This window comes from Pleurodeles waltl, chromosome 4_1 (genome assembly GCF_031143425.1).
Source record: "Pleurodeles waltl isolate 20211129_DDA chromosome 4_1, aPleWal1.hap1.20221129, whole genome shotgun sequence".
Taxonomy (NCBI): Eukaryota; Metazoa; Chordata; class Amphibia; order Caudata; family Salamandridae; genus Pleurodeles; species Pleurodeles waltl.
Window position 1 is genome coordinate 247,439,208 of NC_090442.1, and position 288,358 is coordinate 247,727,565.

The 288,358-nt window shown below is 43.8% G+C and overlaps 1 long non-coding RNA gene across 3 annotated transcripts; it reads left to right on the forward strand.

The window, feature by feature from the left end:
* Positions 1-42,743: 42,743 nt before the first annotated feature.
* LOC138287643 (uncharacterized) lies at positions 42,744-187,084 on the forward strand. Of its 3 annotated transcripts, none has more exons than XR_011202261.1 (5): positions 42,752-42,857; positions 72,499-72,623; positions 148,148-148,260; positions 180,376-180,537; positions 184,356-187,084. It is a non-coding gene; the product is annotated as an uncharacterized lncRNA (long non-coding RNA). The 3 variants fall into 3 exon arrangements; XR_011202262.1 differs by lacking the exon at positions 184,356-187,084 and adding an exon at positions 180,012-180,187 and having other exon boundaries at positions 180,376-184,323; XR_011202260.1 differs by lacking the exon at positions 184,356-187,084 and having other exon boundaries at positions 42,744-42,857; positions 180,376-184,323.
* The last annotated feature ends 101,274 nt before the right edge of the window (positions 187,085-288,358 follow it).

Consider the following 288,358-nt stretch of genomic DNA (forward strand, 5'->3'; position numbering starts at 1 on the left):
GAGAAAGGAAACTGACACTCTGGAAGGGGGGATGAGAACCAGAGCCGAAGTAAGAGAAGATTAGGGAACTGTAAAACTGACCCAAAGGAACAGCAGCCCATAGCAGGGGTGGCAGGGGCTGGTGGAGGCCAGAGCGCGCGCGAGTGAGAGACAGAGAGAGTAAGAGGTGAGAGATGGGGTGTACCAGAGATAGAGCGAGGCAGAGTCAAACAGTAGGAAGGACATGGAGACCGGATGCAACAAATTGCAAGAGAGGAAGTAAGTAAAGCCGAAACATGCAATGACAAGGACTTGGGAGCAGACAAAACTGAGAGAGCGATAAAAAGATTGAACTAAAACAGAGGGGCAGAGAAATGGAGAGAGCAAGTCAGATAAAGGCTGAGGAGAAGAATGACTCCATAAGAGAGAGATGTTGAGAGAGGGAAGCTGGTGGGGACAGAAAGAGTGAGTGAGGGAGAGAGACTCGGGGAATGAATGACTCTAAGAGAGAGATAGAAGGAGGCACTTCCCTTGCCTCAAACTCCTCTGAACACCAGTAGGACGCACACAAAGAGGGCACAGGAGATATAGCAAACCACAAAACCAAGCTCACTGAAAACGGTAACCTATACACTGCTCCACCACAAAGGTGTCAGGCGAGCAAAAATATGATTATTGAACACCAGCATTTACCAATAAACCATATTAACTCTCAAGTTCTACCCGAGAGCTCAGGCACCTACCCATAAACGTTGCAATTCAGACGCAGCCTTTGGCCAAAGGTTCATCCAATGCTGGTTGATTAAAAAACAACATATGCAACCATCACCTTTTAATATATTGACATATTCACTACTAACTGATGAAGGAAATGCCAAATATTTTTGCTCACTAAAACTTGACGTCTGATAAGTCTATGAAAGTGGAGTCTAGTTGACAAATTAGCCACAGGCTCCTCTGAAAAGATTACATACACAGAGATCACAGGCACAGCTTTAGAATACCTGTCATGCTTTGAACAATCACTTCATGTTCTTCTTTCTTCATATTGGTAATAGTATCCGGCACCTCTTTCCTCAGCCGTCCAACTCTACCGTTTCACTCTTTGTTGCCAGATGACCCTGCATTTCTGGTCATGTTTGAGAAGCACCTAACCTAACAAGACTGATTCCAGTGTTACGCTGCCTGATGGGACAGGGGCACAAAATGGAGGATCCCCCATCGCTCTTACTCAATTGAGGTGGGGATCATCTCACTTCATTCTGAAAGGTCTCACTGGCGGCAGTGTGAGGTGTGGCTGCACCGCAGGGGAGTGACCCATATGACTCATTTAAAAGTTAAGTAACCACTGTACTATGGTCTCCTTTCCTTCAAGCATATATTTTAAGGATTGTAATTTAGCTTTTGTGCATATGTGTCGAAGTGTGCCTGTGAATACTTGTGTTGTAAAATGAGAGACAACCATTGGCCAAAGAAACAAAAGGGTCAGTCCATACACAATTTCTTCTACCATTAAAAAGTTGCTTGAATTAGACGAACATTTATTGCTTGATCACAAGAACCCCTTCACATGTACCTTTCAGCAGGAGCATTGCCATGGTAACCACAGTGCATGTTGTAAGCAGGACAAGTCTGTGCTGCCATCAACAACAACTTCCCAGCCTGTCTGTTCTGGAATCAGATGCAGTAAGATGCCTTCAAAGCCAGCCTCAGCTTGATCGACTGGCACCAAACATGAATTCTGCACTTCGAAGTAATTTCCACTGGGTGGGTGCCCAGCTGCCAAAAAGAGCGATGGAGCTTCACTCCAGCTTGTTGCAAAAATTCAACTTGACAAGATACTTAACTGCATGGCACTGCTTGGTGCATTATTGGACATCCAAATCTGCAAGCTTCCTTTCTCCCCAAGGCAGGGACCAATCTTTTAACTTTGCTGAAAAAGCCTGCTTTCATGATGCAGCTGCTGCTTACTACCTGCAAGGATCTTTCAGACGTCGCAAGGAGGCCCAAAAACCTAACACAGAACGCATGAAGTAATCCAGGCATATCTCATGAAGCTGATGGGAGGTAGCAGGTAGCTAACATCAAGTACAAGTGGACTATTTTGAGTTTAAGTGACTGTCAACTGCACTGACCTGCATCGCTGTTTGGAAACCTCCCTTTGCATTAGAAATTCCTGTTACCTCCTATCTAATCCAGCAGGGAATGATCCGTAACACCGTGTCCGGAGCAGCGGCTGCGTTGTTTACGCAAGCGGAACGACGGTTGCCTGAACAACGCAGGCCTTTTTCTCTGCCTTAACCATGCATTTGCTGAACATTAGGTGTGGAATTGGAGGGAAATTTTATATTTAGGGCGGGGGTGGTTTTTTAGGGGTATAGGTCGGTGTAATTTTGTATTTAGGGCAGGTGGTGGGTCGGGTTTTTAGGGGTGGGGTTGAAGTAATTTTGTATTCAGGGCAGGCGGGGTTGGGTTTTTAGGGGCGGGGCGGAGGGTTGGGTAGTTTTGTTTTTAGGGGTTGGGTAGTTTTATTTTTGGGGGTGGGGGTCGGTTTTAGGGCCTTGGGTGAGTGGGGGGTATCGGGTTTCTTTTTAAGGGTGGGGGGTCGGGGTACTTCTGTTTTTAGGTTTGGGGGGTCAGAGTAATTTTGTTTTTAGGGGTTGGGTTGTTTTATTTTTTGGTGTGTGGGTTGGATTTAGGGCTCAGGGTGGGTGGGGGTATCAGGTAGTTTTTAAAGTTGGGGGGTCGGGGTAATTCTGATTTTGAGGTGGGGGTGGGTGGGTTGGGGTAATTTTGTTTTTAGTGTTGTGTTGTTTTTTTGGGGGGGTGAGGGTCAGTTTTACAGCTCAGGGTGGTTGGGGGGTATCGGGGTAGTTTTTAAGGGTGGGGGGGTCAGGGTACTTCTATTTTTAGGGGGGGGGTGGCATGTGATCACCACGCATGCCGTTTCCACACATGCCTTTACTAGGCATGTCTTTACAATGAAAAATTGTTGTAAAGGCATGCGTGGTAAAGGCATGCGTGGAAACAATGCGGTCGGTGTTCCGACCGCGTTGTTCAGGCATGCGTGGTTGCCGCATCCGTGGTTCACCATACAACCAATCCAGCATTGTTTGAGAATGGGGCCATCACCAACCTTTGGCCTTGGTGCTGGATGAATTGTCCCTGAGTCACACGTGGATGTCCATCTGAACCTGCTGGCCTCTGCATTGGTCCACCACATCATGAGCTAACCATCTTTTCCTTTTGTCCATCTACGGGTACACCACTAACTTAATTTCTGAACCAGAGGCCGGCGGAGTTGCTACCAGTAGGGGAGAGACTCCGTTATAGTGTCCAGATCTAGTGACCTCAGCGCTATCATGAACTGGGACTGAGATCAGGGTTCCAGGCTGCCAATAGTCATGGGCTCATAGGATGGTAACAGTTAGTTTTTACTGTACAACAACTCTAAAGTGTTCATTGAAGAGTTCTTATTTTCAAAGAATGTCCCTTGCTAGGCATTCATCTTTATTGTGGCTGTAATGAATATGTTATATAATATATCGGTTCAACCTTCAGAGCGCTCTCCATTAGGTGGTTTCTGACCGCTCGATGAAGCTACCCAAGAGGAGAGAACGCGAAACAAAGCCTTCTGTGAGCTCACTTTGCAGTGCCGACTACTTAGTCTTCTGTGACACAAAAATTGAAACGTGTCAGAAGGCTAATACCAACAGGCCCAAGCTCTGTCCACAATCCGACAGTAATTCGCCACACTTCATTCTTCTCTCTCTGCCTTACAAACACCAATCATGAAATTTGTGCTGCAGACTTTGGGTACAAACGCCCAGCTTGCCACAAGAACCTTGTTCAGCAGCACACAGTGTTAGTATCACTCGACTTGCTCAAGACCGCACAAGAAAATCTCATGTAAAATGCCATTTCAAAAGGCGCAATCCTAAAACATCACGTTCATAAAATTGATCTGTATGAAAGATTTTTTTTAAGCGCAATCAGCCCGAGGATCTACCAGCAGCCCAGAGCAGTGTCCGCGAGGCTTGAGAGGGCGACTCCTATCAGGGGTGCACAGAGGTCGGAAATGAGGTTGCAAAATAACCTCAGTGAAACCCTCGGATGCTTGGGGAATTGCGACAGTGGAGAAGTGATGATAGGAGGTCATTTGCCCCATTAAATGTAAAGCATTTAGTGAAATGTAGTTGGCCGACTTGGGTAAATGGCAGTGGTGGTTTCCCCTGCCCCAAATGTATCTTGGTAGTCTTTCCTCTCGAGGGCGAAATGATGGTTGGGAGCAACTGATAAAATTCGTTAGTTTTGCTACTCCTCTAGTATTTTTGGTATTTTGTCTCTGGAGAAGGCACCGATAGTGCATAAAGCCTGGAACTAGTTTAGTTCCTATCTCTCGGACAGGCACCAAGCGTTTTTTGGACCATTTTTTACTCAGATTAGAGAGATGCTTTGCGGGGTCCTTCAAGGTTCGGCATTAAGCCCAACTCTGTTTTACATTCATATGGTCCCACTAGACCCCATAGTACAACGCTGGGGCTTTGATATTGTTTCATATGCAGATGATACACAGCGTATGCTGTCATTCCAGCAGGTTGATGATACCATGGTCAGTAACCTCTAGGGGTGTCTCTATGTAGTGGTCAGCCAGATGGATAGCAGCTGCTCAAAGCGAAACTCAGACAAATCGGACATTTTAGTCTTTGGAGCATCTTCTCTTTAAAACACTTCAAGACTATGGCCCTCATTATGACCCTGGCAGTCGGCGGTAATATGGTGGAAAGTACTGCCAACAGGCTGGTGGTACTTTCTGCCATATTATGACCTTGGTGGTGTGGCTGAAGCCAAACCACCAATGGACCACACCGGGCTCAAGATATCATAGGTTTTCATGGGGGTAAGGAACCCACGAAAACCATGGCGGTAGGCTTTATAAGTGACAGGGAATCCCTTTTGAGTCACTGTTAGAGGTCTTCCCCACCCTCACTCGCACCCCCCCCAGATAACCCCCCACATCCCCCTCCCGAAACCCCCTTCATTCACGCCCTTCCCTTCACACACGCACACACACATACACACACCCATATCCACATTCATCCATTCACACACACATCCGCACACACCTTCATACATACACGCAGACATGTATTCTGCACTCACACATTCACACATGCACACACATTCGACACAGAACTCACACCCGCATACACCCAAGCACAAACGTTCACCCCCACACACACACAACCCACCCCACTCCCCTGTCGGAGTTCCCACTTACCTGTGTTTATGGGGTCCTCTGGCAGGAGACGGGACAGGGCGCTGCTGTCAGCAGCAGCGTCGACCAGCAGAACACCACCATGCCGTATTATTGGTCATAATACCGCTGGCGGCGGTCTACTGGCGTGGCCATCCGCCGGCATGGCCACAGCCGGATTTCCACCATACTTCTGCCAGAAATCCGGCTGTGGTCATAATACGGCGGACAGCTGGTAGCCGCGGTGACGGTCTTTTGGTGGCCGTCGGTGCGGTGGTAGGCAGTTTTTACCGCCAATGTTATAATGAGGTCCTATGTCTTATGGAGCTGTTGGTTGTCCCCTCCCCGATTGCAAAGAATCTCGTGGTGCAACTGGTATGTTGCACCCGTGATATGTCATTCTCATTTAAACCGCAGGTGCAAGCTACTGCCTCCACCTGTATTTTCCTTCTCAATTCCCTAAGGAAGACCTTATAATGTCTTCCATTGGGTACCCGGAGACAATATATATGCATTAGTTACATCCAGACTGGATTATGTCACTGTTCCTTATCTGGGAGCCCCCCAGATGCTGGTAACTCAGCGAGCTCAGAATGCAGCAGCTCTCCTTGTTTTAAACGTTCCTAAAAGACAATCTATTCAGCAAGGTCTGAAACAATTGCATTGGTTACCCGAGAAGTCCAGAATTAAATTTAAAGCACTGGTGATTACTCATAGGACAATTCACAGTAACGGATCTCGGGATATTCAGGAAAAAGTAAAAACATATTTCCCTGCTGAGGCTCCGCGCTGTGCTAATTAACATTTGCCATGCACACCTAAAGTGCAGAAAGCCAGGGCAGGAGCAGATCGTTTTCATTTTCAGCACCTAGTCTCTGCAACACTTTATCAGATCGTCTCCGGTTTATCTCTAAAGAAAGCATTTTTAAGGCACATATAAACAAACACCTTTCTGTTCTGCGAGATGTCATTTTAGTCCTGCTTTCTTTTTCTGCACAGCGCCAGGACGCTTTTTCAAGAAGCAGAGGTCATGCTCCGTAAATGAAGTTTCATTCACTCATTCTGGTAGGGAAAGTGCCTTACTCTTAACTTCAGCATCTGTTTTGACTCGCGCCTGCCCCATGCCGCCCGCAAGTCAATGGCAGAGCATCCCGAAGACAAACAGGAGCTAGAATGGCCTAGGTTGGAACAGTGAGTGTGTGGCAGCCACTACTGCCAGCAGCTGTGCCTCCTTCAGAGTTGCCTTATTAGGCATCGCCTGGCATGGGCCCAGTGTCCCTGGGTACTGGTGATATGGCATTGGTAGAGCTCAGGATGCGGGCAAAAGCATCTCACACCTCTGCTTCGTGAACAGAGGGGAGACTTATTGCCACGCCATGAGGCCAGACAGAAGCTGGACTTCCTGCATCCCACCACACCATGCCCAGACCAGTCTACACAGTTCTTTCATGCCAGGGGTTAAGCACTGCAAAATCATCTGCTCACTCTTCTAAAGGTAAGTTGGGGCAGGACGGTGCATGTATGTGTGTGTCTGTGTGTGCATGAGCGCATGTGCGTGTGAGAGGCATAGTGAGAGCACGTCTAAGAGAATGAACATGTCTATAAGTATGTGTGTGTATTCCTATCATCTGGTAGCTTTCCATGCCTTCTAATGGTCGAGATCTCTAGTGTTAGATGGAGGGTGACCTGAATCGGAACGTATACATTTCATAAATCAAGGACAGAATTTGTGGCATAAGGTGGGCATATATTTCATTAGTTAAATATTTTTAGAATTCAGAGGAATATGGTGGCCAGGCTAGATATAAGGTGGGCAACAACAACATCTGGAGGCTATGCCCGACAGCTGGATGGCATTTTGCCATAGATCCTAGGAATCCTAGGCATATAGTGGCGATATGTCCAATAAGGTTGAGATCCTGGAACGAGCTGGGACTCCACAGCATCTGGTATTATGGGATGGTTGACCCTCACATAACAAGGCTCCTGTGATTTCTGGTGGCAGTGCTAGAATCTGTAAATTCATCTTGACCTGGCATTTGGTGGGTATTACTAGCATACGGTGGGCATCCGGAACATTTGGTAGACATTTTGCTCTCAGGTAGTCACAAATAATCTATGGTACCTATTCTTGACGATTTTTGGCTTCCCTTGGTCTGGAGACCAGACCTCAGTGCACTCTCAGTCAAAAAAAACAGCATCAGTCCAAAAATGTACGGATTAACATGAAAAACGAGGCATTTCCTTACAGTTATATGCTGTAGTGAGTTCTGAAATTCTACTCAATACCACCTCCATGAGTGAGTCTTGGACTGCTCGTCTTCTTCACCCTGAGGTTCACGTGTTAAGGAGGTGTAGATGGTGATCAGTTTTGGGTTGTATAGTAAGCTCAGTCATAGGAAACCAGTGGTAAATGGCTCTCATTGTTTGAGCCCAGTAATTTCAGCTTGCCCTGTGACTTAAAATTCCTAAAACCATCCTCTCAAAGAAACCAACTACAGACCAATAGCAACTGTCCATTTGTAATATCATATCCCAGGAAGTTCCTGGAGGAAGAGGTCATAAAACAACACAATCCCTTCGCCTGATGTCTGACTTTGTTTCTTCCAGATAAGGCCTCAAGACTTCAGGCCTCATTTATTTAAAAGTGGTGCAGTGCGGCGCAGCACCCAAACTGGCACCGGCGCATCACTTCAGAAACGCATGGATGTGCCGTATTTCAGACAGTACAACGCACCTGTTTTCCCTAGCGCTAGCACAAAAATTAGCTGCCTAGCGTCAACGGGTAGGGAATGACTGCTTATGTGCAGGAAGGGACACCTTCCTGACATAAACAATCATTGATGGCATTTTGCTCTTCCTATATGCAGAATGCAGCACACATAGGAAAAGCAAAAAAGAGGAGAGATAAAAGTATTTCTTCTTGTAGCTAATGCGCTATGCCCCTTGTGAGGCTTTAGTTTTTGGCACTGCCTCAGGTTTACGAATCCTTGTGAATCTCGGGCAGTGTCAAAATGCAATGGGTGTTGCAGTGGAACGCCACAGCAACACCTATGGCAAGCCCCTCTGTCGCAGAAAACTGCGACGGGGGGTCCATATTTACAAGGTGGCGCTAAGCCATGTAAATATGGGAAATGGCAGTGACGCTCCAGTGGTGCTAGGGGCTTGGAAATGAGCCACTTGGATTTTTAACCTACAAGCCTTTGCCTCCTATGTTTCTTCCGTGAATGGTTCTTTACGTCAGTGTTAGGATACCCCACGGTTAACAGGGAGCTTTACTCAACTAATACATATATAAAATAAAAAGACAATCAAAGGATTCAGTACAATCCCACGTCTCCTATAAGACTGCCAGTAAGGCATGCTAGAGATCAGATGGACAGTAGGGGAGAGATCCATATACAAGGGCCATCTAGTGGCACTGATCCTCGCTATAAAAATAACACAATTAAAAAAAAACACAATGACGTGCTCTAAGAAGGGCACAGACTTCATTACAAAGGTGAAAATCAGGGCACACTTTGAGCTCTTTTCCTTACCCTCAAAATCCCGTGGGTAAACATGGCAGTAAAAATAGCAAAGTTGAAGTTGAGCATATTGAAGAAAGGTACTCCCCCTTCATTCACCACATCGTGTATTACTAACCAGATTGCTTGTCGTGGAATGTTTAACCGCTGCACCCTTAAAGATGCAGGCCTCCCAAAAACCAAATGAAAAGTACTTCGCACCCGTAGGCACTACCAGATGAATGTGCTTCCATACGCACCCTTCACCTTCGATTCTATCACAGAGAAGCAGACCAGAATTAAATAGCTGCAGGCGGACCGCCCCTATGACCGTATGTAGGTATCATCCAACCATCCCACTACACCATCAAAGTCAGGCAGCACCTTGAAGGTCCCGCAACACCAGGTTGTAAAGCAGCAAAACCTTTCTTCTCAAGAACCTACTTAAAAGCATCCACCTTAGCACAGAACCTACATTTCATCAGAGACCTGTCACCCAAAAAACGTGCACTTACTGACTTCGTGTAGGCAACATCTCTTTGATGCTACAGCTGGCTCAAGAGGTCATTTGCCATCATGCTCTACGCTACATGTGTAAACATATAAATCCAAACCATTCATGGCCAAAGTGGCTTACCCTGAAATACGACAAAATAGAGCTTCTTTTTCAGGGTTCAAGGAAGCACCTTTCAGGCAAATGTTCATGTCAGTAGAAAAATTACGATGCCTGAATTGTCTCAATGACATCATTAATTTTGAAACCCAAGGAACATTACAAGTCACCCTAAAAAATGCTTCTTCAGTCATTAATATTCTACGCCAAGTAAACTCAGAGTACCTACCACCAATGGACTCTTGGGCACTCCTCTTTTAGGGCATATTAACTGGCTTACTCTCCTACAAACTTTACTCTTGATAAGAACATTGGCTTTAAATTAAATGCCAAATTGACCATTTAAGCCAAGACCAGGGAGCAATTACTTCTTAATATTTCCAGATGGGCATTCTGAAAAAATTCAGGATCCAGAGAATGTGGGTATTTTAGGATTTTCGAAACTGGTCCTGCTTCAATTTTTATAGAATCTTGCAGCACATGTTCTAAGACGCCTCTGCAAATATTACCACATTTTTTGTCATCTGTGCAACCTCCTCTGTGATGTGCGTAGCCAGCGGATCAAGTCGAAGGTCTTGGTCGAAATATTCAAATATCCCAGCGCATCTTACTTCAGTGTGTTCAGAATTACCTTGATGAACACGTGCCACCTCATGCTCTGTGCCTAGCACAACGCCATATTTGAATGATTCCAGGTACCTTTGAAAATGCACAAGTGAAAGAGTCCTCTGTGCCCTGATTGTTCCATTCCGAAATCCTCTGCTTCATTCTGTTTACGAATATGGAACATGTGTGAATTAATGCTCTGCCATCCTGTCCATGGACCCCCCACCCGCCAGGAAGTTTGTTTTAGCAAATGATCTGTTTGCTCAGAATCCCCCTCTGCTTGCCCGCTTGGCTTGCCCACAGCTTTTCAGGCCGTACAGCAGTTCTGACTTCTGAATCCTCATTAGTGCAAGGACCTCCAGCGCTACTTGGCAGCAAGCTCAGTAAGACTACAGAGGCGAGACCTTCACTTCATTTCTCACATGATTCCTTTGCTGCTGCTGTTTTTCACCTGTTTTATCCGTACCTATTTAGCTGCACCCTGACAGGCCGCCATTTTCCCCTACTATAAGACCTAAAAGTAGACCTCCACGTGATTCTTGCATGCCATGTACATAGACTGTAGCGCATCTCTTCCGGTGCAGATATTGACAACCTGGACTTCTAATAGGTCAGATTTAGCTCATGAAATGTTTGATAGCTGGCCATGCTGAGAACTTCTCTCAGAGAGGTATATCCAAGTGCTGTTTGGTGGTTCCCAATCAGGATCTACAAGAACAGGGGCTATGAGGATAACAGGCCTCATCTTGGCGGGTTGGTGGCAGTTATTGAGGGCTGCTTACTAGGTGGTTCAGTGGGAGGAGTTTTTGGTGGTGTGCCACAGTCTGTTGCAGTTGAGTTTGATAGTTCTGAGTTCAGGGGTGTATCAGGTAGAGAAATTCCAGACAGCCTGTTCAAGGTCTGACACGGCTTCTGGGTGGATGGTGCTGAGGGCCTGAGTCCACTGGGTCTCCGTTACTTTGCTCCAGCTGCGATGAGCGGTGCTGGGGGGGCTTGTTGGTGCTGTTCTGGGTGCCTGTGATGGTGAAGTGGACGATGGTGTTGTAATACCAGGTAAACTCTGTGGTGTGGCTCTCTTTGACTCTGTTGCTGGATGTGCAGATCGGGTCAAGTGTGTGCCCTGCTTTGTGTGTGGGGCCGGTGACCTGATGGGTGAGGCCAATGTTGTTCATGCTGTCCAGGAGGGTGGTGGTGTTGACACCACTGTGGTCATCAAGGTGGAAGCTGAGGTTACCAAGAAGATTGTAGAGTGTCTGTAGTCAATGGCTAGGGGGGGCGATGAAGTTGGGTATGGCATCACAGAAGGTGGGCCGTAGGGGAAGGTGCTCTTAGCATCAGTTAGAAGTTGGAAGTTGAGGTGTTCCATGATAGGCGTGGGGTCATCTTCAGTGGTGATGCATCTGATGGTTTCCTTGTGGATGATGGCAATGCCTCCCCCGTATTTGTTTGTGTGGTCCTGGTTATCATTTTGTAGACATTTGGCTTTGCAGTGGTTATGTTGGGAATTAGAGAAGGGGCTGTGATGAAGATAACACCGGGGGCCAGGGTGGAGATGGTGTCCCAGATTTCCATGGAGTGCTTACAGAGGGTTCAGGCACTGAGTAGGATGCACTGAAGCAGTTGTGGTATGTATGAGGTCTTCCGAAGGAGGAGGGGTGGTAGAGGATCCAGTAAGGGCGGGTGGTCCTCTGTTGCAAGAGAAGTGGCTGTGTCGGCAGGTGAAAGGTCTTTCATTAGATCCGGGGGAGAAGGTGCAGTAGTTGTCATTGAGGCACCTGGAGTTCAGGGCGCAAAGTTCAGTGGTGGAGTACTGGTGGGATGGGCATAGACGGGCTTGCCTTTGGTGTGGCTGCTGTGGCCTCAATTAAGTAGGTCTTGGGGAGGGAGGGGCGTGATTGGCAGTGGGTGGGGCTGGAGGGTGGCAGAAAACAGGCAGAAATGGAGCGGTGGGACGATTGAAAAGGAGAGGTAGCAGAATACAATGCACAATACAAAAACTGAGTAAAAACAGAAGATACAATTGCAAAGGGGTTCCAAAATGGAGGCTACAATAAATAAAGCAAACTAGACTTCACAAAGGGTATATTTAGAAAGAAAACCCAGTAAGTACAGTTGCAAAGGGGATACTAAATGGAGGCTAAGCTAAACAAAGCAGACTATACTTACAAAGGATGTACAAGAAGAAGCAACAGCACTAAACGAGGAGGTACACAGAGGAAGCACAGGGACAAGAGCAGCGCATCTGGAAGAGCCGCAGGGTCAGTGGGAGGCAGCAAGGAGGCTGCTAGGCCAAGGCGATGCCAAGGCGGTGCACCCGGGGAGCTGGCACAGGATCCTGCTATATATCTATATATATACATAATGTAAATAAATATGTGTATTTTGTATTGCGCATTGTATTCTCCTGCCTACCTCTATCTCTCTCTCTCTCTCTCTCTCTCTGTCTCTCTCTCTCTCTCTCTCTCTCTCTCTCTCTCTCTCTCTCTATATATATATATATATATATATATATATATGCTCCTTACTAGAGCAGCTCTCCACCTAAATTGGGAACTTCCCAGAGTTCTCCTTTGTTTTTTGCATAATTTATGCGTCACTCTAACCCTGAAAGGGCCTTGGTTTGACTTATACTGGGTGCTCCCTTGTGTCTGGACAAAGCTATACCCCTCTGAAGAGCTCTAATGAGAGCGAAACACGTGTCAGGGGTTGCTTTACTCATTCCAGGTTAGCTTGGACGGTATTTGACCAGTCCAAAGCTGTAATACTGTGCCTGGAGTGGTAAATGGCTTTTGTCATTTTACAGCTCGGCGAGGATGACACTATGTCAATCCTATGCTTAAAGATTTTGCTGTACAAATGGCAAAAGACTTTGTCACTATCTAGCTCGGCGAGGATAGCACTGTGCTGATCCTATGCTTAAAAACTTTGCTAGATAAGCAGACATTTGAGGTGAGCAAATCTAGAGTGTCGCTGGTGTTGCAGAGTGCTCCTTACTAGAGCAGCTCTCCACCTAAATTGGGAACTTCCCAGAGTTCTCCTTTGTTTTTTGCATAATTTATGCGTCACTCTAACCCTGAAAGGGCCTTGGTTTGATATATATATATATATATATATATATATACATATATATATATATATATATATATAATATATATATAATTATATATATATAATAATATGTATATGTATAATATATATTATATATATATATAATTATAAATATAGATATATATATAATTCTTTTTTCACTGAAAATTAAAAAACAATTCCTTGTTTCCCCTGCCAGGGTCCCAGGGGGGTTTTGACTGAAGCCCCGCATCCCTAGATATCTATAGTTATTCAACCTTTAATAAATCCTAAATTACTGAACCGATTTACACTAAATAACAAAAAGCAAGATCTGTGCACCAAGATCTAGCTTTGTGGGGTAATTAGCAGTGCATGGCGGGGTCAGAAGTTATAGTTAGCTTAGGGCACGAGTTATAGTTACTTGAGATAACTTTAACTATAACAGGTGAAATTCTATGGTTTGGTGTGTTTAAAAAGTGATCCTAACTTTGACGTCATTGTAAGTCGGTTATTTAAGTGAATTTCAATGTTTTTTTATAATTCTATATCCTAACTATAACGTCTATGTAACCTTTTGCTTTTTCAGTGAATACATATATATATATATATAACTTTTTGCCTTCAACCCTTCTGTTTTGCTGACTTTGTTTTTGCTGGCTTTAGGACTCTGCACAACTGTACCACTGCTAACCACTGCTAAAGAGCTTGCACTCTCTTCCTAAAACATGGAAGAATTGGCTTATACCAAGTTGGCATATTTAATTTACTTATAAGTTCCTGTTGAAGTGGCCCTACCTGTTCTCAGGGCCTGTAAATTAAATGCTACTAGTGGGACCGCACCACTGATTGGGCCACATACTTAAGTAGCCCTTTAAACATGTCTCAGGTCTGCCATTGCAGAGTATGTGTGCAGTTTTAAACTGCCATTTTCACCTGCCAAACTATTTTTTTTGCCAGGTCCAAACCTTCCTTTTTAATACATATAAGTCACCCCTAGCGTAGGTCCTCGACAGCACAGAGGGTAGGGTGCAATGTATTGAAAAACTTGGACATGTACATTTAAGTTATACATGTCCTGGTAGCTTAAGCTTAAGCTTGTTTTTCACTAAAGCAAGGCCTACCTCCCAGAGGATAACACTGGAGCAACCTTATTAAATTTGATAAGCTGTAACTTCCAAATGTGAGCATGTAAACAATTTATGTTTTGTGTCTTTGGAATTGTAAGGAAAATCCTCTCTTGTGGTAGAGTTGGATTTCAAATTACAATTTTGAAAATGTCACTTTTACCAACTTTTCCTGAATTAGCAATTTAGTCGCTGCAGACTATCTCTGGGTCACATGTCTGGATGTGGCTGACAGTTGCGCTTTGCGTATTCGTCCTAGACAGACACACACAATATAACTGAGGTGTGCCTGAATGGCCATCACTGGCAGTATAGGGGGGCGGAGCTGGGCAGATCCATACTTACACTTGAATTGGCTGTGTCCAGCCTTCACACAAAGGAGTGCATACCCTTACAGTTAGTCTGGAGGCAGAGCAGGGGAGGCAGGAAATTTGTGCACTTCAAAGGGGAAACATCTAGAAGCTTCTCTAACCTCACAGAAGGCACCAGGTATAAATATTGGACCACAGACACCAACTCCTCAGTACACGTCTTGACCTGTGGAGACTGTGCCAGGAAGAAGGAATGCTGTGCTGTTGAACTACTGCCATGCTGGGCTGCTGCTTTCCTGGATTGCTGTTCTGCTGCATGAGTCAGAGGGACTAGACCTGCATCTTAACCCAGGACTCCTAGAGTGACTCCACAGGCTTGTTTCTGGCCTCCTGTTCAGAGCCACAGGAACAAAACAGGCTCCCCACCACCTGAACCAGCCCCCAGATCCAGCTGGAGTAAGCTCTGAACTGACCCCAAAGTAGTGGCCCTCTGGTGCCAGACCCTTGGTGTGGCATCAGTGGAACTAAACTGAAGTTTTGAGGATTTTCCAACCATGAGTAGGCCTGTTAGCACCAAACCCTTGTTCCTCACACTGCCTGCCAATGTGAGGTTCCATCAACCCGACTCTTCACAATACAGCATCGACCGCTCATGGGGAGGTCCACTGCAAAGCTGTGGCCCGACTGCTTGCGCCGACCACAGGATCTTCGTACTACAGCAACGACCATCTGCGACTCCCGGCCAGCTGTGAGCGCTACATTGACAACTATCTGCGACGCTTCTCTGCTCTCCGCGGCCCCCTCCACCGCCAACTTTCCAGTGGGACTAACCTGGTCTCTAAATTCGACCTGTGCTCCATTGTGGTCGGCATGAACTTGTGACTATATCCGTGTGTGGCGCTTTGGGCTTATATGCACTATTTTCACTTAAATCTTTAAAATTGAATATCTCTGGCCAAACAGAATTTCAATCATTACTGACAGATTCACCTAACGTGGGTATCTCAAATGGATGCTTGACAAGGCAATACAAAGAGAAAGTGAGAAATCAAGAACATAAATTTTATTTGGCTACACCAGAAAGATTACAAATGAAGATGAGGGTTCCATTAAAATAATCACCACCTTCAGTCCTGAGTCAGCTAGGATGAATAAGATCTTTGAAAGAACTAGGAATTTGTTAAAATGCATCCCCATCATTGGTAATCTAGTTGGTGGCAGATCAGTGGTAACTTATTGCAAAAGTAAATCATTAAGGGCCATTCTGGTACATAGTGATGATATTACCACTAGAACAACTGGATCCACGAGTAGCCAAGGGGATTTGCCTGGTTTTCACATTTGTGGAAATTGTAGGCTTGTACCAGTTCTCAGAACCGTAAGTGTTATGATGTTCTTTACTCTACACAGCAAAGGCAAATCAATCAATTCATCACATGTGCCACCAATTTTGGAATTTTATGTTTTGGAATGCCCTTGCCTCTTAACTATTTTGGGAGCACTATCCACCCAGTCCACAAGAGGGTGCTTGAACATGTGACAGCCATCACTAACCATGGTAAACATTATCCAGTCATGAGACATTTTGAACAGTTCCACTTTAGTGATCGCAAACATCTTAGTTTCTTTGGAATCAAACAGATTGAAGTTGACTTTAGAGGAGGGGATAGGATCCTGAGGTTGAGGGAAAGAGAATCTCACTACACTATAGACCTCGATACTAAAACCCCAAATGGCCTCAATTCAGACGAGGACTTATATCTGAATTTGGAGTAAGGGGTAAAGGCAATGCTTTAATTAATATGTGATTACAATTTATATGTGCTCCTTGAGTTAGACTGATATTTGCTTTCAACTGCTTTTAGTGTTTTGTAATGTTTTATTTCTTTACATTATTTTTTCAGTGAGGAGAGTAAAGGACTCTGTGCACAAGATAGTGCTGGAATGACAAGAGGAGGCCCAGGCTGGGGCTCCTTACCCTACTCTTCTAATCATCACTCAGGATGAAGACGTGGTGATATTTATTTATTGAATATTGGTGTATTTTGTTTTATTCGGTTTCACGTTTAGGGGGCATTTTGAGTTGGTGGACGGAAAACTCTGTCTGCCGAACTCCTGACAGGGTAGCCGCTGCCTGTGCTGCGACCTCCCCGCAAGAGTTATTAAGGGTTTCTCGCTAGGTTGGCGGGCAGAACCCTAAGTTTCTGCCCTCTGGCCTAGTTGGAAACGGGCTACAGCATTGTCTTCGGCTCGTAATCGAGCCGGCGGCAATGATGTAGCGCTCAGGGTGCACCAGCACCCTGGCAATGTTCAATGTCTGTAAATCGGACAGTGAACATTGTGAGGGTGCTGGGCAGGGTGGCCCTACACTGCCCATGCCAAGTGCACGGACAGTGCTGAGGCACCCCTGTGGCAGCCTGCACCTGCTCTCTGCCAGCTTTTACATGGCGGTGTTACGCCATGAAAAGGCTGGCAGAGAATGAGGTCATAATCCCCAAGGCAGCCCTGGCAGATTAGAATCTCTATCAACGCCAGACCGCCGGGATCCAAGATCCTTGAGGAGTTGGCGGTCGGACCACCAAGATTGTGATGGGGCGGTCGGACCGCAGCATCCACGGCAGTCCAGACCGCCATTGCGACGGTGGAGGTCGTAAGGCAGCCACACTTGTAATCAGACCCTTCATTTTTAGCACTGTTATGTTTTAAATACTGGGTAGTGTTGTTAATAGATATGAGCGCACGATTCTCCTGGGCGCGGGTCCTTCGTGTAACAGAGTTATTGGTTTTTTGGAGTACTAGGATTGGTACAGCACCCAACATCATGTGACACCTTCGTTGGGAAGCACATCAGAAAGAAGACAAACAGGCCATTGATAGATATATACATATGTTCTGCTAATAACTTTGGAGCCATCTGACAAATCTTCACAAAACCTTCCAAGAAAATGTTCATGGACCTCAGCTCCTTCTGTTAGGTGTGATCCGTCATGAGTGGGCTGAGAAAAGATGATGGTCTGTGAAAGAATGGGCGGAAATAAGGCTTTGGAGGATTACAAATGTGTGTTTTTTCGAATGGTGTTTTTTTAAATTTTTTTCACATAAACACAAGAAAATGACAATGGCACTTCTTACTCCGGTGAGTTCTCTTCACTTCTTGGAGCGCCATGCATTTTAACCTCTTTGTTTCTTCTCTCTTTTTAACTTTTCCTGGTTCCCACCACTGATGTCTCTTAGGGAAAACAAACAGAAGAAATGACCAGGTAATTTTATGTTTTGTGATTGAAGATTTATTTTCACTATCTCTACTTTTATGCCTTTCTAATATTTTCTCTGCTTTTCCTCTTCCCTTTCACCTTGTTAGGTACCACCCTGATCAGTGTTTTCACTGGTGTCTCTGGTGCTCTACCCTTAAGTGGGCAGAAAAGGGGGAAAACAATCCAGTAACCCAAAAGACCCACTGGGTGTATGAAAGTAAATTATGCAGGTATCCTCCATTTTCTACAGTTATAAACAAAGTGTGCACAAAACTGACTTTATATACTTCCTTTCAGATGTAATGTTTAAGTTCTTGTAGCTCAGTCATCATCAAGGTAGAGGAGAGCCTTGCAGACCCGTCACCCGTGTAATTTCTCGATACTCTGAAAGAAACTGAGAGGGAAAATAAAGGAAAAAAATCCAAACTGTGTCCAAACGTATGTTATACTAAGGTGTTCAGCAAACAATCACTCACCTGGGATGCTGCAGTCCTCCTAGACAGTGGCAGGATATAAGACGTCAGTGGTGTCCTCTCCTATTCTGACCAGGTATCTCCCATCTCGCTGTCCAGATCCTCCACATCCGCCTCTTTGGGCCTTTCATCATTTTTTCGGTTCCTCAAGATGGTGTCCATTGGTCACTTTCTCCATATCCTCCTCCTTTCCTTCCTTCAGATGTGACTTTTCTCCATCTCACTCCTCCTTCCCTCTTGTCATTTCCTTTTCTCCTTTTATCTCCATGTCTCCTACCTTTCCCTTCCAAAGAAAGTCTGTTCTTAGTCTTTTATTGCCTTCAAATTAACTTCTCCACCCCTTTCCTCAGATTACCCTTTCAATTGCTCTTCTTTCCTCTCTAGCTCATTATATGGCAAAATGGTCAACATTAAGGGATTGCAGGTCTGTTCTCTAGATAAGTGGTTTTTACTTTTTCTTTCTTAACAGCTCCCCTCCCTTACTTTTGTCCTTCTTGGAAGAAATAGATCTTGTAGGTACCTGGAAAAAAATCTGCATTTATCTGTTCTGTCCCTCCTCTGTGACAAGTGATAAATTGATATGTTTGTAGTGCTAAAAACCATCTGAATACTCAGGCATTATTTTTCCCTTTATTTCGTGCCATCCATTTCAATAGTATGTTATCATTATATAACTTAACTTCCCTTCCTTCAAGGGAGTATTGTAAGCTTCTGATTGCCCACTTTATGGAGAGGCACTCCTGTTCTACTATATTTGAGCTCCTTCTGATAAGACTGCCCGAGACCTAGTTGTGAAGTTTCAGTTTGTAATACAAAAGGGCTTTTGAAGTCCTGGTACTGTAAAACTGGTTCTGATTATATAATTTCTTTCAATGTATTAAAGGCTGTAAGGAGTATTGGGACGTGAAGTTGTAATGCCTTCTCAATTTCTCTGGTTTTCTTAAGTATGTCAGTTTTCCCAATATGAGAGATATGGGAGAAATCATCTGTAATAACCCACCAATCCTAAATATGTGCATAGATCCTTTCTATTCTTCAGAAAAGGGGCTTCTGTGATGGCAACTACTTTTTCTTCTTGGGGGTCATATGAATTATTTTCTTACTAAATATCCTAGATATGTAACCTGTTTCAATAATAAGTGACTGTTCCTTGGGCACATTTTAAACCTGCCTCTTCGTAGGTGAAAAGTATTTTTCTTAAATGTTGCAAACGTTCTTCCCATGTATTGCTGTGAATGATAATATCATCAATATAGGCAGCAGCATATTCCCTGTAAGGTCATAATATAGTATTTATCATTCGTTGCAAGGTGGCAGGAGACCCAATAAGCCAGAAAGGTAACACAGTGAGATGACAATGACCTCTCAGTGGTGAAAGCTGTTTTTTTTTAAAAAAGTGATAAATCAGGTTTGACCTAACCTATCATCTCATCAATTCTGGGCATGGGATAGATATTGAATTTAGATATTTTATTCACTTTGTGGATGTCATTGCAGAATCTAATGGTGCTGTCCAGTTTTGATACCAGAACTACAGGGGAGTGCCATTCACTAGAGGAAGGTTCAATTACCCACAATTTCAACACAGAGCCTGATTTAGATTTTGGCTGAAGGGTTACCCCGGCACAGCTGTGACAGATATCCGTCTGCCAAAATATATATCCCATAGGAAATAATGGAATTTATATTTTAGCGGACAGGATAACTGTCACCGTTGTGACAGAGTAACCTGTCTGCCAAAATCTAAATCGGTCCCATCATTTTTACTTCATCTTCAATAGCTTGTCTTTTTGCCTCTGAGATTCTTTAGGGTTTTGAAATTATTACTTTTCCAGGTTAAGTACTTTTATTATTTTATGACACTGGTATGTCCTGGAGTAGTGGAAAACACTTCTATGGGAGAATGTAAAGCTTTGCATAGTTCCTGCCTTTTTGTAGGGTCTAGATTGCTATTAATACATTTGAGGGGGGGTATATTTTCTTTTTTTCAGTTAACCACTAATATTGATATAGGACCTTCACATTTTCAAGGAGGTTTGCATGATATACCTGTGTCTCTTTCGGGACCTCATTGACCTCGACTTTATAGGTTACAGGGGTGGCTTTCTCTACTAGTTTGTAAAAGCCCCACTATTCACTTCACAAGTTATTTTCAGATATTGGTAGTAAAATGAACACATAAGCCCTCATTACAAGTTTGGCAGGCGGTGGACGCCACTCACTAAACTCTTACCACCACCTGACCGCTAGTGCGGCCAGAACACCACTGGACCTATTTTGAGTCGCCGGCCCTATTTAGAGTTTCCATCTGGGCCGGCGGGCAGAAACAGAGTTTCAGCCCGCCGGCCTGGTGGGACACAGGGTCTTTACATTGCTGCTGCCCACCATAGCCTCCTGATTGAAATATCCACACTTTTGCTTTCTTATCATATTGGTCTTTGTGTCTTTGTTGGTGTTTTTCCAAATGTTGCTTTATAATTTCCCTTTTTTTCCCCACACATGTTTTCTACTGTCCCACATTGTCAAAACTTGGTTCACGTTCATCCAATTCCTTTTCCCAGACTTCCTCTACCATGTACAAGAGAGTCCTAGGTTTCTACCAAATAATAATTCAATTTGTGAGTAAGCTGCACTACTCTGTTCCCTACATCTAATTACAAACAGAACCAGGGAAGGCATTTGGTCCCTCTGTCTGGTTTCTAGTCGTAACATTTGTTTAAGCATCAGCTTTAAAGTGGAACTGTATCTTTCAATCCATTTGTGGGTAGTATGCCACTGTTTGAATTTGCTTGATACCCAATTGGGTGCATATTTGGGATCCTATTATCAGTCAGTATTTCTTTCAGGACCTTTACCCTTCAGAATATTTCTAGCACTGCATTAGTTATCTGGGATGCATTTGGTTGCCTCAAGTAAATTGCCTCAAGGTACTGAGTGGCATAATATACCCTTACCAATACACATGTATCTCGCTGTTTAAAGGGCCTATTATATCCATTCCTACTTGTGAAAAGAGGTTGGGAATGATAGAGCTTGTAAGAATGCTTTAGGGGGTTGACATTTGCAATGTTTGTGGCAGACTACTTCACATTCTTTACAGTACTTTATGTGTGTGAAAAAACAAGCCAAAAACAATTCTCTGAAATTGCCTTGTCTGTTTTCTCTTTCACACCCCTAACAAATTACTGTATGCTAAGTATAGGACCTCCTATCTGAAGGGCTCTGGAACTAAAAGTTGTGTGTCATGGTTCCCCCTCCCCTTCCTATATAATAGTTAATTTTTCTATAATGAACTAGGCAGGGGCAGCTCCTCCACAATGGTGGAAGCGCATCACCCCACCCCCTCCCCCCACCGCCAGCAGAAGCAGCTGCAAAACTTTTATAGTAAAAACATAATAAATTCTGTTTATTGTGTTTTTACTATAAAAGGGGTGGTGCTACGGGTGTGACAGAGACAGAGGGGGAGTGCACAGCACTCCCCTCAGTGCACATGTATGTTTGTCCGGCCGTCTCAGGCCAGCCAAGCACACATGCGCACTAGGCTCTCTCCAACTCGGCACTGAATTGCCAGGTTGGAGAGAGCAGGCAGAGGCTCCCACTCTGCCTCGGAGCGCCCTCAAAGCAGTGTTAGGATTGGACGCAGGGCAGGTTGGGACCCTGTGCCTGCAATGCAAGAAGGAGCAGAGCAGAGTGGAAAAAAGGTAAGTTTCATTTTTTTTTATTATTATATATCCCCACACGCACCGCGCCATCCTCCTCGCCCTGCCCCCCCTTCTCCCTCCTGCGAGCCGCGCCTGGAACTAGGGACATACCGCTTCTGGATCCTCCCCATCTCTTACTTCGGCCCCTGCTTCTTGCAGAAAGGGGTTCCCTCTCTGGACCTTCTATCCATTTCCCACACCTGTGTATGGTCTTTGACTGGGAAAACTTCTGTTCCTCTCCCGTCTTCTAGTGTTCCTACTTAACTTTATTTTAGAAATATTAAGTTCTTTCAGATTTTCCTCTTCATAAGGAACTTCACCCCACCATGGCTCATCTTCATTTAAAGTTTCTTGAACATATGACCACAATTTACGATACTCTACTCCCAATATCAGAGATTCTGGTAACTGGGGGACCAATCTGACTGTTATGTGACTAGGTTCTTCTATTCCCTTTTGCGGCACCACATTTATTTACAAATTCATATTTACGTTGTTCCCCATGTACACATTGAACTAATCAAATATGGTACTTTGCATCTGGAAATTTTTAACGAGTCTTACTTGGGGCCTCATAACGGATTTTCTGCCCCCAATATCCAGTAAAGCTTAATTGGGAGCACTATTTACTTTAGGGGGACAGTGAAACGGGGCAGAATGCTGTCGTACGTACATGATCTTTTTAGCCATTCCAATATCTATAGGTTCGGCTTTTTGAGGATAAAACCGAGCTACGTGGCCCCATGCCACACAACCATAACACTGAGGTCCCGAAGGGGTTGTAGAAAGATTTGCACTACCTATAGTGGGAGTTCCTCCTGTTTTCTGATTCTCTTTTGATGATTTTTCTTGGTGGGCCACTTTTCTCTTGAATCCCTATTCTTTTTTCACTGCTTTCTGTTCTTGTGCCCTATTATAGGCTGCCTCAATTTCTACTGCAGATTTCAAAGTCAATTTGATATGCTGTTTGACTCATTGTTGAACTTTGGCATGGTTGAGTTAAGAAACTGCATTAAGTATTTTTTCTCAAGTATCTCCTCCTTTGTAGCAGTTTTAGGTTTAAACTATCTGTCTCTTAATTTTTTGCCTCGATAAAATATACCTTAAGGGGGTTTCACGCATCCCCTATTTTGCTTATCTTAGCCTTATTCTATAGGTTTCCTCATCCACCCTTAGCCATTCAAATACGGGTTTCTTTTATCTCCGGATACAGCGTCAACCTTGAGGGGTTTGCATGCTGATATGCTCTTTGTAACTCTCCTGTTAATAAGGGGCTTGAATATGATTCCCACCGGCCATTTAGCCACGCAGCACCTTGAGCAACTCGCTCAAAGTTGTTGGAAAAAAACAGGACCTTCTCCAAGGGTTTATTTTTGCAAAACCACAGAAGGTAGGGCAGTGTGTCTTCTCTGTTGCACTAACATATCCGCCAGACTTCCAATGGTCGTATCTTGACCCTGTGCTATTTTGTCCAACTGTTCATATTGAACCTGAATAGCTTTTTGAAACGATTCCTAATCTTCTTGGGCAGCCATCAAGGAAGAGGAAAGCCTTGCAGACCCTTCACCCATGTGATTTCTTCACATCGTGAAGGAAGAAGTAAAAAAAGAATGAATATATGCCCAAACTTCTGTTACGTTAACGTGTTTGGACGAAGTCATTTGCCCAGGATGCAACAGTCCTTCTGGATTGCAGCAGGATATAAAATGTCAGTTTGTGGTGTCCATTAGTCTACTGACCAGGCATCTCCCTCCTCGCCATCCCGATCTTCTGCATCTCTTCCGCTTTGGATCTCTTGTCGTCTTTCAATTCCTCAGGATGATGTCGCTTTGCCACTCTTTTCATATCCTCTCCTTCCTTCAAATCCAGCTTTCCTCCCTCTCGCTCCTCCTTCCCACTCATCAATTCCTTTCCTCCTTTTATCTTCATATCTCCTCCTTTTCACTGCCGAAGAAAGTCCATCCTGAGTTTTATATTTTGTTTGTGTTTATGTCTCCACTTCCTTTCCTCCCACTAGCAATGCTTTCTCGGTCCAAGACTGTTATCCCATTCACTGCCAATACTTTTTTAGTCCTAGGCTGTTGTCTCATTGACTGGCTGTGCCTTCTTGGTTCAAAGCTGGTGCTTTCTCAGCCTGAGGCTGTCATCTCATTGCCTGCCAGTTCTTTGCCAGTCTAAAGCTGCCATCTTATTGACTGGTAGTGCTTTCTTAAACCAAGGTGCCATCTGTCATCACATCGATAGGCAGTGGTTTCTCAGTGCATGTCTGTCATCTCATTGACTGACAGTGCTTTCTCAGTCCAAAGCTGTCATCTCATTTACAAACATTTCCTTCTCAGTGCACGGCTGTCATCTCATTGACTGGCGGTGCTTTCTCGGTCCAATGCTGTCATCTCATTGATTAGCAATGCTTTCTCTGTCTAAGGCTGTTATCCCATTAAAAGACAGTGTTTTCTCAGTGCATGGCTGTCATCTCATTGCCTGCCTGTGCTTTGTCAGTCTATGACGTCATCTCATTGATTGGCAGGGCTTTCTTGGTCTAAAGCTGTCTTTAACTTGACTGGCAGTGTTTTCTCAGTCCAAAGCAGTCATATCATTGACTGGCAATGCTTTCTTGGTCCGAAGCTGTAATCTGATTGCCTTCCAGTGCTTTGTCATGCTAAGGCTGTCATCCCATTCACTGGTATGGCTTTCTTGGTCTAAGCCTGTCATCTCATTGACAAGCAGGGGTTTCTCAATGCAGAGCTGACATCCCTTTGAGGACCTTCTTGGTCCAAAGATCTCACTGATTGACAGTGCTTTGTGAGTTCAAAACTGACATTGAAAGTCAGTACTTTCTTTGTCCAAAGTTGTCATCTCATTTACAATAATTTATTGCTCAGTCCAGGGCTGTCATCCCATTGACTGGCAGTACTTTATCTGTCCAAGGCTGTCATCTCATTGACTGGCAGTGCTTTCTCAGTCCAAGGCTGTCATCTCATTGACTGGCAGTGCTTTCTCAGTCCAAGGTTGTCATCTCATTGACTGGCAGTGCTTTCTCAGTCCAAGGCTGTCATCTCATTGACTGGCAGTACTTTCTCTGCCCAAGGCTGTCATCTCATTGACTGGCAGTACTTTCTCTGCCCAAGGCTGTCATCTCATTGACTGGCAGTACTTTCTCAGTCCAAGGTTGTCATCTCATTGGCTGGCAGTACTTTCTCAGTCCAAGGCTGTCATCTCATTGACTGGCAGTACTTTCTCAGTCCAAGGTTGTCATCTCATTTATAAGCAGTGCTTGCTCTGTCCAAGGCTGCCATCTCGTTGACTTGCACTGCTTTCTCAATGGAAGGCTGTATTCCCATTGACTGTCAGTGTTTTCACAGTTTGAGACTGTCTCCTCATTTATAAGCAGTGCTTGCTCGGTCCAAGGCTGTCATCTCATTGACTGCCAGTACTTTCTCTGCCCAAGGCTGTCATCTCATTGACTGGCAGTGCTTTCTCTGCCCAAGGCTGTCATCTCATTGACTGGCAGTGCTTTCTCAGTCCAAGGTTGTCATCTCATTGACTGTCAGTATTTTCACAGTTTGAGACTGTCTCCTCATTTATAAGCAGTGCTTGCTCGGTCCAAGGCTGTCATCTCATTGACTGCCAGTACTTTCTCTGCCCAAGGCTGTCATCTCATTGACTGCCAGTACTTTCTCTGCCCAAGGCTGTCATCTCATTGACTGGCAGTGCTTTCTCAGTCCAAGGTTGTCATCTCATTGACTGTCAGTATTTTCACAGTTTGAGGCTGTCTCCTCATTGACTGGCAGTGCTTTCTCAGTCTAAGACTGTTATTTCATTGACTGGCTCTAATTTCTTGGTCCAAAGCTGCCCTCTTATTGATCGGCTCAGCTTTCTCAGTGTGACTTTGCCATCTCATTGATTGGCAATCCTTTCGCATCCCATTAACAGGCGGTGTTTTCCGGTGTAAGGCCGCCCTATAGGTAGTGGATGGGGGGAGGAGCGCTTTCTCAGCTGAAGGGTTGTGGGTGTGCTTTCATATGTAAAACAGTATTTCATACACAGTACTGGTCCTCCCCAGACGGGGGACTATTTGTAGTCACACACACTCATCAAAGCCAACCTTCACCTTTATAGACTGCATTTGAGAGATGATAGGTCGTTATTACTCATATAGTGCTATGTGCCATGGGTGCGGCTTTAAAGTGCTAGGGTAAAATGTGATAGACATCGGTCTGATAGCTGAAATGAAAAAAAGACCCAGCAGGGGAGCCTAGGATAATGACACCGTCTAGGACAAGTCCCTGAGTAGCCAAAAACTGTGTAAGAGTGAGAAGAGGAAATAGAACTTAGCAAAACTTATAAAATGACACAGCAAATCTGAATCTGTAACTTCCAAATGTGTATTTAAAGTGATCATTGCGGGTAGTACCTTAGGTACGTTGGCAGCATGGGTCAGCATGAGACGTGCCATGAAAATGCACTCGGTCACGCAGGTCACCGTGCGGGAAACCACCCAGCAGCTGTGTAGGAGCACCCACAGAGTCCATCAGTCTTTCCTGTGAAATCCTTCCCCGCCATTCAAGACTTAGAAGCAATATGGAAGCTGCTGAGACGGGGTGAGTGCAGTTCATTTATACTATGTAACTTTTTTTGTAGATTTGTGTGACGCCGCGTGTCACCATAGGACAGTTCCGTGGCGCAGAACTGACTCACCCGGCTGACGGCAGCCCAGGCCAAGCAGGTGTCACAAGAGCAGGACACGGGGTAGTTACTGTGTGCGCGCGAGTCACTCCAGTCCCAGTGAGGAAGTACATATTCAGGGGCATATTTATACTCCGTTTGCGCCGAATTTGCGTCGTTTTTTTCGACGCAAATTCGACGCTAAACTAACGCCAACTAACGCCATATTTATACTATGGCGTTAGAGGCGAATAGCGCCAAAGTTCCCGGAATGTGCGTCATTTTTTAGCGTGAACCCCTTCCTTGCGTTAATGATATGCAAGGGAGGCGTTCCCGTCTAAAAAATGACTCCCAGGCCTTTACGTGGTATTTATACTCCCGGGCAAAAGAGACGCCCGGGAGTGGGCGTGGCTAAAAACGGCGCATTTGCGCCGCTTTTTAACGCCTGGGTCAGGCATGGCGTTAAGGGACAAGTGGGCTCAAAATGAGCCCACAGTGCCCTCCCCTGCCCCCAGGGACCCCCCCTGCCACCCTTGCCCACCCCAGGAGGACACCCAAGGCTGGAGGGACCCACCCCAGGGACATTCAGGTAAGTTCAGGTAAGTATTTTTTTTTTTTTTTTTTATAATTTTTTTGGGCATAGGGGGGCCTGATTTGTGCCCCCCTACATGCCACTATGCCCAATGACCATGCCCAGGGGACAGAAGTCCCCTGGGCATGGCCATTGGGCAAGGGGGCATGACTCCTATCTTTACAATGATAGGAGTCATGTTGATGGGGGATGGGCGTCGAAAATAAATGGCGCAAGTCGGGTTAAGACGATTTTTTCGACGTAACCTGACTTGCCCCATTTTAAGACGCCCATACGCCATTTTCCCCCTACGCCGGCGCTGTCTGGTCTACGTGGTTTTTTCCCACGCAAACCAGGCAGCGCCGGTCTGATTGCGCCGTCTAACGCCATTCCATAAATACGGCGCCCGCATGGCGCTTCAGAATGGCGTTAGACGGCGCAAAACTTTTTGACGCTAAACTGCGTTAGCGCAGTTTAGCGTCAAAAAGTATAAATATGGGCCTCAGTGCTTAATTTGTGTACATTGTTATTTTTGAGGGCCGGCACGTACGTATTCTTCTGCCTCAAGCAGTTACTGCGAGCAAAAGACACACATGGCAAAGACTGAGGAAGAGAAAAACGAAAAAGCGTCACAAAGGTAGAAAGCATAATGCTGCCAGAGTGAGCAAGGAGTGGCTGTAAATAGATTAAAGAAGCCCCAGATGGCTTCAGGATTATGCTGCCTCAGTGTTCTGTGCTCTTACATTTAAATGCTGCAGCCGCGGGTTTAAGACGAGGGCTTTGGGCACCGGTACCTATTTATTTACCAATGAAGCACTGTACATATTTGAAGAGCAGAAAATGTATAAGGCGAAGCTCGGCGGAGTTCGCAGCCGAGATTTTCTATCTGCGTCCTGACAGAGAGGAGACTGGTAAGCATCCACTGAGAAAGTACTCCCATTTCGCACATATTTTACATTATTATTGAGTATTCACTCTAATAAAACCACGTGCGTGTGGCTATTAAATATATAGCGAGTGCTCTTTTTTGTTCACTTTGCGTTGCTTTACACAGCTATCACCCAGCAAGAGGACAGCTCCAGCGCACAACTGCTTGCTGTCGAGCCTGAGATGTGCTCTGGGGTGTTCGGTTTAAAACTGGAGACTTTTGCTAGTGTATTCACAGTTCTGACGTAGCAAATACAGCACTTTTCAAACGCATGTTAAAAATGCCCCTTGTCGCGCTCTCGGTGCCACATAATGATGAGAGACTCATTTTACACCACATTTCAAACTGTTGCATCTATTTTGTTTAAATTTTAGAGCCTAAGTTGAGCCATGTTTATATTAGGCAACCGGCACTATACAAATAATATGCATGTCCCAGTGCGTGTACCGAATATGTGCGTTGCCACTGAGGCCGCAAATGAATAACCACTGTGCATTTGGCTGTCGGCTTCCTAGTGTCATCGGCACCGGCTCTGGTTGTAGTTTTCGGTGTCTAGCGTGTGAATGGGTGAGTTTGCTTGTATGCACGTGCCTCAGTCAGGCCACGCTCTGTGTGCGCTGTGAAGCTAGCAGGCGCTTGGTTCTGGAGTGTCACTTGTACATGAGGGTGAAAAGCATGTGTGTGTAGGTGCAGAGGCTTCCTCCACGCACGCAGTCAGAGTCGCTCCTAATGCATGGAAAACGTATCACTACACACAAGAGCCTCCCTTGACGAATTCTGCAAGAAGCTGAAGACGTGGCTTTTCGAGTAGTCTAGCTAGGCCCTGGGGGCGCCTGGACTCACACCTGCTCAGCACCAGGATCCCCGTCGGGTGATAGCGGGCTGCAAATCTGCAGGCCATCATTGTAGTCCCTCTCGGAGTCTCAGGGGCTGTCCCCAGACACGGCCACAGTCCCTCCCAGGCTACCTGAGGCTCTCTCCAGACACATGGCCACAGTCCCTTCCGGGGTCCCAGAGGCTCTCTCTAGACACAGGGCCACAGCCCTCCAAAGCTCCCAGAAGCTCTCTCCAGACACAGGGCCACAGTCCCTCCATGGGTTCCAATAGACTCTCTCCAGACACAGGGCCACAGTCCCTCCCGAGCTCCCAGAGGCTCTCTCTAGACACAGGGCCAAATTCCCTTCTGGGATCCCAGAGGCTCTCTCCGGACACAGGGCCACAGTCCCTCCCGAGCTCCCAGAGGCTCTCTCTAGACACAGGGCCACAGCCCTCCCGAGCTCCCAGAGGCTCTCTCCAGACACATGGCCACAGTCCCTTCCGGGGTCCCAGAGGCTCCCTCCAGACACAGGGCCACAGCCCTCCCGAGCTCCCAGAGGCTCTCTCTAGACACAGGGCACAGTCCCTCCCGAGCTCCCAGAAGTTCTCTCCAGACACAGGGCCACAGTTCCTCCCGAGCTCCCAGAGGCTCTCTCTAGACACAGGGCACAGTCCCTCCCGAGCTCCCAGGAGTTCTCTCCAGACACAGGGCCACAGTTCCTCCCGAGCTCCCAGAGGCTCTCTCCAGACACAGGGCCACAATCCCTCCCGGGGTCCCAGAAGTTCTCTCCAGACACAGGGCCACAGTCCCTCCCGGGGTCCCAGAGGCTCCCTCCAGACACAGGGCCACTCGGGGCTCCTCCCTCCCAGCAGGAGGTAATGGGGTGTGCTGTCGGTGCAGGGCTGCAGCCGAGGCTACGGGTCGCCACAGTCCCTCTCCAGTGGCCACTCTGGGCTGTTTCTTCGCCGCCGGGGATAAACGGGTGTATCGGCGCAGGGCCGCCTGAGGAGACTACGGGTCCCCGCAGCCCCGGTCTCTCTCCAGACACAGGGCCGCTCCTTCACAGCGCTGCTTTCCAAGAAATGACATTTACACCGTATTCAGCCCAGGCAGCACACTTACAAAAATCGACTTGGAAATATGAAAATATCAAGTCTCAAACTGGCTAGCAGGTTTGCTTTTTTCCCCACTTTTTCTCCCAAGTGCATTGTCCTGTTGCCAAGTTTGCCTTCCTGTCGATACCGGTTCTGTGTCCACACGTTGTATATGAAACAAATACAATATTAACAGTCGGGCGGCTGTGTTTGCAGAGGCGGGTAAAGCTTACTGTGCGCTGCCCTCCCTCGCAAGCGGCGAGAGCGGGCCGTGGTCAGGGCGGACTGCCGAGGGGACGAGCCCCCGGTGGAGGTGTGCAGAGCCGTGGGGTGCAGGCACCGGCCGAAGCAGTCCTGGCCCGGGCGAGCCCACCGCGCCATGCCCCAGCTCCCGCCGGAGGAAGGTAGGGCTTTGTGCTTCAAAACGGGGCTTCGCTGAATAGCGCCTCGTGCAGCCCCGCCGCCCGCACACGCACTTACCGCTATCCTTCTAGCATATTAACTACCCACGCACTCAGGTGTTACAATGCTACTTCGTACTCTCTGCATTTTACATGTACAAGTATATAAAGGGATATATAGTTATTTAATTTGCTGGGTTGGAAATATATATATTTATGATAACTAAATATCCCTGCACGTTAATACCACGCTGTCGATATTATCTATGTACAGACAAATATAAAGAGATCGGGAATATTTTTCCTCTTCGTAATATAGACACACACATTGGCACTGTCTGTGTATCTAATTATTTTTTTACCACACCACACATTTTTTTTCTAATATATATATATATATTTGTATATACACACATATAGACATTCACATATAATATGTGCGTATGTTGCAAATATTGACATATACTCTACTTCATGCACCTATAGCATATTCTGCGCACATTTTATCTGTTAATATTGTCTCTATTTGTTTCTTTTGTTTTTTTTTCACGTTGTGGAAGGTTATAAGTAACTATACCACGATTAATACAAATGTCAAATGCCTACTTCTGCTCTGCACATCCACAGACACACGTTTCATGCAGATGCGTCAAAGGGTGCCAGTGTCACAGCACACACAAAGCGTGCAATTCCTAACTGGAGTGCCCCTTCACTGTAGCCCCTGTTGCCGACTCTGTAAAAATTCTATCTGTATAGATTATTTTCTCCCCCCTATAACATATACATATATGTGCGTGTGTGGCTTTGTACGACTATATCCTCACACAGACACTTACATGTATTTATGTTTGTGTATATTTGTGTGTAAGTCATGGAGAACAGAAAGAAATCCAACAATATAATCAATATACGGTGAACAGAGAAAAACGCCTGCACGTGTGTGTATGTATATATAAGTATATATATGTATATATATATAATAATGTGATAGGCTGGCTATTTGGTTGCATAATTCATAAAGAATGTATAAAAAAAGAATAAACTGCATGTTATGTTTGTAAATAGCTAAACCACATAACAAGTTAGGCTTTATTAGTATATGATATATATATATTATATATATATATATATATATATATAATATATATATATATAACGTACTATATATAATAATTGACGTACTATTTATAATGTACTATATATAATATACAACGTACTATATATAATATATAATGTACTACATATATATATACATACATATATATATATTTATATATAAAATAATGTACTAATAAAACCTAACCTGCTGTTATGTTGTTTTGTTGATTACATACAAAAGACACAGTTTTCTATTTTTCTTTATACATTCTTTATGAATTACGCAACCAAATTACCAGTCTATTACATATTGTACTGTGGTGAGTGCAGTTCATTTCTAAATTAGTATTAGACTGAAAAGAGACTTGGCTTGAACAAGCAGGAGCTCAGAGGTGCTGAAATGCAAGCTCGGCCCGTGAGGCCGGCGGTGGGCTCGGTGCGGGGCTCGGTCGAGGCTCCTCTATGCCTGCCGCCCGGGCCGCCGCCTGACACCTCTGCCTGGAGCCCGCGGAGGTAAACTCGTGAAGCGGACGGATCCATGGAGGGAGAGAAGCCCCTGCTCCGCACAGGGGCGGCGGAGGGGGCTGTGTGCGCTGTGTGTGCCCCGGCTGGTGGGGCGCGGACTCCTCACCGCGCCAGGGCCCTCAGCTCCGTCCCTCGGGCGCCTGACACCGCCAGCGCCGCGTCCGCTCTCCTACCCGACCTACAACCCATCACTGGAGGCTCGCGCCTCAAGGCGCATATCCGAGGCTCTAGGGCTCCCCGAGGTCTGATTCAAAGTCAACATTAGCAGGTCACAAATGTATTTATGTGATTTAACTATGTCGTATGAAAGGCGCGGCGCGTATATTGGGCGCAGGACGCTACATCTAGCGCTATACAAAACTGAAAATATATCATAGATGTGTGAGGAAAGAGTGGGTGCGTATATTAAAGATATCAGCTTCTCTAAAACCACAGAATAAAATGGTGACATAAAAGTTGATCAGACCTATTCGAAAACAGTGAGCATATAACACACACACCCATATATATCATCTATGTAGAAAGAGGGGCGTACCTATATTTAAGAACATCCGTTTCTGTGAATACATCGAATAAAATGATTATATAGAAATTGGTTTGACCTATTCAAAAACAGCGAAAATATATACACACACACATATATTTGTGAAAAAGAGGGATGTACGTATATTATAGATAACTTCTTCTCTGAATTCATAGAGTAAAATGGATACATAGAAATTAATTGCTTTGACATTAAAAAGAGTCACCATCTCTCTTTCTCTACATATACACACACACACATATGTATACACACACACACACAATTGGCAGCAATATTATTAACCTATATCGAGCTGCGATATCTCTGTGTTATATATAGATTGACATAAAGACCGATATCTACATTCTGAGGCTGGAGGGCGGGAGCATAGATAGATAGATAGATAGATAGATAGATAGACAGATAGACAGATAGATAGATAGATAGATAGATAGATAGATAGATAGATAGATAGATAGATAGATAGATTGATTGATTTTCAAGCTGCTCTACAAATAACCCGCGTAATAGCATTTTTGTCTTTTTGGCATTATAGGGCACAATCACGGTTAGTGACAGTTTCTGCAAGTGAACTTGGCAATTCTTTCAACAAATAATTTGAAGTTATATACCTATATATTTTATAAGGATTATATATAATGTGATCTTCGGGGAAAAAAGGTAAGTGAGTGTAAAGAAAAGTCATGAATACAGCAGTGTGTCTATCCCCTAACAAAACTGGCGTAAGGCGAGGACACTTGTGCTTCTTCGGCTGTTTTATGTCGCGGTGATATTAAAAGGACTATGGTGTTGCCAGCTTTTCTGGTCACCACCTACGTGTTCGATTCAGGCCCCCGAATAAACACTCCGATGTGGGCGCGCCGTTTACCGCCCCTAATCCTACCGTTCCTAATACTGAGCATTTAAACATGTATTTTTCGAGAGAATATGTATTTAAGGCTAGAGGATTGCAGTCTGTGTGTCTCTTCCGCGCACCCGCAATCCTAACTCCAGCGGGGGTATTTGCAGCAAACCGCCCTTTTTCTAACAGACCGGCTGTCTTTATCCGGAGTCTCCTGGGCTGGTTAGAGGTTTACTACCAGGGTCTCCCTCCAGTGAAGGGTCTTCTAGGCTGTCATGGTCTCCCTTCCTCGAAGGGGTCTCCTGGACTGGTGAGAGGTTTACTGCCAGGGTCTCCCGCCAGTGAAGGGTCTTCTAGGCTGTCATGGTCTCCCTTCCTCGAAGGGGTCTCCTAGACTGGTGAGAGGTTTACTGCCAGGGTCTCCCGCCAGTGAAGGGTCTTCTAGGCTGTCATTGTCTCCCTTACTCGAAGGGGTCTCCTGGGCTGGTGAGAGGTTTACTGTTAGGGTCTCCCTGTGGTGAACTGGTCTCCTGGGCTACGCCGAGATTTGCTGCCAACCTCTCTCTGCAGTGAAGGGCCTACTGGGCTATGTACAGTTCTGCAGGCAGCGCCTCCCTTTGGTGGAGCGGTTTCTTGGGCTGTGTCGAGGTTTGCTATCAGTGTCTCCCTGCCTCGAAGAGGTCTCTCCTATGCTGGTTAGAGGATTGCAGTCTGTGTGTCCCTGTCACGGAGGGTCTACTGGGCTGCCTGTGTCTCCCTCTGGTGGAGTGATCTCCTGGGTGTGTCGAGGTTTACTATCAGTGTTTTCTTCCCGCGGGAGACTCTCCTGGTTTGTCAGTGTCTCCCTACGGTATAGAAGTCTCCTACGCTCTCTAGTTGTTTGTTGTCAGTGTTTCCCAGTGGTTAAGGGATCACCTGGTCTGTATCAGGATCTACTGACAGTGTTTCTCAGTCGCAGAGGGGTCTCCTGAGCTGATTAGAGAGCCTTGCTTTCCGTTTCTCCCTGCATTGAATGAGTCTCCTGGGTTGCTTGTCAGTGCCTCCCTGTCGCAAAGTGGTCTCCTGGACATGCTAGACCAGAGGTCTCCAAACCTTTTAATGCTGCGCCCCCCCCCCCCAGTTGAAAAATAAATATCACTGGGCCCCCCTTCAGAATGTTTCACAAATATTTTATAAAGATGGCAATGTTTAAATATGTCTAGATATATTTAAACATTGCAGATAAGAACTGTTGCCATTTTAAAAATGCAACATGTTTCTGCTTAAAACAAAACACTGTTATCTGTGAAATGCTTCTTTTGGCCAGAGTCTGGCGCCCCCCCGGGATCACTTGAGGCCCTCCAGTTTGAAGACCCCTGTGTTAGACGTTGGATGGCAGTGTCTTATTGCGCCGAAGGGGTTTCCTGTGTTGTCCCTGCAGTGAAGGGGTTTCTGGGCTGTGCCAATGTCTGCTGTCAGTGTCTCCCTGCAGTGAAGGGTGTACAGCTTTGTTTAGAGGTTTGGCGTCAGTCTCTCCATGCGGTGAAAGGTCTACAGGGCTATGTGGTTCTACAGACAGCGTCTTCCTTTGGTTGAATGGTCTCTTGGGCTGGGTCGAGGTTTGCTATCATTGTCTTCCTGTGGTGAAGTGGTCTACTGGAGTTTGTCTAGGTTTGCTGTCAATGTCAGTGTCTACCTACTGCAGGGCAGACATTATGTGGTAAGAGAAGGCAAATTATGCGGCATAATGCAGCACATTTTGTTATAGTATTACATCATTATTTTGTCATTTTTACTCGTTAACGCTATCTACACAGAGATTTGCCCCTTTAGTACTCATTTAACACCCAAATAAGGCAGTAAGCAACATATAGGTCACCAATTAACTTTTGCAAAGGGCCATCCACTGTGTGGCAACACATATTACTGCATTTGGGGTAACGTTTGATCCGTTTGAGCTAAAAATATATTTTTTGTTAAAATGTGCAGGTTATGTAGCAGCTGATAAATTATGTGGCATATGTAACAAACCACAGTTATGCAGTAAACGCAGCACATGCAAAATCGTATAATCCTGTGGCCCTGATCTATGGTGAAGAGGTTTCCAGTGGTGCGTAGAGGTTTGCTGTCAGAATTTCCCTGTGATCGACGGATTACATGGGCAGTGGAGAGGTTTTTTTGATAGTGTCTCCCTAGGTAAAAGACTCTTCTGGGCTGTGTAGAGGTTCGATGGCAGTGTATCTTGTAGTGAATATGTCTTTCTGGGGTGTGTGGATGCTGGGAAGCACAATGTCGCTGCAGTAAAAGGCTGTCTGAGCTGCGTAGGGGTCTGCGGGCAATGCTTTTCTGCTGTGAAGCTGTCTCTCCAGGCTATGTGGAGATGTTGCTCTGTGATCTGAAGGATTCTATCTGGACTGTGTGGAGGTGTGATCGCGCTGTCTCTCTGATCTGAAATTGTCTTCCTTGACTTTATTAGTTGTCTGCTAGCAGCATCTCTCCAGTGAATGTGCCTTACTGCGTGGATACTGGTTAGCACTCTCTCGCTGTGGTGAAGGGGTTTTCCTCAGGAGCCTTTGAATGCTGGCAGTGTCTCTCTGCAATAAAGATATCCCCTTGGGCTGTGTGTGAATGTTAACAGTACCTCTTTCAGCTGAAGATGTCTTTCTTGGGATTTGTTGGGGAACTAACATTGTTTACCTGTGGTAAATTGGTCTTTTTGTGCTGTGTGGAGATCTGTTGTCAGTTATCCCTGTGGGCAAGAGGCCTCTCTATGGTCTGGTGAAGCAGTGCTGGTAGTGTCTCTCTACAGTAAATGCCTCTCTCTGATGTATTTAGAAATGATGGACAAGCCTCTCTGTGCTGAAGGGATCTTGTAGGGAATGCTGGAAGTATCACAGTGCAGTGATTTTGTCTCCCTGTGGTGTGTGAAAGCTAGGGGTGTCTACCTGCGGTGACAGTGTCTCCTTAAGGTGTGTGAATGTCGGAGGTGCCTTTCTATGGTGAATGTATCTCCCTGGTGTTTGTGGATGCCGGCAGTGGTTTCTTTTGGTGAATGTGTCTTCCCAAAGTGGATGGTATCTTAAGCTGGGGTTTGTGTTTCCTTGGGGTATATGGGTGCCGTCAGTGTCTTCTTGTGTTGAAGGCGTCTCCCTAGTGTGTGTGGGTGATAGCAGTGCCTTCCTGAGGTGAAGGTGTCTCACTAGTGTGTGTGGATGCTAGTGGTGGTTTCCTCAAGTGAACGTATCTCACTGGGGTGTGCGGTTGCTGGCAGTGTCTTCCTGCGGTGAGGGTGTCTCTGTGGGGTATGTCGATGCAAGTGGTGCCTATACATCTCCCACCGTGTGTGGGGATGCTGGTGGTGGCCTCTTCCAATGAAAGTGTTTCCATGGGGTGTGTGGATGGCAGTTAGCACTGTCTTTATGCTCTGAAGGGGTCTTCTTTGAATCCAATGTAGAAGGTTTCTTAATATTTTCGCCCGAGACATGGTGTAGCAAGCGTGCCATGGGCTCTAATGCAAGCAGCCTCTCACATCCCTGGGTCTCGGTGCTACTGCCCATAATGCACTAATGACACTTAGACCCCTGCTCGCAAGTCATGGTTGAACATCCCAGGGCTGTCAGCCTATGGGGTTTCCCATCAACAGCTCCAACACCACTCACCTTTGAAACGGTGGGGAGAAAAGCCACAATAGGGGAGCGACGGTCTTCCGTGAAGATATCAAAGCAGGCCCTGTACCAAAATAGTACTTGAGACTTCCAATCGACTTAACAAATGTGCGTCATGGTTATATCGTTGGGAAATAGTTTTGGGTCACTGAATGTTTTAAATTTTTCATCAGATAGTCTTTGAGGGAGCAATTACACGACAATGTACCGCATTTGTGGGAGGGGGGATAAGTGTTGGAAACATCCTCATATTAACTATTTTCAAACATCTCTCTTTTCTTGTCCTCGGTATCTTTTCCACACTAGCACGAGCCCAATAAGACGCGTTGAGACACTGCCAGCCTTAATGCTAATAAACTGTGCGTGCGTGAGTTAAGCGTATGTGAGTTATGCAAAAGAACCCCCTCACAAACCCCACGCACAGATATGTACATATACAAGATACCACGTACAAAGTAATCACTTTGAAAGCAAGAAAAAAGTCGCCGTATATGATCGTCCCTGTTTGAAGCCGGAAGGCTTTTATGCAGCCCTACCCTGCAGAAGGAAAGCCGTGACATAAATGCTGCAAGGCGGCCCGGCTCCTTTCCCCCGTAAAAAACATCTGAGTTTCGGCAGGTTTTAGCAAGCAAAGTACGCGTATTTGAAACGTACCAATGGGGTGGAAAGTGTGCATTTTCGATTGCAGCAGGGGAGCCTCCGATTGGCTGCTAGAGATGGGGAGATGTGACGCAAAAGGACACTTGGACCGGGGAGAAATGCTGATGTATGCCAAAGCGGGCGGACCAAGGAGGGCTGTTGCTATGAGAGGAGCAGAGCTTGCCGAGGCCTAGCGGCGCTCCCCGGCCTCTCTCTCTTTCCTTCTCTCTCTCTCCTGCTCTCTCCGAGTCGCTCTGTCCCCTCGCTGCCTTTCTCGTCCACTCCCTCTCTCTCTCTCTCAGCACACCGACGAGGCAGGCAGCAGCAGTCTAGTGGGGTCTCACGGGAATGGGAGCGGGGTACTTGGGTTAGGGGATTAAAGTGACAGGTTAGTCGTCTGTGCACAGAGCGCACGAGAAGTGCGTGTAGGGAGAACGTCACGTTAGAGTTGCAGGTTGCAGTGGCGCCCCCAGGAAGAGCATATGTGCGTGTGCAATTGAGGCAGGTGGAGGGGTATAATTAGGCAGTAGCACGGGCTAATGTGTGGCGAATGCAGGGGCACCCCTGGGGCATTCGCGCGCGCGTGTGCATTCGTGCGTGCACTGGAGTTATGTGTGAGCATTTGTGCCTGCACTGAAGTAATGTAGCTACGGTTTCCCATTTAAGGGTTAATGTGCCAGGTTAGAGGGTGCAGATTGCAGGAGAACCCCGGTGAGGTGCGATGCTTGCAGTGCGTATGTGCACTAGAGGGGCGAGACTGGACGTTTTTAACGTGTGCGTGCGTGCATTTTATTTGTGGAGGTGGCTGTGTGCACATTTAAATAAGTGCGACACGGAACGGGTTACTGTATGCAGCGTGCAGAAGCATACCATGGAAGTGCCTGTGTGCGCGCGCGAGGGGGAGGGGGATGTGGAGGCAGCGAGGCATATTTTAAGCCAAACCCCAGTGCTGAGATATGCAGATGAAATACAGGCGAAGCAGCCGCCATATTAGGTTATCAGTGTCTAGGCGAAAGAGATGCTGAGTTTAAAAAAAAACATGTATAAGGAAATAGAGAGCCCACCTTCTCAGCTCTTTTTTGTCCAGATGTGAACCCTGGCTCCACTCGTGAGACGTTTGGGCGCGCTCCTGCGGCTTTACTCCGTGATAAGGAAAGAGGAAGAGAAAAAAGGAGGGAATAGGTTGCACGTATTCTTTTTTTGTCTTGCTGCTTCTTCTGTGGAGAGAGAGACCAAAAAAAAGTTTGTGCTGGGGCTAGCTTAGCAGTTTCTGGAACTCGAGCCAAAAGGGGCAGGAAGTTGTTTTACAATTGCGTTTCACTGAACGGGGAGCAATGGAAACGGCTAACACTGAACTTAAGGCAGCAAGAAAGTGGGGGAAGCGTTTCTGTCCCATCATAGTCCAAAATCGCTTCCCAGAGATACAAGTTCATTGAAATACTTTTATTTTTGTGGCCGTCCTTTTCATCTGTGGAGCGGATAGCCATTTTGTAGTGTGCGGAGAAAGGCGAGGGGTGGGGGGAGCTATCAAAGGGACGTTTCAGAAAATGCACTTGGTAGGCAGCAGCATGACTTTTGGCACGGTTCCTCGAGTTTGCTTGAGGTTATGAAGCGGGGAGGGAGGGAGTCTGCACCGCGAGCTTCCACTGGAAATAAAACCAGGGGGAGGGGAGCAAGAGGAACGAGGGGAAATATCCTGCCCTTTGGAAGAAAATTTGCGCGGATGCCTCCCGGCACGCTCGGTTCGCCCCTCCACTTCTACGTGCTCTCATTTTTCTATCTCTCTCTTCCCCCTTTTCGTGAGGCGCTCTCAATCAAACAGCAATGATGGCAGCTGTTTTTCTTCCAGCGCAGCAGTTGAGCTGTCTCGCCCAAACGCTTATCAGCTTTTGACTCAGTGCCAAGAGAGTTACAAGGGGCCGAGCAGCCTCGGCCGCGCAGCTGGTTTTGAAAGCGAGGGCATGGTCGAGGAAAAAAAAAAAACTGCCAATCCCTTTTTACCAGTGCTCTTGCCCTCGGTGTTTTAGCATGATTATGCCTCCATTTAGATGGGCAACGGCTTTATTCATAGTTTGTGTCGAGTTCTTTTTTATGTCGTACATTTTCAGAACAAATAAACGTTCCCTTTCATAGGTCTAACAATGGATAGCTCCCGACCAATCAGAGTTTTAATGAGGGGCGACCGTGAACTTTCAGTTGACGTGCTTTCGTCCGGATGAATATTTTGAAGGTGACGTCAGAAAGGGGACGTACATGATCGACAAGTCATCAACTGAGAGACAACCGAGGCCTATGGTGACTTGGCTGACAAAGATGCCCGGTATCAAAATACCTTGAATACTGGGCTCTGGTACTGCCCAACCAGTGGTGCTCATTTATCGGCCTGATGGATGAAAGTCTGAGTCAGACACTTTTCGGTCTCCACCTGTGATCAAGCAAGTATTCTGAAGTTTCAACCACCAACCTTGACCCAATGTCATTGCAAAGATGCAGACAGTGAAAATACTACATAAGTGTAAAGCTGCACTGCGCAGATGGTTAAACTAGCCTTTCAAAATGATCAGGTGCTGAAAGGAAGCATACTCAGTAGAATCCATCCATGTGAACGGCATAATATTTGGAGGTTACCACAATTTAAGCGATGTGTATAATTTAGATGCTATTCTTTAGGACAGTGATTTCAAACCTTTTGACTTCTGTGGATCCCCACTTTATAATTACTGTAACCTAGGGACCACCACTGAATCATTATTGGAATCTGGGGGACCCCCACCCCCCAACTGAGTCATTACTGAAAGCTGGGGACCTAATCTGTTAATATTTTTTTTTTTTTTAAGCAGTCATGGACCCTTGAGGAGGCTTGGTGGACCCTCAGTGGTTCCTGGATCACAGGTTGGGAACCACTGCTTTAGGGTTTTTGGGCAGTGACCTGGCGTTGGGGGAGGGGGGGGGGGAGAGTGGTGGTGGCAAAGTCAAGTGTTACTTCACTCGAGAAAAAAAACAAGTGTCAAAGTGTAACAGCAGAGAACTATGATGGACTTGTATGTGGCACAAACACATGCAAAATTAACTCGACATTGGCGTCCACCAGTCATTGCAATAACGAAGGCCCTGGGAGCATTGACATGTTGGAGAACATTGAACTTGTCTTTGACATGCCTTTTACTGATTGGCTACTGTGAAAGGCCCGTGTCATGATCTGTTCTTCGACAGCCCGCGGCAACACGTATTTGTATTCGGTGCCAAAATGTATTTTGTGACGTACAACAGTACATAGAAGCCGGTTTACTTCTGTGGCGTAACGAAACTGGAAACCCTGCCCCCTGCACATAACATTGAGCCCACTCACACAGGCCAGGTGCTGCGGTAAGGCCCCCGCCAGACCAGCACCGCGGGGGCTGCGGGGCCTTTGTTACGCCCCTGTCCTTCATAACCTTTGAGGCAGGGGTGCAAACTGAGTGCCAGGAGTACCACAGGGTAAGGTAGGGGGTTGGTGCAAGTCTCCCCGTTTTTCCACCGGGCATTTCTCCGGTGGCTGGAGCCTTTGGATGCTGTTTTTTAATGTGGTGTGGCGCTGCTGGTGCCTTTGCCGCTTTCTCCAGCTTCCCCCAAGTAATTACAGGCGGGAGTATCAGAAGATAAATAGACGGCAGGAAAGATGAGCGAGAAAAGAGAAAGGGACGTGGGGATGGTTTCAACATTTTTGTCAGGACAGTTTTTTGGTTCCCAGTCCGAGCCTGTGCAGGTGTTATCCCTGACGTCTGTGATACAGGATAGGTTTACACTACTATAACGCACTAATGTGTGGCTCACTGCTGTCAAACTGGCAGTATTATAATGGACTGAAATACTAGTGCAAAATGGACACTGTACTGGGTTGCACCGTGCTGGGTTCATACTTTACAGGGTTTGACCAGTTGTACCGGTCCCTCTTAAATAAAAATTGGGCGCTACAAGAACGAGGCTTGCCTCGTGCAGTTCCTTTTTTACCTCGGACAGCCCCAATCCTGAGAAGCAAGGCTTGGAGCGCGGTTCCGTGTGTCGCAATGTCTGCCTGTGTAGCGGCGAGAGGCGGGGCAGGAACACATGACTCTTGCCATGCAGCCTCTGTGTGTGCGTGCGGTAGGCTCTGGATGGCTCCAGCAGGGCCAGCCCCCCTGTCCATCACAGGCCTAGGCTCCGCCCCTCCCCACAGAGCTCCTCCCTCGCGGGCAGGCCGCTCAGCACTTCTGGGCCTCAAGGCCCTGGTAGGACCCAGACGCCGCCTGTATTGATGCTGTAGCTGCAAGAGCCTCTCCTCGGACGGCCACAACTTTAAGCCGTGGCCTCTCCATGCTCTGGCCCAAGTTGCCAACCGTTGTCCTCCAGTGGGCCGCGACGCCCTCCTGCCACGGCAGATTGTAGTTCTGCTCAGCCACCCAGATTCACGTTTCTCCAGAAACCTATCCTTTTAATACGGACATAACCAGCCTGGGGAGGAGTGTGCCCCCCTGGCCACCAAATGTGACCTAGAGTTCACGGCCTCCGTGCGCCTTTTCTATAATATCACGTCTAGCGTGGGAATACTGCATTTTCCAACTGCCTTTCATTTTCTCTCCGTTTGGGAGGGAGTCGGCTGCTGTACCACGACCTCCCTCTGTCTCGGACAGGTGCCAGCCACAGTTCAAGCACGCAGCACAGGCTGCAACATAGTAACGCAGCGAGCAGCCATGTTTTAAACTGAACGCTGGTGGCGAGATACTTTTCTGGCTGCTCTTCACATGTGCAGGGTTCGGGCTGGGGGTGCTGAATTATTCATGGTGCAAGGGAGTCAGCCCCATTAGCATGCACCAGACATGCTGGTCGTCTGTTTGCTAACATTCCTCATTCAGGAGTTGTTAACTGCCAGACGAGCTTAAATTAACACTCTCCCACTAGCTGCCTGCCCCTTCCCCCTCTTGCCCCCAAAATCCTCGCCGCCCATTGTGGCTGCTGGGCGCTGGCAGCCAAGGGGTGGCAGCGGCGGGGCGGGGCCAGGATCCGGTTGCCAGATAAGGCCCGCCCCCCTCGCGCTCCCAGGGCCTGCTGCATGCCCTGGCCCAGCCCTTGAGGGGATGCCTGAGACTCGTGCCTGCTCTTTCACAGGAGGCTGCGGAGCTGCAAGGTGAACCCGTCGTCCCTCCGAGGGCCGCGGCGCCGCTTCGCGCCGCTCCGTGAGGTGAGTCTCTCCAGAACGTGCACCGCTGCAGTTTCATTTATACACGCCGCCGCGGTTCCAGCTCTGTGTTTGGAAAACCGGTGTACTTTCATTTGCACGTTTCGCTCTGCATTTATTTATTGGCGCATCCTATGAATTAATTCGTGCCTGTGCTGTTCGGTGCACCACCAGAGGTCAAATAAGTATATTATGACTATATACGTTTATTAATGTATTTGATAATTGGTATGTTCACATGCCATGAAGCGTGTTTGTCATATATTCTGACAGTGACAGAGATTATGTTTATGCCAGCATGTGTGCGCGCGGACTTTACCGGTTTTGCTTTGGACTTTAACGTTTAGTGTTTCATCTGTAACATTTTGCGTTGGTTGTGCTCGGCGAATAACTTAGTTTAGGCGTCACCTAGCTATTCTAAGGCTCCCTAGGCCTGTCCTCGTCCCTGCTTACGCGTGACACATGGTCAGTGTTAGTGTATGGCCTACTCCGCCGTCCCCGGGGCCATTATATGGCATACATGTGCCCCCATCCCATCCTAGAGAATAGACATAAGCACATTTTTATTTTGCTATGAACGTTGTTTTGTGCTCGCAGACCTTTGAGTGTCGTTGTCAGCAGCACACGGTGTGCCGTTCCCCCCTTTGGCATCAAATGGATCGCTTTTTCTTTTTATTTGTTGAGCTTTCATACTTGATGCACCATGCTTGATATGCAGACAAATGAAAAGAATATTTTCACTGGAAAAAAATGAATACATTGCTCCAGGGCAGGTTATACTAAATAATATTTGAATGTCACTTCTTTCAACAACTAGTATTTTCAAATACGTCTGTAGGTGAAGTAGCCTGCTGCCAAGTCTAATTCCTAATTCATTGATTAAAGTGATGCTGGCCGTGAAAGAAAAGAGATGGCAAAAGGAGTTATTTCCAGTCTTGTCTCCCTGCTTCCTACATTTATTTGAGGAGCTATATACTGTTTAGTTGCACCAAGTCTTACAGGGCTGAGCGGCCTCTGTCCAAGCAAGCAGCGAGGTGATTCATGGCCTGAATTTTTTTTTTTTTGCAGGATTCAATACGTATATTTTTTATTTCAAAGGGAAAATATCATGTCTCTGATGATGGATGATGAAAAACTGTTATCCATCGTGCTCATTCACCAATGAGGGTGGTGTGGTATGCTGTTTTCTCTCACACGCTCTCATGGAACTGTTCATAAAGCAATGTTCTCGCTTCATGGGTGCCTTGATAAGTGCCTTCTGATATGTTAATTGTTAAAATATTTATGCAGACGCTCGCTGTATGTCTCTGAAATCTGTACAATTTGTCAGGCTGTTTTTGACAATGTTCTTGTATGTAGCTTCCTTGTAAAACACGTTATGGCCTACGATGCAAAATTTATCAACCAACAAAATGCAATGAAAGGAGGCCTACTTTTGATGATAAATTCACAAAATGTTATGTATCTATGAACTGTGTTTTATTAAATGCCATATGCAGTTGAAAATGCATTCCACAACTACAGAGATCTTGAACGGCAAGCAAAATAAGTACTTAAGGCCCAGAAAAATTATAACAATTGGTTGACCAGGTTGCTTGAAGAGAACACTATTGCTTACATTTATTAATTTATTTGGAAATTTCATTTTTTGGTGGTGGGGGGGGGGGGGGGGGGGGGAGTGAGTGGCCTGTTTGCTTCAGCCTTAGCAGCTGAAAGAAAAGCCCCACTAAAATTTGCACCCTCATTTTTTTAATTTGGTCTTTTTGACAAGGCTGAATGGAGTTAAATGAGATGTGGAACAAAAGTGTGTCCGAGCTCCTGTTTTATGATGAAGTAAAACAGCAAACTAGTAAATTTCTGTAAATAAATCGTATTTATTAGGTGATCAGGGAGTCCGAGCCTACGGCGCTGTTGACTTGTGGTGCAGCAGTTCATGAATGCGTCATTTGCTGGGGATTCAAGTAGCTTTTTGGTCATGAGGGCAACCTCCGTAGCATGACTCGGCAGCAGTTAGAGACAGGAATAGGATGCTTTTTTGAGTGAGTTTAAGATTCTTAATGATTTCTAATGCTTTATTGCAAGTGCGCGCATCATAACTAAGGTCAGCTAATGTTCCATGTGAATGTTGTGATATTCCGACATAATGTAGACATGTTCTGCAGATGCAAACACATCCTTGATGCCTTCTCTGTTTTGGGGATTACATTCTTTGAGCATGTGGTGATGCCTACTTTATTCTCATAAAAAAAAATATTAAACAAATAATATGTTGAGCGAAGGTTGGGGTCTCTGACATCCATACTTGTACGGTATGATGCATATTATCTTAATGGGTGGTTTATATACTCTCAGTACACCATTGTCATTGCCAGGTCATTTGCGATCCCTTTTCGAATGTTACTAAGGGCTCATCGTTTGTAATGTAATCTAATTTAGATGTTGCCTAGGGTTTTTTAGCATGACTCAAGTGACCACATGCAAACAACAAATAATGTTTTTTGCTCTCATTCTCAATGTTTTCATTGTTCATGCCTTGTATCAAATTGTGACTTGTCATTAGAAGGCCTCTACAACAGCATTAATTCCTTCAGGCAACAGGGTACGTATTTAACTGACAAATGGTTGAGCTTCCCTTCCCAGCTAAGGGTACAAATGACTTCTACTTCCTGCCCTACATTTTGCACTTGCAAATATTCCTGCAGGGTTCACAATGTTGGGGCTGGGTGTGTGAACAAGAAGGCATTAATTTGCTTTTGCAAACTTGGCCTGGATTTTATTTTTTGGAGGCAATATATAGTTATATGCTAAACTATTCAGAAACTAATCAGTAGGGATTGTTTGTAAAATAGGAAGAAAACCTTCAGAGTGGACTGGAATTAGGTGCAATGCAGTATTACGAAGCATCGCTAGACTACCATGCAATACGACAGTAGTACATTATGACTACAACACTGCATTTATTTACAATATTTTAAATTTACCTAATTTTGTAGGCTGCTTAAATATACTGAAAATATCTTTGTGAAATATATTTTAGTTTGTGTCATAAAACAATCATGCAAACATTAATGTACTTAAGAAGCCCAACGAATTGTTATTATCTTTATTGATCTTAGGATCATCTTCATGCAGTAAAAGGGTCACAAGTGAAGAACTTTGAACAAGGTTCTGCCTCACCGATCAGACTCTATGAACCCTTGAATATGACAATGTTGAATATTTAGTTACAAGATTTTTGGCGCTCCAAGGTAACCAAAAGGAGACATGCAGCGCTCTATGAAACTTCTAATTGATTACATAAGTACATTAATTAATCAACAACATGGGAATCATGCAAATAATATACCCTTATAGCAATAGGACATCCTTTTGCCAATACCTGACGAAAAATAGTCATGTCTCTGCTTCTCACGCTTACAGAAAACTCACCAAATGTCTTCTTTGATGGATCTATCCATAGTAAAAGCCTGCTCTTAAGAGTGTACCTCTCTCCCTATGGGATATGTGAGTGAACCGGACACATTCACCTTCATCGCAGAAAAAGAAGACAACCATTGATCATTGTGGGCTGCCGCCCGATCGTTCACAAGGCGTATCAGAATTCTCAAAGTATGCAACTTTTGATCAACATCACATATTTTCCTTTTTACATCTCAAGCCCTAAAGGTGCAATATTTGCAGATAATTTTTTCAGTGTTACTATATTGTAACACAGGGAAAGGTGCATCTGTATTATGTTAAATTGGCAGCTGATATGTGATGTTAAGCCTAATCTAAATGTAATCAGTTTGTTTGAATAAAAAAGCAAACCTGGAGCCGGCCAACTCCAAAGAGAGTGTCGTATGTTATCACTCGATTTATAATTTGGGCTGCTTCCTTATCCTTGGATGAATACAAGCCTGAATTAATGGCGCAAAATGGCGGTTGCAAGAGGTTTGTTTGGTGAACCGTGGAGGGCAAAGTAAGTCATTTGGTTGATGTGAAATAATGTAATGCTCCCCCTCTTCCATTTCTGCATTTAGCATTTTGTTATATTTTTATTAATTTGTAATGTGCCAGCATACAGGGCTGAGAAATGATAGAATGCAAACAACATTGGTACGATCTGACACGGCAGACTAGAGGGAACAAACCTGAGTTCCTGGTGTGATAGTAGAGACTGAACGGTTTGTTATAAATGTTTGAACGGATATATTTGTGGATTCCACCAGAATGCCCAAGGAGGTCTCACAGGAGTGAGGAAAATGGGACCATATATCACTTTTCAGGACTGAGGAACATGTGACCGATTATCATTTTCTTTACTTGTACGTATGTGGGCAACACTGTTGACTGCCATTTTATAGTTTGTCTTTATTTCAAGTGCAGTACATTTACAGCAAGGATTTTAAGAGCAAAATTATGCTATTTTATCTTTAATTGAAAATAGGACTGGGTCTTTAGTAAGGTTTGTATCGTGTTCATGGGCGTTGCCTCTATCGTTTGAACAGTTTTGTCAGAAATGTAGCGCTCGCAACATTGTTGCACAATTCTGCGTACAGTTGAGGATAGAAAGGATTTATTTTCAGCCAGTCTGGCCTCAGCTGGATGTTTTAATATGACTTTCTCTCTGTTGGAATAACTTCACTGCTTTCATCTTTTCTGTTCCATGGAAGTCTGGCTATTGTTACAGGCCATAGCATTCAGGAGCTGTTAAGGCACTGGAACCCAGACCTTACGGAAAAGGAAGATGGAGGTTGTGCGGACGGCAGCGCTTACACCTTAGGGAAATTTGGTTGTTCTTCAAGGCAACAACCCAGTTTGAAACTGATGATTGCTGGTGGTTGTCTAACTCGGTATCAGAACTTTCAGTATGTTGCTAATTATAGGTCCTCACACTGCACTAAAAACACCAAAAGAGTAGATAGGCATGATATTAACACGTACTTACGTATTACGTATTGCATCTAGTATAAAAATATTTGTTCCTTGAAGTTTTCTTTTCTAGTTGCCTTGTATCTTAAATATTTTCTTAAGCCTACTTGATTTGCGGTTTATATAATTAAATTCCTGATTGATTGGTTAAGTGTGGGCTTATTGAGTGCATTCCAGCAAACACAAGGGAGGTTTGTATTTTGTACTGTTGGTGCTAGAAATAGGTATTTTAATGGATTATTCACCCACACTCGTGTTACATGCCATTTATTTCAATCTGCATGAGTACATCAGTTGTAGGTAACATGTTTGGTTCTATGAGGATGTGGTTGCTATTTACACTGTTGTCTGTGCATTCTGCAATATTGAACATATTAATGTTTGTCTTATTTACATATCCTGGAAACCTATATCGCTTTGAAAAATCTTGTCACGTAGTTGCATTGGATAGAGTTTTGCATCTGTTCTGACCTGGAAATGATGGCTTCTTGTTCTGTTTCCCTCAATCACTCTCAACAGAAGAAGTAGCCAGCCGCCATTTTAGGTACATCTGTTTCATCAGTGGCATTGACATGTATGGTGCACTTGTTTTAAAATGGTGTTTGTCTTGTAAACATGCGCATAGCCATTTCTTCGCACTTGATGCACAAATACAATTTTTAGTGGTTTTAAAAAGAGATGGGCAGAAAATTAGCACTGTTGGAAAGCGCATGTTGATTATATTTGTAAATAAACAAGTAGATACCGAGTATTTGCCTAATTAGGCAATGCAAGCTAAAACCAACAGGCCGGTCTGTATGTATGTTTGTATCCAGTGGTGTTTATATAGAACAAACCTAGCTAATGAAACAGCGGAGCTATGAACAGCATTAAAAATGTTCTTTTTACATGCCTAGATTGGTTGCTTCATTGGTCTGCAAACAGCGGCATCTGAAAACATTCTTAGAAATATGGTTATGCAGAGCATAGTGTTCACTGTAGGAAAATGAAGAACATGTTAAGTGGAATGCAGGGGGCCTAATGTTGAGAGATATCCTGCAAGGCCTTTTAACCACGATTCACTAAATATGTTTCCCTCCTTTTGTCAAGGAAAAAAAAATGATGCAGAATAATCACTGACGTCAATCAGCTCAAAAAGCAAACTCATTATATGTCAGAGCATGTTTGCTTTTATATCTTTTTAGGGTTTAGTCCATCAAATGCATTTTTGCACGATCTTTTAATGCACAAGCCAAAACCAACAATATGTTCCATATATACAAAGTTTTATTTCTTGGTGCAGCACATTTGTTGAAACCTACATTTTGAAATAAGCTTATTAAATGTTGCTGAAAACGCCAGAGTTCATTCTGGAAAAGAGAAGTTCGAACTTCTTGCAGGGGATATATTTTTTGAAAAAAATGTGATGTGATCAAGTGCCTGTCCTTTTATTGATAGTCTACCGAAACTCACTGTTGTTTGGCTCAATTTTCTACTTCACAAATTTCAAACCTTGACAGAATTCCTTGCGAGTTGAAGCTGCCACTCACACAAGAATGGCACAGCATCGTTCACGACATCGCTGAAGTGTCTTGCTATCTAGTAACAGTAAAAATGTATTCTTTTACATTTCTCGAGACATTCAGTGCAAAACATGCTGTAAATTATGCAAAATACATAACATTAGGCGTGCAGACAATGTTTATTTAGCTTCAGAACTAAAATAAAACACAGCAACCCAGAAGCAAAATTTAAGGAAAAGGTATATGTGTTTCTTTGAGTGCGAATGTTTTCAATAATTTTAATGAAAAAAAAAAACAATTTTCAATAGTGAGATTGTCCACCTGCTCCTTGAAAGAGTAGGTGACCTGTTGCCCATATTATTGTGCATGATTAAAATGGACAAAATGCGGTACACCTGGTATGTGGCGTTTTGCATGATCTACCCTTTACAAGTTTAGATCTTGTTGTGATCTGTTGTATTTTTCTAGCAGATAATCCGTCCTTGTAAGGTAGGGTTTGAAACTGTTGCAGAAAAATACCCTTTTGTATTAGTAATCAAACTAGGCATAATTGTGGTTGTGAAATCGGAAATGCAATGATTAATCTCAAAATCACATGTAAGACCTTTAACTGGCAGTCATATGAAAAATAAAAGAAGAACTTAGACTCCTCGAATGACCTCTAAAGATATTTTCTTCCTCTTTCCCTAAAAGTAGATTGTACATTACACCACAATAGTAAATACATTCATTGTATAGTTATAGGTGAGTGATAAATATCCAACATGTGTGCAAGTCCTTGGGATTAAATTGGTATTTCCATATTAGCAACAAGTGCGGTGCAAGTAAATGCTATAGAATTCCATTATTGAAGATGATGCCTGATAGGTTATTAAAACAAGTGATTGTCAGGCAGTTTATATAGTTTATACACCCATGTTTTCCAGGATTCCAGAGTTAGTATAAGTGATGATATTGGTCGCATCCTTAGTATCTTGACACATCTTCTTACTCTCACTTATGCAGTGGTATTTGCCAACTGAGCAAGTGAGATTGGGGTTCTGAGTTATTGCTCCCAGGTTTTGCAGAGATTAAGAAAGTGTACGTGTGTCACAAGGCCCTTTTTCAGGGCCTGCTGTTTCTGCAGAACTAGCCTGGCACCCAGCCCTTGCTGAAATGTCCTTTTCACTGGTGACGATATGTTATAAAATTGTAGAGTCCCATGTGATCTTCCTTGCTACAACAGTGGATCTTCTCCTGGCTCCCTTCTTGCTTCTTAAAGATCTCTAATTTAATAGCCAGAGTCCACATTAAGTAAAATGTACAACAACAAGTGATTCAAGTAGTTCAGACGTGTCCCTTAGACATGGTGGTTAAATTAGTGCACAAGTGAAGCTGAACATTTCCATCGTACCCATCCCAAGACATACCATTCTAGAGTAGACTGAAAAACAAAAGGTCTAGCAGAAATCAGGGGACCACTTCTACAGCATAACCAGGGCTCTGTATTTTTTAGATGCAAAGTTAAGGTAAATTGAATAATCTGGCTCTGATCTACATCTCACAAAATTTAGCAGCTGCTTGGGGGCAGTCGGTGCAATGTTCCCTCATGTGATAACCTCAGACTACCACTCAGTCAAATTTACAATACCAAACTTGCAGCTAATTACTGAAAGTCAAGGGACAGATATTTCCTTCACCTCAGGTCTCATTGGACTCCCGGTGGGTCCGCTTAGCCTTTCATCCTTCTGAAATCGATAAAATGAGTACCATTGAGTTGGGTAACCATAAACACCTGTTATTCAGCACCTTGATACCTCTGGGTGATACGTGCACCTTACAAATACACGTTATGCTATGTTACAGATCCTAGACAATAAGTGACGTAGATGAGCTGGGAAAACAGCAGGTCGGGCAAGCTGCAAGGGCACATGTGAGTGTAAACACACCAGGCCTTTTTTTGTTTAGACTCCCAGAGTCGTCGTAGTGTCTAGCGCAGTGATGAAGAGCTTGTTTGTAGCGCAATCCTTTTAAGACCTCTGCTGTTGTGTTTGCAGTTGCATTGAGTCTCGCCAACAGAAAACGTTAATTCACAGGTGTGGAAAAAATATTTTACACTCAGCCTTGAATATAAAAAAAATCTTAATAATCACTCCCAACTTTACTATTTGTTTACATTTCCTGAAAAACCAGTAATGCGTAGCAGCAAGTGAAGAATAAGGTTTTTGGGGGGGAAGGCTGAAGAGGGGATAATTTCAGTCGATGTACAGGAATCCCTACCCGGAACCGCATGTTGATGACAGATAAATGGAAATAAAAATACCGTGATATAACAAAACGCATTAAACCACAGATAACAAAAAACATGATAAACAACCGAACGTTGCGACCGCCTGGGATGGAGACACAGTTTGCCGTGAGGGCCGCAAGCCTGTCTGTGGCTGAAGCTGCAGGGCCCTGCTTCTCTCTCCCGGGGTGAAGGAATGAAATGCCCCGACGCCGGCCTGGTGGTCCTTCGTGAGCCTAACAACACTGTCCCCAGCCCCAAACCCGCTCACTTACGCCGCACAGATGCCAGATGCTACGAGTATAAAGCAGGGATGTTTGTGGGAGGAGGTGTCACCGCGCTCCGCTACCATCATGTTTGTGATATTCAGAATTTGCTCTTGCGTGCGGACAGAAACGGAAGTCCTGCAGTGTCGTGTGCCGGAAGCTGGCGTTTTGGAACCTGGGCCCCTCTAATTCTACCATTTTATCTGACAGAGAGAGAGATTGGCAGACAAGACGGAGGGAGACGGAGAGAGTCTCGGCGCATGGTAGCTGGTTGCTGGAATGGGCGGTGTGTATCAGATGTTGCTGGAACAGGCACATGCGTTCCTTTGCATCTTGGCTGGAGGGGGAGTTTATTGGGACTTCAAATCTACGTAGGGTTAAACTGCAGAGCTCCGCGGCGGCATCTGCGCCTGCGGGGTCATTGAAACCAGTGGTTTATCCAGTGTTTGTGGGTGCCTGTCCCAATGAACACAGCAAAGCATGTGAGCGCAATGCCGTCAAAACATTTACCCAGTGTCGCCCATAAAAGAAAAAGAAAATCTGTATTTTACCCTGGTATGGCTTGAGCTTTGTGTGCATTGTCTGCAGTCCTTACAGTGGTAAAGGAGGGGATGTAATTTCCATTAGAAAAAGAAGAACATTCTCAAACCTGGCATTTCAAAAGATTTGATATCTCTGTAGCAAAAGCCACCCAACTGTGCAACCTTTACTATTTCCTAAAGTGTCTTCTTGTAAACCATGTGGCTTAGCCATCCTCTGGGCCTGTGTCTTTACATTTTCCAACAATGTACACATTAAGAGGACATACGTTTGTTATACCAATTATCAATAGACTTTCCATTTTCACGGCCTGCATTCAAAATATGATCCAAAGCATGTATTTAGCATATGGAAGCTTAAAGCGGTTGCAGTTTCATATCCCTAAATCACAAAGCACAGTCTGCTCATATCTGCTTGAGCTAGTAAGGCCCATTGTATTAGTCCCACTGTCAGTGTTGTCCGGTTGAGTGTAGGTTTTGATCCAGGGCGTTGAAGTGAGAAGGCTCTCATGGTAAGGGATGCTCTAGCAGGCCGCCAGTGAGTGGCACTCTGCTTTGCTGCCCCTCTGTACATATTAACAACTTTTTTTACAACATATCACCTTATGTTTCAGAAGTGGCTAACATATGTGTCTCATGACAACCCACCATTCATTAATGTGCATAGCACCTTTCAGTGGAATAGAATTTAAAGTTGCAAAATTAGTATTTTCCACTCGTTCAACGAGATTCACTTGCAGAATTTGCTGCAGCCTTAGGAGTTTCCACCGTGATTTCTGGAACCCCTGCTCATTCAGATCTTGGCACCTGTTCTGCTGCCTGTATCCTTGGCCACCAGTTACATAGCGGGTCAGCGTTGAAGATGGAGAAGTCCTCATCCTTGCCAGTTGCCCATAAAGTGTCTTCCATGTTGACATGTTTGTCGTGGCTGTACTCGCTGTCTGATTTCATCCTGGCCAGGCAGGATGGCAGCAGAAAAGGCACGGGCCAGCCGGGTCTGAGGTGGCATTAGTTCCAGTGCCCTTGCCTGAATTCTTAGCGGAATCATTGGACTTCCACTCTGTCTTCTGCACACACGTGGTATTCTGAGAAGAAAACACTGGGAATTCCCTAGACCTGTATTCTAGTGCTCCCCTGTAATTCCTGAAATGGTTTTCCCTGGTGCACACAAGCATTCCGCAGCAAAAGGGGGAAATCCTGGGACCTTCTCTGGTAAGATTAGAATTCCTCTGCAGCAAAGCTTTGCATGTTCGGCTTTAAAGTGGAAAACGTGGGAATTTCCAGGTCCTGTGGGTGACTTCCAGTTCTGTGCGACATCTGACAGCCCTGCAGGTTTACCAGTTAAAAAAGGGGCATCAGCATGTTAGTGCTTGCACTGCAGTGCTTATGTCCACCATCGCCACACCATTCTCCTGCTGTGGCCAGGCCACTCCATTATTTAAGTTGAATGCTGTGCCACCATCTAGAACTAAACAGGGGTCTTAGTAAGTTTGTGTGATCCTGCTGTATTCTTTGATACAGGATGTTTCACCCCCTTTTTTCAATTTAAGTTCCTCAATTTGGTGTTCAGAGCCAAAAAATAGAGTTTCATTTTGGGTGCCGAACTTCCCCCACCCACATCATGCGACTGAGTCCATTGTTAACACCAGTGGTATTTAGTGAACATTTCTGTGTTACTATAACAATGTACCCAAAGAGTGACACTGTGCAAGATTTCCACGATAAACCTGTCCACTTTCAGATGACTCAAAAATGTAACTTACTGTGGTAAGAAGGCAAGCTAGCTTGAAGAGGCAGGCTGCACAGAACATCTTCATAAATAAACATCAGATGAGTCCCACAGTGCCTTGTAGAATTCAGTGTTGTCTTTAAATGTGCCAGTCTGAATGTTTTTTGTCTCAAGTCCAAATGATTATTTTACAGCCCTGATAGACTTTGTAGCCTGTCTTAGCCAAGACTTACTAACATCCAAATTTACGCATGGCCTCTAGAAGAGAAGGAACTTTTTGGCATCGAAGTAGGAAAAACTGCAATGTCTTTTCGATCAATCTCCGTAATGTTGCCATTCTTGCACTCTTCCAGTGAAAATGAGAATGTCCCATGCTTAATGTTCTTCAGTCTCAGAATTTCTGGCAATAGGAGCTTGACAAGAATGTAGCCTGGATGTGTGTTAATACTCTTGCTCAATTACTTTATGTGCTCTGTGGAAAGATGTACATTTGGAATGCTATTTACATAGTCTAGAATACGATAGTAGCACAACGGTATGCTGTACTAGTGTTTGCAATATTAGGTAACAAACATTTAAAGCGTCTGGAAGAGCGCCCCCCAAAATGGGGGAGCGCGGCCCCTTAGAAAACGGGACCAACGAGTCCCAAGAACCCCTTCGCACTAGTGGTGCGATGGTCTGGCCTGTGACTTCCGCCCCCACGCCTCGCAAGGTGTGGGGGCGGAAGTTTAGGAAGGTGAATATTTCGGCTGCACCAGCTCTGGCCGGTTCCAGCCGCCGCATGCCAGTGGGGGGCTACATAAGCGCCCTCCCAGGAAGGCTCGGCCTTCTTGCATTGCGGCGGCTGGAGTATCGGCCGGCTCACAGTTGTCCCACCCACCCTCTCCTTAATTTAGGTTGTTTAGAAAGTATTAGGCGGAAAGTGAGGTATTAAAGTAACCAGGAGCAACAGAGGGGTCCCCAAGGCTGGGGCCCCGGGTTAACACCAGAGATAGGATCCTGAAGTCCTGAGCCAACCTGCGGATGTACACACCAGATTAAGGGGTAGGGAGCCCAGATCGTTCGGGGGGCCATGGGGCTCCCGCTCTTGGCCGCCCCGTTACACCCCTAGGCAAATTGGTGTTTGGAGGGGGGCGGAACCCTGAGCGTGTGGACAAGGAACGGTGTAGTCAGGGCAACCGCCCCTCCTAGGGATACAGGTGAGGTACGGCTCACTTGTGTGGTCCAATGGTGGTTCAGGACAGGAAGGGATCCTGTCATAAGTAAATGATTTATGGTTACTGAAGATATCTTATGGATGTGATTTATGTTTTTGTGAATATGAAAAAGTTTATTTGAAGTGATTTATGGTGATGTTATATGTAAAAATATCATAAATATCTTGTAATAAAAACTTCTTCCAACCAATAAGTTGTTGGTCTACGTATGGCTGGTGGTGTGGGGGTGAGGGCTTGCTGGCGGTCTCCGGGTTCTATTAAATTTCACTCGGTTTAAAGAAGACATGTCCATTGTGGTGGATGAGCTTCCTCGTGTATTATGCTATATTGGAATTAAGACCGATGCCTTTAAAAGGAAACTCAAGCATTTATAGTTCCTTCAAATAAATGTATGGGTGGGGGGTTGCTTTCAGCTATAAAAACATAGCGATAACGATAATAACATAGTTTAATTGATTGTTTGCATGTATATGGATTTACATCCTAACATTTTGATTTCTCACTTATTTTATCGTTCACATTAAGAAGAGGCTGAGGATACAATGTTATAGAAAGGAACTCTTTCCTGAATGTGTGACTGTACAGAAGAGCTAAACATTCAAGAGTAATTTAGAAATGTATAATCAGTGACAGTATCTGGTGTCTCTGTTACATGACACCATGATTGATTTTGAGGCGTGTAAGCTATAATATCAGTGGATGGCTTGTAGAGGTGTATGGTAGACTTATATTTTTAAAACCAGCATTTTCTTTTCTTGCCGAATTCCACCATATTAAATGATTTGTTAAATAAATTCGATAAAAAGAATACTGGCTAATACATGTAAAAATACTGCATTTTCTGTGTTTAGATTACTGACGTCAAACAAATGGAAATGCATGTGAATGTGAGGTTATTAATATTTATATTTCCCTTTTGTAGTAATAGTTATTGATGACCTCTAACAATGCAACTTGTAATCAGTCATGGCTGGCAGCGGGGCAAAGTGGCTGGTGAACAAAAAGAAATATATATATAATAAAAAAATATATAAACTTACTTTGATCCCCGCTGCATTGCCATGCCACCACTCTTCAGGTCTCTTCTGCAGGCAGGCACAGGCTCCCAGCCTGCCCTGCGACCAATCCTGATGCTGCTCTCATGCTCCTGGCAGCATGAGAGCAGTGTCAGGATTGGCCTGAGCTTTGTGCTTCCAGGCAGACTGGGAGCCTGTGCCTTCTGTCTCCAACCTGGCAACGCAGCTTGGGTTGGAAACAGCTCAGTGCGCATGTGTGTGTTAGGCAGTTCTCACATACTGTATTCCCCATTTGCGTGTTTTCTGATAAAAGCCCACATGTTGTTTGAAAAGAAGACATATTAGACGTGAACATCATTTAATAGTTTAAAAAAGAGCAGAGGGGAAGTTTTATTTTCCTGTTTTAAAACACACACTAGTAAACAGCGTGAGTTGTACCCAGCATTTACATGAGAGTACACTCTGTGATTGTATCACCATTTTCGGTAAAAAAAATACGTTGTGTGATTGATGTCTGTTGTTATTAAATTACTATGGCCTTTGTTCTTTAGAGTGAGTGAATGGTATTCCGAAAATAGACCTGTTGATGTCAGTGTATGTACACCGATGAAAAACCTGTCAAATAATCACATGAAAACACACATCATCCAAGGGCGCTGGGTGATTATGGTGGCCTGGACTTTTGCTATCTAAAATGGTAGAGTGGTTGTGACTTTTTTTAACACAAGCCATAAAACTATGTGTTATGGATGCTTTCTATAGTACGTGAGTGCTCGGTGTCAGCGTATCCGTGGGCTGTCTCCCCATATTAGACCTGTCCTTTAGCTAGGGTCTGTATCCAGCTGTTTCTAAAGGGCAGAGTGTAAGTAACAAGGACCAGAGGGGGGCTCTTAGTGGTCAGACATGATTTGTAAAGTGCTCAATTGTTTTGTGGTTTGCATGTCCATGGACCAAGCCTCTCCATAGTAGAACCGAAAGTTCGAGTCTATCTCCAACCCTGTCAAAATGGCAGGCATTGTGCACAGTTTGGGTAAGTCTAAATACGAAGGATAGGAAGGAGCTTTCTGTGGTCTAATTTGATTTGTAAAGTAAATGAGTGCTTGGTGGTCTGCACATGCGTAGATTGAGCCTTTCCATGTTAAAACCTTCATATGGGTTAGGATCCGTATCTAACTCTTTCAAAATGACTGGCATTGTGTGCAGTTGCATACGTATAAGTACTAAGGTACTGAGGGGGACACTTTCTGGTCTAAATAGATTTCTAAAGTACATGAATGTTTGATGTTCTGTATATCTGTACTGAACCTCCTGGTAATACGCCTGTCCAATGGGTTAGGGTCTGAATTCAACACTGTCAACATGGCAAGCGCTGTGTACAGTTTTGCTAAGTCTAAGTACTGAGGATAAGAGGAGGCTCAATGTGGCCCTAACTGATTTCTAAAGTACATGAGTGTTCGGTGCTCTGCATATCTATGGGCCCCATGTCGGCACCGGTATATGGGTGAAGATCCATATCTAATTCTTTCAACATCACAAATATTGTGTGCAATTTGGATGTCTAACTTCAGATGGGGGCACTTTGTGGTCTAAATTGACTTCTAAAGAATGTGAATATTTGGTGGTTTGTATGTCTGTAGAATGAACCTTCACATATTACAGCTGCCCTATAGTTTAGGGTCTGAATACAACTCTTTCAACATGGCCGGCATTTTCATTAGTTTTATTAACTGTAACAAAGTGTGGTACAATATGTTTTATGTCAAAAAGGAGACTATTTCTTTTCTCTAGGGCCAATCTTTCAATCTCATTTGAACATTTATAGAACTTGTGTCCATTGTTTACTGTCTTAAAGAGGTAACAGCCAAACCTTCTGGCTGCTGTGGCTCGCTGAGCCCGTTAATGTCACTCTGGGAGAAGAGATCCCCTCTTACTTGTCCCTCGGGCCCCCTCGTAGCCCCTGCTCCTCCACCCCACTCACCGGGCTGTTCTCTGTGCCGCCTCTGGCCTCCATCTCGGCACTAAGGGGCCTCCAGATTTCGCTGGCCGACCAGCACCCAGGTCAGAGTCTTGCACCAGACGGCTTGTCAGCGCCCCGGTCTGGGGGAAGGAGGGTGGAATGATCTGAATAGGGGGGGCACAAGCGGAAGGCCCACCCGACAATCGATCTCCCAGGGGGGCACGGACCCGGCCCAGCCGTGGAACCTCCAAGGCCCGGGCCACACCACCCCAATCCTTTGACCGACCCTCGCAGCCGTCAGCTCCTTGCCCCACTTGTGCCCCGTCACTTCTTCCAGGGGAGGGCAGGAGCCCAGACAGGGTGCAGTGATCCGTAGTTCTCCTCCTTCAGGGGCCCACGCCCTCTCACCTTCAGTTCTGGCCGGCCGCTCTCTCCGCAGGCCGCCCCAAAGTGGCCTCATCCGAACCCCGGCTGCAATCCTGACAGCTCCGGGGTCGAAATTATGCAGTCCGCTGGTCCCTAGTGCAGGGTGAGTGAGGCTGACAAACAGGCCGCAGCGGAGCAGCGTTTTACGTGTCTGCCATCGCCGCCATCTTGGCCACGCCCCTTTAAAAGTATATTTATAACTTTTTATTTGGTGGTTGCTGCCAGTCCTGCAGTTTCAAACCTATTTTAGAAATAGGAGCGCATGCTATTCAATATTACTGATACTCCTCAACGAAGAAAGAGAGTCACACAGCCAGCATGGGAACCTTTGAACTGATTAGCACTTTGGACAATAACCACAAAGAGAAGAGATGTTTAATTGCAGAGGGATATACAATATATCTATTACTTGACAGAATTACACTGTAAAATAAGTGTCCTATACTTACAGTGAATACTTGAATAGACCTCATGTGATAATTTTGGATTTATATTTTTCATAGGGCTTTACTAAATTGATCAGTTTTTTTACTGTCATGATAGTTGAACCTAGACTTCTGTTGCCTTTAGGTGATATTTTCGCCGCTTAGCTATTGCCACGAAATACTAATAAAAATAGCATAATTAAATTGAGTATTCAATCTACAGGCAAAATTATAACTTTCCAAAGGTTACTTAAACCTTTGTTCCTGAAATGTTTGGTATTGCATTGACCACCTATAGCGAGTAGCTAAAGCAGAGTTTGTGCCCTAAATGTAACTAGTGCTAGTACAAGTTCTATTTAAACTCCTGCTGCAGTATTTTTCTCTAAGTGTTATTTATGTACAGGGCAGTGTCAAAACATGCTCTAGCTCCAAGGCATTGAGTTCAGTTTACCAAAGTAGTTGTCCCGCGTTAAGTACTACAAAGGACATTTCCATGTCTATACGTCTAGTATAACGTTAGAAAAAAACATCTTAGCTTGAGAAATGTCATAAATGCTCTAAAGTGTTATGGTTGGTAATGCTAGTTTGGGATAGAGCAGTAGACATGAAAGTCTTCTATTGAAGAAAAAAAAAGACGCTGTCAGACACAGAACCTTCTTTACAGTTTGCCAGTTCAGACCATGCTCGCCGTGTTCAACTAATGAGAGTCACACATCAGAATTGCGATTATAACAAAGGCATTAGGAAACATAAATCACTTCATATGTCCCAGCTATAAGGAATAAATTACTTAACATTTATAATATTAACAACATACCATTTATGTCATGTTTCAATAGTGATATGTATATATGTGTGTATTTATATGTATATATTTGATGTTGTATCTCACACACTCTGAGTCAAAAAGATGCTAACTTGGGGAACTTTTCATTATGATACACAACTACAATCAAACAAGTCAGAGAGATCCAAATCTCACCAGCTATTTTGAATTGTACTATAGGGAAATTTCAATCATTAGGATTGTGTCATTTTTCTATCTTATTTATTGAGGGTGAGCCTGTATTTTATTACATCATGTTTTCAATCATTGTCAGTCTGGCATTGCGCAACCCTGGCTGGATTGTTTTCCTCTGTTCACATAACTCGGCAGAAGTAAACCAGATTCATAGCCTTGTCAGTAGAAGGACCCGAGTCTAGAAGAGTTAATGTTCAGCCCTCTCGCCGCCCACAGGTAGTGCTCCTGCGGCTCTGAATAGACAAATGAGAGAAAGGTATTGCATCCAAGCTCCTCCCCATGGGTGTTGTGTTCGAAGAGATACACTAGACGATCTGTTCAACTAAGATGTCCAATTCACTGCTCCAAAGGACTGCATCACAGTTGGTTGGACGGATTGAGAATCAGAATGGTATTGCCTTTGGTTCAAGATCTTTGCGCCAGATGGTTCATTACCGCAGACGTGTTAAACTTGTGACCCTGTCTTACAAAAGTTAGTGGAAGAAATCTAAATTGCTTCTTCACCCCCAATTCACGGTAAGTTCACAGGCTGTTCTTACTCGTATGCCGGAAAAGGCAGACATTAAGAATGTAATCTTCTCCTTGTTTATCGACCATTGAAATTAAACTTTGTGATCACAGCATTAGGAAAAATATGTTCTTAGGTTTCAATATCTCTAAACAGAATTCATAGCACAAAGGTTATGCAAAACCAGATCTGTGTAATGCCTGTCACAGAAATCAGTCTGCACGCATGACACACAGGCGATTTGCAAGCATATATTTGCAGGCCAACTCTCCTCCCTTGTCCCTTCCAAGGCGGTTCGCAAAATACAGCACAGTGTGTTTTAGTGCTGTGACACCAAGAATTTGTGCTGTTTGGCATTCTGTTAACTGACAAGCTATCACCTGCAGTTGAACATTGCTCAGAACTGGTTCTCTCCCAAGTGTACTAGTTGATAATTCTATTAAGTAATTGGAAAAAAGTGTGCATTTTGATGCATCTGTTATATGTTGTGCAACATATAATTGTACACTGTGACTTCCTCCTTAGTTTGTAAACTTCATAAAAGGTGGCACAGTTATAAAAAGATGAATAATGGGTGACTTGGCATCCAACAGTTTTTCATAACCTGCTCGTTTTATTCTTACATCTTTTGCTTTTATCGTCCGCTGGTGTAAAAATGTTTCTGTTGTGCCTTTTTTGGCGGAGCATGTTTCAACGGCATACTCTAAAACACCGTTTATGAATACATGAAAAAGTATATATATTCTTGTTTTCTTGCAAAAAGTACAATAAGATATTTAGTAGTTTTTTTCCCATCAGCATAATTCGTAAAAAAAATCATTACACAACTAAAGACCACATTCACAGAAAAACAGTTACTTGTTTGATAAGTTTAATGGTGTACAAAATGTAATACCTTTATAGAATGATTCATAACACAAAGACAGCACTAATTGATAACTCAAAGTGGGATCTGGTCTTTGAAGAAAAAAGGGTGTAATCTTTCTTGAAAAACAGTATAGTGTTCCCCATAAAAAGGAATCTGACACTGTGAAATGGACGCTGTGTCAAAAGAGCTGCGTTATCCCCCAGGTCCGATAGGTGACCAAGGAATGATGAAGGTTTGTGACAGGCCAAGACCGCAGCGGCACTGTTAGAGGCATAGCAGTTATTCTTACCACACAAAGGCCTTGGCATTATGCTGCCGTCCCATATCATGGAGTTAGGGGAATTATTACACAACCTGCAATAACCGAGAAGTTTACAACACATAATGGTGCATTAATATGAAGAGTTCTATCTGAGTGAAAATTGTCATTTTCAGAATTGGAAATGACATTGAGTATAATTGCAAAATGCTATTCTATGATTGCTTTTTTTATCTGTGTATTTGCAGCAGTTTTTATTTTTGTGATAATGTTAGATCTAATTTTAAGTGAGAAGTTTGCAAGGATTTTATGTTGAATTCTGATATTTTTTTTCACTCTATTAAAACTGAGTTTGGAAAATTTCAAACTCGTGGGTAAAAAATGACTTCTGAGATTTTTTGTTCACAGTAAATTATTTGTGACTAAAATGTCACTATATTTCAGTACAGTAAATGATGAACTTTTAAACATTATTTTTATGTTTACTTTATGTTACTTGCATCTTCAACACAGCAGACTAAGTTACCTCTGCAGTGGTCGACCAAATGGTGAAAAGTCAGATTCCTTTGCATTCACTAGGTCACTCTGTAAGGGAGTAAGGGCCAGATGTAGGAAGCCTTTTGCATGTCGCAAACTGCGAAAAACGCAGTTTGCGGTATGCAAAAGGCCTAACGCAATGCACAACCTCAAATTGCGAGTTGGTACCGACTCGCAATTTGAGGCTGCCACTCGCAAATAGGAAGGGGTGTTCCCTTCCTATTTGCGACCGCATCGCCATGCTGAGTTGCTTTGTGACCGCGAATGCGGTCGCAAACCAACTCGCAGTTACCACCCACTTGAAGTGGGTGGTAACTCATTTACAAAAGGGAAGGGGTCCCCAGGGGTCTCCAGCAGGCCACCATCCCTGTGAGTGCATGGACTCGCTATGGGGTCGCAAACTGCGACCCACCTCATTAATATTCATGAGGTGGGTCTTTGCGACCCCATAGCGAGTCGTAGAAGGTGTCTGAGACACCTTTCTGCATAACATTTTGCGAGTTGCGAGTTGCAATTTGCGAGTCAGTCAGACTCACAAATTGCAAGTCGCAAAATTATACTTACCTACATCTGGCCCTAAGTAGCTTTCGTTATGGGCAGGCAACTGTCTAATGAGGACAGTCGGTTTCATTGTTTTATTAGCTTGGAATGGTCGTATTCGCGACTTAAGCCTGGAATTGGCTGTCGATCAGGATGTTGTAAGGAAAGTAGAGGTTAACTTTGCTGCAGAAATAAGGCTGTGAAGTCCCAGTAGTGTATTTTAAGACCCGGTAGTGTATTTTAAGACAAATAATCTTATACTTAATTCTGTGTCTCACCAGAAGCTGTTCCACAACTTTGAGGATGGAGAAACAGGTTCTGTCCTCCTCAGACCCGCATCCGGCCTGCCGGCACCATTTTAAGCCTTCAAAGGCCAATAATTTGTGACTTACAAATGGCAGTATAGAAGATGTTGGCATAGTCCAGCTTCGTATTTACAGTGGTACCAAAGATGGGCCTGGAGAGATTTGGGCAGAAATTCAGCCACATACTCGCTCATTACTTAGTTGAAAAAAGATTCCACTTGTCTTTGTACCGACTTGGGGTTCGTACTGAGGTCATTATCCAGCAGTTGCACAGGGTTTGAGCTGCTTGGCGAATGACTGGAATTAAAAAAAAAAAAAAACTGATGGATCATATTCGCCTTTGTAGGCCAAGGCTGGGAGGACAGTTATACAACCGGTACGATCTCTAAGAAAAACACACTTTGCATCAAATAAAAGTTCTACAGAGATTGTGAAACCTTAAAGTGCACTGGCCCCCTCTATGCTGCTAGCACTCACAGATGGCGTCCTCTGACGAAAATATTAAACGTGTTTATTATTTTACCAAAACTTATATCCACCCCAAAAAAACTATCTATGTAAATTGAAACGTGGGCCGGAATTTGACTACATTGTAGCAGCACAGATGGAAGTTTGTCATGAGAACGATTTGTTTCTTCTTGGAACGCAAAGTATGGTTACAATGCAGCATCAACATTTTTACAAGGCACTGAAGGTAAAACAAACAGGCTGTAATATTATCATTGGAACATGGAGAAGTGCATACTGTGTGCTCCTTCCTTGCATGCAGCTAAGCTCGAAGAAAAGCATTACTCATGTTTCTCCTTCACTGCTGGAAGTTTTGAACTATTTGGTGCCATTTATTTCCAGCTCTCATTCAGCTTGTTTCTTTCTTGTTTCCTAAGTTTTACTTAGTAACACAACAGGTTTGCTGGGCCTCCTCAGAACAAAAATAGAATCAAAGAGTTTGTGCAAAAAAAAAAGTATTTCCAGGATTTCCTTCTAGCAAAGCAAATTCTTCCACTTTGTACAGCCCTGCAGAGGGCTTTTGATTGATGGGTAATTTCTTCAAGTGCCTTTAGAAACGTTTAGATTATTTTGCTAAAGGCTCAGTCACCAACGCATTGCAGATTTTGCAAGGAGTCTGCTTGGCTTACATGTGGGATCGACTGTCTTCTGATTCATGCGTATAGGAAATAAGATTTAGGTTTTGATTTGGTGGCTTTCGAACCAGACTCGTTTATTTTGTTATGCATTATTTGTCATGAGTTTGCAGTTAGAGGATTGAAGGATCATTCCAGATCCAATTTACGATTGTTAGTTTGCAACCAGGTTAAAATGTGTGTGTGTGTGTGTGAAAGTACAATTGAAGGTTTATGTTGTAAAATTAGGGGAAATCACCTTAAAAATGGAAAACGTGTAATTGGATTAATTTATGTAGACAAAAGTTTGACTGTTCATTTTAAGAGAATCTCCAAAGCCCTCGGCGGGAAATGGATCACAGTTACTGTTAAAAACATGTCTTTTTAGATATGATACCCACCAACAGATAGCTTCCTGTCCCTCTAAAGAGTTAACTCACATGCACTAGCAAAAAAGCGGAAATGCCCATTTCTGTCTCGCAGAATGTCGGGCATAAGCAGCTTATCCATTTCTGATATCCTTAACTTTGTGCCCTGGGCCTTGTGGTTGTGCTCTTATAACCTGGTATGCTAGAACACAGAGAACACACGGGAATGAATGAGATGCTGACAACTTAAGACAATTGTGACTTTGCCATGTGCCCCAAATAGTTCGTCACCCTATGGCCTCTTGTGCACGTCACTCTGTGCACCGAGAGGCCGCACAGCCCTAAACCGTGGAAATGCATCTAGCATTGCTAGCATGCAGAGCTCAGCTCTGACCTTACGTACAGCACCCATTGGCCTGTGAGGCAGAACACCTAGCGCTCCTCCGTGGTGCATGGGGCATCATCGGCGCTTGCTACGGGTGCATCACTCTGTGTCTCCGCGAGATAGGCCCCCTCCGGCGCGTCAGTCCGTGCCTCCCGCACTGAGGGTTGTCTGACTCCTGGTCCTTGTGCAGCAGTGCCTGTAGTAGCTAGTGGCCAATCGTTAGCCTGTATGTTGCGCACCTGTATGCCAGTGTTCGGTAAAAGGTCATATCTAATGAGCTGTTATTGTTTTTTACTATGTTTGTTCAAGATCGCTGAGTAAAAGCTCAAACTTCCTTTTTTCCCTAACGCCAGACCGTGGAATCAGGTCCCTCTCAGTGTATAATGAGTTAACCGACCCACCCCAGTATGAAAACCATTTCAAACTGCCGAGTTTACACTTTAACAGAATTTTATTTGCCGAGGCTGATAGTTTTTTTTTTACTCGATTACAGTTTACACATTATTTCCACACAAAAAAGTGTCGTAGACAGCACCTTCCATCACCCTTAATCGTGCCGCGCACATGGGCACTGCAGCTTTAAGAGAAACGCAGACAGGTGCTCCGAAAAGTTAACAGACACTGCTGTGTCCTGTTCTCGGTTAGGCCCTAAAGACTATTTAAAGTCAAAGCAGAAGTATGTTCAAGAAAAGCAAATAAAACAAACCACAGTAATGTAAACACAGAAGGTCTGATACTTAAAAGACTTGGTTGAATTGCACACTTCACTACTCAAAGTGCAAGCCCACTGTACCCTGTACCTGAAATTTGGTGCACAAGTTGATATTTATTCTCAACAGATGTGAAGTGCTTATAGAGCACCACTCTGTGAAGAAAGGAAACTCGAGTGGTCTCCCCTTGATCTACAAATGAGCAGTTTTATTTCTTTAAAAAGCAGATGTCATTTTCTTAACCCGTTGTGGAACAGCGGAGTGTTGGGAGCTCCATTGAAGAGGGTGGAGTGGGTCCTGGCCTAAAATGGTTGGCAAGAGTCTTCTGCTCCACCAGTCCAATGTTTGTCTTTCAGTTTCTCCCTTTTTATTGTAGAGCATTCTACTCTTAGTGGGTGGTATGTTCTCATAGCTGTATAGCCCTTCTGCTCCGGGCTGTACCCGCTGCTCGGGCCTATTACTCTCGTTCAGGGCCTTTAAGAACCACTTTAGCCCTCAACCAAAGCATTATTGTTCTGTCATGCCAACATTTCCAGAGCAGATGAGCCCCATTGAGGATTAGAGAAATAGGACACAACAAGGGGGGACAGAAAAGAAGGGTTGGAGAGAATAATGAGGGTTACGGTAGGATATTGTGGAGGACGCATAGCAAACGTAAATAAGAGAGTTATGATAGCTGAGAATAGGGGGATTTGTAGCTCAGTAGTCACATTGCGATCCCCATGCCCAGTGGCATCGCCCATCACAGCCACCAGTTTTGTACAGTAAGTACATGGTCAGCTGCTTAGAACAATGAATGCAGTATGTCCTTGATTGCTTTTCTGTCTTGGTAGCACTGGATTAAAATCCTTCTTACTACGCGCTGTACTCTGATTTTCAATTTACTCCTACAGTGTGCAAAACATACACAGTGGCAAAAGGAAACATTGTCTGATTGTCAGGGGCCATGGGTTTCAAGCCGAAGCAGAGGGGCATCAGCTGCTACTCCTGCCAACTCGTACCTGATGTTTATAGAGCATCCCATGGTAGAAAAGTGACCTTAGGCAAATCTGTAAACTCTAAAGTTATTTTCATGATCATGCGCTAAAATAAAGTAGTCACTTAACCCAGCCTTAATATCTTATTGTCTCAGCCCAAAATTAATTTAAAATCTTGTTTACCCCCTTGTGCCAGTCCAGGGAGGGGGTTGGAGGTAAAAGGGGTGAGGGAGAGACTGTTCTTTCCATTTTCCCCAGAACACTTGCCAGATTTACTAAATGAACCACAGTTCAGCCTTTTCTGCAATGAAGAGCAGCAATCTGGTGGCACACTGAGGAAAATAACCATTGGCTTACGTGATTATATTTGTTCCGTACATGAATTAGAAAGTGGCATACCTGATTTTAGTAACACTGTTACGCTACTGAGTATCGGCATACGTGGGACATCAGCTGCTTCAATCTAGGCATATCCTGGCATCTGTCTGAGACTTTAACTTGTATAGCTGTGGAAAAACACTTTGATGTCGCCATGTCACAGTCTAAAGGACCCTATGCTACAGGCTCTGTAACCTCTTCATAACTCTTGTAGCCTTTCATGGTTCTTCAGCTGAAGTTTATGTGAAAATGCGTGGTTTGTGGTGTTCTGTTGGTCATTGTACATTAATCCTGCAGTGTTCACTTGGTCAGCCATTTGCATATGAAGTCAGAATAGACGTAATCGTTGACAGATGTAACCCTTGAAAATGTCACGTTGCTACTACTATCAATCAGCTAAAACACTAATGCAGTGTGGCAATAGTTAAATGTTGGGTTATTTATGCATTGGATGGTGCTCCCTTTCGCAAAACATTTAGAAACTAAGCTCATCTTGCTATATCGTCTCAATAAGTCCTTCTAACGGGTTTTAGGGGCTTGAACAAAAAATCTGCTCAAGAGGTTAGTTACAAAGACAAATTTAATAAGTATTAACTGAGATATTTTGCCAAATGTTATTTCAATAAGATTTTTACTAAAAATGAAATAAGTTGGTTTATGTCATTGCATTGTGATGTTTTAGATGCATCATTAGCCAGTGTCTTTTTAACGGGAAGTTTTATTGGAGGCATGCATGCAGTTTTGTTTTTAAGTTCTTTTAATACAAAGCCCTAGTTACTATGCTTCTTTTGGTGTAGCCCGGCTTAGTTAGTACTAAGAAATTACTTGTGTATTTTTAACCCTAAAAGTTCTGAACATCCACAGAGAGTACGTTTTAGTTCTGAACAACCTCAGGAGTACGTTTTAAGACAAAAATATATGGTGCCTATATTGTTACTTAAATTCTACTGAACATGATGTTTTTCTACCAGACTAATTGATTACTTGAGATGTAGTAGTTTTAACAGATAAGGGTATGAATGTTGTCTAGATATTCTATAAATGAAAATAGGAACACTCATGGAGTCTTTCAGGGCGCTGCCTGTCAAGTTCAATTTTTAATATATAACTCTTACAGCTGGGTAAGCTGAACCACTTATTCTGTGTTGGTTTCTAAATCTATTTTGATGATGTACACATCTGTAGGTTAAGTTTTCCTACAACAATGATAATTTTAAAAATGGCTTTTCTAATTGAGCTGACAGTTTGTTGGGCAGCTACACATGCGAAGAAGAATGCATCAACATCCATCTCCATGTGGGTATTGACTTCTGTGTGCCGAGAAAGACGGAAACATTTAGGGTACTACTCTATCCTTAACTGATCTTAAGTCTAAATATTGCAGTCATTACAAACACTCCTTTCACCTACTGCAGGCTGCAGAACCAAATCTGATGACTATTTAGATTTACTAATACAATACTGGGCATTCCAGCATTGGATATACTCAGACTTAATTAAGCTAGCAGCATATATCTAGATAGTCCTTAGTATCTCATCTGACACACCATCACAAAAACTCTGCTGCCTTCTTGTTCGTTCACTGGAAATGACCCTCACACACCGCTTTGAGCTTACCACGACATTGCCTCATCATTTTGTCTGGTAAGCTGAGCCAGAGTCTTCCTTTGCAACCACTTACGGTAACTGCTGCCTCATTTCCGCGGCCTGGGCCTAGCGGCCTAGTAGCTCAAGCAGCCGCAGTTGGAACCTGGAGATTCCATTCCAGATATTGGCCTTGACGCTAGACTCAGCAAATCACTTATTCTCCAGTCTAAACGTGTCTAAAATGCATTTGTGTGACTTCCCTGCTCACAATCTTGTAAGTCGTCTCCTGATGTGTGTAGCTCTGTTGCATCATAGCTGGGTTCATGCTATATAAATACCAGTCAACACAGACATTCTGCGTGTACTTTGTTGTTCTCTCAGAAAACCTCTGTTAGGAACCACCATCTGCTTCACTATTGATCTCTTTTCTGAAGGTTTTTTGAAAAACTTTCTCTTCCAGGTATCCACTATGTTGATTTTGTCTACAGCGCCACAGTAACCTAAACGGCTGGCATACAAGCACTTAAGAAAACAATAATAACTTATAAAAGGAAAATGAGAGATGGAAAGTTTCCTGTGTTTCATATGCTGTCTTACTGCTATATGTATTGGGACAGTGGGAATTTAAATTTCCTGTGTTTGCTATATATATCTCAGACTTCAAAGAAATACTGTTCCAACTTGAGGTTGAAGGTTGAAAAAGCCAAAGATGCAAGGCAAATCAGATTTAGAGTAAGTATTTGGACAGCAGATTATGAGTGACAGACCTATCTTGCTAGCCCAGTTCCTGATTATATGTGACACACCTCTCCTTTGGCGAGTTATATTTTTACCCTCGTATATTTTCGTTCCTTGCTTCTCTCGGAGGCTATTTGGAAAGATGCAGAGTCAGCATACAGTATCCAGCTCGTGGCTGGGAACCGTGGCACGCTTGGCCCATGCCATCTGGCAGTGATAAGCCGCCAGAGCCACCTTATAAATCTGCAGCCTCAATTACTCAATGGCTTGTAATACGCCGGCTAGCCCCCTCGAACACCAAGGCTTTCTGAAGACATTAAGTGAAGCATAAGCCTCGTTAACCTCCCGATTGTTGAAGTACACTGACAGAGAACACGAGAAGTCAAATGACAAACTTTGCCAGTCCACACGTGTGAAATGTGCTGCATGTTAATGACGGGAAAGGTATGGTTAAATATTGTTTGTTGTTAATGAATGAAGTCTTTCAAGACTCTCCCATGGGTCACCTAACATGGCAAAGTTTATTACTCTTCTGTAGTTCATATTGAATGGCCGAATAAATGTAATGAAGACATATGGATTTTAGAAATAGCTTAAGGAAAGGAATAGGTGCTGCCTTTCATGAAACGGAAAGATAAAGTTCAGATCTATTAATCTGTTGGAGAGATTGGGAATCAACATACACGCTGTGCATGAAGAAAAAAGGCTTTAGCTTTTTTAATTCCTGTGCCCTACGAGAGTTCAACCAAATACTTCAAACAGTGTTTCATCTCTTTCATGAAGGAGAGACATGATTTCATAGTATTGTACAAGCAAGACTGACTTAAATTTGGACCTATGTTGATTCTATAATGTTTCTGAACTGGGTTGAAAGTCTTACCTTCTTTTGGCCGCAGCAAATATTGGTGGGTGAGGTACCATGTTTTGGGTATCCGTACTTCACCATGATATGTTGTTATGTTCTTATTTTCAGCCCTGTGGAGGTCGGAGGCGGGAACCCCGCTGTGACGAAAACACATGTAGGCTGGCCGTATGAAGCAATTACCATTGTATTTGAAAGACTGTATGTAAATAAAAATTGGATGAGGCATTGTGGAGCAAATAAAACGGACATCAGTATTATTAAGTCTCCTAATTGGACGTACTGAAAATTCTTTTCACACTCTGAAGTGCTCGGGACTGTTTACTATATTGACTTTAACCCTGTCTTTAGGTTATAATTTGGGTTGTAAGGCAGCCAACTCCGCCTTTGAGCACCAACGAATTGATTGGATATTAGGATATACTCCCAGATTACTTTAGGAAAAGCCCCAGTTTGGCCTGGCTGTAATTTTCCTTTTGTCTTATATTGTTTATAAAAGGATCCGCTGTATTGGTGTTTGTAGCTGGCGATGGACACTGCTGACCTCAACAAGTGGATTTTCTGTTTGGTTAGCGTTACCTTCCTGCTGTGCTTAAGTTGTGTTTACACTTGCTCCACGCATGCCCCTGTGTCCCATCGTTTAAAAGAAAAACACAATTGGGCACATGATGGTTAAGTGCAGTCTTTGATTCCAAGCCAACATCACACCTATTTGGCCTCATTTTCATTCTCTTATCTCAAAGTCCGCACCTCGGATATCCGGAACAGCCAATCCTGTATTGATTCTCCAACAGCCGCCGTCAGTGAAGAATTACCTTTAGTGACAATTACTTAGTCTTTTTTGCTTTCCTGAATCGGTTGAGATTAATATAGTCCCATCTAAATTATTCATTTTAAGAGCACATCATATAAACTAGTCAGCCGTGAAGTTCCCATACATAGTTTCAGTCCTGTCTTTTTTTCCATACATAGGGATGTTAAAAGGGCCCCTCAACAGGTATGGGCACTCATCCTGCCTTAAAGCCCAGTACTTTACGGCAGGTTTGATGCAACTTCCTTGATTCCATAAGCAACTTCTTCCCTGACGTCCTGTGGTGGAGGAGTTTAGATTTCAGGACTAATGTCAAACTGTTGGTTATTGGTACCTTTATTTATGGATATCTTTCCGACTGATACTGGTAGTTATCAATTCTGCAGCAGATGATGTGGAAGTTTGCACTACTGAAGTTTCCTTCAACATCTTTCTACTCTCCTCTGACTCACAGTACCCAGGAATTTATTCATTCAGGGATATCTGACCACCATGCTTCTGGAAAACTATATTAGTGATTGGTGTTTTATTACAAATTGCCTAATAAACTATAGCCAGGACCACTAGAGATATATGGCAGTGAGGGGCCAAATTATGTGGCAAGGTCCATTCTTCTCTGTTTAAGACACACTTGTCAATGATACCCACTGTAGTTAATGACCAACAGGGATTTTAATAAAGTCTCCTGGCCAGTAACTTCTGTAGGGTTCTGATTTGTGTTGTAGGAAGAAAGCAGTCCATTTACAAAGTCCAGATAGAGTATCTTTTTGCACATGATTTGAGTAAACCATGCACTTTGTTCAAGAGTGTGCTGCTAACTTTATCCCAGCGGGAAGCAAGCACATCTGCAGCCCTCTGGGGCAGTGTGCGTAATACCTTTTGGTTGCAGAAGCAGAGACTTTTCACAGCTTGCGAGGGGCTATCCTCTCTATATCTCGGCATGCATGTCTGTGATCGTCCATGGGCAGCTCCTTTGACACTGCTCCGTCCACCCCACCAGGAAATGTCTAGCACACAACTTGCCTTTGTACAATCCCTGGTAGATACTGCGCTGCTCAGGAGAACATCAGAGTTACTGCGCTGCTCTGGAGAACATCAGAGTGCAGCGCTGGCAGAGAAGCATGTTGCTGTTTGCATATGTTTTTCGTTGTTATTTCATTGTAGTTGTAATCTCCTTTTGACCAGTAATTTTATACAGAAGCATTATCATTCACAATTTCTCAAAATGTTTGCACATTCATCTCAACTTATGTGTTTTAGTAACAATGTATTTGTGTATATATATATATATATCTTATATATCTTATCTTATATATCTTATATATATATAATAATTCAACATGAAACACTTTCCTATAAACAAATGAGTTCTGATTACTCATTTTTTACTTCTTTTTTGTTTTTTTATGCAGCACCAGACATGTCGTCCAAAAGCAGCATTTTGACAGCGAGTCAACAGAAGAGGAAAATGGAGAGGCATGACATTATTGATTAATCGGAAAAAAGAGCAAAGAACATCCTGACCATGTACGAACAGGTAATTAGACTATAAATGCCTTAGGTTCTGTGAGCCATTTTGTGAAGTATCTCCCTATATCAAGAAAACATCAAATGTAATTCAAGGTTAAATTACGGCAGCCATATACTGCTCTTAGCATGCTTGATACTCATGAGCACTCCACGTTTTATGCATGCAACACGAGGGGACCACCTACCTGAAAATGGGGACTTCCTAATGCAAAATCCCCGCATCACCTCCGTCTATTGGAGAGATGAAAATATCTTGCGTACCTTTCACCCGCGTTTGTTGTGAGACTCGTGCTCTCAGTCGTACTCTTCCATGCTAGATCTATGCTAGCAACGGAAATTTGCAATTGTGCAAACCAGTGGGGAGCCCAGTATTTGGGATCTATGTAATATTACCCTACGTTTGTAAACAAATATATATATATGTATAGGCCTTGTTTCAATGCACATGAGCCCCAGTCACTTAATAGTAGATGTCGGATATGTTGTTATGAACATTTTATTCAATTGTTATTCTGCAATTAAAGATACTGAACTGAAAGGTCACTGTCTTATCATTGAAGATTTCTGTAGGCATACATTCCTAATTAATTTCAACGCTGGCATGTAATGTGGATTTGGGATTCTCTTTTCTAAACGCCTTGCTCTACGTTCTAGTAGCCTATACAGGCCCCACATGGGAAGCTTTATTATTTTATCCTGTATCCTTGTAGAAGGATTTTAAATGCTGACATTAACCATCTCACCAGCAGTTTAGCAAGAATTGTACACAAAACATAGCCAATATTAGAATTTAAAACGTTTAAAAACATTATTGTGAAAGGTCGCTGTTACAAATCAAACTAATTGTGTAACTGAAGCAATATGGTGTAAATCTGCCTTTCTGCATGGTCACCTTGGATGTTTTTCTCCATCTCAGGATACTGGTATTAGGACACTACTCAAGTGCCACAGTATGTGTGGTCTGCCCCAAAAAATAGCACTATAAAAAGTACTCTGTTCAACTTTCCTGTAAGACCTCAGTAGATGGCAACAGAAAATGCACCTGTGACATGGACGGTCAATGCTTGCCTATCAGGAGCGCCACTGTGCCCCCCCGGTCAACAGTTTAAAAGCCCTTCAGTGATACAAAGAAAGGAAACGTGCCTGTGCTGTATAGGAATTTCTATTTTGATAGTTGTTTTAAATATATTAAGAAGTCATTCTTGAAGTTCATCTTGCATGCCCGCTGTGCAGGTTATCTAACATAAAAAAAGTGGCACACTGTTTATTTGACATGGCGTGCCCTCACCAAGACTAAATGTCCAAAAGCTGTTTTCCCTGAATGGGATGAAACTAACTATACCAGGAACAGGGCATGGTATAATTAAAATTTTAACTTGCATCTTTGCTTGAACAAATGCTAGCAAAATTTATTTTGCAGTCAATTTTGAACATCTAACATGATGATGAAAGCAGTAACTGCTGTCTGAGCCACAAACCTAGACATGGGTCCAGGAAAGCGTATGTGAATTTAACAACAGGTCACTTAGCAAAGATTAGCCATCTGGGAAGATACAGGCGCACTTGGCAGAACAAAGGACAGCCTTACACTGCTTTTTTAGATGGACATGTCAGATCTGCTCCTATGCATTTCCTGCCCTCATGTTCTAACCTCAGCAGGCGTCAGAGCCAATTTGGACCTTGATAGGGGAGATTATCTCATCGATAGCAAATATGCTTAAGGAGATCCAGAAACACTCTTATTGGAAGAATGGTTCACCATTTTAAATTTACTAAAATGTCAGATGTCTGACATCCGTTTTGCTGCTTCAGGCACAGAAAAAGCAGGAGGACTCCTGACTCTGGAATGTGCCACTCACGACAGCGAGCAGGATCCTGCTGGAACACTGCATTCTTTGCTGCAGTGTTTTCCAGGGTTATGCAGTTCGATTCTACTGCAGGACCATTTCGGGATCCCCGTGCCTCCCCCTCACAGAATGGTGCAGATCCTACTCGAAAGTGGTAGCAGTCATTTTTGTCTGTTCCCACCATGGGTCCTTCATGGCTCCTCTCCTTTTTTATAATTATCTTTCCCGTGAAAGATCACCCATTTTCTTCTCTAAGCAATCTCTCTCTCTCTCTCTCTCTCTCTCTCCAGGGTTCATGCATCCTATCCTGACAGTTTTGGAGAGCACTAGTCCTGAACCTGGCAAGGGCAGTTGATAGTAGTTATGTCACCCTGGAGCTCAAAAAGTTCTTTGTCACCACCATGTGGGGACCCTGATTCAAGAAAATAAAATTTGACACACTGGCTTAAGTTTCTATTCCGTAATCAGCTACCACTCATTCAACCTGTCACTACGTAATCCAGTACTGAGAAGTCCTGTTCTTTTGCTTATTCAGTGCTGACTAGTCCAGCTATGGACTTCGTCATGAAGTGTGAGCAGGAAGGTTTGATGAATCTGGGAGTCTCCTGTCAAGAGCAACCCGCAGCAAGAGCACCGAGGCAAGAGAGGCTGTCCTACTTCACTGACTTTTAACATGTGTGCTTGGCCCTTACAGAGGACAGTGGGCCAGGGAAGGCAGAGGGAAACTTCCATATTCAACCTGGCCCTCTGTCTCTTTTCCTTAATACACTTCCTGATCCACTACAAAGGATCCCTGGAATCTTCTAGGTAAAAGCTCTGTCATTCATATCTGTTCTCTGGGCTCCACTTCGAACACTCCATTATAGGTATCACTTGACTATGGTAAGCACAGACTGGAACACAGTGTTATACTTGTGCCATATGCACAAGTAAGATACACACAGGTGATATCCATTTTCTACATGTATGAGTGAAGGACCTGGTTGTAGTGCTCTGGTGGACATGGGTGAGGTAAGTATGCTGCTCTCCCTAGCAGATGACAGGAAAAAACCCTCTCCTACTATCACAATAATTTTGCTGCTGCGGCCACCACTATCAGTCCACTACAGCCAGCACCCTGGGAATGTCCTAGGACACACTTTGCCACTTGGGGGTTCCCAATCATGGAGTTAGGAAAATCATCAGGAAATTCTGTTTTCATCACCATGTGTTCCCCCGTGAAGTTGAATCACTGCAAAGAAGTTGACCCCCTCAGCAACTTGAGGTTTTCCTCCTTCATAGCCATCATCCACTTGATTGGCTTGTGATTCCTTTAGACAACAAATATGGTGCTGAACAAGTAAGGCCTGAACCGATGAAGGACCCTTACTACGGCGAAACACCTTTTGTCTTTGTCAGAATGGTTCTGCTCTGTAAACTGCAATCTGCAACTAATAAAGACAACAGGATGCTTCCTTTCCTTCTCGAGCTGGACAGAAACTACCGATGCTCCCTTGCAGAAGCATTAATATGTAAAGAGAAGGGCTCAGTATAGCCAGGGACCTTCAAGACTAGTGCATTTCATAATGTGTCCCTTAGGTCCTTAAAGGCCTTCTGATTCTCCTCAGTCCATCTCCCAATCTTGGGCTGCTTCTTGGATGTCATGGCTGTCTAAAAAAACAGCTATAGTTAGGTTCTAGTAGTACTTAGGGAGGCCTAGGAATGCCCACAACTTAGTCTCGGGTCCTGATTTAGGTATTGGTGGGCAAGTTACTCCCCGTCTGCTGAAATCTAAATTTCATAGACTATAATGGAATTTAGATTTCTTTGGATGGGAAATCCATCACCGCTGTTACTGCGTAGCTCGTATGCCAATATCTAAATCAGGTCCTTCAAAATCAAGTACTGATTGCACTTTTGCCTCCAAGGGGCAGTCTTCCTATTCCCTACTGGATGTCAAATGTAGACCACAGATTACTGACCCACCTGAAAGTATTTTTTAAGATAGTTTTTATTGAGTTTTGTACATATGACATCCTGAAGTTATGCAGGTGTAATGAGCGTTGATAGTCTGCCTAGGGCATTGGAGAACACTTCTTCCAAGTCACGGTAACTGTGTAGAATATCTAAGGTAGGTGGTCATCTTTTTTCACGGGTCATTGTAATAAAAGAGTGTCCATGTGGTAAGAGTGGCATCCAATCCCTTCTTATTTGCAGCTGTTATCCACCAATGTAGATCTGCCTTCCAGGAAGAGACCTTTGTAGTCTGCTCAGAATACCAGCTCATCGCAGTCAGTCTCTTCACAGCAGTAGGCCAAGATAAGTGAATCTACAATATGACTTTGCCTTTTTGAGTTGTATTATGAGGCTAGTAAGTAGACCTGTAGTTTAAGGAGATGAGGGTTACCTATCAGTAAGCGTACGGTGTTTGTCACTTTCTTCCAATATTCCTCAGGTTCGGAGCAGGCCTGTATCATGTGGTAGACATCTGCAGCCTTCTGACAACATCTGTTGCAAGTGTTGGGTATGATCAGGCATATTGCATGTAGACACTAAGGGGCAAATTAAGTGCAGTGAATATAACTAAATTCCAGGAGTTTAAACCTTATGTTCCTGAGACCTTGACTGTGCGTTACAGGGCTTCAACCTATTCCACCTCAAACTCAACGCTTGCTGTATCATGTGCCGTGTATAACAGCGTCACTAACTTTCTTCCCCTGCCAATCAAGAGCAGAAAGGTCTTATAGGTCGATGGTTCGCCCTGCTTGCATCCCCATATTTGTCTTGCGGTATTGAGTAGTGTTGCATATGTTAGTAATTGCCATGTTGGAACAGGGTATTCCTCCCTCAAGTTGGTAAGTTCACGCAATTAACTGTAGTCCTACTGGTGGCCAACTAGGACCACCCCTGTCTGAGATCAAACTGCCTTTCACATCTTCAGTCCAGATGTGCAAAATCTAGCAAGGGAAAATAGCGGTGTCTCAGATGGGAAAGTGTGATGCATTTATTCCAACGATGCTGCAGCATCTGTCTGAGTTTAGGCTCTGACCCCATCTTTCATCCCCCATCTAGGATGGTGTGAGCCATATCGCAGTGCCCCCAGGCCTTCCTATGGTGCATACTTTTATGAGTGACAGGGTCTGAGAACCATCCCACTGCCAACCGTGTCAGGGCCTCCAAGTCCAGAGCACCCAAACTTCCCTCCATTATAGGGAACTGCAGTTTCTGGACCTCTACTAAGCACCGCTGCCCCCCCATATCAGATTATTTAGTAAAGTGATGAGTACTTTACCAAGAGATAGGGAATAGCTGTTGCAAATTAGTGAAGTAATAGGATAGTCTAGGTAACAGGACCATTTTACATAACGCTAGTCTCCCGGCTATTGATAGTGGTAGTTTTTTTCCAGAAGGTGGCCTAGTTTTTTACCTCCATACCCATTATAGATGTTGACCTCAATGACATCTAGTCACCTCGGTACTCCTGTACACTTACGCATCTGAAGGTGTGCTCCTCCCACTGAAGAAGTAATGTGGCAGCATAAGAGCAGTCGTTTGCGATTTTTCATATGCGGAAAAAGACACTACTTATTTTTATTGCTCACTAGCCCAGACAAGCCGCTGAACTCCTTAAACATGAAACATTTGCCTGGTGATTCAGTGCTCGGCATTCTTTAAATGTAGCCGTACATCATCTGTGTACAGAGAAATCACACCAGTGACTCCCTGCAGTGCCTCCCCCAGCTTTGACTCTTCTCTTCTAATAATGTTGACAAGTGTTTCCATCGCTAGGGAGAACAAGAAGGGCGATAGAGTGGAGTGGAGAGTCTTGTGCGTCTCTCTACATTTCTGTGACATTTAGAGTGTCATTGGGTTGTTTAGACTCTAGAACTATAATGCCGGGCCTAGTTGTAGGTGCTACGTAACCCTTGTCCTTAGTTGTAATGTATAGAGCCAACAATTGCAGGCCCAGGAGGGCCATATGTGTAGCATTAAAATCTGATGGGAGTCCATCACTCCCTAGGAGTTTACCAGCAACCAGCTGTTGACTCATGGGCCTAATCTCTTGTACAGTAATGGACTGACTGCTCAGCCTGTTTGGGGGACAGAGTACATAGCTTTGCATCTCTAATGAATGCTCACATATTACTATCCTGTATTTCACAATACCGTACGCTTAATGCTCTGCTAAAACTATGTTGATACTAGCATGGGTGTCTAGTACGGTGGTGCGTGCATTGTGGTCCCGATGGATGTGTGGAGAGATGCAAGGACAACTCTTGTAAGTGTCTGACTGGGCCAGTTTCGCTACTAAACAGCCTTCCCTATTGCCGTCCCAGAGTTCCTGTGTCGTGTATTGCCTATAATCATGAGTCTCTCCAGCTGAGTTATGTGTTGTCCTGTTTAAACTCCAGTGGAAGTTCTGGATCTGATAGTACTTTAAATTCTAGGATTTTTCTCTCGTGCTTTAGTGAACTGATTTCCCTAATCAATGCTTTGGCAAAGCCAATAGTTAGTTTTAGACATGAACCCTTAATATACACTTTGAACGCCTCCCATTCCACCACTGTGACAGCCTTTTGTTTGAAAATAAAATGCGACTGACTCCCTTATCATTCCCTTAAAGTCCATATCCTCCAAGGCAGTAGCCTGTAACCTTCCCTGCTAATCAAGCTCTGGGGCCTGCCCCACAGGACAGTCACCTGAGAAATGAGTTATGATCTGAAATGGTCTGTCCTAAGTATTCGTCATGTTTAATTCCGGTGCTCAAGTGAGTGGTGCAAGAGATTATGTGCAGTCTGGGATAAGTGTGTGTGAGTGCCACTTGGGTGCAAAAAATGAGTATTATTTCCATATTGGTGCATCTCCCTCCAGGTGCCTGTGAAGTGGCTTGACTTGCTGCACAAGCACACAAGCTTGGGTAATTCTGGATTGTAGCTGCAGCTCAATGTGATTTTGTATTTTTTCCATTTAGTGGCCTCATTGGATGTGCCCTGATATGTGTGGAGGTACCACTGCACCCCTTCATTACCCAAGTTACCCACTTCCGAGCTGAACTCCATGGAATGGGGAAACAAGGTAATGCACACATTTCTCTCTGTAAGAGTTTGAAAACTCAGACTGATTACTGCAACAAATTCGGACAAGTTAAGTATTTGTGGGGCAAATGTGCAGTATGTCCAGGCTACCTTTAATGCCACCTCAGGCATGACCAACTTGTTTGCACCTAAATTGGGATTATGAGGCCCTTCACCTTTTTCTGTCTGTTTGCAGGCACTTTGTTGTGCTACATGGAAGCCTAGGCTTTGGTAACTCTTATAATCCAGATTTGCAGACTGCATAGTAATCTGGTTTGTCTGGTGATCAGCCTGTGATCGGCCTACTACTAGTCTCATCCACAGAGGACATATTGTTTCAAGTACAACCTGCACTTGGGGGGGGGGGCGCATGCCCCACTAACTGAAAGCTCATGAATTAGCAGAATTTGGCATCCATTTAAAATATTTAAGTTCTTCACAGCTGCCACAACATGAAACAGCCCTGTGGCCTGTTTTAGCCGGTTTAATATTTATTGACTCTGACAACCTTATAGCAGGTAATCGTGTATTAAAATAATTATCTGCATAAGGCACCTTACTGATAACACGCAATGCAGCTTGAAAAGACCTCTCGCTTTTCACCGCTTACAAAGCCGCTCATTCTCTGTCGGATGCCCCGGGAAGTGCACCTGTCACAACATGTGCTGAGGCCAGTGTGAGGTGGGTCACTCGCATGCCCCTTTCACCTCACAGCAGTGCGGGGTGATCTCTGCTGCCATCTTGGCAAAACAAAGTGCATGATGGCAGTTTGAATTCTTCCTGCAAGCTGGACGTGAGCAAACTAAGCATGTATCTGGTAAGCAGCGAGAACGCCGCCTTGCTTTCTACAGCTTGGGAAGTAATGCAGGAAAAACCACTGTGGACGGTTAACCATTAAACAACCTTGTTATTGTTTCCATCATCCGATTAGCAGTTTGGGCTAATGTCGCTCATCCTTTAATTGGTCACAATGGAGAGGTCGGCATAGGGTGATTGGACCCGTATATATATATATATATATATATATATATATATATATATATATATATGTATATTTCACCTTTACAGAGTATCCTTGAGCAATAATACTCTGGTTTCGCCTAGAGGGTTGAACACAGCCAGGAGCACACTGTAGACACAGGACATTATTGTCTTCACAATACCAAACCAGAAAGGCAGCATTGCTATTTTATTTTCGTTTTACCATTATTATTTTTTTAACTGTGACTTTCAGTTTATACAGTTAAGCATTATGTGAACGTGGCAGCAAAGAGCTGACTACAAGATGAAAGTAATCCTATGCTTAATTTAGATTTTTTTATTTCACTGCGAATAAACATATTCAGTAAAAGTGTGGCGTTTGCTAACATACTTTGAAGGTCTATGAAAGGCATGGAGGAATTGTGTTTTTTTTTTCGGTGTGGTCAAGGGCTCAGCAAATATGCTTTGGTCCCTAGTACAGCCCGGCTAATGAGCCCCTCACGTTCCTAGGCTCAGTTGTAACACACCTTCTGGCTATGCTTTTGTGTCCACATTCGATTGTGACTTGCCTGATTCCGTAATGGAGGCGTTTACAGCAGTTTGTCAGACAGCTGCAGGATCTCACATGGAGGTTGGGCGAGGAGTCATCAAAGCTACGTTCCCTGTATAGTGTGGGATCTTTCTCAAGTAGTTGGTGGTAAAACACACTTCATGGTACACCATAGGCAGGGCCACTGGCAGTATGCAGCAGGGGAGGACCACATTTTGTGGCTGGCTTGACTAAATTATCTGGAAAGGAATGGCAAATTATGTGGTGCAATGCAATACATTTTGTGATAGTATTCCATCATTATTTTGTCATGTTTATACGCGTTAACGCTGCCCGGACAAATGTTTTATCCTATTAGTACTAGTTTAGCACACAAACACATCACTACATAACAGAAAGGTGAGTAGTCAACCTCTGCACGACAACACATGTTGCTGAGGTTTTAGTAACCTTGAATCTATCTGAGGCAGAAGAAACATCTTTTATGAAAATATGCAGAATATGCCTGCAGAGGATGGATTATGTGTCAAATTAGTCAAATCCATAAATATGCGGAAAACACAGCGGCTGCAAAATCGCACTTCTAATGGCCCTATATGTAGAGTTGTTCGCAGTCGTGGCCATGGAGAATTTTTCTTCAAATGTTCTTATTCAGACTGGAGCTTGTGGTGTTTTTGTGTACTAGAATGCCATTAGAAGTAGGCTTGTTTTACTGAGATAGATTGGGAGAAATAGATAGGAAAATAAAGAGGAGGGCGAACATCAGAACTAGAGATAGGGAGAAAATAGAGATACATTTAGAGAGAGAGGGAGAGAAGCATTTGTTCTCGTTTGTGAACGGACTAGGATCTCTTGCTGCAAGAAATGTAGGTTGATAACTAGCAGTTTGGGTGAGGCATAAAAAGTTTTCTTGCAGGTGGTTAGGAACATTCTACTGTTCCTGCCAAGGTCCAGTTAGCTAAGGCCACATTTCAACATTTCCTAGGAATTGAGATAATTCATTGAGTCCCCAGCAGGGAATTGCCTCTCTCCAGCCAAGCATCGTAGGTTGAGAAACAATAGACTGGATAGAATAGTTTGGACTTTTATACTTTTGGTCCAAATGGATGAACATGCCTTTTGTTGATACTCATTTCTATCCAAAGTTAGATGTATACCTTCCAGATTTGGCTAACAACAAAACCAACTACAACTAGTGTGATCTTAAATGGTTATATATAAGATACTTCAGGACATCTACCTTTTAATCAAATTAGATGGTACTATATATTTGAACGAATCACATGAGTAAGAATTAAAAGCAATGATTGTTTTGTTGGAAACATTGACAACATCAGCGATTTACAAGGGGCTGCATGATGTCTGCATTATTACGCTGTACCAGGAATGAGCTGATATGCTGGTGTATATGCTACTAACTCAGGACTTCTGAGAGATTCTAAGGAAAGTAGACTTGATGATAGTGCTGCTGATTAAATTAGTCATTGCGTGATTGCTGAATTTGTAGAAAGTGATCAATATCATTTATTGGTGAACTTTAGAGTCAATATAAAAAATTGCATAGTTCAAACAATGAGCTACCCAAGATTTTGCTGATAGTAACACAGAATGTCCTTTATGTTCACTGAAGTGACAATGGAGATTTTTTTTTTCCCAATGCCTTATAGAAATTCTGCCATTGCTTGAGCCACGTCTTGATCCTAGCACCACAGTAGAGAAGCAGTTATGATATGAGCATTAAAATGGTTCAGCCATCCTTGAAAACCCATACAAGTAAAAAAAAGAAATCTCCTTTACAGCTCATATTCATTGTTTGAAAAGGATGTAGAGCGATGAAGAGAAGCTGAAAATATATAGTCGGTAAAGATGATGTGGGTAGGATTAAGGTGGTTATACGAAATAATTTAAAATAAGAAAGGTGAAAAGCAGATGCAAAATTAAGTAATGTCACTGACTCTGTTGTAGGAAAATATTTTATGGCCATGCCAGTATTGTAGAATGATACTGGTGGTTTATTTTTAAAATCTTATCCACCATCTGATGGTTTTCTTATGAGCAGGTTTGGTGGAATGTCCCTTGAACTCATCACAGTTGGTAAAATAAAGAGATTGCTTAAGAGTCATGGTGGAGATAAAGCTTGAGGTCCAGATCTGATACCAGTGACCTTTTTGAAATAGAATGAAATCATTTGGTGCTAAATGCCAGGCATTGCCCAGAAATTTCAGCCTGAATATTAGCTGTGAATGCAAGTAAGATGACAAATTAAATCCTGCTAACTACTGCAAGACTTTCTCAAGTGAGCTTTGATTTGACATAGAGAATATTAACCATTCCTATGATCTCCCTTTTATAATAATGGTTTTAATAAAGCACTTATGCGTGCTATAAATTTGTCACCTTTACAAAGCATTGGAATCAGTCAGTACAGTCCTGCTGGTGTAGTCCTTGTGAGCAAAAAGTTTATACTGTCCTCTAAATAAGGTTATTTAACAGCTCTGTTGGTACCTTGGTGAGGCAAAGATGTGTTCTAGCTCAAAAATGTTTAACATTTTCCCTAGGGGTTTCAGTATTTATCTGCTGACTGTGGGTGGAGATATTTTAGATATTTTGACCAGGCTCGCCGCTTTCTTAGTTTCTGCAGATAGAGGAGTGCTGGACCTCACTGAGAACTGTCATATGGTTGTTTTGAATGGCTTTAATGAATGCAAATTAAGATACTTGGAATAAATGCAAGCAAAACCAAAGTGATGATTTAGTGAAACAAGCTCTCCCCTTTGATACATACATTTCTAGCACATTGAGAATGCTTTTAAAAGGTCTTTGTGTTCTGTTAGCCCAGAATAATATATGCACAACACTGGAGTTGTATTCCACATATTGATAAAGACACTTTATCTTTGGTATGGTAATGTTCCAAAGCAAAATTGGGAGTTTAAGAAGTTGGCCAGCCATGCAGGCCCATAAGCAGAAATCCCTTGCTAAAGTATACTTTGGGGCCATAGCTCTGCTATAGCGACTGGTAAGAAGAAAATTTTTTATGACCATATTAATGGGGACTCCTTGCTACATGCTTCTGGTGCCTCTAAGGCTTGAACTTGTTGTTCACTAAATAAAGTCATATTGTTCTTGGTTTGACTTTGTTCCAATGCCGAAACAGAACTTTTGAGAAAGCAGTCAGCGAGTTGTTGTCAGTTGGACTTGCTAGGACTACTCACTGGCTTCCTCATACAAAACAAACTGACCAAACAAAAAGGTCTCAGCTGTGAAACCTGTTGACTTTGGTAATGCCTTTTGTGGTATCCATGTCATCCGTCTTTGAATGGAGTATCTTAACACAAAACAAAATGCTTTCAATCCAATCTTTGTCTCTTCTAGCCCTTAATCAAGGGCAGCTCAAACCTACCCATGACCTAGACAGACGATTCTCACTTCAGTTTGATACTGGTAATCCATGTAACCTTGCCTCTAGGACTAACATTGTATATTAACATGCCTGTTCCAAAATTAAATGTGATAAGGCCTTGTAGGAGTTCCAACAACCTGGACCCCTGTACCATTAATGTATCTCAACCATATTAACACAGTTTTTAGACACACTGTTCTGTCTGCTACTTTACGTACTCACAGCTTAACACACGCCACCTGGTAATACACAGCCAAAATGAAGGCTGGGAGACAATGAGTGTGGAAAGTTGAAAGAAAGGGGAGACTGTCCTACTAGTCCTCCCTGGCCTATAATTTAAGGCTCAGTCATTATCAAGCCAAAGCCTCTTACTTTGAGAAGCTGTTTAAGGAAGAAGCACACACATCCTCTCCTATGTCTCGGATAGTTAGAGAGCTCACAAAACCAACCAGCTTATCTCAGCCCAAGAGGTGTGTGTCCGTCTTGCACTCTTCTTCACCAGTAAGATACATTTCTTTTATTACGGCATTAGAAGCACATACTATCACCTTACTCAGTATAGGAATCACAAACTCAGTCTCAGGTAGTGGAGATGATTCACCCAATAAAAAAATATCAAACTCTCCAGCTGCCACCTCCAATTAAATCATGGTTTCCAGACATCACCCAATAATGATGCTGAATGCCACATCTTCTGCAATAATTCCTGTTCCATCTTCAAAGCTTAATGACTCGACAGGCATTGTTCCTAGCTGCTGGAAGAAAACGAGAGATGTCAAATCCTGACCCTATGCTTGAGGGTAGCTATTGACCAGTCACCCTTCCTCTATCCATATCTAAAGGGGATGCCTGGCTCATTGGCTCTCAAACCACCTGAAAATCTGTACACTGTGGGATGCAGCCCAAATGGGATTCTGCGTGGCTACAGAAACTGCTCCGATCACGGTTCTATTTGAGATCAAAATGAGTTGGGATGCTGAGTATCCTAATGAGCCTATTCTGCTGGATCTCTCCACTGTGTTTGATACCATCTTGACCAGTTGGCAGCAGTTGTACTCTGCAGCACCTCACTTTCCTAAGTTTCTTTGTTCTTACCTGTACACAGACAGGCCCTTGTCCATTCCACTTTCTGGTCCAGATCCACCCTGGTCATGTGCTAAGGCTTCTAGGGATGCTCTCACTGTTTCCTATTTTATTCAACATGTACATAAAGTCTCTGATTAACATCCTAACTTCCTTATGGCGGGACTATGTATTCTATGCTGATGACAACCTCATATCCAAACCCTTATGGCACAATGCACCTTCACGCTGTCTAGGTCAGCATCTCACAACATGGCATTGGCCTCTTGCTTTAGGCATGTGAAGGAGGCAGAATCTTTTCTATTCTGGGCCAAAGCTTCGGAATCAGTTGCTCCCATCACATCAAACCACACATTCATTCGTAAAGAATTAAAGATCCATCTTTTTCATTAGTTTGGTTAGATTTCCTTGTAAGCTATTCATCAATGAATAGAATCCTGACAAGTCGATTTCATTCATTTATTTAAAGGTGGCTGCCACGGATGCGTATGCATTCATGGTGCCCACCTTCGATTGTAATTTGTTTTATTTTCAGTAACCTTATTTAAAGATGGCCATCATGGATGCCCGCATTCGTGGTGGTCATCTTTAAATGAGGTTTATTTTTTCAGAAAACCCACTCAAGGATAGGCATCATGAATATATGCACGTCAGCGACGACCATCTTATTTGGGATTTCTTGAAATATGAGAAATGGTGTTCAAGTGCGCCTACTGTGCACATGTGGATGATTAACCTGTAATAGCTGATTAACAAAAATGTAAGATGGCCACCTCTGATAAAGCGGCAGGCAGTGCTGGTAGCTCATGGTGCTCGCGTGATCAAGCAAACGCTGGGTGCTTTTAGGGGCGATGACGTTTGAAAGAGAGGGAAATGGTGGGATGCGAGAGAGGGAAAGAAAATAGTCTCTCACATCCACTGCAGCGCCTGGCGTCAGTAGTGAAGACTCCGTCATAAAACACCCATGATATGTTCAGTATCATCACTGATGACGTTACTGGAATACATTAAATTACATAATTGATGGCAAAACTGCATGGTGGGCGTGCGCGTGATTATTTATTTACTTGAGATAACTAAAACCGATGAGTTTCAGTGTTATTTGAGTTTGAAAAGCTCCCTTATCACCGAAATGTTCATCTAACTATAAAGTCAGTTTATCCTTTGGTTTCTTTCGGTGCATATCATCCGCTTTACGCCGTGCCGCTGCTCAGTGTTGAGTGGTGCGGCACCTGGCATGAAACATAAATAGCACTCCACGCAAAGTGAGTCACGCACATAACCCTTCATGCGTGGCCAAGGCCATGTGGCCGAAACGCCCTGCAGGAGCTAGAGCACCTTTAATAAATCAACTCTGGACAAGTTCACCCTGAGTGTGCATGACTCGCTTTGTGCAAAGTGCTCTCTCTCTCTCACTCTCTGGATATATATATATATATATATATATATATATTGTTATAATTTCGTAAAAATTTCACTTATAACATTTGAAACTAAAAAAAACTGAAAATTCACCAGTTATATTTAAGTGCAATAACTATAAATCACCCCATGAAGTAACTATAACTCCCAATGCCACCATGCACAGTGTTGTCATAAATGTTTTAATTTTGGTAATTTCAGATGTCATTAGTGATGTTATTAATTCTGTTGTTCAACACGTCATGAGTGATGTAATATATTTTTAGTTTAAAATGGTATGTTGTAATTGATGTTTTCAACTAACTAAAATGTAACTTTAGCCTTTGCATTTTTCAGTGAAATTCTACTATTTTTACTCTATCTAACTATAACTGTCATGTATTTAAACTTAGTCACCTCAGGATAGGAAGGCAGGCCTACCGGCTTTGTCAAGGAGTCAGCACATGATTGCAGTTTCTGTCAATAAACATTTAAATGAATCATGTGTAATCAAAACAACATTAAACACGTGTTGGTGTCTTTCTTTTACACTCCACAAGCCATAGAATGCAGCCATAAGTTCAACCACAAGGGGTCCCTGCATTCCGAAGCTGAAGAGCAAAATCTCCAGCTGTGGGAATGCTTAAAAATATCATAAACTTTCTTGAGGTCATGTTTGACAAACCCCAGGTAATATAGTATTGATTTTGTATTTTTTTCTGGGTAGCGGCTGCACTCACTGCACAAACCACAACACTTGAATAACATGGTGGTGTTGCCCTTGCCCAGGCTGCACCGCCTCCATGAATCACAATATATCTTAATGAGTCCATAAAGGACATCATGGGTTCTGGCAGCTGATTTACTATTCGTTCCCTTTTTTGGTAGTTTATTTTTTGTGTGGGTGTCCTGGGAAACACACATTTGTTTTAATATGACGGTCCGTGATCAAGACCAGTAGTGGTCGAAGTGTGTTGGTACTTGGTTGTGCTTTAACTAATGTTTAATAATTAAATATTTACTTTGACATGAGTGTGTCCTGTACTTGTTTTAACGGATTAGTATTGTGTGTGTGTGTGTTATATATATATATTTATTAAAACAAATAGACTTCATGTACTTAATATAAGAAATTAATTATTTAATTTTGTACATTTGTGGTGGAAATGTATGCATTTATGAGGTATAAGGAACCTAGCCAAAAGGTAGCGCAGTGCTGTAGAGAGTTAAGACAAGCATAAAGTCCATGAGTGATAGGAGAGGTAGTTGGGTTATGGACGGTTAATGTATTGTGATGTAGTGCTCTTCAAAGGGGTGAGTCTTCCTAAATTGGAGCAAAGTTGGGGTGGGCCCGATGGATACAGTGAGCTTGTTTCAGGTCCTGGGTGCACAGATGGTAAAAGCATGCTGCCTTGATTTTCTTTTTGACACATCTTATTGTGCAGTCTGATGGTGTCTTGTCTGCTGGTGTGCTGAAAGCCACCAGAGATTGTGAGTTTGTCTGCAAAAGAAGCAGATATGCTGGTCATGATGGCTTTGTAAATGGTGCAATTGTTTTCGAATGATGGTTCAGGCCAGCTAGGCGAGCCAGTGCAGTTCCATCAGAATGGGGGTGAAATTATCATATTTCTACATGCCCTGGATGAGCAGTGCTGCAGCATGGAGTAGGCTCTTAAAGAGTTCAGTGTGGACTCTAGAAGGCCATGGAGAAGGGTACTACCACCAACCTGGTGCAGGAGTATGAGGGCTTGAACAACAGATCTGAAGTCGATTCCTGAAAGACATGGTTTTAGTTTGGAGGAGAGAGCCTGTACCAGACAGTCTTTATTTTGTTGAGCAGTGTGTACCTTCAGGGTGAGGTTAGTATTCAGAGTGAATCCAAGTGGGATTCAAAGCCATCATGGCCCAGTTTTATATTGTTTCTCATTTGCTGTTCTTGGCGAATAACAGGAATTCTGTCTTTGTTGGGATGAGCTTCAGGTAGGAGCTGGACATCCAGACCTGGATGAAACACAGGCAGTGTTTGAGGTGGTGAATGTCTGAAGCAGAGGAGGTTTTTCAAGTAGAGTTGTGTATCTTTGGCATATCAATGAATCTTTGAATCTTGATGCTGTTATCTGTGTGTGGAGCACCAAGCAGCTCCATGTAAAGGCTGAAGATAACAGGAGACAGTGTGAAACCCTGGGGGACTTCGCAGGAGCTAGATATCTTTTGGGACCTGGAGGTGCCCATGTGAACAAATTAGTGTCAGCTGGAGAAGTAAGAAGACAACCAGTGAAGAACATTGCAGATGAAGCCAGACTCTAGAGTGTGTATGAGGGTGAGATGGTTGCCTGTGTCAAAAACAGCAAAGAGGCTCAGCAACATCAGTAGGAAAGGGTCATCTTTGTCTGGGGTCAAGCGGACAGTCTCCAATGTGTGAGGTAGTGATCTCCACACTGCAGCATGATCTGAAGCCCGACTGACAGTCGTGCAGGAGATGGTTATCTTTGATATGATCTTGGAGTTGGACACAGGCTACTTTTTCAATGATCTTGCCAATGAATCATAGGTGAGTAGTTGGCCAGTGGTTGGTGAGCTTGGCAGGCTTTACTATCGGTTTCGTTAGGCATAGGATTATCTTTAGTTATGGGAGTATCTGTCTGGTCCTGAGAGCTTCTGGGAGGATGCCTTGAGTTGGGTAGACATCGACAATGTTGATTCGGAGTGAGAGGCAGCCCCCAGGGAGATCTTTGATAAAGGACGAGTAAGATATTATCTTCAAGAGGAGTCACTCTGAAGGACTTGAGTATGTCCGCAAGTTCTCCGAGAGACAGGGCTTGGAAGACTGACCAGTGTGAGATGCTACAGGAAGGGGTGGATGTAAAGAACATCTGCAGGCTTAGCGTTGTCAGTGTGCTCTTTCAGATCTTCTGTGTTTTTCATTTAAGAAGAGGATCATGGTATAAGTTTCTGTGAAGTGAAGAATATGTGGGTCTGGCAGGGGGTTAATACAGTGCTTGATTACTTTGTTATGCAGATAAATATTTGTTGTAATTTATTATTATTATTTTTATTATTACTGCAGTATTGGATCTTTTAGAGATTCACATACTTGAATCATTCCCCAACGTCCAAGTGGGAGTCCCACTGCACCATTAGAGAGCAGTACAATGATAAAGATAGCCTGTAAAGACCACAAGACCTTCAGTTTAGTAATATATCTTTGTCATTTAAAAAAAAGACAAAACGTTAAGCTCCAATCAGTCAAGTTCTATCATCCTCTAGAACAAATATTGCATTTACTACCTTTATTCATCCCACAAAGTGAAGGTTTGCACGGTATGTCGTACCTTTTCTAAAACCCTGAAGGACAGAGGGGAAGTTACTACTGTTGTTTCAAAAGCTTAAAGCTAAGAAGGACCCTGTTTCTGAAGACGACAGTCAGGATTCTTCATCATCCTCCAAGAAAGTTCAAAAACAGGGAGAGGTAGAGATTAGAAGCTCATTCTCCTCATGAGCCCTTCAGAAATTCTACAAAAAAGACTCACCATCGGTTTCACAAGGAGCGAAGTCCTTCAGAATTTTTTTTGTAAGGAACGTAGTCCCTGCGAAAGCCATTCTAAAATGCATAGGGGTCATATTTTCTCTTTAGAAAAGCCTGATTACTCAAGGTCTGAGCTTCACTCCCCTCCAGCTCAGATTTACCACAAATTCAAGAAACCATTGTCGAAGAGATCGCCGATGAGCCCACCACTGCCGATGAAGAAATCGTCTCCTACACCGTTGATGACGAAAGCAACTACAGCGGCATCTATGTCATCAACCATGATGACAATAATAACAGTGACTATAATCGGATCACCATAGACGATATAGCCTACAGCATCCATCCCGTCGATGGTACAACTAGTCTCTGCTTCATCGACAATGACAACACCATTGATGCCGAAAAATACTCCCAGCGGTGGTGAAAGCACCATTGAAGACCTCAACAGCCTCATCAGCAACATCGTTGACGAGGGAAAAACTCAAAAGAAAGACCAAAAAAGATGAGAAAAACAAAATAGCTAACACCAGAACATACATCACCCAACAAAGTCTCACCCTTACCACCCAGTCATCTCCTGGATGAGGATGAGTCAGAGGATGATGGTCCTTTTGGGGTTGCACGCAGTCCATTAGAACTGCATGTTAAATACCAGCAGGACGATGATGACGAGGAAGAAGCTTTCTATGGCCAAAAATATTGTCCCCCTCAGCAAGAGGTTTTACGTTACCAGGACTAGTTTTAACCATTTCAACAGCAGTATCATAAGGACCAAGATTATTGGTTTCAGATTTACAACTGATGATGGCGGACTACCGCAAATGTTTTCCGCCTACTCCATCTTCACCCAGGCAGGGGATTCCACCTCCGAAGACTACTCCGGTGCAACCTTCTATCCCTCAAACCCTGAAAAAAGTCACCAACAGTTGTCTCCACAAATTATACCCCAAAGCCTCAAATTGTGCCTCTATATGACACCTCATCTTCAGATGACGAAAAGTAAGAGGGAGAACTTTGTGATGTTCACACTAAATGGGATGATTATCTCATACCTACACTGTCATCCCCAACATCACCATGGATTCAGCCATGAAACCATAGGGGGTTTTCATATTTTCATGGACGGAGCAACAAAGAGATTCGATCTTCCCATGACACCAAAGCAAACTGATTGCTTCTTATATGACTTCAAGGAACCCTTCAGGAAGAGCATCAGGCTATGCCCAGCATGGATTCCATCTAGAAAGGGGGGATTAAGACCATGAAAAACCCAGTCAGTAGCTGCAGTATCCTAAAATACCTTTTCGTGGTGCATGAGGCAGAGGGCAATTCTCCTACGGAGGAGGCTCCCAATAATACAGGTACCCATCATACTCAGTTGGTTAACAACAATTTTGCTGCAGTACCAGCAGTAACAAACCCCTTAGGCACCCTACACTAGGCAAATCAAAAAAGTAAATTTGGGTTGACAGGGAAACAACAGGTTGTTGACAATGACGAAATAAAGTCACCGACTACACCCACATCTCCTGCGACATGTCTTGGCGGCAGAATAACCAAGCAGCATTCAATTTGGCCACACACTGGCATTCATTCAAAACAGCCCCCGAACCCTCCCCAGAAGTCTCCGCAAACACATCTGCATTTTCTCGGGTTAGAAGTCCAGACCATGCTCAGCAAAGGGGCCATAGAATAAGTTCCTGGAAGCCAGAAGGAGAGAGTATTTTATTCCTGTTTCTTCTCAGTCTGGAAGAAGTCAGGGGAATGGAGGCCTATCATGGATCTGAGAAATCTAAACAACTATCTCAGGAAACAGACGTTTCGCATGGTGACGCTTCAGGATATCCTACAACTTCAAAACCAGTGTGATTATATGACAACATGCATATTTTCATGTCCTGATACACCCACAGCACCGAACATTTCTAAGATTCACAGTAGCTGGCAGCCATTAGCAGTTCAAAGGCCTCCCATTCGGCCCAAAATCCGCTCTCGCATTTTCACAAAATGCTTGGCACCAGTGGCGGCTTTTTTAAGGCAGGAAAAACTGCAACTCTTTCCATACCTCGACGATTGGCTGGTTGAGGCACCTTCCCATCAGGCTATACAGAGGTCAACCAATGTCTGCATACACCTTTTTAACAAACTGGGTCTTTTACGTTGAAACGGCAAAAATCAGCTCTACAACCATTTGAGAGGATAACATTCTTAGGGGCTACACTGGGTACAGTGCCCAACAAAGCATATACCACACCAGAAAGACAGACAAGACTGCAGTTCTTTTGGCACAACTAGTGCAAAGGAAAAAGTCACTTTCTGTTTGCCCCTACAAAACCTTGCTAGGGATGATGTCCTCTGGCATTCCCTTGGTGCCGTACTTCTGAATGCGACAATTGCAAGAGGATCTGGACAGGCAGTGGATTCAAACAAAAGGCTTTTTCAACAATATCATCCATGTCAGCCCAGGAACAGTCACAGCTCTGTCCTGGTGGACTCGAGAGGCGAATCTCGCCATAGATCTGACATTCATACCCCAGACGTCTCCATTGGTCATCATCACAGACGCCTCCTTAGAGGGTTGGGGAGCTCATCTGCAATACCTACTAGTCAGCAGCACATGGGAACGGTCTCAATTGCTTCTTCACATCAGTCTACTAGAACTCTAGGCAGTACATCTAGCCTTGCAAGCCTCCCTGCCCAGAATTGAAACTCTGCGTGCTCATCAGCACAGACAACACCACGACCATGCACTATATCAACAAACAAGATGGCACAAGGTCTCAAATGCTGCCCAAAAATTGCAGAGGATTGTGGAATGGTCGATCCGTCACCAGGTGAATCTAAAGGCAGAATATGTCCTGGGGAAGCAGAATGTTATAGCAAACGCTCTGAGCAGGGTGAAAAGTGTTTGCCAAAAATGTGAAATAAATCAGGGCATCCTGGAGGAAATTATTCATCAGTGGGGCAGACCGACTTTAGACTTGTTTGCAACATCTCAGAACCTGGAAATGCTGGTTCTACACAAGTTGGCATCTGCAGCCAGGGTCATGGGGAAAATCACATTTTCGATCACATAGTCTGGAATCTTTGCCTGCGCTTTTCCTCTGATTCCTCTCCTCCCAAGAGTTCTCACAAATATGAAAACGGAGCCCTGCAGAACCATTCTCATAGTTCCGTGGCCATGGCAACATGGCCCACAGAGTTACTTCTCCTCTTAGAGAACACATCCAACTGCAGCCACTTCCGTCTTTACTGGCAATAAGTCAGGGCCAAGTACTACACCTGGATCCCAAATCCTTGCACTTGCCAGCCTGGCTCCTGAATTCAGTGAGATTGCGCATCTGAACATCCCAGGAGAATGCAGGGATATCCTAGCCAGAGTTTGTGCAGATAGTACAAATAAGGCTTAGGGTCTTAAATGAAAGTGGTTTTTCATCTGGTGTCAAAGTCCAGTGTACACCCAGTGTCATCTGCACCGGAGGAAAGCCTCCCTTATCTCCTATATCTTACACAAGCGGGTCTCGCTAATGCTTCCATTATCGTTCACCTAGCAGCCACATCCCGCTTCATAGGATCGGCAGCATCACCATTGTTATGGTCTAGCAGACTCATATAATAATTCCTCAAGGGTCTCTTTAGGGTCTTCCCGCCAGTGAGACGTCTTCCTCTACTCTGGCAACTAAACACTGCACTTTCCCAACTAATGAAAGGCACATTCAAGTCCATCCATAAAGCAGACATTAAATTTCTGTCTTGGAAATTGACTCTCTTGGCATTAACATCAGCAAGGCGGGTTAATGAAATACAGGCTTTCACCGTTCAAGAATATTTCCTATAAATCATAAATGATAAAGTGATTCTGCAAATGCATACAAAATTAATTCCAAAAGTTCCATCAGACTTCCACTTAAATGAACCGATAATTTTAAAGGCCTTTTTCCCAGATCCTAATACTACAGCTGAAAAGTAGTTTCATTCTTTGGATTTGAGGAGATGTCTAAAATCTTACCTTGACAAAGCAAAACACTTCTGCAAATCCAACCAATTATTAGTAGCATACAGTGCTCCTAGAAGGGGTTATCCACTAGGGAAACAGAACATAGCAAGATGGATATCTAATGCCATACAATTTTGTTACCAAAAGGCTGACACCCCACTGCAAACAAATGTGTGAGCTCATTCGACCAGAAGTGAATCGACTTTGACAGTGTTGTTTGCAGGTGTGTCTATCCAAGTTATCTGCAGGTCAGCGACCTGGAAAAATAAACACACTTTTACGCAGCACTACTGCTTGGAGTCTGCAGTTCACAGAGATGAGGCAGTGGGCCAAGCGGTATTACAACATCTTTTCCAGTAAAGGTGAGCTATCGTAGTAAGTGGTCCCACCATTCTCTAATGTGTTACACACATTTTACATTGTTTATATATTTATATCTGTAAATATGGACAAATGTATTTTAATGTTCATGCAAACAATTTGCTATTCAACTGCTATTTCATATGATTCAATCATGTGAGTCTATGAAAGGCCCAATACTGAAGACAATATGTTACATACTGTAGTTCTCCAGTATTGGTATCTTTCATAGATTCACATGCAAACCACCCTCCCCCTCTGTAGCTTACCTCCTCTGTCATGTGGTATTTATTCACACTCAAGCTCTAAATATCTGAGGGACAGAAGCCTCTCAGAAGAGTGTTCTAGAGGGTAATACAACCTGATTGGTTGGAGACTAAAGTCTAGTCTCTTTCTTAAAATGCCAAAGATATGTTACTCAACCAAAGGTGTTATGGCCTTTCCAGGCTATCTTTATCATTGCACTGCTTTCTGATGGTACAGTGGGGCTCCCACTTCGACTACAGGGTGTGATTCAACCATGTAATCTATGAAAGCTACCAATACTGGAGAGCTACAGCTACAGGTAAGTAACTTATTTTCTTATTACTACTACTGCTATTGGTGCTGCTGCAGTTTTGTCATTATTAATATCAGCAATATTAATAATCAGATAATTATAAAGGGGCTTCAATTGGAAAATATAGCTGATACATGACAAGTGATTAATAAACTGTAGAAGGGAAGGTTTATGACAAGCAGAGAACATAATTAAGCTAGAGGCCTGTTATGCAGTTCTCATAAAATCTTCTCATTCAAATCTGTACATTATAAGGGTGTGAAGTTACACGCACTCCATTAATTCAAAGCAAAAAAAACATCAGGAGCCTCTACAGGAAGATGAGCTTCAGACTACCACTTCATTAAACTGAACAATTGAACACATTGATGTATGATGAAATTGGTATACTTATGATTTTATACTGTTCCATCTTGAAAACAGAGGAGTATAACTAGCCAATAAATAAAGAAACACTCATATGACCTTAATAAATTATCTGGGAGTAAATCTTAGACAGCCATGTTGAAGAAATATTTGTGAAAATCACAGATATATGCAGGAGTTTGATAATGCTCTTTCATCTGCGTTTACAGAAGTTAAGCTGCACAATACTTTTTTAATATGGTAAACATGGAAGAAATCAAATAAAAAATTAATATGATCTATTTAGCTTGATGTTTTTCCCTATCATAAGCTGCATTATTGTTTGTTGACTCTCCTTTTCTAAGCTTTATCTGTAGTCCCTTTGTCATGAGAATTTCCACTTGACCAAGTAATCTTTGAAAATCCTTTGTAAAAGATTTTCCCTTGCCCTGCTATCTAGCGTGCTGTTTAGAATCCTCTTGTCAATCTTCCCTTAGCTGGGATGTTTTCTGCAACTCATCACCAGTACACTATGCTATCTTCTTCCGTTTAATGTCAACTGTCCTCGTGTAGGTGACTACTAGATGTTTCCAGTGCAGAGGTACAGTTGAGAAACATTATGCTTCAGACAACATTTGAAACTGTTCATGAACAATGGATCAATTGGAAATTCATGAGAGCAGGAAGTAAAGTTCTAAGATTAGGAGCTGTAGGTTAGACCAGTGATCTTCAAACTATTTAATGCCGCCCCCCCGGTGAAAATAAATCACCGGGCCCCCTCAACATTTTTCACAATTATTTTATTAAAATGCCAGACTGTCACCCAAACCCAGCAACATGCAGAAAGCCTTTCTTCCGGGATGCAACTCTGAAATGTTTTGGAATTCTGCTCTTTTGAAACAAATGACAAAACCCTGGCATATCTTATGTAATATTATTGTATGAGCCTAGGTAAGCACCATAGAGTTGTGTGCACAGTATGGACTTGACATGGATGCTTTGTTTGGGAGGGGGGAGATGAAACAATTCAATACCATGTATAACAGTGTAATAATAGTAGGCAGAGCCTTAGGTAGAACTGTTATGGTACCATCAGTTGCATTTGGTGGCTCTAGAGTGTAGTGAAAGGCTTGCACACTATAATAGGGCTAGGCAATAGGGAAAATCTGTAACCTTAATGTCGGTGAACCCGTGTCCATGCATGATCAGCAGCTGCCCACTCCACCCCCATGGGGCAAATACCAGTTTGATCCTGATTCCGAGCTGTGAGAAATTCTTTGCGGAGACTCAGGTCATCTGGAATTACTGCATTTATACTGATACTGGCTAGAATCTGCATAGGACATGTGTTATTGTAAGCTATACCCCTAAGAATGGTGAATGACTGTGGAACTGGACTTACCATGTGGAATTCCACACAGTATTCCCAGGTCTTGTGAGTTTAATGCAGTCTCTTAGCACCTGTTCTGAGGATATCGCCTGGCATGGGGAGCATGCATTGCATCTTCCTTGGTACCTTGGAAAGACTGCACGAGCCAGGGAATGGGTCCAGACTGGATCTCTGCCCTTTCTGAAAGCAGTTTTTACTGGCTAGTTTATAAAATCAGGACCAGTGTTCCCACATCCAGAATATCCTGGTGCAGGAACACAACTGCTGATAATTGGAATTCCACTCCATCCAACTTGCATTGGGCTTCTGAGCAGCCAATTAATTGAGAACGTTAGCATCCAGCATACCCTCATATGCCAGAATACAGGCCTAAAGAAGAGGTTTTCTGTCCTTGATCACAACAAACCCACAGGTATCTGTGGGAAAAAGCCGTAGACGGTTCTTGTGAGCAGTACACAAAGCATTTGGAAATTTAAGCTTTTTTTCTTATTTACCACACTTGGATTGAAATTCTCTTTCAGTTAAAAGAGAGATGCCATTATAATCATCATAAGCATGGATAATCCAAATATACTTGATGGTTTTTGAAGATGTATAAGAGCATCAAGCGGGTTCAGACTGGGACACATTACATTTCGCAGAATGCAATACAAGATTCATAACCTCACCGTTTGTGTGTTGCGAAAAGGCCCCCATCTCCTTACCGTATGTGGCTGCAGCGGCAGACAGCCAAACCATTGGTAGTGGTTTGCTGAATACTGAATTGGGGTTGTGCAAGGTCAACAGCGAGAGCGAGGCTGAAAACAATGCTGACTTGTTAAGGATAGGCAGGCTGATACCGTGTGACACTGTGTCAGTGAGACTGCTTGAGTGAGGCGATGTAACTGCGGGGCATGCAGCTCGCGGCAGCGAAGGAGTAAGCACGCTATCTGCTGGGATGGTGCGCTCCCTTGAGGGGACTGCAGCTAGGAGTGCCTCCCTGCAGCGTGCTTTTCCCACCAGGCCACCAATAGCCACTTCCCAAAGCTAGTCATAACGGGTCCTCATGCTACCAAGAACCACTCAGTATGTGCTCAAACAACATTGCCCTGTGTAACTGTGTAGAGCCGCGTGGACACCTAATTTCCAACCATGTGATCTGCTGTTAGGTCGATGGCTTGCCCTGTCGGCCCTTTTGTTTACATGCATGTAGGAAAACTCATAAATTGATTGACGCTGTTGCACTTGCCATTCTCCTAGGTTTGTCGATACCGCCTCCATAACAGAATATGACTTTACAAAACTTAAGAGTCTTCACGGTCCCGCCCATATGGCAAATATTTAATGCAACCAGTAAAGAAAGGTATAGCTGACGTCTCAAGAGCTTCCTTAACACTCTGCCAAACAATGAGTTGAAGATATCAGTAAATAAAGTAAAGATAGAGCCTGTACCAAATATTTCAGTTGTATCAATTTACCGGTTTTATGAGCGATGAGTTTTCAGTGGTTTGAAAATTGCTTTTTACTTGCTAGTGTGAGAACATGAAAGTCCTTGGGCCCGATTCACAGAGCCATTTGTTCTCATAACACTGCATTACACGCCAGATCTAGCAACCACTTTACCCATCGTTTGCGACCAGTAAAATGCATTTTGCCATGTACAAAAGGCAAAATGAGATTCAGTAACTTCTTACCAAATCGCATTTTGCTTTTGCGATTCGGTATTAGCAAGGGTCATATTTAGGGCGTTCCTTCCTAAAACCGAATCCCACTGGCATGTATTAATGTTTTGCAACCGTGAATGCAGTCGCAGAACATTCGCAGTTAATACGAACTTCAAGTTGGTAGTAACCATTGGCAAACTGGAAGGGGTCCCCATTGTGAACGGGGGCCCAAAACATTTTCCAGAGCAGGCATTGCCTACTCTGAAAAAATGAAAAGAATTTTTTTTTTTTTTTTGTAATGCATCCCGTTTTCCTTTAAGGAAAACAGCCTGCTTTTGGAGAAAAAAAACTGCTTTATTTAAAAAGCAGTCACAGACATATTGATGAGGTAGGTCACTTGCAGCCCCATTGGGAATCGCAAACAGTGTGCTGTATACTGGTGTGCATTTTGTAAGTGCAATGTATTCACAAGTTTATTCTGATAATTTCCTGTTACTCCTGTGGAATATTATTCCTTTCTAGCATTATGTTCCATGAGAGTGAATCCCACTAAAGGGGTGTAGAGTGTTTCATGGTGTGTATTACGCAATTGTTTGTGGTCATTCGCAAACTCCTTTTTGACCCTTTATGACTCTGGAAGTACTTAGACATTTAGGCCCTCATTATGACTCTGGCAGCCTTCTACCAAGACTGCCAAAGCCACGGGCGCCGGAAGACCGCCATTGCTGGCGGTCTTCCGCCTGCCATATTACGGGCACTGCCGGATTTCTGCCACACTTTGGGTGGAAATCTGGCAGTAGTCATGCTGGCAGGCAGTGGCGCTCTGGCGGTTCCACCACCTGCCCCACCCCACCAGAAGGGCTCCACCAGCTGTATTATGACCAGTAATATGGCCTGGCAGTGTCCTGCTGATGGGGCGCTGCCGGCAGTGGAAGCGCCCCTTCCCGTTCCCTGCCGGATGACCTTCTCCCTGGGACAGGGAAGGTGACCGTCCAACAAGGGATGGGGGTACAGTGTGTAAGTGTGTGGTGTTTGCGTTTGTGTGTGAATATGTGTATGTGTGTGCGTATGTGACTATTGTGGTGTATGCGTGGTTGTATGCGTGTGAGTGAATGCATGTATGAATGTTGAAGTGAGTGCGTGTCTGCATGTAAGTGTGTATGCATGTGAGTATGCATGTTTCGATGTCTGTGAGTATGCATGCCTGACTGCATGTTAGTATGTGTAGGTGAATGCATGTATGGATGTGTGTGAGTGGATGCATGTTTGGAAGTGTAGTTGAATGGGTGTACGTGTGGTGCGTGTGACTGTAGGGGGGTGAGGGTGCTGTGACTTTAGGGGGTGGGGGATTCTGTGACTGAAGGGGGTGGGGGTTGGGAAGTCTAGTGCTTGCTGGCGGGAGCCGTCTACAGGTGACAGGGAATTCATTCTCTGTCACCGGTAGCCTTTCCGCCATGGTTTTAGTGGCGGTGCTACCGCTGTGGAAACCATGGTGAGAAGCAGTCTCCTAATACCGCTGGCGGTCTTCTGTGGACTGCTGGGTCTGAGATGATTGTAGGAAAGTACCATCTTGCCGGGCATGTTACCCCTATTTATTCTTGTGTGTCAGTTTGTTTTTGCCTGTCTCACTGGAATCCTGCTAGCCAGGACCCCAGTGCTCATAGTTGTGGCCTGAATGTGTTCCCTGTGTGGTGCCTAACTGTGTCACTGAGGCTCTGCTAATCAGAACCTCAGTGCTTATGCTCTATCTACCTTTAAATTGTCAATGCAGGCTAGTGACCATTTTTACCAATTCTGATTGGCACACTGGAACACCCTTATAATTCCCTAGTATATGGTACCTAGGTACCCAGGGTATTGGGGTTCCAGGAGATCCCTATGGGCTGCAGCATTTCTTTTGCCACCCACAGGGAGCTCAGACCATTCTTACACACGACTGCCACTGCAGCCTGAGTGAAATAACGTCCACGTTATTTCACAGCCATTTTACACTGCACGTAAGTAACTTATAAGTCACCTATATGTCTATCCCTTACTTGGTGATGGTTAGGTGCAAAGTTACTAAGTGTGAGGGCACCCTGGCACTAGCCAAGGTGCCCCCACATAGTTCAGGGCAATTTCCCCGGACTTTGTGAGTGCGGGGACACCATTACACATGTGGACTACATATAGATCAATACCTATATGTAGCTTCACAGTGGTAACTCCGAACATGGCCATGTAACATGTCTAAGATCATGGAATTGTCCCCCCATGCAAAATCTGGTATTGGGGTGCCAATCCAATGCATCCCCGGGGCCAGCATGGGCCCCGGGTACTGCCAAACCAGCTCTCGGGTTTTCACTGCAGCTACCGCTGCTGCTAACCCCCAGACAGGCTTCTGCCCTCCTGGGGTCTGGGCAGCCCAGTCCCAGGAAGGCAGAACAAAGGATTTCCTCTGAGAGAGGGTGTTACACCCTCTCCCTTTGGAAATAGGTGTTAAGGGCTGGGGAGGAGTAGCCTCCCCCAGCCTCTGAAAATGCTTTGAAGGGCACAGATGGTGCCCTCCTTGCATAAGCCAGTCTACACCCGGTTCAGGGATCCCCCAGCCCCTGACTACTCCCTTGTCCATCACCACCCCAGGGGTGGTGTCCAGAGCTCCTCAAGTGTGTCCCGGACCTCTACCATCTTGAATGCAGAGGTGTGAGGTCCCAATGGAGGCCTCTGAGTGGTCAGTGCCAGCAGGTGATGTCAGAGACCCCTCCTGGTAGGTGCTTACCTGACTAGGTGGCCAATCCTCCTCTGAGGGCTATTTAGGGTCTCTCCTGTGGGCTTCTCTTCAGATAACGAATGCAAGAGCTCACCAGAGTTCCTCTGCATCTTCCTCTTCGACTTCTGCCAAGGATCGACCGCTGACTGCTCCAGGACACCTGCAAAACTGCAACAAAGTAGCAAGAAGACTACCAGCGACATTGTATTGCCTAATCCTGCCGGCTTTCTCGACTGTTTCCTGGTGGTGCATGCTCTGGAGGTGGTATGCCTTCACCCTGCACTGGAAACCAAGAAGAAATCTCCTGTGGGTCGACTGAATCTTCCCCCTGCTAACGCAGGCACCAAACCTCTGCTTCACCGGTCCTCTGGGTCCCCTTTCATCTTGACGAGCATGGTCCCTGGAACACAGGAGCTGGATCCAAGTGGCCCGACAGTCCAGTGGTACATCTGTCCAAATTTGGTGGAGGTAAGTTCTTGCCTCCCCACGCCAGACAGTAATCCTGTGTACTGCATGAACTGCAGCTGCTAGGGCTTCTGTGCACTTTTGCAAGGAATCCTTTGTGCACAGCACAGCCCAGGTCCCAGCACTCCGACCTGCATTGCTCAACTTGCTGAGTTGACCACCGGCTTCGTGGGACCCTCCTTTGTAGTATTGAGACGACCGCTGTGCTCAGTTTTCTTCAAGGTGTTCAAGTCCTTCTGTGGGTGCTGCCTGCTTCTGCGTGGGCTCTCTGTGTTGCTGAGTACCCCCTCTGTCTCCTCCTCCCAGGGGCGATCTCCTGGTCCTTCTTGGGCCCGGGCAGCACCCATTTTCTTCAACCGTGACCTTTGCAGCTAGCAAGGCTTGTCTGCGGTCTTTCTATGTGGAAACAACTCTGCATCCTCCAGCACGCCGTGGGACATCTTCTGTGCAAAGGAGAAGTTCCTGGCATCTTCCGTTGTTGCAGAATCTTCAGCTTCTTCCACCTGGAGGAAGACATTTTGCACCTTCATCCGGGGTTTAGTGGGCTTTTGCCCCCCCTGGACACTTTCGTGACTCTTGGACTTGGTCCCCTTCCTTTACAGGTCATCAGGTCCAGGAATCCGTCTTCAGTACTTTGCAGTTTGTTGAGGTCTTTGCAGACTCTCCTATCACAACTTTAGTGTGCTTCTGGGGAAGTAGGGTAACTTTACTCCTACTTTTCAGGGTCTTGGGGTGGGGTATCTTGGACATCCTTAGTGTTTTCTTACACTCCCAGCGGCCCTCTACACACCACACTAGGCCTGGTGTCCCTAAGTTGTTCGCATTCCACTTTTGTAGTATCTGGTTTGTGTTGCCCCTAGGCCTATTGCATCCTATTGTATTCTGATTTTGGTTTGTGTGTATATTTGGTGTATTTGACTTACCTCCTAAGGGAGTATATCCTCTGAGATATGTTTGGCACATTGTCACTAAAATAAAGTACCTTTATTTTTAGTAACTCTGAGTATTGTGATTCTTATGATATAGTGCTATATGATATAAGTGGTATAGTATGAGCTTTGCTCTCCTAGTTCAGCCTAAGCTGCTCTTCTATACCTACCTCTATCAGCCTAAGCTGCTAGAACACTACTAATCTACTAATAAGGGATAACTGGTCCTGGCACAAGGTGTAAGTGCCATAAGGTACCCACTATAAGCCAGGCCAGCCTCCTACAATGATCATCTCCGGCCCGGCGGTTCCGACTGCTATGGCGGCATGAGTGGAGATGTGGCGGTCTTCACCACCAGCCTTTTGGAAAACGGCCAGGGTCATAATGACCCCCTTAATCCAGACAGCCGCAGGAATAACGCCTTTTCTGAACACGTCCTTTCCTTAGACCCAATATTTTTGCCATGGTTTGAAGAAAAAAAACACAAGGCTAATTGTATAGCATGAACAATTATGCCAGCAGAAATATCAATGGATGGGCAGAAGCAGAAATTCACAAAATCTGTCCTGAAATATCAATGCAAGCCTACGAATCACACAGCTTTCTAGGCCTACTCCAGAAAAGTGTTTTAAATTGCAAAGAGGAGGCTTAACTCTACGTGGGCGGACATATACAGCAAAGGTTTTTGAACCTTGCCACACACTTCATCAAACATCGCAAACATATTATTTATTTCTGTTGACCATTTAGTCCTAAAAGTAAATAGGTTCTTTTAGAAATAGTCCTAGTTTTTAAAAAGTTCCTTCAGGAAAAGGGAGTTGATGGGCTGTGTGTGTTTGACACTAATAGCTGATCTATAATTCTTTCCAGCTTCTCCCTACTCACTTTTGAGGCATGAAAAATGAACACCTTGAAAGAAGAATGGACATTTGCTATGACAAACAGGGACAAAATGAATTGATTAACGCTCAACTGGGCAGTTATGTTACAAAGTAAGGGAGCATTCTTTGGGGTGGAAACTGAGCTTTTAAAGGAATGTCTACTTTACCAAATAATAAAGTTCTTCTGTTATCACATACAAGGGACGCCAACTTAGCATTGTGATATCTCAGAAAAGGCTGAAGAAGCTTTGCAAACATTGTAGATAATGGTAGATGCAGTCATTTCAATAATGGATGAAAGCCCTAGAGGGAGATGAGGTAGATGCTCTTTTGCTTGACTAAATGTGTTTTCGTATGTCCCACTTCGGATGTTTGTACTGTTGTACATTAGTACATTAATTCAACCACAAATCAACTTGTACTGTCTGAAACTCAGTCTTAATTCCATTGCCTCTATTTTATTTTTCGTCTTACCCATTAAGTTCAATTAGAGGAAGTGTTTTGAGATTTCCACCAGACAAGGGAGGTGCTATCACTAAGAAGGGCTGGTGTTGGATTTTCATTGACAATGACGACTTCTAGTGTATTCAGACCAAGCGGTCTCTCTGTTGGGTAGGCGTATTTTAAAGTACAAATTGTATTCACACTCATAAGCAGCTCCGCTTATTAATTGTAACTTTCTCCATAGATTCCCATTATCAAAATATCTCTTTGCAGCTGAAGGCAGTGATATTCTTTGGAAGACACTAATATTGAAACTAATTTCCTACTATTACTCCCGATACTGAAAACGACCACTTCATTTGAACTGTCACTGGAAGTGGAAGACTTCAACCTTCCCCACACGCCAGTTTTTGCTTTTCACCCCAATAGGTTTATCAGTTCCTATGGTATGTCCAGCCTTTACTCTCAATTCTGTAGGGCTAGGGTGAGCTGATGTTCTGGGCCTTATTCTCTAATGTTGTGTTGAACAATTTAGAGGCAGCTTAGTGACAGGTAGGTAGGCTGCTGTTGCTTCCACTTATGCCTCATCCACCTCTGCCTGCCAGCACTCATTCAGCAAGTGCTGCCTAGTTTACAGGTAAGCAGAGGAGGCTGGCAGATGGCAGGAAACAGGCAACAGGCTGCTGGTCTTTCTTTTAGTCTTGGAAATCACTGAGCACCAAGCATGTTCCACAGAGAGGACTCTCCTTGTTAACGGGAGATGTTGACTTGCCCCTCCCTGCACTGAAATACAAACCCATTGAAATATTTGGATGTTCTAATATATCTGCCTGGTGAAGAACCTACACCGTGGTGCTCTCGTCTGCCAGAATTCACAATGAGGTGATTGTTCTGGCTTCTGGTTTAGGTGGCCAGTAGTTTTGGAGCTGGGAGGTCCATAAAAAACGGACCCTAATATCAGCCAAGCATCTAGACACAACGCTTTTAGCAGTGTCAATTATACAAAAAAATATTACAACTCCGATTAAAACTAATTTGAAACTGAAGCTAACTATATACATGAAGCGCTTTGGACCCATTTCATAGTAATGTATGCAGGTTTCCACTGCTTGAATTCTACTACTGTAAAGAGAGAAGCCGTGTGAAGTAAACTGTTAACTCTTTTTAGGGCTCGCTTGAGACAGCACATGCACGGTTGCTTGCAAGGCATATTTTTTTAGCTTTGAGTGGTCTTAGAGCCTTATCCTTTACTGACCATTGGTTGGCCTAATTATCATTCTCATTTCCTTGCTTCTCTTAGGTGAGCACGTGCCAGCTTCACTTACTCTTCATGTGTTTGCACCTACCCTGAGGTATGGCCCATGCACTTGTGTTCTTCCACAGCTTGTGCTTTTGGAGCTACTTTTTTCTTTCAGTTGAATCGCTCATAAGTGCATGTGTTTGCAGGCTGTCTCATTCAGGTGATTCTACCTTTGTCCGCTACGTGTTGTTTCTTGCCCCCTCCCATCCCAAGTTATATTGGTGCTTGCCCCTCCCACTCTCCTGCTTCACTCTGTGTTTTTTCTTCCCCTAGAGCCCTCCTGTCCCACTTTATGTTGTTGCTTGCCCCATCTCCCACACTCCCAACCCTCTCCGTGTTGTTGCTTGCCCCCTCACTCCTTCCTGTCCCTCTCCATGTTCTTGCTTCCCTCTCCCTTCCTGTCCATGCTGTTGGTAGCACGCTCTCATCCTTTCTCCCTCTCCGTTTTGTTTCTTGTCCCCTCTAATTCTACTCTGTTACATTGCTTTCCCCTCCAGACCCCTCTGTCCCGTTGCTTGCCCTCTCTGACCTTGTTCCGCTTTGTTGCTTGCCCTCTTCCACCCTTTTCAGTGTTGTTGCTTGCTCCATTCACTCTCTCGTCCCATCTTGCATTGTTGTTGTCCCCTCCCACCCTCTTCCACATTATTACTTGCCACCTCCCATCTTACCAGAAAAAGCAATAATTGGAAAGTCCAATAGGTCTCGACCTATTGGTTTTGCCAGTGCTTTTCACCCTGGTGCACAGCAGTGCTGCTGATTTGCAGCATGGTTGAAAGTTAGTAAAGAAAACTGTTATAACCAGCTAGATTTTTTTGGGGGAACCCTCTAAACGCTCTGAGCACTCACCTTTTTAGGTGAAACTCCCTAAATCTCCCTCTTTTTAAATTACCCTTACCACAATGTACCACTACCTACCTCTAAACTCCAAATTTACTCTTACCACCCTTTGTCACTACCCACTCTTCACATCCTAAAACTACCCTTATCACCCATTACCATTACCCACCCTTCAACCCTAAAATTATCCTTGCCCCCCCATGCCACTACTTACACCTGAACCCTGAAATTATCCTTACCGTCTTGTACCACTACCATCCCCTAAATCCTAAAATTATCTTTACCATCCTTTATCACTACCAACCCGCTCTTCCTGAAAATCAAGCCTGCTGATGATGGTGCCGATGTCCTGGGGAGCTTTTACACCCCATAATGGACTTCGTCTTTTAAAACCTCCAAAAAGAAACAAACCATTTTCTAACTACAACGGTGTCTTGCAAGCGGCACGCATGCACTAGCGCATGCTATCACCTGCTCAACCCCAAAAACCAGCAGGAAACGCACTCTTTGCAGTGCTATCCAGCTCTTTTTTCCAGCCACCATGTGTTATCGGCTCCTCACAGTGTGATCGTGAAGGGAGCTGATTTCCTGTGACACGCGGTGGCATTCTGTGAGTTGGCAGATATGCTGCTGTGCCAGCACCAATCATGGGTAGTGACTGGAGCTGGAAATTATTTTATTTTTGTATTTTAATAATGTGAAAGAGGGGGCATGCCTGAGCTTTTAAAGGCTCAAGGAATTCATCCACAAGCCGTAATCATTTATCTTTACAGGCCCCTGGTACCCCATCCCCCAGGGCCATACCTGTTTGTATGGTAGGGGGTGCACCGCTCCCCTCCCTGAACCTTTACTGGCTACTGGGGACCCATTCACGGGGGCTATAGACTTTTAGTAAGGAGAGTAGGTGCACCGTCCCCTTCGCCAAGCCTTTACAGACCCCGGGGTCCCCATCTGTGGGGTGCAGTCGTTTTTTAAGGGGACAGCAAACACTTTCTCTGGGTCTTTATGGGCCCTGGGTACCCCATCCCCTGGAACGTAGTCTTTTAAGAGGAGGAGACTTACCTTATGTGTGCACCCAGGGCACCCTCAACAAGCGCCATTGTGGGTTGCGGGGCCCATCCTCCGGGCTCTCGAGGCCCCGCTGGCCCTGCTGGCTTCCTACATGCAGCCATCCTAAGTCCAGCAGTAGCTGGCATTGCTCCTGCCCAGCGGGAGCAGGTACTTTTATGTGCTCTGTCCGGACGGGAGCAGTTTCTGTTTTCCTGCTCGCAAGAGCATGGTCTAGGAAACATTTGTGCTTCCACCCAGTGTTAGCATATTTTCAACTCCCGTCAACTGGGAGTGCACATTTATTTCCCTGCCTGCAAGGGCTCGTGGGACACGGAAATGTTGGTGGTCCCTGGGGCCTTTGCAGGCTCTGGGAGTGGGGCCATGCCCCCTCCTTTATTAATTATGTGCCCAGGTGGATGGGGTGCCTGGGGCCTCGGACAGGCTGGGGGAGGGGAGCACACGCTTCCCTCCTGTTTGAATAACATGGCGGTCCATGAAATCTATGAGGAATGTGGCCCCTGTGGCCAAAATCGGCTTGGTGAAAAGGTCCCCCTCCCAAAATAATTATATATATCTATATATATATATATATAGTGGCACCAGCAATTTTACTTTTTTACCACAATCCCAGGGGACTACTGCAGAACTGTGATGAAAAACACAACTTTGTTTAAAACTTTGAAACCTGAGGAGATCCCTCTGGCTAGTGGAGCAGGCTATCTCTACCTTGACCCCCAATATTGTTTTTTAAAACTTTTTCAGGACAGGGGAGTATGTCCCTGAGTCCACCTGTAATGGCTTCCTCAACCTTTGTTTATATGTTGCGTCCAGCCAGTTACAACAATTGCTCCCTCAGGGCCCTCATTGCCACTAGAGTAAAGTGACCAGTAGGAAAAAAGGCCCCTCAACCAATCAGAATGCCCTATTTTTTAAGTTGTGGTTACGGGACTCTTGAGAGTTGGCAAACCCAACGTCCCGATATACAAATACTTTTGAACCTTAATTTCTCTCTACTGAACTGATTTACAGCAAATTAAGAAAGGCACACATTCTGGACCAATATCTAGCTTCTTGTCCAATTTGGTGTAATTCCATTGAGCCTTTTTGGCTTTGGCGCGTTCCAAAAATCCTAATGGAAGTTATATGGGGAATTGTGCATTTTGAGAGCCCCCTCCTCTTTTTCTCTGCCCCAGCTTGTTGGATCATCTTGAAACTTACCAGGAAGGAGCTGAGCAAAAAAGAGTACTTTATTGGGAACGTTCCTGAAGATTCATCAAACCATGCACTAGCAGACCTAAAAAAGTAATTTCCTGTGGTTATATATACATTTAAAAAAACAAAGGTTACAGGGTCGTCATAGTTATGTTCACATTTTACTTTCACAAAACCACAGAAATATGTCATAGTTAACTCGGTTAACTATAACTCGTGCCCTGCGTAACTAAAACTCACACCCCTGCCATGCACATTTTTCTCTTCAATAATTTTACTGCAAATGTTACATTGATATTATGAATTATGTTATCAGATATCTCATGAGTGATGTAATATGTGGAGTAATTATCAGTGCATGGTGAGGGCGTGAGTTATAGTTATCTTAGGGCAGGAGTTATAGTTACATGAGCTAACCATAACTATAACTGCTGAATTTCTGTGGTTTTGTGAGAGTAAAATGTGAACCTAACTATGACATCCCTGTAACCTTTGTTTTTTAAAATTTATGTTAAGTAATTTGAATTACTTGTTAATCCAGCAACTGACATGCATGGCCTTTGGCCATGTGCCACAGGCCTTGGCCTCCAGCCTACCCCTATACGTCCTATCCCTATAGGCATGCAACCCCACACCATGCACAGCTTTTGGCCATGCGCAGTGGGGCTTGGCTGCAGGGCCTAGCCTACAGCTGGGCTTGCAGTCTTCACCCTATTAATGAGTCAACCCCATGCCACGCTCAGCCTTGGCTAACAAAAGACATGAGGGCAGGGTAGGAATACCTTGAACCCCTGGCCTTGGTGCCCCACGGCAAAAAAGTTTTATTTTTATTTTTTTTATTTTGCACCGGGTTCACAAAGGCCCCAGGTGGGCCAGGTCCCGGGGGCATGCCAAAAATATATAAAAAAAGAAGGGATGTAATTCTGTACAGTGGTTCAAGCTGTAGTCGTGTTAAAAATCCCTATGGGAAAATTAATGGAGAAAACAAGTATTGGGAGTCCTCTTTTTCTCGACCCCCCACTTGATGGATCACAACAAAACTTTTAAGGCAGCAGCTTAACCAACTGTCATATTCATTTTTAAAAAGTTGTGCAGATTCGTAAGATATTGGCAAAAGACACACACACACACACACACACATATGTATTTATAATTCTCAAACTGAGAAGAGATGATATGGCTCTCCAGGCCTATAATTCTCATTTTAATTTCTTGCTTTCTGAAGATGTATCAACGTGTTTCAGCTGTATATCACGACAAAGCCTTGATCACGACAAAGACTCAATTTTTACTAACTGAATTTGAATCATTCCTAAACCATAAACACAGAAACAGCACAATTCATTTAATGAAAGTCGGGTGCATTTTGTAAAACACAGAACTATTGCACTTCCTATTATAAATCCAATATTCTCCCAAATCTAATTACATCATGATTCTAAAAGAAAAACATAACAACAATCAAATTGCTAATACATCACTATGCGGTCTTGATTCATCACTTTAGTATAACCCCACTTGGCCTTTGCTCTACTGATAATCATGCGCCATCTTATATTGCATACACATGTTACTTTGTCCAAAAAACTATCAGATCACCCAACTATTACATAGTGTGCAAATGTCAGCCCCATCTTGGAGTGTCTAAAATAGCCCATACGCTGTACCAAAATTGATCTTACAATTGCAGAATTATCCACATCATTTACTCTCTTTATATATTGATTAAATTTCTATATGGTCCTCCAAATGACCTACATATTACATATAAAATATTAAATATTATTAATAACCCAAAAGGTCAAAACAATTCTTTGCAGTCATTAAATATGCGATATTAAATATTACATATTAAATATTAAATATTATTAATATCCAAAGTGGTCCAAACCAGTTTTTAAAAGAGCATACTGTACACTGGATAATGTTCTGTTCCTAAAATATCCACATTAGTTTCTCTCATTGACCTATGTATAATTATAGTCATTTGACTGACGTTCATATTAAATATTAAATATTCAAATATTCTAAATGCTGTAAATATCAGAAGATAATCCAAAACTGTAAAATATTATATATATTGGATAACATTCCTAAGCACATAAATGCCCATTAGTATACAAATATACCTAGACAGCCCTATGTTGTTATTCAAAACAATTCCTATGCATGTAAACAAAAATGTGTCTCTTACTCCGTACCACATATCAAAGAACCACCCACAATGTCACATCTATCACAAAACAATTTCTTTCTCTATAAAAAACCACAAAAATAAATGAAATATAATTAAAATGACTGACGAAAAATATATATATATCTACACATATCCAGCAGCTTTAATTAACCTAAATGCACATTCATCTCCTCACTTGAATTTAAACCCCCAGGGCTCAGGGTGTTGAGTCTAATAATCAATTTTGATTCCAAAATCCTCATCTTCTTCTCTCTATTACCTCCCCTAATACTGGGTTTAATCTGATCCATGACTGCAAAGCTCAACAACCTCTCATCCCCATTATGTTTGTCATGGAAATGCCTTGCCACTGGGTATGTTCGATCAAAGTTGTGAATCGCTCGGATGTGTTGAAGAACCCTCTTTTTAGCCTTGTGTATTGTGGTGCCCACATACAGTTTCCCACATACAGTTTCCCACATACAGTTTCCCACACGGGCACATCAAACAATAAACACAGAAATCTGTATTGCAATTAAAGTGTCCTCGAATTTGATACGTCCAATGTCCATTCTCATCACCTACTTTGAGGCAATTTTTTCTATATTTACATGCCTTGCAATATCTGCAACAGAAAAAGCCCACAGAATGATCAAGGGACATAGCTCTAACATTATCCCTAGTTATTCTATTGTGGCTAAGATCATCTCTCAATGATCTGCCCTTACGAAAGGTAATCGCAGGCGCCTCTGACATAGTGCTACCTAGGGTGGAATCATTCTGTAATATATGCCAACTCCTATTCAGAATCTTTCTCAGGACCGTCGACTGATTAGAATAAGTTGTAATAAATCTTATCTTTTGATCACCTGTATCCGAATCCACTCTAGGGTATATCAAATTTTCTCTCTTCATGTTATCCGCCTTATTTTTAGCTTGAAGAATCATTTTACTCCTATACCCCCTCTCTAGAAAATGTGAGAGCATATTGTCACTTTCTTTCTGATAATCCTCCCAAGTGCTGCAAATCCACATATAGATATACATATACACATATAGAGAGAGAGCGAGAGATCGTTTTATATACATATGTGTGCACATGTGTATATATCACAAAAGAGCTTCCTGCATTTCCTCCTGACCTTCGGCTGACGGGATTGGTGCTCGGCAGCGGGCGCAGGACCCGCTGATATAATCCGCGCCTCCAACAAGTTTCCAAGCAAGGAAAGCCGGCCCTCCAAACTGCTTTAACTCAGAAGTTTATTACTTATCCATAACTGGCAATTTCGGATCGGTTGACGATTGTGGTCTTACTCAGCTTTAGGCTTTTAGATTTGGGCTAAGAGCAAGACCGCATCTCTTTGACACTCCAGTCTACGCCACTCCTCTGTACGCTACTCCCCTCTTCGCTATCCCACTGTGCACAGCCACACTCACCACTCCATTCTACACTGTTCCACTCTGTGTCACTCAACTGTAAGCCACTGCATTATACGCTGTTCCACTCTACACCACTCAAGTGTACACTATTCTACTCTATGCCACCCCACTGTACGTCATTCCACTATATGCTACACCCCTCTATGCTACTTCACTCTATAACACTGCACTCTATGCTGTCCTACTATATGCTAATATAATATACCTAATTTCACTATACTCCACTTCACCCTACACTACTCCACTGTATGCTATTACACACACTGTACCACACTCCATTCTATGTCACACTACTCTTTGCCGCTGTAGTGTATGCTAATATACTGTACGCCATTCTGCTTCATGCCACTAAGCTCTACAAAACTCCACTTTATGCCACTACACTGTACGCCACTTGACTGTACTCCACTCTACACTACTCCAGTACACAGGATTCCACTGTTCCAGCTACACCCTACGGCACTCAAATCTATGCTGTTTGACTCTGTGTCGCTCCACTCTACCCAACTACACTGTACCCCACTCCACTATACCCTATTCCACTGTACAGTACTCCGCTGTACCCTGCTCCACTGTGCGCCACTCCACTGTACATCTCTGCACTGCATGCTAATCCTCTGTACCACAGTCTATGTCACTCTGGAGTACGCCACTCCACTGTATGCCACTACAGTCTGCACTACTCCACTGTATGCTGTTTTACTGGATGCTACTCCACTATACATTATTCTGCTCAACACCACTACACTCTATAGCAGTTCACTATACACCACTTCATTGTACTCCACTTCACGTACCTCACTCTACTGTATGCCACGCCACTGCACTCTGCGGTACTCCAGTGGACACTATTATACTCTACCACACTCCATTCTATGCTACTTCACTCTTCACCGATCCGCTATACGCTATTCCACTCTACGGCAGTCCACTCTGCTTCAATCGACTACGCCACTCCACTATACAGAATTCCTCTGTACACAACTACACTCTATACCACTGATCTCTGCAATATTCAGCTGTGTGCCACTCCACTGCCCCACTCCACTATATGCAACTCCACAGTACACTATTCTGTACGCCACGCTACTGTAGCTCCACCCTACGCCACTCTATTCTACAACAGTGCACTGTATGCCACTCTAGTGTATGCCACTCCAGTGTATGCCACTGCACTGTATGCCACTCTACTGTACACTACTCCACTGTACACAAATTCAGTGTATGGTAGTGTGCTTTACGCTATTTCACTATATGACACTCCACTGTAGGCAACTCCTGTGTATGTCACTCCAGTGTACAGAATTCCACTGTGTGCCACTCCACTCTAACACACTCCACTCTACGCCACTCTAGTCTACGCCAATCCACTTTGTTATTCCATTGTACGCCACTCCATTCTACCCACTCCACTGTACGCTAGTTCACTTTACATCCAGTCTATGACACCGCACTGTACACTACTTTACTGTGCGTCAATCCATTAGACACTTTTCCACTGTATGCAGATCCACTCTACACAGCCCTACTGCAAGGTATTTGACTCTATTCTACTGTACACTCCACTCCAGTGTATGCCACTACAGGGTACACCACTCGTATGGCTGTTCCACTGTACCGTATTCCACTCTATAGCAGTGCACTGTATGCCACTCAGACCCATGCTATTCCACTGTATACCACTGCAGTCAATGCCACTCAACATTATGGCACTCTACTGTACGCTACTGTGCTGTACCCTATTCCACTTTCTACTATTCCACTCAACCACACTCCACTGCATGCCATTACAGTCAATGACACTTCAAAATACACAACTCCACTGTACGCTACTCCACTCTACATCACTCCAGTGTACTCCACTATATGTCACTCCACTATTCGACTCTCTACCACTTCACCGTATGCCGCTCCACTCTGTGGCACTGCACTCGGCAACACTATATGCAACTCCACTATAGCACACTCAACAATCAATCAATCAGTGTTTATAAAGCGCAGCTACTCACCTTTTAGGGTCTCAAGGCGCTTGGGGGTGGGGGAGTGTAGCGTGTACTGGAGGTGGATTTAGAAGAGCCATGTCTTCAGTTCGTTTGTGAAGCTGGGAGGGAGGTGGTTTGTCTGGTGTGGATGGGTAGAGTGCCCCAGGCGGTGGCTGCGAGGTATGAGAGTCCTCCTGTTCTGGTTTTCCTGATGCGGTGGTACCTCTATATAACATTCTAGTCTACAGTACCTCACTTCACTGTACAGCTGTACTGCACCCTATGCCACTATACTGTACTCGGGCCACTGGAATTATGTGTCAGGACAGGACCAAATTAAGCAGCAGGTTTGAGTAAATTATGCAGCAAGAAAAGGCAAATTATGCTGCATAATGTGCCACATTTTGTAATAGTATTACTTGAACATTTCGTCATTATTAAACTTGGTAACACTCTCTGGGTATTGGTTGCATCTCATTAAAACCAATATAACGCCCAAATATAGTAATAAGCAACAGAGAGATGACCAGTCCAGATTTGCAAAGGGCCTTCAACTGCGTCGTAACATGTGTTGTTGCATTTTTTAAAATGTTTGAACCGTTTGAGCTAGGAACAAAATATTTATTTTTTGTTAAAAGCTGCAGATTGAGCAGCAGATGATGGATTATGTGACAAATGCGGTGAATCTGTAATCATGCGAAAATCGCTGCAGCTGCACAATTTCATAATTCCAGTAGCTCCTACTATACTCCACCTTCTGAAAGGTTCACACACTCTACAACACGGTATATCACACCACTGTATGAGACATCACTCCAGTTTTTAACACTTCACTCCACTGTATGCTGCACCTCTACACTGTACTACATTCCAGGGCTCTCTGCTGTATGAGACGGCACTCTACTGTATGATCCTTTGGTCTACTCTAGGCAATGCCACTCCACTCAACTACATTGTACTACAGTTTAGCCTTTGACTCTCCAGTGTACCCCGTTCCCCTCTACAGCTCTACTATACTCCATGAAACTGCACTCTACACCACTCTACCACACTCTGTGCCAGTGTATGAAACCGTATGCCCCTATACTACACTGTGTTATAGTTATAGTAATACTTATATGAAGAAACTATAACTTGTGCTGTTAAGTTACTTTACGCCACAAATTATAGTTTCTTAACATAAGTATAACTATAACTGCAGAATTTCTATGGTTTTGGGTGGCTAAAATATGAACCTAGCTATAACGTCCCTATAACCTTCGTTTTTTTCCAGAGAATTTCTGTTTTTCTAACGTACAGTGCTATATAATGAGCGTACATTAATACAACCACCGCAGGTTTTTTCCCCATTTTTCCCCATTCAGCTAAACGTGAACCTAACTAATAACGCCCCCGTAACTTTAGATTTTTTCAGTGAGAACAAAAAACAAACATATATATATATCCCCTACAATTCACGTCAGCACTCAGTCCTCGGATTGTGCATAGAACTCACTACTTCTAGAATTGTGCAAAGAACTCACTACTTCCAGACACACAAGCCACATTAGGTGAGCAATCTTCTACTACTCACAATCTGTGTTCAGTGGACAGACTTTGCTTAGAGCCCTCTCTCTGCAGGCTTGCAAGCCCCATTAGGTGGGCAAGCCTACAATATGCACAGTCAGCGCTCAGTACACAGACCATCCATGGAGTCCAGTCCCTCCCGTGGCCCAAGCCTATTGGGTGAGCAAGATCAAACTACACATAGTTTACTGAGCAGCTAATAATTTGCACCCCCACCAAACCTCACATATTACATTACTCATGGCATGTTCAATGATGATATCTTCCATTGAGTGTGACAGTTTGCTATATGCTTCTGAACCTGAAACGTATTTAGTGAATCACATCTAGAGCACATTTCCAGTATCTTCTGTTCTGCTAATAAGTTTAACCTTTTGCATAATGCTTGGCCTCCTAAGAAGGCTTGCATTTGTGGAGGGTGTGGGCAGTCTGCGATGAGTTGTCCAAACGACAAGGGCTGTGAATAATGGAGCCTTCACCACCTAAACTTCTTTGGGAGTCTGTAGGTAGTGGGCTCATTGATAAAAGCTGTTCAGAGGAGGATGGCTGTGCATGGTAGGTGCTTGGGAGCTAATGGGGTGTGCGTTTTACGGGAGTGGGCTGTCTTTGAAGAGCTCTGCTCATGTTAAAGGATGTCTATAGTAGTAGTTTTACCACCTAATGAGGCTTGGGTGTCTGGAGTGAGTCGTCTCTCCCTAAAGAATTTTGCACAGGGTGAACGATGTGCATAATTGGAGCATGCGCTCCTTATGGGGTTTGGATGTCTGGAGGTAGTGGACTCTTCATTAAAATGTGTGCACATTCCTCATGGCTGTGCCAAGTAGAGTATTTGCCACACAGTGGGCTTTGGGTGTCCGAAGGCAGTGGACTGCAATCTAATTGGTTGAAGGCTAAGAGGTTTGTAAATGTCATTGGAAATTATAGAACCAGAAAATCATGTCTTAAATATTGTATACAAAAATATTGCCCCGTTTGACTTAATAATGAATAATCTTCACACAATGGGATGGTATTTTGATGATATAATTTATTGATACGTATTGATATCTAGGAAATACTACTTTTGTCATTTAAGTCAACAATATTCTGACATACAGCTTATATTACACATTGCTGTTTATGTATTTTTATGTTTGCTGTTGGCAAGAACTTTTGATTGTGTCAAAAATAATATACATACGAGGGGCTTTCGGGCAGTCTTTTCATCCATTGGTCCATTCATTTGGCATTCATGCTTTGCTTACTCCCGCTAAAGTGTATGATATGGGTAAGGGTCAACCTATTTAACCCATTGGTTCCTTTGTTCGTGAGTGATTGTGTTCATCCCAAGCGCAGTGTCATCAGTCACAGAGAAAGTAATTTCATTCATTGCCATGGACTTGTGGGTCACTGTTTGCTACCTCTAAAAAATCGTTAAAAGGATTATTTTGCTTATTTTCTACTTGACGAGGGCCCAGCGATTCCCCCCGGACACTGCTACTGGGCCCTCGCCACTGCGCTGTGTCCCGTACACATAGTGCATGCGGCCTCCCTGTTTTGAAATGGGCTTTCAATGCATCTCAAAATAGCTGGATTTGCGTGCTCATGAGTATTTACAGGAGTCTTTTACTGAATGGGCTTGCAGTCCATTGGAAACTCGCCACACTTTGGTCATCTATAAATGCGTAAAACATTATCACAAGCACATTCAAAGATAGTTTCCTATTTTTTTTTGGGGAGTTTCAAAAAACTTTGCCTTATCTATTAGTCTGGCAACCATCACCATAATTGTTATTTGTTCCAATGCTTATTCATATTTCATGTTTACTTTGGGATAGTAAAAAAAAATGATGTTTTTTATAAAATAAAAAAGGCAAATGTCTGTCGAAAACTATGAGTAAAATTCTAGACTATGATCTCTGGATATTTGTTGAAAAAAGACGAAACTGTGCATTTAAGAATGAAGAACCTTATAAAAAGCACCTCCAGCTTTGTTAGAAATGTAGATTGTTGAAGCGCATCTCCGCAAGGTACTGCTAATGAAGGGTACCGTTTAGAATTAGAATCTTCAAGTTTTTCTTACTTTCAACGACTAAAAGGTATAGAGTGGTAAAGCTGTGCAGAACAGTTCGGGGCTGTTAAATTAGGATGATAACGAAACTCATGAAAGGATATGCACCCATAGCATATCTTCCATATTTCATGAGTCACTGTCAAATATGGCTACTTATAACTGCATTTTGTTCAGTAAGAGCACCTAAAAATATATTTATTTCATTCAGCAGACAGTTATTATCTTCGAAATGTGTGCTAAGTGCAGAAGACCAAAATGGACATTCAGGCATTTAATCCTAAATTCCTTCCTTCTCTTTGATCCAAGCACATAAGGTGCACAAAACAGTTATTGATGAATGGAATGCTTTATAGTCTTTCAAAACAGTGTTTTAGTTTGCCCAGAGTACATAAATATTGTTGCAAACTTCAGCCTTTGCACTGATTAAAGTTTTGAGCTTTCAAGTATTTTTAAGTGCCGCGCAGAATATTTTGTCAACTTCAAGGTACCTGAGAGGCTTTCAACTGAAGTGAGTTGCCTGCAGCTGTCTGCCATTTGTACTGTTTAGTCAGCAGTGTTTCACAGGGACACTCCCAGGAGAAAGATCGCTTCTATGACTGTACATGTCACTAACTAGTACTGTAACTTTTGTAGAAGGATTGCATATAATACAAAGCAGAAAATAGAAAAAAAGGTTGTGGGATACATATATATATATATATATATATATATATATATATATATATATATATTTCCATTTAAAGAGATGAAGGTTAAAGAGGAGTTACTTTGTGTTATGTTAAATGAAACACCCAAGTTTTATACTGTGTACTGAAAAATGAATGTGTGTAAGAAAAATGTAGTTATACGTGAGAAAGGTTTTAGCTTGTGTTAAAAAAAACTTTTGAAATTCACTGAAAAAGCAGTACAGTTAAAAAAAAACATGAAACTAGGGAAATTTGCCAGTTACACTTCACTGACATAAGTATAAGTTGCACCGCTTTAGATTTCAGATGTCATCAATCATGAGGTCATTAGCAGTGAATCACAGTGGTGCGAGGTATACTTACGTCGGATATGCATAGGTGGCAAATTTCCCTGGTTTTATGTTTTTGAGTGGTAGTGTTTTTTCAGTGATTTTCTAGGGCTTTTTCAACACAAGCTAAAATATTACCACTCTCTTCACATGTAACTCCACTTTAACCTTTCTCAGTGAATAGCTGTGTGTTTTTTTAACATAAAGTAATAGTTTATTACAATATGCTTGTGGCCAGACCCTCACCTTAGGCGAGGGAGGATACGGGTGGACAATAGTTAATGTTTTAAATTGTTTTTCTTTTTCATTTTTTTCGGTATCACTCAACTCCTGTGCCAGTCCAGTGGGACCCCAGCAAGGCCCCTAATGGCCCCAGGGGCCCGCTACAGTGCAAAAATCATTTTTCTTCTTGTCTCCTGGGAGTCCATCAACAACGGATAGGGAGTCATGGTATCCCTACCCTACTCCCTTCTATACATTTTTGAAAATATTTTAAGGAGGACTTGGGAGCTGAGTCCCTGAGCGCTGTAATAGCAGCCACAGCATTTGCCTTCATATTGCACCTACCTATCAGATTGTTCGGTACCACGCCATTCCTGTGGGCCCATCAGAATGTGCGGTTTACTGCTTTTTTTCCTGCTGTAATCCCACTGAACTCCAGCTGTAATAGATATTTATAATTTTTCAACCTTAATTTCTCTAAATCAGCTGAACAGAATTACACCAAATCACAAAACTTTCTGAATAAATTTGGTAATTCTCCTCAGCCATTTTTCCTGTATTGCTGTCTAATTTCCTATGGGGCATGCATAGGAAAAAAGTGTTCCCCCCATCCTCCTCCTTTTTCTTTCTTGGTTCCCTTGTGACAGATCATCCCACCAAAACCTTTGATGGAGGCGCTGAGGTGGATGAACTTTTTTTTAACCTAAGGAGAGAATTTGGAATAACGGCCTGTGCTGCCAATTTAGGAGGTGGGGAACCAGGTTCAATTCTCCGCATCAGCTCAACATCCTGTGATTCTGGGCAAATCACTTAGGGCCTGATTACAACTTTGGAGGAGGTGTTAATCCGTCCCAAATGTGACGGATATACCACCAGCCGTATTACGAGTTCCATAGGATATAATGGACTCGTAATACGGCTGGTGGTATATCCGTCACTTTACCGTCACTTTTGGGACGGATTAACACCTCCTCCAAAGTTGTAATCAGGCCCTTAATCTCCACGTGCCTACAATTCAGTGCCTTGAAACCCTCACAGGTGATTTGCTGCGCTGTGCAAATCTTGGATTTACTTTGTGAAGATTCATCAAACTGCACCAAAGTGATTAGCAAAACAAAAAACGCTTTGCCTATGGAAACTGTGACTCGTGTATAAAGGTGGGGCTATAAGAGCCTTGAAAAAATGAGCTGACTGCTAATATAATTAAATTATTACTAGCTCTGGTTTCATTTTATGGCAGGGTGTTGTAGGAGGGCACACTGAAAAATTGTTGAGTAATCATTTTTGGATCGCTGTAAAAATGTTTATTACTAATCTTCCTACTGCATTTTGCAACACGTCATTTATCAAATAACAAAGTAACGCTATGGGGGAATCTTTGATCTTCCAAGTTTGATAGGCGTACAAATAATTTAGCACAATTCAGAGGACGTAAGGGAACTAGGGCATGATTTGCTCTTTTCAAATTTCAAAAACTAGGGGCCACATGTTTTGCACTAAGACTTTGCTTGAACCAAAAAGGTTGCTGTTCTATCCATACAACGAGGAATCCGCTTCTCCACTTCAGTTCACTCAATCCAGCATCACCACTTATAACGTTTCCAGATGGGCCTATGTTTGATGAAGCTTGGTAGAGTTTTGATTAAGGGTTCCAGAGCGGTCTCTATTTGATGAAGTTCTGTAGAGTTTTTAAATCACTTTTTTACTGTTTATTTTATTTGTTGTTACAGTTACAGTTCTCTACTAAATTTATTCAAAATGCTTCTATTTGACAGGTGAAGAGTTACAGCCTAGTCATAGTGGTTTGACCAGAAAGCATTGCCTGCCGGATTTGCTTTGGTCTCCAATGGGTCTACTACATCAATGTGTGGTTTACTTAGACAGGCCTGGTCTCTGGATTATGACTGACCAGATGGATGGGTGGATCTCTGGTACACCGACAAAATTCTATGCAAACCATAAAGGGCATATTTGTATTTTATATCTTTTTATTGACCACTGAAAGGTCAAAAAGGTGCATAATGGAGAGCTTGCTCATTGATATGTGAGTAAGGAGAAATGCTGTTCAATATTTCTGAAGTGTTGGGGACAATAGTGCTGTTTCTAGATCCACAGACTGGTGGTGAGGTGCAACTTTGCCCCTTATGATTCCCTTGGGCCTGCTTTTCCCATATATAACCTTGTAGCAGTTGGTATCCCTATGCTGCCCCTTATATATTTTTTTTAATTTAAACACAGGACAGGAGACTAAGGGGGTTATTCCAACTTTGGAGGAGGTGTTAATTCGTCCCAAAAGTGACGGTAAAGTGACAGATATACCACCAGCCGTATTACGAGTCCATTATATCCTATGGAACTCGTAATACGGCTGGTGGTATATCCGTCACATTTGGGACGGATTAACACCTCCTCCAAAGTTGGAATAACCCCCTAAGTTCCCAAATCCTGTAATGGCTGCCTGCAACATTTTTAGGGTTGAGCCTGCGAGAGCATGCTTGTTGTAGCCTGCCCATTGCTTACCATTTGTTGGCTTTCCAGGTACTCTTCTTTACAGCCTCATAATTCGCCACTGCAGGCCTGGCATCATTTCTGTTCTTCTTTGTGGAACAGAGATCAAGCACTGATTGATTCAACATTATCAGTGACCGTTCACTGCTCCCGACATGATTGAGGTACTATTTTGTTCTTTTTAACTTCTAGTGCCTACAAACAGAAGGCATGTGACTCGCAAAAGCATGCCCAGCAGGATAAACAAAATTGCAAAATGTTATTTTCTATAGTTAACTTTCTTTTATTTTGCCAAGTCTTCTTTTGTCACTTTGAATTCATGTTTTGTTTTGTTTTTGCTGGTGGGCACTGTTCTCAAATGATGAGGATTATCTTGTTCTAAATATTGCAAAGAGACATTATTTCTTTGTTATGTGTAATTTCTGAAACTATGTTTAGCATAAAATCATGCAGTACACCAGTCTCCAATCTTCCCCACTTCAGTACAAAACAAACTTCCCCACTTCAGTCTGCCCCACTCCAATCCAAAAAAATCTGCCCTGCTGCAACCCAAAACAATCTGCCCCACTCCAATCCAGAACAATCTTCCCCACTCAAATCTACACCCTCCAAACTGGCCCACTGCAATCCAAAACAATCTGTCCCGCTCCAAATCAGAATAATCCACCCCACTCCAATTTGACCCACTCCAGTCCAAAAACAATCTACACCACTCTAATCTGCTTGACTCAAATCCAAAAAATCCCACTCCAGTCCACCCCACCAGTCCAATCGGCACATTAATCCATTCCACCAACTGCAACCCAATCCACCATACTCCAGCCCAATCTACCCACCCCAATGCAACCCTTCGCATTCCAATCCAATCCACCCCAATCCAATCGATTCCAATCCATCCCCTCAATCCAGCCCACTTCACTCTAATCACATCCAGCCCACTGCAGGCCACCTTCCCCACACCAGTCCAATCCAGCCCACTTCATTCCACCCCAGTCCAATCCATTTCACTCTACTCCAGTCCTCCACACCCCACTCGAATCCACCTCGCTCCAAACGACCCCAATCCAATGCCCCACCCTATTTCAATCCACCCCACCCTATTTCAATCCACCCCACCCCACTCCAATCCAATCCACCTCATCCCAGTCCAATCCACCCCAAACCAGTCCAGTCCATCCCACTCCAGTCCACCCCACTGCAGTTCAATCCACCCCACTCCAAACCACCTCACGCTAATCCAGTCCATCCCACACCAGTCCTGTCACTCCAGTCCAATCTAATCCACTCCACTCCAGTCCACCCCACTCCAATCCACCTGACCCCATTTCAATCCACCCCACTCAAATCCAGTCCACCACATCCAGTCCACTAACTCCATTCCACCCACTCCAATCCACCCCACTCAATCCACCTCACTCTACCCCAGTCCAGTCTGCCCCACTCTATTCCAATCCAATCCACCCCACTACCTTAATCCACTCCACCCTATTCCAGTCCCTCCACTACACATCACTCCACTCTACTACACTGCTGTGTACAACACTCTGAACCACTGAACTCTACTCCACCTGTACTCTGATGAAACTAACCACTGAACTTTGTTAGTTAGGGTTATCAAAGCACACAACACACACCATAACTTTGGCCATAATCATGTAATTGCATGTGAGCTAGAACCATAACTTGGTGAATTTCATTGTTTTATGTATGTAGCACTGCAGTAGGGTTTCCTGTAGCTCACAGCCTTAGGCAATGAGGGTCTTTGAGAATGGCTTGGCCTGCAACCAAGCCATCAGCCCAGTCCACTGCCATCTGCCAACCAGTTGGATGGAGGTTGTGGCCAGGCCGACAGCCTAGCTCTCTGCCGTCACCAATCCTTGCTGCACATGGCATTTAGCCTATGCAGAGAGGGGTTGTCACTGGACTTTGCCTACTGCCAATCCCTGCCTACTGCTCTTGCTGTCATCTAACTCCTTAGGCCTGACTTGCAGCCAAACACTCCTCCAAACTCTCTGCCATTAGCCATCATCCACTGCGCACGCTGGGATCATACTTTAAATTGTTTTTGATCATCCCACTCACTAATCCTGTGTGCAAACATTGAACTAGGTGCAGTTTACTGACAATGATAGGTTCTGGACCTAGTCCTAAACTGGACGGGGTGCACCTAGTCGACCCTCATACTGACAGGACACTATCGTCCCTGTTGTGGGTTTCATGTGTGAAGCTTTGTGGTGGCAGCGTTCCAGGGACGGTGAATTATAGTGACAGGCTTTTACCTTGACAAATAATTGATATTACTGTCCAGGAGAACTTTTGAAATCTATCTACATTTAGGGGAAGGAATGGGCAAATGGTGAATGAATTACCAATTTCCTCAAATATTTGCTAGTCCTTCCCTACTGAAGGTTTTTTAATTGTTTCCCGGACAAAAATCTCTATATGTTGTTTATGTTGAGTTTAATAATTTCTACAATAAATTAAACAATTTCAATTTTTTCACAATATTTGTTTGCATTATTTTACACAAAAGTGTACTTTTTGTACATAGTCCTGGAATTCAGCTGCTCACTTCATAAGACCAGAGCTTCCTGATTGTAGCTAACATTTTCATCCTTTAGCAAAATCAGTGTCTCTGTAGATGACCTATTATATTACTCATATTTCCTGATTCCATCGTAGCAGGCATTCCAAATTTCATAGCTATATTTTGGGTAGGTTACTTGAATAAAGACACGGTTCAGCCCTCATGCTGCTTCTTTGAGCCTCTTCAAAACTTTCTCAAGGACCTAAAAATGAAAAGCTGTCATTGGCTCTAGTTGTATCAGACATGTCGATTCCCAGGCTATTATGAATGGGCATACTATATTAATATTTAGGGAGTTTATGGAGTTGTGAAAAACAATCCATGAGCTGGACCCACTGTGTGTGAATCTAGATACAATGACAGGACCTGGAGGAATTTGGTTGGGTGCCATATGCATCATAGCACCTCGGTCATAGCATGTGTTCAAGCGATACGCTGTGGGATGACTGTGGGTCTCTCGTTATTTACTTTAAATCCTGGTGTACTTCATGCACTGAAGCCTGTCAGTTGATTCCCCAGTGTTCTATTGTATCTTTACCACAGTGGTCTAATTAACAACTACAGCACTAGCATTCTGTATTTAAGACACAAGTGTAGCACACTTGAACTCTTCCCTGAAAGAATCAAAGATGTAAAACCTCAGCATTTCTTAGAGAAATTAAAGAAATGAAGTAGTTCAATTTGTCCTAGAAGTTACAGTTATTTTTATTTTTATAGGAGACTAAAAGGAGGACACATCTTCTATAAATTCTCAAATATCTTCCTCATCATTGTCAGAAAAAAGTCTGGTATGCTGAGTGAAACATACTTTTAACGGCAGGAGCAGCCCATCAGTTGATTCCCCATTGTTCTTCTGCAGCTTCACCAAAGTCAAAGTGAGCACCTAGAGTGCCATTGTTCTGTATTTATGATAAAAGCATGGCAAATCTGAACTCCATCTTGGTGGATTCATAGCTGTAAAAATTGAATGCAGAGGAAATTGCAGTAAAGGAACAAAATGAGGGGTTACTGTTTGTCATATAAATTATAGCTAGTGCTCTATAAATCTAAAATGAGGACATATTTTCTGTGAGTTCTCAAATATCTTCCTTGTCTATTTCAAACTTTGGCCCTACACAACAGTGGAGGTTGTCTGGAAGGCCTAGTGTCACACCAGTCCCTTCAACCAACATACAATAAGCGTTGGGTGGTGGGCCTGGCCTAGGTGCTGTCCTCACTTCTTCATGACCACCTAACACCCTACTTGCTCATCCTTCAGCCATTCACGACAAAGGTTGGACAATGGTTCTATTGTTCGAGGATGTTCAGCAGCTAGGTCTTAGCTAGTGCCCTACCCATGCCCCACCAATCCTCTGGATAAGTACATGTAAAAATCAGTTACATCCATCTAAAGAACTTCACTTCTGAAATATCCTTTTTCTTTTGCATCTTTTGAAAGCTTACAAGTGAACTTATGAGTCCAACCATCGATTTAGGTTGTTGTATTAGTCTTCGTTCATAAAGCCTGCAGCATAGTGTCGGAATCATTGCTTGATTTCAGTAATTCTCAAGAATGTTATCATTTAAACATCAGTGGTGTTATCAATGATGCAATTTAACATGTCATTGGTGATGCAACATGTGACGTCATAAACAGTGCATGATGGGGGCACAAGTTACAATTAAATCATTGAACTAAAACTGGTGTATTGCAATGATTTTCGTTTTAATAACTTTAGCTTGGGCCTCATTCTATAACCTGCCTATATCCAGGGCCACTGGAATTATGCGGTAGCAGAGGGACAAATTATGTGGCAGAATTGAGTAAATTCTGCAGCAAGAAAAGGCAAACTATGTGGCATAATGTAGCACATTTTGTGATAGTATTCATTATTTCGGGATTTTAAACTTGGTAACACTATCTGGGCATTGGTTGCACCATAGTACCATTTTAATACCAAAATACAGCAATAAGCAACAAAATGGTGACCAGTCCAGCTTTGGGAAGGCCCTTTCAGTGTGCAGCAACACGTCACTGCATTTTTGGAAACTTTTAAACCATTTGAGCTAGAAACATTTTTTTTGTTAAAGTCTGCAGATTGTGTAACAGATGATAGATTATGTGGCAAATGCGGCAAATCTATAATTATCTCGCACATTTGCATAATTCCAGTAGCCCTTCCTATATCGTCAATTTAACCGTTGTTTTTCTTAGTGACTTCCATTTTAGTAATATTATTTATATCACAGAATGATTCAGGTCTACAATGAAAAGTGTAAAGCAGCCTGCCCTTCCTACAGTTGTGCACCATCCGAATGCCATATAATGTCATAGCCAGCGGGCATGTGATAAATTACCTAAAGTGAGATTCCCAAGACCACTTGCTTCAGTTTCCTGTTGTTCTGACTCCACGAACGTTGGGGTGCGTTCTAGCCAGGCTTGTCAGACTCCATGCTTTGTTTTGATTATTCTGCCACACTTTTCGAACATATGAACTTGTTTTTGTTCTGAAAAACGGTAATCATCACGGGAATCATTGAAGGGAAATAGGTTACTTCCTGAATGTAATGTTCTTACGCACAGGATGACACGAGACGTCCCTCCAAAGTGTCTTGGCAATAGATGTACCTTGAAGCAGATGTTTTTAAGGGCAGCTTGCCATACCCAAGTTGTTTATGGTCAAACGCACCATTGTGATGCTAGAACCGGCCTGGAAACCTGTCCTTATGTAACCTATGTTGCCCGCCTCTATTATTGATATAGGGGCCACGGCAGCTGGTCTTTTCAGCACGTTTGTTTGCTTTGGTCCCACTGTGCTCCGATGGCCCTAGCAATGCGTTAAGGGCCCCAATACCAAGGGTAGCCAGTGAGTTGAAGGGACAAGCATCCCTGCATGTGTTGCTCTGAAAAATGTAGCACAGATCAATCAAGACTTTTCAGGTGGAACTGTTACTATCATAGGGGAAGCAACGTACCTTAAGAGTTTAGCACTTACTGCAAAATGTTAAAGGCATCATGCATAATTAATTCCACAACAATGAAAAAAGTACCTTCCATAGTCCGCAGAAAGTGTTGTGAAGCATCGAGGGAAGGACCTTTGCCTGTGAGAGCAAAATTGTCCATCATGGCACTCAGGTCTCCTATAGTCCTGAAGAGGAAAAGGATTTACAAAACTTCACACCATGTGTGGCAAGTGCAAATTATGTCAAGTTTTCATACCTGTCTATAGCCAGGCAGGAGCCTGCTGCCAACCATTTCGTCACAGCTCAGACATTAGTATATGTCATTAGTGAAAGGTACCCTTTATAGGTCAAGGCATCCCATTACAGTTAATGTTTGTTCTTCCTCCAACTATCAGTCTTCACTTTACTGGGATAGGCTTCCTCTTTCTCTTTCAACTGCCTCTTACTCACCTCTCTCTCACCGGTCTCGTAGATGCCTCTTTTTCAACCAGGCCCCTCTCTGCAGTGCCTTTCTGCTTGTCTGTTTTTAAGCACTTTTCTCACACCTGTCTCCACTCTATATCTCCATTGCATCCTTCTCATCTATATGCCCTTCACAGCTCTGCCGTTTCCTCTGTCAGCTGTCTCTTTTTCGCCTGTCTTTTAACTTCTCTCTTGTTTCTCTCTCTCACTCCTGGCGATCTCTCTCTCAAACATCTATCTATTTAACTTTCCATCTCTCTCAGTTGTTTCTTTGCTGTCCTTTATCTTTGGGCCTCTCTCTCTCACACACACACAAACTCTCGCTTTCTCTCTCGCTCCTGCATCTCAACTCTATGTTGCGTCTTCTTCCTCTCTTCTGGTCCCTCTGCGGTCCCCTTATTCATTTCTTAACACTTCTTTTCTCTCTACTCTCTGCTATAATAACCCTCTCCCCTGACATGCCCAGAAACAGCAAGACATCGAGACGCTTTTTGCCTCCCTCAATCAGCAGCAATAAAGTATGTTGCAAGTTGCCCATTGTGCTAGGTTCTTGCTGGAGATGCACACTGCAAAAGCAGCCCACCCCGTCTCCCACAGGTCACAGGGTAACATTTTGTTTCAGTGCAGTGTAGTTTCACCCCTCAATGTTCTTTTATGGCAGGCAATATGTTAATGTTGGCTGCGAATTAAACATAATTATAAGAAAAAAGCTTGGGAAAAGCCATTTTAGCTCCTAGCACTATTTTAGAGATCTGCTAGGACGGGGTCGATAGGGTAGTACCAGGGGTCGCAAGAGGCGAGCTAGGAGTCACCGATGCGACCCCCGGTGAACCCTAAATGACGTCCATGGTTTGCTTCCTTCAACAGCCATAAATTGTGGTGTTTGAGGCTTCAGAATGGAAACAGCATGCCCCGTTGGCACTCCCCACTTCCTGGGGTATGAAACATGGAAACTGGTGCAAATTGCACCCCCAGTGCTCATTTATGTTAGCCGGTGCACAATTTGCATCTGCATTTTGCAGCCCCATCGTGATCAGTTCCTAAATAACTTAACAAATTGCACTGCTGCACTTTACTTTCTTTGTTTTCTCCATATGAGTGTCTTATTGCTTTAAAATGAACCTCCAGTGAATCTATTCATTTTCGTCTTTTTCATTTAAACATGTGTGCTACTCACATGCAGACCTCCCTCGGTCAAATAAAAGATAACATATCCTGGGTTCTCTGCCTGGCTGGCACCACCCCCCATTCTGGAAGCATGTAGAACCTAGAGGCAGGCTCAGTCTTCCTGTGTAAACTCCCAAAGCCACCAACCAGACAAAGCTGGGAGGGCACATCTGGCGAAAGGGCCACAGCACTTCAAGGAATGGGATGAACATTAAATAATCACAGTAATGAGAATGCAGTTACAAGTAGAATCAGCACAATGAGCGTACAGTTAAATAATTGAAGCATCACCCCCGTATCATAGCTTCTGCAACTGCGCGAGACCCAACCAAATTCAGGTTAATCTGAAAAGTGCAAACTTAAATCCTATTGTGAGGAAAGACAACAGAACACTGGCACTAAATGTAATCTTCGAACCACTTCCCCTCTTCTATTTTTAGTGAGAAATAAAAGTCAACAGTGACGCAGGTGATAGTTAAACAGATAATCCCTATTGAGGTCCTCTGTGCCTCAGCCCAGGAGCCTGCGGCGTCGTCAGTAGACAGTCTGTAATATCCGCGGGATGGGCTTGAGTAGCTAAATTACAGATTAGAGTTACCGAACTGAGAATGTAACAGAAAGCATAAGCCCTGATGAGCAAACCCGGTGCTCACAATCAAGCTTTTGCCCTACAGAAAATCTGCAGTTTGAGAAAAATACGCACTCACCACCCGCTGGGCATCCAGAGTACGAAGGCGGACCTCTGCCTGAGAAGAAGGGCCAGCAAAGAACAAAGGCAGGATAATCTCTTGGATACAAAACCAGACTTTGTTGTAGGTGATCGAGGACATCACAGCATTAATGTGCCTGACATACTAGGTACCTCAATTGTCCAAGACATCACTTGCTAGGACTAGCTGTTAATGCAGTAGCCTGAGTATAGGGAAAAGAGTAGTTCTCCCAAAAGAAGGACTGCAACCTTCTTAGTTGCCATGAATTCTAGAGAGTGACCTGCACCTTGGAGGCCTGGTGGACCTTTCCATCCACGAATTAGCCAAGGCACTTGAAGCTCTGGTAAAGGCATTGAATAATATGGCTCTTGACAGTAAATCACATTATATTATTCTGGGCAAATCATTTAATGTTCCTAAACATAAAACTATAAGAAATGTAATGCAGTTATAAATATTTTCCAATGTAGTGAAATTGGGAAGTGCAAGTGTGTAAATATCTTAATATGTAAATAAAAAGTCCTAGAAAACATACGTATATACATACTTTCCATTAGGATCTGCTTCCAACCGCTCCACCTCCTCACCCCCCACCCCCCTTTTTGTGGCTGAGAGAGGGCAAGTGCAATACTGATGCTGATAAATTGTCTGAGGGGGCCCAACATATGGATGAGCTTCAATTTCTTCTGGTGTTTCCCTGAACATGTCTTCTCAGGTTCTTTAGCAGCCTTGGGCACAACCCGATTACCTTTTACTGAAGCTGCCTGGGGACCAAATGACCTAGCATATATTTCTCTGCATCACTGGTCAGTGACATAACACAAGGAATACAGTAATTCCAAAGAAGGCTTGGGCACACACTTTAAAATACAATTTTCATGAGTATTCAATCAATCCCACTTTATCATCTTCACATCATCCCTCATTCCATTTGGTTTTCAACGTTTCCCATTGTTTTTATTTTGAGAAATGATTGTATCATATAAAATGACAACGCGTTTCATGGTGCACATCGCTTCATCAGGGCATTATTCCTTTACTTGTCTAAATATTTCAAAGCAGTTCTGAGAAAAGTGAAAAAGTATTAAAACGTGTAGCACAAAACACATAGATCAAAGACTGCAATAAAAAACATAGTTTAAGTGATATCACATCCCCTTCCACAGTCAATTGTAAACCTTTCATGTTGTTTTCCGGAGCTCAAATATTGTAGAGACTATAAATTTTCTCTCAGATTAAAAGTTTCACTGAGCTTTCATGTAAGAAATGTGTTTTTAGTTTGAGCACATTTACAGTGTACTGATGACTCTAATTTTCATTTGTTACATCGCACATGTGTCATTTATACCAACTAATACTGTAAGACAGTGGTGATACCTTTCCTTTAAAATCTCAGATTATAAAAACAACTTTCAGCTTTCTTAGAAAGATGTTATTGGCTAATAATTTCAATAAGGTCATGTTTTTCTTATGCAAAAAAGATTACTCCTTGGTCTCACTCACTTCCACAGCTGTCAGCTAATTGAGGACAGTGTGGTACATAGACACTAAAATAAAACTTGTATATGTTAATTCCAAAATAAGAATCTATCTCATTGTTTATAAGCATTCTTTCATTCTCACTTGTATGTAAGCCGACCTGTAAGCCAATAGATAATTTTGCATCTGTATCAATCTGTTAATAACTGGTGTATTAAAAATGAGGGGAAAGGGCTTCCACAGTCATTAGTTTATGTTATAGTTACTTCTAAAAATGTGTCTTTCCAATTTGTATCTTATGTTTGTAAAGGTCACAAATAGGATGTGGTATTCTTGTCAAATTTCGGCATCATTTGACTATCTTGAATAGGCTCTCATTGTTCAGTATGGCCGCCCCAGATGGAAGATGGCCGCCCCACATGTTTGTCGGCTAATCCTTCCAGTATCTACTGCCTGTTTCTTAAATATAAACAGAATTGAAGTATATACATTTAAAACATAAACATAAGGCGTTTGCTAACAAAATACATTCCCACTGCATAATAACATGTTGATATAATATTCGTTGTTATTATTTCTTTGAAATGTGGTCTAATATAAAATTATTTAGAAAAGTCATTATATCTGATATACTAAAAACAACAGAACCACTTTCTCTGGGTCAGTTTAACCAGATAATAAGTAGGCCCCAACTTAAGGTCTGTGCTACCCACTAATGTACTACTGACTGGTTGTTATATGATTCCGGTTGTGAGAATCCAATGTAATCTTCTTTAATCACACTTCTTGAATATTTTATCTTAAGTTGACTGTGCTGACCATACCCATATATACTAATAATTATATATTAATAGCAAAAGTGTAACCGTTAACAGTCTCATTCTGAGTTTTAACATGTTACTAGGCTTCTTTTAAATGCATTTGAGAATCATTTTCCTTATTGAGCCCCTTTTTTCTACTGTTCATAATTTTCTAATCCAGGAATATAATTTTAAGTACCTGTTCCATCCTCTGCTGTCTATGGGAATATGTTTGTCTGTTCTACTGTGCTCTTGTTCTACATGTGTACAATTCGAATCTGTCATCAACCTTTTGCAATGCTCACTTTTTCCTTTTATGAATGGAGGGGAAGTACCACAGTTTGCTGACCTGAACAGAAGATGAGCGCCCTCTGAGTTAGGTTTAGGTGAAACATAGAGCTTTGAGCTATATGAGTGTTTTGAATCAGAGGCTTTGTCTTGGGTGGCGATTATGAAATATTTGTTAAAGGTAATGTTCTTCCACTCCCTTGCAGTGCCTCGTGTGTTTTGCCCATTGCTTTGAATTCTATTTGGAGAGACCCAGAAAGCCAGGGGGAGGGTCTCGAGAGTAGGGGTTGCTGCTGACATTTGCAGCTTTAGTAATTTGGCTAGAAGGAGTTTCTGGGCTCGTATATATTGATATTTGCTTAATCCATTCAAGAGAGCACAAGCTCAGCTGTTGCTTTAAATCTTCAAGTAAGCCTAGGTAGGGCACTATCCATCTTAGGACTCTGAACATATTTGGTGAGGATCTCACCAGAGTGCCTTATTTGTGTTTCTAGGGTAAGATCAGCATGTAGGAAGTTTTGTAGCCTTTTCTGTGAGGGGTGACAAGGTGCTTGCCCAAGTCTTCATTCCAAGTTAGAATGTTGTGTGCTGGTAGTCATTTTAGACGTTTGAGGATTTAAGTTTTGTCCTTGTTGAATGTAAGATGATTGGCACTCATGAGTCTTTTAGTGATCAAACATGAAGTTAACCTAATGTCATGGTGTCATTGTCAGAGAGGTTCATAAACTTGAGTAGGATCTGGGTGTTTTCTGCATTGTTGAAACAAGAAAGCCGAAGGATTGAATCAGTCGGGGCTAATGCCTGAGGTAGGTGTTGATGAAAAAGGGAGAAATCGTTGAACCGTAAAGGACATTTGGGACCTGGTTAGAATGCCCAGGTTGCATCTTGCACTTACTTATGTAGCTGGCCACAAAACAGATACTGAAGATCAATCTCTATGTTATTTATCCATGAAATGCTCTCAGAAACTCTAAAGGAATCAAGCATCTAAGCGTTTATTATAATTGTGGATTAGCTAGTTCATTCTCAATGCATTTCACCCGTGGACTTACCGAAAACCATTAACTTATCCTCATTTGTAATAAGGACACATTAAAAGAGCTAGTATTTATTGTATTATGCAGAATAAATTATATGCTACCATATTTGTAGAGCCATGTATAAAAGTTACATATAACTCTTGTAACATGCTGTCCCCTGCTTGTAGGTCAGAGGTCTTCAAACCTGGAGGTGAGCACCTCAGGAGGGCCTTCATTGATCCGGGGAGGGGTACGTCTGGCCAAAAGAAGCATCATGATGATAACAGTGCTTTGTATTAAGCATGAAAGGGGGGTTGCATGAAGCCACTATGTAATGGGACATCATTAACATCTTCTGTCATTTATATCCTGGTATCCTTCCTGGTAGAATGTGTCAAATGGGAAGGGACTCCAGTCATTTCTCAAACGCCCCCTCCCTGTGAATACGTTTACATGTTGGTAAGGGATTGCTGACTAGTGTGTTTGCCAATCATGTATTTGATTGCAATTTTAAAAGGAGTAACAGAACTTAACTGCAATGTTTAAACAATTTTCGACATACTTAAACATTGCCAATTTAATAGAATAATAGTGAAACATTCTGTGGGTGGGGGATTTTTTTTTTTTTACACTGGGAAGGTGTGGCATTAAGGTTAAAAGGCCACTGATGCAGGTAAACAGTGAAACGCTATCTTCTGTGTAGATATTTATGATGTATTTGCATTCTGAGAGTGGATGTCTTGGTCATGTTCATCAATGGTGTTCACCTTACTTTTTTTGTGCTGTTTCAAATAGCGCAGACTCAACCTGAAGGTATTGGAGCATTTTACATGAGCACCAGTTGCTTAACACAGGGACACATTCATATTGTTTTTTCAGGCACGGGGAGATTACGTGATTTTTGAACCTGGTTCCCCAGTTCCAAATTGGGCAGCATTGGCCGTAGGCCCACATCCTCTCCCAAGGCCACCAACTTTAATTTTGACAGACCCTACTAAATTTAGTGAAACATTGATTGGAATTCTTCTTTAAAGGGAATGTTTGGGCCCAGTTTGTGCGCTAAGTATCCATCCATTACCGTTGTTGCAAATTTTTTGCTGGTGGCATCGTTGGAACATGATTATGGGCCTGATTACGACTTCGGCGGAGGGTATTACTCAGTCCCAAATGTGACGGGTATCCCTCCTACCGAATTACGAGTTCAATAGGATATAATGGCTATCTGTCACATTTGGGACAAAGTAATCCCCTCCGCCGAAGTTGTAATCAGGCCCTCAGTGAGTGAACCTCCTTGTTACGTTTGAAGAAATGGCAGCCACCCAATACTGTATTTTTCACACACAACCAACATATGGGGTCACTCCATTGGTAAGTAAAAGCCAAGTAAATCCTATTAGATGCTAGTTTGTTATACCCCGCATGTCGGGAAAGCGTTGTCGTTGCTACGGGGATGCTGTGAATGTTATATTGGGGTGTAAGGTATAATAAACATGGGAAACTCGTGTGTGTTTTGTGTTATTAAAATTAAAGACAGTAACACTAAGGAAACTTCATGTAATATGGTTCCAATAGTAGCTAGTACATTCTCTGGTGGAATACCTTATTCGAATGCTTAACACACAGCAAAATTCAGTGGTAGAGATATTTGTAAAAACAAAGAAATCCTTAAATAACTGCATGATTTCAACTTGAAAGAAGCTGTGTCTCCCCTACTTTGGCATTAGGTCAAGGGTATACGTAATGCAAATCCATAAAGAGTAAACTAAACAAATACATTCTTGTATTGGGTCATTATACCATAACCTCTCAGCATCAGCATATTGGTTATTAGCAATGTTTTCATCGATTTCATTGTTTAGCGGTTCATAGAAAACACTGTGTTTCTATTCTGTCATTAGGACCTGCCCATTGCAAGTTATTGAGCTTCATTACCCACAAAGGTACTCAGAGACGTTTGGCATCATTTCCAACACCTGAAATCAATGGCTTTATGTTGTGTCTCATCTCAGTCCTATTCGCATCTAACGGTTCTTTTATGGTTAGAGTTCTGGAGTTGCTCTTATGTTCTCTAATACAGGTTTTGATTTTACAGATTTTCTTTTGCCACAAGGACAGTTAATTAGCTAAATGGTCTCCATCATGTTACAGGCTGCAAAATCCCTGAGGTTAAATGCCTCATCAGTTTTGGAGAGGTGGACCTTGTGCACCTTAATCGCTTTGGAGCATTGTATAAAGTTAAAACATGAAAATGTGCCTTGTTGTTTTTTTATCTTTGTGTCATGTGTATTATTTCCCAGTTAGGTGTTACATGCTATTGTTTTTTTTAAACACCACTAGAGGTAATTCATTGAAAATGTTCTTGTGCTCACCACCACATTCTACGAGTTTCTAGCATTTCTGCAGGGTTTTTTGGATATTGTTGCTCAGAGCACTGTATCTCATTACAGAAACTAACGTTTTGTTTAGGTGTTGTGAAATGGTTTCTCTTTATTGTGTTCTTGCTCTTTCTTTAGCTTTTACTAATGACGTACTGAATTATCACCTTGCTCTTTTGTAACATCTTGTCCTTTTGTGACTGATATTCCTTTGTGTCAGAAACCGAAAGTGAGTCATCAGACTGCTTGGGTGAAAGCGCTTTGCAACAGGACAGTCTGTCACCTCTTTCTTGGTTTTAACCAGTATGTGTAAGAACGGAATTGTGTTTTCATTAACTTCAGCCATAAATCGCATTCTGTCACAACTCAAATTCTGAATGTCAGCGTTTTTTAAGAGATCCTGTTTAGTACTCTACCAAACTAAAAAATGACATCTATTAATCTTAAAAATGTTCTCATTCATTTCCAAAACGTATTCTTCTCAAAACTGTACTTGAAAATATTTGCATACACCGGTGTTGCTGGTAATCCCATGGATGTTCCCAATACCAATCGCCTACAAGGGCCCCATACAGGTGCACCAGAAAAACATTTAAATGTAGGCATTACATTCAGCGCAATTTCTATGAACCGGGGTGCTACACAATGTATACAGAATGCCAATATCCAGGTTTTAGGCTTTGGAGGTATATGATGGTAGTGACGTAGTGTGGTTCTGTTAGAGAGGATGAAAACAGTCTAGTCCATGGCATCTCCTTGCATTTTGTATTGTGCTCCGTAGTGTTGGGTATTGGGCCAAATTGAATGCAGCACAGATGTTTAGTTGGATCAGGCCCTCTGTATTCCTAACTCATCCTCCTAAGAGACTAGGGCAGATTCTGTCTGTAGGTACGGAAACCTGCCCAGGTCTCCAAAAGTGTGTTTTTTTTATTCAGTGGATTAGAGTGTCAGAGAGTAGGCCACTTCCCTGTTCAGTTAGTTTTGCCAAGAAACATATGTTTGCTATATGTCTCTAGTTGCAGGGATATTTGTATCTGTTACTGTTTTTTTTTTAAAGGTTGAGTGAATGGGCATCTGAGTTAATTCTGTCATCATGCTTGTGGTAAGCAGGACATCGAAAATCGTTTGTGCAGCATTTGCAGGACGTTTTACCAGATAAGATTTCCTTCAAAATTGCCTATGACCCTGGGTTGCAGATGTTATGCTGTTAGTTCTTTGAATGATTGATTTGACAAAGGGGATAGTAGGCATTTAAAGGGCTCCTTTCGGTTTCTCAAGGTTTTGTGACTGGTTGGGCGTACATGTTGATCCTCGGTATCTTTGAGCTTACCAGGATGTGTGGCCTTTTTGCGTGACATAAGAGGCCAATAAACATCAGGCTGGTTGGGAGAGAACGGTTTCATTTGTTTCATTCTGAAAACCTGTTTTGTGGGGCACAGTGAAAAGTGGAGGCAAAAGGAGTATACTCATTTTCTGATGGTTCCTCTGTTAATGTGAAGTTGATTGGCATAATGATTTCTACTCTCCAAATCTAGTGGAAAGTGGATTTCTTTACTGTGGGATGAATGTGTTCCCTGCTTTTATTAGACATTCATTAGATTTTGAAATCATAGTTGTCAGGAAGCAGAAGTACTGCCTGTTACAAATCTTCCAAGCATGATCTAGAATTCTTGCGAACAGTCAGTCACCTTCTGGGGATGTGAAATTTGAATGCAGGTTTCAATTTTGAAAATAGTAGCAGAATAGATGCCCCAACAATAGCTATTACAAGTGTTGTCAAATATTCCATAGAGAATACGTCCTAGAGTGTGCTGAGTTGGTAATGTGGGTAATGTGTTGTATTTGCTGAAAAGCTCCATCCCCCATTATTAACACATTGGTTGAAGGTCATGTATTGAAATCAGGTAGCACAATGAGGTTAGGGTGGCTTAGTCTGAGAGTAGCAACAATCACACAAATGTATTGCGAAGGACTTGCTTTAGAGTGTGAAATGATAAATTAGTAAGAAGAGCATTTTGTTCTTGGAGTATGATCTGTGGTTATCTAGGAGAGATTGGCATTGCAATACTAAGAAGTTACGCTGGTGCAGCGTGGTTGGAAATTCCTTAGGCACAACTGCAACACTTCCCACCCTTTTATTTGCTTTGGTTACTCGTGATGATTTTACATCTTGGTGATATGTCTTTGGACAAGATAGGTGATGTGCCATCAGCTAGCCAAGTTTCCTTTGTAGTAGTAGTAGGTCTAGTTGCGTATCTCTGATTAGATTATTAATATAATGTATTTTATAATTAGGTCTTACATTGATGAGCCTGCACTTTGGATCTTTTGCTTCAAACTGTGGGTTGATCATGTTTGGTTGAATGGTGGTTTTCTGACATGTATAGGGTAATAACAGTAAACTGTTTTCAGTTGCAGTTGTATTATGTTCCAGAACGCTATTGTGTAGCTCTGTACAATAATTCTGTTAAATACATGCTGTTTTACTAAATGATATTGAACAAAAGAACACAAAAGAAGAAACCGATAGAAAGAAAATCATTAGTTATGCATCTATATTATATGCGCACCAAACGTTACTTATGAAAGTCCTTGCCAAGCATTGAAAAAAAGATGAGATTACATATGGGATGTGTGCAAATGAGTACAAAATAAGTCCAGGGGGGTCATTCTGACCCTGGCGGTCACCGACCGCCAGGGCCAACGACCGCGGAAGCACCGCCAACAGGCTGGCGGTGCTTCCATGGGCATTCTGACCGCGGCGGTACAGCCGCGGTCAGAAACGGGAAACCGGCGGTGTCCCGCCGGTTTCCCGCTGCCCCAGGGAATCCTCCACGGCGGATTCCGACCCCCTTACCGCCATCCTGTTCCTGGCGGTTTTCACCGCCAGGAACAGGATGGCGGCAACGGGTGTAGTGGGGCCCCTGGGGGCCTGTGCAGTGCCCATGCCAATGGCATGGGCACTGCAGGGGCCCCCTAACAGGGCCCCACATTGATTTTCAGTGTCTGCCAAGCAGACACTGAAAATCGCGACGGGTGCCACTGCACCCGTCGCACGCCTTCAACTCCGCCGGCTCCATTCGGAGCCGGCTTCCTCGTTGAAGGCGCTTGTCCGCTGGGCCGGCGGGCGGCCTTCTGGCGGTCGCCCGCCAGCCCAGCGGGAAAGCCAGAATGGCCGCTGCGGTCATTTGACCGCGGTGCGGTCATTCGGCGGCTCCCGCCGGGCGTGCGGTTACCGCTGCCGGCGGGAGTCGGAATGACCCCCCAGATTTCTACCTCTATGTTGAAGCTGCTTTTTAACTGTTCATAAATTTGTTAAAAAGCATCAGCCCCCCCATGAAATTGTATCCCCTAACTTATGGGTCCGAATATTTGTATATGCGAAATCTAGCTACCATGCTGAACCATTTAAATTATGAAAAGGGACAGAGATTTTCCTTAACTTACCGTACTGATATTGACATCTTGCTTGACTGAAGGACAGCACAGCTGTACCAATTCATGTCACATTTTCAGAGCCACTGATCACTTCTATTGGAAGTAGTGCTACAAGTTGCAAATAGTTCTAGTAAAATCGTTTTGTTAACTTCAACTGCTAATGATATACATAATACAGCTACAGATTCGAATAAGACACCTACGAGCACATCCTAGATCTGTTGGTTGTAGACATTCAAAAGCCTGACATTTAAATGCATCATAGCCTACAACACACATTCAGAGGTTTGGACTTTGTGATTGCCTTTTAGACACTACGAATACACATCTCCAATTGCTCTCCTCTTGCCTATCCACCCCATCTTCCTCATTCTAGTCCAAGAGAAATCTCTGGTAGTTCCTGCTACTCGAAACAAGATATAGTTCAGTAGTACACTGATAACAATTATGTCTCAGGGTGTCTTTGTTAAGGTACATGGATGTGAAGTCAGTAGTAGTAAATGTACACATTTATTCATACACTGAATATATAGTGGTAGTTGATGTTCTGCAGTCAATATTATTGCAGGCCACTATTTTGACATACAACTGCCATGCGCTCTGTCATATGGGTTCTAGCTATGGGATATAACAAAATGAAATTGTAATTGCACCTTGGAACGAGGTTTGAGGATGCGACTCCACCTGTTCTGTGTGTCTTGTTTGTGTCTTCTGAGAAACTCCATTATGAATTGACATTTAAATGGCTTGTGTCCTTTTGTGCGCTTAAGAAGAATTATCTCGCTGTGCCAGGTGTTTGCTTTATATACTATGAAGAGATTGGAATTCTTGTACTTATTTTGAGATTCTAGAAATGACTCACGTGCTAGAGTATTTGTCATTTTTCAAAACAATATTGGTCACATTAAGAACAACTGAAACCATGATTTTTTTTCTCCAACAATGTGATCCTGTTAATCATTCACAAGTGTATAGTTTTCTGGAGTCATCACCTGATACTGCAAACCTAGCTAGATGAAGGATAACATTGTGGTGCAGTACACCTGAAGTAGGTAATGAAATTCTACATGATTTAAACTTTGGGAAATTGATCAAGTCAAAGGTGAAGTAGAGTTAATACACCCATAAAATAGGTCAATAAGAACCTAATATAGGTTGCTAATACACATGCCTTACTCGGACCTCATTAAATATTTATATTAGTCGGAACTGACTCATTCAACTAATTGTGTGTCTGTATCAAGATTTACATTTGAAACTGCATCATGAAAGAAGGCCAGTAGGAAGGGCGAAACCACATTTTTTCAACCATAATTTCTACTTCCTAGTAGACACAAAAGGCTCTTAAAACACAAATGCTGTTTAGACTCCTATTGTGCACTTTGCTGCCTAAAACACCAACATTTTCTTGGCAATCATTGTTGTTTAGGGATCGATTTAGAGTATGGCATACAAGGTACTCCATTGCAGTGGCAACGGGGTACCCTGTCTGCCAAACTCATGGTCCATCTGTCCAATTTTGAGTCAGGCGGACCCTCCAGGTTTATGCCAAATGAGTAAAATGTACTCTTCTGGTGTAAATCTTCTTGTGACGGTCCGAGAGACTATAGGCTGTCAGTGGTAAGCCACCCGATCGTCTGCCCTATTTAGAGTGGGTGATTTGCTGTTTTTGTGTTTTTTTACCTGTCACCACCAGGAATAAAAAAAAACTTGCACCCACACCATAAGAGAAAACTCTCATTATGTTATAGTTATTAGTTCGCAAATTTCCAACAATGAACTCCCACTTTCACCAATGATGGATACACACCAAGTTCATGTTAGGGCTGGAGTAAAGGCAGTGTTGTGGATGTAAAGCCCTCCCCACTCTCCTTAACTAACCTGCCAAACTCTAAATCGGTCCCTTAGTCTGATAATACTTGTGCTGGTCTTCAGAAAATCACTTTGCTGTGCTGCTGTGCTTCAAAAGAAAAGGGCATGAATGGCGCCGTAACTGAGATATGTAACATTCCTGTCTTCCACTGCACTGGCACACAATTGACTACCTTGCGCCAACGCAGGCACCCTTGCACCTGGCTGGCATTATTGCCTTTGTGCAGGAAGGAACACCTGCACAAAAACAAACAGTGGAGGCGCTTTTCCTCCTTCTATGTGTGCTGCAGAATCCTTGTAAATCTGGGAATGCATCAAAATCCATGGGTGTTGTGAGGGAACACCCACTGCAACGCCCATCGAACACCTCTTTGATGCAGAGTAAGGCAACGCAGCGACTTGCACTGCATTGCTTTGTTCCATATCTACAATGCCATTAAAAGCCACGCAAAGTGGCTTTGCGTGGCCCTGTAGATATGGGTCTGCAGCCTGCGCCACTGGTGAGTCACAAAAAAAGAGACGCACCAGCAGCGCAAGCCGCTTGTAAATATGCCCCTTACTCTTGAATTACTGCTGCACATGCTCAGAAGGTGCTTCCTTTGCTGTCTTGACCGATTTATATTTTTGTCAGCTCTAGTCTTGGCCTCATTTGTGCACACCAGTCACTGCATAGGCGGTGCCCTTTGCTATTCCAGGGCACATGTGGCTCTGCACGTTTCTCCTTTCACCTTGTGTATTGGTCCACGGCCAAGCATGCTCTAATGCAGCTATTTTTGCAACTGTGAACCTTGATGGCAAACGTTGCAAGCAAACTTGTAAAAACAGTAACTGGGAAAAAGCCTTTTGGTACTTTTGATGACTTGAGGACAGTTATTCTAGAATACGCACTAAGGTAACTTCTGTGTTTCACTGAAAAAAATCCTCTGACAAACTCAGAATAAAGAGTCATAAATATTCTACAATAACCTACCCCTATTTTCTACAAACTTAGGCCAAAAACAATTCATGACGTGAGATAAAATCATCAACTGAGAGGCTGATATCGAGCTAGGATGTCTTTTACCCCTTAAGCCTTTGATCCTGTTCCACAGCCACAAGCACCACCTCTGTCCGCATCCCACTCTTAAGGTTTGTGGAATATCTGACAGCGGGGGGGGAAAAGATTTAGGGCAAGAGCGTAGGAAGGAAAGTCGTCAGAATAGCGCCAGCAAAATAGAGCTTGGAAACTTTATGGTGTAGTCCAGACTGGTAAACAGATGCCACAGTGCTCCTAACACCTGTGGGGGCGGGTTCTGAAAATTGAAAATGAAGTAGAAAATAAAACAGAAAAAATGCGGTTGTTCATTTTATGTACAAATGTGTGCCCAGTCACTGCACACTTTATTCTCTTCCAGGCTTTTGGATTAGCTGCCTTCTGTTTTACCTAGATGTGTGAATCTAATTTAGTAAGAAATTATTGTCTTTGCATGATTTGTTATGCACGTGAGCCATAAGTTTATTTTGACTAACTGTATGAAATAGTCGAGCTTAAATCGTCTTTGGTATCTGCCCGACCACATAGTACCGCACATATAAACGCACATTTGGAAAACAAAAGGTATTTTTGGTTCAGGTGAATCTCTATATACATCGTAAGCACTGACTTGCCCTGCACTTCATAAAAATATACATATAATAAACTTTTCTTTTAAAAAATACTATTTAAAAAAAAATGACAGTCTATTGTAGGCTACGCTGCCCATTTTTCATTTGATTTCTTTAAAAAGAAGCCAATTCAAAGTTTGAATATTCCCCGCAATAGAAAAAGTGAAAAAAACCTCGTTCATAACCTATTTTAACCAATACATTGTATTCAGTTTTGCAGATTTTATTGAATGATGTTGGGCATTTCAATCTGGTTTAAAGTGATAACAAATAATGGAACTCTGAATAAATTTACTTCATCCCCCCACTGCTCTCCTTCTCTTGTCTGTAGTCATTATCCAAACCACCAGGTTGTGTTGTCATACCTCAAACAGAGTTTACCAGCTGAAGTCTAATTTTCATATTTTTCACCATCATCTTATGTAACGCCAATATGTTTACCACCCATCTTCTCCCACTCGATCATGTTGGTGCTTCTAGGATGTTGAGGACTACTGGAGCATTTGAGTGCTCTCTTGACCTTGTTTATGTCCTCTGTTAAAACATTCAACTGCTAGTAACTCATTATGCCTTATCAGTGGTAGTTGCTCCTTTTTTCGGGCCACTGTCAACAGAGTCCTGGAGCACAGAACTCTGCCTTTTAGTCTTTTCTGCTCAGAACTTTTTTCTAAACCTTTTATTATTGACTTCACTCATCTGTAAAGGGAGAGAGTGTTTCAAAGGTTGTTTTTTTTGCATAAAGATGCCTTTGGATTTTGACAGCGAACGTCCTGTGGCAAGAAAAGGTTAAAACATTCTCACAATCTGTGCATCCATTTACCACCTGTTGGACGTGGCACACTCTGCAGGGTCACCCCCAAACCTTTTAACTTCTCCCCTCCTGTTGTGATGAGTTTCCTTTTGTTGGCCTTAAGACTCTGTGCACTTGACCACTACTTACCAGTGTTCGTGCTCATTTACTACAACATGGTAAAATTGGCTTACACCTGAAATTGCAGTTTAAAACCCTTTTTGATCGTGAAGCCAGTTTTTAAGTCACAATTCTGAAAATGCCACTTTTAGAAAGTTGGTGTTTTCTTTTCATTACCATTTGGTGCCTGCAGTCTATTTCCTGGGTCATATGACAAAGTTGTAATTGGCAGCTTGCCAAAGTATATACCTTTGATTTAGCCACACAATAGAGGCACTGGGTGTTGTCAGAATGGGCTATCCAGGGCAGGATGCTGGCCGGAGCTGTGCACAGCACTTTGTGTGCTTCAATGACACTTCCTCCGCACACACACAAAGAACTTTGTGCTAGTCTATTGTGACTGCAGGTAGTTTGGCACCAGGGTAGGAAGGCAGGACATTCCAGACACTTCTGTAGGGGGAAAACTCCAGACGTTTCTCCCACTTCAAAGCTGTCATTGGTTACAACAATGGAACCCTCAAACCCACTCTTCAGTTCACTTATGGACCTGTGGAAGGACTCCAAGAGGGCTCCACTGCTGTCTGTGGCCTGCTGCCTACTTCAGAGTACTGCCTTGCTGGCTGCACCAGGAGGACTCTCCTGTTGCCTGAAGCCTGCTTTGCAGCCTCAGAGGACTCTGCTGCTGCTTGAGACATGCTTTCCTGCTTGAACCCAAGTCTTCCAGAGGGCCTTCAAGGGCTAGTTGGCTGGCCTCCTGGTCAGAGTCTTAGGGACAGAAAAGGCTCCAACCATCTTGAAACTGCACATGGACCCAGCCTGAGTAATTTCTGACCCACCTAGTGGTGCCCTTCCAGTTTTGTCCCTTGGAAGTTGTGCTCAATGTGCTCAGATAGGTTATTTATGATATGTTGCACAAGAAATGTGCATTTGGTCCCTTGCTGCCGTTAGTTCCAGGTCTTCTGGGACCTCCTATGGGCCTTTTCCTGGCTTTTGCATCAGCAAATTCAGCCCTAGCATGCCTTTGAAAGAAGCTTGTCCTTCACTGGATTTAGTCATCATTTTAGCAACCAGCAAATGTAAATGTTCCCTTTTCAGCTGTACCTCTGAATAAAAAGAGCAAATGACTTACAGTAAGTTGAGTGTCAAACCTGCTTCTTTGATGAGGACTGCAAGTGCAACTGCCTCACTTGGAAGGTATGACAGATCTCGCTGGGTTTCCTTCCAGAGAATTTTGAGGGCCTTCCTAAAAGGAAGAGTGTGGACTTTCAAGAGATTATTTCAGGGAAAATGATGGTCTCTAATCAGATAAGTACTGTGGAAGACTTATTAGACTTGGCACAAAAGGGGTTAACCAGTTGACCCACAGGGTTTGGGGAGGATGTATGCAAACAAAAAGAAACTAAAACCTCTGGCGGGTAAATTCTTTATCACAGTATCAATTTAGGAGCAATCAAACACTGCAATTTACTCTTCAGATGTGGAAGGAACACTAAAAGCCAATAATTCAAAAATGTTTCTTTATAAATTAATTACTTGATTTTCTAGAATTTAAAGAATGGTTTTCAAAGATGCACAGATTTAAAAAAACAGTGAAAGGCTACGAGAGAAAACAAAACTAATGGCATCTGTACATGTGTAATATACATAAAAAAATAGCACTGCTGGACTGTTTCTCACAGAGCAAAAGGTACCGTAAATAGATCTTATGAATACGTCTAATTGATGATGAAAGTGTAGACATTTCGGTTCCCTTAGTAAATTAAAATGGGACATTTCTCGGACTAACTTGTTAACACGAAACAATTCTTGTCTCACTGCTGGAAAAAAACAAATATACAACCACAAGCCATACCATATAAATAATTATAGTTATTATATTGTATAACAATGCCCCACTACATCTAGCAAATTAAAAAAGACATGATTTCTTATGTAATCAGTTTATATCCACATCAAAATACGTATCACATTTCATTTCAGATAGCCACGTGGCGGACCATAAATTGTTCACATTATTCAAAAACACCTTGCATAGGTGTTCAATTTATAAATGGTAAAGCCTTAATTTCGTAACATGACAGTTTATTTAACTAGTTTACCTAAAAGGCATATATTAATTGGCATAATTAATTGTACATGAGATGTGAACATGGGCAAACAGTCATTTATCAAGGAGGCAAAATTATTTAATATAACGACTGCCAAACACTCATTGTTCGAAGAGGAACAGCGGGCGATACCAAGTCTGGTGCATGAACAGCCACATAGAGATGCTGCCACCAAACAAGGCTAAGATTAAGACTTTTCTTTGTCCCTTATCTTCCACTGCCCATTCAAGGAATGGGCTTGCTTCTCTATTCATTACTTATATCGAAGGAGATCTCCTGAAGGGGAAGGAAAGGTTGTTCACTTGTAGTCTTAGTTGTCATTCAGAGGAATCTTGATTGAAGTCACAAGTAAGCAAGTTTCCCTCCTCCACATTACAAGAAATGAGACATGTATTTCCTCTTCTAACTCTCTATACAACTGAAAGGCTATGGTGGGATTCTGGTAGAGTGTTTTTTTTTTAAGAGCGGTGGCAGTTTACAACCTCTCTATGCTACAGCCTACTGAGCTACATTGCCCTGCGTTTATCTTTTTTTTCCTTTCTAAAAAAAGTTTGTGAATGAGTTTCTTTGTGTGTGTTTCTCAGGGTAGTCACTTTTTAATTTAAAATAAGCTTTTTTAAGAAAATTAAAATTGTCCAATATAGCGTGCTCTTAAGTATCAAAAAAGTTTTTTTTTGTTTTAATTGTCTAGTCTAAAAAATGAGTGCATTATATTTATATTTTGAAAAAAACAATTGGCCCAGAATGTTGTGCATAGGCAGGACAATTCAGTGCTTATGATTTCACTTGAGATTCCTCTGGAGAAGAGCTTGGATTAATGGTAAGCATCTTTTCTGTCTCGTTCAATCATCACATTGCCCTGAAAATTACAGTTGTTCATATGACATCAATCATGTACCTTTACGTTCATTTCTCATATAAACAATGGTTGATGCTGGGACCTTTATTGCATCCCATGCACTGATTAAAATGTACATGATGTATTTGCATCTACCTGTGATACCAGTAAGATGGTCAGTTGACTGTTCTACAATCAAGTCTACTATTCAGAAAGATGTTTTTTTAATGTCTTTTTAAAATAAGTATGTATATTCTTATGTGTGTCTATGTACCATGGCAGTGTGCTGTTACAGAGATAAATGTTTTATCTTGTGTATTTTTTAACCACCCCATCTTAGAACATTTGTTTTCCTGAAGTGTATGTTTTTTTCTTTTGTTCAGCTTTGCTTTAATGAAACAGTTACAAAATGTCCGCCTTTCCTTTGCGCCGCCATTTTGTAGCTCGCTGTTGTACAATGGCATCTGTGCGTAGAAGAAACAAAGACCAAGAGAGAGCGGAAGAAAAAATAAACTGTATGGCAGGGAGGAAGTTTCAAATGGAATACAAAATCGTCCTGTTTTGTTTACATGCTTAATTCTTGCCGACCGACTGCCTTTAAACAAGCAACTTTACAGTGCATGGAAGGAGACCAGATCCTGTACTCGAGGAGCTGACCTTGGGTGCACGCCATCTACTGTTGCTTCCAGCTGGCACAGATGAGCTTCTGGCAGGCCTGCCTGTAGCTGTAGTCTGCAACCCAGTCCAAAACCTGCTTGTACTGCAGAACCTGCTTTTACTGCACAAAGCTGCAAAAGTGCGCCCATGCTAAAGGATATTTGAAGAACCTTTTGGGAGCTAGGATTTGATCTGCTTGTTGGGAGACGAATTTTTAGAAGAAAAAAAAATACCAAGGTACTTGCCTGGCCTGTCTTGTATAACCTCTCACTTTTAGCAGCAGCCAGGACAGCCAGACAGTGCGTGCAAGATTTATGGAATTCTAAAAATAAATTCTCAAAATGATTTAGTATACTTGCAGGCTCAGCTTGCTGGAGGCGCTTGTCACTGGATGCCAGGGACTAAAGACATGTATCAGGGAAGGGATGTCTACGCTTTTTAGTCCTCTTATGGGCGTTCAACAGACATTATGGTTTTAGGAAATCTATAAAACATCAAGTTAAAGCCTTTCTTTTTGCTTTGTAGTCTTTTTTTTGCTGCCTGTACAAGGGAGAGCTGTGTTTGAAGAAGTATCAAACAAAGTACAAAAACAATTGTGCTATATATTTTAGCACACTAGTGCCTCTTTATTTCTCAGATCCTTCATCTGGCAGATCGTTCCTAACTTTTCTTCTGGAGTATATCGCCAAACAATATTTCTTATTCCCTCCCTTACTCTTGTTGAACCATTTCCACCTCTCTGGACCTCTGAACCACCATCCCACTGGCATCCTGGCACTGTTAGGCAAACATAGGGGAGTGTAAGGTGTTACGATCAATATAACACATTTTATATTAGATATCTGCTCTTCATGTAAAATGTATTTTATTTGTACTGCTAAAGTGTGTATGCCTTGCAAACAGTAAGGATTTTCATTAAAATGAAAGTAATTTAATGTTGTCATGTTTTAGCAATAATCTGTTCATGTTCTCTAACTCTAAAAATGGAAACTTAAAATTTGTGTTAACTACTTTATTTGACTAACTGGTATGTAATCGTTTGATGTTTATTTTAGTATTTTATTCATCTAAATTTTTGTAATGATTTTAATTACTCAAAACAATACATTTATTTACTTGCTTAATATAATGTGACAAGATAGCGAGCATGATCTCCCACAGCTTACCATCTATTTTAATGTGATGTTTTCGCTCCATTTAACTTCCCAACAAGATTGAACAGCTTTTTCATGTAATGTTTTATGTTTTTTTTGTGTTTTATAGCTCCCATATGTCGCTCATTGAAAAGTCCAGAATGGTTTGGTGTGTGAATATTAAAAAATAAATCCAGTATCTCTGATCGAGGATTCAGTGCACCATCACTTGGAAGTCCTTTGGTAAGAAAAATAAATTAACCAGAGTTGAACTCTATTTATGATAAAAATCAAAAATTCTACAAAACAGATTTTTTAACAAATCAATTAACAAATCACAAATTTGATTACTAGAAAAAAATATCGCAGAAAAAAATAAATGCTACACTTCCTTAACTAATTTGCACTCTCTATACCTCTTCCCAAATAATTCACTCATGGAACCTATTCACAATTCAACAATCGTTTGACACAGTATTATCATTCTAGATGGTGGTGTAAGAGCGGCACTTCAAAGCAAGCATTGGCAAAGCCAGTAGATCTGGTGTTGGCCGCCAGCCTTCTGAAAATTCTTGTTTTGTTTAGCAAAACTTTATTGTTGGGGAATATGCTGGCCCCTCACCCATCTAAAAAAATGCTGCTGGCAAGAAAGATTTTTGGTCTCCTAAAACCACACATTACCATAGTACCCCCGTCAGTGAAGGGAACTACATGTGAAATGATGTCATGTCATATCTTGTAATAACGTCAGACAGTGGCTGAAATGGTATAGTACATTGCCCCTTCATGCATGCTGGAGTGGGTGAAAGAAAAATTTGAATAACACAGCCACAAACTAATGGATGAATTCTGGCCAAAACCCCTCTAAGTAACTATATTATACACATAATTGTAGTAAAATCAAAAGGTCTTGGCTAACGCAGACTTGAAAAGTTAATAAGTCTGGCATTGTCTGCAAGTCTCTTGCCTTTAAGAAGGAAAAAACACAAGAAAGAAAAAAGGCAAGAAAGAACGAAAGAGCCAAAAATAAAGGATGGAAAGAGAAAGAAAGAAGGCAAAAAAGAAACAAGGCATAAAAAAGTCAAGAGAAAGTAAGAAAGGAGAGAGAAAGAAAGAGGAAAAGGAGAAACGAGGAAAAAGAAAAAGAAAGGAAAATAAGAAAAAAGAAAAGAGAAGGAAAGCAAGAGTAAAGAAAGAAAATGAAAGATTGTGAAGAAAGAAAAGAAACAGAACGAAAGAAAGTGAAGGAAAGAAAGAAAAGGAAGGATAAGAAAAGAAAGAAGGAAAGAGCAAAAGAAGGAAAAAAAGGAATGAGAGAAAGTAGGCAAGAAAGAAAGAAGGCAAGAAAGGCAAGCAAAAAAGAATGTAAGAAAGAATGAAGGAGAAAGAAGGATGAAAAGAGAAAGGAAGAAGGAAAGAAAGAGAAAAGCAAGAATAAAAAAGGACAAAAAGGAAGACATAGAAGAAAGAAAGCAAGAACAAGGCAAAGAGAAAGAAAGAATGCAAGCAAAAAGAAAAATAATAAAACAAGGCAAGAATGGAACAAGATACGAGTAAAAGAAGGTAAGAAAGATGGAAAGTGAAAGAAAAAAGGAAAGAAGGATGAAAAGAAGTAAAGAATAAAAGAAAGGAGAGAAAAAAAACTAAAAAAGGATAACTTAATTCTGAACAGTTTAAAATGGACTCACTGTGGTATGCTGTGAAATCGCGGCAGTCAGAAAAGCAAAACACTCCAATAAGAATTTGCACCAGCATTCTCAGTAGATGGGATCTGATAAAGAAGAAATGCATATCAGAAGCGCCCCCCTGTCACATCAGGCTCTAAACACAAAGGCCACACTAAAGTAATTATAAAGTAAAATGATATTGATGGGAACTAGCTTGTGTGCAGATGTTCTCCTTGTGAGAGAGCAAAATGCAGTCACTCAAAGTGAAAATAAGCAGTGGGTTAAGTAGGCTGACCCACTATCCTATGTTATATGCTGTATTAGAGCACTGGAATGTTGGGAGCTCAATCGGAGACAATGGAGTGCCCTGGGCTTTTATTGGCTGGTAAAAGCCCAGAGCGTCAACATTACAGTGTTCTTTGTTCACAGCAGCAGCTGTGAACAAAGGTTTCACGGAGCCCGAGGAGATTTGAATCCCCTTGTGCTCCATGAGGACTTTTTATTTATTTATTAGAACATTCTACCACTAGTGGCAGAATGTTCTATTAGCCCTTAGTAGCTGGGTTTTACCAGCAATTAAACTCCTGCTCCCTTGTTAAAGGCCCTCGCCTTCGGCTCTGGCCTTTAATGCTGGAGCGGGGCTTTAATGGCCGGTAGAGCCAGCTACAGCAGGTTCTAAGGATCTAACGTGTGGAAGCTTAATGTGAATGACAGAGCAACAGACCAATGGCTGAAAGCCCCTATATAAAAGTATAATATACATATTCTAGTAAAATCGAAAGGTCTTGGCTAACGCCAAACCTATCAATTGGCTTATTTGCTCTGTAATCTGCATGTCTACATCTCAGATATTTAGAAAGCATTTATGCCCTCTATTTATCTTTTTCTTTGCATAGATTGATATCATTTATTGCATATTACTGCACTAGAGTAGTATAGATATATATCTCTCTCACTTTCTTTTAATTACACACGCTTCCCTTCTCTGTCGCATGTCCCTTTTCTCCTTGACTCCCACAATTTTTGTCCTGCCTTCCATTCCATGCCTACACACACTTCCAGTACTGCCTCATTGCTTTTACACACAAACGCACACACGTACGTTCTTGTCTCTCTCTCTTTCTTCTCTTCAATTCAAAGTTTGCCCAAGAAATTGAAAGCTCGTGTACCATACTGTCTGACAAACGAGACCAACAACATGGGTGGTGGTGAAAACACCCTAGTAATAATATTTGCCTGGTAATATTTTCACAATTTTCTAATGAATTTGAAGTATAAGGAACCACTTTTGTACAAATTGATGAATACGTTTCAAACATGTTCTTGATAATGTTTACAGTCAATCATACAGGACAAATTATGGAACTGTTTTTTCACTAGTGTAAAGCAAGTTGCACATTTTATGAGACTATGATACCATTCACGTTAGAACTACTTTTATCTATTCATGTACCAGGCTGGATTCCCATACAATTTACTAAATGTGCATCAACAGATCGGAAATGAGTGTATTTTGCTAATGGCTCCATCCCCAAGCAAAATATGTCCCAGGAAATTGCTCTATGTGCATGCTAACTTGGATAGCTGATGTGCAAAATGTGTGTCTAGTGATGATAGGTGCAGAGCCATATATATGCCTCATTCAAAAGATGTACTAGCTTCTGCGTTCTTTCCCATGTTTGCTTCCACAGCACTTGTCCTGACTTTACCTCAGCTGAGGTGTAGTGGAAGCAGGAGGCCAAAAAAGACCTTTACTTCTGTTATAGGACCCTCTACAACAAGCACTGGCAAAGCCAGTAGGTCTTGCATTTAGGACCCATTGGTTTTTAGCTATGCTGTACAGTATCCTCTAAGCTGAGTGGCATGGCTAAAGTTTAAAAAACAAATAAAGACTTTGAAATGGCGAGCTGCATAATTTGGTATGCGTGCCTACAAAATTACACCAGGGCCTTTTGTTTCTCTTTAGTTACTTTCCAAGCTGGATAAATAAAATGTGCGAAAGCATGTTTGTGTTTTTTAAAAGCGGAAGTAATCGTGTGGAAACAACACAGACGTGACACAGAGAAGTGGGGAGAAGGGGAAGCAACACGATAGAGCATGTGTGGGGGGGTATGTGAAAGCAACACAGGGGAGGGCAGGAGGAGGGCAGAAGCAACAAAGGGGCCAGGGTAAAACAGTACAGAAGGCATGGGTGGCTGAAGAAACAACAAGGGGAGAGAGAAGGAGAGCACTGTTGGGGTAAAAAACACAGATGGCATGGGAAAGCAATGGAAAGAACTAGACAGGCGACTTCATCAGGGAGGGGGTGCGGGAGAAACACATAGATGACAAAGACCAATATTTCCTGCAGAGGGAGAGAAATAAAAGAAGGAGACATCTCAAAATCGCATGAACTCTCGTGGACTTCTTAACAGAGAGGAGGACACTAGTGCTTGAAAAGCAAGGAGTGGAAGCAGAGAGTCCAGCAGATCAAAAAATATGGTAGAGGCAGTGCTCCATGAAAGGGACAAACACAAGATTGACAACTTGGGACATGAATAGGAAGCAGGGAAATGAGAGTGATAGGAGAGTCAACCAATGATAAGAAATGGACAGGCTCCAAGCAGCTGTATGTTCTTGGTAAGTATATGTCTCACAAAAGACAGTTGATACTGTGGTTAGTAGACTTGACCTTATAATACGCTCATGCAAAGTATGAGCATTGCTCTATAGTATTACATTCTTTGGACTAAATTAGAGTAAGGAAGGGGTGGGCTCTTTTAGGTGTTCCCTGGGAATTGTGCCCCCTGACCCAGGTAAGTAGTGTGCCAGTGGCCTGCTGATGTGAGCAAGCCTCTATGCTCCTGCCACTGTGCCACCCTGGTGGCACATAGAAAGTATTGAATACTAAAGCAGGAGGTGTGCGCCTGGTGCTTTGGTATTTTACAGGGCTAGACTGCAGTACACTGTGTAGCTGTTGCGCTGGGAGGCTGGCCCTTCTACCTACAGTTTGCCATTGTGTATTGTGACCAGTGTGTATGAGAGCTGTGCTTGCACATTTGCAATAAGCAAACTGCTCATAGCAAAGATGCGTGGAAACCTTTATGACGTGCTCATGTTTTCTGTATCGGCTACAAACAGCGTTAGCTGCCTGTTGGCTAGCCATATTGCTTTCCAATATACAACGAGTGGGCCTTGGATCAGCCTCTTGCTCATGGATGGATGATATTGTAGTCTACCTCACTTCTTTACAACTGATTCCATGGCTTTCCTCCCTATTCTTGTAAATGCGTTACCTGGAGCATTTCAGTCTTACATACTTCTGCTTGGATGAATTGTATCCTTCCACTTCTTAGTTGAGGGAGTGGCTGTATTTATTTTTTAATCTCCTGCACCGTCCTGCTCCCCCTGCCCATATTATGCCCAACTCAAGCTTGTGTGTTGCTTTTCCCACCCCGTCCATCTCAGCATTTTTAAAAAAAATTATTTACGATTTGATACTATTACCCCGACCGGCTAGTCTCTTGTCGTCCCCCCCCCCCCCCCCAAACCCCCTTGCTTTCGGCATCTGGCAGCGCATGCTTTATCCCAACAACCATCTACTGTACCATTGCTCTTGCACCCTTCCCAGTCGTGTTTTTTTTATTATTATAACTTGTGTGTTTGTTTCTTTGTTTATGTATGTATTATTTATTTATAATAGCCCCAGCTGCAAATATGCAGACATGCATGTTTATTTATTTTTTTATTTACTACTCCAAGATGGATGTAGGCCGTTTAGGAATGATAAATTTAAAAGCAAAAACAAAATGGGAGACAAGCCATCATGCACACAAACGCATGCATCATGATGTATCTACGCACTTGTGATGTATATATGTGCACGCGCCACCACTCGGATGCATGTGTGCTTTATGATACATGCATGTTTATGGATCGTGGTACATTCAAGCCAACTTGGTATGGGTTTACTTTAATAGGATATCCAATGCAAGATGGCTGACGTGTGTCTATGCCTCTTGACACACATATTTGCATTCCAGTGCAAACAAGCATTGTCTAAGCCAAACAGCTCGAACATTTAAAGCTGTGACGTGTTTGCTTTGACAGCTAATGTTACTAAGGAAATCACAAATATATGTTCAAACTATCAGACTCAACCACAACCAGTACCAGCAAAAAAAGGTACAACTTCAATCAGTTTGCAGTGCCTCTTCTCTTCTTTGTACAGACTCTGTCCCCGTGTAGTGTTTATGAAATACAGTGTATTTTCTGACAGTGAGGAAGTAAAACTCTACAACTTGTCGAACTCTTCAAATGTATTCTTCTTTCCTTTAAAAATGTACAGAGTTGCGATATTCAATTGATACAGGTTTTACATTAAGGCTGATTTTTCAGTCCCTCGAGAGCATAGGTCAGCTTAGAAATTTAAGAGGGTTCTCAGTGTGCAGGAATGCGTGATAATGCCTGATTTATTCCTTCCCATTAGCTAATATCAGCATGCCAGAAATAATATCCGCCGTTGAACTCACATTAAACGATATTTTGGAGTTATGTATTTCTTAGAATGTGAAGCCACTGGCATAAATTGTGCAAAGTGATATCGTTGGAAGTGAGTGGATACTTAAAATACATTTTCCTTTTCTTGGCATGGAGTTCAGCCCCTGCAAATGCACACATTACAAATATTTAAAGTCAGAAAAATCGAAGATAAGCACCAGCCTTTGAGATCAGTGTTGTTGCCTAAAATTTAATGTCATATACACATGACCATTTTTAACAAGCAGTTCATCTGTTTATCTCTGCCTCATTGTAGATACCAAACATGCAGAAATATTTGGTGATTTCATACATTTTTCGAGCTGAAGAATTTTGTTATAAATGTAAATGCCAGAAGGCCGTTTGTATATGACTAACAGTGAGCTTGTGTAAACATTAGATATTCCTTATAATCATTTTCCTTTTATAGCTGTTCAATTTTAAAAGCTTAACGTTAAAACGGGTTCAGCAAATACAACAAAGATTAAGAACAGAAACATTTAAAACCAGTTTAGCCTTAGGAAAAAAAAAAGCAGTATAAGAAGGGAAGGCGATGCAAAGCGAAGAGTGAAGAAGGAGTGTAATGGCCGGCGAAGGCAGAATCCGGGTGCAGCTCTGTTTCTCTCGCATAGATGTGCCATTGCCTGTACCCTCGAGGTCTGAGCGGAGTGTCTTACATCCTGCATTGGCCTGCAGGTGAGTGCGTCTTTTCTGTTGCTATCAGAGGCTAGTTGCAGTAGTGCGGCTACGTCCTTCCCTTTTCCCTTTCTGTGGTTGGTCTACCATGTCCCAAGGGTTTGAGAAGATCGGGGCTTCTTTCGGTTTTTGAGTGCACTGGACCAACTTTTCAGGAAAACACTCGTGTTTTGGGAGGGCAATACGGCACATTCCAGTAGTGGACGTTATGCTCTGGTCCTGGTGCTTACCAGAGCCCAACTCTCATTTAGGACAACTTAATTGATGGATTGTTAATAGCAACCATGTCGTGTTCATTAATAATGGGGCAGCTTGCATGGCGAGACATTTAGATGGCGTCCATGTTTTTGTTTTCCTGGAGTATATTTTATTGTACTTAAAAACACTTATGACGCCTGACCAAAACAGAAGAATTTACAGGGCCCACCAAGTTTTGGCCCCAGTACTTCACTGACTTCTGTCATGCCTGTGTACATCAGTTAAAAAATCAAAATCTTCTGTTTCACTCTTCTGCTGAAAATATCTAGAAATACTAGTTTGTTCTAGATCTCTGAGTTCATTCAGTGAGGCCTCGGAGACCTTCATACATTTGAGGGATGGAGGGAGTAGAAGTGAACTGAGGCTTATCCAACCTACTTTTCCTTGTCCTCAGATGCTTACTTATTCCACCCTTTGCCAAAATCACAACCTAAGCATTCCAGACAATCATTGCACCATCTTTTGATGAGGTGCATCCTCCCCTTCTCACTCTCTGAGATGCACTGCTACCATTGCCTGATTTGATCCATTCTGTGTAGGTTCACACCATTTACTCTTATTTCCTAGAATTCCACTTAAAGCTCTATAAAAAGGACAAACCACGTGTGGTGGACAAATGGGTGGCCTAAGCTAGGGATTGCATTTAGCATAGGCTGAAAACTCTTCTCTGTCCCAGTAAGGACTATACTACACTGTATTGTGTGCTTTCAGAACAAACGACTCCCATTCATGACTCGCTAAAGGCGCTTCTCTATCAAATTGTATTAGTGTGATATGTTCCCTGTCAGCGTTCATATAATAATTCTTGAGTGATATGTAAGGTTTCTCCCTGGGGTATTCTGGTTTTATAGTGCCTGTATGTCGAGTCCAATAATAATATTTACACAGGCACCAGAATAAATGATCCTTTAGGTTGAGCTGTAGGTATTTTTTATTATTTTGCATTTCTTGTGTATTCTACTGTCTACTAGACATAAAACTGAAAGGATCTCCGCCAGGAGCTCCCTTAATGCGGTCTGGTGAGCACCCGCAGCTGATGATGAAGCATGCCATTTAGTTGGGTGACGGTTTCCTCCTTGAAATAGGTCTTCCGAGGCAAGTACCGACCGGCCATTGATATCTAGGGATGTCTAGGTAATTAACAGGCAATCTTATCGATAAAGTTCTTTTGGCTTGAAGTGTTTGAATTTTTGTTGCTCTACAAGATCTCTTTTAAATGTAAAAAAAAATACGAATTCCCTTTGTTCTCTGTTTCTTGATGCGCGCAGTCGCAGTTCGGCAAAGGGTCTGCAAAAAAATACAGTCGCAAGGAGCAGTTATGTGAAGCAACATATATCCGGTTGCTCCACGCTTCCGTAGCAGATGAGAGAATTTGACTTCAGCTCTGTGTAATTTATGAAGGACGCTCTGCACAAAGGACGAGCATCGTTTCTCTTTTCCCACGTTAGCATTCGATTTTCTTTCCCAAGAACCCATTGTTCACTATGTTAAATGAGCAAAACAATGGCCTCATTATGGAAAAGAGGTTAATTAAGGCCACAGTAAAATACCCGGCTTGATCACGCCCGCCAGCGGCCAGGCCCGCGGTTACCAGGAGGTTACCCTGTCTGACTTTCAGCGAAATGCCAATCTCTTCCTGACAAGACGTCCAGCAATAGAAGCCCCTTTAATACCCGCGCCGGACTTCTATTTACACCTGTTAGGTTAGCCCCGCGCACAGACCCCGGGCTTCCTATTTTAAACACTTTGCGTGTCAGTCTGCATTCCTCCCTGTCTGCGGTGGCGCAGGGTCCGCGCGGCCGGGCAGCTCCCGTGTCGTCCGTCCTGCGATGTCGGACAGGCTAAATGCAGTCGGGGCAAACAGATGGCCTGCGGATTTGCCAAGTGCACATTTCAAGTACTCCAGTTTAAAGGCTTCATTGACTAACCAAGACTTTTGTGATACAAATTATGCACTTTTCAACCAGCCTCGTTTTTTTTGGTCTGGCTTGACAGCGCAGCTGTCACTAGACATGTTGTGATCAACCTAAAAAGAGTTTTCATGGATACCAAAGGGAGGGGCTTTTTGTACCGCTCACATGTTGGTAGCCAGGAATACATTGGACGGAAGTTGTGTGCTTCCACAGAAAAAGTGCTTCACCTTATTCATCCAGTTGAGCCAGCAGTATGACTACCTGATTTTAAACTTTACGGCACACACATAATACTGCTAAAGTGTATTAGATATCTATATAATTTTCAGTGTCTGTTTTTCTCTGGCAGTAGCACATATGGTTAAAGGGCAGCTATGAGGAGTATATTGCAGTTCCAGCACCCTCACCTTCCAGTTTTGTGTTTGAGAGCACAATGCTACGCCCAAGGATACACAAATCTTCATAGATTTTTAGGTCTGGCTTTACAATCCAACTGTCGCTTTGCCTTATGTGATCAACATAAAAGAGTTTTTAGGAGACTACTGAGAGTGGGGCTTAGGGTCCACCCACAAGTTGGTTCCCCTGAGAACAGGAATTTATTGGGCCGTATTTGTGTGCTTCCTGTAGAAAGACTGCTTGTATTGCACTTGTTGCTTATAACGCTGAAACTTATTACAGCAGGGCTGACTTGGTTATCGTACAAGCCAATGATCATGGCTATAGACCTGATCTATTTATTATAAATGTTATGGTAAAGGCACTGTGCCTGACATATTTATTGTGAAAAACGTATGTTAAAGTCAATAGGAATTTATGTGTGGATTGTTATTACTCCATAGTAAAGCCTTTAGACAGATATTTTGTTGCATGGAAACTATCAGATTACCATAGTGTGCAATGGTTTTAGAGTTGGTTACCCGTTCTGGGTGTGGAAGATTTGCTCTGCGAGATTCCTTGTCAAGTCCTGTTAGGAGAAATAGTATTTTGCTTCACCAAGTGTAATTGTGTATGCATTTGGAATTGTATGATTCTGTACCTGGTGGTTGCCTTGTGGGAAAGCTCAGGTTCAGTACAGTAGGCCTGAGCTGGTCATATTGACAAGCCAAGGACAACAGTTACAGGCTTGAATTGTGTACAGAGAATTGTTCTGGCGGATGCCATAAGTCTGGCCTGTCTGTTATGAAAAGATAATACAAAAGTAATGCACATTGATTTTTTATTGCAAAAAGCATATGGTAAATAGGCCCCTAACAGTGAATTGGTATCACATTATACAACAGGCCATGAAAAGGTATTTGGCTACTTGTAATCTCACAGATTACCATAGTCACCAAGGATTTGGTGTTGGTCACCCATGCTTACAATCCCTGCGAGTTGAGTTTCACTGTGATGAATCTTGTTAGGCCCTATTGATAGAGCTCTATATTGTTTTGACAGCTGTAATTTAGTGCATATTTGTAATTTTATAAATGTATGCCTGGTAGTTGCCTTCTTATGCACACTGAAGTAGGCTAATACACTCCTGTATTGCATATAGGGTCAAGCCATTAATAAAGGCTAGAACCCTTATCAGTTCACTCGGAAAAGTTAAGTCAGGTTTCCTTCAGTGTGTTTTTTTTTATAGTGAAAAACTATGACAAAGCAAGTAGGCCTTACTTAATGTGAAAAGAATATGTTAAACTCAATAGACTTCCAAGGGTAAATTGCTACTGACTATGCTAAAGCCTGTAAACAGGTACTTTGTTACATGGAATCTCACAGATTATCATGGTAGTCAAGGGTTTTGGTGTTGAAGACCCACCCAAACATACCGTGGGGGTAGACAATATGGCAATAATGATCCCTATTTGACTGTACTAGTAGGGATTTTATATTGTTTTGACAACTATATTTTGTACAGATTTGTAATTTTATAACAGTAAACCTGATGGTTGCCTTGTAGGAAGGCTTATGAGCAACACAGTACGTCTTAGTTGGTTATGGTGGCAAGCCAGTGATGAAGGTTGTAGGCCTGACTGTTTATAATTAAAGGTTACAATAAAGGCAGTAGGCCTGATACATTGATTGTAAAAAGCATATCTTAAAATCAATGCACATTTAAGAGTATATTTTTATTACTCTGTATTGAAGCCACCAGAAAGGTTTTTTGTTACGTGGAATCTCTCAGGCAAGGTTTTTGGTGCTGGTTACTCACTCTGACAAATCATTGCTGTAGAATTTTTGTGCTGTCAGAATCCTTCTGGCTTCCTAGGACAGACAGTATTTTGCTTTGCCCGTTGTAATTTTGCATACTGTGTAATTCTATGACTGTTTGCTTGATGGCTGTCTTGTACGAAAAGCTTAAGTTCAGTATGGTAGGGCTCGATTAGTTATGGTCACAAGCCAATGATGACAACTAGAGGTCTAATTGGTTCACAAGGAAAAATATTTCTGATGCCATAGTTGTGATCTGTTTATTCTAAAAATGTATAATAAACACAGTAGGTCTAACATACTGATTGTTAAAAGCATATGTTAAAGTGGATTGGGATTTGTTTATATTAAAGTCTAGAGATAGTTGTTGTGTTACATGAAATGTCACTGATCACCTTTGTAGGGAAGAATTTTTGTGTTGGAGACCAACTCTAACAAGCGTTGCTCTGTACGAATTCTTCCTAGAATCTCTTTATAGCTGTCTGCTCAAATCTTACAGTCCGCCAGGAGGGTTTATAGTGTGTGATTTGAAAGAATGAACACATGAAATGAGAGTACAGGGGACCGAGCAGGGTGCAGCAAAAGCATAATTACCAACAGGATTCGCAGCAAGCGATCTTTGGTCTGGATAAAAGCCAACTAAACAGTAGTGGCAATATTTTGGCCGAAAAAAGTAGACCCAAAATGCAGGCGTAAATAATGTACTCCTGTTTTTAATCTTGCCAGGGGACCTGAGGACGAGTAAAATAGATTTAAGGATACCCTGAGGCAATCCTAATATATAGAGGACTCAAGGATGAAGCATACCACTAATTGAACAACAGTGGGTGAGAGTCCTTTTAAAAAGCCAACCCCTGTTGGGGTGCATCCACTCCCTTTTGATTGGTTGTCATTGAACTTCTGGAAGCCAAGTGAACTCACAAAAAAGCTTCTCTCTCCCTCCTTCTGATGGATATGTGATTGCAGCACATGGCTGTGGGGGTGCTAGAAAAATAAAATTACTATTTTTCTTTTGGAAGATACCAACAATTTGAAACTTGGAAGAACTTTTTGAGCATTCATTTTTGTAGTACAAAGAAAGTACTTAAGCCTCACTGATAAGGTGGCAGAAAATCTGGGATTGACCTATAGAGATGAGAGTTGAACTTCATCCTCTCAGGAACCCCCTTTTCAGTGACCTAAACATAGCCCAAACCACACCTCAGAGAGAGGATTGGGACACTCTTTTGGAGCTAAAATGTAGTCAGATCAAAACCATTTTGCAAGGGGTGATCATGACTGAGGGGCTGATTCATATGTTGGTGGAACATATACTCTGTCGCAATGGAACAATTTACTTTGTCACCATGGCGGAACAGCGGGCCGTCCACAAAGAAATACATTTCTTCCCCTGAGTATCTGCAGGCCAATGCAACCCCTTGTGGTACCTTGATGTATCTGTTCTTCAGGAGAGACTGGTCCCTGACAGTCTGGCATTTCAGCACGGACTTGTTAATCCTCATAATAAACACAGCAAAGAGGTCATCTGAGGCCCTAAGTATTAAAATACCAGTAAGTGCGTGACATATGAAAACAACTGTGAAACTCACATTATACAAGAAACGACTAGGAGAGATCATGAAGGAAATGTCAGAGCTTAAAGTGTTTTTAATACAGTCCAAAATTCTGAAATTACAAAAGTACATTAAAACGCTGTTATCACGAGAAAGTAAACCCATATCCATCTTAGAACCATGTGGCTTCTGAAGAACCAAATGGGAGAAGATCAAACTCAAAATCTATCAATGGCAACGCTTCTGAGTAGGAGGTTTGGAGTAGAGGGGGCGGAACATGGGGTAAACGAAGAAAGAGGCAGAGCGGAGGACTATGGAGGCAGGGCCAAAAAAAAATCCCACCTCATTCATATTTTATACTCCCTGCCCCGCCAAACCATTTAATCCCACGCAGCTGTATTGGTGGGCAACTCGATATTACCAATAAATGCCCCAAAGATTTCCACAAACTAATAGGGTCCCTTTTTTAGGAAGGGGCCAGGGACCACAAAGAGGGAAGAAGAAGCAAGATTTGAACAACTCAGAACACACACCAAGAACACAACATAGGACATAACTCTGAATACTAGCACAACCTAACAACTTAACAATCAAACAGTTGGTTGTCACGCAAGTGAGGGTACTTAGCAAAGACCTTGGTTTTATTCCCACTCCTTCACTGGAGAAGTTTAAACTTGGCATTGAGCTGGCAGAATTCTTCAGAAGGATCAAGCTCAAGTCCTTTTTAACAACAGGGAAGATAATTCAGAGAAAAAGGGACATAGGTTTGCGAAAAAGTATCCTCTTTCTGCCCCCTTCAATATCCACCAGTGGGGATCCTAGCCTTTAAACAGGCAGTTTTCAAAGAGGTTGACTACATCAACCCAGCTACCTTTAGAACATTTCACAATATGTCACAGACAGAAAGGGCAATGCTAGTGGAACTTAGTTGAGACACTGCACTGATGATAAAAACCTGCAACCAAGGGTGGAGGTACTGTACTACAGACTAGGACTGACTATACAAAGGAGTGTAAACGCCTCTTGGAGGACAGGGGAAACTACCAAACAATTGATGTTGACCCCACACCAGGGCTGATGAGGACAATCCGCGATATGGTGGAGGAAGTAGAAACAGGGGGATGGATGTCACAGACAGAAGGGAAGTTCTTAAAGAACAAGGATCCAGTTACACCGTACTTTTACATCTCCTCAAAACACACAAGAACAGGTCACCACCCCACGGCAGTCCAATAATATCTGGAACAGACTCTGTATTAGAACCCCTGTCACAATTTTGTGATGTAATCCGTTAGGCCCATTGTTGAAAAGACTCCCACTTACTCAGAAGACACCAAGGATCTACTGACCTTGTTGGGAGAGGTAGAATTCAACCCTCACAGGAATGTGCTGGTAGGTCTCGGTATAGAAAGTCTGTACATGGGCCTACCACAGCAAGACACCTTACAAGTACTAGAAGAGGTTCTCTTCCAGGAGTCTTGAACATATAAGACACCTCAGCATTTCATCTTGAAATGCACATTGGGGAGTACCCTCGCCCCTAGTAGTATAGCTGAATTGTATGTACAAAACTTCGAGATCAAGTTCATCTTGAGTGAAACCAATTTGTTCTGAACAAATATTGAAATTTGGAGAACATAGATAGACAATATCCTACTTGTATGGAAAGGGAATTGAAATTCCATCTTACCCTTTTTTCAGTGACTGAATGACCAGGATCAGTTTATGAAATTCACCCTTATGGTCAGTAAGAGAGAACTCGCGCTTTTGGATGACAGGATTTTCCATGAAGCAAATGGTCTGTGTAAGGATATACATCATAAACCCACAGATAAGAACAACTTTGACACCTTCCATCTCGGGACATTGAAGAAAATCTCCCGTATGGTCAGTTTTTCAGGCTAAGTAGGAACTGTTGCAGGATCTGGTATAACAAGGGGCAAGCAGAGGACTTGGCTAGAACATTATCCAGAAATCTCATAAAAGAGCTAGGAATCCGAACAGGGAGTCTCTGCTTGAGGTTACTAGGAGAGACAATAAGGAGAACAGGTTGATCTGCATTATTACATATAACATAGCCTCTACCCAGGTACAAAAGATCATCCAGAAAAATTGCCATCTTCTCAATACAGGATCACTATTCAGGAAACCACTGTTTTCATTCAGGAGAGGTCAGATTCTGAAGGATATTTTGATACACACTAGGAAGAGACAACCCGATCTGACTACCAACATGACACTGACTCTGTGGAGCCTTCCTAGAGTAGTGAGCCACTACCCACATGGTCAATGTAGCGTATGCGAACTGACTGCCCAAACAGAGGCACTTGAATTGGGTCTGAAAAACCCTTGGACATTACGGAAACATCAAGACTGTAATTCCATGTTTGTTGTTTATATGATTACTTGCCCCTGTAAGTTGAGGTTCATAGGAATGACCTGAGACAAGTCAACCTCAGGATAGGTTACCATCAAAGTAACCTAATGTGCAAGAAGAGGACGACCAAGATGGCGAACCGTTATATCACGAAGGGCCACTGAACAACAAACTTAAAGTGTGTGGGTAATAAAGCAACTAGATGACAACATAAGAAACCCTGAATAAGCGCTCTTTGAGATGGGTCAATGGTGGATATACTGCTTACGAACCCACCTAGAGGGGTTGAATGACGACATCCCATGGACATTCCTAAACAAGCGAAAGTTTGACTTGTAAAGAGTTCCTCCCCAGAGGATTAACAGTATCAGGTTTATTGTATATCAGTTTTATTATACCTCTTAATTCTTAAGGAAATAGAGTGAAAAATCGTCCTTGTGTAGCTCCCAAGACAAGTGAGGTAGCCATCTTTCAAGGACATTCTTTAAAATAATACCAAGATATAGTCACAGGGATGTATGGCACGTCTGGCTATTTGCACGACCCCATGACAGGGGTGTTACTAGGTCATCATTCCATCAAGGAAAGAAAGTAGTTATTTGAAAAAGTATATACAGCTCCAATATGATTATGACCCTCGAAAAGTAAAGAACATTGATAACCAGGGATGCTCACTGTACAGTTGGTTATTGGTAGAGAACATGGATGATTGGGGATGCTCCCAGAATAGACATCCTTCTTTATGGGACCAGTGGTAGAAAAATGTCAAATAGATAGTATGGAACCCACAGGACAGAGGTATTAATAGCGTTTTGTGACTCCCCTAGGAAAGAATCTGCTGGCAAATGACCACTTTTCTGTACCCATCCACACTGCAATAACTATAAAACAATGTCAGTGAAGCACACAATCAATTACAAACATAACTCTAGTTTAGGTCATATCTTTACATAATGAAAGGGAGCGGCATGAAAATACTGATATGCATTCAGCCGACATAGTGATGCCGGCTTGCGTACCAAGGGACTGCGGTCTTTAACAAATATTGGGGGTTATTCTAACTTTGGAGGAGGTGTTAATCCGTCCCAAAAGTGACGGAAAAGTGACAGATTTACCACCAGCCGTATTACGAGTCCATTATATCCTATGGAACTCGTAATACGGCTGGTGGTATATCCGTCACTTTACCGTCACTTTTGGGACGGATTAACACTCCTCCAAAGTTAGAATAACCCCCATTGTCTCCACACCAGTTCAGCCAGCCTGCATGGACCGAGGAGAACTTAAGTTACTGTGGTGGGTCCAGACCTTTGACGAAGTAAGTGATCAGAATAGGTGGACTGCTTTACAGCCGATACCAAATTATAAAACTGAACCGGCCTCAAAAGATGTGTTTTTTCACAGAGTGTAACAACAGGGAGGACACCTCCCTGAGTCTTATGGGGCGAAACTAAGATTTAAAGGAAGTACATGTGCTTAAATTCCACTTCCACATTTTACCAGTGCATGACGTGATGTTTTATGTTTCTACCTAGATGATACATCAAGAGTTTAGACGTGCTCACAAAAGCTTGATACAATGCGAAGTACTCACAGAAACTTGATATGATACTATGCATGTGTGGTTCCATGATTCCTTATACAAACTACTGTTGGTTTGCAGGGTTCACAGAGTGAACCACAGAGAACTACAACTTGTACCAGGTACTAGGCTCAGAAAGTCCCTCGGGAGGATTTGTAGTGTGTGACATGAAAGAATGAACGCATAGAATTATAGTAATAGGACACTGAGTAGGGTGCATCTAAAAGACAATTCAAGATAGAACTTACTGGAATAATAGGCCACTGAGTAGGGTGCAACAAAAGCATAATTCCCAAAAGGATTCTTCATGAGGGACCTTGGCCTAATGAAAGCCAGCTGACCAGCAGTGGCAATGTTTTGATGAAAACATGTAGACCTGAGATGCAGGAGTAAATAATGTCCTCCAATAGAAGCAACCCCTATTTTAATGAATAAAGTAGTGTTAAACATATCTCAGGGCAATTTTAATATATAGATCCCTTTCACAACAACTAAGAGCTCCCTTGAATTTCAAGGTTGAGCCCGCCTGGATACCATATATTTCTGGGCGAGGACTGTATGATGAAGCAAGAGACAGCCTTTACAACTCAATGCCTTAACTGTGCATCCTTTACCATGCATGTTTTACCACATATTTACCTTTACCACGCATGCCTTTGCAACAAAATGGTAAGTAGTATGTATGTTTATATATACATATTAGGGATTTTATACATATTTATAGATATATAATAGATAGATCTATTAGAGATTAAGGGAAGTGTGATTTTAGGATTTAAAGGTTGGTAAGGGTTTTGAGTGGTGCTGGTATTTTCAGTACTGGGTAAGGGAATACGGTGGTAACGGTGTTTTTAGAGTTTAGTGGTGGGTAAGGGTATAGGATGGTAAGTGTGATTTAGGGTTTGGAGGTAAGGGTATAGGATGTTAAGGGTGATTTTAGGGTTTAGGGTGGGTGAGGGTATAGGGTGGCAATTGTGTTTTAGGGTTTAGGAGTGGGTAAGGATATAGGGTGGTAAAGGTGTTATTAGGGGTGGGTAAGGAGATAAAATGGTAATGTTACAAATGAAGGTGAGGGTTGTGGGTGTCCCCACAAAAGAAATGTATTTTTATAATAATATAATGTAACAAAGGCACACAGCTGGTTATCTCTTTACAGGTATGTAAGATAAACTACAATTTGAAGGCATGTTTTTGAATTTGTTCAGTCTCTGTGCGTAGGAGATATGAATGCGCTGTAAGATTGTCAAATGTGATGATCTGTAAGAGTATTTACACAAACAATTAAAATGCCACTAATTTTTTTACATTTCTTTTATAACCCTAGTCAGGCAATGTAGGGTGTCACAGTGCTTTACATCACCTGCATTCATTATACATTGACAATAAATCTTGCAAGTGTGTCAATCAATGTACATGATTTTTACATAAGACAATAATGGTAACAAGGCTTAGGAATCACATATCATCCTTCATAGCTCACTGGACTATATTCGGAGGATTGCAGTTTATGAACTGTAAGCAGGTGCCTTAACCGCATAAAATCTTTTAAACTTCAGCCTTTGCAACCAATTAAGCCACAACTAATTTACTATTACATGCCTCCTTGTTGCCAACTTCTTTGTAGCATTTTATTTTTTAAATAAATGTATGCATTGAGCCCCAGATTTACTAAGATTTTGCGTTGTGGTTGCGTCATTTTGTGGTACAACTCTGACACAGAATCTATATTGGGATTTACAAAGCCACACAAATCCTGATTTGCATGGCTTTGTGGAGGGAAAAAAAACAATGCTGTGCATAGCACTGCCTTGCATTACCCTGCATCTTGTAGGCATTACCTGGGTGGTGCATGGGCATTCCGGTGCAGTCACCCATGTATTTTGACGCAAACCCATCTTTACAGAGACTTGCAAACATGACTGGCATAACGAGGAGAAATATTGTTATTTCACATAATTTCCTCTTTGAATATGTGGGTCATGATGGCACTTCCTGGGATGTAAGCTGTAATGTGCCCTGGTGTGCTACACCTGTCCGAGTCAAACCTTTTACGTTACCGGCCTTCCAAATAATGGGGACATTGTCAGCATTTCTTCATTCAGTTTGAGTTACCTCTTTAAAGGTTGTTCTGGGAGGAACACAGGCACCCGTTCCTATAATGTCACAGAAGAGAGGAGCCCCCTTTTGCTGTTAATGCGTTTTCAAGGCACTGCACTTCTCCTCAGCAGAAATGCTGAACTGAGGCATATCCACTACTGCTGAGGAATGGCACCGAACAGTGTGTGTCGGGCTGAGTCACTCTGCCTGCAAAGATTTCGGCGGGGTCAAAACACCACTTTTCAAAGGTATACATGGACACACACACAGAGGCACATTCTCTGTAGACCTGGCTTGCCATAGCCTCCACACTTACCTGCATACTGCCCTTGCAGTGAAGACCAGCTTCCAGCAGCATGAGAGCAGAAAGGCTGCAACAGTCGAAGGCTAATCGATGAATGCAGACTGGTGAAACTTCACTTTGCCACATTGTTTCTTTCTATTCATAGCTTTTCTTTTCTGTAGTCAGTTTAACGAATTTATTTAGAAGAACCGACCTACTCACAAAACAAGCTGTATTGACCTAAAAAAAAGAACATTGCTAGGAAAAAATCAGTGTCACCTGGATAATCAAATAGCAATGGAATCTATGAGCTGGGAGCTATTGGGAGAGACCATCACGTGAAAAGAAACTGATTAAATAGGTGATGGGTGTTGGGGACCGGAAAGTTTGGCAGGGAGTGTGACTACAGTGTGAAAGGCGCCATGGAGCAAGGAGGTTGGCTAGGTAACAAACACAACAGGGAACAAACCGAGACAAAGAGGCACCAACCAAGAACATGGGTATGGATAGAAGATGGAGGAGGAGAAGGAGTGAGCTTCGGATGCAAGGAGGAGCAGACCTAGGAGCAGCGGGAGGAAACACAAGTAGAGGAAAGAGCAGGACAAGCACTCGCATTGAGTGCTGCAAAAGAAATGAAACAAAAAGTAGATCCGTGACATCAGCAGTGGAAGGATACACACTCTAGCCAGTCAAAGGTAAGGTAGAGAAGCTGTGCTGCAGGGCAAGGACAAACATGAATAGGGAGGAAAGCCACTGATAAAGAGAAGGGAGAGAGAATGACAACACTTTTTAAATGGTCAACCCCACACTTTTTGCTCAAGATGCTGTTAGTTATGACTCTGAAAGTGCACTTGGGCTTGCTAACTAGGCCCCAGTGCCAGTGCTCTCTCCCAAAATTGGTATCCCCAATTGGCAAGGACTTTAACCCCCCTTCTAAATGGTACCAGTGGTACTCAAGGCATGGGTGTTAAAGGGGTCACCAGGGCCTAAAGCACTGTTTGTGCCACCCTGAGTGACCGAAGTAAACTGCTGACAGCAGGTCTGCCATTGCAGACTGCAGGATCAGTGTAAACTGCTCAAACACGATGGTGCCCACACCATGTGTGGCACAGCCAAAGCACTATCTTTAATATACGTCAGTCACCCCTTAGGAAGGACTCCTGAACCCATAAGGCAAGGTTCCTCCACTCTTCACCATCACATCTGGTTTCTGAAACCCTGTATACCATTTTACGCTATCTATGGTTCCTAATTCATGTTAAATATGCTTCTACATAAAAATGTTACTCGCTTCCACTTGGATATAGGTTTGTGCTTCATTCTAGGCCAAATGCTTGATAAAAGAGTAAAGAGCAAAAAAGGAAGAATAAACAAGTCAAAAATAGGGCCAGTACCACCTTAAGCCTTTAATTAAAATAAAAAATAAAAATATATTTATATCAGTGAGCAGACAGCACCTTTTTTGTCACACATTGCTAAGATTTGCGGACAGGTTACTGCTTCAAGTGCATAGATTCAAAAAAGAGTTGCAAGGGTGTTGTTTACACTCCTTAATTGTCTTTCCTTTATGAAATGCCCGTCCTTTCAGTTTGTTGAGCATATATTTTTACATCATATTCAGGAAATAACTGTAGACCTCTTTCTTTAATTCACATATTTAGATGATAAATGCCACTGAAGGAGAACACTGTTAGGCTTTTCTTTGGCTACATTATGTGTGTGATCTATGGACGCATCATATACCAGTAACATAACAAATAGGGGTAGGCGGAATTCGTGGTGTTTCACTCTGTGGAATTCTATGGAGTTACTGAAAACCTCTGCGAGATTCAACAGAGTTCTGCAAGTGGGCGGAATCGGGCATTTCGCGCTGAGTTTTATCACCCAGAGCTTCTTTCACGCTGTAAAATCAGGACGAACAGCACCACGCAGAGCACCAGAGGGCGCTGCTATGTTCTACCACTCAAGTAGATTTTCTGTTTGAACAGCAGCTTTCTCAACAATAGAGGCGCAACCTGCCGTGACCGCCCATATTGAGAAATCTCATTGGGAGGCATTCTAGCACCTGAAAATCACACTAGGGGACACATTGGTGAGCCGCACGCAAGAAAAACTCTGCCACACAGCACTTGGCGGGGTTTTGCTGGAACTCTGCCCTCCAGGCAGAACACGGAGTGGGCAAAACTCCGCCCGCAGAACAGAATTTATCAACCACCCCTAATAACAAATACCGACCGTCTTTCAAGGAGGCATTTAATGTCAGTAATAATTATCGTTTGCATCACACATATATGCTGAATTGATTGTTGGTAGTTCATGCCAGTCGCTAATTGCAACCCAACTCCGTGGTGCCCATGTTGGCAACATTACAGGCAGGAAAATAGAGTTGAAACTTGCAAGGGTTCATTCCTGTGCCTTTTAGGTTAAACTCAGCTGTTTGCATGGGGCATATGTCACACTTGAACAGGATCTTTTGGGGGTGTAGGTTACACAAAGATCTTTACAACAAATAGGGTAGGAATCTGTGACCTGCAGGTTATCAATACCCAGCAGGTTCAATGCAGACCTCTACACTAAGTGCATTAACCACCTGCACTATCTTATTGGTGTTATAACCTGAGACTTGTGGCATATGTACGGATCTCTGCCGCAGGTTGTTTGACACCCAAACCTGTCTTACAGTTTCATGTTTTTTCACAAATAAAGTAAGCCGGAAGAACTTTATTGATGCAGTTCGACTGGACGGGTGTTGTCGTACTGTCGTACTGACTGACCAGAACGACCAGTACTTGGCAAGTCCTGTCCCTGTCTTTGTTCAGTACGCAGATGATGAAACAGAGATTTCGAATACACGTTTGAAAGAAGGGGTCCAAGGAATGAAACCAGGTTTTGACTTTGAGATCATAAAGGCCAAACCTAGTGGAGTGCATTCGATAAATGTGTTTCTTTGCAGGAAGTAACAGAATCTGTCTTACGACCAAATCCATTTTGTACGCAGTCAAACATTGACACCAGCACAGGGCAGCTATGGGTGGACCCTGCTGGCTCTCTGCCCCTCGACTGTGTCCCATTCTGCACCCTTCTGCCCACTTGCAGCTTGACGCCTGTCCCCTTTTTCGCCTCCTGCCTTCTCCCCGCTCAACGTCCGCCCCCCTCACCCACTTCCTGTTCCGCTTGATTCTAATCTGCACCTGTGCCCTTCTCTGCCCTCGTACCACATCTCTGCTCGTGTGTGAGAGTACTGCGCGCATCATCCCAGCCAGGGAGGAGAGAGGGACGATCTGCGGGACCGTGCCCCTGGCCGCTCTGCCGCACGCCGGGCATGTGTACGCCTTCTGCAGCCTGCCACATCGCTTTCACCGACCGGTGGCTTTTCTCGGAGAAACAGGGTTTGCTGCTCCAGGCATTATGATGCAAAAGAGAAAAGATGGACGTCTACTGCTTTTGCTTATGAGGCATATGTAGAGATACAAAGAGGGGGGTAGAGCGTGTGTGTGTCTGTGTGCACTCAAGCCTTCTGCTAGTGAAGGTTTTACGGCTGCTGCCATGCTCTGTCTGGTTGTGTATTAGGGAACCTTGACAATTACCTATTTATCAGCCAAACCGTGCGACATTGCCAATGCCTCTTAAACATAGGGATGAGGAGGAAACCAGTGGCAGCGTGGGTGTTCAGCAGCATTTTGTTTTAGAACTTCGTAAGAAGGAAGGAGAGATGCACGTTTTTGTGAGAGCAGCCGGTGCAGGGTAGAATACAAGGGGGTCCATTTTAAGGTTGGTATTGTTTATATAGGTTCCTCATGACTCTTTTTCCTATCCATATCTATTTTTTTAAATCAGCATAACCAATGAGATTCTAGAATGATTTTTCATTGTTGGGACAGAAAGGTCCTCTGCATGGTAAAGATGTGCATCCCTGCCCTAAGTGCTTAGCTGTACTGCTGTTTATATCCCTAATACTGAGGTGACCATGAATCATGTGTTTGTGCCATGACATAGGCGTGTCTCATGGATTGTGGTCTTGTTGGATCGGGAGTGGCGCCTTCACCAGGAGTTAAGCAGCATGAGTTCAGTGCTGGCAGCATACCATGTAGTGATCAGTAGTAATGAACAGGAACTTTTTTCCATGTCTCACTGAAGTGAGGCCTACAGGCTCACTCACCTCTTTAAAAGTTCTGTTGCTATGTACTTAACTCACCTTTGCCCTACATCAGGTAGGTGTGAAGTGCTGCATAACGCAGGAGTAGTGACTCTGCATGGTTGTACATGTGCGTAGGAAGGGTACAGTGCAGGGATTGAGCAGTATTGTGTAGTACATATGAGTTTGGTGCATGTCCTGTGCGTGTACCCCTGTGGGGAATGCATGAAATGATAGATGTACTGCTGTTGTCAGTGCATGCGCAATGAGATCATGTGCCAGATGTATGTGTACTTGCATGAAGAACAATACATGAAAGATGAAATGTTGTGTAGCGTATACCTGGTGTGTATGTGTGTGTGCGTGCTGGCAGTGCATGTCCTTTAAAATAAGTACACCCTGGTTGAATATAGAAAAGCTTCAGTGCTGAACAGTGCACTCAGAGTGAGCGTGTGTGCGGAAGGCATGTGTACATGTAAGGGTACAATGCATAGAGATGTTAGTGCTGGACAGTCAGTGTGGTTGATTCAGTGATAGAGTACAAGGAGGGGCCTGGATACATCGCAGGAAGGGAGATGGGGATGATAAGGAAATCATTAAGAGTAGGCATGTGAGCCTGGGATTAACAGTTTTGATGCACATATCACTGTGGCTGACATCCAGGCGTGAACTCTAGTCCCTCCCATGAATTGTGTTTTGGGTCAATAGGCTTCAGAGTCAAGCCTGCTGTCACAGACATCTTTCATGAGGAAAGAAGAAAGAGAGAAGTGTCCACTTCAAAAGAAGCAGAACCCTAACATAAAACTTCAAAGACTCAGACCCAAAATCACAATTGGTGTCTGGGAAAAAACTATAAGTAGGAGAGGTTGAGTCCCCAAAACTTTCTCCTCTGCCAAGCAGCCAGATCGACTGTGTGAGAAGGGTCTGCCGTAGACTGTGCCAAGTACTGAGCGCTGTCACAGAGAGCCAAGTGCTCATTGTCTCATTGCGGTGATCCTGAATGCCAGAGGGGACTACCAGTGAAGAAATGGTGTGGCCAGCATGCCAGGACTTGTAAATGCCTGATCGGTGATCACGTATGCCAGGAGAGGCCGCCATGATGTGGGATATTGCATCTGAGGAGTCTGTTGCATCTCAAAGGTACCACAGCACCTCTATGTGCCAGGAGGGGCTGCCGGGACCAGACTTCAGGTCAGTCGCCTGGGACGGGAGTGAGGCTGCAACCAACGGCTCAAGCCACATAAGACGTGCTTTGGCTGACCCCCTGAGGACCAAGAAGATGCCTACCGAGGATGATGGCACGCCCTTGCAGGACTCCAGTTGAGAGCCAAAAGACTGAATTCAACCCGCCAGGAAGAACTCAACTTCCTGCATCCCTCTGAGCTGGAAAATGCTTCAGTTGCTGGGTAGAACGGCCCGCCCCTCTGGAAAGTGAGTCTGCATTCACCTGGTTCAGCCACATGTACTGCACACCGGCCAACTTTTCCAAGAAGGATGCGATCTTGCAGGTGCCCATGCAGAGGGCACTTGCTGTAACCCCAAACGCTTCCATGTTGCAGAAGCGGGTAGGACATGAACTAGGGCCAGGTAGCTCCAAGGGAGTCACTGCTGAAGGAACTGCAGACCCATAGACAGTTTTGACTAAACTCATAAAGAGTCAAAAGAAACTCTTGAGTATGGCCTAATAGTGTGCATTCTCTGGATGCAGCCACCAGTGAATGGGGAATAACCCCAAACAAGTTACACATAGTAGGGTGGGACAGAGATTTGCCTGACAACTACCAGAGCACTGACCTCATGGAGATTGTGTTGTTGCGTTTGAATGTTGCATTTCTTTGCATGTGTAGAGTTAAAAATAAAATACTATTTTTTCTTATAAAAGCAAGTATGTGGCTGGACATTGATTTATTGTCCGTACTGTTATCAGTTTGAGTTATGAATTGTGTTCGCTTACCAGTATCTACACCCCCACCCCCAGTCGAGGGTGCTTTAACTGCTTGATCACATCTTCAACTGAGGGTCGAGTGCAGAGGAGGTACTTGACCCAATTCATTAGGATCCATAGGAGGTTGGGCCACGGGACATTAGGAGTAAAATGCCTCGACCACCACTGTTGGGCCAAGTAACCCCTGCTTGCCTTGTGGCCCCTGAAAGGGACTGACACTCACACACATGAAATTACTCATGAGCAGTTATCAATAAACACAGTTTTCAGATTGGGCCCCAGGTGCCATCACAGAGCTATGGTTCTTTGACAACCTTTGTTGTCTGTGATGTCATAAGCAATCGATCCATAGCAAATAGCCTGTTGTTTATAGTAGCGTCCACAATTTATCAAAAGATAACGTTTCCCAGAAGCATCATGGTTCCTGAAAAAGTATAATCCAAAAACAAACCTGAACGCTTGTAGAGAAAAGGATATAGTGAACGATGACCTTTATCTCAACAAGTCTGAAAGTTGTAACAGAATATATTGCCTAGGTGACATGAGGAGGGACCAGTGCACTTAGGCTGATTTCCTCAGATGTCAGTCTTTTGGCTGATGGGAACTCTGATGTTTTCTCCTGTGATGAGAGGGAGCTAACCGAGTCCGATGGAGGGAGCGAGGTAAAACCGAAAAATGGAGACATAGGGTCTCTGGAGAGAGCTGTGAGAGATAGGAAACTAAAAGGGAGGGGCAGCGAGAGAAGGAAGGAGGGAGAGAAAAGGGAAGCAGAGAGAAGCAGGCAGAGTGGGAGTGAAAGCAAGCGAGGGTAAGATCGGATACTTGAGTATGGCTGACACATTCTCAGCTGCTTAGGAAAGTTGACCTTGTGGTTTGAGAGGTCATTCTCGTGTGATTAACTTGCTAGAACGCAGACCACTAATCCATCAGCGGGGTAATATTGTCGTACCTTTATCAGGAATGCAGAGCGGTGTGGTGAACCGCATGCGCGCCTCTGCCTTGCGGAAAGGGCTCGGGGCTAGGGGAGGCAGTGATGACGGCCTCACCACAAAGTATCGCCATCCTAATTAGAAAAGGTTGGCAGGAGGAGTGTCTGCTCACATACTTTGTGGCAGAGACCAGGGGTGTCCTGTTAAATCGAACAGATGCAACCAGGCCTTGCGCCTGGCTTCAGCGGGACGGAAAAGTTAAACAAAAGCAACTGTGGTTCACTGGCTTTTTTTCGATTAACTCCTGTGTCAACAATGCCCAGGGTTAATCAGTCTCTCGAGTCTGAAGTCCGTGCTCTCGTGCGACTGCTCAGAGCGCACACGGGCAGCCCATTACTTGCACACACTGTAGATCTGCTATTTTTAGAAAAACAACGTGCGAAAAGTTGGGAAAAGCTAACTAGTTCTCATTTAAGTGGCACTAAACCACCTAGCAGCCATCTCGATTTTGTGAAACTGTATTGTTAACCTTTCAAAGTCTGTTCACATGTTCTTGATCAGATAGCTAAAAATAGGGGTGATGGTTAATGGCAATAGACATTTAGGGACTGGTTTGCCTCTGGTCTTAAACCCAACCATGGCATTCAGAAGTGTTTAGTGTTTAGTGTTTTGAGGCTTTTGTGGTCTGAACTGAAACAAAAGCTGCATGTACAGTGTCTTCGTCTGAGAGCACACGAGAAATATTCTATTCTGATTTACAGTGCCTGTAAGCCGAAGTGCAGTCCCCAGCTATGAAATATCCTTCAGTCTTATGTGCATGTGTTCCCAGGTGCATCTAGATCCCTGGCTGGGAGTGTTGGCCCTTTGACTTATCTTCGTAGCCCCCTGTGAAGGATGCTTTTCACATGCCTTATCTTTTGGTAGATCTCAAAAGTCCCTGCGTTCCAAATGTATTCTTCAGGCACTCCCAGTTCATATGCAAGCAAAGCGTTTGCTTCTGAATCTGGTTTAAAACGTATGAGTTATTGTACCCCCCACACACATCCTACATTTATCCTAGTTAATGCCTAATACAAATTGTGTGGGTAAAAAGGCACAACACTCAGTTTCACATATTGTAGTGGGTGAACACTTGCAGTCTCACTGCGTTATCACACGTTCTCAGGATGGGGAGGTAATACTGCACTTGGTGGTACAAGTATGTACTCAGTGTGGTATTACCACACATAATACTGGTACACCCAGAATGAGGTTTTCCATGTAATATTCACAATTGTGAGTATTTGCTTTAGTTCTTAACACCACCAATGTTTTCTGTCCAGACCCTGTAAGGAATGTTTATCATGTTCCGTCCTAAACAAGAATGAGGTTTAAGAAAAGAATCGCAGGTCTCAAGGCATCAGCTGCCGAGGTCTATATGTTGGTTTGACTTGATTTTGTTCAGTAGGAATAATCTTGCCAGGATCTGTCAGTTTTATCTTTTCCACTCCCTAAAATATTAATAAGGGCAATGTCTTAACTTGCCCTCATTTTTCTCTTTCAATTACCTTGCCACATATGGCTAACTTCCAAGCCCCCCTCTATATGAACTATGATCACCACAGTATGTGTTCAGGAAGGAGACCCTCTTAATTTTTCAAAATGTTTAATTATGCTCACATTCAACTTGAATGCTTTTCTGTTGCCGCATATTATTTCTAACAAGGAATCAACAAACGTTTTCCTCTTTTTAAGTCAAAGTAGGTGAGTATTCCAGCACAATATCTTGTTCCAGTAACTTGGCCCTTAAGGTACTGGAACTCAGTATTCAAAATGGCTTTGGGAGCTTTTCAGCCACCATGAAAATTACACTTGAGCAATGTCTGCAGGTCTTTGGCTTCAAATATCTGGATCTGACCTATCCCAGAGGGATCATATAGACTGTAAGTAAATCTTTATATTATTTTGGACCTGGCACAGGCTATGTCAATTTTGCAGAGTACCAAAAACAAATATCACATTGTTCATATTCTGGAAATAACATAACAGTGGTTCAGAACCTCCCTTTAAGTAGGTTATTGTGCCTCCACCCAAATACGTGTGTCTGGGTGTTCTTAAAGGTTTCTGAAACCACATGGAATTGTATAATCACCCTTTGATTCCAAGTAGACCTATGGTGAAGGAACTTTATGGTGTCTGAGAAAATGCCTCTTTATGGGTGGTCACCCCCTTGTTTTTGCTGAATTTTATTGTTGGTTTTTAGACAGACTCTGCACACTGGGGCACCACTCTCCAGCACCTAGAGTATGTGTTCTAATCTCTAAAGCATATTAAAATTGGCAAATCCCTGATTGGCTTATTTAACTTTTCAATAAGGCTATTGTATATGAAAGTTGGATGGTAACACCACAAAATAAAAGTTGGATGTCACCTGTGAACTGCAGCATCTATTGTGCCATCCACTAGTGTGACAAAGGAAAACATGGCTTCAGTCCTACATTTGTAGCCGACTGCTGCATTGTAAAGTCTTCAGTGAGACCTGTTAAAATACCCCCTAACAGGTAAAAACAACTTTTTCAAATATTAGTAAGTCATCTCTGTGTAAGCCTTGTAGCTTACAAGGAAGGGTACATGGTGGGGGTTGTAGGAAAATAATGTTAAAATGCACTTATGGTGACAAGGCCCTAAACGCTATTTTCACCATGGCAGATATATCTGTCCTATTTAGAAAACTAGAGTACATATTAAAATACTAATACGGCTATCTCATAAATCATGCTGGAAAAATAATCATTAATAGTCATCACAAATCAAATCCAATGGTGAAGTTAGATTTGTAATAAATATTCCGAAAAAAACTTTAAGGTATCAGAAGGCTAATTACCATAAGCCTTTGCCAGATTTTGCTCAAGCCTGTGAATAAATGTAAAAGAGGTGTGAAATGCCTCCCAGAAAAAACACATTAGGCTGATCTGACTAATCAGAGATGCCTCCTCTGAACTCTACAGAGTATTTAGAGTGGGTCTGTGGGCATCATATTGATGTCACCCTGTCAAACCCTGCCTGGCAGGTTCAGGGGTGTGGAATTTAATGAAATATCTACTTGTCCATGGAACAGGTTGCTTCATAAATCTACATGTCCTGTACAAAATCTGCTTGTTCCTTTTGGTGCCATGTAGTGCAGCGACATATTATGGCAGCAATCTTATTATATAAGAGCTATTATAATAGCCTCTCTGATTATGCCATGGCTAACAGGCATAATCAGAGGGCTTGAATATGAGCAATTTCAAGCTCTACAGTAGCAATTTCTTAATTTTGCCACCTTTCTGGAAAAGCAAGAAAAGCACATACTATTTGTTGTAGGGCACTGTGAGGCCTATACAGAGAAGCCTCTGAGTTGCTATGATGGTTAGAATACTTGAATTAATCGCAGCCATTGGCGGTTGCCTGGGCCTCATTTCAGACCATTGTATTTTCCCACTATGCCACTGTTAACAGAAACCAGCCATATGTAAATCATTGTGGTCCTGTTCCAAAAGCAACACTACAGTGCAAAGTGCTAGGCCAGGTCCCCTCTCCAGATGGGAACACAAACTACCCCGGACTGGTTCTGTCCTTCTTAGTCCTCGTCAGTGAGGTATAGCTTGAGTCCTGGGAAACAGTGAGCACCAGCCACATGTCTGAACAAACCTGCCACACCTAGGGCATTCACTGCAAAAAACAACAAAGTGCTGGAAGGAACACTTGAATTAATCCCACCCTGTGGTGATCACTCTGTACTGAATTCCAGTCCATTGTGCAGAGAAAATCCAGTCTGAACTGCTAGTTCAGGTGCCTTCAAGACAGGAATCCAAGTAACCCCAAACCGGATTTGGACGGTGGATCTTCAGTCCTGTGACATCGTTGCTATAGGCAGTTCTGCCGAAAAAGTTATTGGTAGGTCACTGAATACTTTGTATAGAGTTACTTGATGGGTCAGCCAAGCAGGTGCCTGTTTGCAGTTAATGTTGTGTGTACACAGAGCAGTGAGGGGGATGTTAATAAGGTGGGTACTAGTGACCACTGGTGAAGTAAACTGTTGTGCAGGCACACTTATTAAGTGTTTTAATTTATGAAACTTGAATTCAAAAAATAATCTGCAGTCACTTATAGTGCTACTTTTTGAAACAGTGTTTAATTGGAAAGATGCTAATTCAGGACTGTATGTGAAACTGCTTGTCAAGATGCAATTGTATGTCTTGCCACCTTGCTAGCTAGCTAGTAGCAAATTCCAGGAAGCTAGATAGATGCGTTTCAGTATATTTCTGTCATTATACAAATACTATCACCATGAGAACAGAATCTACTGGCAGAATGTCCTCGACATTAGTATTTCTATATAGCAGAAAATCAGCTAGTCTATTTTACTTCATATTTCTTAAGAAATTGGGGATTTCCGGTTCCCGTCAAATAGTAAATGAGACCCTAAGTTTTTGAGTTTCACTTCTAGCCTATGACGCTTGTAATGTGTTCTTTTCAGACAATGTTGTGTGCAATTTGCAGTGCTGTGATATAAGTGCTGCACACTTTTCAAGCTTACTTTTGAGTTGACTAGGGGCCAGATGTAGCAAGGCTTTTGCGCCTCGCAAACAGCAAAAATCGCTGTTTGCGAGGCGCAGAAGCCTCATCGCGATGCCAATTCCCATTCCCATTTTGCGAGTCAGTAACCTGGTTACCGACTCGCAAAATGGGACTGCGAGTCGCAAATAGGAAGGGGTGTTCCACTTCCTATTTGCGAGTCGCATCGCGATGTAGGATTGCTTTGTGACCGAAAACGCGGTCGCAAAGCAATTCCCAGTTAACCACCAGTGTCACACTGGTGGTAAACCATTTGCAAAAGGGATGGGGTCCCAATGGGACCCCTTCCCCTTTGTGAATGGCCTTGAACACATTTTTTCAGAGCAGGCAGTGGTCCTATGGACCACTGCCTGCTCTAAAAAAATTAAACTGAAACGTTTCATTTTTCATTTTATAATGCATCTCGTTTTCCTTTGAGAAAACGGGCTGCATTACGAAAAAAAAAAAATGCTTTATTTAAAAAGCAGTCACAGACATGGTGGTCTGCTGTCTCCAGCAGGCCACCATCCCTGTGAGTGCTGCGACTCGCAAGAGGGTTGCAAATTGTGACCCACCTCATTAATATTAATGAGGTGGGCCTTTGCGACCCCCTTGCGACTCGCAGATGGTGTCAGGGACACCATCCAGCATTGCGACTCGCAAATTGCGAGTCACTCAGACTTGCAATTTGCGAGTCGCAATGCCGGAATTTTGTACATCTGGTCCTAGATACTTTTAGCAGACGCATTTACTTTTTCAGCCTGCTCATTAAGGCTCACCAAAGATGAGTACTTTAAGCATCCTAACACTTGATATAGTCACCAACTACCATTCCTAGAGGGAGGAGGAGTATGTGTTATCCCAAAGGCACTGAATTCAATTGGGGTATAGGTATAACTACGCTTTCTCATCTGTCTAGTCCTAGATGTTATAGCATGATGAGCCTAGTGAGACGCAGACTTTTTTTTTGTCCCATAACTTAAAGACCACTTGTGTGAAGTGGCAGGCTTTAAAACGGACATAATCTATAAACATCGGGATCATTTTACACAGTATGTAAATTACTAACTGGTTTCTCTGTCTTGCTAATAACCCCCCCCCCTGCCCCCCTCAATTCCCCTCCTCCTCAGTTGGTGCAGGTAGACCAGTTCCGTTCTGGAAAGTCCCAAAATTGATGATGTTTCCCATAGAAATATGCAGTGCTGAATCATTGAACAAGTTCTACTCAAGGTATCTGTCTAAAAAAGGAAAATCACATTTCTTTCTACAGTTCGCCACAAACTACAGGTTCACGAGTGTTGGCATCCAGGCAAATATTCATAGTTAGGAGAAACTAAGATAACTGATTTCAACTTCAGAGAACTATTGGCAGTGTTTGAGTGGATTCTACGAATTAGCTGAGCTCAGGGCTTGATGGCAAAACACATTGCTTCACCAGAAGTCTAGGTAAAGTATTCTTTGTGCCCCAACATTTCATGGTAAGTTCAAGTATCCAGTTGTTTAATGTATATACCTTAATGGGTTTTTTGAAAGGAGGGTTGCAGGCATAGACGCAGTAAGCATATAAATAAGTTAAATGAATCGAATGGTACAGCGCTTGTAGAAACTGTTAGATGTTTTATCTACTTCTCTAGGGGACCAACAGATGGTGGAGAGAAACATGAAGGAACAGAACATGCCCGGGGCTCGCTTAGAGGCTGTAGCGAAGCATCTGATGTCCAAGACGTGACTCCTGCGGCAGTGGCCCTGCAGCACAGAACACCTGACCTGCAGAGGAAACTGAGAAGTGGTGTTAGGTGCACAGAAACATACAAAAAGTTTCATCATTTCTTTTGTTTATATATATCTGAAGTCTAATGGCATATAGTAACGGTACATTATTACATGAGAATCCTTTAAATCTGCATGCCCTCTGTTGTCGTAGGTAACAGAAGAATGGACACGAACAGTGTATTGCCAACTGCTTTGTTGACATGTAGAAGGCCGAATATATTGGTAAAGATTTTCCCCTAAAATTATGTGAGTAGAGACTGGAGGAAGACGTGAGTAGTACATTAATGGCAACTTGGCGTCTCGGGGGCCCGTCTGTGCACAACATCACTCAGGGAGTTGGCCAGACGCTAAAGTAATAAAAGAAGGACCACAACAGTGGAAACCTAACTACCGAAAATGAACGCATATACCCATTATTAGCAGCATGTAATAAAATTACCGTGTGCCTGCATTCTAAATTTAGTGGAGATGAGGCTGGGGGAGGTGCTGGTTGGGGTGATCACTACCTTTAAGCTGCGTGCTACTATAAATGAATAGTCATTATTTCGTTATTGCCCTTTCCACTCCTTGTGGGTCACCAGCTTCAGGTCCGTTAACAGATGTTAACACCCGGAGGTGACGGCATTAGAGCAGAAATAACATGAATTCTAAAGGCCAGCGATAAGTCAGTGGACCTGGTGACAAACATGTCTCTCTGAAAAAGTCCTTGGGAACTGCCCAATGAGCTAACTGCCTCGAGCCATTCCCGTCTCCTCGTGCATGTTCTCTGTAGAAATTCTATTGGAGGGATAATTAATGGAAGCATCCCAGAAAAATACCACAGTTTATAAAATGGAATCTTCAATGTTGAATTATCGGTAGTGTCACTTGGTTGCCTTGCTAGTGCTTATGTGCGTCCAATGAGTTTCCCACAAGGCTTCCGTAATCATAAATATGTCTGCATTGTTTCAACATCTTTAGAGCCAAATCCCGAACCGGATGTGGCCCCTGGATGTCGAATCGACCATACTGGGGGGATAGAATATCGAAAATAGAATACTGAGGGCTAAGCCTAGGTTTTCTATTCCTAACTTCACATATATGTACCTACGCAGTACGTATATCTTCAAGGTACATAGATGTCAAGTTAGTAATAGTAAATCTACATTCCACGTATGCCCTTATCTTTCTATATGTGGTCTCTCGATATTCTGTCCTCGATATTAGTATGCCAAGATAATGTTGTTGTCGATAGCAGTACAATCGCTGAACCATACTGATGGCATCATCAGTGAAGATGAGATATTAAAGCTCCACCCTATTCTGCAGCACACCATCTTACCTTCCACCTAAGAGGCACTTTCGTTTTCTGTGTTTTTTCTGTCGGAATGGGGTGATCGCTGTAAAGTCCACATTGCAAACTACTTTTATTGGCCGTCAGTCACCTTTTTGTATTTTTCTTTGTTACTAGTCTTTTTTCATTTTTTGTTTTAAATATTTCATATACTGGCCACTGTTTTCTAAGCAGTTTCTCCCAATGAAATGTTGACAATTGGCAGCCAGTATTGCTTTAAAGAATTTTGCTGGCTAACCTGGTCCTGGCATCTTTTGGGGAAAGATTAATTTTTCAGTTTGAGAATCAGCAGATCTGTCTATTTAAATACAAATGAGTTACTTTTACAGTGAGGTGTAATTTTATTCAAAAATAAAAATGTCAAAGTTGTAAGGTGCCATTGAGACTGTTTAGAAATAAGCAGTGGTTTCAGAGAGTGCTAATGAGTGCTGTTAGTAAATCTTTAGTCTGCACTCACATTGGTGCCTGATGAACTAGTTAGCGTTTGACTTAAAAGTCCACTATATTCCTCTCGAAAGACAATGCCAGGAGTATCAATGGCAAGGAAGGTGCTGTCAGCACAATTTTTCAAGGACCCAAAAATGTGGCACCACCATTTCTTCAACATATATTCGTGAGGACTTTCATCAAGAAGAGCATTCACACTAAGGCATACCTTAGTAGGATGAAAAAGTATAGAGGTCTACATGACTGCTCCCTTCAGGGCATATTCCCTGTAGCAAGACCTGCCTGCTTCTGTGTTTCTGAGGCAAACAGCTGCTTTGGATAAAGACCAAAAGCCTTTTTAAAGCCAGGTGTCTTTTGTCCCTTCCTGCACAGCAGCAATCCTGTCTGCAATGTAGGCACCTTATGCACCTTGGTGCAAAAATGCCTGCGTTGGCGCTAGGCAGTCACCAGTGCACCAGCGCAAGTGGCGAGCAGGAATGTGCCACATCTTTATAGATATGGCACGTTCCTGCCCTCTCCGCTTGATACCGTGCAGCAGGTTGTCTCGCTGCGTTGCGCTGCATCACATTTTGTTGAATCTGGTCCTCAGGGTCAAAGTTATCGGGATTTGGCGCAGGGAGCGTAGCAAGTCACCTTCCTGCTCTGCCCTATGCCAAAGAGAAAGGGCAGGAATGCACTGTATTTATGCAATACTCTGCATTCCTGTCCTTTCCCCCTGCGCTGGCACCGTTCCAGCAGCCTAGCGCCAACGTAGGCACCCTGCCTTTGTTGTCAGCAGTATTGTTTTTGCGCAGAAAGGCGTTGTGAGAGGCGTTTTTCCTCTTTCCATGAGTGAGGAAAAAATAAGGAGAGATAAAAATATTTCCCCTCATTACGCGTGCCCTGGAGAGAGTATGGTTTTGGTGCATCCCAGGTTTACAGGCTCTTAGAAATCTGGGGATGTGTCAAAATTCATGGATGTTAAACCCACCGCAACACCCATGGAACGCCACACTGGCATAGAATCCATATCTATGAGGCCATTCAAAGCCACAAAAAGTGGCTTTACGTGGCCTCATAGATATGATTTTGTAGTCTGTTCCTCCTGAGTGTGAAAAAGTGGGGCTCCGGCGGCGCAAGGGGCTGGTGAGTTTGCAGTCTTCGCCTCCATCCCCAGCTAGGCTTTTTACATTCACGGGGCAGTGCAGTGCGTATTTGTGCACAAGTCTAGAAATGTGTTAGTGATATCCCGGATGCATGCAGTAAAAGGAACCTCGTGATGTCATAGCAAGAACTGCGCGAGGGCCAGCCTGGGACAGTAGAGTCCGATGTCGCTGCAGAGCGCCGACGCCCCACGCCCTCAGGAGTTCTCCGAGTCACTCAGCGCTGCGCGCTTCACTTTCTGCTTTCACCGATGTAAAGTTAGAGCCCTGGGCCGTCCCATCATGAATAATTGACTGGGAGAAGCTACCTTGCGCTGAGTACTGGAAAAAGACGTACTTATAGCCTGTCACCTGCAGCGAGGGTAATCTCCATTAATCAATGTTTAAACACGTCGCAGTTCTAATCACCAAACGACCAACTTTTACCTAGAAGAGTCTATTTAAAGAAAGACATTGCTCTTCGGAATCCGGTTTCACCTTGACTCAGCGCGGCCCTTCAGGGCGCTTCAACACTAGTCAAGGTGCAGCGCAAACCAGGCACGAGGAGCTAAAAAACGGACTGCTCCTCTTAAATATCTTCTTTGCCAAAAACTTCAGCAGCAAAATAAATTTCGGATTATGCGTTATGTAAAATAAGCGTTGGATATGTGTGGAAAATCATCCTACAGGGATATCTTAAAAGTCTGACATTAAGGTCCAGGAGGGCCAACTTAATGTCAGCCCAATCTCTAACCTGAGCTCACAAGAACAGGATATTCATTCACATGACAGCTTGACTAGTGAGCTTTGCAATATTTGTGATTTTTGAATGTATTAAATTGTCAGATATTCACTCCATTTCTGAGGCAATCAACTGTGTTTATTGAACATTTTTTGAAATTTTCATTGTTAATCGAACATTTTCTTTTCTTTTTTTTAGAGAGGACTAGCAGTACCCCTGATTAAAAGGAACCAAAAGGACAATTGCAGTAAGAAGACCAATAATTAGCCGAGGGAGGGGAAATAAAATGCACACGTTTAATTGTTTAACACAGCCCACAGAACAATTGGGAAACTGGGGGACATACTGAAGAGAGATGGGCACCAGACTCCAGTGGTTATCCAGTCGGACTTTTGAATTGCTAGAAGGGGCCTTGGTTTCCAGGTGCCCATGAGACTTCTGGGTGTAGCCCAGTTTTGTGGTTTGAACTCTGAAAGTTTCTTTTTTATAGTGATTTGTGTAAGTTCTTCTTTGGGATCCCTCCTACTGGTACTAATTTGCTTTATTATGCAGACAAGCCCTAGCTCCAGCACTGAGTGGGTACAGTAAGGGCAGGAACAGTAAATATATAATGCTTGCTGACCTCAGAAGGCCTCCCACTTAAGAGGCTAGCCTGGACGGATTTTTCTTCTGCCCCTGTACTCCCAGGACTGGTTTCAGTAGCCCTTCCCTTCCCTTCCCAGCCCTTTACAGAGAGGATGGAATGTTAAGTTTGTGTTGCAGTGTCTGCCTTCCAACTCTCTATTTTCCTACTGTCATTGGATATTATTACGTACTATGCCGAGTGTGGAGGCGTGATTTTAATCTGTCCTCGAGTGAAGTGCATGTCAAACATTAGGCTTCTCACTTTGGACCTCTTTTCATTTTCAAAGAGCTGCAGATGCGAGGCAGACTGAAGCTGGCTGAATATTTTTGCACTGGAAGTTTACGCCCAAGCTTCCCCGAGGCTAGGGTGGGGATAGTACTATTTGCTGAGGCAGAGAACTCAGTCATATGATCTACTTGCAGAGGTCATTAGATCTCAGGCATTAATTCTGAGTTCAGGAATGAATGTTGCGAAGTACTTCGCATAAGGCTTGGCGCTTCCACAAGGTATCTTGTGTCCCCGTGGGGATTATTGTAAACCAGCGCATATCAGGATCATGTTTGAGCCCTTTTAGTGGAGCAGGGCTTAGTCAGCCTTGGTTCCAGGAAATAGATATTTATCAAAGTTCTGCCCGGCAACCCGTGCAGGAGACAAAAATTTATCACAGCGGGGTTCTCAGCTGCATCTACTTAGGATCCATTATCATTGATGTACTTTGATGAAACAAGGACACATCATTCTCATTCCATGGTTGTTATAGAAGCACGACTGATTATAGAGTCTGTGGCTGTCATGTCGAGACTGATCTTGTGGAACTCCGATGAACAAGTATGCAAATTGTGAAACTGCTCCCAAATCAAATTGAGTTGCTATCACCTTGCCATCGCAATGTTTTTTCCTTTCTGTATTGTGCATATATGCGGTCATTGTGTCTTTCTTGTTTAGTTTGTCTCCCCCCCTCTTTTCCAATTTACCTTTCTATTAGAGAGCACATGTGCTACCAGTTGTAAGTTAAACTGCTAGCTTATTGTGGGCTCAGAGTCCACCCATTGCTTACCATTGGTTGGTTTCATTGTCATTCTCGTTTGCTTGCTTCTTATTCATTGGCATTTGTGGGATTTCCTTCCTCTTCCTCTCTTTGTCCCTCCCTTCGAGCATGGGTGCATTTTTTGCTCCTTACACTGTTCCCATTTCATGACTTACTTTTTTATTTTTATTTAAGTACTCTACTTTTCCAGCTATCTCACATGTTTACTTCTCCACTCCGCCATGTACACTTCTGTTGCTCTTTTGCTGCCTGTGTGTGTCTCCCTCACCCTTCTCCATGATGTCCTTGTGTGCGTATACCCAACGCTGCTTAACCATTTGTATGCTTCTCGACTGCTGCATGTTGTGCTCCCTTTCATTCATTTGCCCCCTCCCACATCACTCTCTCTCTCCATTTGGTTACCCCCCACCTGCACCCTTCATGTTCCTTCCCCCAACACACCCCAGTGTTGCTTTGCCTTCCTGCCACCTGTTGCTTCCTCTTCCATGATTGCATCAATCCTGCCTCCCCCGTGTTGCTTACCCCCTCTGCACTATTTTGTTTTTCTTCATTTACCAATCCAGCTCGGTTCAGCAAACAAAAAGAAAAGGCTCGCCTAATTTTGTAGGCATGTGCTTGCTTGGTGTGTGGGCCTACAAAATGATGTAACCAGTTGCATTATAGGCTTTTGTCCGTCCTAAAAGCGAGACCTATTGGCTTTGTCAATGCTTGTTTACTTTTTGTGTTCTGTCTTATTTTGAGATTGCTCCCGTAAAACGATCTCAGTCTGTTTCTGTCTCTCTCAGTAACACATTCTCACTCTCTTATTCTTGCCTCTTTATTTCTTGCAGTCTCTCTTCCACTTCTTCTTGCTAGCTTGGTCTCCGGTCCTCACTTATTACCCATATTTTTGTGCATTTCGGTTGTTCCCGTTTCCTTGCATTGGGTATTAGCAGCAGTATTCTGCTCAGAGAGTGCTGCTTTCAGGTAGCATGCCTGCAGACCCGCACTGCCTGTGAAGTGTTCTGGTGATAGTAATCCTGCTCAGTATCAGCGGGGTCACTAGTACAGGCGGTGTGTACTCCTTGTAGGAAGTAAAAGTGCTGGAACAGTGGTTCCCAACCTGTGGTCCGAAGACCCCTGGGGCCCCGCGACGGCTTAGAACATGTGATAATTCTAACAGATTAGGTCCCCAGCTTTCAGTAATGATTCGGTGGGGGTCCCCGGATTCCAATAATGATTCAGTGGGGGTCCCCGGATTCCAATAATGATTCAGTGGGGGGTTGCGAGGTCCAGTATTGGTAAAGTGGGGGTCCACAGAAGTCAAAAGGTTAGGAACCACTGTGCTGGAACATTCTGAATGCAAGCTGCATTGTAATTAGAGAAGTGTTCTGTTCTGTTTCTCCTTACATAATTGTTTTTCCAGCGACAATCTTCTAGTAATCATTGTGTTCTGGTTTTTCAGTGTGTTCTGACTTTACTACCGCATGAGTTGTTTAGCTCGACTATTGTCTTAGGGGTTGTGCTGCTGTTCCCTGCGAAGAGGCGGGCTTGGTATGGTTCTGCTTTCCTAAGCAGTTAGCTGTCCTCGTAGACTTGTCATGCCATGAGTTGTTCTGAGCACAGTCAGATACTTATATTTCGCTTGACAGCCTTTGCTTAACGAGACTGCTGCAGCTGTCTCAAAGTTAAACCCTGACAAAGTCTATAATCTTGGATTGGAAAGAAGGGCCTTCTCTTTCTTTACTCACACAAAGAAAGATTCACGGCATAAATCATCAGTGCAAGGGTCTCTCCCACACACTGTAAGAGCACAGTACCGCAGCAGAGGTGTAAGGTTCACTCCCACACACCAACAGGCACAGCAGCGTAGCTGGCTTCACTCCCACACGCACAGATTCAACACCGGCACCAGCGGAGGAGACACGGGGTACTATGGACACTATCCTGGAAGCTCGTGTTCGGATAGGACAAATGGCAGAAGTCCCCTGTCAACCTGAAACTCTACTTGTCATTGCCAGGGGGCTGGGCCAGTTTGCATGGGGGGTTTCTTCAGCTGTTTGTTTTCATGGGCTTTTCCTGCTTTTAAGATATAACTCATGTTGATACCTATGCAAAGTAAAATCTCTTCATTTTCTCAGTTCCTGTCCTCTTTAGGTAAATCCACAAAAGCCGCATTCAACGGTTTTGGATTAGACTGTCCTTTGGGGTGAGGTAGTAGGTTGTATAGTTTTAGGGGCACCCCCTGTCTGTCAGATAACTATACAATCTACTGTCTTTCCTGAAGTGGCTGTGATATCGGCATCAGCAGACAGCGCTTCCACAGGACATCACTCACCTTGCTGTTTGCGTGTATTGCCATGTACTGTATTGTGAATGCTGCATCGCACCCTTCATTAGAAATGCTCTTAAAAGAGACTGCTCATGTACCAGTCTTCTGATCACTCTGTATGTCCCTGTGAACAATGCATGTTGAAACTACCACGTGTAGTTTCTTTAAAACATGTTTATTACGTTATCTTGTACCAGTTCATCCAAGTGATACACTGTTTCTAAAATGAACACATATTTGAAGCCAGCAACGTGACTTCTTACAGAATCAGCCCATATGGGGGAAGGATGGGCATCCACAGCGCACCATAAATAGCCTTGTTATCTGACCAGTGACAGTTTGTAACCATTGTCTCTGTTGTGCTGTAAGTCACCCATTGTTTTTTGACACTGCATTTTCTAGAAATCGTAGGCCTGAGGTTGCACCAAAAACTAACACCTCCCCATTGGAGGCGTTGGATTGGGGCAACGGAGAGAAATACTTTTATCCCTCCTCGTTTTTTGCTCTTTCTTTGTGTGCTGTATTCACCATTAAAGATTGCTTTTGTGTAGGAAGGTGTCCCTTACTGCACAAAAACAATCTCCCTCGCAACGCAGCCTTCCTTGCACCATGGTGCAAGGGTGGCTGTGTTGGGGCTAGGCAGCTAATTTAGCACTGGCGCAGGGGAAAACACAGGGATGCGCCATATTTTTAAAATATTGCGCATCCCTGCATTTTGGAAATGACGCAGCTCGGCACAGCAAGGTTGCTTGCGGCACTGCACTCGCCATTTTCTCATAGATGAGGCCCTTAGTTTCTTAAAAACGCAGTGGTAAAGAGGGTTACTTAACATATTGTTTGCATGTTCCTGAACTATTGCATATTAGTGGCACTAACACAACTTTCTGCATCAGAGCAGAAGTAAACTATTTGGCTAGCATAAAGAAGTTGTACGCTTTGTAAATGGGTTGAGCTGTGTCTTTATGTTCCTCTTTATTAATCTCTCTATTTATGAAGGTGCTTGATTGAGTCCATTCCACAATAGTAAGTGTGATGCATGGTGTGAGCGGGTACTATAGCCCCCCCCTATTGTATGTGCTCTGTAGTTTCTTATCCTCTCTGCCTGACCAATCCTGAAAGAAGAGTCCAGTCTTCTTTACTCTTCTTATTCATAATACCCATAAATCTCTCCCCTCCCCACCACCACCACCAGATAAAGCACCTATACTGAAAGTGATTTCAGAGGAGCACTATGGAATCTTGTCAGAAATTATAGTTTTATCATTGGCCAAAATACCTGTAACTGTAAGCAAACAAACATCCAAATGTAGGTTATCAATCTGTGCACCTCAGAACTGGATAAATCTCTAAGACCGATTTGAAGAACTAAAGGTAAATGGGATAGAATGTTTATGTGAGAGATCACAACTAAGCAATAAAAATGGTATTGACAGCATCTTAACAGTTTTCTTTAAAAGATATCACATCCCTTCTCTTGTCCACACTGGAAAGGATTGTGAGTCGATCTAGATTTCCCCAGGTGCAGATGCGCTTGCCAACATTTTTCATCCAACTGGCGCCCAGAGCAGAGTTCTTAGTTCAACCTAGGAAGTGAGGGAAGGTTTTGAGGAAGGTTCTTTTTCATGGATGCTGATATCACTTGTAGAGGTCACTAAATTGATTTCAAATGCTGTCTAGGCTTCAACAAGGCTTAAACAAGCTCCTTAGGAAAAAAGCAGCTATCCTGGCTTGCAACCATTCAGGAGGACTACACGGTTTTGCATTTAGGAAGTTATAGGATTTTGTAGAATTCCAGCATACCAAGAAGTACAGCAGCTCAGATTAAGAGGCACAACCCTGAGTCACAGTTCCCAGAGCAGGTTATCTAAGGTACTTTAACAGATGCAGTTTACAGGCAACTGCTACTGTGTTTACTTTGTGAGGCCATACGAGCTAATCTGATGAAAAGTTAAACAGCTTTTGATAAAGGTTAACGCTGGTCAATAGGAGTAAACATAAAAAATTGCAATGTTTCTGTAATTATTAACACAATTGTAAAAACACAGGTACCCACCAAGACATTGCATTTTTATAAATGTGCTTGCCAACGGTAACTAAATGCCAGAGGCCAGATGTCTAAGTATGAAATATCTGTTGTTGTTGAATGTCAACTGAACTTACTTTGCAGGTTTTTCATAACCCTAGGGTGGTGCTGCAGTGTTCCTGGAAAGTATTGTTTTGTCTTGTGCAAGCTTCACAGTATCAGATTTTCCCCGATTCAGACATTTGCTGAAACAGGCTGATATCCACCTTGTGCTCTGTACATTGCCTGCCGTAATGCAATAATGGGTTTGTATAGCTTCTGAATACACAATGAATTTCCTTTTTTTTATTCATCCTCTCTTCATTTAATTTAATTCGGGCATCTCTTAGGAAAAACTATTTTTATAGCGTTTCCCTCAAATGTTTTATTTAATTTTAAACTAATGTCAGTAATAGGATAACCGCCACACAAATTAAGGCCTCTGCTTGCAAAATAAATATCGCCAACTATTGTAAATCTACAAAATTAACAGTTGTGCATTGTTGTACCTTTATGGTGTTTTATTTTACAGAGATACAACTATTTCAGCTTCAAAGCTGTATACGCTTTGCTTGTGACACTTTCATTAAAGAAAGCTCTAAATGGGTTATTGCGGTTTTGTTTGTAAATAGCTCTTCCAGAGAGTAGTTTTTTGTTGGACCATTCAGCAATGGACCGTCTAACATAAGAATTCAGCTGAGGAAAGGTGAACTAAAATGTGGGTAAGTTAGACTCACAGCAGGATTTCAAGTGATAACAAAGACATAGAGACAGTATTTAATTACGATTTCAGCCAGATGTGGGAAGCAGCTGTCATCACACCCCCCATTCCCAGAACACATCAAGTAATCTGAGTTACTAAAACTGACAAAGTACTTTATTTATAAGTAAACAGCAACATTTAAGAAGCTTCTGCTGTAGCCCAGGCCCAGTTGACATCAAATCAATCGATGTAATTCCAGCTTCTAGAAATGCTCTGTTTACTCTTTGGTTGCTACACTGAGAAAAATACCGTCTGCCCTGACAAGAAACCACGAAACGTTTAGCTTCCTAAACTGACCAACTCTTGCACATTAATTCCAAATGCTGCAGTCGAATCAGATGCTAAAAGCACCTGCAAAGGGCAATTCTGTTACCGTACAGTTACGATATGATCCTGGACAGTTTTACCAGCTTATTCCACGTTTACCAGTTTGGGACAGAGAACAACGCCGCGGTACCCTCTCGGGTGATTAGTGCGCTATACACATCAGTATAACATAACAATGTGCAGTTCTAGCAAACAGTAAAAGGGATTGCGACTCTCCTTTGTTATTAAACTTTTCCCTGGCAAATTTGCCAAAGAAGCAAATGGCTGTGTGCAGGGAGATTCCCTTAAGCAGTTTGCGCCTGACCTTAAATATACCCGGGCGCTGAGAGTGTTTGCGCCCCATGTCACCGTCTGTAAATGAACGAAGTTGTCTTTGGCAGCAGTCCTTGTGTGCTACCACCGCATTCCATCTCTTGGGAACCTTGGTGGGTTCCTTGCCTCTTTTCTTCACTATGCTAGGGAGGCCCTTTCTCTGCAGCATAGAATTAAACACAAACCTAGCAAGGCGAGAGTATACTTCACCCTGGAGCATCTTGCATAGTTGAGGGGTTGGACACAATGCACAAGAAGAAGGCACTAGACCGAGCCGCTGAAGGACAACCAGGAGATTGGCAAGCCCTTCAGGATCAGGAATGCATTTCGTTATAGAAGTATAATCCATGAATAGACGAAGGTTCCTCTTTTTTCAATGTCACTTCATTAAAGCAAATGTCTAAAAGCTCTTGTTACTTAGTGCCCTTCCCCTTCAGCTTGGAAGACTTGACATCTGTTCTCCATCACCTGCTTTCACTGAGTGGTGCATTGTTTTCTAGGCCATTTGTATCGAAGTTATCCTTTCCAGCTAAAGAACACTGGTGCAATTTATTTGGATTTGTCTGCAAAAAAGAAGAGGTTTTGTCTGCAAAGGCGTCATCCCAATTAAATGATAATATATGCCATTGTTTTACACTGGAAAGGCAGCTGCGTCTGATTGAATGGCATCATTGTGTACGAGTGGCCATGTCTTAATTGAAATTAATCGAGCACCGGTGAAGCACATGCCATTTTAAAGCACACGTTTTCCTACCATACAGCGAAAACACACAGAGACCAGACAAATAAAAATATAATGTAGACTAGAAACCCGTATTCAGGTCATTATTTAAAAAAAGATGAACTTCATTCATTTTTCTGTAAGAGGGACCTCTGGGTGATTTTTGTATAAAATGGCTCATGAAATCTGGGTCCCAAATCTTTATTTTAGACATGCTAAATAGAAAGAAATGTTGATAGTTCAGTGTTAATTGTATTGGCCTACTGGGATATTCGTTTTATTTATCTGCAAACGCTGAATGTATCAATATGAGTTGAACATGTCTGGGAGTCAACTAGTATGTTTCATTGGAAAAAGGCACAGTGCTTGAAGAGTTACCTTCCAAAGCAATGCACCATCTCAGAATGAAGTCACTCACAAGTGACATTACTGCAGCAAGAGCAAAGCTTGAGATAACAGCCCCTCACGGCCCAAAGCAGACCTTATTTCTTGATGAATACTGCCACTATAGATGTTGATATGAGTCTCCATGTTGCCATTGTCAATATAGTTTGTTTGCAACTATGCTCTTCTTTTGTAGAGCTCATCATGACCTCTCCATCTGCAGATGGTCACAGGTTAAGACACCATAGCTGAAAAAGAATCCTCAAAACTAACAGGTATCCTGTGCCTCTTCCTTTCTCTGTTATCCCACGGAATATCCTCTTTCTATGGACAGCACATCTCTGTCCAATGTCAGGCTTGCAGTACTCCAGAGCACTAAGTCGGAGTTCAGCCACAGATGCCGGCAGTGTTCCTGTGTCCTCACAGTGTTCCATTGGCCTCCTATCGATGTTCCTTCGCACAGCACAGAAAAAAACACAGGTTCAAAATGATAAGGAGAAGAGTTACATGTAGGTCTTGCGTATCCAGGGCTCTACACTTGTGTACAAACACACACATGTACTCTCTCTCCAGTTCGCCTCACCCATTGACATTCTTGCTGGCTGTGAAGAAATGATCACCAGAAATAACTTCTAGAAAGTGTTGCAGGTTTCCTCGACGTTGGCATCGTGGATATGACAGGGTGTCAGCTTACCCAAGCTCAGTGTCTGGTGATGTGATTACCATGGGAACAAACATAGGTTGAACTCTCTTGCCTAATGGTGTTACTGGAGATGTTGATGTGTGCAGAACAGAGATGATATCCCTTGAAAATGTGGTCAATATCATATGTATAGGAAAACCCCCACTTACAGAGTGATGTTTAAAATAGCAATCTGGAACCCAAAATTGTGAGATAAACCTAACAAAGTGAACCCCAGGTTAATTGTAAGGGGGTCATGTACAACTTGGGTCCGTTAAACGATGGATCCATCACTAATGATCATGGCACTATCTGAAGAAGATGTTTGAAGGAGCTTGGCATCTGCGTGATCCGGACCAGTTACTTTTCTTCCTCTTTGTTTTACCTCCCCCTCCATTATGTTCATGTGCATAGCATGTTGAAGTGGAAATGTTGTCTTTGATTTGACGCAAGGTCTGCCGAAGGTCTAATAGTGTATATGCAGTTACAAATTGTAATATCGGCATCCTTCACAAGAACCCAATGCCGGAGGATTGCACAACGCTCACTGCGTCATACCCTCTGCTTTAACGTGGTGAGGTAGTAGGTTGTGTGGTTTCAGGGTAGTGATTTTTACCCATTAAGGCGTTAACTATACAACCTACTGCCTTCCTTGTGGAGCAGTATTTCATCGGAATTATTGACGTTCTGGAAGTATGACTACTGGGAACTCCACCTCTGTAGTATGACTGAGATACGGAGCATGCAATAAGTGTGTTAAAAGCGTGTTAAACTTCATCATATTTTTTTGATCTGAAAAGATGGAGATGATGTAAACAACTGAAAATCAATTAAATTGACAAATTTATAAAACACATTTTGAAGTTTCTGTTTCTTTTTGTTTATCGATTTAAGTATTCAAATATTCCAGGAGCTAATACGTTTTCTTTGTCTAACAGGAAATAATATGCTAAAAAGGTTCAGTATTTTCACTTTCGCTCACAGGGACCTCAAATCGCACGTTTTAAACCGTCTTTGCAAATTATTTCCCTGCAGTCCAATAGCAGCTTTGAGATTTCCTTTTGGGTTAGCACTGTGTTAATAAACTACACCAGGCATATATCTTTAATAAACTTAATCAGGCACATATTTTCACTATTGTGCCTTTTTTCTCTGGAGCTAGTGATATTGAGGATTCTCTGGAGCACAGCAACGTTACTGAAAGATATCTCACCCAAGACATGTCAACACGCTATTATTGTTCTCAGTTACTGTTTTTTCTAGTTTATAAACAATGGCTGAATCACGTTAAGAATGTCACGTGGTTATCCGAGGCCGGTCTGAATTCAGTCACCATTGTGTTTTTTTTTAAAGAAGCGTCCAGGTTTGACAGGCAGAATCTGAAAGAACCCAAGTTTTTCCTTTGTCACAAAGTGTGCCGCAGGTTTCCTCCGTATCATCCTATTTGACAATCTCTACTTGGAGTAGCTGGCGACTTCCAATCTGAAAGCACTATGAGATCACTGGCTAGTCCTAGGCAGATTATACCCAGCTTTTCCACATGCTGACATCTTTGCACGCAGAGCAAGCACTCGCAAAGCCAATAAACCTCACTGTGTGAGAGCTATTGGCTTTCGCAGTGTGTTTTAGCTATGTTGTACACTGATGTGGCTGCTGTTCAGCATGGTTAAAAGTTAGTGGCTTGGGTGGGTGGAGTGAAGTGGATTGTGGCAAAGTAGAGTGGGGTAAATTGGAGTTGCGTGGGGTAGATGGGAGTTGGGGACTCAGATTGGGGTGAAGTGGGAGATTGGGGTACAGTGGAGTGGGGTAGATGAGTGAAGTGGGATAGATTGGAGTAGAGTGAAGTGGATTGAGGTAGATTGGAGTGAGTGGATTTGAGTAGAATGGAGTGGGGCAGATTGGAGTGGAGTGGGGTCAAGAGGGCTAGGTTGGGTGGATTGGAATGTGGTAGATTGCAGTGGAGTGGTAGATTGGAGTAGAGTGTGGTAAATTGGAGTGGAGTACAGTGGGGTGGGGTAGATTGGAGTATGGTAAATTGGAGTGGGGTAGATTGGGATAGAGTGGAGTGGAGTGGGGTAGAGGAGTGGAGTAAATTGAGGTAGAGTGGAGTGTAAAGATCGGAGTGCAGTTGGGTAGATTGGGGTAGATTGAAGTGCAATAGATTGGAATAGAGTGGGGTAGATTGGAGTGGAGTGAGGTAGGTTGCAGTGTAGTGGAATAGATTGGAGATTGGAGGGGAGCTGGGTAGAGTAGAGTGGAGTGGGGAAGATTGGCGTGAAGTGGAGTGGAGTAGATTGGGTAATTGTAGTGGGGTAGGTTAGAGTGAAGTGGGGTAGATTGGAGTGAGGTTGATTGTGGTGGAGTGGGGTAGTTTGGGTGCATTGGAGTGTGCTGATTTGAATGCAGTGGGGTAAATTGGAGTGGATTAGGTTGGGATTGTGCACATTGAGGTGGGGTAGATGGTGTGGAGTAGCTTGGGGCGGGGTAGAGCGGAATGAGGTGGAGTGAAGTATATTTGAGTGGGATAGGTTAGAATAGATTGGTGTGGAATAGAAGGGGATAGATTTGAGTGCATTAGAATGGAGAAGAGTAGCGTAGATTGAGTTGAAGTGGACTAGGGTAGATTGGAGTGGAGTGGGGTGCAGTAGGATAGGTGGATGGCAGTGGGGTAGATTGTGGTAGACTGAGAGTGGTGGTAGACTGAAGTGGGGAGTGGAAATCATTAGATGGGGTAGAGTGGAGTGAGATAAATTAGGGTGGAGTGGTGTGGGGTAGATTGGAGAAGAGGAGGGTAGATTGGGATGTAGTGGGGTGGATTGGGGTAGATTGGAGTGGGGTAAATTGTGAGAGTGGAGTGGGGTAAATTGGGTGTATTGCAGTGGGGTAGACTGTGGTAGACTGAGGTGAGGTAGATTGCCTGGATTGGAGTGGAGTAAGGTAGATTGGGGTAGAGTTGAGTGGTAGATTGATGTTGGGCAGATAAGGGTAGAGTGGAATCGGGTAGATTCAAGTGGAATGAGGTAGAGTGGAGTGGGTAGGTTTGAGTGGAGTGTGGAGTGCGTTAGATTGGAGTCGGGTAGATTGGGATAGACAGGAGTGGAGTTGTGTAGACTGGGGTAGATTGGAGTGCATTGGGTATTGTAGGTTAGATTGATTGGAGTGGGGTTAAGTGGAGCGGGATAGATTGAGGTGGAATGGGGTAGATTGGATCGGACTGAAGTGAATTGGGGAATACTGGAGTTGAGGGGGTAGATTGGAGAGAGGTGGAGTGTGGTAGGGTGAGGTATATTGGGATAGGGTACTTTAGGTAGATTGGAGTGGGATGGGTTGGGGTGGGGTAGAGTGGAGATTGGAGGGAAGTGGGATAGATTGGGGTGGAGTAGGGAAAATTAGATTGGAATAAGGTAGTTTGGAGTGGATTGAGTGGGTTCGATTTAGTGGCATGGGATAGATTGGAGTGGAGTGGGATGGAGTTTTGTGAGGTAGATTGGAGTGGATTGCATGTGTTCTCTGAATCGCCTTATGGTAGAGTTTAACAATTAATTGCTTTATAATCTTGTAATCATGGGAGCCATTTTCTTGACTGATGCGCAGTTTGTTTACACGCTGAAGTGAACTGACTGTTTCTCACCCACTCCACCATCGCTTTGAAACAGGAGAGCCCAAGAATGATTATCACTGTGCACATTTTTTATCCCCAGTGTTTGTCAGCTGCAGTAACCAATGCCAAGACCCTTACCAAGTACAGTAATCTTCAAGATTCCATGTATGAAAACACCTGTTTATAGGATATAACATAGCGTGTTAATTATCCTTCTTTAAAGGTCAATTTGCCTTAACATATATTTTTCCCAATGAATAAGTCGTCTACTGCCTTTGTCACAACGTTCCATAATAAACAGATCAGAGCTATGGTATCTAACACGATTTTCCATATGAAACATTTAGGCTTGTAGTCCTTATCGTGGGCTTGTCACCGTAATCAGCTTGGTCCTACTGTATTCTGTATCGTGACTCATAAAGTGGTAACTATATGAAAAATAATAAAATAACAATAGCCCTAAAAATATACAACCATCCTAGGTGGAGTTAACAAGGATTATCACAGTGCATATTCTCTGCCCCCACAGCTTGTAAGGTGGCCACCAATACCAAAACCCTGGCCCACTATAGCAATCAGTGATATTTTATGTGAAGAAAATACCTGTTTACTGCTTTAACAGTGAAAAACTAGTCCACTCTTAAATGCCTATTGAGTGTAACATGCTGGAAAATGAGTAGTTTGAAAGATGAAAAGTAATTCAAGAACATTCCCTGCAGTGTCAAGAAGACAAGTGTATTGAGGAGGATTGAGTGCTCAGCACTATCAGGTGCAGCTGATATGTCTTGGAGGATGAAAATAGAAGATGGTTGTAGTGACCAGAGGAGATAAAGGATGAGATGGCCAACTGCAGTCTCAGTGGACTGAATTTCTTGGGAGTGAAAATGGACGGGTTTAAGTAGGTTATTACTGGATAATTAGTGGTTGAGCCTCTTGAATAGGGGGGGGGGCTCAAACACTGAGGAGAAGAAACACTGAAGTAAAGTTAGGTAGGGAAGAGGTATTGGGCAATGTTTTGTTTTTAGAAACAACAGTAACCGGGTATACTTCAGTACATTTTAAATTAGTGGCAGTGTTAGGCAGGTGAGCTTGAGAAGGGAGCCATAGAGGTTTGACAATTTAGGAGTAGATGGCTAATGATTCCATAATTGTTAAGTGCTCAGTGTGGTAGGTTGATGAGAGGGATGTGAAGAAAGCTGCGACTGTCAAACGAATTGGGGAAAGGTGTAAAAGAAGTTGGGAAGTGTGTGTGTGATGTAGATTTTATAGTATGAATAGGAAATTCTGTACCTGTGAGTGTGGTCATAGCAACAGTGGTACAAGATTGGGACGCCAGTGATAGTGACGTTTTGGGTGTAGCTGAAGTGGACTTGTCCAACACTTTGAGGTATACTGAAATTAAGCCAGAGTGTTTTTGTCTGAAGTATGACGAGTAGGTGCAGGGTTAAGGGGATAATGTTGGGGTAATGAAAATGTCTGAGGTGGACTGAGCATGGGCTGAGAGTGGTTGATAACATTATTGACCAATATGAGGTTGAAGGTTTGCCATGTGAGATTGTGTTAGCGTTTGTGAGCCAGTCATCAACAAGCAGCTAAAACAAGTGTTTTGTGTGTGGTCCATTAGATTGATACTCACACCAAAGGAGGGCAGAGATACCAGGAGCTATCCAAGGTACTTGAAGAAGGATTTGGTGGGCCTAACTGAATGATATAAGTTGATATTGTGTTAGTTAAATGAGGCTGCGACTATAATTTAGTATACAATTGATTGTGGATTAGTGTCACGAAGTTTTATCGAGGATGATGTCTGGGTTTTTTTCAGAAGGAGGTTTGCTCCTATCCCTCATGGGATGAACTTGTTGAGTGCATTAACTTGACATGATTGGTACTTAGTGAATACAAGCATGGTTGAGTCCTTGTGCTCGATCCATGTTTCAGTGATGTGGGTAAAATTAAATGGTTGGTGTTGTACAAGTATAAGAGGTGAGAAGAAGTAGGACGAAATACTTTTTTAAAGCATTGATGGCTGGCTGCAATTTAACGCCTTGTCCTTTCACCAAAAAACAATTAAAAAAAGTTTGAAAAAAAAAAACGACAGCGAGTGTGGGAGCAATGGAATGGCAGATGGGGATGACTAGGGACAGGGAGTGGATGGTGATGTTGAAACACAGCACGTGGAAGAGCAACATATGGCACAGGACAAGCAAACATGAAAAAGCAACACAAAGTATGTGGAAGCTACACTGGAGCGATTTACAACATGAGGGAGACAGCAATACCGAGCTTGGGTGGAAATTAGCGAGAAGAGAAGCACTTAAGGACGAGACCTGGTAAAATCCTCCACTCGCATGGAGTACTGAAGCTAACAGAAAAAAATAGTTTCCTAAAAGTAAGCAGTGAAAGAAGCCAAGCAATCAGAGATGGTAAGGAGGCTATGCTATTGGGGAGGGACAAACACAAGGTGGACAAGCTGGGATATTGAAAGCCGCTGAATAAGAAGCAAGCAAATGAACTAAAGGTAAGCAACGGATTGGCTGCAAACCCTTTGGGCTAGATTTGTCCTACAAGACCGAAACTGTTCTGGTAGGTTTCTGGAATGATATTTTAAAAATTGCTTAACAATTGCAAGTTCTGCTTCTGGCTCTGTTGATCTTTTCTTCATCAGTCTACTGTAGATGTGACGCCAACCTATTAAATAAACATCTCAGTGCTGAAATGACCTTGAACATCATTTGCGCCCCCATTATGATGATGATTACCTAATCATAGATCTATAGGATGCCATTGAATTTAATACGTTCCCTGACACTGGGTTGATCCTCCAGTCCCCCCACAGGCCTCCAACAGAATTGCTTCCATTGTTGTGATAATCAGACGAGCTGATGAGGTCTTGGACCTACAAATTTCTTCTCTGGAGAAGTTGCAGCCTGGGCAGACCTTATCTGAGTAGCTACCACAGTTTAATAAAGCCCTAAGTACCACATTACTAGGCACCTTATCTAAATCTTGTTCTTACCCACTGGTGAACAGGTCGGTAGGCAGATGTCACAGACCGGTGCCTGACGACCTTTATGTTTTGACTCAATACTGTACTCTAGATAGTTCAGTGGTTCAGGCCTCCACCAGCAAGGTGACCTCAGATTAATTCCCTACAACATCAGAGGATTGAGACATTCGGTAAATTAATATTCACGTCGACCAGTAAATGCCAGTTGCCCACTCGGTTGTTACACACACAGCCCCTGGGAAATAGCAAGGCCTTGCTAGTAGTCCTTGAGTAGTTTCAGGCCTCCCTGGCTCAGACCATTTAGGATGGTCAGAAATGCATCCAAATATGTAATTCGTCCTGGTCTGGATACCACTGAGGTCAAGCAATCAGCACTAGTGTGGTGCTCTATTACCACACCTGGGTAAGGTCTATGGACGTCCCTGGATGTGTTCAGGCATTCCTTATGGATATGTGTTTTGACAGATCTTGCTAATTTGGTGAAAAGGCTAATTCTGTCCTGGAATTCTGAAAGGAGAGCCGGGCTGTGTCATGTTCCTTGGGCCATTCAACCCCTGCCACAAAGTTTACTCAACAATTTGAACCTCTGCGAGGTCGGGCTCCATGTGTCAGTCTAGCAAACAGCTCAGTGGCCCGCTGCCTCAGTAGTCGGATTGGGACTCCGACTTCGGAGTTCACTGAGCTGACACAGCCCCACCAGAAAGTGGGAGAGCCACGAAGCTGTGCAGAGCACAACACACCGCAGGATTCCGGGTGCTGGGGTGGTACGGTGGCTCCACAAAGAGGTGTGCAGGTCTTTAGCTGATAAGGTCTTTGATGTCCCTGAACCCTCGGAAAAAACAGGGAGCAAGCCCTTGGAGACACTCTAGGGTTCTCCGTGGGTCCTAAGGTTGCAGGGCAGAGATCAGCAGGTGGTGGGGCAGCACAATCAGGACAGAGTAGCAGTTCCTGGGAACAGTCAATTCTGACAGAATGGTGATCCAGGCATACAGCAGTCTTTACTCCAGCAGAGTCTTCTTGGGTCCAGAAGTGTACTACTGAGTGGGTCCAGAGAACCAATACTTATACAAGGAAGTGCCTTTGATGTGGGGGATGACCACAAAAGAATTCTTGTGAAGTGCACAGGTCCTACTATCAGGTCAGTCCCGGCTCCAGACAGCCAGTGAGAGGTAATCTGCGCCTTTGTGTGAACTCTAGTCCTTATCCTTTGAGGTGTTAAGTGTGAGCCCTTCCCATCCTCCTCCTAGGAAGACCCATCTCTAGTCACTGTTAAAACCTACCTTTGCACTATGGAATTTCCAAGAAGGCTTTCTGGGGTGCACTTTCCAGCTAGAATGGAGCACTGGACTCCTGTATGTCTTTATGCCACAGTCTGCCCTGAGTTCTGAAGAAGACCAGGAACAACCAGTCCCAAGTCATCCTAGATGATCCAGATTGGACTGGGAGAGTGCGGTACATGAAACATCTGTGCATGCATCTTTCCCCCAATCATGCTACCACTTTAAGAGGATCTTCTGGCACAGCAGCAGGGCAGGGCTCTGCATCTGAACATGTGTAACTTATACCTTCACACATGGAAATGACGTGGAGTCAGTTGACTGCATTTGATCTATCTCCAGAGTGTGTGGATGTCATCCTTGCTACCATGCATCCATCAACAAAGTCAATTTACGCCAGATGCTGGAAGAGATTTGTTGCCTAGTGTGGAATTCACAAAATAGACACTTGGAAGCCACATTTTCAGATGTTTAAATGCTTGTTTTATCTTCAGCCCAATACTGCTTTAAACTGAGCACTATTAAGGATTATTTGTTGTCTTGTTCAGCCTTTCTGTGTTTGCCATACTAACTGTCCTTGCTTAAGCCATGAGTTGTGATGTGGTTTATTAAAGGTTGGACCCACATGTTCTCTCCCAAATCGTTTGTGATGCCACAGTGGGAGTTTAATATAGTCCCGACATTTCTCATGGGCACCCCCTTCGAGCCAATGCACAGTTGCGTCTCCTGATTTTCTGAACTATCTTCCACTTTGCAATCACTTCAGCTTGTCGTATAAGTTAGCTCTGGGCTGTTTCAATGCCGCCACCCTATACCACCTTTTTCCCAGGTAAATTAGTGTTGTGGACCATGGTGGTCTTTTTGCCAAAATATGTGACTCCTTTTCACGCTGGGCAATCCATCACCCTCCCAACATTCTTTGCTCCGCCTCATCTCTCAAAAGGTAACATCTCTCTGTGTTATTATGTTTAGTATTATATAGGTGATATTGACATGGACACTGGATTACTCATTTTTTACAGATTGTTTCAATTTGACCAGTTCATGAGACAGCTTGAGCTAAAATCTAGCAACAAGCCTTTAAGGGAATTTGTCAGGCCTGCAAAAGGTAACATTTCTCTGTAGTATTATGTTAAGTCTGATATAGATCATACTGACATGGACAGTGGAAGTGGAAGTGCAGAGCCAGTGATGCTAGTCCTTACAAGATTGTTCATCTAAGGTTCCAAGGTGACTTTCCATTACTCCCTGGTGTTAGTTTTTTGCTTCATTTAAAAGTGCTGCACAATTGAAAAGTGAGAGTCACTGCAACAACTTTCTACTTCGACCAATCAGTAGATTGGTAGATTGCTTCTTGTCACCCATGAAGGTATCCAGGGACTGGCAGGGTTCAGTTGATTAGCCGAACTGCCAGGTCTTCAGGGACTTTCTGAACTCTGAAAGAGATGGGGAGGTCCAGGGATGAAAGGGTAGCTTGTTCCATGTCTTCGCTGCTAGGTAGGATAAGGAGTGACCTCTGCATCTGCTACGTCAGATGTAGTGGTTGAGGGTTAGAGAAAGGGAAGCAGAAGTGTCTGTTGAACTTATGGAAGTTCAAGCATTGGTTCACGTAGGCGGGTCTGCAATTGCGTAGTGTCTTCTATGCATGAGTCAGGAACTTGAAATGACATCTTTGGTGTACAGTGAGCCAGTGGAGTTCCTTGAGGTAGGAGGAGATGTGGGTTCTTTAATGGAGATCCAGGATGAGTCTGGCTGCGACATTCTGTATGATTTGTAGTCGGAGGAGGAGGTCAGCTGCGATCCCTGTGTAGAGAGCGTGATCATAGACCAGTCAGCTGGAGATAAGGGCCTGGTGATATTATGTTTTGAGCTTTGGGGAAGCCATTTGAATATCTTATGAAACATGCGGAAGATGAAGAAACAGGAGGAGGAGACGGAGTTGACCTGAGTCATCATGGTTAGCTTGTTGTCCAGAATCATGCCTAAGTTCCTAGTGTGGTCATTGGGGCAGGCACAGGTCTGAGCTCTGAAAGCCACCAGGATTCATCCCATGGAATGTTGTTTCCAAAGATCAATAGCTCCGTCTTGTCCGTGTTGAGCTTCAGTTGTCCTTCATCCAGTTGGGGACGTCTGGCATGCGGTTGTGAAAGTTGGTCTTAGTGGAGAAAGAGAGGATAAGTTGTCTGTCATCGGCATAGAATATGATGTTGAGTCCATGGACGATGTTGGCCAGAGGTGCCAAAGACAAGCCCGTCGGCCCCGACGGGTGCAAGCCCATCTGCACCAGAACGCGACCAGCGCCAGCCACTCTGCCCATTTACCAACATTGTATTGCTATGTCACCCACATTCTTAAAATCATTTAATGACCCTGCTACACACTGTAATTTCATTTTCCCCCTAACAAGATGAAAGGGCCCTTTACATGTCGTAACTGTAGAGTTGTATTTAGAAACCCTCTGAGCCACTTTTAACTCCTTCCAAAGCATTAGATGAAAAGTTGTTACTCTGTGGTCTCATTAACTCACATTCTTTGAGCAAACATCATCCAGAAATTCATGATTTACCTACCGATCTTCAGCTGGGCTTTCTTTTTATTACTGAATCATGACTCAAGGAATGGTCTAGACCCACTATTGTTCATGCCTTAACCTCAGGTTGCACCATTCTTAGACAAGATAGAACAGAGTCCCATGGAGGTGGCCTGGCAATTATTTTTCAAACAATCTTTCAGTGTCTACGTTTTGACTTAGGTCCCTTGAAAGGGGCAGGAAGTCTTGGATTTTGTTTTAAGATTAGCCCTTCCCTGTCCTTTGCAGGTGGGCTCATTTCTCGTCCCCAATTTAAGCTCCAGCTTCCTAGCATCCTTAGGGAAGCTTTAACTCCCTTTGTTCTTTGCTATGTGAATTTTACTATCCTGGGAGACTTTGACCTCCTTATTGAATGCAGCAATGATTTAGAGGTAGCTAACTTCATGGATAGTTTAAGCACATTGGGTCTCCATGAACTGGCGGATTTACCTACTCATTCTGAAGGACATATCCTAGATGGAATTTGTTCAAATTATTTGAATCTGACATTCAAATCTCTCACCCAGCAGGCTTAGTCTGACCATATGTTGATTCTGTTTAGTATCCAGATCCAACCAGCCAGCCTACCACTTGCCCCTCCACCTTCAGTCCCCCTAACCACACGGAAATGGGGCAAGCTGCTGGCTGACCCTGTTCTAGCCAGGCATGTATTCGCTTCCATTCCCATTTTGTCGGGAAATGTAGCAGAAGATGGCTTGGCCTTTAAGAGATGGCTCACTCATGTTATCGATTAACCCCTACTGTGTCCTGGACGAGGTGATCTCGTCCAGGGCACCGGTTCTCGGTACACCGGTTCTCTAGGCCATTTCTGCCCCCCCAGGGGCAGATCGGCCGATATTAGGTCAGTCTGCCCCCAAGAGGGCAGAAACCACTAGGCACCGGGGATTTTTTTTTTGGCGCCAATGTCACGCAGGGGGAGCGACCCTGTAGGCAAGGGTCGCTCCCTGGGGTGGGGGCGGGTTGGGGGGTGGTGGGGCAAATTTATTTTAGGCCATTTCTGCCCCCCCCTTCGGGCCGGCTGAGCTAGAGGCCAAAATCCACAGGTAGGCACTTTGTAAAAAAGACCTCTGTTTTCTGTAAAAAAATGTGATGTGTCCACGTTGTGTTTTGGGCCATTTCCTTTCGTAGGCGCTAGGCCTACCCACACAAGTGAGGTACCATTGTTATCGGGAGACTTGGGGGAACGCTGGGTGGAAGGAAATTTGTGACTCCTCTCAGATTCCAGAACTTTCTGTCACCGAAATGAGAGGAAAAAGTGTTTTTTGGGCCAAATTTTGATGTTTGCAAAGGATTCTGGGTAACAGAACCTGGTCAGAGCCCCACAAGTCACCCCATCTTGGATTCCCCTGGGTTTCTAGTTTTAAAAAATGCGCTGGTTTGCTAGGTTTCCCCAGGTGCCGGCTGAGCTAGAGGCCAAAATCAACAGGTAGCACTGTTTTCTATGAAAAAAGTGATGTGTCCACGTTATGTTTTGGGCCATTTCCTTTTGTGGGCGCTAGGCCTACCCACACAAGTGAGGTACCATTTTTATCAGGAGACTTGGGGGAACACTGGGTGGAAGGAAATTTGTGGCTCCTCTCAGATTCCACAACTTTCTGTCACCGAAATGAGTGGAAAACGTGTTTTTTTAGCCAAAGTTTGAGGTTTGCAAAGGATTCTGGGTAACAGAACCTGGTCAGAGCCCCACAAGTCACCCCATCTTGAATTCCCCTAGGTCTCTAGTTTTAAAAAATGCACAGGTTTGGTAGGTTTCCCTAGGTGCCGGCTGAGCTAGAGGCCAAAATCTACAGGTAGGCACTTTGCAAAAAACACCTCTGTTTTCTGTCAAAAATTGGGATGTGTCCACGTCGTGTTTTGGGGAATTTCCTGTTGCGGGCGCTAGGCCTACCCACACAAGTGAGGTATCATTTTTATCGGGAGGCTTGGGGGAACGCTGGGTGGAAGGAAATTTGTGGCTTCTCTCAGATTCCACAACTTTCTGTCACCGAAATGAGTGGAAAACGTGTTTTTTTTGCCAAATTGTGAGGTTTGCAAAGGATTCTGGGTAACAGAACCTGGTCAGAGGTACCATTGTTATCGGGAGACTTGGGGGAAATTTGTGGCTCCTCTCAGATTCCAGAACTTTCTGTCACCGAAATGAGAGGAAAAAGTGTTTTTTTGGCCAAATTTTGATGTTTGCAAAGAATTCTGGGTAACAGAACCTGGTCAGAGCACCACAAGTCACCCGATCTTGGATTTCCCTGGGTTTCTAGTTTTCAAAAATGCACTGGTTTGCTAGGTTTCCCCAGGTGCCGGCTGAGCTAGAGGTCAAAATCCACAGGTAGGCACTGTTTACTATGAAAAAATGTGATGTGTCCACTTTGTGTTTTGAGCCATTTCCTTTTGTGGGCGCTAGGCCTACCCACACAAGTGAGGTACCATTTTTATCGGTAGACTTGGGGGAACACTGGGTGGAAGAAAATTTGTGGCTCCTCTCAGATTCCACAACTTTCTGTCACCGAAATGAGTGGAAAACGTCTTTTTTTAGCCAAATGTTGAGGTTTGCAAAGGATTCTGGGTAACAGAACCTGGTCAGAGCCCTACAAGTCACCCCATCTTTAATTCCCCCAGGTCTCTAGTTTTAAAAAATGCACAGGTTTGGTAGGTTTCCCTAGGTGCCGGCTGAGCTAGAGGCCAAAATCTACAGGTAGGCACTTTGCAAAAAACACCTCTGTTTTCTGTCAAAAATTGGGATGTGTCCACGTCGTGTTTTGGGGAATTTCCTGTTGCGGGCACTAGGCCTACCCACACAAGTGAGGTATCATTTTTATCGGGAGACTTGGGGGAACGCTGCGTGGAAGGAAATTTGTGGCTCCTCTCAGATTCCAGAACTTTCTGTCACCGAAATGTGAGGAAAATGTGTTTTTTTTAGCCAAATTTTGAGGTTTGCAAAGGATTCTGGGTAACAGAACCTGGTCAGAGCCCCAGAAGTCACCCCATCTTGGATTCCCCTAGGTCTCTAGTTTAAAAAAATGCACAGGTTTGGTAGGTTTCCCTAGGTGCCGGCTGAACTAGAGGCCAAAATCTACAGGTAGGCACTTTGCAAAAAACACCTCTGTTTTCTGTCAAAAATTGTGATGTGTCCACGTTGCGTTTTGGGGAATTTCCTGTTGCGGGCGCTAGGCCTACCCACACAAGTGAGGTATCATTTTTATCGGGAGACTTGGGGGAACGCTGGGTGGAAGGACATTTTTGGCTCCTCTCAGATTCCAGAACTTTCTGTCACCGAAATGTGAGGAAAACGTGTTTTTTTAGCCAAATTGTGAGGTTTGCAAAGGATTCTGGGTAACAGAACCTGGTCAGAGCCCCACAAGTCACCCCATCTTGGATTTCCCTAGGTCTCTAGTTTTCAAAAATGCACAGGTTTGGTAGGTTTCCCTAGGTGCCGGCCGAGCTAGAGGCCAAAATCTACAGGTAGGCACTTTGCAAAAAACACCTCTGTTTTCTTTCAAAAACTGTGATGTGTTCACGTTGTGTTTTGGGGCATTTCCTGTCACGGGCGCTAGGCCTACCCACACAAGTGAGGTATCATTTTTATAGGGAGACTTGGGGGAACGCTGGGTAGAAGGAAATTTGTGGCTCCTCTCAGAGTCCAGAACTTTCTGTCACCGAAATATGAGGAAAACGTGTTTATTTAGCCAAAGTTTGAGGTTTGCAAAGGATTCTGGGTAACAGAACCTGGTCAGAGCCCCACAAGGCACCCCATCTTAGATTCCCCCAGGTCTCTAGTTTTCAAAAATGCACGAATTTGGTAGGTTTCCCTAGGTGCCGGCTGAGCTAGAGGCCAAAATCTACAGGTAGGCACTTTGCAAAAAACACCTCTGTTTTCTGTAAAAAATTGTGATGTGTCCACGTTGTGTTTAGGGTCATTTCCTGTCGCGGGTGCTAGGCCTACCCACAAAAGTGAGGTATCATTTTTATCGGGAGACTTGGGAGAATGCTGGGTGGAAGGAAATTTGTGGCTCCTCTCAGATTCCAGAACTTTCTGTCACCAAAATGTGAGGAAAATGTGTTTTTTTTGCCAAATTGTGAGGTTTGCAAAGGATTCTGGGTAACAGAACCTGGTCAGAGGTACCATTGTTATCGGGAGACTTGGGGGAAATTTGTGGCTCCTCTCAGATTCCAGAACTTTCTGTCACCGAAATGAGAGGAAAAAGTGTTTTTTTGGCCAAATTTTGATGTTTGCAAAGAATTCTGGGTAACAGAACCTGGTCAGAGCACCACAAGTCACCCGATCTTGGATTTCCCTGGGTTTCTAGTTTTCAAAAATGCACTGGTTTGCTAGGTTTCCCCAGGTGCCGGCTGAGCTAGAGGTCAAAATCCACAGGTAGGCACTGTTTACTATGAAAAAATGTGATGTGTCCACTTTGTGTTTTGAGCCATTTCCTTTTGTGGGCGCTAGGCCTACCCACACAAGTGAGGTACCATTTTTATCGGTAGACTTGGGGGAACACTGGGTGGAAGAAAATTTGTGGCTCCTCTCAGATTCCACAACTTTCTGTCACCGAAATGAGTGGAAAACGTCTTTTTTTAGCCAAATGTTGAGGTTTGCAAAGGATTCTGGGTAACAGAACCTGGTCAGAGCCCTACAAGTCACCCCATCTTTAATTCCCCCAGGTCTCTAGTTTTAAAAAATGCACAGGTTTGGTAGGTTTCCCTAGGTGCCGGCTGAGCTAGAGGCCAAAATCTACAGGTAGGCACTTTGCAAAAAACACCTCTGTTTTCTGTCAAAAATTGGGATGTGTCCACGTCGTGTTTTGGGGAATTTCCTGTTGCGGGCACTAGGCCTACCCACACAAGTGAGGTATCATTTTTATCGGGAGACTTGGGGGAACGCTGCGTGGAAGGAAATTTGTGGCTCCTCTCAGATTCCAGAACTTTCTGTCACCGAAATGTGAGGAAAATGTGTTTTTTTTAGCCAAATTTTGAGGTTTGCAAAGGATTCTGGGTAACAGAACCTGGTCAGAGCCCCAGAAGTCACCCCATCTTGGATTCCCCTAGGTCTCTAGTTTTAAAAAATGCACAGGTTTGGTAGGTTTCCCTAGGTGCCGGCTGAACTAGAGGCCAAAATCTACAGGTAGGCACTTTGCAAAAAACACCTCTGTTTTCTGTCAAAAATTGTGATGTGTCCACGTTGCGTTTTGGGGAATTTCCTGTTGCGGGCGCTAGGCCTACCCACACAAGTGAGGTATCATTTTTATCGGGAGACTTGGGGGAACGCTGGGTGGAAGGACATTTTTGGCTCCTCTCAGATTCCAGAACTTTCTGTCACCGAAATGTGAGGAAAACGTGTTTTTTTAGCCAAATTGTGGGGTTTGCAAAGGATTCTGGGTAACAGAACCTGGTCAGAGCCCCACAAGTCACCCCATCTTGGATTTCCCTAGGTCTCTAGTTTTCAAAAATGCACAGGTTTGGTAGGTTTCCCTAGGTGCCGGCCGAGCTAGAGGCCAAAATCTACAGGTAGGCACTTTGCAAAAAACACCTCTGTTTTCTTTCAAAAACTGTGATGTGTTCACGTTGTGTTTTGGGGCATTTCCTGTCACGGGCGCTAGGCCTACCCACACAAGTGAGGTATCATTTTTATAGGGAGACTTGGGGGAACGCTGGGTAGAAGGACATTTGTGGCTCCTCTCAGAGTCCAGAACTTTCTGTCACCGAAATATGAGGAAAACGTGTTTATTTAGCCAAAGTTTGAGGTTTGCAAAGGATTCTGGGTAACAGAACCTGGTCAGAGCCCCACAAGGCACCCCATCTTAGATTCCCCCAGGTCTCTAGTTTTCAAAAATGCACGAATTTGGTAGGTTTCCCTAGGTGCCGGCTGAGCTAGAGGCCAAAATCTACAGGTAGGCACTTTGCAAAAAACACCTCTGTTTTCTGTAAAAAATTGTGATGTGTCCACGTTGTGTTTAGGGTCATTTCCTGTCGCGGGTGCTAGGCCTACCCACAAAAGTGAGGTATCATTTTTATCGGGAGACTTGGGAGAATGCTGGGTGGAAGGAAATTTGTGGCTCCTCTCAGATTCCAGAACTTTCTGTCACCAAAATGTGAGGAAAATGTGTTTTTTTAGCCAAATGTTGAGGTTTGCAAAGGATTCTGGGTAACAGAACCTGGTCAGAGCCCCACAAGTCACCCCATCTTGGATTCCCCTAGGTCTCTAGTTTTCAAAAATGCACGAATTTGGTAGGTTTCCCTAGGTGCCGGCTGAGCTAGAGGCCAAAATCTACAGGTAGGCACTTTGCAAAAAACACCTCTGTTTTCTTTCAAAAACTGTGATGTGTTCACGTTGTGTTTTGGGGCATTTCCTGTCACGGGCGCTAGGCCTACCCACACAAGTGAGGTATCATTTTTATAGGGAGACTTGGGGGAACGCTGGGTAGAAGGAAATTTGTGGCTCCTCTCAGAGTCCAGAACTTTCTGTCACCGAAATATGAGGAAAACGTGTTTATTTAGCCAAAGTTTGAGGTTTGCAAAGGATTCTGGGTAACAGAACCTGGTCAGAGCCCCACAAGGCACCCCATCTTAGATTCCCCCAGGTCTCTAGTTTTCAAAAATGCACGAATTTGGTAGGTTTCCCTAGGTGCCGGCTGAGCTAGAGGCCAAAATCTACAGGTAGGCACTTTGCAAAAAACACCTCTGTTTTCTGTAAAAAATTGTGATGTGTCCACGTTGTGTTTAGGGTCATTTCCTGTCGCGGGTGCTAGGCCTACCCACAAAAGTGAGGTATCATTTTTATCGGGAGACTTGGGAGAATGCTGGGTGGAAGGAAATTTGTGGCTCCTCTCAGATTCCAGAACTTTCTGTCACCAAAATGTGAGGAAAATGTGTTTTTTTAGCCAAATGTTGAGGTTTGCAAAGGATTCTGGGTAACAGAACCTGGTCAGAGCCCCACAAGTCACCCCATCTTGGATTCCCCTAGGTCTCTAGTTTTCAAAAATGCACGAATTTGGTATGTTTCCCTAGGTGCCAGCTGAGCTAGAGGCCAAAATCTACAGGTAGGCACTTTGCAAAAAACAACTCTGTTTTCTTTAAAAAAATGTGATGTGTCCACGTTGTGTTTTGGGGCATTTCCTGTCGCGGGCGCTAGGCCTACCCACACAAGTGAGGCATCATTTTTATCGGGAGACTTGGGGGACTATAGAATAGCAAAACAAGTGTTATTGCCCCTTGTCTTTCCCTACATTTTTTACTTCCAAATATAAGAGAGTGTGTAAAAAAGACGTCTATTTGAGAAATGCCCTGTAATTCACATGCTAGTATGGTCACCCCGGAATTCAGAGATGTGCAAATAACCACTGCTCCTCAACACCTTATCTTGTGCCCATTTTGGAAATACAAAGGTTATCTTGATAGCTATTTTTCACTCTTTATATTTCAGCAAATGAATTGCTGTATACCCGGTATAGAAGGAAAACGCACTGCAGGGTGCAGCTCATTTATTGGCTCTGGGTCCCTAGGGTTCTTGATGAACCTACAAGCCCTATATATCCCCTTAACCAGAAGAGTCCAGCAGACGAACCCGGTATATTACTTTAAAAAATTTGACATTGCAAGAAAAAGTTACAGAGTAAAACATAGAGAAAAATTGAAAAAAATGTCACCTCAATTTCAATATTTTTCTTTTTCAGTTGTTATTTTCTGTAGGAAACCTGGGATCCAGCATTGGATTCACGCCCATTTCTGTCACTGACTGGAAGGAGGCTGAAAGCACAAAAATCGTAAAAATGGGGTATGTCCCAGTAAAATGCCAAATTTGTGTTGAAAAATTGGGTTTTCTGATTCAAGTCTGCCTGTTCCAGAAAGCTGGGAAGCTGGTGATTTTAGCACCGCAAACCCTTTGTTGATGCCATTTTCAGGGGAAAAACCACAAGCCTTCTTCTGCAGCCACTTTTTCCAATTTTTTTGAAAAAAACGAAATTTTCACTGTATTTTGGCTAATTTCTTGGCCTCCTTCAGGGGAACCCACAAAGTCTGGGTACCTCTAGAATCCCTAGGATGTTGGAAAAAAAGGACTCAAATTTGGCTTGCTAGCTTATGTGGACAAAAAGTTATGAGGGCCTAAGCGCGAACTGCCCCAAATAGCCAAAAAAAAGGCCTGGCACAGGAGGGGGAAAAGGCCTGGCAGCGAAGGGGTTAATTAGCTCCAGAAATCCCTACAAATAAGAAACAAAATTTGCGACCCTTAGCCACATGATACTCTTAGGCTGTAGTGCAACATCTTCGCTGCAACCAGCTTGAGCGGAAGTGGCGAAGAGCCTATAACACAGAGGACCTACTTCAGTTTAGAACGGCTCTAAAAAATTATCATGGCCAGATTAAGATACCAAAAAAGGACTACTTCTCAAAGCAGATTGAAGAAGCTCAATTTAATCAAAAATCTATCTATACGATTACTAAGTTGTTTCTACACCTGATAGCACTGGCCAGAGATATTCCTCCATCACAAATGTTATGCAATCAAATTTCTCCCTTTTTTGAAGAAAACATTTGAAACATGAGTTCAGTTCCATTCTTCTGTTAAGAACTGACTCTGAGAAGAATTCCCCCTGCCCCTGATAGAGGCCTCCTTATAAGCTTTCCAAAAAATTAGCTTAGCTCAGTCGCGACAAGCAATTTTGTCTTGTAAATTAGGATTGACCCCTGTCCTTTATCTATTCTTCATACAGTTGTGGACATCGTCAATCCAGTGATCAATGAGTTTTTTAATACTTCTCTGGCCCCTGCTGAGGTCCCGACAGATTCTCAAACCGCTTCAGAAAAAAGAGCCGGCAGCAAGCCCCTCAACCCTCTCAAACCTTCGCCCCATTTCATTGCTCTCTGCCCTTGGTAAAATCAGCAAAAAATTGGTAAATAGCCAATTAACATTGTTTTTCGAAGAGGCTAACATTCTCCACCCTCAACAGTTTGGCTTTTCACTCCCCGGAGTCAGCTCTGTTGGAAGTGGCTGACACTCTAAAGTTATCTTTGGACAATAGGTAAAATGTAGTGTTGATTTTACTAGACCTGTCAGCTGCATTTGATACCATCAGCTCAGGAGTACTGCAGCGCTTATCACTCAGCACTGCATTATTTACCATATACATGGCCTCCCTAATTTCGCTGATCATCTCCTTTGGGATTAAGCTACATTTTATGCTGACAATATGCAGCTGATCCTGGACTTGGACAAAGAAATCCATTGGCTCTGAGCTTAACTTCAAACATTGTTTAAATGAAGCTATCCGGTGGATGCAATCCAACCATTTAAAATGTAACACCAAAAAGACAGAGGTCATGCTGCAGGGTAAGGCCAACTCCTTCGAGTCTGTGTCAAACTCTGCACCTACCCGCCTGCCAAAGTTGAGGTAGTAAAATACCTAGGAGTGAAATTTGACGCTTCTTTATCCTTTCACCCACAAGCTCCAGCAGTGGCAGGAACGTGTTTTAATTTATTAAAATCTCTGAAAAAAAGTTTTGATTACCTCCCATTCGTCGCAAGAAAGACAGTGGCCTTTGCATTAATAACATCCAGATTAAACTGCTGTAATAGTTGTACGCAGGTACCACCAAACAAACCATTCAGAAATTGCAGGTGGTACAACACGCGGCTGCCAGGCTTGTGTTGAAACTGCCTCAGCGTTCATTGGCCTCAGCTGCTCTCCTAGCTCTACACTGGTTACCAGTGAAGAAAAGGATTTTTTAAAAATTCTGTTTACATTCAGAGCCTACAGTGCGCTAGGGCCAAAATATCTAACTTCCTGATTCGTCCACTACACCCCCAATTAAACCCTGAGGTCCCATCTGCTAATCTCAAGCCCCCCGCTTTCAGACTCAAAACCAGAGATGGCAAATCCTTTGCTGTCTAAGGGACTAAAGCTTGGAATCAACTCCCCAGTCACTTAAGACTCACTGAATCTGAATCCATCTTTATAAAACAGGTGAAGCCTTGGTCCTTCGCTGCCTCTGATTCACTGTGCTGTACACTCATTCAGTGATTCTTCCTATTCCCTTCCCTCTGGTCATTTATGCGTCATAATTCCTTGCTTTTTCCACGTAGCACCAGGATACTCCTTTGGAAGTGACAGCTGTGCTTTATAAATTTAATATTCATTCATTCATAAGTGTTGAAGAGGGTGGGGCTGAGCGAGGATCCTTGGGGTACTCCACATATAATTTCTTTCGGTTCAGAGGTGAAGGCAGACTTTTTGCGTTCTTCCGGCGAGGAAAGTGGCGATCCATCTGAGAACTGCTCCTTGGATGCCTATGTTGTGCAACCTTGTGATGAGTGTGTGGTGAGAGACCGTATCGACAGCTGCTGAGAGGTCTAGAAGGATCAGAGCTGCATTCTTTCCTCGGTCAAGTAGGTTCTCGGATGTCGTCGGTAGCCGCGATGAGGGCTGTCTTGGCAATGTGGTTGCTTAGGAATCAGGATTGGGAGAGGTCAAGTTGGATGCTCTATTCTATATGAGAGGAGAGTTGTTGGTTTATGGCATTTTATAATACTTTGGCTGCGAGCAAGGAGAGTGGTCGGCGCTTGTTGAGTTTGCTGGGGTCTGCCGATGGTCTCTTTAATAGGGTGTTGACTTCTGCAGGTTTCCAGACTTCAGGAAACATGGCTTTGGTAGTGGAGGTGTTGAACAAGGTGGTGAGCACGTGGCTGATTCTGGCTTCGCCTAGGTTGAAGATGTGGTGAGGGCATGGGTCAGTTGGTGCCCCAGAGTGGACTGAGTTCATGAAGGAGGCCATGTCCTGTGGGGTGAGCTGGCTCCATTCTGTTAGTTGGATGTCTGTGGTGGTAGCAGGGTTGTTGTGGTTCTTGAAGAAGTTGGTGGCCTTGGGCTTAGGTTTGAAGTTTCTGTAAATGTTGGCGATCCTGTCGTGAAAGAAGTTTGTAAGGTTGTCACAGAGTTCCTGTGATGGGGTAATGTTGTTTGTTGCAGCTGAGGGACTGGAGAATTCTTTGACAATGTTGAAGATTTCCTAGCTGTTATTGGAGCTTAGTTTAAATTCTGCAACATAAGAGTGTCCTGTCCTAATAGGGAAGGTTCTTACAGAATTTAGACATCAATCATTAAGCAGTGATCGTCGCACAGTGTTATATAATAATTGTGGTAACTCCTATATCTTCCTTAGAGGCTTCCACTAAAGCAAGTATATGGAGTGTCTGTCTTTGACATGTGCACTGGGTGCAATTGGGGTGGAGTCTGTACAGTACAGATGTACAATTGTAGCATAGTCCAAAATTAAAAACAAGAATTTCTGCAATATCAATGAACAGTCCCAAGACATTGCTAGTTAAGCCATTACATGAATATTGTGATGTCTTTTAAATGGATGGATCAGTTCAGCCTGCAGTGGGCATTAGTCAGTGGTACTCCTTGGCTCGCACAGATAAGCAAGCAGTGTGTAAGCAGTGTGTAAGCATGAAGCTTTAAAAAAAACATAACCCCTGGGTAAATCAACCATACAAATAGAATAACTAAATGCTCTACTCCTGTCTTGGCGAAAACAGAAGCTTTGGCTCCTACTCTGATAGCATCTGGCTTATCATTTTGTGTTCAGGGGTACAATGTAGATTTAAAACATTGAACATCCATTGGTTGCAAAGACCTACAAAGGAAGCTGATAAGAACTAAATAGCTGTCCCTGTAGGCTGTTGACTTCAAAAGATAGCATCTGCTGTTGGACAGTCAGGACACACAAGCATCCCAGAGCAATGGAATCCACCATACAGTAAATAAGTAAATTCTGACGCTGGTCAGGTGGTGAAATCTGCCATGTAGGTGCAACACACAAAGTAGCACATGTAACTGTTCACAAACAAAGTTCAACATGCATACCTTCTCAGCAGTCCAGTCATCATATAAGAGAGAAGTCCCTCCTCCTTTTTCAGAAAAGTACAACTACATCCTAGGACAGGATGATTAAAACTTGCCTAACCATTCAGAATAACATAATATGACTTTGGCAGCCCATGAAGAAATATGCCCAGCATATGCAGGAGTTTCACCTACAATGTGCATTTTGCAGGAGTTATTCTGGTAGGTTTTAATGTCTTAAAAAACAAAAAAAACATCTTACAATGTGAAATTTGCAAACACATCAAACACTTCACCATAGTAAGGCCACCACAAACTACCTTAGAAAAGGCAGCACAACACTTCCATGTTATATACCTGGATCATGTTGGTCTGAATAAACCAATTAATAAATATATGAATTGGTGGCAGTAGACTCTAGCACATGCTTTGAGTATATGGCCACTGCACCAGGTCATAGCTCGTGCAGTAGCAAAATACTTGCTATACTTAGAAACAATGGGCAATGTTTGTACCTTTTACTCAGAAGAAGAGCCAACATTTACTTCTAGCTTATTAATGGAAGCACTTGCGGGGTGGGATTAAGTTTCCTGTTCTCATTCACTTTTAGGCCTAGTTCAAATGGGCTCATTGAGAGAGGCAACAGTTTGTTTAATTAAGCCTTGACAGTAAGGATCTCCCAACCTTGGAAAAATTGTGCTAAGAAATGTTTTGTTGAATTTTATGACTTATGAAATGTTGTTTGAGATGCAAATGTTCTGGGTCTTCCAAAGAGGGAGGATCCAGATGATCAATTATGTTTTGATTTGTTACAAGCTCAGCCAGAAAAGTCTTAGTGATTTTACCACCATCCCTTCATTATCTGAAGGTCAGACAGCTGGATGCAGAGGGACTGGGTAAGCGGAAAATGTTTTCTATTGGAACCCTGCATTGGTGGTAGCTATGAAAGGAACACAGATGATGATATTATCACCTTAAGGAAAAAGCCACCGGTGTCCATTGCTCCATGAAACTTTATTATGTGGTCTATACTGTACCGTTGGCCAGTGCTGCCTCTGAAGCTGCCACAAATTGTGCAGACAATGAAATTGTCACAAGATTTTTTCAGCCAGAACCCCTTCTAAATGAAGATCAATGTGTTCTGAGCACAGAGCATCGAGTGGTAAACAGTGAAGTTGTCTGAAGATACTAAAACACCACCATCAGCACCACTTTGACAGTGATTCAGAAATGTTAAAGGGTGAGACTTACCTACAGAAAAGCCAAGTTATAGTTTTAAATAACTTCCAAAACCCAAAACATAATAGATGGATAGAGTTCAGGCACACAATGGAGTCTTATTCTAGGTCCCCCCTTGATTTATGCATGGATAGTGCTGGCATTGCTCATTTTCCTAATTTGGTTGACAGTGGTTGTTAGTCTTAGTAAGAATGGTGTACAGAAAGTATGGTCCAGATATAAAGAATTCAGACCTAGAAGCAAAGCTGACCAAGCTGGAAAGACTGAACAAAGTCACCATGTGTCTATTGACTGAGTCTCCAGGTAACCTGATAGCTACCCATTCAAGATCGTGTCTAGTAGGAGGACTTGGAGTACCAGATTCTTGCCCCAACAGAGACTTTTCAAATACTATACATCTTTCGATTGAACCTAGATGACGTCTTATTTCTGGGATAGGAACACTATAAAGAACATGCTTGCAGATTTACAGTCTCACACTTCCATGCATGATGCAGATCCTCACTTCACAGTGAACAACCAGAAACATTTGTATAGCTATAATGGATCATTGATTGTAACATATACATATAATGCAACTAGAACATTGCTCCTGTATTTCCAGTGGGAACAGTGAGCGATGTGAATGTGCGCAGAGAGTGTCCCTAAATTAATTGCAACATTCCCTTATGCAAGATATCCATTGCAGTACAGTTGAGACTGACACTTATTTCTATATTCACAATTACCCAAACCTGACTTGTGTTTGTCTTTCTAGGCACAAAATTATGTATTAACTTGGGCTTTTGGATAAACATACTAAACAGGTGTTTGTGGTTTGGAACAAAGAATGCCTTTACAACTAGTATGGGGAATTAAGGGCAGGCAACTTCAGGAATGAAATACATTGCTTCCTGCTTGTTACTTTCCTAGGGGCATCATAATTGTGAATGACGCTATTCAGTAAACCACATGTTTATGTTTTACCTGTGGCAGAGATGTGTTTATTCCACTAATGCCTTGGCAGAATTATTTATACTTCCCGAATTGAAGGTGAAATTGTGCACTCAATAGTTAGGTAATTCGTGCATTAATTATTAATGGCCCATGGAAAGAATCTACACATTCAAAAGAAATGCTTGTTTAGAATTTGCAGAGATTTGAATGTCACCAAAGACCTGCTGAACGATTTGTAGTACTGCTTGCTAATAAAGTGGACCCTAAAAGTGGTATGGTTCATTTTAACATTTCGAGTGTTGGAAAGCTTTGTCACCATTAGGTGACTGATCACTCAATAGACACTGTTACACAACATGTAGAAAAATATTCATGAAGAAATGAATGTGGGTGGATATCCGTGAATCACATACAGAAGTCAACTAATTCTACACAAGAGAATACAAGAAAAATAGAGAAATCGAGATTGAAAATATCCACAGCATGTTTAATGTGATAGCTGATCTCAGAATGTTAAACCAATGTACGGCTTAAGAATTTTCATTGGCTGCATTTTAAAATGTGAAAGCGATGATAGAAAACTAGAAATATGAAAAGGAGCAATATGATGTAATGTTTGTATTGGAATCCTCTTCACAAGTGTTAGAATCACACAGAATTCCATGGAACCTTATCAACAAATCCATAACGTTTGAACCTTATAACTTAAATAAACATCAAAGGAGGTTACGTAAACTTGACCATGCTTGTAGTTTAGTCCCTGTATGGCAGTTTAAAATGTCTCAAGTTGCTCCTCATAAAAAAGCACGTTTTACGTGGACAATACAAGGATTTATTACAATTAATGCTCTATACTTTGAACGTTGCCTCATAAAAAAGAAATACGGTGGTATACAAATATGGGCAATTCAGTGTTACATTATTCATGGAACAATACATTGTTTATTGAAAGAACACCATGCATATTTGTAAATACTGAGGTGTGTGCCATGTCCGTTGACCCCAGAATATCGATGGGACACAATATCGAGGACAAAATATTAAAAAAAATCATCAGATACGTAAGTCTAGATTTTCTATACCTAACTCCACATATATGTAACTGCTTGGTACATATATCTTCAAGATATGCAGATGTAAAAGTAGGAATTGCAAATAAATGCACTTCATTTCAATATTTTGTCCCTTGATATCCTGTCCTCGATATTCTTTTTTTATGAAAGAGGGTCGATATTCAGTAGTACAATTTATACTGAAGAAAATTATTTGTTACAATAATATAGCACAATCAATTCACATTGCACACAAAAGGTGTTTCCGGAATGAGAGACAGTGAAAAAATTAACAAAGGTTAATACCTTCGCAGAACGGTACCTATCTTCACATAAAATTGAAGTTACATATATTTAGAGAGTGTGAGTGCAACAAGTAGATGTTGTGGATACAAGTTACAACCAACATCACAAGGAGCAGTTACCTGCTCCACTGGCCAGACACTAGCAAGTTCTCATATGCAAGCTTCGACACATCAGTCATCATAGTATAATTATTATTGATACACAATATATTGATAGAATTAGATAATAGATATTGAGCTACACAGGTTGCATATTCCACAGCACAGATAATGGAGCTGCTTTTTATTGAAAGTTTAGAAACGATATTGCATACTTCAAACACACCAGGCTTCGTATTGCGAATAAAAACACCAGGAAATAGAATAATAAATACAGTTGAATAAACATTTGGATCAGGCTCACATCCACTACTACATCGTCTTTTTTCTGGACTGGCTCCAGTTCTGATAGGTTGGAAACGTACATACTGCAATGCTACTGCTGAAGAAATAGATCAACTCAGTAGATTAAAGAGGGTGCTTAGAGTGTGAAACAGGAATCATTTCTGTCCTGCCAGTTTTTCCATAGAAAGTGCACCCGGAATGCAGCCCGACGCTCATCACTGATTCTTCACTGAAGAACAGCACCATGATGGCATAATGGTCTGAAGGAGGAGTAGCAAACTGTATACACACAGGGTGCCTTTTTCGCTAAGAGCCAAACCTGATGCTCTACATCACACCACATACATTACACTATTAATAAAAGAATTATGATTGTCAAATGTTTTTGTGTGCATATAAGATAGAGGAAATTGTCAATCATGACGATCGGTGCACCAGACAAGGGTGTTGTGTGTGTAGGGCCATTGTATGATAATAATGGATGTTACAAGCAGGATCTCATATAAGCTTGACTGCCCTTAACATTAACGAATATGTGAAATAGGCACATGGTCTCGAAAAAGGGAACTAATCTCTTGAAGGGTAATACTAACAAAATGTGCTTGATCGCTCTGTTTTCTGTCAAGAAACTCAATGTTTTTGATAACTTTCAACTTCTCTCGTGTGTGTTACAGTTAAGACTGCAAGAGAGCTGAAATGTTGAGGATCCATCTTGGAAGGAAGAAGACAGAAGCAGCGTTAGCTTCTATTCTTCTGTAAATGAGCATTATTTGCATATTTTTGTAGCAAAGCAGAAGCCGAGCATGAGTAACCCCACTCCTTACTCCATAAGACATCATTGGTAATAAAGGTTGTTGAGGTGAGATGCTATAGGACTGAGTTCAGAATGGTAGTTTGGTGACAGCGTAAGTTATACAAGGAAACTACACTTGTCCTGGTATAATCAAGGTTTAGTATACTAATCCTGATGGATGTTATTTGGATGGTAATACTAAGACAAATTATGTTGTGAATAGAGTCGTAGGATAGGGAAGACTGATTAAATATTACTAGGGTATATCCTGTGGCTTACACTGATTTGCATATTAATTGCTGAGCTGTTTCAAATAGCTATGAGAACTGATACAATTTATAGGCAGATACTGATCTATCTATTCACTGAAAAAAACAAAGGTTACAGGGAGGTTATAGTTAGGCTCACATTTCACTTGTACAAAACCAGTGACATTCAGCAGTCATAGTTACCTGAGCTAACTATAACTTACGCCCCCACAATGCACTGCTTATCACCACACATATTACATCCCTCATGACATGGTCGATGACATCTCAAATGACATCACTGATGACATCATCCAGTGAGTGTGTTTTCTAAAAAGTTGAGAGTTAAGCATATATGCCAAAGTATTACAAAAGTTAAAATATTATACTTTCTGCACTACTAATGAGTGATACTATTCCTAGCATATAATATGTGAGTGGCTGTGTGACTATGTATCTGTGTGTGAGTGGGTGTGTGAGTGCCTCTATGGGTGTATAGGTAGTTACGTGAGTAACTGTGGGTGAGTGGCTGTGTGACTGACTATATTGGTGAGTGAGTGGGTGTGTCAGTGGCTGTTTGGGTGAGTGAGTGGCTGTGTGAATGACTGGGTGCATCTGTAAGTGTCACTATAGGTGAGTGGGTGTCTGAATGGCTGTGAGAGTGAATGACTGGCTGTATAAGTGGCTGTTTGGTTAAGTGAGTTGGTGTGCGAGTGGCTGTATTGTAGAGTAAGTGTCTGTAAATGGATATATATGGGTGAGTGAGCCGATCTGTGAGTTCTTGTATGGATGTGTGACTGGGTATGTAAGTGGTTGTGTGGGTGTGTGAGTGTGTGAGTGCGTGTATCAGTGAGTGACTGTTTTGAGAGGCTGTATTGGTGAGTGAGTGGCTGTGTAAGTAGCTGTATTGTTGAGCTTGTGGCTGTATGGGTAAGTGACTGGTTGTATAAGTAGCTGCATAGGCGAGTGAGTGGTTGTGTGAGTGCCTGTATGAGTGAGTGGGTGTGTGAGTGGCTCTATGGATGAGTGAGTGGTAGTGCGAGTACTTGTAGGGGTCTATGAATGGGTATGTGAATGGGTGTTTGAGAGGTTGTAAAGGTGTGTGGGTGGGTGTGTGTGAGTGCTTCTGTGGATGCTTTCAGCCCCTGGAACCTCATCCCCCGGAGCATACCCAGGTCGCTTGGGGACCCTCTAGGGCACCTAGTGTGCAATAGAACCGCGGGGAGCCTCAAGGCCCTGTGGTCCCAGCCGGCTCCGTGCCTCCTGCAAGAGCCACCATTGGTATTGCACACACGGAGCTGCTAAACATCCAGCTTCCTGTGTGCAAGAGCAATCGTTACATCTCTTTCCCTGCCCACATGTCTGCAGGCAGGGAAGGAGATGAAACCTCCGCTTCCAGTGGGTGGGAGCACTTTGACAGTGAACCAAAGTGTTTGCTTTTGCTTGGTGGGAGTCCTCAGGGCCATTACTGGCTTCAGGAGGGGGACCCCAATTAAAAAAAATACTCCCCTCACAAACCCACACAGCCACTCACACACCCATACAGCCACTCACACACCTCCTCACAGACCCACAACACCACTTGAAGACCCACTCACAGACCCACACAGCCACTTCTACACATAGTCACAGACCCACAAAACCACTACCACATCCAGTCACAGATCCATAGTCATTCACACACCCACTAATACACCCATTCAAACACTCATACACCCATTTACATACCCACACAACCACTCACAGACCCACACAGCCACTCAAACTCCCACTCACACACTGACTCATCCACTCATACACCCACTTACACACCCACACAACCACACACACCCAGTTACACACCCATACAGCCACTCACACACCCACTCACAGACCCACAGAATAGGGTTGGCTGCATGCAGGGGTTTGGCTGCAGAGGGTTGGCTGCAGAGCCATGTGCGGTGGCAGTTGAATTAATGTATGGTAATTAAATTTTACTTAACATTAAAAAATCATAGACATTCACTGAAAAAACAAAGGATACAGCAATGTTATAGTTAGGAAATAGAATTAAAAAAAACCTTTGAAATTCACTGAAAAACAAAGGTTACCAGGCCATTTTAATTAGGTTCAGATTTTACACACCTAAAACCATAGAAATTCAGCAGTTATAGTTATACGATACCTCGTGCCCTGAGGTAACTAGAACTCACGCCCTTGCCATGCACTGCTAATTACCCTACATATTACATCAGTCATGACATCTTATATGACATCATTGATGATATCACTGCAACATGTGCAATAAAATTGTTGAAGAGAAAATAGTGCATGGCGGAGACATGAGTTATAGCTACCTTAGGCCATGAGTTGTAGTTTCTTGAGGAGGGCATAGCCAAGCCGGCGATCAAGATGGCAGCATGGCTTTGAAGCTCCTGAGGACTCTGCCTGGTCCTGCTACATTGGGCGGAATCTAGCCCCAACATGCCTGATTTTCTGCCTCCCTAAATGTGTGTGATTGCCCTGTGTCCCCCTGACCGCAGCTTGGACCCGGGCATGACATTGAGGTGGCCTCCTCACTGGTCACCGGCTGCCGCAGCCCGACACAGCCCTCATATGTACTAAGGAGACAGGGCCCACAGGCAAGCCTGAGGGCATGCAAGGCTCACTTCCTGCGGCCTGTTAACCCCACTGGTTGGAGACTGCAGTTGTCACTATAATGCAGGCCCCCTGACATGCCGTGGGGTTCGCATTATTGTTTTTGTGATGTGGCGTCACTGATGCCGATGGCTAGACCAGGGGCAGACTGTATGGCCTTTGCACCAGCATCCCGCTCAACCCGGCATCTACACCCTGAGGACTGCCGGTGAGTGCTGGACAATGTGGCGCCCTGCTTGCCTTCTGCCACTGCATTTACTGTTGTCTTTGCTTGTCGCCGTTGCCCCCTGCGCCTGCGACAGTCTATCTACTACTACTACATGCTGCCTGGCTCTGCAGAGAGACGCTGCAGAAGCAGATACTGGGGCATGCTGTTGAACTTAAAGTTACTGATTAGTGGTCTGTAACATATTTTCCTCACCAGACCACACATGTACTGCCTGGATTCCTCAGTGTCCTCTTCACATCTACTACCCTTGTATTGCGAGGACGTCGCTATACCACAGTGCCACTAAATATATAGAGGCCAGCATCTTTACTCCTCCTGTTTTGTGAGTTAATGCGGGTCGGGTGATCACGCTTCCACCCCGGAACCGTTTTCCCACACTACGACCCTGATAAGATCCACGGATGAATATCTTGCCTTCAGAAGACTACTCAAGAGTTGCCTCTTTCCTTGATAACCTCCATATCCAAACAGCAATGGACTGCATCTGCCTGTGTTGATAAATATTTATAATCTGATTATGTGTATACTCTAGATATATATAGTTCTTTAGGAAATATCTATCGTTACCATGTCATTATAGTAAATTATACACATAGGTTGTGGCGGTGAGTGATAAAGTGGCGGAAATACCGCCAACAGGCTGGTAGTAATTACCGCCAAATTATGACCATGGCGGTGAGAACTCCCATAGACAGCCAATGTACTACACCATCCGCCAAGGGATTAACACCACGCACCATGGCGGTAGCTATCAACAGCCAGGAGGAAGACAAGGTACCGCCCACCATATCATGACACTGCAATCTGCCACAATTTCTGGGGAGGTACTAGCGCATCAAAGCCTGGCGGAAACACTGCAAAGAAGACAAAAGACTCACTATCAGAGACACAGAGAAGGACAACGCCGCTAAAGAACCCGAACTGCAAGTCTTCCCGATGCTCTTTTCTTCGCTATGCTCCACCTGGAACACCAACGTCGACGAAGATGACAACGGTGAGTACAGCGACCTACCACACAATGGAGGGAGGGAGGAAAAGGAGAGTGACACACGCACAACATACACCATTCACACACACAACATACACACTACCAGCTGCAGATGAAAAACAAGGGCACACGACACACAGCATAATAATGCAAGGACAACAATAAGGCAGTACTGAGAATGGGAACAGCCACCAAATGAACCAATTGGATAACAAAGTGATATGTACAATTGTCCACAAAGGGCCAGTGCCCAGTCCAAAGTACTAAGGGCCCATATGGCCACAGGGCCCAGTCCAAGGCCCAACTTGTTTCTGACAATATCCCCACAGAACTCTGCAGGGGCATCATTTTTGAAGTGGGCAGGCACCTCAGGGGGAATGGGGTGGGGGACACCTCAGCTGAAGTCGAGAACTTGCCCACTAGTTCTGGAGGGGGCTCCATGCTCATTATCTTTGCTGGGGAGTGCAAGGTCACAGTCTCTCAGGTGGGTGACTTGCCCACTGGTCCTGGAGGAGGCTCCATGGCCATTTTCCACTGCTGGGGAATGCAAGGTCACAGTCTCTCAGGTGGGTGACTTGCCCACTGGTTCTGGAGGGGGCTCCATGCCCATTATCTTTGCTTGGGAGTGCATGGTCACAGTCTCTCAGGTGGGTGACTTGCACACTGGTTCTGGAGGGGGCTCCATGGCCATTGTCTTTGCTGGGGAGTGCAAGGTCACAGTCTCTCATGTAGGTGACTTGCCCACTGGTTCTGGAGGGGGCTCCATGCCCATTTCCCAGTGCTGGGGAGTGCAAGGTCACAGTCTCTCAGGTGGGTGACTTGCCCACTGGTTCTGGAGGGGCTTCATGCCCATTTTCCAATGCTGGGGAGTGCAAGGTCACAGTCTCTGAGGTGGAGAACTTGCCCACTGGTTCTTGGGGGGCTCCTTGTACAGAGGTCCCTGGAGGGTGGCCTGAATGCCCTCTGCTGGAGGTGAGGGCTCCGTGACCACTTGTGGTGGTGGTGGTGATACCCTGCCAGCCTCTGCTTGAGGCGAGGGCTGCACTGTCTCAGCTGGAGGGGAGGGCTCCGTGACCACTGGTGGTGGTGGTGTTGGTACCCTGTCAGCCTTTGCAGGAGGTGAGGGCTTCTTCCCTGTCATGGCAGGAGGTGAGGGATTCTTCCCTTTCATGCTAGGAGTTGAGGGCTTCTTCCCCTTCATGGCAGGAGGTGATGGCGTCTTCCCTTTCATGCCAGGAGGTGTGAGATCCTTACCCTCCCTGGCTGGTGGAGTGGGATCCTTCACTGTCTTGCCTCCACGACTAGGAGGGGCCTCCACTGTCCCTGTGGACTGTTGGGCTGAGGGGCTGGGCTGGGTCGTTGGGACCCTGCTCTTACAGGCAGGATGGGGGAGGGAGGGGTACGGAAGAGGTCAAGTTGGGCAAGTAAAAGCTTCTTAGGGATGGTGGGCAGGATGAGGGAGGAGGGATGGTAGTGGAGATTGAGGGAGTGTTTGTTGGAGGAGTACATCTGCTGGACTTGGGTGCAGGTGCATGGGCACTGTGCTGATGTGAGGTGGATTGCTGATGGGTGTCTGAGTGCTTGCGTTTGTGTCCTTTAGGAGGGGTGGACAGACAGGGTGGGAGAGGACACAGGGGACACGTGGATGTTGTGGAGGTGTGTGTGTTGCTTGGTGCAGTGATGCTGGTGGTGAATGTTGAAGCAGTGCATGCAGGCGTGAGTGTAGACGTGACTGTGAGGGAGGTGGTGGAAAAGGAGGAGGGGGAGACAGTGGAGGCAGTGGATGTGGTTGTGTGTGCAACTGTCTGGTATTTGCGTGAGTGCTTGTGGGCTGAAGTGTGGTGCCTGTGTTTGACTGTGCTACTCTTGTTTGATGTCTTGTGTGCATGCTCATCTATATGTGTGCATGGGATGGGTTGGGTTTCAGGAGATTGGGACTGGGAAGTGGTAGTTGGAGGGGGGACGGTAGGAACAGGGACAATGTCTACCATCAGAGAGGAGGTTAGAGCCTGAATCTATCTCGCCAAGCCACAGTGGATGCCCTCCAGGAATGCATTGAATTGCTGCATTTGGGATGCCAGCCCCTGGATGGCATTCACAATGGTTGACTGCCCTACAGAGATGGATCTCAGGCGGTCAATAGCCTCTTCTCTCAGGGCAGCAGGGCTCACTGAGGCAGGGCCTGAGGTTCCTGGGGCAAAGGAGATGCCCACCCTCCTTGGTGAGCCGGCACTGGCAACTCGCTGAGGGGCTACTGGGAGGGCGGTGCTGGTACGGGGGATGGCGGCTGTACCTGCATCTAGGGTGGTCACAGAGGGTTCCGCTACCACTAAGGAACTTCCGTCGGAGGAGGCATCTGAGTCAGTGTTGTCACCTTCTCTCTCTGCCTTGGTGCTCCCCTCGCCCTCTGTCCCACTGGTTCCCTCGGCGTCGGTGGACTTTGCCTCCTGGGTCCTGTGGGATGCAGCTCCCTCTGTCGCTGGTGCCCCTGCTCCTCCTCCAGATGATGCTAATGCACCCATGGACAGGATGACAGAAGAAAAATGGGGGGGGGCGAGAGAAAGGGAGCACTGGGTCAATTACAGCACCAACACCACAGATGGCATACACAGTACCGTTACACACAGGGATCAGGATTGAGCACTATGCATTGCATTACCATTCAATTGGCTAGATGCCACAGTAAGATGAGGGCCAACTACCACCAACAGCACCCCTCCTAGGACCCACTAAGCCCTGTCTGACATGGAATGCAACCTAGCTAGGTTACCAGGATTTCACTTTCAACCCTTACCCTTGAGCTGGATCACGCTGCAATGTCTGTCCTGTCATTAAGGGGCACCCACTAACTGACACCCACCACCCGGATCCCATGCCACCCCCCAATCATTGTTGTAACACACACTGTACACACCTCCTTGTGGCTGCTGTGATGCCCTCAAGCGCCCATCCAGCTCTGAGTAGGCCACCACCAGTATGCGGGCCATCAGGGGGGTCGGGTTCCGATGGGCACCCCTTCCTCGTTGGGGGGCCATACCCAGCTGGGCCTCCGCAGTCTTCTGTGCCCAGCGTCTCAGGTCCTCGCACCATTTCCTGCAGTGGGTGCTCTGCCTGCTGTAGACCTCCAGGGTCTGCACGTCCTTGGCGGTGACACGCCACAATCCTTTCGTTTGATGGGGGCTGACCTGCAGAGGGAATACAGACGGGAGGGCACCAGTACACATACAATCCAGTCTGTGACACATATGGCCCACAAATTCCATTTCCAACTCCATTGGCACACACACCGCCTGGCGCCCACCATGCACACTATCTAGAGACATTCACCCCAAAAGACCGACGCCTGCACACACACATCTCCATGCAACCTTCCGGCATGCATTGAGCACAAGGCGTACTCTCCTGTTGGTCTGGAGGCCCATACAGCTGCCCATACCTGGGTAAGACCCCATCCGCCAAGTGCTCCAACTCCTCCGAAGTGAAGGCAGGGGCCCTTTCCCCGGTCACATGGGCCATGGTAGGTTCCAGACACAGGTCACAGCAGCACACACAGTGTAGGTGTTGTCCTGTGGAAAGTCAGGAATCAAGTGAGGTTATAGACAGAAAATGGTGGTCACGTCTGTGGCGGTGTACACCGTCACCGCCGACGCTGATCCCCATTGGCCGCTGTACTCCATAGAGACCGATATTAGCCAATGAGGAATTGCACGGCGGTGCAAGACTGCCTTCCACCACAATGCCCAATGTCGGCGGAGTTACCTCACTTCCACCTATCCCTAGGTACAGGACAGGAGGTCGCCATTTCATGGTTGTGGACTACATACAGATCTTCCATAACTGCGTCATTGCAGAAAATTGCACATACATTGCTATTCCCACTGTCCCATCACATTAATGCTGTATGCACACTGAAGTGGTGGTTCCATTGTTCAAATGTTAATGGCCTACTCACTCTTGTGTACCTTGGATACCTATCACTGCGGATGAGTAGTAGGAGGAGACAAACTCCTGTGTACAGACCTCCTGTGAACTTGGCTATATTGGAGGACAGGCACATTATACTCACCTACAGACTGGACCGGGCCACAATCACAGCGATGTATGCACAATTGGAGCCTGACCTGATATCAGCTATCCGTCATCCAACTGGGATCCCCCTCTTGTGCAGGTTCTATCTGTGCTCCATTTCCTGGCAACTGGTTCTTTCAAGTGACAGTGGGCTTGGCAGCAGGAATGTCACAGCCAATGTTCTCAACCGTGCTGGCAAGGGTATTGTCTGCCTTGGTGAAACACATGTGCAGCTACATTTCTTTCCCCTAGGTGGAAGATTTGGCCACTGTGAAGGTAGGATTCTATGCAATGGAACATATACCCAGTACTACTGGGGCGATTGACGGTACACATATTGCAGTTGTCCCCCCCCACCAGAATGAACAGGTGTTCAGGAATCGCAAGAGTTTCCACTCACTGAATGTGCAAATGGTGTGCCTGGCGGACCAGTACATCTCCCACGTCACTGCCAAGTATCCAGGGTGGGAGCATGACAATTTCATTCTGAGGAACAGCAGCATCCCAAATGTGGTGGCCCAACTACAGAGGCACAGGGTGTGTCTAATGGGTGAGCCAGCGTCCCCACGCACTGTGTGTCAGTGTATGCCTTCAAGTGTCATCCCCATAGGATTGTGTAAGGCTAAATTTTGTCCCTCACTATTTGCACTCTAGCTACCCAAACCTATCATGGCTCCTGACCCCTGTGAGGAATGCCAGGACAGGGGCTAAGAACCGTTATAAGGATGCACATGGGCGAACCTGGAGAATAATCAAGAGGCCCTTTGGCCTCCTGGAGGCCAGGTTCAGATGCCTGCATCTGACAGGTGGATCCCTGTGCTACTCACCCGAGAAGGTCTGCCAGAAAGTATGGGCATGCTGCATGTTGCACAACCTGGCCTTCAGAAGACATATGGCTTTTCTGCAGGAGGTTGGGGATTGGAGATGCCCCTGTTGCAGCAGTGGACCCTGAGGACAGTGAGGATGAGGAGGCAGAGGATGAGGATGTGGACAATAGAACATCAATTATACATCAATACTTCCAATGACACACAGGTGAGACTGTGCAACTGACCATTACTCTGACTATCGATGTTTTCTGTGTGGCTGTAGCATGAAGGCATGCACGTCCTTTGCATCTCAACTTACTGTCACCTATGGCTTGTCCTTCTACAGATGTTGGTGATATGACAACAGTGTCCTGATGTGTTTACTGCAGACAGCAACAGGTCATTATTTGTATGCTATCACAGTGTTCAGATCATTTGCACTAGATGTGACTGTTCCCATAAATGCACATTTTCAACACATAAAACAGTGTCACTCAAATTGTGTTCAAGGGTGTTTATTGTAGTGCAAATAATTGTATGAAAAGTGCAATGGAATGGGGTGATGGTAGAGGAAAGTCCATGGTATTGTTCCAGTCTGTTTGTAGCAGAGGTCCAGTGTCCAAGGGGCCATAGGAAGGGGAGCAAAGGCAGTTCAAAGTGGACAAGGTGACAGGATGGGACAAAAGGGGACAATCAGGAGAGTCTCATTTCCTGGTGGTGGTCTTGGTCTTGGCAATTGTCTCTGGCTTCTGTCTGGGTCACAGGGAATGTTTGCGGGGTGGTTCACCTTCTGCAGGGGGAGGGGTGCTGGTGGCCTGTTGGTTCTGTGGCAGGGCCTCCTGCCCACTAGCTGCAGCAGAAGTGGAGGGCTGGTCAATAGACTGGCTAGTGGTTGAGGCCCGCTGGTGTGCTGTCCATTCTCTCATGATTTTGGCCATGTCTGCCAGCACCCCTGCTATGGAGATCATGGTGGTGTTGAGAGCCTGCAAGTCCTCCCTGATCTCCTGATGGTGTTCCTTCTGCAGCCGCTTGTTCTCCTGCATCTTGTTAAGGATCTGGCCCATCATGTCCTGGGATTGTTGGTAGGCCCCCAGGACATTAGTGAGTGCCTCCTGGAGAGTTGGTTCCCTGGGCCTGTCCTCCCCCTGGCGCACAGCGGTCCTCCCAGTGTCCCTGTTGACCTGTGCCTGTGTCCTCTGAACGGTGTGCCCACTGACCCCAGGTCCCTGATTGTCTTGGGTTTGAGATGTGGACTGGAGTCCCTGTACATGTGGGCACACTGCTGATTGACGTGTCCTGGGGACAGAGGTGTGGGGACACTGGGTGGGTGCTGTGGTGTTGGATACTGATGAGGGAGGCTCTGCGGGTGACTGGGCTGGGGTGACCGATTGACCAGTGGTCCCTGATGGGCCAGTAGTTCATCCGGATCCTGAAGTCAAGACTTACTGTCATCACTATGGGCATCTTCTGTTGAGGGACTGGTTAGTCTTGGCACCTCCTCTTCGCTGAGATTGGCTGGGGCACCTGTGGGGATGTAAGTGATGTATTATGCGTCATGTCTGTGACATATTGTACATCCCTATCTTCCCCTCTATTGTTGCTGTGGTCCTGCCACCTTTGTTTGTGTATGGTGATATATTGTGGGATTGTTAGTTCTCCATGCTGTGCATGCTTTGGTGATGGGTGTCCATGAAGAGCTGGGAGGGCTTTCCATGCATTGGTATAGCATGCAGGGCTTGGCATTGGGGTTGGTCATATGTGTAGGTGCACTGTGTGGGATGGAGTGGAGCAATGGGAGTGAGGGTGAGGGTGTGAGATGGCATGCAGGTATGGGGCGTGATGAGTAGTAAATGTTGACTCACCAGTGTCCAGTCCTCCGGCATCTCCAGTGAGTTCCTCAGGATGCAGTAATGCCAAGATGTGCTCCTCCCATGCTGTGAGCTGTGGGGGAGGAGGTGGGGGTCCACCACCAGTCCTCTGTATGGCAAGCTGGTGCCTTGCTGCCACGGAATGTACCTTCCCTCGTAGGTCGTTCCACCTCTTCCTGATGTCGTCCCTTGTACGTGGATGTTGTCCCACAGCATTCACCCTGTCCACGATTCTCCGCCATAGCTCCATCTTCCTGGCAATGGATATTTGCTGTACCTCTGCTCCAAACAGCTGTGGCTCTACCCTGACTATTTCCTCTACCATGACCCACAACTCCTCATCTGTGAAACGGAGGTGCCTTTGTGGGGACATGGGTGTTGTGTGTAAGTGTGTGGGTGTTGGGTACTGTGGCTGGGTGTGGGACGTGGGGTGCATGAGGCATGTATGGGTCTGTGTGTCCCATGGTTTACCAATGGTTTACCGCCATTGAATGTCTGCTGTGGTGATTCGTGGGTCATGATGTGGTGGGTGTTGTTTTGTTGGTGTAACGGTATGGGTGTTGGTACCGCCACTTTAGCACTGAGCTTTGGGCTGGCGGATTTATGTATGTGGCAATATTCTGTCGGATTGGGGTGTGTGTGTGTCATTATATGGTAAATGGATATCTGCCACTGCGGCGGTATGTTGGCAGCCGTCACTGAGGCGGAAAGCGGGATTTACTGCCAATGTCATGATGAGGGCCTAAGTCAGCTAATTAAGAATACAGAAGAGAAGCTAAGGTCCAATCCATTAATGGTATGTTATAATACAGCACATAATAGACATGTTTAGACTAGTAAATGAGAGAGTAATGTACTAATTAGATGAATGTATTTGTTATAGTTCTTCAGCTGTATCACCGAATCGTACAGAACACAAGAACAGTGAAAAGGCTGAAGATCTTGGATTGGAAGTCTTTTCTTACTTATCCCAAATGCCTTTCCCCCCTCAAGACTAATTGAACCTTTAGTAGAATTCTTGGAGGTTTAAGGAGTTCAGAGTGGGGAATTGGGAATTATCGTCATTCTGCCTACTGAGAGGAATACAGTACCTTAACAATCTGGGAAGGAACATCAGGAAAGGGGAAGGGAAGGGAGCCATCCAAGTCCAAGGTGGTGACTTGCTTCCCGTGCCACAAGGTGGGACATGTTAGGAGAAGGGTCCAGGATTATCAAATGACCCAGCGATACCTGTGATAGCAAGCATGTTACATGTAGGTTAAAGGTACCCAAGAAGAACTGGTGCGCTCAACCTAGTAACTATGGATGTTTGGGAAAGGGATCCAGATGCTCTAAAGCACATTCATTCTAACACACTGGGATGTGTGCCAAAAGTTAGTATCGATGAGAGGGAATTGCTTGCCTTTAGGGATACTGGAGTCTTCCACACTATGGTTGAAAGGAAGAACCTTAAGCCTGAGGAGATCCTCCCTGGGACCAAGCATACAGGATTAAAAGCCAGTGGAGAGGGCCTGGAATATCCACTTGCAAGTGATAAGATTGAGTTTAATGGCAAGGCAGGCAATATTGACGTAGAGGTAAGGGAAAGCAAGGTGCTGGATGTCCCTTGGGTAATGATTTGATTGGCCCCTGGCTTGGTGCCAGGACTAGAAGTCTTTATGGCTTGGACAACATCAGCGGACAGGTTGCACATCAGTCTCAAAGTAAGACTGGGATCATCTCTGATTTGCAGGGAGAAGGACAAGGTAGTTTGCAGGAAAGGGCAGACTCAGGGAAGGCAGTGTCAGTGGAGGTCTTTGCTTCTGCTTCAGAGGGAGGGGAAGATGAGGCTCCTGAAGTGTAGTTGTTACTGGAGTCTAAAAGAAACAGGAAGAGTGCCCTACGCTTCGTGGGACTTTGAAAGGAAGCCCAGGAACAGATCAGCAAATAGTGGTGGGGAAAACGATCTCAGCTAGGAGGATGGTCTGCTTTATAGTGAACCAGTAAACCCTGAGTCAGGAACTAGCAAAAGGCTAGTATTTTATTAGTGCACAGGAACTTCCTGTTGTAACTGACCCATGAAGTGCCCTTGGCAGGACACATGGGGAGTAGAGAAACCCAGGATAGGTAGGATCCTCTTTTCTACTGTCCAGGGATGCATAGAGACACACACAGAGAGGTTCTGTAGAACCTGTCCCTCTTGCCAGGTAAGTGGTAAGACAGGAGAGAACACTAAGGCATTATTCGTGGCCCTTTCAGTTGTTGGTGTTCCATTTGAGCAGGTGGGAATAGATATAATTGGTCCATTTGAAACTCCCCACACTCACAGTCAGGCAATCAGTATATCCTGGTTGTGGTGGATCACACCACCAAGTACCCTGAAGCTGTACCTCTGAGGATCATGACTGTAAAGGTGGTAACAGGAGCTCTCCTAGGGATCTTTTCTGAGATCAGTTTCCAAGGACGGTAATTTCTGACTGGGGAACCAACTTCATCTCTTTTTCCATGAGAGGGATGTGGGGGCAAGCTGGTGTGACATACCACTTCTCCACAGCATACCACCTATAAACCAATGGTTTGGTGGAGCGGTTTAACAAAACACTGCAGAGCACAATGGGAGCTCTTCCAGAGAACCTCAGGAGGCAGTGGGATTATCTCCTGCCATGTCTCTTATCTGTCTACTGAGTTGATTCTGCATAAGAGGTTTGGGTTCAGTCCACTATCCTTAGTCAGAGAAGGGTGGGAACGAACCTCAGAGTCTCCACAGAAGTTGATAGCACAATACACGAGTCAGACAAAAGAAAACCTCCAGGTTAGCCAAGCACTGATGAAGGAATGGCATGACCAGAACACTACCCTAATTGAGTAATCAGAAGGTCAGGAGATGTTGGTGCTAAAGCCCATTTGTCCAAGGGCTTTGGAGGACAAATGGTGTGTGCCATACAAGGTAGTTCAGACAGTTTCTGATGGAAACTACTTGGTGGACACAAGTGCCACAAGAGAATACAAAAGGGTGTTCCATGTGTACCGGCTGAAGACTTGCCTCAGGAATTAATACACAGTGAATACTATGGCTATGGCAGAGAGAGCTGAGCAAGACTGTGGGCCTCTTTCTGACTTACTGCATAGTGACATGAAGGATAGCACTGTGGAAAGGGTTCAGTTATTCCTTGAATTAATGCCTGAGCAGTCGAGAGAGTGTAAGGAGGTGTTGGTATGGTTTGCCAACTTCTTCTTGCTGACTCCAGGGTTGACACGTCTGTGTGCATAACATAGACACAGGTGACAGTCTGCTAGTGAAGGGCGTAATGTACAGGATGTCTGACCGGGTTCAGAGATGCATTAAAGCAGAAGTTGTCAATATGTTGGCCCTGGAGGTCATTGAGAGATCTTGTAGTCCTTGACCTAGTCCACTTGTTCTAGTGCCAAAGCAAGGGTCTACTGGCTTGTGGTTCTGTGTGGACTACGGAGCCCTCAATGAGGTAGCCAAAACTGATGCCCATCCAATCCCAAGAGAGGATGAGCTTGTGGATCGGTCAGGTACCTCAAAGTACTTAAACACCTTGGATCTGACCAGTGGATATTGGCAGATCACATTGGCACCAAATACTAAGGAGAAGACAGCATTTTCTATGCCGGAAGGCCTGTATCAGTTGAAGGTGATGCCCTTTAGGTTGAAGAATGCTCCTGCCATTTTTCAGCACCCGGTAAACCATGTTCTCACAGAGTTGGAAGAGTTCTGTATGGCCAACTTGACTGATATTGCAGTGTTGAGCCATTTATGGAAGGATCACCTGAGGCACCTCGAACAGGTGTTGGCTATGATACATGAGGTGAAACTGACTATCAAAGCAGACAGTTGTTCAATTTGGGCTCTTCTGAGGGTATCCTTAGTATTATCATGATTAGAGAGTACCTTGACAGAGTTGAGGGTAATATCTATCACTCCCACGTGATAAGTTCTTTGATACTAACTAAAAGTCAATATGTGAGCTGAAATTATGGACCGTTGAGTAAAAGGTGAATTTCACACAGTGTCATACAGTCACCAGGCCACCATGTCTATTTATCATGTGAACACTCAGGCATGTTTAAAAGTTATCTGACAAGTGTTACTTGCCCTATCAAGTGTCCTGTCTGAAATGGTATACTATGTCTACTCTCATTTATTTGCATTTGATGAATATGGTTTAAGGAATGTCTGGTTCATGGGTGTTGGACAGAAATACATTTATCATTGTCAAATCAGCCTCGTTCACTATGCCCTGCACTAGTACATAGATACATTCCACATCTGCCAGTGATTCCATGTGCCATATGCCTCATGCTTTTCAGATCAATTTTCCATGTAAATGTATTTTTCATTTCAAAGTGGTGGTGGTGACTCCTAAAGTGGCTTACCTTCCGGCAGTTTGTGTGGGATTTAAACCTCTGATGTCAAGAATCACAGGTACAACATTTGGACTGCATTTGCTTGTCTTTGTGGTTTTGGGGAGTGTCAGTGGGATTTTGATGTGCTGTCTCGATGCTGCTGTGTATTATGTCAAGGGCAGACTTTGTATATGCATGTGCCCATAAAAGTATTTACAGTTCTTGTTTTAAGTATTCAGACTTAAACAACTTTCGTGGATAATGATTTTGATGTTTGCGTTGAGGTGTGTATTTGTTCCATATTTATTAGTACCAGGGCTTTAAATGGGTTGGTACTCACCTGTATCGAGTACCAGCACTTATATTAAGCCAGCCAATTAGCTCTTCCTCACTGATGCATTGCTCGGGATTTTTTAACAAATGGAGAAGAGACTTGGGCTCTTTAGGAAAAAATGCAGCATTGGAAGAAGTTTGCCTCCTCACATTCTCTAAACTAGCCATCGGTAACTGTTGGTGGCTCTGCATGAGCTCAATAATTTTTCTCATGAAACTTTATAACAGTCAAGGCACTCAAGGTCATTCCTTTGTCAGTCATTCCGACTTGATGCACCTGTTCTGTAATCTTTATATTCGTTTTCAAAGCAAGTACAAAATAAAGAAAGTACAAGATACCCTCCGAGCCCGCTGTGTGTGAAGAGTACCGGCTCCGAGGCCGCGGCCACCGCCCGTTTGGAGAGGGAGACTGTGGCACTACGGGGTGCAGAGAGACGGCCCCAAGTGGGCATGGAAAGCAACTCCAGCGGCCCTCTGGCGATGGCGGCCATGTTTGTCAACGGCCAAGTTCCGCCCTCTACTCTCTGCATGTGGACAGTAACCATTCTAGGTCCGTGCCAGATGTATCCTGTACACTAAGGTTACAGAAGAACGCTATACTCAATATGGGTTTGAACATCATACCCACTGAACTATTCTTCTTTTGTCAAAACTATTTAATTGGATTTTAGTATCTTTAAATAATGTAAAGTGGTTTATCCTTAAACGCCTTTCACGTGATGATGCCAGGGTGCAATAAAGGACCCTGCTGCCTATAAGAAGGCTATAAAGGTGGTCCTGTGCCCACGGAGAGTAGAGCCCACTCTAGGCTTACACCAGTGGGCTGATCTTGTCAAAAATGCAGGCTCCTGACAAAGGCAAATTTTGGCTCTACATGTTGTTACTTGAGTACTCCAGACTCTGTGATGGGGATAGATACTGCAGGGAAGCTTTAGGTGTTGGCCCCAATCTGACAGCAGCAGAAACAAACTTTTGAAGCTCCTTTTACAGCCTTGTGTTCTGGTGTGTCAACCACTGCAGGCAAGGTGGCCGAGGCAAGTGGTACGTCAAGGAGTCAACCTGCACTCTTTTGCTTGGATTGCACTCACTTACAGGGACACAGAAAAGCTGGGTTCAGAGAAACACAGTTGATACTATTCAGTACACTTTGTTACTTCCTTCCTGATCTGAAAAATGCAGGGGGTGGGTATGCATTTACGTAGGGTGCAGGGCCTACATCGTTCCATCCAAAAAAGCAGTTGAGAAGAGTGGTTGTAGAGTGGACTGGCCTGAGACACAAGGATCCCTTGTTACATAAGTAACACTCAAGTCACACACAAGATGCTGTAAAGCTGACTCACTGCATCCGATTGAGACCTTCTGTTCTTGAAGGCAAGTGTGAAATATATAGCAGTATGCTTCTAGAGAGGTAGATGCTGCACAGGTAACCAAGCCCTTATATTTTTGAAGGAAGGATGGGAGCTGGATATTGGACATTATAATGAGGGGCGCCTTTGAGGACACGCTAGCTACATCTAGACTGTCTAATGTAACTGGAATGGTAATCTGGCTATTGCCCAGACTGAGTGATGTAACAATAGGAGTGAAATAAGAATCTAGTCGTTATCCCTAAGTAAGGACTGATCTAGAAGTTGGCGGACGGACCGTCATTCCTCTGTCATGGTGGATTTGATCTGTCCATCTGGCTGACAGTGATCCATTCTCCCTATTTAGGGTTTGGCCTGACAGACCACCATCAGCCATAATAGATAAGGTCAGGTGGCTGAACTTTAGTCATCCATCATTGGTTCCTCTTTCCACAGTCGTTGGGCACCACTCCATTAACACTGGTATTGCAGAAGACCATTTGCCATATTTAGAGTTGTCCTACATCAGAGTGAACAGAGGAACCCTCATGATGGAGGACAGCAAAGAAGGGCGGTGTTTTCAATGGCAGACAAGTCCCTTAATTGTACTCACCAATAACTACTGCAGTTCCCACTTCAAATGGCACGCCTCAAAACACACAAACCAGTTACTACTCACAACATGAGCCACTAGCAGCATTCCGACGTCTTCATTTTTAGGTAAAATGTCTGTAAGAAGATAACCTAGAGTCTCTGCAAATTAGTTAACTGTGATGGTGGATGAGTTACTTAAGGTCGAGCATCAGTTCTTTAGAGTACTGGTCCAGACAGCAGTCCTGAGCCAGAGAAGGGAAATGTGGGCCAGAATCATGAATAGGGTGAGTGCTGTCTCCAACACCAGACGCTCACAGAAGAACATCTGCAAGTTGTGGAATGAACCTGCAGGCGAGAATGTATTCCATCACTTCTAGGGCACACCAAAAGGTCCAAAAGAAACTGGTTGGTGGTTATCCAGGCCCCTTAACCTCATGCCGTGGGAGGAGAAGGTGTTGTCCATACTCCGCACTAAAGGATCAAACAATAACTCTATCATAATAATGAATTAACCCTCTATGCACTCTCACACCCCCATTCCCTAATGTAATTCACACATGCATGATACCTGATGTATCACAACTCCTTATAATCTCTATGATTTTACAATCTACTTTCTACTCAATCTGGCCCAATATTCTCTTTAACCCAACTCATATATGAAACACAGTCAAACAGATGTGACCTTACATTTGGACAACAAATTATTCACCCATCAATGTAAAAACATCATCTAACATCTTACTCATAACAATGTAATCTCAACCCACTCTTATCATATTCACATAACACATGCTATCTTTCTCGATCTGATGCACTATCATATTTAAAATCACTGGTAGCACAAGTTGGAATAGATGAATCCCTGTTGCCAAGACCAAAAAAAATCCTTATTTCAAAACCCATGATAGGTTTTGAAATAACATATTGGCGAGAAATTGGATGGTCTTTTGAGGTGGTGAAACAGCCACAATCCTTGTCAGGGTGAACCACAAAAAGTCATTAAAATAACCTGTGCTCAACCCTCTGGTAGATTGGCACAAAAGCATTTATGCAGCTCTTATACATTAATACAACGAAAACACAAGAAATGTCACATTCTAATTTAGAACAATCGAGTACATTTTAATAAATTATTTGACACCAACACAACAAAATTCCAATCAGTAGAATAGGAGTTATTAATTTTTAATGTTTAAAGTGTAAAATAGTGCCTTAATGATCAGACGCCAACGGCAGACATCTAGAGGTGCAAGACCAGGGCAAAGTCTAAAATTATGGCTGATTGCAATGGAGGGCGGGTCGGATACAAAAAGTGGATTAGGACTGGTCTCCGTTTACCATTGGACTTGAAAGAAATTTTAAAGTAAAATGTCTGCAAAAGTAAAGTTCAGTGGGCAAGGCAGCCTGCGGTGTCCGAAGAAGAGTTGTCATTGTTGGTGAGCCACCAGATAAAGCTGCAGTGACGATTTCTACATTCAGAATTAGTCTCTTTTATGGAAGCCAAAAATCTCCAGTGGGATGAAGCTGCAGGCTGTAGCTGAAGAGGGCTGCACAAGGCAAATACCCCTTCTGTGAGGAACTGCTGAAGAGGATTTGCTACTGTGGAGATGAATGTAGCATGAGCTGAAGCAAAGTTAGGCCGACGGGTGATGCACCTTGGGCAGATCGGTGACCAGGTAGGTCCAAGGCTCCTCTAGGTTCTCACAACACCATTTGGCACATCATTTTCTAAGTCCCAAGTTTTGGATTTGGATTATCTTTGCACCTTTAGCACCACTTCTAATGGTCCAGGACTAGAGAGACACTACTTGGAGGGTCAGGACTTACTCGGGCAGGGTCCAGGTGTGGGTTCTTGATGGTTGGAGCCTTTTCTGTCCCTGAGGCTCTGATCAAAAGGCCAGCCACCTATCCCTTGGAGTCACCCTGGAAGTCTTTTGTTAAAGCAGGAAATTAGGTCTGAAGCAGAAGGGGAATCCTCGAAAGGCACAGGTCTGGCTTCAGGCAGCAGGGCAGTCCTCTTGGTGTAGGACGGCAGTCCTCTGAAGTACTCATCAAACCACAGGCAGCAAGGCAGTCCTCTGAGAATCCTTCTACAGGTCCAGAAGTGAACTGCAGACTGGATCTGAGAGGCCTAATTTAGTGGAAGAAACATCTGGTGTTTTCACCCCACAGAAGTATCTGGAATTTCCTTCCTCCTTGCCCTGATCCCAGTATGTCTGCAGGCACAAGAGTATAGTGTGAAGTTCTATGTATCCAAGCTGAGGCAGTGTCTTTGAAGTGTAAGCAGGGCTGTGCACAGCTCGCCCCTCATCGTGCCTTGGATTGCAGACCCTGCCAACACCCAGTCTCTCTATTGTGTGTCTGTCTGGGAGGAATACACGAAAGTCCAACTGCCAACTATATCTGGTCATGTCACCCAGGAAACAGGCTGCCGGCACCAAATGGTTAGGACATGAAAATGCCAACTTTCTAAAAGTTGCATTTTCAGAATTGCGACTTAAAATCCGACTTTACCATTAAAGGGGATTTTAAATTACAATTCCTTAGACACCAAGCATGACATTTCTACCAGTTTCCAAACAAAAGTTATCACTCTCTAAATGTAATAAGGTAAGCCAGTGTTTTCCTTTAGTTTTGTTTGAAAAACAAATATATGAGTTTTTTACTATTAAGACATATGCAACTTAAAGGTACATGTCAAACTTTTTAATTACAATGTACTCAGCCCTATAGGCTATCCAGGGAGCCTACCTTAGCCATGACCTTTATATAATGAAAAGGAAGTTTTAGGCTTGCCAAGTCGAACTGGCAGTTTAAAACTTTAAGGGGGTACTTAAGTGAGGGCCACGCTAAGTGCTGCAGGCCCACCAGTAGCATTTAGTTTACCAGCCCTGGGTATATTGTTACTAGGGAGTAAGATAAATTTGATAATCAGGTGTAAGACAATATTACCATGTTTTAGGGAGTGAGCACCAGCACTTTAGCAGTGGTTAGCAATGGTAAAGTGTTACTACTGATTTATATTTATTTTATTAAAATCCATCAGCTCATCTTTAAAGAAGCAGAAATAAAGTGATGCATATATATGTGTGTGTATGTGTATATATATATATATATATATATATATATATATATATATATATATATATATATATATATATCACTCAACTACAAAACACTGTAAAGAGGACTTTGTTTACTTTCAGTTGTTTCATTTTACTATGGCACAGCATACCTCTGGTAACTACAGATTGTCAGTGCATGGGGCACCATTGCCAGATAATTCCCAGAGCTTGTCAATTTGTAGGAAAATATTGTCATAGATAGTATGTAAGAACTGAGGTATAGTGCTGCACATGCACTCTGTATGTAGCTAACGGACCAAATTCTACAAAAAGTAGGGGGGGGAGTAACTATCAGCAAACATAGACATCTTTCAATCACACCTGCATATGTGTTTATTAGAAATGTACATAAGTGGTATTCATTTAGAAAGATTACCACATAGCACTGTTTTTTGGTTTAACAAAAAGAATCATAAATCTACATACATATTTTAAATTGACTCTAGCTTGTATGTTGCAATCAGAGTGTGTTGTATGTTCTCGGTAACCTCCATAATGCGTCTAAAATTATTAAACATTACTAATATGGACAGGCAAGTGTTTGAAGGTTTCTACTTCACACTGCGTTACTAAGACATACTACAATGCACCCTGGGACAAGAGAGCTAAACAAGCCTAGGTTTCATGGCTCACACACACTCAGCCCTGACCTGAGATCTTTCTCACAATAACTATTTGTTATATGATTATTTTTTTTATCTGGACCCTTAATTCATTCAGTAGTTTGGAAATAAAACATTAATGAGCACTTCGACATTATAAAGTGCAAATATTCAACACAGAAAACATATAATTTATTATCGATTATCATTGTATTAGAACGTGTTTTCTTTCAAGGTGACCCTGCATGATCTCAGTCATAAGCCTCAACTGTGTTGGCCTCTTTGCTTGAGTAAAGAAGATCAAACCCCTTCAGAGTTGGTGCAGCACTCCTGTCAATGAGGATAATACTTAAGACCAACCTGGCCCATCAGGTTTGTGTGGTCAGCACCATATGCCTCCCTCTCCCAGAGGACACAAAATGAACTATATCCGACAGAGTCCAATTCTCATTACCTACATCAATGCCACCAAAAACTCTCTGTGGCCCCAGACACTCAACAACTGTGGTAACCCCTGTTTTGGCTATTGTGACAACGAGACCCATTACTTCTGTTGTACTACTGGGACACACTACAACTGTGGCCACCTAATCAAGGTCACAGGATAGTTTGGAATGGGCTGGGGCAGGGGTGTCTATGGAGAGGGAGGCTCAGGATATGGTCACTAGTGTCAATACCATGAGCAGAGACGTAATGGGTGTATCTGCACAACAGGAGAAGTAGCTGGGTCACATTACAGACCGTCAAAGTCCCAGAAAGATTTCACGAGGGCCCAAAATGACACCCAGAAGGTAAAAAATGATCACCTGGAGGACACCTAAGTGTTCAAACTTTATATTTTGGGGCAGTGCAGGATAGTTTCTGAGAACTGTCTGCAGCAGTGTTTAATTTAGCAAGCACCATTTGTTGCACGTTCAGTCCTAGGAACATCTATCGTTAGCAGTGCCATGGAAAGTGTGACACAGTTGCAAATGGAACCATTTGTCACCACCACCCCTAATGACACTCAGGCCACTTCAATGGCCCTTAGTAAGTATTATTCCTCTAGCCTGGTTGAGGCCAACACACACCACAGAGCCTACCAGCAAAAGACACCAAAAGTGATGTCCCACTGTGAGTGTCAGGACTATTCTTCTTATCTACCTGCTGTGCATACATTTCACATCCACTCATGTACTGTTGTCTGAAAAGGACTCTAATCAAATGATGGCTTATTCTTAACTTCTCATCCAACATACACGTTAACTTATTTTTAGACAACGTTAAATAGTGTCAAATTATGTTGACATTTTTGCTCATTATAACTGTATAAAATAATGAATAAAAATAATGTGTTAAATTAGCTCTTTGTCATACCATCATTAAAAATTCACATTGTTTTGTTTACCAAACCACACATATTTCACTTTCAATTTTATATAAGTGCTACTCATTTAGTCTGCACATACAATACACATTTTATGAAAACACAAAATGTGAATTGAAGAAAGCTCAGTATATAGAACAACATCAGTTGTGGTTGGGCAATATTGCATTTTAATATAAAAGTAGTAGATATTCAAAAGCCCATCAGGTAGAAAAGGACATGTCAACAATGTGTACAAATATGTATCTAGATACAACATTTAGAAGTGAAGGCTGATACATAAAAAGCTGCTTGAGGCATACAGAGGAAAAAATATCACTTTCACATCGCAAGGAATATAATGACTTCCCCAATTGTGGAGATATATAGTAAGTGTTACATTTTGGTGCAAACTAGTTCTCTAAATACATTAAGAGCACAAATGGTAGTCTTCAGCCACACTTGGGGCGGTTGTCATGCTTTACACGGGCATTATGGTTTATACAGATATTGGGGGTCATTCCGACCCCAGCGGGCGGCGGTCGCCACACTTGGGGCGGTTGTCATGCTTTACACGGGCATTATGGTTTATACAGATATTGGGGGTCATTCCGACCCCGGCGGGCGGCGGTCGCCGCCCGCCTGGCGGGAACCGCCATATGGCCGCTCCGCGGTCGAAAGACCGCTGGGGCCATTCTGACTTTCCCGCTGGGCCGGCGGGCGCTAGCCAATATAGCGCCCGCCGGCCCAGAGGGAAAGAGGCCTGCAACACTGAAGCCGGCTCCGAATGGAGCCGGCGGTGTTGCAGGTGTGCGACGGGTGCAGTTGCACCTGTCGCGCTTTTCACTGTCTGCTAAGCAGACAGTGAAAAGCAGGCTGGGGCCCTGTTAGGGGGCCCCTGCACTGCCCATGCCAGTGCCAGTGGCATGGGCAGTGCAGGGGCCCCCAGGGGCCCCAGGACACCCGTTCCCGCCATCCTGTTCCTGGCGTTAAAAACCGCCAGAAACAGGCTGGCGGGAAGGGGGTCAGAATCCCCATGGCGGCGCTGCTTGCAGCGTCGCCATGGCGGATTGGGCCAACCGGGGTTAATACGGCGGGAAACCGCCGGACTCGTTTTTCTGACCGCGGCTTTAGCGCCGCGGTCAGAATGGCCCAGGAAGCACCGCCAGCCTGTTGGCGGTGCTTTCCGTCGTTCGCGGCCCTGACGGTTGTTACCGCCAGGGTCGGAATGACCCCCATTATGTTAAGACACAGTCATAAACTACACCAGATTTCCACAGATATGCTACAGCTGACAACATCAAGTGTAAGTGCTAGAACTTGACACACACACACACACACCACATGTTTCTGGTACCTTTGATGAATCTCATTTACATTGGCATCACTCCAATGAGTGACAGGAAATGTACTGCTGTTTGTTGGACAACCACGTCACAAAAAGTTCAGAAAACTTTCACTGCAGAACCATCTTTAACCAGCAACACAATAAAATATTCACATGCGACCTGATCCAGCAGATGTGAGGATGACACAACTAAGGATGTATGAAGCAGAAATATAACTACGTTTGTCACTAATATTCTATTGCCAATTGGTATTTTTTAACAAATGTGTGATAAGCAGTAATCAACCACTGTAAAACATAAATATTCATATAACATGGTCATCAATATGTGTAAGCTACTGAAAATATACTAGTCTACATACAAAAAAACAAATATAAAACTAACGTCTACTTTTAAAATAGTGCAAACATCACATTTCTGAAATGAAATGGTATGATTAGTAGCAAACATTCTAATAAAGGACATGTCCATAGAGAATACAAATAAATTACATTTCCTTTATAGTCACTTACCATCATGCAAAGCTGCTTTCAATGAGTTCACTGTGTCTACATCCTCTTCACTCTCATCTTGCTGACATATGTCACCAACATCACGCTGGGGTTCCCACTGTTAATCATCTTCAGGGATGAAAGGAATGTTTCCTCTTGTGAAGCATGCAGACCTTGCCAGAAGAGTAGAAGAGTGTCCCTACTGTCTTATACAGGCACCTTAACCAGTCCTTCAGGAGACCAGAAGCCCACTCCACAGGACCCAGTGCACATGAACCTCCTTCATTCGGACTTCCCCTGGCATTGTTGGGGTTATTAGAGGTGTTAAAAGGCAGGTATGACTTAGATAAGCTTAGTCCTTTGAAATATGTAAATACAAAACGAAACATAATTCAAATGATTTTTGAATGGGCACAACTATCCGACAAACAAAAAATCATCAACATCTTTTTTAAACTTACCAACAAGACAGGTCTTATTGTTGCAAGGTCTGCCATCTGTCTGGTATGCTACTGTTGCACTGCGCTAGCAAATCATGGGTGAAACGTATAAATCTTGCACACATACGCACACTAGTGATGTAGAGATCAACTATGAAAATCACCTGCACATTGATGAAGTGAAAATGCTTCCTATTGAGGTACAATTGCTCCCGGTAATTAGGTGGCCCAAATACAACATGGATTCCATCTATCGCATTAACCACATACGGTATGCCAAACAATAAGCAGAACCTGGTTTCTTATTGTTCATTGTAGCATTATCCATTGGAAATTGGATGTAATCATTCATACGTGTAAGCGTAACATGCAAGACATGGTTGAGGACACCTGAAAAAGTTAGATGGGACATCCCATTGAAATCCCTAACTGTGTATTGGAAGGAGCCAGTAGCACAGAAATATAGCACTGCCATAATCTTCACAATAGATGGAATGGCAGTTTGAGGGACTGATTTAGCTCTTGGCAGTGTTACTGCCAGCTGGGTCAATGGGGGACCCAAAAAGACCATCAAGCCAACTGTGTTGCACCCAACGCACTTAGATGTTATAGTACTGCAAGCGGATTGAATGGTGACGGATTGCTGATGGAGGGAGGCAGTGGAGGAACCCAGTGGACTTCAAACAATGGCAGGGGCTATGGAATAGAGCAAATACTGTCCCTAAGCCATATGTGTACCCCTGCACTACACATTACACAACACATCACATAGACACAATAACTTATTTTCATTCCAACACAACACAACCCGTACATCCCGAAAACACACATTGACTTACATCCATGACACAACATACATTCACCATTGACACTGAACCTACATGTGACACAACCACAAAAAGCAACACAACTACACACTCAGCTACACAAACACACACACACCCAAGCAAAACTAAACACATCACAATAATGACAGGCACACAACCACAACATTCACCTGAAGAACAAGTTACTTACCTTCGGTAACGCCTTTTCTGGTGGATACACTAGGTACCTGTGGATTCCTTACCTAATGAATTCTCCCAATGCACCAGCATTCAACTGAAAGTTTCTTCCCAGCTCTGCACGTTGACGAGGATGTCACTATTGCCCGACTCCCACGCGACTCCGTCTGACGTCAGTTCCCTTTTTCCGTGCCTTCGAAGCATAACGTTTTTTCTCCTGGCTACTTGGGAAACTACTGTTTCTCGAAGGTGTTACTTTGTTAAAATGTCTCCACCTTGTAAATCAGGGTTCAAGCCATGTAGAGAGTGCAGGGGTCGTATGTCAGTGACGGACCCGCATAATGACTGCTTGTGGTGTTTGACCTCCGAGCACGACGTGGAGGAGTGTGGTTTGTGTCAACAAATGAACCAGAAGGCGTTGAAGGAGCGAGAGGCCAAGCTGTTTCTGGCCAAGGCTAAAATGAAAGAGAAGCATGGACATCGGAGGTCATCTTCAGGGAAGTCCTCGAGGTCGCATAAGAGACGGCATCGACATGATTACTGGCGTCGACATGATTCCCGGCGCCGTTCGGAGAGGGACCGATCCCGGTCGAGGTCACCATCTATTCGGCATCGTCTGATGTGGGATGTCAGTACGACGGTGACTCCTCAGCCTGAGAGCCCTCAGGCTTCTCTGGTGCCGTCAGTGTTTGAGGTGGCCGAGCCTCCCCAGAGTCCTGGCTTCTCGCCTGCAGCGCAGTCGGAGGTGCCTGATCCAGCGCCGACGCCGCAGGAGTATCCAGCATTCCCGGCTCCAGGAGCAGATCCGGCGGCATTCTTGAATGCTATGTTTAATATCTTTAACTCTATGGCCCCTGGCGGTGCACCGGCTGGTCCCTCGGGTCCTTTGGTTTTTGGATTGGGCGTTCTGTCTTTATACAAGTCAACGCCATTCATGTCCTTCTGTCCAGCAAAGGGTGCTGGTCCGGCGCCGTTGCCGTCGCCGAGGAGACCTTAAACGCCGGTGGCTTCTGTGGATCCGGTGGCGGCGCAGATGACTTCGGCAACGAATCCAGTCGACGAATCCAGAGACAGGGGTGTGTCTCCTGGGCCGCGTCAGCCGAGGTCGTCGGCGTCAGACAATTCTATGTCAACTCCGAGGATAGAGGCCAGGCTGCGCTCAAGAAGAAGGGCTCTGAGGCTTTTGGAGAGGCAAGAGTATAGAAGGGAGCTCCTGGAGGACGGAGAGATCGCTGAGCCCCTGGGAGACTTTCAGGGTTTGGACCCCGCGAGTTGTCTCGATACTTCCCCTGAGTGGGATCTAGCCTCTCCTGGTTCACAGATGTCCTCACAAGGGGAACATAAAGACTGTAAAGCGCTAGAAAGACTCTGGAGGAAGCCATACTCGAACAAAACCAAGGTCAAATACAAGGAGGCTTTGAAAGCCTATAATACTTGAAGTAAAACAGCTCGAGCAACCTTTTACACAGCTAAAATCACCAACTCTCTGAACCATCCACAGATTCTTTTTAAGACAGTGAAAGAATTAGCAGATGCCATTACTATTGTTCCTTTCTCTTCTCTCTCCCAGAGCCAGTGTGATGAGCTAGCCTATTTCTTTGTTCGAAAAGTGGAAAAGGTCCACTTACAACTAGCAACTGACTCTTTGTCAGCAGAGACTGACGTAACTCTGAAGGTGTGTAATCTGCCTGAGGAGACAAACAACTATCTGCTATCTCAGACAAGGCAAGATTCCTCACTAGGTGCGTGGTCTTCTCTGGATCTCACTTCTTTTCTATCTTACAGTCTATCAAATCTGGCACTCCCTTGGATCCTCTACCTTGCAATAAGCTTAGATTATTGGATACCAAGTGTCATATTTTATTGCTGGAGCTTCTTAATTCCTCCTTGCAGAAAGGCCTTGTGCCTTTGAGATAGCAAACACGTTATGGTGCCTCTTCTGCTGAAGAAATCTATTTCAGATGCCTCAAATTTGGCAAACTTTTGGCCTATCTCTTTGCTACCTGTTTTCTCCAAAGCACTGAAGAAACATGTCAATGGTCACCTTACCACCTTCATTGAGGCCCATAACCTTCTCCACCCATCTCAGTCCGGTTTTAGGGCAAGGCACAGTACGGAGTCGGCTTTGCTAGGCGTCACTAAACATCTAAGACAACATCTAGATCACAGAGGTACAACTGCACTCATTTTGTTAGGCTTGAGTGTGGCTTTCGACATGGTATCCCATTCTATTCTGGTGAACAGGTTGGAGATTTTCGGCCTCAGAGGCACAGCTTTGAGATGGTTTGTCTCCTTTTGAACAGATTGTGTATTCCAGGTTTTCTCTGCCATTGTGAAATCCAAGCCTTAGGTCTTGAATTCTGGTGTTCCTCAAGGCTCAGTATTGAGTCCTCTATTATTTAACATCTATGTTTGTCCATTAGCAGACCTAACAGTGAGCTGTGAACTCACCCTTTTTTATTATGCCAATGACACCCAGATTATTTTCTCATTGTCTTTGGCCCAGAACCCGGATCTGTTGACCCTGAACCTGGGCTTGAGGAAAATTTCAGGCTGGGTGAACAAAACCTCCCTTAAGCTCAATTGGGATAAGACAGAGGCCCTGGTTGTGGGTAGGAATGCTGCTCTCTGGGGCCCCAAACATTGGCCAGCTTTTCTAGGCCCTTTGACCACTCCGGCTACGAAGATGAAAAATCTGGGGGTTCTTATTGACATTAAATTGTCTCTAAAACCTCAGGCCACGAAAGTGACAGCTTATTGCTTCGCAGTTCTAAAATGGCTGAAAAAGATTATCTGGCTCATCCATCCATCAGCTCAGAGGACCGTTATCCAAGCTCCAATTATAGCTAAACTGGACTACAGAAATGTGCTTTATCTGGGCGCGGATAAGGCAAATATTCACCAGCTCCAGCTAGCTCAGGATGCTGCTGCCAGGATGCTCTTTCACCTAAGTCAGGCTCAGTATCCCACCTGCTGCAGGAATTACACTGGCTTAGGATCTCTAAACGTGTTGAGTTTAAAGCTCTCTGCTTTATGTTTAAAGTTAACCAGGGAATTGGAATACGTTATATTCAGGAGCTGGTGAAGCCCTACCAGCCCACTTGTTCCCTCAGATCTTCCAATCAGTCTCTTTTTGCAGTACTGAGATTTCGTCTCCCACATATGAAAGGACCATCCTTCTCATATGTGGGCCCCAAACTTTGGAATACTTTGCCAGAAGCTCTAAGGAACTGTAGATTCTTACTGTCCTTCCGCAAAAGCCTAATGACCTTGCTTTTTTAACCTTTTCTTCTAAATGAATTGCTCCTTTAAACTTCAGATCTGTTCACCCTACCTTACGTCCACCTGCGGCGGGAAACCCTTTCGGGTAGCTGTGCGCATTATAAATCTCATTATAATAATTATATGTATACATAATTTTTAAAAATGTTATAAACAATGTATGGCTTGCCAAAATGTATACGCAATTTTTTTTTTTTCTATCAATTTTGAGCAATCCATCAAACCTGAGAGATATTACATAGTGAACAGTGTACATCTATTGTTTATAATGGAGACGGAAGCAATGTCACATAAGCAAGATGGTTCCACCAATAACTTACTACCAGTTCATCCATTTTGTCAGGCATACCCCATGCTGACAATATTGGTGGAACAAACAAGGTGGATACTTGATGTATCCATCATGAATGACATACTAGTAAGTGCTGACTCTACCTACCTTTTCCTGTGGCCATGATCCCGAATTGGTTATAATGGTCCATGATTGATGGAATCCGCCGTCTGCCACGTAAGGGTCAGTTGACAGAAATTCTGTCACATTGGAATACACGTTTTAAGCCCATTAGGTCATTTGCCTCTTAATTATCATCTGTAGCTTACCCCCTCCACTGTTGCTGCTCACTTACTTTTGCTGGGACCCACTATGGCTGAACGTTCAGGTGACAGGGCTCCCAATTTCACTCCTGAGGAGTTTGACATCTTTGCGGAGTGGGGCCTGACCAACGGCATTCAGCTGTATGGGGCAGTAGAGAATCTGGTAAGCTATATACATAAATATCAAATTAAATTATATTTATTTTGTTATCATGAATGTTTGTGTGACTGGACACTCTGACCCTAATGTATTACTTGTCACATTCACAATATTAAAATTGTTTCAAACCCTATGTTCACCCAATTTATGCTTTACACAAATGCTACTGCTAAATACATTTATTTCTGTATCTTGTGTGTCTAAAATATGAGTACTTTACTTTACATTTGTTTCACATATGGATTTTACAAAAACAAAGCTTCCCGTGTGACTGCCAATGGCTTACCAAAAACACTCACATGTACATTTTAGGTATTAAAGTGCTGTCTGGAAAAGAAATCTGTGCCTGGTTTATAATTTCTGACAATAGTATACCAGGATTTAGTACATAATGTACTCTACAACATTATTGATTGTGCAACAAACACAAAACTTAAATTGTAAGCCACAGTACTTAAGCAGCTAAGTACATTGTGATTAAAATAAATCTATCAAACATTGGTCAGGTCTTCCTTTGGGCACAGGAAAGTCGTGTGGTCAACCAGGGCAACAAAATCTGAGGAGCAATTGAATAGCATACATGGTCATGTTTTCCTTTTCATTGCTGATTTAGGATATGGCACTCTCTAAGCGAGGGGTGGCCTTGAGTGTGTAAGTTAGCTTTCCGACAGAGAAGCCAATGGGAACCATGCCTTTTATTGCAAGTTACATACTATAGCATGCACTTGTAATAAGGTAGAAGGTATATCCATCACATTAGTAATATATCTAACAAACCCAAAATCAGGCCCAATAAATGTTTAAAAAAAGATCATTTATACATAATCATTGAATGCAAATTATGATGTTTAACATAGATTATTTTCTTGCTTTTTTGGCTTTCTTATCGCCCTCTGTGTAGATCAGCCCCCAACATAAGAAAATAATCTGGCGGACCACTGCTAGACAAGTGTATCAATAAGGGGTTTCAAGCACCCTAGTACACACTGGTTAAAACATTGGGAGAACCTTCGGCAGTGGACTGGTCTCATCACTCTAACCAAACTTGGAAGGTCTTTCCTGCAGATAAAGCGGTTACGCAGGGACTGACCCCCATGGCGTGGCTCATTCTGTTTCTGTCAATAGCCTTCCCCAACTTGGATGGAAGGCTGTTCATCAAGTCCAATGTGTCTCCACAATGAGGGATTTAACTAACAATGCTTTAAAATATGTGTCTGTAGCTTTACATCCTTGCCTGTATGGTGTTACAAATGTGTAGTAGCATACAAGTGTGTAGCCTACATAACAAACATGTTCTTAATAATAAAGATCTGATTTATATTTTGGCCGTTGGGTTACTGAGTCATAAACATGACAGATATATTGGCTGCATTATCACATGTGCATTACGATATAAAATGGCACAAGTGATAGCCTTCATGTTTGTGATGATGCAGCAATGCAATTACAAAACTATAAATTAGACCCATAGACAATAATGTCTTTGCAATGTTGCAGGTGGAACACCTGTCACATTACTGATGTAATATGCCCTCAAACGAACTGTAAACCTGGGTTTTCATCAAGTGGTTCCTAGAGGCTCACAGTTCTGTGGTACATCTAAAAAGTATTGGACATGCTGGTTTAAACATAACATGATGTGTTGCCACTGCTTGAAGTTAGTACATTAACAGATACCATGCAGGAGTTTGGGTTTTGCAGATGAGTAGACTGTCACAAAAGTAACAGATGTTCCAACTGTCTTATTACAAGTGCTGTGTAATGCAATGCAATTATTATTAGGGATGGGTGATATATTCTGCTCCGCCAGCGGAACTGGGCACTCTGCGTTACGCTTCTAATGGAGAGTTCCAGCCACATTCTGCCAACCGCTGCGTGGCGGTGTTTCTTCTCACGTGTGGTTCACTAACAGTAAACTGGTGAGAAAGACTAGCATTCCCTAGTGCAATTTTCGGTCACTAGACGTGCCCCTTGTGCGGGCAGTTGTGGGAGGTTGCAACCGTTCTCAGTCAGATAGCTGCTGCTGTAGTAGAAAATCTACTCCAGCGGCTGCAAAATGAAATTGAGAAGCTGTCCCCACTAGAGCGCCAAGTGGTGTCATTCACACAGATTTTTCATCACAGATTGAGCTCCTGGTGCTAAATCACAGAGTGAGCAACGCAACATGCCTATATCTGTCTGTTCGTAGAATTCCACGGAATGTCACATTATTTATTTGTAACTCCGCTGAATTCCAAGAAGTTAAACTCCATCAGTTCCGCCAGACCCTAACTTTAATAATTCAGACTAGGCAACTAGTCTGGCAAAATTACACTAAGACCACCTATGATGTCACATTGTGTGCCCATTCTTGAGATTAGTAACCTAAAGTTTATAAATTGTGGACTTCTTGGATGTGTGTACCTCATGTTTATCTCTGTAGTATATAGCTGATGTGTGCATGTGTCTCCTTTCAGCTTCTTCCAAATCAAGCAAAGGAAAAGACACTGGACACACTTGGGAGATAAGCAGGAGAACCTCTCAGAGGTGGAGGCACCAACTCAGAGGGACCCACTGGCAATGAGGGTGATGGGGCTGGGCAGAGGCGTTTGACTCTGTCAAGCCTCACGGTGGCATCCAAAACATCACAGGCTACTACAATCTGTTCCTGTAGCCACCAGCACCATTAGCATCAGCATTTCCCTCACTCTTGTCCCCACGGTACAAAGCTAGCACACACTCACATATTCACGCCTGATTTGAGGGAGAAACAGGATGCGTCCTACATCCTACAGTGCATCAGTGCTAGATAATTTTGCCTTTCAGTGCCACGTAATGCTTTGCATAGGTGCCACATAATATTGCCCATGAGAAATTAATTCTCATTATGTGAATACAGCAATGTCTCTTGTCTCCCACAAGGCTCGTACTCATGGAAAAATTCGTGAATTAGAAGACCACCAGGAAAACTAATTTGGGTGCAAGCATTCCTGCCACTAAGATGCAGCGAGGGCGGCTTTCAGCCAGTGTTGTGTTTTTTCACCTCTGTACATACTGGGTCTTGCAGTTTCCTAATTGCCACTATTAGTGTAGTCCTACAAGTCTGCTCTACAGGTAAGCAAAGGTTTGTGCTTGACCTTACGCATGCCATCAGACCACACAAGACTACGACCAGACAAACCGACATTTCCCCTGTTCTGGTCAGTGGAGAGCCGTCCAGAAAGAAATATGAACCTCGTCCACTGATTTCAATCACATGTCGGAGTCTTGCAGCGTCTGAAGTTAGAGAGGGAGAACATGGACGGAGGAAGCGGAAATGGAATGGGGCTAACGGAAGGCCCTGCTGGACCCTTAACAAGCAGGGACAAGCAGATGTAGAAAGCAACAAGGGAGGCAAGCATTCTGTCCCTTTATTGCGTCTGAAGGATGGGCTGCTACCACCGGTGAGTCTCGGGCAGAGAGAACTTTTAGGAAACACTAGGGGCATATTTACAATGCCTCTGCAGCACAATAACATTGCAGGAGCATCACTTTTGTGACACTCAGGTGGCGCAGGGTGCCCCCACACTTATTTACAAAGCCACTCAAAGCCCCCTTGTGTGACTTTTCACAGCCTTGTAGATATAACCCCCTTTCACGCTAACTCTGTGTGAAAGATTGGTGTTGCTGTGAGTGACGCATTCCCAGATTTACAAGGCTGGGAATGCATCAAATTCCTACGCCACCCAAGGGGTGCCATAAAAGTGGAGCGACTAGGAGAAATACGTTTATTTCTCCTAGTTTTTTGCTCTTTCTATGTGTGCTGCAGCACACATAGAAGGAGGAAAACACCATTATTGATTTGTTTATGCGCAGGGTGGTGCCCCTTCCTTCACATAAACACTCATTTCTTCAACACAGGCACTCTTGCACCATGGTGCAAGGATGCCTACGTTGGCGCTAGGCAGCCAATCGTGCACCAGTGCAGAGGAAAGTACAGGGATGAGTGGTATTGCTGTAATACTACAGGGAGTGCAGAATTATTAGGCAAATGAGTATTTTGACCACATCATCCTCTTTATGCATGTTGTCTTACTCCAAGCTGTATAGGCTCGAAAGCCTACTACCAATTAAGCATATTAGGTGATATGCATCTCTGTAATGAGAAGGGGTGTGGTCTAATGACATCAACACCCTATATCAGGTGTGCATAATTATTAGGCAACTTCCTTTCCTTTGGCAAAATGGGTCAAAAGAAGGACTTGACAGGCTCAGAAAAGTCAAAAATAGTGAGATATCTTGCAGAGGGATGCAGCACTCTTAAAATTGCAAAGCTTCTGAAGCGTGATCATCGAACAATCAAGCGTTTCATTCAAAATAGTCAACAGGGTCGCAAGAAGCGTGTGGAAAAACCAAGGCGCAAAATAACTGCCCATGAACTGAGAAAAGTCAAGCGTGCAGCTGCCACGATGCCACTTGCCACCAGTTTGGCCATATTTCAGAGCTGCAACATCACTGGAGTGCCCAAAAGCACAAGGTGTGCAATACTCAGAGACATGGCCAAGGTAAGAAAGGCTGAAAGACGACCACCACTGAACAAGACACACAAGCTGAAACGTCAAGACTGGGCCAAGAAATATCTCAAGACTGATTTTTCTAAGGTTTTATGGACTGATGAAATGAGAGTGAGTCTTGATGGGCCAGATGGATGGGCCCGTGGCTGGATTGGTAAAGGGCAGAGAGCTCCAGTCCGACTCAGACGCCAGCAAGGTGGAGATGGAGTACTGGTTTGGGCTGGTATCATCAAAGATGAGCTTGTGGGGCCTTTTCGGGTTGAGGATGGAGTCAAGCTCAACTCCCAGTCCTACTGCCAGTTCCTGGAAGACACCTTCTTCAAGCAGTGGTACAGGAAGAAGTCTGCATCCTTCAAGAAAAACATGATTTTCATGCAGGACAATGCTCCATCACACGCGTCCAAGTACTCCACAGCGTGGCTGGCAAGAAAGGGTATAAAAGAAGGAAATCTAATGACATGGCCTCCTTGTTCACCTGATCTGAACCCCATTGAGAACCTGTGGTCCATCATCAAATGTGAGATTTACAAGGAGGGAAAACAGTACACCTCTCTGAACAGTGTCTGGGAGGCTGTGGTTGCTGCTGCACGCAATGTTGATGGTGAACAGATCAAAACACTGACAGAATCCATGGATGGCAGGCTTTTGAGTGTCCTTGCAAAGAAAGGTGGCTATATTGGTCACTGATTTGTTTTTGTTTTGTTTTTGAATGTCAGAAATGTATATTTGTGAATGTTGAGATGTTATATTGGTTTCACTGGTAATGATAAATAATTGAAATGGGTATATATTTTTTTTTGTTAAGTTGCCTAATAATTATGCACAGTGATAGTCACCTGCACACACAGATATCCCCCTAACATAGCTAAAACTAAAAACAAACTAAAAACTACTTCCAAAAATATTCAGTTTTGATATTAATGAGTTTTTTGGGTTCATTGAGAACATGGTTGTTGTTCAATAATAAAATTAATCCTCAAAAATACAACTTGCCTAATAATTCTGCACTCCCTGTATGTATCCCTGCACTTTCCTGATGACGCAGGGCGGTGCAGCAAGCTGGCTTGCAGCGCCACACTGTTTCATTTCTTTTGTAAACGTGGGCCTAGATTTCAAAACGGTGCCTTGAGGGCTAAAATCGACTTTTGAGGTAATTGAGATTGTTTCAGTTCAAACCCTGAATACTAACTTATATACTAATAGTATCTAGCAGCGAAGGCGGGCTCCTCAGCCTAAGAAAAGTCAGGGACTCAAAAAGATTAATCTGTAAAGATATGAAAAGAGCGGAGACGATCAGGAACTTGCACACTACTAACTGAAAGAAAAAAAATATATCAAAACAGAAAAATGGAAACAAAATATTGTATTTTGAAAAGGAAATGTAAACCTAAACAGAATAACCTGTAACAATAAGCAATCCAGAGAAAAAGTTGCATCCAAAAAGATGTAAATTACTTTTTTTTCCTGCAATTGGGTTTCTGCTTTGTGAGACTGGCTTCCTGTTCCAAAGCTATCACCAATTTTGTCTTCTTTTTCCACTCACACCCCTATTAAACCTTAGCCTCTAGTTCCTTTTCATAGAACAGTTTTTCTGGTTTCAGATACCTGTAATACATGTAAAATCTGCAATGCAAAGGCCAACAGATTAATCTACAGCTCGTATGTATTACATCAATGCTTTACGCCTTTTTATTCAAGTCATTATCAAAATAGCTTTAGTGGTTTCAAAGTTGTCCTTGTGTAATACGGTCATCATAGTTTAGGTGGTAAACATCTCCTCACATTTTTCTCAATGCAACTCCTATGGCGTGTTTTGATATAAGCTCATCAGAGGAGTATAGCAGTGACATTTAGCAGGCAGAAAAATATTAAGAAAGCATTATGCGTCAGTGCCTGCCAGGTCAAACAATAGTCTGTTCTGTAATGGAACATCATTCCTGGTGTGTATCCCGCATCGTTTTCTGTCAGGCGTGTACTTTGCCTTTGATAGCCCTTCCTTTTTTTCTTGTTTTCTTTTCCATTATGAACAGTCTAGTTGTACATTTCAGAAATTAGTCTGTTACAGTACAGTTGTGGTTTTCAGAAAGTTAAATTACCATGTCCCAAATGAGTGGTAAATTGGATAGAGAAGGACTACTCAAAACAAGAAACACAACTGCAAGGCATTAATGCTATATTGTAGGGATGTACCAAGTCGCTGGATTTTAGAGTAAAATTGTGGCTTCCTAGGGGCTTGTGGAATTATACTGGGGGAGATATTGATTGTAGAAAGATAGTTACTAAACAGGTCTGGAAGAAGGAGACGTTGAGGAAGGTAAGAATAATCATGTAGTTTATTGAATACAGGGAGTTCAGGGTCAGTGCTTCTCATCGCCAAGAAATCTCCAAACGACGTCCTAGTGAGTAGTAAGGAACTGCGGGAGGCGTCAGGCTCGAATGTGGAATCATGACAGAAAGAATACAATGCACGAGGTAAGTACAAGCATGTAAAGAACACATTACCATGATCACATTATCTTCCTCTTTACAAAACAAATGAGCATAAAACATTCAAGGGGAAAATGAAAACAAAATAACTAGTGCATACAGAAATCCTTAAATCTTGGTAGAAAATGTACTCTGCGAATTGGTCTGCCCTGAACAGGTTCTTTGTCCAGAGAGAAATAAGGTTCATCAACACACTCTCCTTGAAGGGTTAACTGATCATCAGAACCACCTCTTAGAGAACCCTCAAAACCTGTCACTGTGGATTATTCAATGGAGCTGGAAAGGGTAACATCCTTTTCATACGTATTCAACTTCCATGAACCATCCAGTTGACTAGACAGCACCTGGGGTTTAGACTTCAGCAAAATACCAGCCTGTTCATGTGTAAGTTTCACCAACTGTCGTTTGCTGCACTGAAGTCTGGATATGAATGAGACTGGACTGAAGTCGATACTTCTCATCAATTTCAGTGGAAAACCTTGGCCTTAACCAATCAGGACGTAAATTAGATCTGGGAGTGCATTTCCTCAGAGGATTAAAAGGAAAAACACCAATGGTGCTGTGAGGTGTGACAGAGTACATCCAATGTTTTTGCCTTAAAAGTTCTTCCACATCAAGAGCGCTCACTAAAGCGGTTTGGAAGCCTTCTTTCAAGAACCTATTCATTCTCTCCACTAGGCCCTTTGAGGTGAAAGAGAATAAGGCTACAAGCGAATGAGTAATGTAATTAACATCAATATACTGTCTCATGGCACTAGAAGTAAACTGCGTCCCATCATCAATAATCAGAATCGAAGGAGCACCCTAAATGTGAAAGATCTTCAAAAAACGTAACCACAAAAGAAAACAAAAATAAAGTATACCCACTTTGAAAAATAATCAACTACAACTAACAGAAACCTTTTCTCTGATGGTAATGTGTCAAAAGGCCTTGCAAAATCCAAAGCAACTTTATCCCAAGGATTCTCAGGTAACTAAGTAACATGCAAAGGTGACTCAAACTCTTTCCAATGCTTGTCTGAATGAAGACAAATACTACATGAATTTATAAGAATGGCTACTTGAGAATCAACGGAAGGGCACCAATAGTATTGTTCCAAATTCTTACATGTGGCACTGATGCCCAAGCGACCTTCATGAGCGAACCTGGTTAACAAATTTCGAATGGCAACAGGATGGGTACACAGATCATGGCACATGGGCAGACCATTAACAATAGATAACTCTTCAGAGATCTTTGTGAACAGTTCAAGCTCAAAATCCCAATTTTTCTCCTCTTGCCAACCTTTTTTGATGCACTCAATATCCTTTTTTAACACATTGTCAGATTTCAAAGCCTTAAGCCAGTTTGCTTTAGAAATTACCCCTTTGTCATTAAACATATCACCAACAAAGGCAACCACACATGCAATGTCTTTTTCACAATCAGTGGCCTAATCTAATTGTGAAAGTACCCTTGACAAATCATCCACTCACTTGTTTTTCTCACTAGAGAAATATTTTGTGGTTTAGGAAAATTCTGGAAGATGTGCCAGTAGTCAGAGCAATCTAGAAGAAGTCTTACCTCTGCCGCTAACATATAGCATATAAATCAATAGTTTGTGATTGGAAACTATTTCAAAATTAGATGCCCAGAAAAAGGTTTTGAATTTTTGCTACTGCCCAACAGCAAGCATGAGTTTCATGCTCAATGGTAGAGTAATTGGTTTCATACTGCTTAAGGTAAGGAAGGCAAGTGCCATTGTGTGTTCCTTACTGTTGACCTACCGTGAAAGGACATTACCCAACCCAACTTGATGGGCATCCACAGTCAAAAAACATTTACCTTCCGAATCAATGGAAGCAAGGGCAGGTGCAGACGTGATCATATATTTTATTCGGAAATAGCCTCATTGACCACATATCCCATGTGAATGTCATACTTTTCATAAGCAACACACATAAGGGTTGTACAATAAAAGTATACCCCTCTATACACTTCGAGTAGTACTCACTAAGACCCAAAAGCAAATTAAGTGAGTTATGTCCTTGGGTAGAATAGCTTCCTGAATGGTCTGCACTGACAAAAATGTATGTTTGATACTTTCAATCAAAATGTGATGTCCTAGGTAATACAATTCTTGAACCATGAACTTGCACTTGTCAGATCGGAGCGTGATGCCAACATTTCTGAAAAATTGTAACACCCTTTGTAGAATGAGGTTATGTTTTTCAATAGTCTCAGCAAAAAGTAGTACAATATCCTGAAAAGCCTGAGACCCAAATGCATACCCTAAGATGATATCCATAAACCTTTGAAATACACTGGCAGCTGATGCTAGGCCAGAAAGAATTAAAAATGTAAATGCCCCAAACAGCATGACAAATATGGTCAGGTCTTGAGAGGATCCGATGATAGGCTGAGCATAATACTTTGCTTTCCCTATTTTGCCAACATGCCATGAGCTTTGGGGAAAGGATGGCAAACAACCACAATATGCGTATTCAAGGTGCAAAGACCCACACACAGCCAAATCTCCCCTAGTCTCTTCTGTACAATGACAATAGGACTCACCCATTCCGCAGAGTCTGTAGGTGCAGTTACTTTTTCACAACTTAAGTTTTTTAACATCTTCTTAAGATCCTCCCTTACACTTAGGGGAACAGGTCTCACTTTGTGAACAATTGGAACAACACTGTTTTAAGCTGGATCTTATGTTCAAAAGTATTGATAGATCTAATATCATTATTAAAGACTTCTGGGAAATTCCTGATAATATCAGTCGTGGACATGTCTGTAACACCATGATCATTTGGAGAGGGTGTAAAATTAGTATCAACTAACAAAAGAAAAGCAGTGGACAAGCAGGTGTTCACAGAACCCAACTATATTTGTAGATTAGCATTAAAGGTGTCAATTGCTACTATGGGAGTCTCTGCCCCAGGAATCAGCATAAAACCCAATTTGGCTAGGTCAAGCCAGTCAACCAAATTTCTGCCCCTAACAGCAACATGAATTTTCTGTGCTATTGTTGTACCCAAGCATGTTAAGGAAACATTGAAGAAACCCAGAGAATTCAATAACTTGGTCTCCATAAGCCTTTGTGCCAGCCTTTTCATGGTGGGGGCCCCGCCATGAAAAGGCTGGCAGAAAGAGGACTTGTGATCAGCACGGCAGTGGCTGACCACGACTCTGACCGCTGCCACCCCGTCGGAAACCATATTCCTGGCGGTTGACCGCGGTCCCCTGGTGGGTTGTAATATGGTGATCAGGACGCCAGGAGTGCAATGGTTCAACTGACACTGCTAGTCTGGCAGTCTTAGGACCACCAGACTCATATCGAGGCCCTAAACCTTTCAAGAAGAACACTTGGTTCTTCTGAAAATTTGTTCTGCAAATGTGAAATAACCTCTACAAAGTCATTCCACCCTTCACCACCAGGCGCCTCAACTATATGTAAATTGTCAAATATTTGATGCCCTTCGTGTCTCGAGTGACTAAATAAAAGTACTACCTTCAGGTTTGGTTAAAATGTGGTGGCATCAATAGCCACTACTTTGACTTGACAATCTTTACTAGATCAACATATGATAATTAAAGAATCATAAAGCCAATAAAACATTCAAAAGCATTCAACATAAAATACATATCTAGAAGAAAATTTATCACAATAAAACTAATGCTCCCGCCGTATAGCACGCTGGATATAAGTTGAAGATAAGAAGCAGATCCTCGCCATTGTCAGAGCGGCCCTACAGTATCTAATGATGGCCTGTTTTATAAAAAGTAAAATATGCAACTTTCTCTATGATACGTGATATTTAAAAAAAACATAAAGTGCAACATGCAACGTGCAACATGCTTTGTATGGAAGAGCCATCACAAGGCATGGGGGTACATTAGCAATTTAGGAACCCTGCGTAGGAAAGGCCACTAGAAAATGCACAGTATTCAATATTAACCTCACTAGCAGTAACCTATGATGCAGAGTGCTAACCCAAGTTAAGTATGGCTCAATAACATTACTAGTGCAAATTTCGGCATATGCCTGAACAGTAGACTTATCAGCTTTCATCTGCAATCTCTTGTCTATGCAGTTTTTAAAAAACATTGGCCCTCATTATGACATTGGCGGTAAGTACCGCGTACCGTCATGCTGACTGCCACCAACATACTGCTGCTGCAGCGGATTACAGCTACCCATATTATGACACACACATAGCAATCAGTCACTATACAGCCACACACACAAGTCCGCCAGCCCAAAGGTCGGTGATAAACTGGCGGTATCCAAACCCACACAGTTACGCCAACAGATCTACGCCCACAACATTATGACCCACGAAACACCACGGCGGACATTCAATGGCGGTAAACCATTGGCGCTACATACCGCTGCGCTCAAAATACACACACACATACAAAACAACACTACATTGGACAATTCAAATAACACACACCTGACACACATTCACACACCACACCCACACAACTATAAAACACACACCCACATTACCCACAACCCTTTAAGACTACAAACAAGTGCCACAAGAGAGATAGCAAGACCACAGACAAGACCACAGCCACAGACCACCATCACCTATACACCATCCACGCACCTTACATCACACACCCCAACACATCACCCTACACACCCTCACCCACACCACTCACATTACACCCATGGCACCACAACGACACCCCAGGTTCTCTAAGGAGGGGCAAAGGCTCATGGTGGAGGAAATCATCTGGGTAGAGCCACAGCTATTCGGATCACAGGTGCAGCAAACATCCATTGCTAGGAAGATGGAGCTACTGCGGAGAATCGTGGACAGGGTCAATGCTGTGGTACAGCACCCAAGAACAAGGGATGACATCAGGAAGAGGTGGAACGACCTACGGGAGAAGGTGCGTTCCGTGGCAGCAAGACACCAAATAGCTGTACAGAGGACTGGCGGTGGACCCCATCTCCTCCCCCACAACTAACAACATGGGGGGCGCAAGTCTTGGCAATCATACATCCTGAGGGCCTGGCAGGAGTAGGAGGAGGACTGGACTTTGGTAAGTCAACTCATTACTATTTTCACCCCCCCTACCTGCAAGCCATCACATACCCTCACCCTTATCCTCACTCCCATCACTCCACCACCTCCCACACACCCCACCATCACAACCCACCCCTCCCAATACCAAGCCCTGCATGCAACAGCAGTGCATGGACACCCATCACAGACCTGCATGGACACTCAACACTAAAGCATGCACACAAGAGGGAAACAGCTAGCCCACCAAAATAACTACTCAGACAAGGCAAAGCTCCCAGGGCAATAACAACCATAGAGGGCAACACACTCATGCACAAGATGTCACATGAAGAAACTATAATACTGCATTTACATCCCCACAGGTCCCCCAGCCAACATCACCAGAGAGGAGGTGCCAGCAACATCCAGTCCACCCCCCAGAAAAGGCCCACAGTGATGACAGCAGCTCTGGACCCCTGGATCTGGATGACCAACCTGGCCCATCAGGGATCTCTGGACAGTCGGTTACCCAGGCACAGTCCCATACCACCACAGAGCCTCCCCCCTCAGGAAACACCAGCACAGTACCCACCCAGCGGGCCCATACTTATGTCCCCAGGACACGTCAATCAGCAGTGTGTCCACCACTACAGGGACCCCAGGCCACCCCAAAAACACAGGAAGATCAGGGACCTGGGGTGAGTGGCAATGGGCACATGGTTCAGGGGACAGCCCTTCACCTCCGCTGCCACTAGTGGACAGGAGGCCACGCCAGAGGACCAACAGGCCACCAGCACCCCTCCCCTGCAGAAGGAGAACCACCCCGCAAACGTTCCCTGCGATCCAGAGAGAAGCCAGAGACTATTGCCAAGACCCCGGCCAGGAAATAAGACTCTTCTGATTGTCACCCATGTGTCCAACCCTGTCAGCCTGTCCACCTTGAACTGCCATTACTCCCCTTCCTATGCCCCCTTGGACAATGCATCTGTGAATCACATAGACTGGACTCTATCCTCGACTTTCCTCCACCATCACCCCAGCCCATTGCACATCCCCTTCCACTTATTAGCGCTTAAGTAAACACCATTTGAGTCTGTCAAATGATTGAACTATGTATTTGTTTAACAAGCTTTAAACACTGCAATATAACTGTACAGTAATGTATACATATGAATGACCTGTAGTTGGCTGCAGTCAACACACCAGTAGCAATAGTGTGGTACAAATATCTACAAATAGAGATGCCAAAGGGTACAGTGAGTGGCCATAGAAATGGGAAAATCAGCCTGCCAGTGACAATGTCAAACACAAAACTGTCAATTAAAAGTGAAGTTACACTGTCTTACATGTGTGTCATCGGAAGTATTGACAAATTACTGCACTTCTGTTGTCCTAATCCTCATCCTCTGCCTCCTCATCTTCACTGTCCACAGGGTCCACTGCTGCCACACGCCCACCTGGTGACGTAAGACAAGGTTGTGCAACATACAGCATGCTACGATGATCTGGCAGACCTTCTTGGATGAGTAGCACAGGGACCCACCTGTGAGATGAAGGCAATGAAACCTAGCCTTCAGGAGGCCGAATGTCCTCTCTATGATTCTTCTTGTTCGCCCATGTGCCTGATTGTAACGTTGCTCTGTCCTTGTCCTGGGATTCCTTACAGGGGTCAGTAGCCATGAGAGGCTGGGATATCCAGAGTCACTTGTAAATATCGAGGGACAACAGTTAGACACACACTAACCCTTAGGGCCCACACCATACCCATACACCAACATCCACTGGGTGGGAACCAGGGCTCACCTATTAGCCACACCTGGTGCCTCTGGAGCTAAGCCATCACATATGGGAAGTTGCTATTCCTCAGGATAAAGGCATCATGCACAGACCCAGGATACTTTGCATTGACATGGGAGATGTACTTGTCTGCCAGGCACACTATCTGCTCATTCATTCAGTGAAAGCTCTTTCGATTTCTGAACACCTGTTCATTTCTATGGGGAGGGGGGACAAATGCAATATGTGTACCATCAATAGCCCTAATAATGTTTGGGATATGTCCCATTGCATAGAAACCAGCTTTCAAATCCTCCACCTGGGGGAAAATGATGTAGCTGCGCATGTGTTTAATCAGGGCAGCTAACACTCTGGTCAGCACTATCGAGAACATTGGCTGTGACATTCCTGCTGCCAAGCCCACTGTCACGTGGAAGGAGCCAGTTGCCAGGAAATGCAGCACAGATATGACTTGCACAAGAGGGGGGATCCCAGTGGGGTGACGTATAGCAGATGTCAGGTCAGGCTCCAATTGGGAACACAGGTCTGTGATTGTGGCCCTGTCCAGTCTATAGGTGAGGATAATGTACCTGTCCTCCATTGTTGCCAAGTCCACCAGGGGCCTGTACACAGGGGCATGTCTCCATCTCCTATTCATCCGCAGCAGTTGCAATCTATGGAGCAAAACGGTGAGCAGCTGGTCAGTATCCCACATTTCCAAACACTACACTTCAATGCATGTTGTGATTGTAACAGTATATTGTTGGGTAGGTCCAAATGGTGCTTATGTGTACTGTGACGCAGTTAGGTGCCATGGCCCGACCCCCCCACTTGAAATGGCGTCCACCTTTCCTATTAGGAGGGACGTGTGGAAATGAGGTAATTCTGCTAACGTTGTGTGCCGTTGCGGTAGGCGGTCGAGAACCGCCATGCAACTCCTCATTGGTTATCATTGGGCCCTATGGGTTACAGTGGCCAATGGTGATGTATGCCGGTAGTGATGGTACGCACCGCTGCGGATGTGACCGCCATTTTGTTTCTGTTCACTCCATTGCTATCTGACCTTCAACAGGAGAGGACCTACAATGCATGTGCTGCTGTAACCTGTGTCTGGAACCGACCATAGTTTGTGTCACTGGGGAAAGGGCCCCTGCCTTCACCGCAGCAGAGTTGGAGAAACTGGTGGATGTGGTCCTACCCCAGTACCGAATGCTGTGTGGGCCTCCAGACTAACAGGTGAGTACACTGTGAGCACGATGCATGGGGCATGAATGCATTGAGTGGTGTGTGTGAAGGCCTCATGTAGGAGGGGGTTGGTGGAAGGGCCCTGAGCAGCGTGCTGCATGTATGGTGGGCCATGTCTGTGCATAAGGGGATGTGAAGGGCTATAGTGGGCTATGAGTGTAACAGGCAGGACGGTCTGACTGATACCTTTCCCTATGTGTATTTCTCTGCAGGTCAACGCCCATCAGAAAAAGGGTATATGGCGTTCCATCGCCAAGTACGTGAGGACCCTGGGGGTCTACCGCAGGCGGAGCACCCACTGTCGGAAATGGTGGGACCTCCTGAGACGTTGGGTATGGAAGACCGCGGTGGCCCAGCTGGGGATGGCCTCCCAATGAGGAAGGGGTGCCCGTCGAACCCTGACCCCCCTGATGGCCCGCTTACAGGCGGTGGCCTATCCGGAGCTGGATGGGCATGTGGGGGAATCACAGCAGCCACAAGGGGGTGAGCACAGTGCCCCAATATACTACTTGCGCGTGGTGGGGTGGCATCCGGGTGGGGGATGTGGGCCTGTGGTTGCCCCTAGGCCAGGCCAGACATTGCAGGGTAGGTTCCAAGCTAGGAGGCATCCATTACTGGGCAGGGGTCTGTGGGTCTCAGGTATGCTGCAATTGGTGTTAGGTGTCCCTGTCTATGGGCTGGTGACTAGCATTGTGACTGGTAGTGCATTGCCTAGTGCGTAGGGCTGTTCCCTGTGTGTGTGTGTTGTGTACGCCAACGGTGGTGTTGTTGCCGCCAATGACCAAGTGTATCCTTTGTCTCTCCCCCCCTTTCTGTTTTGTCACCTTGTCCTTATGTGCATTAGCATCATCTGGCGGAGGAGTAGAGGCACCGGTGACGGAGAGAGCTGCATCCCGCAGGGCCCAGGAGTCCGAATCCACTGACGGTGAGGTCACCAGTGGGATGGAGGGTGAGGGGAGCACCACAGCAGAGACTGGAGGGGACAGTTCGGACAGTGGTACCTCCTCCGATGGAAGCTCCCTGGCGGTGGCGGACACCTCTGTGCCCACCCTAACTACAGGTACAGCCGCCATCCCCGTATCAGCACTGCCCTCCCAGCAGCCCCTCAGCGTGTTTCCCGTGCCCGCTCACCCAGGAGAGTGGTCATCTCCTTCGCCCCAGACACCTCAGGTTCTGCACCACACATCATCCCACAGGCACTCACACATACACCATCACGATGCAGGCATACCAACATCCACTGCATCCACTGTGTCCCCCTCCTCCTCCTCATCCACCTCCCTCCCAGTATCGTCTACACTCAAACCTGCGTGCACCACATCATCATCCACTACCACCATCACCATCATGCCTGTCAGTACACGAACCTCACTGGCAGTCACAACACCCAAATCCATGCACACGTCCCCTGTGCCCTCTCCCACTGTGTCTGTGCCCCCTCCTCCCAAAATACACAAATGTAAGCACTCAGACACCCAACAGTCATCCACCTCACAACAGCATCCAGCACCTGCACCCAAAATCAGCAGAGACACCTCCTACAACCACTTTCTCTTCCTCCACTCCCAAACCTTCACCCTCTTCCCGCCCCAATGTCCCTAGGAAGCTTTTCCTCTCCACCCTTGACCTCTTCCCTACCACTCCCCCCGTCCTTCACGTCGAGCCAGGGTGGTCAGAACCCAGGCAAGCACCTCAGCCACCCAGTTCATGGCCACAGTAGTGATGACAGCTACTCCAGGTGGGAGAGGATCCCGGGCACCACGCAGCCACACTGAAAGGGTGCCTGCACTAGGTGCTGCAAGGAAGGCCAAGGAGGTACCAGCAGCTGCGTCAAGGAAGGGCAAGGAGGCACCACCAGCTGCGTCAAGGAAGGGCAAGGAGGCACCCCCAGCTGCTACAGGGAAGGGCAAGGGGCAATCCCCGACTGCTGACAGGAAGGGCAAGGTACCTGCACCAGCAGGCAGGAAGGACAGGAGGCTTGGTGCTGGGACTCCTTCAGAGCCTCCACCACCAACCAAGGCTGCAGGGGATGGGCTGGAGCCTCCCCCACCACTGCCAGCACCGCCACCAGCACCACTGCCAGCAGCAGGAGCCCCAGTGGGCAGCCGTCCGAGGCTGCAGTGGATGGGCTGGAGCCTCCCACCACCACTGCTAACACCAGCACCCCTGCCAGCAGCAGTTCTAGTGGGCAGCTGTCCGAGGCTGCAGGGGATGGGCTGGAGCCTCCCCCCACCACTGACCTCCAGTTAACTGATGTGACTGCCCCAGGCACCACTCTAAATGTGTTTCAACCCCTAACAGACACTCTAGTTATTAACTTTCTTCGGATTATTAAGTCTGGCTCCCCTCTTGATCCGGCCCCTTCTTCTATTTTGCTATTAGCCTCAGATATTGTTGTTCCCCCTCTGACAAAAATGATAAACCTTTCTTTATCCTCAGGCTATTTGCCTCTGTCTTTTAAACATGCCATCATTAAACCCCTCCTCAAAAAACCTAACTTGGATCCCATTTTGTTAGATAACTATAGGCCAATTGCTCTCCTCCCCATTCTCACAAAAGTGCTGGAAAAACATGTTAATCTTCAGCTGACAAGTCATATGGAAAACCAGAATCTTTTGGATTCTTCTCAGATGGGTTTCAGAGCTCAGCATAGCACTGAGTCTGCTCTTTTAGCAGTACTGGAATCTGCCAGGCAACTTCTGGATCAAGGCGGCCATGCCGCTAATATATTACTTGATCTTAGCGCAGCATTTGACACTGTGGACCACAATCTTCTCTCTCACAGACTCTCTAAGATGGGGATAAGAGGCACTGCTTTTTCGTGGCTCCTCTCTTTTCTCACAGGAAGATCTTTTCAAGTCTTAGATCGTTCTTTTTTGTCCGATGTTTACCCTTTAACTTGTGGAGTCCCTCAGGGTTCCTCTCTGAGTCCAACTCTATTTAATGTGTATCTATCCTCTGTGGCAAAGGTCGTCTCCCCATATAATCTTTCTGTGGTTACCTATGTCGACGATACGCAGTTAGTAGTATCCTTCTCCAGTATCAGGCAGTCCTCCTCTTCCAATCTCTGTGGCTGCCTTGCAGACATCGCCAACTGGATGAAATGATCTAAACTGAAATTTAATGATGGGAAATTCGAAGTTATGATTATAGGTAATGGCCCTCCTGTTTTTCCTTTAACTTCCCATTCAGAGGCCTTTAATAACCTTCCATCTCCAAAGACCCATATCAAGAGCCTTGGGTTTTGGCCTGAGCCCCGACTTACTATGGAAATTCAGTCCAAAAAGCTCTCGTCCATATGCTTTGGCCTTCTGAGATCCCTTAGGAAGATTTTGAATCTTCTTCCTCCCAGGGCTAAAAGGATCCTTGTTCAGCCCCTGATTCTCTTCTGCCTTGACTACGGCAACGCTCTGTTTCTCATTTCTCCAGACTATGTTATATGGAAACTCCAAGTGGTGCAGAATGCCGCAGCTAGATTGCTCACCAACTTATCTAGGAAGCTATCTGCCAAGCCAGCTCTTCTAAAACTTAATTGGCTCCCCATAAAACAATGTATCCAATTTAAATCACCATGTTTGGTCCATAAAGCCCTACATGATAGGGGCCCCTTCTTTCTCAGAAATTCTTTTTCCATCTACACTCCTCCTAGACCGTTGCGCTCATCTACCTCCAGTCAAGTACTTATAGCATGATCCAAGAAATCCTGGGGAAGGAATTCCTTTACTATGAAAGCTGCTCGGCTATGGAACTCCCTTCCTTCAGAGCTTCGACACGAGGCTTCTGAGCTCCTATTTAGGAAGAAATTAAAAACTATTCTTTTTGCTGTCAACTCTCTGACCTAATCTTGTTTTTTTTCTCTTTTCTCTCTTGGACTCTCACGTACTTCAGCGCTGGGATGCCTCAGGGTAGCTATGCGCTTTACAAACCCATAAACTCAAACTCACTGCCAGCACCGCCACCAGCACCACTGCCAGCAGCAGCAGCCCCAGTGGGCAGCCGTCCGAGGCTGCAGGGGATGGGCTAGAGCCTCCCCCAACCACTGCCAGCACCGCCACCAGCACCGCCACTGCCACCACTGAGCAGCCGTCACCGCCGGCCAGCAGTGTGTAGTCCTGCATCCATGGGCTGTTGTGTGGCCTGGCCCCTGCAAATCCTGTGGGTCTGACACCCAGGTGAGAGACTGTGATCTTGCACTCCCCAAGATCTGCATCACAGGGAACAATGCCCCCTCCAGAACCAGTGGAAGAAGCCATCCACTCACCCCATCCTTCCCAGGATGAAGCACACTGGGCACAATGCCCCCTCCAGAACCAGTGGAGAAGCCATCCACTCACCCCATCCTTCCCAGGATGAATCTCACAGGGCACAATGCCCCCTCCATAACCAGTGGAGAAACCATCCACTCACCCCATCCTTCCCAGGATGAAGCACACTGGGCACTATGCCCCCTCCAGAACCAGTCGAAGAAGCCATCCACTAGAGAGACTGTGGCCTTGCACTCCCCAGGACCAAGCAGTGGGCAAACCACCCACTTGAGAGACTGTGGCCTTGCACTCCCCAGGACCAAGCAGTGGGCAAACCACCCACTTGAGAGACTGTGGCCTTGCACTCCCCAGGACCAAGCAGTGGGCAAACCACCCACTAAAGAGACTGTGGCCTTGCACTCTCCAGGACCAAGCAGTGGGCAAACCACCCACTTGAGAGACTGTGGCCTTGCACTCCCAGGACAGTGCACAGGGCATGTTGCCCCCTCCAGGACCAGTGGTGTTGTACCATCTTCCGGCTCTGGTGCCCCCCCATTCCCCGTCCCCCACAGGTGCCTGTCTATTTTCTACTTGATGCCCCTGCAGTGTTCTCTCCATGTTGTTGCAGGAGGGAGGTGGGACCTTGGCCTATGTGTAGTGGCTCTGTGGCCCACAGACATTGAGGACTGAGCTGTGTCCCTACATTTGTAAATATGTATATACGTTTGGATTTTGATGCACTTATTCTTAGTATTCTGTCGTATTATACTCACTTTCTTCAAATCATTTTGTCCTTGCATTATTCCTGAGTGGTACGGGGTGAATATGTAATGTTACTGCATCTGGATGTGTGTATGGTGTTGGGGGAGGGTGTGTGTGTGTTGCGTGTGTGTGTCACTCTCTTTTTCCTCCCCCCTCCCTTGTGTGCTAGGCGGAAGTACTCACTGTGGTCGTCTTCACCGGTGTTGGTGTTCATAATGCAGCAGAAGGTAGACGAGCATGGGGAACACTTGCAGCTCGGCCTCCATAGCATCATGGATGTTTCCCATACTCTCCACAGGTGAGTCCTTTGACTTCTGTGCAGTGTTTCTGCCAGGGTTTTGATGTCGTTGGTACCGCACCGGAAAAGGTGGCGGATAGGCTGGGCGATACATTGTCTTCCGCCTGGGTGTTGGCGGTTACCGCCGTGGTGCTTGTTGATTTCGAGCTGGCTGTCGGTTTGTTAAAGTGGCTGTCAGTCTGAGCGGTTTCCGCCGTGATCATTATTCCATTTTTGTTACTGCCAGCCTGTTGGCGGCATTACCGCCGCTTTATCATCGACCGCCAGGGTTGTAATGAGGGCCATTGTCTTCAAAGTATTAAAAAAACCTAGCCTTAAATTTTCCTTGGGTGTAAAAAAGATCTTCCAAGACCAGACTAGTGCAAATATGGTAAATGTACCAAACTCCAGGGGACTTTTTTTTTAGTAATGACCACCCTGTTGAAAGAGGTTTGACTCTTTGTCCAGATTTTAAACCTTAAAAGGAGTGGCAGCATCTTTATAAAGTCACATAGATAAAACCTAGCCCAATTTCAGATTGACAAATAAAAGAGCTAGTAGATATTTGAACAGCCAGTAACCTCCTAATTAATCCATTCTCTATCCTTTAGAACCCAATTTGGTCACTGAATCCCCAAACACAAGCCCGTAGCTGGCGTTTGTATAGCATTTTGCTTTATATATAGTAGTGAGCTCCCTAATAGTCTTATATCCCAATTATGGTAGCAAAACTGAAAACTGCCTCCACTGCAAGGTCTCTCAGGTGAGTTTCTCATCAAATGGCGTTCCAAGATAGGAGAACATGGGAACAGTGCTAACTTTACTATTGTTTACTAGGACGCAGACCTGGTGTACACCTCTGGTAAGTTTAAAAACTTCAGTTGTCTCCACACTTCCTTCCCTGGGCCATAGCTCATACTGGCACTCACCTCTATAAGGAGTTCTCTCAAGAATTTGACAATATTCGGGTCTACCCCACGATCTAACATAATACTGCACAGCTTAATTCTATTTACAGAGTCAAAAGCTGAGTTCAGATCAATGTATGCTAAGTACAGCTTACTCTTCTTAGGTGCAGTGCAGTGCATTTACTTATTAGAAGATATAAATTAAGGGACAGTTGTCCCTCAGCCAGGTTGAAAACCAAATTGGAGCTCCAAGAGAATGTTATGCTCATATGCCCACGTTTGCAAGCACTCCAGCAAGATTCTTCCCAGTATCTTGCCACTGATAGAGGGTGGTAGCACTGCAGGTTTCCTTTTGAGTCTTTTTTAAGGCAGGAATAATGACTTGCATGGGACCAGGCCTTCAGTGGAACCATCACTGATATGGTCTTAAAAGCATTTGTCAGAAGAGGAGCCCACAATGGTATATTTGCCTTAAAAAGATTAGCATGTATCCCATTCAGCCTGGGAACTTTCCACACAGGGCAACTAACTATTGCTTATATTACCTCGCTCATGTCAATCTCCAGTCCAGAAGTTGGCATATCCAAGGACCGAGGAAATTAAAGGAAACCTAGGGATGCTCGAGCTGGAAATACCTTAGCATCTGCAGGGGTGGAACCCTCCCTAGAAATAGTGTCAGACAGAATATAGATGGGTAAAATGTGCAACCCTGTCTTCCGGTGAAATCACTGTATTGAGACCAGATTCGTGGGTTTTCCAAAAGTAGTTGTAATTCACCGTCATCAAGAAGGCTTTTTTACCCTTTAGTTCACTAGCCTGCACTAGGGAGTAATAAGCTTCCTCACTAATGGTTTTATTTGGGGTCCCTAAATTGTTCTTGTACACAGTCCTGCAACTGCGCACCAGCCCGAGATTCCCGGGGACTTTTTTAAGGTCTGCCAGCATCTGATTGTGGGCCTTAGTACAGTTGGCATCAAACCATTTGGCTTGCTTTCCGTCACTGGGTTTATTTGGGAGTGTAGGCAAGTTGTGTGCCATGTTACAGATTCTACTGAATCCATTAAGTAACTTGGACCCTCCCCCTGAATTACAGTTTTCACCAAGACATAACAAGAAGTCAGGAAGTGTTGAGCCCAACAGAGCAAAAAAAAGGAGTCATTATCCACCTTTGACCAGCTCAAAATCACCCCTTTGTTCTTGGAGTACAACAGCAATAGGGAGTTGGCCCTTAGGTGCCCCTGGGCAAAAAAGGAGTCACAGATTGATAGAGACAAAAGCCTATGATCACTGAGGGGAGAATCTGCTAGAGTATAGTCCACTACCGAATCCCTAAATGTTTTCAAGAATAAAATAAAGTAAAGTAGGCTGCGGCTTCCTCTCCCAATAAAAGTGGGGTAGATGACTGGGTCCATGCTGAAGGAATCAAAGGCAAATAATGGGTTATATTTCATGAGCACCAAATTAATTTCAGCACCATATGGGCTATGGGCGAAATGGGTAATGGAATCCCCTGCAGCATCCACCAGCCCACAAGACTAGGTTGAAAAAAATTGGCAGTGTCTCATGTTGAAATCTCCCTAAAACACAGCCACATAACTACCTCTTATGTTTATTACACATCTATCAATGTCCTTATGTAGTGACCTTGCTACTTCCACATTATTTGGGTCAAACACAGTGTGATAAATATTTATCAGTAACATCTGCTTGGTTAGGCACTGCAGAAAAATAAGCTGGTAATAAGCAGGGCATATAACATGAGCCGAACACGTAAGGAAATAAAAGTAATAAGACCTCCCTGTGCCCTGCCTATAGAACCTGGAATTGCCGGAGTGAAATACGTCAACAGACAAGGGCCATCATTATGAGTTTGGTGGGCGGCGGAGGCCGTCAGCTAAATTCGTACCACTATCAGGCGGCCTTTGCGACCAGAACACTTCCGGCCCTATTAGGAGTTTACTGCAGGGCCGGTGTTTTCGCCCGCTGGTCCTGCGGTGAACAGGGTCTTAACACTGACGCTGGAATGTGACAGTGCGGTGGGTGCAGCAGCACCCGTTGAGCTTTCCACTGCCTGTAACTCGGGCACTGAAAAGTGCAACGGGGCTGTCTATGGGTGCCCCTGCACTGCCCGTGCCAAGTGCAAGGACAGGGCAGGGGCCCCCATGGGGTCCCCGGCACCTCCTCTCTGCCAGCCTTTGCATGGCGAGGCCATGTAAAGGCTGGCAGAAAGGAGACTCATAATCCCCAGGGCAGCTCTGTATCCCTGGTGGATTACAACCGCATCCCTGGTGGATTACAACTGCCGAGACTGCCAGGCTGTCAATTGGCGGCAACCTGGCGGTGCCAGCGGTCTGACTGTAGCGCTCTCGCCGCAGTCGTAATGTCGTGGTCGGATTGACACTTTGGCGCCGCAACAACCGTGACCCTGGAGGTCTGGTGACCGCCAGGGTCATAATGAGGCCACAGTGTTGGTTAGCCAAGTCTTCTATAGGCAAATGGCTGCATAACATTCATTACATTTGTGCCAATCTAGGTTACCCAGCTATATTGAAAAACCAGCCACATTCCAGCAAGCTATCATTGACGCTTTGACAGAACCATTTCCAAGGCCATTGTCCAGGGTAATACTTTTACTAGAGGTAGAAGAGTTTGTTGGACCTTCTCTGGGCCTTGCCATCCCATGACCATCATGTGAACAGGTTTGTCTAGAAGTGGTAGATTCGGCAAAAAGTCAATCCAGCTGTTTCAACTGTGAGATAGGCATAAATCTGCATAAGGTACTAATGGGGCAAAGAGCGTTCAGGAGGTCTGATGCCATGCTGCCAATTGGTCTCCAAAAATAACCTAGCAGCAGTGATTCAACTATCGAAGAAATAGACTTGGTGAAGTTGAGCATAGTCAAAATATCTTTGGTCACCACTCTGTCCTTAAAGTTAATATTGACACAGTCATTGTTATCAGACATTGGGGTATTTCTCACCCATGAAACTCTCCGGACAAGATTAATCTGGCTATGAAGTAGCCCTGGGCCTCCCAGCCTTCTAGTAATCCAATACACTACTTAATTTACCAGTTGAACATGGTCCTCCTGTATGTTATTCAGAGGAGGGACAAATTTCAAGAACAAAATGAAGGAGGTTGCTTGGAGGCATAGTTGTAATGTGGGGAGCTTCAAGAGCAAGGGCTCTTGAATGCCTCCATATCTATTGCTCATTGAGTAACAAGGCCCTTTAGTTCACTCCGGAGCCCTGCCTTATGAACTGTACCCATTCTCAGTGCGTTTGCGTATGGCCCCTCTAGAATGGCTGATCCTCCCAGTAGAAGTGCTCGCCAGATATGCTAGTATGTGTGACACGGTGGATGGCGCTGTAGTTGAAAGAGGGCCCCCGGAAAAAGATGGTGGTACCCCAACAGAAGAATATGCCGCAAAAGCAAAGTTCAAGCTTGTCAGTGCTTCCTCAATTTTCTCAAAGTAGGCTAAAATCGGCCACAATGTGCATGTGAAGGTTGTTAACACATGCTTGCAAATCTTCTTAACCCCATTTAAGTGCTTTCTCCCCTGCTTTGCTCATGTTCCTGCTATTAGAGCCTGAACCTGGGCTTGGCAGTGATGTCAAGGGATTTTCTCTTAGATTTGCCCCCCACCATACTCCACTTCTACCTTGACTCTTTGATTTGCCCCCCCACTGCCCCACTGATGGATGTTTGGGCTTGGAGCTGTATCCCCTCAAAATAACCAATGGGCTCCACAACTGCAGAGACACCAGGACCGATAGGACCCATTGGAGTATTTGAAAGCCCAAATATCTCAGCTTGCGTAATTGAGTCAGGGCCCTCGTCAGCCGTAATTACCTCAGGCGTGGTCTGAAAAAACTCAGAGTCAGGTGGGGAGGACAAGGATAGATGCTGCTGTAGGAAAGTACCACCATTTTCTGCCTGATGTCAGAGTGCTTGACTGTGTTCACTGGGATCATACAAACCAGGACCCCAGTGATTATGCTCTCTCTCCTCTAAATGTTGTTGCTGCATACTGGTAACCCAGTATTTCACCTAAAATTGGCATACTGGTGCCCCCTTATAAGTCCCTAGTATATGGTACCTAGGTACCCAGGGGATTGGGGTTCCAGGGGATCCCTATGGGCTGCAGCATTTCTTTTGCCACCCATAGAGTGCCCATGCAAAGGCTTCTGCAGGACTGCGATTGCAGCCTGCGTAAAAAGGTGCATGCACCCTTTCACTGCTGTTTCCACTGCACCAAGTCACTTATACGTCACCCCTATTGGCATGTTTAGTATCAAACATGTTAGACTCATACCCCAAATGCTTTTGCAATCATTGGTTGTATGATTTCATGCACTCTGGGGGCTCCTTAGAGGACCCTCAGTATTGCCATTCCATCCTTCTGAGGTTTTCCAGGCAGCCCCAGCTGCTGCCACCTCGCAGACAGGTTTTTTCCTTTCTGTTGCTTGAGCACCTCAATCCCAGGAAGGCAGAACAAAGGATTTCCTTTGGGAGAGGGGTGTTACACCCTCTCCCTTTGGAAATAGGTGTTGCAGGCTTGGGACGGGTAGCCTCCCCAGGCCACTGGAAATGCTTTAAAGGGCACATTTGGTGCCCTCCTTGGATAATTCAGTCTACACCAGTTCAGGGACCCTCAGTCCCTGCTCTGGCGCGAAACTAGACAAAGGAAAGGGGAGTGACCACTCCCTGTCCATCACCACCCCAGGGGTGGTGCTCAGAGCTCCTCCAGCGGGTCCCTGGGTTTTGCCATCTTGGATTCCAAGCTGTCAGGGAACTCTGGGAGCACTTGAGTGGCCAGTGCCAGCAGGTGATGTCAGAGCCCTCCCCTGATAGGTGCTTACCGGTTTAGCTGACCAATCCCTCTTTCAGGGCTATTTAGGGTCTCTCTCTTGGGTGGTTCTTCAGATTTGGATTCCAAGACTGCAGCAGGAATCCTCTGCATCCTTTACTTCACCTTCTTCCTGAAGGAACTGCATCTGGACCCTCCAGGACTCTCTCTACAAACTGCAACAAAAAAGCAAAGACAACTTCTGCAACATTGTATCTTCAGCTCCTGCCAGCAACTGCAACTGTTTCCCAGTCATACATCCTCAGAGGATAGCCTGTCTTCAGCCTGCACCAGAAGAACAAAGGAATCTCCCTTTGAGTGAAGGAGTCACTTCACTGCTTCAGCAGGCACATCTCTGCAACAACAACCGGCTGCGTGGGTCCCCTCTCCTGACAAGTTGTGTGGATCCTGCATCACAGGTCATGGACTGAAGTGGTCTGAATGGTCCTGTTGTCCTACTGTCCATCTTTGGTGGAGGTAAGAGCTTGAAGCTGTAAGCCAGTTTTGCTTCCAAGTAACAGGAGGTCTCTCTGGATTTTGTAGAAATGGAGATATCTGAACTAGACATTGACTGAAAGCCATAGCAAGGAAAGTGTGAAGGCGAAAACTTGTAAAATATCCAGTGCCCAAAAGGTTAACCGGTTAATAACTGGATAAAGGAAGTTACCTCAGATTCCCTTGCTATCCATTAAATAGGCCATTGCTCACATGCCCATAGGAAAAAAGACAATAAAATAATGAAGAATTACTACCACAAAGTTGAAGCCAAACCCATGTGCTGGTGTGGAGTCAATGTGTGAGCTTGTAGTGTTTAGCCAATCAGGGCGCCTGAGTAGGAACCTATAGAAAGCCTCCTTAACTCAGCACAGTATAGTTGTTGAGAAACAACTTTGGGCCAATAAGATGCTCATGTAGGAGCCAATAGGAAAGCCCCTTTGTAAGGGTGGTGAGAAGACACCAGTAAACCAGGTAAAGTTATTTAAAAAGAAACAGGTTAATTCTCTGAAAATAGGGACCCACGACAGCAGGCGCACGACCATCCGATCCGAGGGTCCGACGCCAACTGCCTAGCTTCAGAACCTCGAACACGGATCGTCAAGCAGAGCTGCCTACAATAGAACACAAAATCAAAAGGAAACATAGCGCGAGACAATGCGCGTGAGGAAAAACGGTGAACACGAAGGTACATCAAAATAAATACAAATAAGAATACATAACATAGGAATACATAACATATTACATCACCTCCCTCTCATAACTAAATGACAAAAACAAAATCAATTCTTATGAACTCATCAAATCTAGAACGCATTTTGATGATACGTTTGTGCTTTGTGTTTTGTTCTTGTTATCCACATTCTCTTGTGCTAAACTCTACATCAGCCTTGAGTTATAGCATTGTCAGTTTGCACAACAGTACTTGTCGAAGTATCTGGAAAAGTCTGTTCCGAAGTAGAAGGCATTGGGTCAACCCACACACAATTTCCATTGATGAGAAAGTCTAAAGAATTTGAGCTATTAGCAAATGAAGGAATGCCTGAACCAGGCTCAGAGTAAACCTTACTAAATATTTCAGTTTGTTGTTTAGATACTGGAACAACACTGTTCTTTTTCCGCCATCCCTTCCCTTCTAACAAAAGATAATTTTTGTTAACCTTGATGACTTTGACAGGTAAGGAGAACTTGGATTCCTCTTTCAATGTTTTATAAGGTTTTTTGATTAGAACAAAATCCTGTTCAGCTATGTTAATATCTTTAACTTTGTGCTTTAAGCCATAGTTTCCTTTCTGTATTAACTGTTTCTTTGCAACCGTAGATCTTAATGTACCCAAGTCTATAAAACAATCATTTCCTTCCTTATGCTTCCTGTTCTGTAAGAGCCATGAGGGAGTCAAATTGGTCGTAGCTTGCCTCCCTCTGAGAAGTAAGAAAGGAGTAAGTTCTGTAGTAGAATGAGGAGTGGTATGGTATGCCCAAATCTTTTCATGGAGGAATTGAGCAACATCAATGTTCATGGCAATAGCTGTTGGTATACCTTCTTTTAATATGCGGTTGGCCCTCTCTACCAAACCATTAGATGAGGGACTATAGAGTGCCACTTGTGAGTGTTCAACACCAAATTTCTTGAAAAAAACTTATTTTTTATGAGATGAAAAATGCACTCCATTGTCAGAAACTATAGTAGTAGGAGGGCCTTCAACATGGAAGAGTTTCTCCAGAAACTTCATAACAGATTCAGAGTCAGCTGACTCAACAAAAGAGTAATATATCTATTTAGAATAGTAGTCAATAAGTACAATGAGAAACTTCATTTCTCTGGGTAAAATATGGAAAGGACCAGAAAAATCGATGGCTAAGCTATCCCACGCTTTCGTTGGGAAAGGGACGGGATGCAACGGTTTGGTACTCCTCCTCCAATGTTTGTCTGATACAACACAGTGTTCACAATTATCAATAAAATGTTCAACTTGATCATGTAAACCAGGCCACCAATAAGACATTTTCAATTTCTTAAGTGTGGCAGAAAGAAACTCCTAGGTGACCTGCATGAGCAATTTTGATAATTTTATGGCGGAGGTCAAGAGGTGGAATGAATAGGTTTTCCCTCAAGCAAACCTCATTATTGTATGACAATTCCCCTGACGCTTGTTTGAAAGACCTCATGACTTTATCAAGTGTTTTTTCTGCAGGCCAACCACATTTGATGAAATAGGCTACACGAGAAAATGTTTTGTCTGAAAGCATGGCTGCTTTCTATTCATCCATAGTGACATTGCCGGCACAAGCTGAAACTGCTTCTACTAAGCCAACTACACACTCATCCTCCTGACAATCCAGTTCATTACCAGAATTCTCCAGTGGCGTGCGAGACAGACAATCAGCCCGAACATTCAAACCTCCTTGCATGTACTTAACATTTAAGTTGTACTCCTGTAATGTGGATAGGATACGCACTAAGCGGGCAGAAGCCTTTCCCAAGCCATTTCCACTAAGCAAGTAAACCAACGGTTTGTGATCAGTGAAAACGTCACAATTCCTGCCCCATATACAAGTTTTAAACTTTTCAACAGACCACGCACCAGCAAGGGCTTCCCTTTCTATGGCACTATAGTTTTTTTCCGCATCAGAAAGGGATCGAGAAGCAAACGCAACAGTATTCTCCCTTCCATTGACAATCTGCCCAAACACAGCTCCTAAACCTTTTAAACTGGTGTCTACTGCTATAAATGATTCACCACCAGATATAAAAGGTTTAAGTGATGTTGCAGATAACACTAAATCTTTGATTTTATTGAAAGTAGTATGCACCTTGGTATCCCAGACAAATTTCTGTCCTTTCTTGAGTAAAGACCTCAATGGTTGTACAATCAAAGCATACCCGGGCACAAAACGGGCATAGTATTCGCAGAGACCCAGGAAAGAACGTAAGGCATCTTTATCACACTGCGGAGGAGCATTTTTAATGGCTTCTAGATTACAAAGTTTAGGTCTTATTCCCTCCACTGAAATGGTGTGGCCAAGATACTCTACTTGTTCAGCTAGAATCCTGCACTTATCCGCTTTGACAGTCATACCATGAGATTGCAGAATGTAGAAAACTTTGCTCAAAAGAACAACATGCTCTTCTGATGTGATGCTGTGAACTAAAATATCATCCTGGAAAGCTACCACATTATTCATCCCACTAAACAAAGAATCCATCATTTTTTGGAAGACGGAAGCTGCGGATGCCAGGCCAAAAGGAAGTCTGCGATATTTATACGCGCCAAAAGGAGTGATAAAGGTAGTAAGTGCCTGAGATTCCTCACTTAAGGGTATCAGATGGTATGCTGAATGTAGGTCAATAGTAGAAAAATACTTTTAATTCCCTATGCTAGCTATGAGCTCCTGTATGTGGGGTAAGGGATGACAATCTATTAGTATGTTTTTGTTGAGTGACCTCAAGTCAACACATAATCTCAAGTCCCCTGATCTTTTCCTTGTGAGAACAATAGGTGAAACCCACTCAGAGGAATCTGTGGGTGTAATTATGCCTTCAAACATTAATTTGTCCAAAAGCTCCTTCAGCTTTTCTCTAATACTTAAGGGTACTGGCCTGACTTTGTGAACCACAGGTAGAGCTTCTTTCTTCAAGTTAATACTGTGTTCAAATCCTTTTACGTTTCCCACTTTGTCTTGGAATACCTTAGAATTTTTTTATTTAAGATCACTGAAAATTGACTCTGAAGATAACACCGACAAAACAGAAGTGGAGCTTGTCGGCAAGTTACCTAACATAATGGGTGTACAATGACCCGGGCGTAGTCCAATCCCAAGCTTAGCTAAATCCCTCCAACCAACAATATCTCTACCTTTGACAGGTACATAGATTTTAGTATGTATTGATCTTCCTAAAATAGACAGATTCGACCAAAAGTACCCCAATAAGTCTATATCCTGATCGGCAAAAGCTTTTGGATTAATATCCGGACACAGCAACGTAGGAGGATTTTGCCATAATGCATAATAAGTCCTGTCAGCAATGATAGTCACAGATGCCCCAGAATCTGCTATGATCATTAATTGCTTCTCGCCTATACTAGCCTCACAAAGGGGTCCTTTGATTTTCCCTTCGTCAAAACTTTAATCATTGTGTGTACCAACAGTCAACACAACATTTGAGAGTCTGTTCATACATTCAGAAATATAATTCTCTGAATCTGTAGTGTAAACATTACTGACACGCATTTTGGATGTATTGGTACTGGGGCTTAATTTAAATGTACCCATTCTGCATACTTTTTGGAAATGGCCAATTTTTTTACACTTCAAACATTTTTTGTTCAGAGCAGGACAGGAAGAGCAATTGCCTAAATGATTGTAAGACCCACATCTAAAACAGACAGGCATGCTCATATTTTGACTAAAATTTCTCTTACTTCTCTGCGATTTGTCAGAGACAGTACAGACAGAATCTTCCTCTACCAGTGAGCTAACACCCATGTGATGATTAAGACTAGATAGAGCTCTGGAAGATACAATGGACCTTTCAATGCTTTTTGCAATATCTATGGTCTCTATTAAGGTCGGGTTTCGGCACGCTGCAAGGCGTTCCTGTACCTTTTTTGAAAAACAGTAGAAAACAAATTGATCTCTGATATAAAGATCAACATTGGCACCAAAATCACATTTTGAACACGCAAAGTAGCCACATACTCCTCTACTGACTCATCAGCAGCCTGCTTGCACATGGCAAAGATGAATCTCTCCAATAAAACGCTGGACTCATCCGCATACTGTTTCATCATTTTAGCTTTTCCCTCTTCATACTCATTCCATAACATACCATCAGAAAGGGGAGAAGGAATGGGTGGCAAATTGTCAAAAACACGTTGTCCTGCTACTCCCAAGTGATTAAATAACAGGGCCATTTTCCTTGCAGGAGAGAACATGTGGGCATCAATGGCTACAAGGTAGTTCTCAAATATTCTTAACCACTCTGACCACTTTAACTCTGGCTTCCCATTTTTTGGTAAAATGAACGGAGGTTGGACAACATTCTGATAGGAAGCCATCACAGGAATATTTGATAAATCTAAAACACAGGCGTGGTATACTTACATAAAGCACCAGTTGCGCAACAGGACAAAAGGCAACAACTAAGAAATTTGTAAATGCTGCCCTAAATGTCTGTGTGAATGATTTGCAACCAAGAGAAAACTTGAAGTACAGCTGTCTAAATAATAAGGCACAGAATACAACTGCTGACAACTAAAATAAAACACATTTTCTACACGCTGGTAACAAATAAAAACTAATTTCCCAATTTCTAGCAATGACACAAACGCCAGGAAAATGCAAGTAACACTTTCACAAAATAACAGCAGAGTTTAAGTACAGTTGCTATGGAAACATTGAAACATGGAGAAACGTAGAAATAGTGTAGATTCAGTGCTCTCTTCTCCTGCAGTCTAGTTGTTAACAACCGATGACGCGCGACGGCATGTTCATGCAGGTTATTCCGGCGTCAGGACGCACACAATTTCCACAGTTTGCATATCGATGCTGAAGGACACGAGCAGGATAGCGTGCGCACGCAGAAGCCTGGAGAAGCCCTTACGCTGTTAACAGCAACAGCAGCTTCAAAGTGAAGGTGGAAGACGTCCACACTGCCTGCCAATGACGGTTCACAGTGTCGGAGCCAGCATTGCCTTGCTCAAGCAGCGCTAACGCTCCGATCGAGAAAAATCTCCAGGAGATCCACTACACTACTCTGAGGTATGTCTTTGCAAACAGCGCTAATGCTACGGTCGGAAAAAAAAATCTCCAGCAGATCCGCTACACTGCTCTGAGGTATGTCTTTTTTCACGCTAACAGCGCTAACACTAAGGTTGGCAAAGAATCTCCAGAAGAGGTCATACGCTCCGGGAAGTACTTTCTCGCTCTGTAAAATTTCATTGATAAGGTCGGCAAAATACAGAGGGAGATTATAAATCGGTGGGTCCCAAACGCGACATCTCTTACCCCACTCCTGGTACCAAAAATAATGTAAGGGTGGTGAGAAGACGCCAGTAAACCAGGTAATGTTATTTAAAAAGAAACAGGTTTATTCTCTGAAAATAGGGACCCACGACAGCAGGAGCACGACCATCCGATCCGATGGTCTGACGCCAACTGCCTGGCTTCAGAACCTCGAACACGGATCGTCAAGCAGAGCTGCCTACAATAGAACACAAAATCAAAAGGAAACATAGCACGAGACAATGCGCGTGAGGAAAAACGGTGAACACGAAGGTACATCAAAATAAATGCAAATAGGAATACATAACATAGGAATACATAACATATTACACCCTTGGATCTACAAGATAGCTTAAGTTGAACGGTGTTGCAAAAGCGCTGTGAGCTCTGAATGCTCAAGTTGCCGTGCTGTGGGCTTTGGAGCTACCGTACACGACCCGGTCACTGTTGAGATGGCAGGTGTGAGATCAGAGGACTCAAGTCATCACACGAGCCAAGGATGTGCCACACTCTACAGCTCACGCCGTCATACAAAACCAATTGCTTCGCATGCTCGAGCCCTTCTAATGGTGTTGGGTAGAGTCACATGAGCCCTGTACCATAGCATGGCAGTGTAACCAGCAAGGCTCAAACAACAAGGCAGAAGTACAAAGCAGTACCACCAATTGAACCCAGCAGCAGGCCAATAAATAACAAGCATTTGCAATGCAACGGGTCTCGCGTTTGCTCATGTTAGAGCTGATAGCGTTGTAAACTCCTAATCCGACTTTTCACCTATCGGCAAAAGTGCATTTAGGAACGTAACCCGAAAAAGTTCAATTAACTGTGTAAAGCGATCGACTTCTGCCAAGCGAAATTGCGCTAGTAAAATAGAGAAAAGTAGTCCACGAGCCAGACAGAAAACAGCGAGCCTTGCATGTTTTCTGTACTTGGTCAGTGCGCTCGAGGAGGGCCAGCCACCGTAAAAGGCATGATGTGTGCATGCCTTCGACTAGTGAAAGCAAGCGGATTTTAATAGGCAAGCCCACGAACCAATAAAAAACACTGAAGTGATGTTGACAGGGCTCCGAGTCCTTTTCTAATAAATAAAGCGTCTCGCTGCGATACGCATGCGCAAGCGCATGCAACGCAGGCTCAACCCTAAAAAAGTCAGCGCAGCAGACGCAGTTTCCGTCTGGAGTCAATCAATATAAGCGATGAGCTCCAAAAGGGTCCGTCCACGAGTCGTCACCAAATGTGGAAGAAGGAGACGTTGACGCAGGTAAGAATAACCCTGCAGTTTATTAAGTACAAGGAGCCCACGTTCAGAGCTGCTCAGCGCCAGGAGATCTCCAACCGACTGCCCAGCCAGTGACAGGGAGCTCTGGAAGCGTCAGGCTCGAATGTGGAATCATGATTGAAAGAATACAATGCACGAGGTAAGTGCAAGCATGTAAAATCACATTACCATTATCACAACAAGTAATTAGGCATTATGTGCTCAAAAATATAACTGCCTACAAACGTGCACACTAAATTTCCCTGAACACCAAATACAGCGAAATACGCATCAGGACTTGCACTTAAGCAAAGGAAATGTATTGTCACACAAACCGCTATGCTGACCATAATGCACTTTCACTTGAGCCATTATGAGCTATCAAGCTGAAGACTGGGTGAACCTTTGATGTACCAAAGGATCTGCAAAACAGAAACCACAAGGTCCACAAAGCAAGAGGATGCCTGAAGCAGAGGAAGGGCAATGAAAGCTAATAAATGCAACTGAAAACCGTGAAAGTTGTTTTGTGCAGGGTACCCACAGTATGTTCTTACATTTTTTAAACACGTCTGTCTGAATTAAGGTCTGAGGATGTGAGCCACACAAATTCCAGCTAGTTGTATACTTTTTTTTAAAGAACATATATGAGGAATAAAAAAAAATAGGTATTATTTTGTCTGGATATTGCCTCTTGGGTTTTTTATTGTGTTTAGATTCATGATTTCTTTTCTTGTGCCACCCACAAGTTTTCCTTCGCTTTGTCAGCTTCGAAAAGGGCATTCAAGATTAATTTGTACTATTTCTGCTGGCTTTGCGGTTGGATCCATCATAGTAGCTCAATCCTAAAACAATTCGTCACTCATATGAATCCTATTGGGTTGTTTTTAAAACAAGTGAGAATACCACATGTGCTCTCCAAAGGTTGTTCTCAGTTCACAAAGAATGGACGAATAAAGAATGTAGACGTTCTATTATACATCATTCAGGGCCGTTTTTCATGAAGTGTGATAATGTGTATACAATTCAAAAAATCTGCGGCTTTGTAATTTCCTACCCTGCAAAGGTAAGTTAAATATGACAACACTGCAAACAATAATGTGTACTCTAGTAATTTATTTAAAAAAACACGAACAGTAAGTAACAATTCATCCTTTATTTCAGATTCTTCTCCCACAACAAACCACACTGCCTCACCTTTTCCGTGCAGTCAGCATTTACCGTACGCGGCACTCCCTTGTGGAGAGTATGCCGATCGCCAACCTTTCAAAGCTTGCAGCGATTATCTGCATGTCTGATCTTACCTTTCCCCTGATACGCCCTTTTTTCAATCAGACACTGCTCTAGAGGAGTTATGCACATGCATGAATGTTGATGGCGGAGTTAGGAAGAGATGAGATTGTGCATAGCAATGTGTTTCAAGGGCACAAGGACACTTAGGTTTGCAGTCCAGTGGTAAGTTGTTTTAGCTAGCGTTCGTTCTGCGTGATGTCCTGTTCACGGGAAGCATGCCCCCTACTCCTGTTCCCTCACCCTGGGGCTTCGGAAGTTCCATAACATCCCTGTACGACCAGTGGGCACCCCTGATCTCAAGTACTGACCTGTGAATCAAGGGGGCCACTTTAAGTTAGGTAACGGCGCCCCTAGAAGTGCATTTTAAGGGGAGAACACATTAGGCCGCGAATAAAACTGTCAGGGTCACTTACAAACGTCAACTAGATCTGGGCGCCCGTCAGAAGGTGCCAGTGAAGAAAGGCCACCAATTTCCTCTTCAAATAGTATTGCGTTACCACAAATAACCAGCAGAGGGAGGTAACTGAGCTCATACAAATGCATAACATGCTTGCAAAGAACACCATCTTCAAAGAATGGATGCACAGTTGCCACTGCCGTGATCTATATGTCGGAAACAGAGCTACTTATGGCCCAAATGAACAAGACATTTGCTCTCCCTGCAGCCAAGGAAGAGCTGGACCTGCCTGTGCACTTGATGGAAAGTATGCACATTTATCTTGTATTTCTCAGATTCGACCATTTCACCTCAGCAATTATCATCCGTCCTCAACCTCTACTGTTTCCCCCCTTTTCTTCAGCTAGATCGGCCGTAGCACAATACTCACCCTGAACCCTCAATGGGCCCCCTCGGGGGCTGCAGCCACTCCCTATAAGCCTTACCCTCTGATGCGTGCCTGGGACCCCCTCCTCAAGACGAGCCTGGAGCCTGCGTTACAAGTGGGCTCCTGACACGGATGTAGACTAAAGCAGGCGGTGCCCAACCAAAGAGCTATTAAGACGCATGCAGTGAACATGAGGGACAGCACATGTGAAGTTATCAGGGGTGATTTTAGACACAAATTCACCAGGTCAAGCCTGGTGGAATTTGGCAGTGAAATAAGTGGCAGAATTAGTAAATAACTATATGGGATTACTTTTAATAGCGCAATCTATTCAGGCATCTTTAAACAGACCCACTTATTGTACTTTACACTGCAAGCATTATACACTTTTCAATATATTCACTCTTGGGCCCTGGGCTGGACTGTAGTTTCTTTCTTGACTTCGTGGTACCTTACGCTAGCACAATTCCTTCCTGTGGCCACAGAGCCACTTATTCAGAGCAACAGTGCATTGTACGTAGGTGCTCTCAAGAAAGAGAGGAAAACCCCAAAGGATAAACAAAGAAAACTCGAGTGGCACATGGAAGAGGATGTTAGAATCATGGACCCCAAGGTTTGAACTCCTGGAAGAGGACTGTAATGGTAAAAAGTATGCCAAACTTTATCACCAACAGAATGGGTTGGTGCAAGAAATCTGTGAACGTCAGAATATTCCTTCATCATTTCCTTAGGCTGAAGCAGGCTTCCCCTGATCTAGAGTCTATTATTGTAGCTGATCAGTGAAATCAGCTGCAGCTGGAACCAAAGGAGAGAGATTAGAAGTAGATGTAACAACCCTGGGATGAAATCCTTAAATCGAGAGAATCGGAGAGACCTTGGTCGCACTGCGGATAGCAGTGGCTTACGAGAATTCTGTAGTCAAAAGAAACGAAATCCAATAGCTTTGGTATGCTTTACAGAAGTGTCGAAGGACATGTTCTAGACTCTGATTAGTTCACTCACTGTGACCATTAGTGTAAGACTGGAAGCCAGAAGAACAAGCCAAATTGATATGAAATATGTTGAATAATTCGTTGCAGAAACAGGAAATATGTTGAGAGCCTCGTTCAGAAATGATAATATGAAGAAGTCCATGTAATTGAAAGATGTCTGAGATTATTTGTTTAGCCATGGAGGATCCAGATGGTATAGCATTCAAAGGAGAAACGTGAGCCATCATAAAGAATAAATTAATGATACTCTTTAGGACATGGTAATGCAATGATCAAGTTGGTTGATAATGTATGCCATGGTTCTGGAGGGAATGGAAGAAGCTATAGATAACCAAATGGTTTGGAATTAACTGATATCTCTTGGGCGCAAATTCGGCAAATTAGCATTTACACAGGCGCATTACTTAGCCCTGGCCCTGAAGCCTGTCCCCCCTCACCTAGTTACATTTCGCTTTTATTATTTTATTATTTTAGCAAAGCTTCAATTTAGTGGAGATGTTTTTATTCATTTTATCAGTTGTCCTTCCTTGTAGATTCTGTTATTCATTTCTTCATTTCTTTGCACAACATTTTCATCCTGTGCCCAACCCAAGGCTGCACACAATGTTTACCAGGTATTGCCGGTCCAAAGGGCATATTGTCTACCCAACACAGAAAAATATGTGTTGTCACATAAGGGCAGTTCTTAAAACAACAGATGTGTTATGATAAAGCATCACACTGCCCACATCATCAAAGAGGGGACATTCCAGCCAGTTTGCCATCTTATGCTGCACGTCGCTGCAGTTTCTGCTGACACCATTTGGTTCCTCTTTGTCTACGTGGGAGGACTCCTAGCAGAATAACAGACCTCTTGTTTTACCTCTGGACACAGGTAAGGTGGATGGGCTTCCTTCACAGGACAAGAAAGGCGGATTAGGGCTACCACTGCTACTTGCTCTCATGTGGAAACTTAGTAGTATAAGTATGGATGTTAGACATGCTATTATGACAATTTGGTGGGCCTCTTCTTGTGTTTCACTTTCCTGGTCACTGCATTGCGACTCGCCTTCCCTTGAATTCAGCATTTTCTTACTATAAAGACACAGGAAATGCTATCACAGTACTGGAGACATCTTGGATTGGGAAGCAGCC